Source organism: Fundulus heteroclitus, chromosome 1, assembly GCF_011125445.2.
Source record: "Fundulus heteroclitus isolate FHET01 chromosome 1, MU-UCD_Fhet_4.1, whole genome shotgun sequence".
NCBI lineage: Eukaryota > Metazoa > Chordata > Actinopteri > Cyprinodontiformes > Fundulidae > Fundulus > Fundulus heteroclitus.
This window is the reverse complement of record NC_046361.1, coordinates 13,719,793-13,934,051: the sequence shown is the minus strand read 5'-3', so window position 1 is coordinate 13,934,051 and position 214,259 is coordinate 13,719,793. Positions and strand designations below refer to the sequence as shown.

The window sequence follows — 214,259 nt, the reverse complement described above, 5'->3', positions numbered from 1 at the left end:
AAACAAATTCAGCTCACTTTATTTCATTTACTCCAATACAATCAATAATTCATTTCAATGCAATTAATCTGTGTCACTTCAGTTAAAACATCTTGCATGTCAAATTCAGTTCAATAGATCAAATTAATCTCTTTTCAGTTCAACTGAGTTCCTTTCAACTTAGTTAAGTTCACTTTGATTTGATTCAATCAAATTCAATTACCTCTGATTAGTCAAGCTGAGTTTCGGTTCGCTTAGCTCAATACATTTCGTTCAATACAAACAAAACAATTATTCAAGTCAGTTTTTATTCTTTTTTTTGTTTATTCCTGAAGGGAAATTAGATCTTCTTTCCATCAATTTGTCCTTTTGCTGTGGAGGAGCACAGTGTGGAAAGGTACCTGCAGGTGGGAGGGTCTCCTCCCTCAACCCAGACCACATGAAACCCATGAGAAGAGGAAGAGGAAGGAGTAACCTGAGTCCGTCTGACGAAGATTCCGACATGGACGGCACGTGGGACAGCAGTTCTGTTTCTCTTTAGTCATCTGTTAGTGTTGAGGTTGTGTAATTTGTGTAATTTTTCAACATATTTTCTAGGATGAGAAGATGGATTACTCTAAAGCTGATGGCCGGCACATCAGAGGAGGTTGTTGTTTTTCCTGTATGCCCTTTCCATCACTTTCCCTCCTTTGCTCATCCATTTGCTAAAAAATGTTTAAAATAGCATACCCAGAAACTACAAGATGATGTGATAATAAAATAATGCATTATATTTTCTTAACCCCACTGTTCTGCATGTTTTAGAGCCAACTCCTTTGCATTTTCTGACTTCTGGGCCCTATTTTATTACATCCACCATTTCTCATGCGATCTCTCTGTCTATAGCTCAAAGTTATTCTTCTAATATAAAGCTTCAGGGCTGTATATAGTAATAGCCTGATTTCTGTTGTCATCTTGAGAAGGAGGGGACAGTAAGACTGAGGAATGGACCTGGGCTCAGTATCTGGAGGAAACCAAATCTGTTGCTGCTCCCAACAAACTCTTCCATCAGGTATTTTCCCTTTCTTTTTTTTTTAACGTGCAACATAGACACAGTAAATCCTCAAAGACTGGGGAGGAAGTACCGTGCACTTTCACATTTATGGCCCAAGCCAGTTTGCAATTCTTGTCCCTACTGAGGCTTTTGGCTACTTACGTAAAGAATATTAAGAAAGACTTGAATCTAATAAAACAAGATAAAAAAAACATAAGTAAATTGAATAAATATGGTGTTGATCTTTCATGACTGCATAGCTGGGCTTTGTTGAGAAACCGCTTCTGTTTTAATCTGAAATGAGTTTAGTTTTCGTACAGCAGGATCCTACAAACATATAGAAGGTACAGGTTGTGCCGAAAGCCAACTCACAGTTCCCCCTAAATGTCCCAGGAGTTACTGAACCAACAGCTTCAATAGGAACAATGAATAATAAAATAAAATAAAAATCATTGAACCCTCAAGGAGCCCCATCATAAACAGTTAAGCCCAAAATTATTCATACCCCTGGGACATTAAGGTATAAAGTAAGCAACAAATTTGACCATAATCTTTATTCTGACTGGAAGTAATGTTAACGTTTTAAAGTCAGTGTTCAGACTTCAGTCTGATAGAAAACCTGCAGAGGGAGCTAAAAATGAGAGCGATCACAACGAGGCCTTCCAAAGTCAAAGACTTACATCTCATCACCAAAGATACGTTGAAAAAGTACCAGTGGACGCAAATATGTAAATAAAAACAAGCGAGAAAATGAAAGCAGCACATTTCAATCAGACTATAACATTAAGACAGTGGAGCATTGATCCGGTCAGTTCAGTGGTGGAGGGGGTTGTTAATCACTTTCAAAGCGAGGAGATGGCGTCACACGCAAACTTGGATGACCATTTAGTCTACTAAAATTATCATACAATACACACACCTGTTTTTATGTAGATTTGTAAATTTCTCCATGTTTTATTCATGATTATTTAATATTTTTGTCATTATTTATTTATCCTCAATAAAATGACGTTACTAGAGCCGCACCCTGAACCTGTCGGGCAGCTGAAACTAATTAATTTCCCTCTATGGGGTGATAAACTTTATCTTATCTGCATATTAATAATAGCATGAGTGTTAAAGAAGTTTATGTGCTCATTTCCTCTGCTGTTTAGGAGGTGGATCTACCATTCCACCATTTACCCTGCTTAAGACAGTCTTAGGCTATATATATATATATATATATATATATATATATATATATATATATATATATATATATATATAAATATAATGTAATACCCGTGGTGAAGAACTAAATGTGTCGTTTTAGATGAACTATGGTCAAACTTCACACACCATCTCTGTGTTGTTCTCCAATCTCTTGCTTACATAGCACGTACGGCATGTGCGTACGTACGTGCACGTAAACAGCCGCCCCCTAATTACCCATGAAACGCCACTGCCAGGCACAAAATGGTGGGGAGCACACCCGTCGGATCAAAACGTTCTCTTGCCAACAGCATTATAAAGTTATGAGTTACTTCTTCACTAGACATGTTCCTCTGTAAGGTGATGCTGTTCTGCTGTGAAGAGGCTCATACCAGCCCATGGGGGAGAAGGGGAAATGGGAGAGGCGTGACTTCATACAAGTCTTGATTTGGTCTACAGACAAGCTCCACCTAGTGGTGAAAAATCGCTTATTGATCCTGATTGCTTAGATTATTCCCCCTGATGGAATTAAACATTTTTTAAAAGGGTTCTTCACAAGATTATGCTACTGCAGTATTTGTTTTATTTTATTTTAAGTCTTTTTATACATTTGGTGTTTGGTACACCAGCAAGCTAGTCTGCACCTGTATATCCGTTACCTGTGCTGATGTGAGTAAATAGATTGTTGTCCCCATGTGTTCAGGCACAAAGAGTCCCCACGGTGAAGAACGGCTTCAAGCAGGGGATGAAGCTGGAAGGCATCGACCCGCAGCATCCGTCCATGTACTTCGTCCTCACTGTGGCTGAGGTGAACCAGACAGCCAATTACACAGTCTATGGCTCTCAAAGGCCACTACGGTTACTGTCGATTAAGAGTTAATTCAGAGATTCTTCGGAGTGCATGGTCAGGTCAGGTGGCCTCTTCCAGCTTTCTTTGCTCTAATGAGTGATTTGTGCCGCACCCATGCAGGTGTGCGGTTACCGGCTGCGGCTCCACTTTGACGGCTACTCTGACTGTCACGACTTCTGGGTGAATGCCAACTCTCCCGATATCCACCCCGCAGGCTGGTGTGAGAGCACAGGACACAAGCTGCACACCCCCAAAGGTCAGAGGTCATGCCGTCTGTGAGCCATAGCAATCCACCAAACCAAAGAGCACATTCAGGGAATTTTCATGACCCACAGTTGTCTTTTTTATTTTTTATTTTGTATTTTGACCAAGTAAATCTTTTGTACGACATATTTCCTTACATTGCTTGTTACAAATTTTGCCTAATTTAAAGAAAATATTCGTTTTTTATTTTTAAATGACTATGATTATTTCCTTTGTTTTTATTTTTGTATATAATTTGATGCAGTTCTCAATCAGTGGCCACATTGTGGTTCATTAGGATTTATGTTACAGATTAATATGACCTAGTGCAAAACTGTAAAGTGGAAGGAAAAATAATACATGGTTTTAAAAACCCTTGTATTAAAAAAGAAAAAAACAACAACTGTATTTGTATTTGGTGCCCCTATAATCAACAACTACCTTTTACCGCAGCCACATCTGCAAGTCTTCAGCTACAACAGGTTTGCACATCTACAGGCGGATTCTTTTGCCCAGTTTCTTTGCAACACAGCTGAAGCTCGGTCAAGTTGAACTAAGAACGTCCCCAATTTTACAGTTTTAGTGAAGTCTGGACTTTGACTGGGCCATTCAATTCAATTCAATTCAATTTTATTTATATAGCGCCAAATCATGAAACATGTCATCTCAAGGCACTTTACAAAGTCAAGTTCAATCATATTATACAGATTGGGTCAGATTATACAGATTGGTCAAAAATGTCCTATATAAGGAAACCAGTTGATTGCATCAAAGTCCCGACCATTCTAACACTAGACTATGCTGTGATTCAGCTCTGGTTGTATGTTTGGGGTCGTTGTCCTGCAGGAAGGCCAACTTCTACTCGGTCTCAAATCTTTTGCAGCTTCTAACAGGTTGTCATGGAGGCTTACCCTGTCTTTAGATTCATCTGTCTTCCTATAAACCGTGGCCCCGTGAAAAAAAAAACGTCCCATAGCGTGACGTTGCCACGGCTGTTTTTCACTGTGGAAATGAGGGAGCATTAAGGCGAAGTGCATCATTAGGTTACATTTTATTATCAACAGTGTGTCATGATTTTGCCTTTTCTTGTGTTTTTGGGCTGATTGATCCTTCCCCAGTCCGTGCACCACTCTGCCACCATTATCAGCTTCACCTGCCACTGCCTAATGAACTCCAAGTCGGTCCACCTGTGACTCCACCTACTTATACCTGCCTCACACAGCGACTCCCTGCCAGTACGGCTCTGCTCACCGCCTGCGTCTTGGCTGGATCTAGTGCTCACCCTGCCCTCTCTGGGGGGATTTATCAGCTGTTACTCTGGTCATCCCTCTTCGCCGTCACCTGGTCTACATGTTTCAGTCATCTGCTGCCTTTACCAGCCTGTTCTGCCCGTCATCTCCACCCTCTACAATAAATCTTTCACAACACAACGCCGTGTCCGGTTTGAATATCGGGTTCCGCCATTACACTGTAGCTTTCTTCTTGCCAAACGTCTATGGGGACCATATGTGTGGCGTGCACTGCTAGTAGGAGAACTCTGCAGTGCCCGCAGAGTTACAATGAGCCTCTTGGCTGCTTCTCTGGTCGGCGTTGCCCTCACCCAGCCTTTAACTTTAGGTGGGCATCCATGTCCTGGTGGGTTTGCAGTTTTATTTCCATTTTCAGTTTGAACACTTTGGGATATTAACTGGCCTGTCTGCTGTCTTCCTTGGACGCCGTCTGTTCACTAATGTTTTCTAACAAACCTTAGAAGCTTTCACAGAGCGGCTGGATCTTTGCTCAATATTTGGCTCTTTCCAAAAATATAATTATTCACAATCAGCAAAAATTAAAGCTGGGGAAAAAAAGTTTTGCGGTTTAACTAGAGAAAAACAAAGCCAACAAAACAGTAAACCATCTGTACTGAATACACTGTAAAGTTGCTCAAAAAGAAATAAAATGCTTGTGTGTGAGCAATAGGAAAATACGTAGTTCTTGTCAGTTAAAAAAAAAGAAACTTTTTAAAGTAATTGCTTCAAAGAAACAATATACTATTTATAGAATAAGTGTAAAAAAATATATAAAAAGAAGGTTAATTGTTTGTGAAGGGTTGAAAACTAATGCGTTTGCTGTTTCCCCGAATGATAACTTCATAATGTTTTTTCCTGCAGGCTGTAAGGAGGAGGAGTTCACATGGACCAACTATCTGAGGATGACTAAAGCTCAAGTTGCTCCCAAAGAACTTTTCGCCAGTCCTGGGAGGGTAAGCGCCACTCTATCATATGATTCATGCTGACTGTACCACCGACAAACATGAGGAGCTGAGAGATTTAGTGCTGGAAACTGGCAGCTACACATAAATACTGTTATTATGGAGATTAATGAAGAGAAAATGGTGAAATTTGACATAGTTTTCCACAATCATGACATGTTTTTTTTCTATAACTATAGAAAAACTGATTCCTTTCTGTTCATTTTTACACTTTTGTTTAGATGGATGTGAAGTGTGGCTTCGAGACAGGAATGAAGCTGGAGGCCGTCGACCGGATGAATCCTTCGCTCATCTGCGTCGCAACCGTCACAGACTTGGTGGACGACCGCTTCCTGGTTCATTTCGACAACTGGGATGATACATATGACTACTGGTAGGCTCCTGGAGTTTCCTGGTCATTTTACGCCTTTATCTTTTCAGCTTTCATCATTTTGCAACTTTTTCATTTAAAATGTTTTTTGTGTGCCACTATTGGCCTTTATTTACAAAAACCACAGGTAGTGGGCAAAGAGATGCAGCAGGGGGAAGACATGCAGCAAAAGGTCCAAAGGTCAGGAATCGACCCTGGGCGGCTGTGTCTAGGTCTAATAGTATAATATAACATAGTGTATATATAGTATAACATATAATCTTATGAGTCGTCTGCTCTACCACTACACCACATGCCCGCCTATATATGACATTTATTTCTAATTTTGGTTCTCCGGACACTTCTGGGAAGGTTACCCGCTGTTCCTTATGTTCTCCATGTGTGGTACAGTATAATAGCTTTCACTGGGCTTTGCCAGAATCCCAAAGCCATAGAAATGACATTGTGACCCTTTTCCAGACTGATATATTATGTCAAAAATGCAGTTCTCAATTTTAAAATTGCATTTTCTATTTACTCAGGTTATGTTAGCCTGATATTAAAACCTTTTAATGAGCTGATAGTGTGAGAGTGTGACAAAAAAAGCCCAAAACAGAATTAATCTGTAAAGAGGAAAATACTTTTTCACAGTACTGCACACGACTCCAAAAAATAATCAGCTGGACGTCACTTAGAGTTAATCTGTCATAAGAGTTAACAGAACCCAAACAGGGATTAAAACTAAAATCAATTGAAATAGAAAAGAAAAACTCTCAGATGAGTTCATACTATTAAACTGAGTTTGAGATCTGATCATTTTATCACTTTTATCTCAATTATTCACAGAAATCCAACAAAAGAACAGGCAAATACATAATACTTTAGCTAAACGCGTAAGAAATGCTTTATTTATAGATATTAAATTGAATTCAGAATCAACTTTATTGAGCAAGTTGTTTCAGGCTCGGTGCTCAGTAGCGCCGGCCTAAAGGTAAAAGTCTGAATTAGCTGTGACCAGGGAGAGTTAGAGTGACAGCTGTCTTTTTTTACCGGCCCTGGACCTGTTCAGGTCGGTCCTGAGGATCCTCTCTGCAGCTCTAGTTCATTGAAGTCTGGACCTGTGAAGTTTTGTGGATGAGCCGGACCACACAGAGATGGATGAGCACAAGACAGACCGAATGATGGCATGGTAGAGAATGATCAGTAGCTCCTGGCAAAGGTTGCACGTTTTAAGTTGCCGCTGTCAGAGACGAAGAGGTGAGGGGAGAGGACACATGTCTGGGGGGGCGTCTGTTTTGATTGCTCTAGGGTGAGAGAAGATGCTCCTTAGCCTCATCCGCTGCTGGTGCTCGGTTAGGAAGCTAACTGTCCATTGGCAGGTGAGGTGGGGTTTGGAGGGGGGGCAAACCTGCAATGTATAGGTCTGAATAGGGCTGCATATTGGTGAAGGAGTTGCTCTTTCATCCTATCAGCAATATCTTGATAACCGTGTAGAATGCCAGAATGAATAAATCTTTTGTTTCACATTTCCAGTCCAACCATAAAAAAGTCTTCTCCTACTTTCTTGAACGGCCACTGCAGTTACTGAGTCAGGCTTCACTTCTGTCCAAGCAAATGTTCTTCAATCTAAGCTCCAAGAAGTTTTGTTTCTCCCGCGCCTCAGCTTGTTCTGGTGTTAACCTGTGCAGGTGTGACGCCAGCAGCCCGTATATTCATCCTGTTGGTTGGTGCCAGGAGAGGAACCTTCCGCTAACACCACCCCAAGGTGACCAGCACACCATTACAGATGACATGTGTTGGGATTTGATGCTGTATAGATAAAATGTAATTCAATGATTACCAGTAATTAATAATTAACTGTTCTCATGGTGCAGATAGATCACAGACGCCTAAAGCACCCGCCTTTAGCTATCCGTCATGTCCTTTGCATTTATGCTGATCACGTTTTGCTTTTGTAAATTAGACATTTGGTCTGATTCGTGTACGTGTAAAGGAACATTCTTCCTACATTTAGACAAAAAAAAAGATATTTGCCCTGTATGTTTTAAGAAGCTGTAATTAGAAAAGAAACATCACACATTGCTGATATGATTTTTGGAAATACAGGTGAAAAGTACATATTCATACCTTAAAATGTGTTTTTTTTTATTTATATAATTTTTTTGCTGCACTAGATTATCCTGACCCCGGGCAGTTTTCCTGGTCTCGGTACCTGGAGGAGACCGGTTCTAAGGCTGTGGCGGCGGATGCCTTTAAAGTGGTGAGAATATAAAAAAGCTGTTTTTCTGCACAGCTGACATAGACTGTGCTGGACGTGTTTGCTATAAACGGGTTTTTGTAACATCCTCTGCTCGGTCTGCAGAGGCCTCCTCACAGCTTCCAGCCTCAGATGAAACTGGAGGCCGTGGACAAGAGAAGTCCTGGTCTGATCAGAGTGGCCACAGTGGAAGAAGTAGAGACCAACCGCATTAAGGTATTAATCTTTATTTTAGTAGTGCCCCTATGTGATTTGATATACACTCACGGCTGCCTTTAAATTGGCTCAGTTCTCTGGACTACACTGCTGTTTGTTTTTCCTTTGCCAGGTGCATTATGATGGTTGGAGTCACGTCTACGATGAGTGGATGGACTCCGATCACCCAGACATCCACCCAGCAGGCTGGTGCGAAGCGACAGGTCACCCCCTGAAAGTTCCTCCTCGGGATGCTAAAAGTCACCAACCGCATGGTAACAACAGGAACTTATGACTGCGTCTTGCTTTGAAAGATGCAACTTAGAAAACGAGTTTTTATCATTTGCAGAAACCCTAAGCTTCCATACACAATACCACATCCTTCCAGATTTCTTCTCTTTTCATTTTCTGTAACTCTTAATTGTTTCAGGTCATCAACAAAATAAATAAGAAAATAGGCAAAGATAATCCACAAAAAGGTTTCAAATAATGTCCTTTATATCATTTGTTAAGTAAAAGGGCTATCCAAACAACCCTGGCTCTACCTTCCGTCCTTGTTAAATCATGACATAACTGTGACAAACCACATTTATTTGTTTAGTTTCCCAGGCCAGATTACTGTAAAATAAACATATAATTTAAATATAATCTGTCTGACAAGAGGAATTAGGCTACAACATCTCAAAAGCAACACATAATGCCTCAGTTATACACGAGAAACAAGAGCATTCAGATTTTTCTGTTTGGAAAGAGTTACAAAGCCATTTCTAAGGCTTCCAGGCTCCAGTGAACTACAACAAGAGCCGAAACAGTCAGGAACATTCCCAGGAATGACCGGCTGACTAAAAAATACTCCAAGACCACATCAACGACTCATCCAAGAGGGAAAAGAACCCAGAGAAATGTCTAGAGCTCTCCAGGCCTCAGTTAAGATCCATGATTCAACTATAAGAGGGACTGAGCATCAATGGCGACGGGGAGATTTCCAAGGGGAAAAGCACTGCTGATCAACCAAAAACATAAAAGTCCATCTCCAATTTACCCAAAATAAAACTCTTAATAATTCCCAAAAGTTCGGGGGGTGTTTTGGGCTAATGAGGCAAAAGTGGAACTTTCTGGAAGGTGTGCACCTCGATACCTCCTAGGTTAAACTAACATTTTAGATAAAGAACATTTTAACTTTGCTGTTTAAGGACCTGGACGATTAGCTGCAACTGAATTATGAATTCAGCTCTCCAGCAGAAAATCCTGAAGGAGAATGTCCAGCCATCAGTTGATGGCCTTAAGCTCAGGTGATGTTTAGTTATGCAGCAGAACAGTGATTCAAACAACACGAGCAAGTGCAGCTCTGCAACACAAAAAACAAAAAGTTTTTTAGGTGACCTATTCAAAGCCTGGAGATAAATTCGACTGAGACGCAGTAGTGTGACCTCAAAAAGGCCATTTAATCTCCAGAGTCATCCAATGTTGCTGAATTAAACCAGTTCTCCAAAGCGGAGAGGGCAAAATATTCCTCCACATAGATGTAAAAGACTGATTATTAGTTATCATAAATACTTGATGGCAGCTGTTGCTGCAAAGGGTGCTCCAACCAGTTAGCAGGTTTAGGGAGCAAATTCTTTTCCGAAAAGAGCCAGGTTGGTTTAGATAGCTCTTCTCCTCCTTATAGATGAAACCATCTTCTGTTTTACTCAGGTTATTTTTTTCTGATATCAAAATGATGATCTGAAACATTTTAGTCTAAAAAAAAAAAAAAAAAAAAAAGAAGGGTAAAGACAGAGGAAATCTGTAACAGGGCCAATATTTTTTTTTTTTACAGCACCGTGTTCCATTCAGGATTTAGGGTAACAACCTCTTTTTATTTTTCTCTGGTCATGTCACCATTATTCACCATTTTATTTGGTAAACATTTAGGTGTGAGAGAGCCTCCTGCTCTGGGCCAGAACACCTACCCTGCCACGGTTCCCTGCAAACCCATCAGCCACCCCAGAACCAACAAGTACAGTTTTCACAACAGGTCAGCACTGAGCTAACAAGCTCATTTATCCACAGTAACAAAACCGGATTTAAACGATTTTCTGCTCCGTATGCTCTACGCTGAAACATAGTTTTGTGACACAAAAAACACAAAATGTGGAGCAAAGAGGAATATCTCAAAAATAAAGTTTGAATAAAAAGAAACATTGGAGTCAAAAGTGTGTTTGTAAAATTAAATGTTAAAAAAACGCTTTTAGAGATCTTTGATGTACAGAGGAAATTAATCTTAGAAACAAAACAGTTTATTCCTCTGTAGAAACTAAATGTACAAGAAGCATTTTGAGGCGTAATCAAAGCAAAGTCTGCCGTGAGCTGATGATTTTACTTAATTTCTTAACAATTAAAATTGAAACATAGATATTTTTATGTTACACACTGGAGTCATTTTTTTCTATTCTAAGAACTTGGAGATATATTTGAATAAATGAAGAATGCATTCAACATCTAACATTCAGACTATCTAGATGCTGAAAATTATATTAAAAATATAAAACCTGGTAAAATGTGTACATATCCCTGAACTGCTCTGAATGTGGATTTTCATCTGGCGCTCTGTCTTTGAAAACAGGAAGTGTCCAACTCCAGGTTGTGATGGTTCAGGTCATGTGACCGGTCGCTTCACGGCACATCACTGCATATCTGGCTGTCCGCTGGCGGAGCGCAATCAGGGCCGGCTGAAGGCCGACCTGTCCGACTCCGAGTGCAAGAGAAATCTCTTCTTCGGCCAGAGGACTAAGAAAACCCATTACCGTGGCAGGTAAAAACCAATGGCTGCACATACACGTAGCTCTAATGGCAGCAAGATTCCTTTTGTTTCACATACAAATATTTTCCTGTTTTTTTTTTAAGGATTGGCCGTCCGCCCAAATACAGAAAGAACCAGCAGAGGGACTACCAGAGTAAGGTTTTGTCTGTTTTCATTTTTAAACATAATCTGCATAGCATTTTATCTAATTATTTAAGGTAAGGGGAAACAAAATAAGGCTGTATTGTGGAAGAGGTCTGGGCTATTGGAAAAAAAAAAGAACAAGACCGTTTCTCTGTGGTCCAAAGTTCTCTTTTCGGATGGAAGTAAAGTTTGCATTTTGTTTGGAAATCAAAACTCTGAACTTTTTTCTGTGGAGCCCATTTCCATCCCTGTGCTGTGTTTTAATCCCCAGCCAGTTTAGTGTTTTTTTTTTTATGTGCCCCTTGTCTGCAGACATGTCCTCAGAGGGAGTGTATCCATCCCTGTTCATGTCGGCTCTGAGCGGTCAGTCAGACCGGACTCTGTCTCTCTGCTGGGAGCAGCACTGTAAGCTGCTGCCCGGAGTTCAGGGCATCCACGCCAGCCAGGTGGCAACATGGAGCGTTGATGAGGTCGGCACACGACGCAACGTAATCTTCCTCTTCGTTTGTTCATCATTGTCTTGGTTGTTGATGGTTTCGCGTGTCATTTGTCTGATCCTCAGGTCTTCAGGTTCGTCCAGAATTTGACTGGCTGTGAAGAACAGGCTCGTCTCTTTAAAGAGGAGGTATGACCACCACATGATGATAATGTGCAACAACTGGGCCTTTCCTACAAAGTCAATTTTGCAGCTTTTAGAATATATATATATATATATATATATATATATATATATATATATATATATATAATTTGTCTTTGTAAGTGGACCGGAGTATCTTGGTAATCAAGCGATGACCATAAGTCATAATGCAATGCTTACTACTTGAAACAACAAAATAATCAAACGATTCAAACTGTTTCACTTTCTTGGTTTAGAAAAACTCAGTCGACACGTGTACAACACAGACTCTGACAGCCTCTTGAGTGAAAACAATAACCATCTCTTTCAAATGGGAGCTGCAGATTCTTTATGACCTTGAGGAAAAAATGGTTACAAAATCACATATTTGAGGGTTACTTAGCAGACACCAATCCCTGTTGTTGGCACACAAAAACCCACCAAACCCTGTCCTTGACTCTCGACTTGCTCCCTGTGTTTCTGGCAGATGATTGATGGGGAAGCTTTGCTGCTGCTCACCCAGACCGACATTGTGAAAATCATGAGCATCAAGCTGGGGCCCGCCCTCAAGATCTCAAACGCCATCCTCATGTTCAAAACCACAGACGAGGGACTCAAGTGATATCACCTCCGCTCACTAGAGTGAGGTGTCAGTCATTGTGTGCCAAATCCATTCTGTAGCAGGGTAACGAAGAAACCCTGAAGACGTTTATTTTCCATGTGTTTGGTGTCTTGTGCCCATCAGAGAGAGGGATGGGAAAGGGGAAGGCGGGACTGGATCGGGGGAGAAATAAAGCTGTGGAGAAGAGGACGCTGGGCTAGAAACCGGTGATCGTTTTTACAACTAATCGAGGAATCTTGTTTGAAAATTGGTGAAAGAAAGGTAGTTTTGCTAAATTTCTTTGATTGGCCAAACATTAAGAAATCTGCATCATGTCGGGGTTGCCTGTGGTGTGTTGGACTAAAATTTGAAGTATACATCTTAAGCTAAACGTTGGTTTTAAGCACGAGTTGAAAAAGCTGAAGCGTTATGGTGACAGTATCGTCAAACTAGCTCTATAATAACTTCCTGACAGGAAATTGCTGCTTACAAGCTGAGTGGTCCAATACAATATCCCTGGGTTTAGTAGAAAGTATAGTTGAAAGGTTAAAGTAAATAGTTAGATTATTCATATAAACTGAAAGAAAGAAAACTGAAAAAGATAAGAGATGAGAGGAGTGGACAGTCTAAAACGGGAAGAAGTAAAACGGAAGTGTTGATTGCAGTAAACGAGGCCGGATAGTGAGGCCTCTGTGAGCCTTACATTTTGTGCAATAATAAATTCGAAAGGGTGCTATCTGCTCAGAAACAGCTCCCTAACTGTTGCTCTCCAACTATGAAATTAAAAATAAGCTACTTTCCTCAGTCTGTTGGAGGCTTCACGCACAGTAAAAACAAAGTATCCTTATAATCAAGAGTGTCAGTTGTTTGTACTTCTTGCTGCACAATTTAAATTTAAAATTCAGACTTGTTCCCAGCTCTCCAGTGAGAGTAAAAAAAAAAAAAAAAAAAAAACAGCACACGGGTTGACTTTTATCTCTACTTGAAAAACAAATCAGAACATATTTTTTCCTAATGGAAAAAAGTAGTGTTCTAGCACAATTGTGAAATCTGGTTGTATTTCACAGTATATTAGTACCATAAGACGTCACTAGAGAGTGCAAAAATCCACATTTAGCACTATAAACATATGTTTGGTATCTTAACAAGTTTACTTGTGGTTGGCACTCCATTTAGAGTGTGCATACGTTTACATTTTTGTGTCAGGGGTTGGTTGAAACGCTGTATGAGGTTGAAATTGTGTGAAAAGAGATTTATGTTTAAAGGGCTTTTGGAATAATTGCTCATTGTTTGTCTCTCTGGTGGGGTTTCTTTGTGTATTTCTGTATGAGCGTGCGTGCGAATGCAAAGGAAGATAATTTTGAGTCACAAATGCCATTCAATACATTCAAAAATAATAAACATCCAAACCTAACCTAACTTGTCTGATTATTGCCCCGTTTCCTTATCTTATTTTAGGGTTGAGAAAAAAGCATTTCCTGTCCTCACGCTAGTTTGTGTGCAGAATACTGTTGACTATAAACTGAGTTTGCTTGTATCATATCCCCCTATTGACAATATTGTCGTCAACAGTTGGCTGTGGTCGGTGACAACTCCTTTCACGCCCTTTTGGTCTTCATAGCTTATCATTTTGTTCCACAGCGGCAGCCAGGACATCAGGTGTTGCTGATAAACTGTTGCTGCAGACTGAAAGCTGTCGGGGCGCTGGATGTTTGTGTGGCGAATCTGTAGATTTTAATCTTAAAGGGCCTCAAAGTGTGACCTGGTTATGGCAGGTCTGTTAATTATATATATATATATATATATATATATATATATATATATATATATATATAGCCTTTATTAATAATGTGTTCATATTTACTTGGTTTTTCTGAAGACAGATTCTTCATGGCACTGAGAAAAACGTAATGATTTATTGCTCCCTCCAAGTTATTGCTCACAATCAGCAAATTTCAAAGACTGTATTGTGGTTATGTGCAGCATTAAGACTTAAAGGTTTGTGTCACAGTTAAAAGAAAAAAAAAAAAAACATGCTCAATTGTGATATCCTGATCAACTATGGAAATTCTTCTCTTGCCATATCCAAAGCCAGATGTTAACAAAACATGATGTTGTAGATGTTGCATAGTTACCAGAACACATTATATATTTACTGCTGAGGAGCTCTTATAATTCTAAATCACTAGGTCACGTTCTTCCCAGCTCAAATTTTTTTTCTTCTCTGGATTAAGAGTATTCTGGATATGTCAATTGAAAATAATGTTTAGCTTGACTGTACAATTCTAATGATAATGTAATTATACATACAGTTGAAACTAGATATTTGCATACGCTCATATAACCATTTGTTTTCTCACTGTCTGTCATTAAAAGAAAGCAAAACAATTTCCAGTTTTAGTAAGTTAGTTTAAATTACTGAAACAAACTTAATTTGTTAAATACCAAGAATAAAGATACACTTTTATAAAAGATAATCTATTGCTTTCTTCAGAGTCAGAAGTCTAAATATACTATTAGTATGTCATTTGAAATGTCAGGTGATGATGTATTGGGATTTTGGGCTTCTGATATTATGCCAAGCAGGGCTAACTGTCTCTGAAAGCTAAAACACCATTGCCTATATTCACATTATACATATTTGTTGTCTATGAAAAACAAAACAAAGAAAAAAAAGAATATGATCACCTATTATTTAGAAATACCTTTATTGCCCCACAATGGGGAAATTCTGTGTGAAGTTTAGGCTAAATGTATTAAAAATAGACGACTCTTAAAATAAAAAGCACAGGTGTAGTTTGCTACAATTAATAAACCGTTCATCAAAAGTTGACTCATGTTTTGCACATTTTCTCTAGATTAAATTTTTCCTATCTCAAAACTATAACCTAACGTAAGTATAGTTTGTGGACTAATTTATAAACAGAAATCTAAGATTTTCCTACAGCTTTATATTCTATCTCAGGTACAGTTAGATGTGACTTTCCCTCATTTATTCTGTTGTAAAAAATGAGGGAATTACACTTCTAGCAAAGCTAGGCTAACAAAGCATGGAAACAGTAAATAGATTACCTACTAAATAAGTGTATCTTGAACTGAAGAATCGCACAACATAATTTACCACATAACCACTGAAATTTGACTGTTATCTAAACTAACAACTTATTATTTTTAAGAGCATGGGAAGTTTTATGTGAAGCTAGCATGGGAGGTTTTATGTGAAGCTAGGCTAACTAGCTCTTGCGGCTAATAAATACGTCATAATAGCTATTCTGATAATAGGCTACACAACATTTAGAAAAGTAGTATATATATATATATATATATATATATATATATATATATATATATATATATATATATATATAGTTTTGTTTTTGACAAATAGGCGTCTTGTCAGCTGTCTTATTTTGAAATCCATGCAGTCTCAGGAAGTGTAGATGTGTTTTCGTTGCTGCCTGTGCCCCGCCCCTTTTCTGAACTCTGTAACTTTTCATCAATGATTCACTGCGTCGGAGTCGACCCGCTGACCTTCCCTGTTGTTTTAAAATTAAAAAGACACTCCGAGACGAGCGTCAGCCTGCTGCAGCCCTGGCAAAGCTCTGTTGTCAGTCTACCCAGAGTCCTTGGCTGAGCAGCAAAGGACCATCACACTGATCTGCTCTTCTGCAACACAGGTAGGGAACCTAAAAATTACTATTTCTAATGGATAGAGTCTGTTCTCCTCCTCTATAACATGAGTTTTATGTTTTGGGGGCTACATGATAAACTTTATCGTTTCCTCATATAATTTATATTAGATTATGGTTCTGTACTTTAATTAAAAATAATGTATATATATTTCATGTTACTTGTGCTTATATGTCACATGCCTCTCTTGCAGCTATGCTGTTAAACATTTTTCAGTTTAGTCAACTAAGACATGTTTGTTAAACCTTTCATAAAATATTATTCCAATTCTGACGGATGATGTTGAAGATGCAGTAGCATCAGAATCGCTGGTTCATGTTTTATTTTCATATTTTATGACAAAATGATTATGTCACGTTAATTTTTTTCCAACCAGATTCCCCATTGCATTTTTTTTTCATTTTCTTTTTGTGGAGACAGACGAGTTATTTGTCAAGGTTTAGTTTATTTCTGTAAGATTAAAAGAGTAAAATCACATCTATTGATCAATATTTCAATATCCTAACATAACATTGTTATGGTACGGTGAAGACAATAACAATCCTAATAATATTTGATTGCTAATTTCATCTATGCACAACATATTATCATCTTTAGATCACTTGCAGTAAAAAGCTATAATTTGTACAAGTCTCCGATTGATTTTCCGTGTACATTATAGTTTTTATCCACATCCAAAATCTGCAAGGTTACAAAGGTCCTACCAGAGTTAATTATTAGCTCCCAGAGAATATAATGCTCCTTGACATGGCTGTGACATCTTCAGACGAGTTCCTGATAACACATAAACAAATTGTGTTATTAACAGCAACACCCGTCTCATTGGATCAAGCTCAGCTTTCTTTATTTACATTATCGTCTGGCAAGAACACCATGTGCCGTGTTTCCATGTAGCTGGAGGTATTTGCAGAGCCCCTGTCGAAGGGAATGCTGAACCGGGGCCAAATAGATTTGACTTTGCTTCGCCAGCCTGCCTGTCCCAACTTTATCCTTTCGTTTTGGCAGCGTGCGTGCGAAGGCATAAGTGAACAGATATTGGAAAATGATTTGCCTTCTTACAGATTTCTTCCGTTTTTGCTTTTTTTTTGTCAGACCGAAACATTCAGGGCTATAAAACTAATTTTGATATGAGATAAGCTAGCCTAGGTTAATAGATAAAACAGGGTCCAAATAATTTATCATTTATCAAAGAGAAAATTATCCAAACCTTTTTAAGTTAAGTAATTACCCACTTAATTAGAGTAGCCGGCTTACCAAAATTATTCCGGGAGAGCTTTGTTTAAAAACCCTCTAATGTGGCTGAATTGTAAGAATTCAGCAAAGCAGAGCGGGGCAACATTTTCCACAGTGATATCAAAGACTTATTTCCAGTTGCAACAAATACTTGATGTCCTCCTAAACATAATAACCGACAAAACCAGTTTTTAGTTTTATGGGGGCAATTGCTTTTTTTACAGGAAGGGCATGTTGGTTTAAATAGGTTTAATACTTTAATAAATGAGCTCATAATTTGAAAAGTGGATTTTATATTTACCCTTTTTTGGATATTAAAAAGTCTTTCAAATATTTAAGGGCAACATAGAGAACAAAAATAGAAGACATTAGTTTTTGCCTTATTTTTCACAGCACTGTAGTTTACCATCTACTGTGTATAATATTGTGTATTTACACACGTGTACAATACAAATACAGAAATATAGAATATTGCCTTTAAAGAGAAAAGCAAAATTATTCCTAGGTCTACTAAAAAGGATAGAGCATATTGGTTATTACAGTTACAATAATGTTATCTATAACACCAATACAAAGTGATTCTTTTAGGTCACAATACAAATAAAATACTATTTGTTGCAAACAAATAACGAGTTGTTATAGAACACAATATTCATACAATAAACACCCTAAATATATTAATAATTTACAAGCAAACGTGCATTACACAGAATAGGATGGTAAATGGTAAAATGGTAAATGGCTTGTACTTGTATAGCGCTTTATCAAGTGCAACAACCCCAAAGCGCTTAACACTATAGTTAGTCATTCACACCCTGACGGTGGTGAGCTATGTTAGTAGCCACAGCTGCCCTGGGGCGGACTGACAGAAGCGTGGCTGCTGTACATTGAAACCAGCAACCCACCTGTTACAGGACGAACTCTCTAACTCCTGTGCCACTATCTCCCCTAAAAAAAAAGATAGCCTTTAGCTGTTCTGCTCTTTATAGAGTAAGACAAGAACAGCAAGCTACGGTAGTTAATAAGTCAGGCTGTCTGCTCAGGTAGCCAGCCTGACGTTAGCTGCTTTACAGACATGCCCCTCTCAGCTTCCCATCTGTGGCTTTAAAGCCCTGTTAGCTCAAAACAAGTGATTGGTAGGTTGATGGCCAGCATGAGGACTACGATAATAAGACTTCTTTTTGTTAAATGAATAAATTGTTAAATTGCCAATATGTCTAGTTGTTTTTAACCTTTAAACATCCAATTTCATAAAAATAGCAGGATATTGTGGGATTTGGTACTTTTTTCTTTTTTTATGGGAACAACCCAAATACTCGACTTTGGTGCTCAACCCACTAATGCATTTTGTTCCAAATGTGGCACCATTTAAAGGGGAATAAAAAGGCGTCCCAATTTTACAAGATTTATCACCAAGAAGCACCATAACCACAAACAAGAAAACCGTGTCTCATCACTTAAGGAGGCATTACATAAATTGTTAGTAATTTTCTGGTCACTTAACAGAATCCAAACAAAACCCTCGCCTCATTTTATTATTATTAAAATGTAATCTTCTACATTATGTGCTCATACAGGAAAGTCAATATTAAAAAGAAAACTCTGATGTCCCCACAGCAAAAAGAAAGATTGCACATTCTTATCCCAATATAACCAACAACGTCCCTCGTTGTCTGTCTGCTGTCCCACCATGTCATTCCCTAGAAACAAGAACTTCTAGTTGGTCTGGATCCTTAGGCTGTCACACAGGAGTCAGCAGACGATCATACACACAGAGCACACTCAGACAGCCAGGGAAGAGAGGCCTCCAGGTTCATCTAAGTTAGAGCTGAGGAAGAGGAGATTAATGGAAGGAAAAAAGGTGGAAGGCATGTTTTAATCCTGAACTGTTGACTGAACCCCGTCTGTCATCCAACAGGTTTGGTAAAAACGGCAATTCTCCAGGTCGACCGGGAACAACTAAGCCATGGCCCACTGTAATGTGAGTGTTGTACCGTTAAACAGTGCTTTATTGTCTAATCTTTATTTTAACCAGTGTGCTGTTTGAGCACTTGATATTGGAAAGATGCCTGCTGATTGGTTTAGACGTCACTATAAAGTATAACCGCTTTGTTTAACAGGTGTCTTGAGACCTAACTATAATACTTCTGCTGTATTTTATATCACATTATGATATGTATTTGCTGTTATTATTAGAACCTTTTTAATAAAGAAAAAAAGCTCAGAATTACTAGTTAAAGCAATGATTGAAACATTCTTTTGATAAGGAGGATCATTTGATTAGGAAGTTTAAGCTTATAGCATTTTTATTAACAAGCTGTACGACTCAGATCTTTGTTTTTTTTACCATCGGACTATTTGATTTTTTCCACTTATCCTCATTTAAGATCAATTTGTTGCAATTATTTTGTCTCAAATGAGACAAGATAATTGCCTATTCTTATTATACACGTCTTTCAGATTGAATGGTCTTGTAGGATTGATGGAACAGTTTAGAAGATGCTGTTAGGTTTGTCTAAAGTGCGTAATAAACATCATAAAGCAGAGTGCGGAGAAAAGACCCGAGGCTTTAGTTTTTGAATACCTTCATTTGATGATCTGTTTATGTTTGCTTTGATAATTGTATGCACTTTTGTGTTTATTTTTCTCCAGCTGCGGTCTTCGTCCTCCCCTTCTCATGACGATGTCAATCTGGGGCCTTCAGCAAACCCACAGTCAGTAGTTTTGCTCTTTTTAAACTGTGTGAATCAGTACTTGTATTTTGTGGACAACTTCTGACCCATAGAACAAAAGGAAAAAAGTGTGTGTGTATATAAAACTGCCAAAGCGGATGGGAGACTTGCCTAGGAAATTACCCTGAGTCCTTAGATAGCAATGTCTCTTTCTCAGCCCACGCTCAGTTTCCATGGTAACCAGCTGCTGTAGCCTGCCAGTCAATGGGTGGCATTAGTCTCATCGCCTCTTTTACTGTTCTAGTTTTACCTCAGATATACACACTAGCACCAGGATTTCAAAGCAGACTTGCCACTCTTTGTTTCTTGACATAAGATAGTTGCCAGCGCAGAGTCTATGTTCAGCTGGTTGAAAGTAAAAACAGTCAAACAGAACACAGCAGTCTCTTATTTGCAGGTTTACAGTCTACAAATATCTCCACAATTTATGCAGATCAGCTCAAAGTTCGATTTAGTTATCTGTTGTGCTGTCCAACCTCTTTCTCCAAGCACACCGCATTCTGTGCATCCTCAGTCGGTCACCCTGGTCACTTTGGATGCTTCTTCAGCATCTAGTCTTGCAACCTCTTCTCCTTAACAACCTGTCTGCCGTCCTCTCTAGTTAATTGTTTTTCCTCAATTCAATAAAAAAAAAAAAGTAAAAAATTTAAACTATAGCCAAAAATCAGCTGTATTACTTGAGTTCTGCACAACATTTCACAGGATTCCCTTTTGAAAAATTGTTTTGGTTCTTTAATTTCGATCACTTTGCATACGAAAATCCTGTTCCCATCAGCTTCCTCCACACTTCTGTTTCATTAAAAAGACAAATTTCTCAATGTTAATTGTACTTTTTTCCCCTTTCTTTCAGGGTACGTTCTTGCTGCTTAAACCGCTTTTTGAGACTCACTTTATGAGTCATTCAGTAATTTTCTGTCCATTTTTTTAGAGAAAAATGTAGTAAAACAGGCTCAGATCTGGATGCCCTCTGTTAGTAAGTTCCCAGAGCGGACACAGTTCTTTTATGGTTTAGAGGGATTTTCTGTCACTAAAATAAGTCTGCCTCCACCTCATAAGTCAAGAGGAAATTTTTCTAGCAACCATCTGACTTCTTCATGTAATGTTTAACAAACTGTGGAGGAGAAGCTCCGGGTATTTATTTCTAAAGCTTGACATTTAACAATGTGAGACTGGCCTCTAGTTGGATTCGTGTAACTCTGGGCTTCTCCATGACCTCAGGAATCTTTACCTACCTCACCCTGGGGTTGCATTTCTTCCCTGGCCACTCCTAGGAAGGGTTACTTCAGTCAGACTCACTGTGGAAACTTTACGCAAAACGATTTGGTCCATTTTGGGAGCCGTCTGCTGAACAACTCTTTTTTTTTTATTATCCCATCAGACCTTCTTAACTGTACCATGATGTTTGGAGGAGTAACAAACACTTTTTTACTTTCAAGATCAGACTTTGATTGCTGTTCCTCCGTGGCCTCTCTAAAATGACTCTAATTTGATCTTATTACATGAAAAGAGCTTTTATCTGCAGATTTGCTTCCAGAAGTTCACGCGTCATTTGTTTCTGAGAAGCGCTGTATACTTGATAATTTGCAATAATGGATAAATGCCAGTAATCATGGTTTGAGGATAAAGTCTTTTACTTAAAAAAAATAACAAGTTTTTATTTTGATTTGTACTTCTGTCTTTTCCCCTTTTGTGAAAATAGATCATATTAGGAGCCTCAGAGTTTATTGTATAATCTGGTATGTAAAGCAACACAGATCATTTAATGATTGACTTTTCTGTTGTATTAGCGCCAGACCAACTGACTTTGACTTCCTGGCTGTCATTGGAAAAGGAACCTTTGGAAAGGTAACACTGAATTAATGACTTATTTATACCTTTAATGTTAAATGCATCCGCTATTTTTGTCTTGTTGTTCACCTGCACACATGTTGAGGTATGTTTTCTTGGCTAGATAACAAGCCATGCTGCAGGTTTTATTTATTGTTCTGATAAATGAAGACGTTTTTATAGTTATAAAATCAGATTTTACCCTGACCTGGTGCGATAGAAGCAAGAGAGTAAGAAATATGTTTTTTAAGACAATGATGTCCTACTCATAACTCAATCTACAAGTTAATGACTGTGCTATTTGCTGAAATCCAGGCATTCTTACTGAAATGTATTAAAATTTTTAAATCTTGGAGATTTTTAATGTTAGTGTTTTTTGATTTATCCATAATTTTGCCCTGTTCAGTCACGCAAAACTCTTGCTTCTAAATATGGCCATGGGCTTTTTAGGTATTATTTTTTGCTCATTTAACTGTTTCTCTTTTGCTGTTCATAATGGAAATATTTGGCACACGTCATGCTCTCTAACACCTATTCTATATCTTAAGGCATCTCCTTAGCAGTTACATGGACTGCTAATGGAAAATTTCTTACTGCTGGTAAAAACCACAATCGTTCCCTCTGGTTCATTGTATAAGGCCCATCCCAGATTTTACTATCTTTGTTTGACCAAAGCCCTCAGGAATGTTAAAATGAAGTCATAAATCTTCAAATTTCTCCTTTCAACTTAGGTCTCCATTCTTCCGATCACTGCTTTTGCAAACACTTTGGTGTCTTTCTTTTTGGCTGAAGTGATGAGGCCTTTAAAACTCCCAAAAACCCAACTGGACTTTATTCTCAGCTCTTTATACCAGTAAGGTCTGTCTTACTGGTAGAAACATCTGCTTTCTATAACAACAAAGCTTGACCCATCTGTCTTTCTTCTCCAAACAAAAGCTCTGATGATTGTACAATCACATTTTTCTTGTTGCTTTTTAAATCAAATTGAACATAAAACAAAAGTGTTACATTTGGTAACATTTACTGTTAAGTTTTCTTGGCCAAATGGACTCTTAAAAAAACTCTTTTTACTAAGTCTGCTGTTGTCAAAGCAGGTTTTCCAACCATAGTGGTCCCTTGCTTAGTTTCAGGTAAACATCATAAATGGGTCAGGCCCTTTTTACCACTCAAATCTTTTAGCTTTGCGCACTTTGAGGTCATCGAGGTTAGGTAAGAAGAAGTTCCTATCGATTCCAACGAGGAGGCAAAGAAATAAACAACTCTGTGTAATTTTTTAATTCCCATCCTGAAATTAATTGTTAATGCTTCAACCAACTTGATTTTATTTTTTTCCCAATATTTTTTGTGTTTACATTTTTGCTTTTATTTTTCCTTATGTTCTTTTTGGTTGGATGACATTTCAGCCAGTTCATAGTCAGAAAACAACTAAAGATATGAGATAAACTCTTGATTTCTTGGAGCTCCTTTCTTAAGCCCCACTGAAAAAGACATCGGTACTTTCATGTGACGTGCTTTTATTTCTTTGTGTCAATCCTCCTAACATTTCTGAGCATTACCCATTCCCAGAGATCGCCTGTCAGTGTTGTGTGCACCTATTTGGTGAAATCTCCTGACGGCAGTGTGTTGAGATGCTGGTGCAGAATATTTACTAAACAAGCCACTAATAAGCCTACAATCATGCAGGTCCTGCTTGCAAAGCTGAAAGCCGATAACAAGTTCTACGCGGTCAAAGTGCTGCAGAAGAAGATCATCCTCAAGAAAAAAGAGGTAATTCAATATAGTGTGACTGTTTCTGTTTATATGTTTATAAAATTATGTTTATTCCCAACAGCTCAACTGTTAAATACACCCAGAACAATGGCATCTTTTCATAAATCAAGCATCAAGTAATCAAAACAGTTTGCAAATTCCAGGATAATTCCAGGATAAAGCTCCAAGCTGTCATTAAATCCAATCATTTTTGTTTCTTTTAATTTTACATGCACTATATTTAAATGTGATAGGAAAAGCAAATAAATATGAGAGCAGTTTTCAAGCACACAAAGAGGAAAATCTCTGACTGTGGGTGATATCTGTAAGAGTTATTAGTAAACAGCGTTCTGACCCAGCAAGAGTTGATCCGTATCTTATCTAATCTGCAGCCTGTTCCGTACAAAGGACACATTTTACAGCCCGCAGGAAATAAACGGGGACACTTTTGTGTTTGTCGAACAACAACACAACGAGAATATCCTCCGAAAAAGAACCAGATCCTCCACTCACCTGGAGTGCTCTGTTTTGCTCTAGATAAACTGATACACTGTCTTTGGAAAAAGCAGTGTTTGTTTCCATTCCTCTTCTCGTGGCGAAACACCATTTTCTGAGAATAACGTTCTAACATTTAGCTTCAAAAGGCTACTCATCGCCTCAGTTTTCTGTACCGGAGACTCTTTTTGTGCATCTCTCTCTTCAGTTACTATAACTTTAGTCAAATTCCCCCAAAAAATACAACAAAAAAACACAAAAATTAGAAAAATCAAACAATCCAAGTATAATGTGTTTTATTTAAAAACAGTGGCTTGTCAAAAATAAAAGTTGATAAATCAACTTAAAGATAAGAATTTTTTTAACAGTTCAGTTTATCCACATATATGGAACCAATTCCCACGCAAAATGTCATCTCAAGACAAAACATTTACTTCACATCAAACCGTGTAGAAATATAAGCCCAAGTTAATTCACTTGTTACTAATACAACATTTTAGTCAGATTCAGATACAATTACATGCAGCTCAATTCATAGCAAATTATAATACAGTGCAGTCACATTCAGTTGGTAACTTAATGTCAGAAGTCGTCCCTCTAAGGACGACTTTCCAGTGATTTCTTCTCCTGAGCAAGCATGGGGCAACAGTGGAAAGGAAACACTTCCTTTTAACAGGACGAAAGCTCGTCAGTATGGGCGACCATCTGTCATGAACAAAGTCAAAACCACAAAAGTATTCAAAAAACAAAGAGTACACAAAGTTAATGGCAGTCAACAGTGTCGGTAATCGGTTAAAGACTAACCTGTCCAGGAAAACGACGCAGCTAAACACTACTAAGATGGCCATGTTTGCTGTGTCCCCATAACATGTTAGTTACAGTATACAGCACAGTAAGAGAAACAGGAAAAAGACAGGTGACTTTGCATTTTATAGAACAGCGAGGCCGAGTTGTGAACCGTGTCATAGAACATGAAGCGTCAACAGCTTCACGAGATGCAGGTCACACTTAGAAACATCCGCTCCGTCATCCAGGGCAAACCAGCCACCTGACCTCATCTCTCTTTGTCATCTCATTGTACAGTATTTTGTGAGCATAAAGTCAAACTACTACAGTTATTTCGGTATCATACAAGATGTTCATTTTGTTCTCCTCTTTTAGCAAAAGAACATCATGGCGGAGAGAAATGTGCTCCTGAAGAGCCTGAAACACCCATTTCTGGTTCGGCTCCACTACTCCTTTCAGACCGCAGAGAAACTCTACTTTGTGCTTGATTATGTAAACGGAGGAGAGGTACGTGTTTGACAGTGAAACGCAACGACATGACAGAAAATCTTTTTTTTCCACACTAAACTTAATACAGAACCCGGACAGACACTGGTGTCCTAAACATGAACGTCTAGTTTTTGAATGCTGATTCAATTGTATAGCAGGAAACCCTCAATATTCTGTTTTTAATTCATTGCAAATTTTCATTTAACAGTACCTCAGCTTTTACTTTTATTTTGCTCATTGTTCTTTTTATTTTTTTTATTTTAACCCTTGTATTTAAATAGCATTTTAGACAACATGCTTAAAATGTTACCCTCATATCAGCTGTTCGTCCTCTAAGTGTCGCGTTGCTGTTGTTTTTTTTAGTGTCGCACTATTACTATTTTAAAAGATGAATTTCCCTCTTTTCCTCCTACACCACTCGACCGTCTTTGCTCCCTTTGCGTCACGTAGTTCTGATTTCATTTCCTCCGCAGCTCTTCTTCCACCTCCAGAGGGAGAGATGTTTCTCGGAGCCCAGGGCGAGGTTCTACGCCGCTGAAGTGGCGAGCGCTATCGGCTACCTTCACTCTCTCAATATTGTCTACAGGTCGGATATGTCAGACGTGTTCGCTTCTTAGTCGACTCGAAATGTAAACCGTCGATAACCACGCGTTTTGCTCTTGTTCCTGGCAGAGATTTAAAACCAGAGAATATCCTTTTAGACTCTGAGGTAAGCCACTGAAAAACCCTCCCTCCCTTCCTTTGAATTTCACATTCAGTACGGCGTGGGATTGCATGTGTCCCGTGTCTGCAGGGTCACGTGGTGCTGACAGATTTTGGCCTGTGCAAAGAGGGCGTAGAGCCAGAGGGAACCACCTCCACTTTCTGTGGCACCCCAGAAGTGAGTGGCAAGTACATAAAATGTTATCATTTTATTACGTTGGGGGACAAATGCAGGCGACCTGGCAAGATCCTCCTTTTAAAACATGTCATTTTTATTACTGACAATTGTGTAATAGTGGAAGAAGCCAGCTGTCTTTCTTTCCTTTTATAAATATCTTTACTTGGTGATGGATATATATTCTCTTTGTCTGAAGTACTTGGCACCGGAGATTCTACGTAAGGAACCATACGACAGGACGGTGGACTGGTGGTGTCTGGGAGCAGTTCTTTATGAGATGATCTATAGCCTGGTACGTGTTCCCGTGTGGCCAGTCTGTGATCCAGAACATTTAGAAACTGAAGTTTTTTTGCCAAATCTGTTTGACAATAGCATCCAACTCCTGCTTGCTCGCTCGTACAAAAAATGTATTCCTCTGTTCAGTCCCCCACCTCACAGAATGCAAACTGTTCACTAATTTTACACAAGAAAATAGTTCTTAGTTCTCTTCCATCATTTATCATTCATCTCATTTTATCATTTCACCTTATTTATCTCCTCCCAACTGCATCACCGCTGAACCCCTTTGCTTGCAACATGTATATTATGAACAATTTTTATTTATTTCTGCATCTGAACTGTGATCTGGAGAAAAGATTTCTGTTATTGTGGCTTATCTGCATTTTCTTATATGTTTACATTTTGAGCCGACTTATATATATATATATATATATATATATATATATATATATATATATATATATATATATATATATATATATATATATATATAAATATACATACATATATTCATCGTAGCTCTTCCTCCACCTTAGCCTCCGTTCTACAGCCGGGATGTTGGGGAAATGTACGACGGGATCCTCCACAAGCCGCTGCTGCTCCATCCAGGGAAATCTGAGGTCGTCTGCTCTCTGCTGAACGGTCTTCTACAGAAAGACCCACACAGACGTCTCGGAGCCATTGCTGACTTTGTGAGTGTTAGCTTGACCTAAAAATCGACAGGATTTTGTGAGAAGATTTATGATAAATATTACATTAATTAAGTACCAGCCGTGGCTGATATGGCTGGAGTTATTCCTTTTAGAAGAAAAATGAAAAATAACGTCATGAAGGCTTTTAACGCCTGATACATTTATTCAAGTGAATTGATTCTAATGAAGAAAAATAAATATTCGAAAATAAATGTAAGCTAACAACCTTTTTTTTGCAGTTAGAAATAAAGAACCACCCCTTCTTTGCTCCAATCAACTGGGATGACCTTTATCACAAGAGGATCACTCCTCCTTACAACCCAAATGTGGTAGGTTGTTCAGCTATGTCTTTGTAAGCTGCTTAAATGATTCATAAATGTCTGTTTCCTTCTTCTAGCAAACTCCTAGACCGATAATCAAACATCTTAACATTGCTATCCATTATATTTTAAAGACACAGCAGCCTTCACAGTTATTGGCAGCCATGATAGATTTATCGAAAAGCCTCAAATTATGGGTGTCAAAATTGTGGCCCTTGGTCTGATTTTGTGTGGCCCCAAAACTGCAATTAAAGAATGATTTACCCCACCAGCACAGCTGGTTGCAGACATTTTCTTTTGAATTAGGGCAAAATATTACAGACAAGTTCAAATTCGTTTAGAGTTGTTAGGTGCAGTACAATGTATTTGCCTTTTCTTAACCACACTTTTTACATTCTGTTGAATTTCATAGTAAGTAGGACCATATCTATCCAATGACTTTTACTCAAATGCAGACTTTTGTGCACCAGAATCTGATTTTAATTAATTTATTAAACACACCAAATGTTTTCAAGGAAAGACTGACCCAAATCCGGTTCTAATTGCTGAGAATAGACAATTTTTCCCCCCAATCAAGGCCAAAATAATTTGCAAACTGGATGACCATCTTTTATTCAGGTTAATGTGCAAACCCTTTTTATGTTTGGATCTACGATTACACATCCCTTTCTGACAGAAAATCTTGTTAATTTGTTTAATTAAAAAATGCTCATATTTTGTGGAGCAGGTGAAAAAATTTCACAACATCATTTTTTTGTTAATTTTAATGTTTTATTGAACTATATTTTCTGGCTCTCTAGTACTTTTAACCTGACAATCTTGATGAAATGTTTGTCCCCTGCCTTAAATGTTTTAAAAGCTCTTAAATGGAGTGGTTGTTTTGTTGCCTGTTGACCTCAAGGTGGCACTCTGCCACATCATAAACTTTTGGAGATTTTTTTTTATTTTCATAAATGTTTTAATTCTGTCGAACTGGATAGTTTTAAGCATCAACAACATGTATAAGGTCATGTTACGACATCTCCATTGATTTGAAACTTTGACTAGACCAACCCAAAGACTTCCTTTTGTTATGCTGAGTATTCAGAGGGGACATTCTGATGTGCTTAAAGCAGCCCTAGACCATCAAGCTACCACCTCCATGTTACACTGTTAGTATGACGTTCTTTTATTGAAACTCCAAGAATTTCCACTATTGTCTTCTCAGTCTGCAGAACATTTGACCAAATTTCTTTGGGGTCATCCTGATGTTTTACAGCAAATGTGAAATGGGCCTTTGTGCTCTTTTCGGTCACTGGCGATTCCGATCTTGGAGCTGAACCCTGGGTCTTATATTTGCCCAGTCTTGCTCTTGTTGTTGAATCATCATGATCCTGACAGACGAAACTTAGGCCTGTAGTGCTTTAAATGTTGTCCCAGGTTGTTTTTTGACCTCCTGGATGACTTGTTGGTGTGCTCTCAGAGTATCTTTTGTAGGCTGGCCACTCCTGTGTCACCACTGGTCCGTGTTTCATCCTTTGTTGTCACTGTAACCCTCTCCAGACTGATGGATCTATACTTTGTTCCTCATCTGGTCTTGAATTTCTTTAGATTGAGTTAGGATATGTTGCTTTGTGAGAGGTCTCAGGCAACTTCAAGTTCTCCTAAAATTAAAATTGATTTTACTATTCATTAATTATATCTTTTCAAAAGGCCCGGTTCATTTGGATTCTTTTTTTCTGAAACCACAAACTGTCTTTTCTCAGGTTATTTTTTTCCAATACTAAATTATTGGATCTAAAATATTTTGTGACAAAAAAGACTAAATCTAAAAAATAAATAAATAAATAATTCATAAGTATGTACAAACTTTATTTTTTGAATGTTGTCATGCAAAATACAAAAAACAAAAAAACAAAAACAAAGAACAAAAGCAACTGTTGGCAAGTAAGCAAACAATGGTCAGATAAAATGCAACTGTCTTTCAGAGAGGCCCAGCAGACACTCAACACATCGATCCGGAGTTCACCAGGGAAATGGTTCCCAACTCGGTGAGTCGGACCCCCGATTTTAATGCCAGCACCAGCTCCAACAACGCTTTCAACGGGTTCTCCTTCGTCGGCACAGAGGACAGTTTCTTGTGAGACAAAAAGGTTCAAACTGTCTGAAATAACAATGAAAAATTATAGGTTCTGTCAAAAAATGGGACCATCACTCTTCTGTGTTTAATCTCCCAAATGTAACAGAGTCTCTTCTGGCATAGCTCAGAGGAAATGGAGACGTTCAAAGTGTGTGGATAGCAAATGAGCCTTTGTTCATTTCATTTGAAGAAGCATAAGGAACACCTGAGGAAAAGGTTTAGACCAATGATTTGTTGTTGTTTTTTTTAAGATGTTTTGGTATAAAGTATGTCCTGCACCTCTGAACGGATATAAGGACAAAAGTAAGAATGAATCATGTAAACAAGTAAAATCAGAAGATCAAAAAAGAAGGTAAACTGTTTTTAAGCTTCAACTGCAGTGTCTTAGTTTGTGTCGTACTTGTATATTTTACATCTCATTGCTGCGTAGACTGGCGGGCTGAATTGGTTTGTTAATATGCTTTTATATTTTTGTAAATTGTATGATTTTGTTTTTTAACGGGTAAATGGGCTAATAGCACAGTGGAACAAAGCTAAAAATCCTGCACAGCCGCAGTTTTCTCAAGTCGGTTGCTAGGGTTTGCTCTAGTTACTGTACAAAAACAAAGATTGCGAATGAACAGTGAAAATAAATCAGCTTGGACAGAGTTATTATGTAGCAAGTGTAAGGCTGCTTGTTTTTTTATAATAACTACAAAGACATGTTTGAACAAAAACAAAAGGTTTTCCTTTACACTGTGATTAGTGTAGCTGGTACGAACAACGGGTAACCGTCATGACAGCAGTGACCTTGCATGTGCACAGGCTTGATTGTCTACATTAATTTGCGAACGAGGTACTGCTGTTAAAACCTACTCTATGAAGCAGTCATCTACACCGTAGTATCACCATTAAGGTTGATTGTTATGCAGAATCTATATTTATGCATTGTAACTCCTGAGAAATGTACACATTTTCTATGACATCACTGTATCCAGCTTCTGTAAATGTACGGTAACTGCCTTGCTATATCCTTATGTAAATGTGTTGAAATTACTGTGGCAACGTAAACTGTGAAATGCTTCTGCCATAACTATTTTAGTGATAATTGGTGCTAGGTCTTGGATATAATGTATTGCTCCTGGTCAGATAAAAAAAAAATTCCTGTTTGTAATATAAAACAACTGTATTTAAATTCACATGTGAGGTGTTTTTCTGTGAACCCCTATGTTAGCACAACAAAGTAAACACTCGTTAATTACCTCCTTTAAAGTGTTAAATATTCACATGCATAACTGGTCATGCAAAATCTGCTTTTTTTAGCCCTTAAATATATTTTTGTTGTGTTCTTGGAGACTCTTATTTGTAAAAGACAGTTCAAATCTCATGCATTTAACAACTATTTCACCTACAGAGGTTTCCATTACAATACCTTAGCCTAGCCATGCATTCTGTGATATTGAACGAAGACTGGGTGCCATGCTGTTCATACCCAGAGTGCATTCTTGACACTTATCAGTAGATGTCTTAACAATGGCACAATGTGCGGTTTTTGGTTGCAATTTCAAATCGAAAGGCAACAAAAACAGCAATTTAGGTCTTCTCTGCTTTCGGGGAGGGGGACAAGACAACGAGAGCTGAATGGAAGAAAGCCTGTGTACAAACTCATCTTCTCAAAAAAAAAAAAAAAAAAAAGTGTTCGCAACACTTCTTTCTTGATTTCCTTAAGTTAGTTTCTCGGCCACAACGAATGAAGGAGCTAACAGGGGCTGACAATTAAAGACAAATGCCGTACCGACAGTCCCCTCTCACAAAGTGGAAAACGCTTGGAGCATTAACAGGAGCAGGACTATAAAGGATCAACTCTCTCCATCACGGTGACTGAGTATGAAGCGTAGGACATGGAGGAAGCTGAAAACCCACCGCTTTGTGTTGCCCAACCATCTGGTGGTGTCTAGTTCTCTCTCTACAAAACATCTAGATTAAGGTAAACGCCTTGACGTTTCCATGTGAACTCGTGTGCACTATATCTGTTGACGCAATAAAACCTGTTTGTGTGATATACTCTATTTGTATATAATAAAAATTCAAATAGTGGCCAAAGTAGAACTGACTTGGTTTGGTTTGATTTTTTTTTATTATTATTGTTAGTAAAGAATAAGCTTTTATTTATACTGGATGGATGGATTTTCCAACCATAAAACCATTTGAATGTATCCAGTGTTTTTGTTCAGGAAATCTTAATAGGACTTTAACAAACATTTCAGAATAAAAAAAGTTTAGATCACTTTGGAGTTGTTTTTGTTATTTATACAATCCAGTGTATCTGATGTACTTGAATGCACCATAAAAGCACCCCAACCCTCTGGTCAGAGGGTCTGTTAAGACGTTTTATTTTGGGCCCGGTTGAATTCTTTCATTTTAGTTTGCTTTTACCTGCTTTTGTTTTCTGAGCAGGAGCCCCATACAGACTAATTAGCATGCTTCCTGTAAGGTTAGCTTGTTTCTGCATCTTTTATTTAAGGTCATCATCAGATGCCTGCAGGACTGATCTTCTGCTCGGGGAAATCGCAGTTTTTAATAACATCAATGGTGATGAAAAGCAATCAATATTAAATTATTTTTTAAAAAGTGAGGATTTTGTTTTCACCAAATCACAATATTCAAAGAATACAATTTTGTTTAAATAACCAAGCTGAAGCACAACAGTTTGCCACTTTACCTTGCACACTACAAAGCAAAATGCACGCTGCTGATGCAGGACAGGGGAGCCACGTGTCCACGTCGGTGTTGTGCTGCTAACCTTGAAATCCAAGAACTGGAGAAAAATGCATGGTTGCAGAATTTTTGATTGTGAAAAAGGCTCAATATTATGAGCCAGCAGCAAGATAAATGATCAAGATGTCATGTTAAATTGGACCCTGGCTTTGACTCAACTCACCGATTGCACTTAACTTTAAAAGGGTTTCTAAAAAGTCTTACCCCTTCCTCTAAGTCTAGTCTGAACAGACCATCAGATGAAAGCGTTTTATAGGGTGCTCTTCTTCTGGACCCACCTGGTTCGGTAGAGAATTTAATTATGCCATAAAGCATAAAATCGGTACAGTTTAACCAAAAGTTCAGCTAACATCACCTCTGAAGAGAAGTGGGTGAAATAATTTGAAAAGAAAATAAGAGTGAAATGCTTCTAATGCTGCAGAGCCTTCTGTATTTCCTACAATCATTGCAGAAGTTTCCACATGGTGAAGAAACATTTTGAAATAAGAAGGAAAGAAAATGAAAAAAGCTACACCAGTTTACAAAAATGACCTTTGTGCCAGATTTTCTTTTCTTTTTTACTGTGTTTCACTAAAAAGGGACAATATTTATTTGTGGGCCGCTTAGTATTTGCATGGCAAGCTTGTTACTTAATGACCTAGCAGATGTACTACTACTGCAACTTTTGGGATAAGGTGCCAGGATTACAGTCATAAGTTTGTTTTCACCATTTTGCAACTGTAACATAGCCTAGATTTCATTTTACCATATGTAGGTGAAAGCACTCTGCAGTATGGGACGTGAGGTTTGCTCGCAACGTGAAAAGAATAACCCTGGAGTGGTTTATGGTTTGGTGGTGGTGCGGGCGCCACATGTGTGTCAACTATCTGGTCAGGCGTTCTGTTATCTGAGACATCATCCAGAGAAGACAGATCACCCGCTACTACCATCTAATGTAGAACAGATTCCTGGATCAATGTGTGCTTCTGTGCTTTTTTGTCTGTCTTGTTGTGTCTCTGTTCTGTCTTCTGTAACCACCAGTCGGTCGAGGCAGATGACCGTTCATACTGAGCCTGGTTCTGCTGGAGCTTTTCCTTCCCGTTAATGGGTGTTTTTTCTTTCCACTGTCGCTTCATGCTTGCTCAGTATGAGGGATTGCAGCAAAGCCATGGACAATGCAGACGACTCTCCATGTGGCTCTACGCTTCTCCAGGAGTGAATGCTGCTTGTCTTTGATGCAATCAACTGGTTCCCTTATATAGGAATTTTTGACCAATCTGTATAATATGATTGATTTTGACTTTGTAAAGTGCCTCGAGATGACATGTTTCATGAATTGGCGCTATATAGATAAAATTGAATTGAAAACTATGGTCCTAAATGCAGCAGTCAGGTCAGGGGTTCGATTCCTGAGCTTGGGGCCCTTGCTGCATGTCTTAGGCCCTCCTCTTTGTGGCTATTTCCTGTGTGGCCGCTGTCAACGCCCAGTGTTGTATAGTAACAAAGTAAAAAATACTCACTACTGTACTTAAGTATATTTTGGACTACTTTATACTTTTTTCGAGTATAAATTTTTTTGATAACTTTTACTTTTACTTTACTATATTTCTGAACTTAATTGCATACTTTTACTCCAATACATTTTCAATGTTTGGTTTAGTTACTCGTTACAAAGAGAGAGAGACTCACGCCCACAAGTGTTTTGACCCCACCTACTGATTGACTGCAACAAAGTCGGGACTTGCCTGGGCTTGTTCATCACCACCAACAGGACAAGAAGCTGGTTCAGTAATAAAGCAGGTTAAATTAACCTTGTGGTATAGGTAAAGCATCTAATAGCAGAGAGTCCTAATTTTCTTAACTAAATGATAACCTGCAGGTGTATCTATAAGCAGGTTTACCACATCCTGTAGGTTAACTAAGCCTGGTTTATCACTTAACCATGTTCTTAGTAAACACCTCCTGGTCTAAATTTTGCCTGCACTTGGTTGTGTACAATTTTAAAGTGCATAGCACTGACCTTACTTGAAGAAGGAAAACTGAAAGTTTACAAAAAGGTTGTATTTTCAGTCTAAACTTAGTCTAAATTTCTCCTGCACTTGGCTGTTTATATTATTTCAAGTGAATTTGACTTTCAAAGTTTACCAAAATCTAAAAATGTCATTCAAACTGCATTTGCTTTGTTTTACTTCTTACTTATACTTTTTATTACATTACTTGAGTACATATATTTTACAGTAATTTTCATACTTAAGTACAAGATATTTCAGATACTTTAAGACTTTAAAGACTCAAGTAACATTTCAGTCAGTGACTTGGACTTTTACCAAAGTCATATTTTGGAGAGGTAACTTTAATTTTACTTGATTCCGAGAATTTAGTACTTTATATAACACTGTCAACGCCACTAGCTACCCAAAAGATCCTAAAACTGATCACACCGTGAACTACAACACGTGAAGCGACTGAATGCAGGAGGGGAGAATAGGGGATGAAAAAAGCTACGCATAAACAATTTTACAATCTAAGTAAATGTAATATAAGGCTTTGTATGTTAAAATTGGACGTTTCAAGACTCCTGTATGTGGTTCCAAATTAACTGAAGAATTTTATCTTCATACATGCACTGTGCATGTCCACTTAACAGGATTTATTTGTGTATGTTTATGTTACTAACAGCAGTGCTTCTGCAGTTAGACAACTACATTTGTCTTCATTGCCCATTTAAATGAGCCGAAAAAACACATGATTGTCAGTTAAGTTTTTTTCTTTATTGCTCTGAACTTATGCTGTCCCGATGCGCTGTTCAACCATGTTAAAACTTTTTGAGCTCACCTTGTATTGTGTCACCTCTCTGAGACAATTTGGTGAGCAGTTAGAGAGAAATCTAAAATTTTCCTTAAATATAAAAGAGGAAACTAATAAAAATGGGTGAGCCTTATTTGTCTAGTCATCAGCTATAGTTTAGCTCGTTGGTCACAACCTAAACTATAGCTGAAAACTATAGGGAGAAATTATATGTATAATTTGCCTTAAAATGATACAAAATAAGATAGGGCTTAAAGTCAAATAAAAATGGATGCTGTGTAAACCTTATGACCTTGGTCACAATAATTTAAAAAAATAGTTGGTTTCCAATTTATTGAATCTAGTGACTCTCAGATAATGCTTTATTTATTTACAAGGCTGAGCAAATAAGAAACACTAAACTTTTGTGATTTTAAAGCTTCTAGTTTTTTCGGCAAGTCTTTGCTCATGTTTTTATCTTCAGATGACCTTACCTTGTTACACCAGTAACTATTGTCTTACTAAGCTGGACCAATATTTCAAACCCATCTTTAGTAGATTTCAAACCAGTTTAATATTGCTATTTTTAAGGGAAAATGTGGGCTTATCGTCTAAATTGGCACTGTAACAACAGAACATAACAGTTTAGTACAGCGAAACGACACAGTGTATTGGGAGTGGAAAACAGCACAAATGGGCAATTAGTGAAAAACATTGGTAAACAACAGAGGGGAGGGAGACAACACCAATAGACAACGAGGTCAAACAGTACATCAGATCAACATATCAGGACCATTTGGTCCCCCCATGTGGTCCTGATATGGTGATCTGGTCCAGCAGCCCAAAAGTAAAAACATCACATGACCACAAAAATGGAATCAACATGGTTCAAACGCACGCCAGGATAACGCTACAGCAGTATATGCTGAAAAAGAATTGTCATTGTGAAAGGTGGACAATATAGTTAATAGAATATTTGTTACTGCAGAAGTGCTGCTGTTCAATTAACTAATTAACTAGTAATGCACAAACATTAACTCAGATGTGTGGATATTTACAGTGTATGTGTGAACATAGACAAACATTTGTTTGTACATTTGGATCCCTGTGTTTTGAAGGACTTAGATGATTACATGTAAACCTTTTTTTAATATTTTTTGATATCCTCCAGAAACCCAGAAGGGCTCTGTGAAAAAACAACAACCTACAGATAACCTTTTTGGAACGTTCCTGGTTATCTTCAGGGAATGTTGTGGGAATAATCCCTTAAGGGTTGACAATCTGTAATCTTCCCAAAACGTTCCCTTAATGTTGAAGTTGGGCTATACTGTGCAAGACTTTTATGGGATTTTCCTTGAATGTTTGCTAAATTTAACACTTGAAATGGATGTACCATGCAAATAGCCTGGACTACATTTATACAATGGCATCTTCTTTTACATTATAGCATCTACACTAAGTCATTGCATGATAAGAAACTCCAAATTAGGACATATAAAATGACTATTGGCAACCAGTAAAGAGCTTTTACACTGCTTCACATGCTCTTGTCTAGTTGCACACATTTGAGCTTCTCATGTTCTCATGTGTTTGGACATTCATGCAAATTACACTGTTTTTTCCACATTGTTCTGTAAATTGCTATTTGTCTATTTTGATTTGAACACTTCAGATGCTAAGGACTATTTGCACACTTTTTTAGCTCCTCATGGAGTGTTCACTGGTACGTTTAACTTGAACATTTAATTTTCATCTGAATATGCCTTATCTATTATTAATTGCACTGTATGTTTCCTCTTCTGAAAAGTCTTCGCTTCTGCAATAGAGCTTCTTTAAATATGGTTATTTTTTGTTTTTGCATTTTTAAGGTATTCTCTATTCATGCTTGTTCTATTTTTCCATAGACATTTTGATTTGTATCTGTTATGTGTATTCTTAGCTAGTGTCTCACCAAAATGTTATTATACACGATGACTAAACACTCTTGAAAGTGTTTTTCCTTTTGTTACTGAAAAGCGCTGAAAAGGTATTGGATTCATTAGTAATTATAATGCATTGTATCACATTTTTATTTCTGTGTATTATGTATTTATTAAATTATGCACCAATACTTTTAACTGGAAAAGCTTAGTGCTGAGCTTCTACTGAGCTAGCTTAGCTGCTCAATGTAGCTTGCAAAGAAATTTAACACTGCAGTAATTAAAAAAAACATGTTATTCGATTTAAATGTCATACTAAAATTGCACAAGACTGAATATTGCAACACTTTTAAATGAAATTGTCCATTTTAAAACATTCTTTACATCGTTTAAAAGTGAAATCCCTAACATTCAGAGCACCCCTTCAGCAAACGTTAGCCGCTAGCATGAATGCGGAGCCGTGTGGGTCACGTGGGTTGTTTCCGGACGGTGCCTGTGTTAGCCGTGCAGCAGCAGTGCTCTTGAACAGACCTTTCATTTCCACTCGCGGGTAAATCTTCCTCTCGTTTAAGGCTGCTTCTCACTTCTGTGTTTCAGTTCACTGATACACTTTCCATTTGCCATTCACAGTCGCACTGCTCCTCACTTTCTGTGAGGTTTTGCGGTGCATCTGCGCTCAACTCCTCCAAAGTGCAGCTAAAACAGCAGCAGCAGGGACTACATACAGCACACGGGGGGAAAAAGTCGCGCGGGTAAGTGTGAGGACTCTCATCCGTGTTGATATACACTGTTTTAAAGCTAAATGTGTGGCTGTTAGCGTTTTCCACGCGCATTGTTATGACCCCCTCGTCTGTTCATTGGTAACTGGAGTGACTGCCGCCTCGTTTCGTCCAGGAACGCGAGTGTTTTGTTTTCTCCCACCACGGCACGTCCAGTGAAATCGGCGGTGGCTCTGTTGTGTCATGGTAGAAAGCTGTTTATGTTGAACACGGATGTTTTTCCTGGCAGCTATAATCTTAATACACACAAATAGAACCATGCTCTCCCCCTAAAGTCATGCGCGCACTCTATATTTGAAAGCCGAGACTAAATACCCCTAAACTTTAGGCACATAAAGCGAGTAGCGCGCTGGCTAGTTGCAGTAACGATGGTGTGCCGCTGGGGGCGCTCTACTTTTTCAGCTAACGTCGCTACCGAGTGTCGGTGTGTCGCTCTAGCAACAAAATTACTGCGAAGCTGGAGCGTAAGTTTTCTTCGTTTTGCGATTAATGTTCACCACGCGTTTTGTTATACGAACCACGCAGCGTATTCCTTCGGGGGGTAAGTTAGGTTTTCGTTATCTTATTTTTAATGCGAAGTCGCCGTTTTACCGAATGTATTATTTGCTACTTGGCTAATAGGGCTTGGTCGTCATGACGTATTACTTTGTGTGGCCGCCATATTGAAAGCCTCCGCGGCTCCGCCCCCGCTACTCAGACTACTGCCTATGACTACCGCATACTGTACTCCCTCTCTCAGCCGTGTTTTAATTTGATTAATTTTACCGTAACTTGATTTCAACTATGGTAAACCGTTGCTGTGTTGTGGGCTGTAACAGCGCAACACATGATCGCCATGGGAAAAACATAGAAAATGGGTTAACTTTCCACCGCTTTCCTGCCTGGAGGCGCAACCACGGGAGAGACAGCAAGCGCAATGGAGTTGTCGGCTCGCTTGGATCGCGGCTTTAAGACTACCGATCATAACTTTCCACAGTATCCCGATGTCAATGAGAGTGTGTTCCCTCCATTTTCATTCTGGTAAGTTAAAGATGCACGGTTTTATTTTATAGCCTACATTGTTTCTTTCCTTCAGCCGCACACCACATACATGCACATAAATAATAAAACGGCAGCGGGAAAAGGCTCAAATACGTGAGAAACCCGGAGGGTTTAGGGAGGGCTGGCAGTTAACGTTACTAACTACACCTTTGAAACACATAGCAGCTCGTTAAAAGTACATTACATGCGTGAGTGGTTGTTAGCACTGACGGTTAGCAGGTGCCAGAGCCCGTCTGAGCACAGCTTACCTTTTATACGGATTACTGTGTTCCCACTGTTTGCTGGCTTTATGATCTGCCGCTCCTGAACCCATCCATTCATGAACTGCACATGAGACTCCAAGGACTTGTAGCTTTGGAACTGTTCTGAAGTATAGGCGCTCACACCGCAAACAAAGTAGCCGAAGACGTCTGATATGCAAAACAGTGGCAACAAGTGGTCGTCGGCGCTCCATAATAATGCTGATTTTGTCAACATACTGGTCCCTGATTTCTCTATTTAATGTGTCCCGGTAAATTTCAGATCCTTTTCGGGATTTTAACATATTTTTTATATCTATTCTTTCTCAACTCTACTTCTATGTCTCTTCGTTCAACAACGTTATGTCAGAGGTATTTTAACGTTGCGTTGCTGTCAATATGGCCGCCACGTCCCACAATGCAACGCGGATCCCGAGCCCTATTGCTAGCTGCCCTTACTCGGATACTAGCTAAAATTAGTGACAACATTGATGTAAAGTTACATTCTGCGTGCACGCAGATAGAAGCTGGCATCTGTAAAGTAGATATTATATTTTTTTGCTCAATAAGGTTTTTTAAAAATTTCCGGTTGCCAAAATCAGACAATACAAAAAGCGTATAAAAGCGTTCAGAATGAAGGGGGTGAAACAACAACTCCGGGCCAGCTCCTATTCTTTTGTTTTTTTCCCTTTTTTATTATGTTCCATTTCGTCCATTAATCTGATTACAGTCCTGTGAACAATCGGTTTGTTCTCATGTACCTAACAGTTTATCCGTCTTGGTAGTTTGGTATTTACAAAGAATCATGGTGCTAAATGATAACAATGATGTTTTCTTGCGTATAATCAATTCGATTCAGTTCAGTTTTATTTATATAGCGGCAATTCGTGACACATGTCATCTCAAGGCACTTTCCAAAGTCAAATTCAATCAGATTATACAGATTAGTCAAAAAGTTTCCAATCTAAGGACACCCAGCAGATTGCATCACATCTTGACAAGCACCATTCACTCCTCACGAAAGAGCATAGAGCCACAGGGGACAGCTGCTACTTGTGACTGTGGCTTGATGGGTTGAGAGGTTGCCTGGCAGTTAGAAGGTTGTGGGTTCGATTCCAGCTTCCCATTTGATGCCAATTTTTACCAAAACTTATTAGAAAACAAGAAAGAATGCATGCTCTTTGATCTCTTTGAAAGGGGCGGGGCTTGGTTCCTTGGTCTGCATTTGTGATTGGTTGGGAGGATGTAATGACTGCAATACTAACCTACATAATAAGCTGGAAAGCAAAAGGAAGAACAACTGTTATTCTATTGAACTTTTTATTGACCCTTTTTTTCCTTTTATCAATATACGTCTATCGATCGATATATATTTTAATGAATTGTCGCCCAGCCCTATGCCAGAGACGTTTTTACATCTGTGACAGAGAGGTTGATGCCACCATCAAAGTGGATGGAATGAAATTGTGTGTAGTTAAAGTTTTAAAATAATCAGCTGCATGCCAGTCATAAAATGTGTGCCTTGTTTTGACACATTGCTTCTTATAATTATTTTATTTGTTTTCTGTGTGTTCGCAGAATGGAAGAAGAGGGTGATTGTAAGTCATCTGTTGTGACTAGTTTGGATAGGTTGGAAAAGAAGACAGACGTTGAGTGTAAAATAAAATGGACCCAAGAGGAGGTAAACAGATAGATACATGTTGTTGGTATAAAGATCCGTTTTATTGTCAGTACAATGAGATAACATATTCTCTCTGAAATGGTTTCTCTCTCCTGATATGCAGGATGAAAACCTCAAAATCCTCGTTACTAACTTTGGAAAAAAGGACTGGAAAACCATTGCTAGTTTTTTGCCAGTAAGTGCTTCCAGACACAGAATCAGTAGAAAAGAGATTGCATTTAATTACGTCTTATGTCAGTCGCGTTTTGTAATGTTGCAAATTCCCAAACATTTCCTGTTTTTCCTGACAGGGTCGAACAGAACTGCAGTGTATTCTTCGCTGGAAGAAGCATCTGGATCCCGAATCATTGAAGGAACCGTGGTCCAAAGATGAGGATCAAAAGGTGGGAAAACTGAACTTTGTTGCCAGCTTGACTTGGACATCTGCTCTGTGGAATAACCGCACTGTTAGGGAGGGTGCGCGTGCAAATGCTGAAATGAGGGGCGAATTACATAAATATTGCCCTGAGAGAGAATGCCACTGACAAACGCTTATGCTCGTGTCCTGAGCGGCAGCTGTTCACATACACATACACGTTTAGACACATGGTCCAGCCGGGTATGGAAACAAGAGGAATATTACTGAAATGTTACCTTTAGTTCTTCACGTCACTATTTTTTTAGTTCTTTCTATCCAAATAAGGAAATTTCGCTTATTGTTTCTTTTTAATGATTATCTTAATTTGCTGAAAGATTTCAGATAAGGCCCAAATCAGAAAAGCCTTTTCTCATTTGTGTTCATCTCTTGCAGATAGTAGAGCTGGTTCATAGGTACGGCACTAAAAACTGGGCAGCCGTTGCCAAGCAACTAAACGGCAGGTTGGGGAAACAGTGTCGTGATCGCTGGATCAACCACCTCGACCCGGTAGTTTCCAAGGGTGCCTGGACCGAGGAAGAAGACCTCATCATCTACAAAGCCCACTGTGTTCTGGGTGACCGGTGGGCTGAGATTTCCAAGCTGCTCCCTGGACGGTGAGTCCATGCTGGTAACGGCTTCAGACCTACGTTGTGACTCAGCTGTAAAGTTAGTATAGGGCTAGGCGATAAATCGATTTAATCGATTAATTCAAGTTTACATTTTTTTAAGAATAAATTTTTGGAAAATCTGTTTTTATTTTTCCAAATTAATCATAAGGCTTCCGTGAAAAGATCAGCACGCAATGCTGAATATATGTTTAGGAAAATATATTGTCAAAATAGTGTAAAAGGAAACCTTTTTTTTACCGTAATGCGAGGCATTTTAATTTACTCATTTACTTTTTTTTTTGACCTTAGTTTGAAGTTACACAAGTGATGTGAAGCCTGCTCTTAAAAGCAAGTTTTTAAATTAATTTTTTTCATTTCTTTTTATAAAAAGAAAAGGAGGAAAAAAGAAATCGATTAATCAGATTTGGTAAAGTAAAATCAGAGATTTTATTTTTAAGCCATATCGCCCAGCCCTAAGTTAGTAGTTCTCATTTTTGTTGCTTTTTTTTTTTTTACTAAAGAAGACTCGGAAGCTAATTTATATTATTGAATATTTGGAAATCTCCAACAGATCTGAAAACTCGATCAAGAATCGCTGGAACGCCACCATCAAACGTAAAGTAGAGATGGGCTTTCTCAAAGGAATCGCTGAAACCATTTCCATTGACATTCAGGAGTTTTTGGACGGAGAGGTAAAGCACTTTGGGATTAGCGTTTTGTAAAAGTTATTACGTTTGACAATGAATGTGAAATGTGGGGCTTTTCTAATAGTCCTGTGATCAGTATGACGTTTGTGTCTGACGTCTCCGTTACTGTCGATCTATCGTGGATCATCTAGGTGGACTTCAAATGCGACGTTGTCATAGATGCTGATCCAGTGACGCCTGAACTCGTGGTACGTTTTGGTTCAAACGGGTTTTTTTATATGAAAAAAATTTAAAGTTGTACACGTTCGGTTTGTACCTCCTGTTTAAGTTGTTGCTCGTCTTCAGATCAAAGCGGGGACAGAGAACATAGATGCTCCGAAGCAGCAGAAGGAGCCTGAGAAAGCCAAACCTAAGGCAGCAGCTCAGACTCAACCCACTTCGGCGTCACGACGAGACGTGTCCTCCCCCAGTCCGTCTCTGCCCCGCAGCTCCAGCTCCAGCCCCTGCTCTGTTGTCGCACCCTCAGCCACACACGTGGACCAGAAAAGGTTTGGCGAGGCAGCTCTGAGGATGATCGCTGAGGACATGCTGCCACTCAGGTGACCTGCCCTGCTCATGACCTAACGTTGGATTCAATTCCATTAATATATTCTTTTGTGAAACTTTTTTTCCTGCTTTGTACCCGTAGCTTTGTTGAAGGGGCAGGCTTCAGGTCATTCATGGGTACCGTCTGCCCAGAATACAGCAAGCTGACCCAGCGCATCATCGGCGTTCAGCTCTATGAGGCTGTGGAAAGAACGATCAAGCCTCAGCTCATCCGCGACCTCAAGCTCTCCCTGGCCAAAGCCAAGAATGGTGAAAGCGCCATTCACGTCACCTGTGACCTGTGGGCAGGGGATCAGTCCGGACAAGTGGACGATCCTGTCCTCGTCGTCCAGCTCCACTTTGTCAGCGAGTCCTGGCAGATCCGCCGTCCTGTCGTCGCCTTCCGCCACCTCAACCACAAAAACCTCAGCGCCGCTGTGGCCGGGGAGCTCGAGGGCGTCCTGCTGAGCTACGGCATATTCCCTCGCCACATCGGCTACGTGGTGGCCAACCAGGCCAAAGAAGTCCTAGCCGGGAACAACTTGTTCTGCGACTACAGGATAGTGTGCTCGTCCAACAGGGGAGAGCCAGACGGAGACGACATCCTGGCCTTTCTGTCAGACCAGATGTCGGCGCCGGCGTCGCCGTTTTCAGAGCTGCAGATCGGGACGAGGAGCACGTGTGTCGCCAGGACTTTACAGACTGTGATCAGGGACGCCCTGAAAAACTCCCGGGTGGTGGAGAACCTGCTGTCACAGATCCACAACGTGGTCTCCTTCTTCAGGGGCAGTGCCTACTGGAGCGAGGTAGGAGAAGTTTCATAATGATGGAAAATGTGACTAATGGAGCTTGAATCGTCACTGATAATGGATACAGTTCATAAGTCACACAAACAAACCTTTATTCCAGCTTATCTGCCTCTGCTACACATCAAAACGAAGGGTGGACATTTTTGCTCGTCTGATTATAGGGCGAGTCGTTTTCCTGTAATAAACCGGCTCCTCTGCTTTTCTCCCCAGCTTTTAATGAAGGAGGGCAACGTGTCGCTGTGCCCCTCCTCCACTAACTGTCGCTGGAACTCCATGATGCTGTCCCTACGGCGGATGGTCCATGAGACCACCTGGAGCATCGTCATGACTCTCCTGGCCCAGGCCCGCATAGAGGCCACAGACGCAGCCAGCGCCCCCCCGCTCATCATGGTGAAGAGGGAGCAAGTGGTTGATATTCTGGGTCTCCTTGAGCCCTTTGAGGAAGCTTTGCAGGTGATTATTTGGGTTCCACTTATGATACTTGTGAAGCGGTAACATGATGTCTTTCTTTAAGTCATATTTGGACCCTGGTTGCCCATTCGAAAATGTAAAACAGATTATTTGGTATAATAAACCAGGGTGCTTGCGCAAGTCTTGAAAGTCTTAAGTATGGAATTTTGAAACAATGTTTTCCAGACTTTGAAAAGTCTTGAATTTTGTGTGAAAGTCTTAATAAAGAATGGGAAAAAAATGTGTGGTAGAATTTTACAGTATGCTCAAAGGCATTGTGAAATGAGAAATAGGAAGGTAGGCTATAAAACTATAATTTTACTAACTGGTCACATACTGTATTAGCCTAATGGAATCAAACACTTGTTTGATGTGAAATTCATGTACTTGTGATTTTCATGTTTTGAAACGTTTTCATCAGTAAAAGCATAATCTACTGTGAATAATGCATTTGTTCATTGAATACTAGCCTATAAAAATTAACATTTCTAATAAACAGTTTGTACAATCTCAACCAATGAAGTAGGCAGTAGGCACACAAGTATACAAGTACATAAAGTTAAGGTCTTGGGAAAAAAAAATCAGTTTTAAAAAAGTCTGGAAAAAGTCTGGAATTTTAATTTGGAAAAAGAGCAAGCACCCTGTAAACACACCTCTGTCGTCTCCATCATGTCAAACAGGCGGGTGTCCCAGAGGGACCGTGTTCATTGTTCTTACTGTTGTCATTATGTGACCAACTCTTCAGGAAAAGCTGTAATAACAGTTTTATTACTCTGGTAATGTGCTCTGTATGTTTTGGCGGGTTTATGGTCAGATCATTTAGGTCTCCAGCATTTTTCTCTGGGGGAAGTATGTTTCTGAATAAAAGCATTCAAAATCCCAACGGCCTGTTTAAACGCGTTCATTTTGTGTTCAGAAGCTCCACGGTAGTTTGCTTGTTCATCTTTACGGTTTAGTCCCAGGTTCTCAGTGGTAGGTCTGGACTTTGGCCCATTTTAACACATGAAGTATAACACTAACACAGGCGTTGTTGGGAAATTTTGCGGTGGTCTGTCAGCTGAAGGACGTTGCCGTTTGTGGTCGTAACATCACAGGATGAGAAAACGCTCATCCAGCTTTATCGGGAAACTCTGAGCAGCCTCTCTTCTCCTTTTTTAACTTAGGTGCTGCAAGGAAACGGAGTGACCTTCTCTTTCATCATCCCCTCCCTCATCGGCCTCGATAAGACGTTGGAGAGCCGAGTGACCAACTACACCCACTTCTGCAAGGCCCTGCGGACCGGCCTCTATACGCATTTCCAGTCTCTGATTCACCAGAGGGAGATTATACTTGCCACTGTGCTGGACCCCAGGATGAAACTGCAGGTACTCGTTTTGTTCAGAATACGTAGCAGCAGTGATGTTTACCATTTTAGGACCTGGGATGAGTAAAGTGTGATGAAATTAATGCCTTTAGTGCTGTGAGTATAATAGTGGTTCCTTTAAGCAAATTGATGCTATTCTACATCAAACAGCAAACTCAACCCGGCTTCATCTTTTTGTATCGTTTCAGCCATTTTCTGACGCCTCCCCTTACGGCCAAACAGAGTTCCTAACGCCTCCTTCAAAGTCAGAGGCTCACAGAATCTTAGCATCGTTGTTAGAGAGCAAGAGCCCGTCAGCGGCCGTCTCCGTGAAGGAAACCAAGGAGCAGACAAGCGATCAGCCGACTGAGAAGCAAGGCGGGTCGGAAGAAAGCCGAGCTGACGCTAAAGCTTCAACAAATGGGTCTGGGTGCAGCTCAGATGACAACTGTGATGGAGTCAGCGATAACGACCTCAAGCGCAAGTCCATCTTCAACTACCTGCAGCCTCCCGCTAAGACGATGAGGATTTCGGAGCTGGATTTGTACCTGTCTGAGCCCATGTGCGAAAGCGGCTCCAGCCTCCTGTACTGGAAGTCGGCCTCTCAGTTCCCCCAGCTGCAGGACATCGCCAAGAAGCTGCTGGCGGCCCCCGCCTCCTCCGGGGGCTTCGACAGGCTTTATCCGATGGCCGCTTGCATCGTGAGAGCCAAGAGGAACCGCCTGGCGTCTCACACCACTGAGCGACTGCTGCTGTACAAGAACTCCATCAAGGCCAGGACGGTTAATCGGGTCAGTGGCGTTCCCAGACACTCGAAGGGGAAGTGAGGTTTGGGCGGATTTTTTTGTCCACATAATTTACACTGAAATCCACCAAGTCGCCTCGTCTCAGTAAGCTGCTTTTGTTTAGTTACTGTAAGGTTATTAGTAAAATGCAATAGTTTTTTTTTTTTTTATTGTTAGTTGTCATTGTTGAGGTCTGTATTTTTGATGCACATGGCATACTATTCAGTAGCCCTATTTATATCTTAAATAAAATTGATTTATGTGAACCAGAAACCACTATATGAAGCAGATTTAGTTCAAATAAAACATTTCTCGGGGTTTTATAAAAAAAAAAAACCCTAAATGAAACATGTTAAAGAAAGCAGCATTTTAAGTTTTCTCCTTTGGAACGAGACAAGTAAACAATAGCTGTTCTGCAATATCCAGTCAAAACATAGACTGGTGTAATAAAATAAATGTATTAGACCTAATTTTTCACGTGTCTGAGCAAACATACAGACTCCCTGTGCGATCACTTGACCTCTGTGAGCAACATCACACATGCACACTGAGGCTACATTACACCTGTCCAAAACCTGAGGTTATATCAAGCTACATGGTTAACTAAAAGAAGCAAGTTACAGCATAATTTCTTTTATATTACTTCATTTAAAACTGATTTAGCCCAATTACATGAAAAAGACACAAATCTTGGAGCTGTACAGCATCTTTTTATTTCAGAGTAGGCTTCCTGCTAAGGAAGAACTGAGAGATGTGCACATCGTTCAGTTCCCATTTTATTACCATTAAATTATTTACATTTTCTGCATTAAGACTTAGCACCAACATGTAGTTCTGTGTGCAGCCTCTCTTCTGTCAGTCTGTTCCAGGGCAGCTGTGGCTACAATGTAGCTCACCACCGTCAGGGTGTGAATGTGTGCATGAATGACTGACCAGTATAAAGCGCTTTGGGATCGTCAGATGATTTATTTCAATATTCTGACTCACACATCGCTTTTCTAACACAAAGAGGAAACACTCTCAGTTCTGAACAATTTCTTTGTGCTGCTCTTTGTTTTTATGCAAAAAGCAGCTTTTTAATAACGTAGGAGACGCAGAAAATCTTTCAGAGGCAGCTGTATGTCGTACTGTCAGGAATGTTACTGTTGCACTCAGTTATAGTTTAAAGGTTTTTACAATCAGAGACCCACAAGATTAATAACAGAACTTTACAGAATGAAAGCAATAATTTATTCTGTGTCAAATTTTGGCACTTCCAGCTTTACCTTTCTATTCATATATTTTAGTTTCCATTCACTTATTTTCCCCCCAACGGCACATTTCTTCACTTAAATAACACTACCTTTACTTCAGCTGGAAATATACATATAGCCTGTATGATTAATATAAAGTGAGGTTGGCACAAATTAAACACAAGACAATTAATGTCAACTCATTTTTAGAAGGATGGGTGAACAATGTTTGCCAAAAGATGAATATCTCAGTTATTCAATAACTCACACCGTTCCATCATTGATTGCATATATTGAATATAGACAATTAATGCATTAGTTGAGTACTTTTAAACATAAAAAAACGTATGACTTAACCTTACCTGATTAAACTGTATTTTCATACTTGATCATCATTTGCTGCCCCGTCCTTTCAATGCCTTTCCTAAGAAATGCGCCCCCCCCCCCCCCAACTCCTTTTTGTGTTGAATGAGTTAGATGTAAGAAAATAGCTGTAATTCTCCATCAAATAATTCTCATAATATTCTCTGCTGCCAACTTGCTCTTTCTGCAGCAACAGCATTGTTTCTTATGGTTTAATATTCTCCATATGCCTTCTTTAAAGATTTCTAATTCCACTTGAGGGAAATGCCACTTTGATGCTTCTTATTCCTGCCGTTGCCATGGTGAATCACGTTATCTGCAATCCTTTGATCAGGGCTTTTTTTCTTTAATCGAGTCCAGAACAGAGACGCACATCGCAACCTGCCCAACTATAAAGCATCTGCCCTACCCATCCATCACCGGCGCGCTCAGATCAGCACTGCTGCTCACAGACCGTGGAACACCGTCTCACCAGAGTTGCAAAATGGTATAAAATAACTTGGTTTATTATTATTTTGTTTACAATTCAGCTTGGATTTTATTTTCTGCGCAGCATAAATTTGCTGTGCACGATTACGTGCGCAGCTTAGAGGGAACACTGCCTGTAAGTACTTTGTTATAGTCTTATACTTTATAAATGAGCTATACATCTGTCGTCCCTCAATGAAATTATGATGTAGCGTTGTAATAAATTTATACAAGCATACATGGAGCTGGGCTGGACAATAATTCAATAACAATATAAGTCGATGGGTAGACGTGTGGTGCAATAGTAAAAAAAGGGTAAATAAAAAGTTCAATAGAACAAGTTTTCCTTCCTTTTGCATTCTAGCCTATAATGTAGGTTAATACTACAGTCATTACATCCAACCAATCACAATCACAGACCCTGGAAAGCTCCGCCCCCTTCAAAGAGTTCAGAGAACACCTGTTTTACAGTTTGGTAAAAAGTTGTTTGAATAAAAGGTTGTGTTTAAATTCTGTGTCCTTTATTTAAGAATGGATCACTAATCAACAGCATAAAATGGTCAGGGCTGCACTTAAAGTATGTTTAGAATTTTTTTATTATGGATCAATGTTATTTCTACTTTATGGATAGGCTGTTTTTCTATATAGTCCAGCTCTAACGTAGAGCAGTTTGGGTATTATTTGCATTTTATCGGTTGTATGTAGTCAGATTTGTTCATTTTGAGCAAGCAGAACCTTATCACTACATGGAAGTGTGCAGAAAGTGTTTGTAGAAAATACATTTTCTGTTATTAAAAAGTAGAGGCAGAAACGTCTCTGCTGCCTCTTTCTGGGATTACTGTGCAAAGATATAAACATCGAAGAGTTTTATGCTTTTCCAAGGAGCCAGACTTTCTGGTTACTTTGCATATTTATGAAAAGTTTTTTTGTTTTGTTTTGGGGGGATACCCAGCCAAAAGCTGTTACCCAGCCAATGTCTTGGCTGGGTAACAGGCTAAATCAGAAGAATGTAGGATAGAGAATAAGTGGTTTAACTCCCTTACACCTATTAGCAATATCCATATCTGACTGTTTTCAAAAACAAGAAAAAAAAAGAAAGAGTGGGAGGAACATAGGCAAGTCACTATAAAGGATTTATATATTTCTACAGACTGGTCCAAGGGTGAAGAAGATGAGGTCGAAATAGGAATATGCATACCTACAATGAATACAAGTATTGGGATAAGATCACCTGACCAGGTGTCGGTGTACGCGGCAGAGATGATGGTTATTATTTTAGGATTTCAGTTTATTGAGGTGGTACGATCAGACAGGGCGGTGTGTTGCAGCCTTTTACTGTATTCAAAATACGGAGAGAAGACTTCATTCTAGAAATTCATCAAAGCTTATATAGACTACAGAGGCTTCGCATAAATCAGATTTTGCTGGGTTCCTGCCTATGAGGTTATAAAAGAGAATGAGGGAGCAGACAAAATGGCTTAAAAGATCCACCAGGATGAACAACGTTATAAATATACCTTTTGGAAAAGGAGAAGCTAAGGCAGTAATTTAAAAAAAAGACTTGACAGATGGGACATGGATAATAGTTGAAGTTTATATTATAGTGTACAAAAATCTATTAATTTCAACATGTGACAAGGAAGAACAGAAGAGTGTTTTCTATCCAGATTAAGATTTAATAATACAGGGCTAAATAAAACATAATTTGTATTATGTAAAAGTCTAACAGATAAATGTTTACAATGTGAAGCCACAGAAAGTCTAGCACATTTGATATTACATTGCAGGAACTATAAGGATGAGAGGATTGGGTTAAATCAAAAGCCAGGAAGGAAGGAACTGGAACCTTGAAGGTTTATTAGGAACAACATGAGAGGGGATAAAAGAAAACACAAAAAGCTGTTATATTAAAAAAAAGAAAAGAATACAAGAATATATTATAGGATTTAGCATCTCGTATTTATTATAGGATCTCTTTGTTTGACGCTATATTAAACTAATCTATCAAACAAGGTTCACGCTGCATACTCCGATACAGTAGGTGGCGGTATGCACCTTAAAGTCATGGTTGAAATCTGCCTTAACAAGAAGAAGAAACGGGCAATTTATCAGTTGTCTTCGATTGACTGTTTTTTTAAATTATAAAATTAATAACATAAACTTTTAATTTATTTTGAAAGATAAAAATCACTATCTTACAAAGAATGATATACCCATAAGTTACAAAGAAGGAGGCAACTGATTTTAAAATACTGAAGGAAATATTGAAACTCAAATGGCTTCAATCTTTCTTACGAAATAGAAATGAGATATGGTTTGCACTCCCAGCGCTAGTTTTTCACAAACTGGGTGATATAGAATTCCTAATAAAATGCGATTTTGAATAAAAAAAGCTACCGATTAAAATCTCTGAATTCCATCAACATGTTATTCTGAAAAAAAATATATATATATTTTTAAGCATAACTTCAGCCCACATGATGTTCCTATGTGGAATAACGGAGTTATTTTTACACAAAGGTAAATCCATATTCGTGCAAAAGTGGATGGATAAAGGCACTTGGTCCTCTCTGCATTTAGGTACTAATGGAAAACACTATCTGTTGATGATCTTAACAAGTACAACACCAACTGCTCAGCCCAAGAGTATAGGAAAGTTGTAAATAATATTCCAGGAGGACTATTTCATTTGATTAAAGGCTGTTTTGAGAATACACCAATTCTCAAACTCAAAACGCTTATCATTAATAGAATGAATATACTAAAGGACAAATGCACAAATATCCTTTTGATAAACAACGTATTAATTACATTATAATCTTACTAATCCAATTAAAAGATCACCCCTCTTTAAAAAAATATACAAAAGTGAGATTTGGGTTATAAGAACTAAATATCTCAAACTTCAATTCAATTCAATTCAATTCAATTTTATTTATATAGCGCCAAATCATGAAACATGTCATCTCAAGGCACTTTACAAAGTCAAGTTCAATCATATTATACAGATTGGGTCAGATTATACAGATTGGTCAAAAATGTCCTATATAAGGAAACCAGTTGATTGCATCAAAGTCCCGACAAGCAGCATTCACTCCTGGGGAACCGTAGAGCCACAGGGAGAGTCGTCTGCATTGTCCATGGCTTTGCAGCAATCCCTCATACTGAGCAAGCATGAAGCGACAGTGGGAAGAAAAACCACCCATTAACGGGAAAAAAAACCTCCGGCAGAACCGGGCTCAGTATGAACGGTCATCTGCCTCGACCGACTGGGGTTACAGAAGACAGAACAGAGACACAACAAGAGAAACAAAAAGCACAGAAGCACACATTGATCTAGTAATCTGTTCTACATTAGATGGTAGTAGCGGGTGAGCCGTCTTCTCTGGATGAAGTCACAGTTAACAGAACGCCAGACCAGGTGTACCTACTATGAAGAGAAAAGAGAGAGAACAGAAAGTTAAAGCAGAAATGACAACACATAATGCATAATTGAAGAACAGTAGAACTCAATATAGTGAGAAAATTAGATCCTGATATACTCCAGTAACCTAAGCCTATAGCAGTAAAACTATAAAGGTAGCTGAGAGTAACATGAGTCACTAGTTATAATTTTTGTCAAAAAGGAAAGTTTTAAGCCTAGTCTTAAAAGTAGACAGGGTGTCTGCCTCACGGACCAAAACTGGGAGTTGGTTCCACAGGAGAGGAGCCTGATAGCTAAAGGATCTGCCTCCCATTCTACTTTTAGAGACTCTAGGAACCACCAGCAGACCTGCGGTCTGAGAGCGAAGTGCTCTGTTAGGAACATACGGGGCAATCAGAGCTCTGATATATGATGGAGTTTGATTATGAAGGGCTTTATACGTTAGAAGAAGAATTTTAAATTCTATTCTTGATTTAACAGGAAGCCAATGAAGGGAAGCTAAAATTGGAGAAATATGATCCCTCTTGTTGATTTTCATCAGAACTCTTGCTGCAGCATTTTGGATCAGCTGAATGCTTTGAACTGCATTTTGTGGAATTCCTGATAGTAAAGAATTACAATAGTCCAGCCTTGAAGTAACAAATGCATGGACCAGTTTTTCAGCATCACTCCTGGACAGAATGTTTCTAATTTTGGCGATATTCCGGAGGTGAAAAAAGGAAACTCTGGAAACCTGTTTAATATGGGATTTAAATGACATGTCTTGGTCAAAAATAACACCAAGATTTTTTACTTTATTACCAGAGGCCAGTTTAATGCCACCCAGATTAAGTGATTGGTTAAGAAGTTTATTTTTTGAGGACTCTGGCCCAAAGATTAAAACTTCGGTCTTGTCAGAATTTAGATGCAGGAAATTTAAAGTCATCCAGCTTTTGATGTCATCAAGACATGACTGCAGTCGAAGTAATTGATTGGATTCATCAGGATTTATGGATAAATATAGCTGAGTATCATCAGCATAACAGTGGAAATTAATCCCATGCTGTCTGATAATTTTGCCTATCGGAAGCATATATATAGTAAAGAGAATTGGTCCAAGGACTGAACCCTGTGGTACTCCACAGGTGACCCTAGAGTTTGAGGAAGATTTATTATTAACATGAACAAATTGGAATCTGTCTGACAGATAAGATTTAAACCAGCCTAATGCTTTCCCCTTAATCCCTACAGTATGTTCAAGTCTTTGTAGGAGAATATTGTGATCAACTGTATCAAACGCAGCACTGAGATCTAACAGGACAAGTATAGACACAAGTCCATTATCTGAGGCCATGAGAATATCATTAGTGACCTTCACCAGAGCTGTTTCAGTGCTATGATGAGCTCTGAAGCCTGACTGAAACTCCTCAAGTAGGTCATTACTTTGTAAATGTTCACAAAGTTGATTAGCAACTACTTTCTCAAGAATTTTAGATAAGAAAAGAAGATTAGATATAGGTCTGTAATTTACTAACTCATCTTGATCAAGAGAAGGTTTCTTAAGTAAAGGTTTAATAACAGCTACTTTCAAAACCTGTGGTACATATCCATTTACTAAGGATAGATTAATCATGTCTAAAATAGTGCCACTGATCAAAGGGAATATGTCCTTAAACAACTTGGTTGGGATTGGGTCTAACATACAGGTAGAAGGTTTAGATGAAGCTAAAATTTTAGATAGCTCAGAAAGCTCTACTGCTTCTAAACAGTTCAAACACTGCGCAGATTCTAAAGATTCCTCCAATGCTGCCTCACTTACTGAGGACGAGGTAATCATGTTTGGGAGGATGCCAATTATTTTATTTTTAATGGCATCAATTTTATTTATGAAGAATCCCATAAAATCATTACTACTGAGAGCTAAGGGAATGGATGGATCAACAGAGCTGTGGCTCTGGGTAAGTTTGGCAACTGTACTAAAGAGAAATCTAGGATTATTTTTATTCTCTTCAATTAATGATGAAAAATATGCTGCTCTAACTCTGCGGAGGGTCTTGTTATACAACAATAGTCTGTCCCTCCAGATTAAGTAGGATTCCTCTTGGTGTGTAGAGCGCCATTTTCTCTCCAATTTCCTAACATTGCGCTTCAAGGAACGCAGCTCTGAATTAAACCAAGGAGCCAGCTTCCTGTGAATAATCACCTTCTTTTTCAAGGGAGCTACATTGTCTAATGCAGAACGCAATGAGGAAGTCACATTGTTAGCAAAGGTATCGATTTGTGAATGGGAAGAAACAGCAATGCTGCCATCTACAGGGCATTTCTGCAATACTGAGGATATTAAGAAGGGGACAGACTCTTTAAGTTTTGATACAGCATTATCCGATAAAAATCTACTATAATGGAACCCTCTTTTGGGGGTGGAGAATTCAGTTAGATTAAACTCAAATGTTATTAAAAAATGATCAGACAGGACAGGGTTGTGAGGAAATACTGTTAATTCTTCACAATCAATGCCATATGTCAGAACAAGGTCTAAAGTATGGAGCCGAGAGTGTGTCGGTTCATGCACATTTTGAGCAAAACCAATTGAATCTAGGATAGTTTTAAAGGCTACACTAAGGTTATCACATTCTGTGTCAACATGGATGTTAAAATCACCCACTATAATAGCCTTATCAGTATTTAACACCAAATCAGATAAGAAATCTGACAACTCATCCAAAAACTGAGTGTAAGGGCCTGGTGGACGATACAAAACAACAAACAGAAGAGGTTTTATTGCTTTGCAGTTTGGATGAGGGAAACTGAGGGTTAAATGTTCAAAAGAACTGTAATTATTAGTTGGCCTGGGACTAATTAATAAATCAGACTGAAAGATAGTTGCCACTCCTCCTCCTCTTCCCACAGATCTGGGAATGTGGAAATTTGAATAACTGGAGGGGGTTGACTCATTTATACTAACGTAGTCCTCTTGTAGCCAGGTTTCTGTGAGACAAAACAAATCAATCTGATTATCAGAAATCAATTCATTAACTAACAAAGTCTTTGGAGGGAGAGACCTTATATTTAATAGACCACATTTTATTATTTTATTTTTAGGTTCAAGGTGAACCGTATTGATTTTTATTAGGTTTTTATGATTTGTTCCTTTTAGATAAGTTTTTGATCTGTTAAGTTTTGGCCGTGGGAAAGACACCGTCTCAATAGGATAATGGGTGGGTAACAGTACAGAAGCTGCAGAGAGGTGTGTTAAACTACGGCTCTGCTTCCTATGCACCAAAATATAAAGAGGTCCACTTTAAAACAATCTTTATCTACCCCTCCATTCAATGTTGACAAGTGTTACCTCTATGCGTTAGAAGAAGAATCAGCTGAATACTTATTCTATAATTTTAGCAAAATTCTAAATCTTTGGAAATCAGTCCATGACTGGTTGTGTTCCAGATCCCTAAATATACATGTCTGTTCTCCCTCAAATATAAAATTTGGAATAATAAACCAAGACAAACACACTGAATTTATAATTAACAACATTCATATTTTTGTAAGCTATTTTGGTGCATTTGAAAACAAACTTACACTATCTTTACAAAAAAATATATTTTACTACCAACGCGAGAAATCTAACTTCATTTTGGAGTGGAATTCCTGTTACTGGCAGAATAAATTATTCACATATATGATTTATGTTTCTATGTTTGGTTCCCTGCTTTCCTAGAGATATGTTAAATCTCAATACAGATGTATAATTTTATATAGAATAGGCTCATTTTGCTGCTTTACGCCATTCTATACAATTATCTGCTTCGTTAGAATGCTAAGATCCAAAGTCTCTAATCCTTCATACAGGGACAAATAATATGATTCATTATGGCAGTAAGAGAGTTTTTTGTATGATTTTTGTTTATTTTTTGTAATATTTCTTCTCTCTAATCCCCCCCCCAGTTTTCGGTGGACATGGACACTAATTGTTCACAATGTATAATTCTGTCTTAGTGTAGTCTTTCTTATATTATTTCCAATCATAATAATAAATGTTTTTAAAGAAAATCTGTGATTGGCTGGAGGTGACGGCTACGTCACATAGAACCAACGCGTCACATTTTGCTTCCGGAGTCACGACCCTTCCCCTCACATGGCGCAAACATGGAGGAATCCGCTGTGATCACGCCAGCGAAATAAACCCAACTTTCTCCTGAAGTCATCGGCATCGAGACAACGAGGGAGGGCGGAAAAGGCGGCGGACAGGTTGCTAAAGTAGAACTCAGACAACTCGCTGGCGAGGCGTCGCTGAGGGAGGACCTCCCAGCGCCATGGCTCTGTACATCAAAGCCGCGGAGATCCTGCAGAAAGCCGAGATGAAGCAGGGCGCCCTGAAGACGCTGGTTTACGACAGTAAGTTTCCCAACATCAAGCAGCTCTTCGCTCTGGTTTGCGAGACGCAGAAGTTCTCCTCCGTGCTGCAGGAGATCATCGAGGCCACCAAGCTGCTGAAGCACACCAAGCTGAAGATGCCCCTGGCCAAGGTGCTGGTGTACGACGTGCTGATCGGCCGGGGGCTGAAGTGCGGCGGCGCCTGGAAGGCCAAGCTGATGAAGCAGCGGCCCCGCCTGCAGGCGGAGCTGGCCCGCATGAAGGTGCGGAGGAAAGTCAGCAGGAATGAAGACCTCCTTCCGGCCAGCGTCCTGCGGGCCCCCGGGGACCTGCTGCCCAGGTACGTGCGCGTGAACACGCTGAAGACCACCGTGGGGGACGCTGTGGACTACCTGAAGAGGGATGGCTTCTGCTACCGGGGCCAGGCTCTGAAGCTGGAGAACTTCACCCTGAAGAACAAAGACTTCATGATGGACCAGCACCTGCCTGAGCTCCTGGTGTTTTCCCCTAAAGCAGACTTCCACGATCACTTCCTGTACAAGGCCGGTCACATCATTCTGCAGGACAAAGCCAGCTGCCTCCCTGCGCATCTCCTCGACCCCCCGCCGGGCAGCCACGTCATCGACGCTTGTGCTGCGCCTGGCAACAAGACCAGCCACCTGGCGGCCATCATGGAGAACAGAGGACGGCTGTTTGCGTTTGATCTGGACGGGAAGCGCTTGGCCACCATGTCCACGCTGCTGCTCCGAGCCGGGGTCACCTGCCACCAGCTGGCCAACCAGGATTTCCTAAAGGTGGACCCTGATGGTCCCCAGTATAAAGACGTGGAATATATCCTGCTGGATCCGTCCTGCAGCGGTTCAGGTACCCGGCTCCTGCCGTGTAGAGACGAGCTGTGACAACAGCCTAGCCTGATTGAAGCTAACCAAAACGTTTGTGGTCCAGGTATGGTGTGTCTGCGGGACGACGACGCAGCCGACCAGGAGGAGGAGAAGGCTCGTCTGGCGTCGCTGGCGTCCTTCCAGCTCCGCTGCCTGAACCACGGCCTCAGGTTCCCCCGCCTGAAGCGCCTGGTCTACTCCACCTGCTCCATCCACAGCCAGGAGAACGAGGAAGTCATCACTGCCTGTCTGCAGCAGAACCCCAACGTCAGGTAAGTTAATCTGTGCGTATGTTTCGCCTCTACAACAGGGAACACGTGATGTCTCCATCCCCACTCAGTGATGTCTTTTCTTCCAGCATTTCTTACCTTTTTTTCCTCCAAAAAGGTATTTCAACCTGTTTTAAACCTAATGACTGCAGCTGATGTGACCTGATTATCTATCCATTTGGAACATTAAAGGAAGGAATTGGTCAAATATAAAGTTAAGAAATGCTGGTGAAGATTCTCAGTCATCCAGGTCATGATCATTCCAAAAAAAGTTAAAAAACAAAACAACTGGACTTGTTTCCGAAGTCTGAAGACGTTTCGCTTCCCATCCAAGAAGCTTTCTCAATTCAAAATGTCTGGAGTAGTGTGGAGTTCCAAGCTTTTATACTATTGCCCAAAAAGGGCAATAGTACAAACAATGACCCTAACGACTCCCCATTACAAAGGGTTTTCTGTTGAATTTACCCAACAAAGCCATTACAAGGCCTTTGTTGGGCAGTAGTATAAAGCTTGGAACTCCTGGATGGAAAGCGAAATGTCTTCAAACTTCGGAAAAAGGTCCAGCTGTTTTGTTTTTTAACCTTTTTTGGAATGATTTTGACCTGGATGACTGAGAATCTTCACCAGCATTTCGTAACTTTATATTTACATTTGACCAATTCACTGGTGAAGATTCTCAGTCGTCCAGGTCATGGTTATTCCAAAAAAACAAAGTAAAAAAATAAAGCGACTGGACTTGTTTTCCGTAGTTTGAAGACGTTTCACTTCCTATCCAGGAAGCTTTCTCAATTCAAAAAGTCTGAAGTAATGTGGAGTATCCAATTCCTTTCTTTAAAGTTCCAAATGCTTAGATAATCAGGTCACATCATTAGCTGCAGTCATTAGGTTTAAAACAGGTTGAAATACCTTGTGGAAAAAAGTGAGTCTAAAGCCACCTCTCATCGGCCTCCGTTTATCATCGTTCATCGGGACGAGCAGAGGATACCGTTTAGTCCAAAGCCAGGTCTCATATCATGCCGCCCAGGCAGGTTTCTGTCTATGTGGACTAACCTCGCCCGCAGGATGAATTCCCGCCGTGTCTATGCGTTCACAAACACACGAGAATCCACCTTGAACCGCTCCGGCTTCAACCGTTTGTGACCGAACCAAAAACCGGTTCGGGCCAATCACGTTGCAGTATTATGATTAAGGCGGGACGCACCGGTGAGACGTAAGCGAGAGCCGAACCAGCACAAACATGGCAGCAGGTGTAGCTGCTGCTATCGCTTCTGTTTTGGAAGAATCCACAATTTCTTCTTTGAATGAAGGACACCAAAAGGCGCCTTGACTAGCTTACCTTGTTGTGGTTTCTCATACCAGCTGTTTACGTTTTTAGTTTGATACCATGATTGGCTAAAACCAGCCTTTGGTAGGTGGGCACCAGGTGTCGCTTCGCCCAATCAGCTCAGAGAGTTTTGCTGTATGTCCTTCCTTTCCCTAAACGGATTCAGTGGGAGCAGACCCAGATAAATAATGTGCAGAACGGAGAGTGCTGCACATTATCAATCTGGCTGGCCAGGTTAGGTTTGTCCTGCACCAGAGAAACTCAAGCTATAAATAACAAAGAATACAAAATGATGTTCAGCGTGTTTAGTGTGTGATTTATTTTTCCCAGTGGATTTACTTTGAAGATTTAAAGGTGCTGATCACATCCAGGCTGACTTTGGGAGATAGTAATTCAATAGCATGGTTGGCTGCTTATCTGACACGACTTGGATAAAAAAGAAAAAAAAACGTTCAGCGTCTGAGGACGAAAGCATTTTTAGCCAGCAGTGACTGATTTCAGAGTTTCTCAGTCGGCTGTAGGACCAATTTATGAACCCTGCCTCTGCCTGCACTCAATTGCTGATCGTTTAGAACAGTAAATAGAGCATAATGAGCATGTGTGGAGATTTTGCAGCTCCCCCCGTAGATATGTACGCACTGAAAGTGAAGGTTAACGTGGATCGGATAAATTTTGTCTCCCAAAAAGCCAATTTATTTTACCTGCTTTTGTTCATGTATGTTGCTAATTCTGTGGACCAGAATTTATCGATTGACACTAATAATAAAAAGGCCTCTGGTTTCTAAACGACAGTGGCTGCCAGCTCACTGTTGGTACGCTGGGATTGACCAATTCACAACATGAGGAAAATGCGTCGATGTTAGCAGTTCACTGTATCCATCTGTCAGGGTTGAAATGCAGAGAGGAGCAGCTGCACTCATATTTGCACACGTACCTGAAGTAGAAAATAAATAGATTTATGAAGTGGATTGGCTACACTGATGCTGTCCCATATTTAATCTGCTATTTTTTGTCGTGTCAAACCCAAACCAAAGTAGATTTATGAAGGATTTATGGGTAAACCTTACATGAAAGCTTTTGTGTTTTCTTTTCTAGGTTAGTACCATTGCTGCCTCAGTGGCCCGAACGAGGGCAGGAGCCGCTCTCCCAGTGTTTACGGGCCAGTCCCACCAAGACCCGCACACACGGCTTTTTTGTGGCTCTGCTGGAAAAAGTTAGCGACGCTGGGAGTATGAAGGAGAAACCAGCAGTTCCGATAAGGTGAACATTGGTTCTCATGACAGGTTCTGATTGAGCTTATTTGGAGAAGTCAGTTTTCTTGAACAATTTCCGCTCTCTTTAACCTGCTTAGAAATGGATCCTAACTTCAGGGAAATTATTACAACTCTGTTTCTTTATATATTTATTTGCCCTTCATGAAACAAAATGAGATGAATGTGATCAGTTCTCACATGCTGTATTGATTGTTGTTGTGAAAATGTCTTACAGGTATAGTTATAGGAAATTAAGCTGGCACATTCATTTATTTGTATCTGAGAAAGGGGGGCTGGTATCATTTAAGCTAAATGTTTTTGACCTGTTGTTCACCCCGTCACAGTGAAGCTGACAGGATGCCGCCTGCTCCTTCTGCCGTTGAAATGAAACCCGATGCTGCAGAGGAAAACTCCTCCGATGCAGAGGAGACACTGACGTTTGCAGCGGGAGACGCTGACGGTTCGTCCAGCAAGAAAAAGAGGAGAAAAAGAAAGAAGAAGAAAAAAACAGCCAAAGCAGAATGAAATTTTAAATACGTTTTCTGTAAATGTGAAGTAAAGATACTTTCTTACTGATTTATCTGTCTTTGACTCATTATTTAACGCTTTGAAATGTTTTGGTCTCCTTTTTTGCTTTGGAGGGCTTCATTAGTCATGTTAGACTCTGCCCAGTAGGGGGCAGCAGCGCCACTACCGACGGGATGTTTTATTTTCAATCAAAGGGCGCCATCTAGCGGTCAAAAGAGCCGCATGTTTTGTAACGCGTCCACTGAAGTATTTTGTAACAACATGAGCACAGCTCCTCATTCATGAGCAGTGAGCGGTGGCTTTGGCTGTAGCGAGACTTTAAGACCGCACAATGTAAGTAACATACACTCTAAGTGGAAGCCATTTAATGCTGCTACGATGGGGATTTGGTTGAATTATGCTTTTGTTTTTATTATTCCTACCGCGGCGAGAAGTGAAAAGCTGTCCCGACAACAGCATGTCCTCCTCGGTTCCCAAAGTGAGGCTCGCCGGAGGTCTGGAGATCTGCCGGGTCCTGAACGGGATGTGGCAGGTGTCCGGAGCTCACGGCACCGTGAACAAAACCAAAGCAGGTAAACGCACCATTCAATTTTATACAACATGTTTACGACAGTGGTATAAAAATCTGCTGCGCGCATACGTGAGGTCTTACGGTAAAGGAGTGCACGGGTACCTGAGGGCGATGTTCAGTCCTCAGATATAATGGCAGTAGGTGCTGTATTCACTTCTTTTATCTCTAACAACCTGCATTAAAATAAATATTTACCCTGGATACATTATTCATCTTTTTTATACAGTGTTCTAACATCACAGAGTGTCAGAAAATGTATTTTCTTGGAATATCTGTTTTAAAATTCTACAGAAAAAATAAATACTTGCACTGGATAAAGCAAAGAAAATCCTTTGCAATAATCCAAAGAGAGCTTTGCAGAAGCTTGAAGAAACTGAATAACCCTTGTGAGATGCTTTCAGGCACTACAAGGAGTATTTTTCACAAAGGGTGTATAGGATTTAATTCATCTACACAAATCTAGTCAAAGTCAAACTGACATAGCTAGACAACACATAGAATATGTGAATACATTCTAATAAATTAATCAAATGGATCCCTCTATTTATTTTAATGGTTGATTTGTTACTGTTGTCCTCTATGATGCGAGCTGCTGCCTTCCTTAGCCAGAACACCCTTTTGAACGATGTCTTTTAACTGGTTAAATAAAGTTAACAAAGGTCGGTAAATATGACATTTAACACAAAACAAATGGATTATTGTCTGATCTTTCAGGAACTTGAAGAAACTGAGTTGCTAGTTTTAGAAGCTTAAGTGTTTTCAGATGTCACAATAGAGATTTTTGACTTCTTGTACATTTATTATCATACCAAACCGGTGAGTAAAAAGTACTCGACATGAGGCCTGTCACGATGTACAATAACTCAATTAATTGCATCATAAATTTTAGTCACATGATTAACTTAAATAAGCTCGATAAATTGCGTATGCGTGCTTTTTTGAACTCAAGCCAAATGATGTTGGCCGACCGCTTGATGTATCTTAGCCGGTACGTCCAGAGGATATACTTTAGTTATTTTGCCATTATCATATTTGAAAGAGGTCTCCAAATGACAATGTTCTGATTTATCGCGATAATTAAAAACAAATGAATCGTCCAGCTAAATGTGTTATTGTGACAGGGCTACTAGACATGTTAAACGGGAACCTTGAGACGAATTCAACGGGTCGTCTCTGCCATCTCTCAGGGGCAAGAAACCCGATGTCCAGTTTGTTTTGAATTGCTAGAACAGAATTAGGATCTTAGACTTGCAAGATATCCACAAATCTTCAGCAAAATTGTGAAAAGGGTTGTTTTGAAATCAAATTATAGGAATTACTGTGTCTTTGACCCAGGTGGTCTTTAGCTGCACCCCTCTAGAGCTTGAAGAAAGTACGTAGCCCAAATATGAAGTGAATTGTTTACGGATGGCACAATGGAAGAGCATCTATTTCCTTTGTTTACATATTTTTGACGTGGAGTATCTGAAGAAGCCTGCTGTAATATGATGAGATGATTGTACCGGATAGATTAGGCATCCTTTCTTTATCACTAAAGTGTCCAAAGATACATCTGCATCACCTCCTATCAACTGGAACAAACAGTGTAGCTACTGTGTGTCGGTTTTAATGAACTGGATCACAAGAAGAACATCGTAGATCCTTTCACACATTTTAGCAGCGACGTAGCATCTGTATCCACTGTGCTTATCTCTGAAGGACACATGGCTGTGATATGAACTGCTGTCTGTTTCCCTCCCTCTCCAGTGGAGGCCATGCAGGCCTACGTAGACGCTGGACTCACCACCTTCGACATGGCGGATATTTATGGGCCTGCAGAAGAGATATATGGACTGTTCAATAGCCAGGTGGACACATTTGAAATGATAATTTCATCAGTTTTTTTCACCTCTTTAGTTTTTATATAATTAGCGAGGCAGTTTCCATTTAAGCTATTTAAGCTTCTCTCTTAACACAGGAACCAACCAATAATCCAGGATCCAACTACGTCACGTGTGAAACTTAGAACATTGATTTGCATGTGATGGAGCGAAACATTTATTGGATCCCATAGTGATGCCAGAATTCTGGCTCAGATTGGTTATGTGCCTGTTCCAACCTCTCCATCATTGTGAGTGAGAGCAAAGACGTGTCAGAGGATGTCAGGGACCGTAGATATCGGCTCCTACTTAGACCATCAGCAAAGGCTCTGTGCAAAAGTGACCATTAGTCGCCATTTATCTGGAGCTCCATGCATTATCATACCTCATTGGGAGTGGGATGGATCCGCCTACAGCGACTCAGAGGGAACTTGCTAATGATTGGATGCAGCTCTTGTATCTAACTGCTCTGTAATGGATTAAAAACTTGCCTTTCGGCCACCTCTGCTGTAAAAAGGCACATTTACGGATCCTTTTAGGTTTACCTGTAAAAATGTGCAAGATTCAGAGAAGGAAAATCAAAATCCTTCCTGCTGGAATAAACTGGCGTCACTGTGTTTAAAGGAGGAGAAAGGCTGCATTTTACCTAAAGAACATGATCCTCTGGCACAAAGCACACAGGGGAAACATTGTGGAGTGGGATTTATTTTTTCTGCTATGGATGGCTTTGCACATAGAGACGGGGGATGTGTATAAGCATTAAATCAGATCACCGAAGGTCGGTGAGTGGATCGTGTAGCATGAAAAAGACCCCAAAACATGACGCCAAGACAACAGAGAGAGCTAGGTTAGGGAGTGGCCTACTCAGTCTACAGTCCTATTTTGATTGAGGATCAAATTATTATATCAAATTATTTCACTCAATGCCATGCACATTTTTTAAGGAATCATTTTTTCTATTTATTTATAGAGAGATATTTTGTCTCTTAAATGAAACTATGATGAAAAATTGTCCTTAGTTCAATTTGAGGGATGGATAGAAATTCATCAATCATTTTTAGTACAGCTTTATCCTGTCAGGCTGTTGATTATTTCTGCTGCTTACTCAACAGGACGCAGAGAGACTCTAAGCTCTCTAAATATATTTTCATCCGTCTTCATCATTAAGAAACCTACTTATTGGTTTAGAGGATTTTCTGTGTTGAGTGTTTTTCCAGAGCTGTAAACATGGGATGATGGATTAAAACTGACTGAAGCACAACATCGATTGTAATTTAAAGTTTCCTCGTCTGATCCCCAGCTGAAATCCTCCGGAAGAGCCTCCCCGGCTCTGCAGGGTCTAACTAAATTTGTGCCGCGACCAGGACCGATGGAGCGCAAGGTGAGCCCCCCCCGTCTCTGTTGGCTTTTTGGCTGTGATGCAGGATTTATCCACAAGGGAGCAGTCTGCGTCTTTAGATAATCTCCCCTGTAATCCGCCCTGTTTTACACTGAAGGTGCTGCAGTCTGTGCACCACAGGGATGGTGGCGTGCCATTTGAATGATTTCATGTTGCAATCCCATTCTGTATTTTATTTAGTTGGGACCAGAACATTGTTGATGGTATTTAAATTTCTTAAATACACATTTAAAAAGTGTGGAGTCCGTATGAATTCCACCTCATAATCATGCTGTTACACCTGCGAGTCTTTTATGATCCGCGCTTAAAATGTTTCCCTATTCTTTGCAAAATGGCCCCAGCTTCTTAAAATCGAGTGTTTTTGTGAACTTAAACGTTTAAGTCTTGCCACAGATTCCTGATTGGATCCCCAGGAGATCCAGGCATTGATTGAGTCATTGTTAATCATAAATATTCTCTGATCGCAGTTATTTGCAGTCTCTAACAAGCTGCTCAGTCATTTCCCCACGTTTAGCTCAGACTAGTTTCTCTGTCCCTGCTGGACAAAGGTATCCCCTCATCAACATGCTGCCACCACCGTGTTTCACTGTGTGCTGGGTTCTACTTTCCCCCTCACACACGTTGCAGTTTTGTTTCAAAAGATTTTCACCACAAAAAAACAACGATACTTTACAGATGTTGGTTTTGTCTGTTTGCAGGAGGTGGAGAAGGCCCTGCAGCGCTCCATGAGCCGAATGAAGGTGGACAGCCTGGACTGTGTCCAGTTTCACTGGTGGGACTACAAAGACAAGCGATACCTGGACGCACTGGGACACCTGTCTGACCTGCAGCAGGAGGGAGTCATACGTAAGAGCGCAAAGTAAAAAACAACGACGCGCCGGGCTGATTGCACTAAATAGCTCAACACACCTTAGAACCAATTTTAATCTTAATTTTTCCAGCATAAAAAACAAGTTTGATGTCAAACGTTAGAATCCCGTTTCCTTCTACCTGCCCAGGGGAGCTTGCCCTCACCAACTTTGACACCCAGCGACTGGAGGAGATCACTAAGAAAGGCATCCGCATCTCCAGCAACCAGGTACCAGGCGTTCCTGCCCTTCGCCCTCGTCTTCATCACAGCCCTCCTGCCGCCCGTTCATGCCTCTGTTACTGTTGCCGGGCAGGTTCAGTACTCTCTGATAGACCAGCGACCCGCAGCGAGGATGGAGCGGTTCTGCGTGGCCAACAACATAAAGCTCCTCACCTATGGGACGCTGGGTGAGCTGCGCCTTATATATTGTGAATTATTGAAGTACCAAAAGGAGTCAGTCAACATGACCTCCTTTGCAGTTTGATCCCTCCTCTTTATCCGCTACATGCTCAGTTCTCTCCATCGCCTCCTCCTCCCTCCCTCCCTTCCTTCCTTCCTTCCTTTCCTCACCCCGTCTCCTCCCTCTGCAGCTGGCGGCCTGCTCTCTGAGCGCTATCTGGGCAAGGCGGAGCCCAGCTCCCGTGCGGAGCTCGACACCGCCTCCCTCTCCAAGTACAAGAACATGATCGACGCATGGGGCGGATGGGCCCTCTTCCAGGACCTCCTCGTCGCCTTGGAGACCGTCGCCAAGAGACGGGACTGCTCGGTGGCCAGCGTGGCCACACGTTACGTGCTGGACCGCCCGGCCGTGAGCGGGGTCATCATCGGATGCAGATTGGGCGTCGCAGGGGCGGGGCAGCACATCAGCGACAGCCTGCGCAGCTGCAGCGCCGACCTGGAGCTGGCAGCGGAGGATCACGCTGCCATCGAAGCCGTCACACGGCGCTCCAGGGACCTGATGGCGCTCATCGGAGACTGTGGCGATGAGTACAGGAGGTGAGGGGGGGAGGGCCGGGCTGACAGACCAGATCTGACAGGTCAGTGAGGAAGAGGGAGGGAGGAGGGGGAAAAAATAACTTCTCAGGGAATAAATTCAATCACGTGTTTGTGTTGTTTAAAGTAGAAAGATTTACTTGTTTCACAATATTAGAATTTTCTCACAAATGTTTGGTTCCGCTTTAAAACCTATTTGGAATAATAATAACTCAAAGCTGAAGTTTCCTTGTTTCAAAGTGGAGCATTTTCACCTTTTCATTCTTTTCTTAATCTCTAATGTATTTTTTTTTAACCAGTTTCTTTACCGACGTTATGGAAAGCACCGCAAAAGCTTCCAGTCACGCTAAATAATTGAAAGATTTTATTTTGGTGTCTGCATAAAACTACTGGTTTGGAAAACCTCTCATTTAGTCTTGAACATGAACGGAATAATCAAGGATTAAATTGAAATGTTCATGTTATGTGAAAAGCAGAATGTTCATTTATTACTTTTAATTAGCAGTTTAATGACTTTAAGTTGAATCACTTTATGTTGCATTGATCATGACAAAAAAAAAAAAACGCTCAAATGGGGAATATCCAAATGTAAATGTTGGCTGTTGTTGACGTGTAATAAAGGAATATTGTATCCAAAGCATAAAATGTTGTATTTTCTGAGTTTCTGTAGAGTCATGCGGCTGCTGCTGAAAAGCACCTCATTAATTATCTTGAAGATGCTTTTAAAAACTCACTTTAACTCAGTGGCCTGACATCATTGTTTACATTTTCTGTGTATATGTATTACATCATTTTATTTTTTCTTCATAAAATGATTGTACCAGGTTATTAGTTTTATTTAACCCTGTCTTCTCACTTTGCAACAGTTTGTTTCAGATACCAGATAAATCAAGCTGATGCTTCTCTATAGACTCTGCCTTTCCCGTCTGTGACGAGCTGGATTTAAAATATCATAAAGCTCATAATTAACGTATTCGGGTAAAGCGGCATGTTTTAATGCGATCATATTCACATGCTTGGTGCGCGCGTTACAGGTCCAGTAATTTGACAGCAGGGTCAGCCTGTGTCTGTGTTGGTTCTGCATCAACGGAGAGGATTTAGACGGACCGACAGACACCTGGATGGGAGTCTGAGAGGAAGCAGGCGCACGTTACAACAGCAGTCTGCGTGCGCGCCGACCCTAACATCCCTGCACACGATCTGTCAGTCCATTTTATTTCTGTCGCTCCAACAGCTGACACACTGTATCCACATCAATGCAGACAGGCCCCCCCGCTGAGCTATAGGAGCTGTAGGTCTTCTTGGACTTCCCCTCATCAGCTGGAGTTCAAGGCACAGGGATGCAACCCGCAGGTTGTGTAAAACAGGCATATTTCAGCGGCTCTTTTAGGATTTCCAAAGTAAAAGATGACTTTTTTTTTCTGCAAATTTAGATTATTTTTTGCGTTGAACTTTTATTTTTATTTGTACGAGCTTCTAAGCAATCACAAGTCGACGAGGACGCTACGATCAACCGTCTAGTTTCTTTTCGCTCTCTTATGATCCAGATTGGAGCATATCGGTGATTAGGTGTTAGCAGTAGGTCTACCTAAAATCTGAGAAGCACGCTACCAGTCAAAAGTTTGAACTCATCTTTGTCATTCAATGCCTTCTCCTTATTTTTGTGGCTTTCTAAATTGCAGCTACATAGTGAAGATGTCAAAAGTATGAGTCAAACGTAAACAGAATCAAATGTATCAAAAACAAAATTGTGAAATAACTCAAAGAATCTTGTATGTTTTATCTTTTTCTGAATACCCGCCCATTGTTTTGATCACTGCTCTGGGCTTTCTCTCGATGAACTTCATGAGGATAGTCACCTGAAAAGGTTTCCCGACTGTCTTGAAGGAGTTCCCAGAGGTAGTGATGAAAATAGAGATAAACTATTCAATGTGAAGGGGAGTCCAAGCCTTTGACTGGTATTGTATTTTCTATTCTATACACACTCAAGGCTGTGGAGATTTTCCCAAACTTCTGATTTTATTTTGTATATTTCATTATCGCCATCGTAATATTTTGCTGTCTGTATAAACTGAAAAGCACTTTGGTCAATTTTGCCTGGTCAATATTCTCCATGCCTGAACTTGAATGGTCAGTGAGCGTGCATCAAACTGCAAATATTACCCCAAATAAATTAAATTCAACATAAAACCATACAGTTTGTTTAAAATGAACCAACAACTCATGAGGCACACATATTTTTGAATGCATGGGTCCCAACTGCAGCCTGCGTAAATCTTTCAGCGCGCTTTTCAATTATTAACTTGCATTAATTATAGAGGAGGTAAAGCGGCTTTGAGCTTTTATGCTCAGGCAGACCTCAGCCAGTCAGCGGGGCTCTTAACAGACCGCCTAAAGTGTGGCGCACACTAAAATGCTTTTATTAGTACAGATTTTTTAAAAGGCCATTTTAGGTATCAGTTCTAAAGCCAAAAATCATAATAATCAGATTTTCACTATCAATATACAGTAGACTATATTGCCAAAGCTCTGACACACATGAACTCGAGTGGCATCCTGTTCTTAATGGTCTGTAGTGTTTATTATGATGTTGGCCCCCACTCCGCTGCTGTTAGAGCCTCAGTTCCTCTGGGAAGGCATTCCTCAAGGTTTGGAAATGTGTTTATGGGAATTTATCCCCGAATTTCCAGAAGCATCTTTATTAAACCAGTTATGAAATGAAGTGTTAACTTGTCACAGTATTACCACTTCAGATGGTTTTAGTAGTAACACTAACAGCGGACGTGGCAGCGTGGAGGTTGAATCCGGTCCCGCGCAGCATGGCCTCAGTTGTTGTTTGGTCAGCATACTTCTGCATCTTTGCATCTTCTTCTCGTTTTATTTCCAGCTTCGTCTTTTAGACCTTTTAAGCTTATCTGCTGAATAACAGCCGAAGGTGTGAGAACGCATGGCCAAGTCTCAGTTTGGGAAGGAAAAGAAAGCAGGGTGTTCAAAGGATTTGACAAGACGTTTGTATTCAGTTGTTTTTCCTTAAATACCTCTAAATAAAATCAAGTGCAAGTAAAAATTCTGCTGTTCTGTGAAAACCTCAGTGATTTATTAGAGGTTATTAGAGGAAAACAACTACAGTAACACCAAGGAACACAGCCGAGAAGTCAAGGAGAAGTTTGGTTACAGAAAAATATTTCAGCACGTTTCGAACATCCCGCAGATCTCTGTGCAGTCCATCACTCCAATCTGCTGACGAGAAGGTTATTAGTTGTGCGCTGAACAAATCCGGCCCTGCGGAGGGAGCTCTTGTTGAACCTTAAGAACTCCTGCAGTTTCCCCAAGAGCCACGCAGGAGAAACAGTAAACATGCAGGAAAAAAGGTGCTATGGTTAGATGAGAAAGAAACATATTTGGCCTACAGGCAGATGCTTTGTGTGGAGGAAAACTGAAACTGAGCATCAGCCTGAGCGCTCCTCAACAGGAACACAGGGAAGCTGGTCAGAGCTGATGGGAAGATGGATGGAGCTGAACACAGAGCAATCATGAAAGGAAACCTGTGGAGCAGAGGCTGCTCCTCAGACAGGACAGCAACCCTAAATTACAATGGTAATGGTTAAGATAAAATAATATTCACATGTTAGAGCGGCCCAGTCAGTATCAGCTCTAAATCCATCTGTAGGAAACCCTGAACTCCTTTCCATTCATCCTGACTAGGTTTGAACTGCTTTGCGAAGAAGAATGACACAAATTTCAGGCTCTAGATGTGTGACGCAGGAAGAGACATAAGACAAGTGGCTATGGCCAAGTCTTGACTGAGAGGAACTGGTTATACGTACATGCTCTGCATTTTTAGATTTTGTGTAAAAAAAAACAAAACAACCAAAACACAACTGTGACTGGATTTTATTTTGGGGGCATCATAGTAACGGGGGCTTTTGCATACTTCTATCCGTAAAAACAGTGTAGACCGTCTATCATGATGACGCATGTAATCGTGCACCGTTTAGTGTCAGTCTATCAATTAGGCCTACCCTTGCCAACTCGTTCTCTCTTTCTTCTAAAGAAAATATGAAATAAAAAAAGCTTTATTAAACTTTCCTCTGCTGCCGCTTTCTCCCCCTGCTTCAACAAGAACAACACCAGACAGCAGGAGTGTGAAGAAGCCATCCCTTTATTTGTGTGAAGCAGATCCAACCAGCGTCAGATTTAAAACTTTGAAACGGTCAGGGGAAAACACGCTGAGCCCGTGGAGTGGGGGGGGGGGGGGGGGGGGAGCGGCTCCACAGACACAATGTACAGTATAAAAACACAGGACCGCTTGTTACCGAAACACTGCAGCAGCACCAGCACTTCCATTGTAGAGGTAGAAGGGAGCTACGGGGTGAAGGAGTGAATATCTGTGAGTGAAGAGGAGGGGGGGACGTTTGCCGGACTCCCACCGATGGGTCAAAGGTCTGCAGCGGACCTGATTGCTGACAGAACCTTATGTTTGCTCTCAGGTGAGACCCCGAGGGCCCCACCCCGTCCTCCGGTGTGGGTTTGTTTGTTGTTTCCATGGTGATCGCAGGTTCACAGGAGCGCCGGTTGCCACGTCGCTCCAGCCGCCCCGCCTCTCCTCGGCCCCCGGTCCTTACTTGGCGTTGGCAGAGCTGCTGAGCATCTTGCGCACCGCCTGGACGACGGCGTCGCGGTCGATGCCAAAGACCCGCAGCAGCTCGTGGGGTTTGCCGCTGCGGGGCACCTGGGAAACCGCCAGGCGGTGTACGGTGAAGCCGGCCTCGTTCACCACCGCCGAGCACACGGCCTCCCCGAGCCCACCTGTGGAGAGCAGAGCAGAGGTTTAAAGTGAATCGCCTGAATCGCTTCCTGTTGGATCTGATGTGGAGTGACAGGGGTGGCACCTCCCCTTCCTGTGACTTTCTCACAGTCAGCCACTTTTAAGGTTAATAAAGGCTCTGTGCTCGTAGTAAAAAAATTAATAAAACTGGTTTGGCTCCTTGCGTGTATTGTTCCTGTTCAGAGATGTTATTAATACTTGAGCAAACCCTGTGAATGACTTTAAAAAGAGGCAGAAGCTTCAGTCTGCCAGGCATCATCGTTTCCAGTAACACCCACGTAAACCAGCAAAGAGCACCTCGCATAAGTATTCACACCCCTCAAACTGCTGCTCGCTTTGTGATGACAACCCCACAAACATCAGTTTTATGTGATCGAGCAGCACAACGCGGTTTGCCTTTTAGAAATAAAAATTAGGGCTGAACAATTAATCGCATTTTCAATATAATCGTGATTTAAAAAAACGCAATTTCCAAATCGCAGAGGTCTGCAGTTATTGGCTATGTAACAATTAGGGAATTAGACACGTCCATTAGGTGTTGGTAAAATGTTTGAAGTGGGTTTGGCTCCACATGGAAGGGAAGAGGGTTGCAGCAGTGAGATAATCTAATTTTTTTACTTGTTTTAGAGTTTATATAATCATACAAAGCATTAAGTACAGGTCAATCAGTTTAATACATAGACTTGCTTGTGTTATGTTCAACAAGGATTGATGTTCAATTAAATTCAAAGCTGTTCTCTTGAGTAATATTCTGATCAATAGAAACATTAAAAGTTCATATTTAAAATAGTCCTTGTTTACAAACATCTTTATTTAGAGGCCATTTTTGTTGCTTGTGGTTAATGCGGAGAAAAGTCAAAATTACAATTTTGATTTAAATATATTGTAGGCAGAACACAATCATTTCTGCTCCGAGTTTAGATGGTTTGGGTCTTTTAGCAACTAATCTGCACATGGCGAGGAAACAAATTGATTTGTTGTTTGTATATATTTCAAAACACATGATGTATTAAACTGGAAAAAAAATCATATTAAATCACAATATTAAGAAAAAAAAATCGCAATTAGATTATTTTACAAAATCGTTCAGCCCTAATAAAAATCTGAAGAGTTGCTGTGGCAGCTCCAGAAACATCAGTCAGGCCACATCACTCTGTTTTTAAAACTCGCCTCTTTGCTTTGGCTTTTGACACCAGTTGTCCGTTTTATGTATTCTGTACAGCACACTGGTCCTTTTGGCAATATGAAGAGCTTTATATATAAATAAAGCTGGATGTAATGGAAGCGTGGAGCGCATGTGTATTCACCTCACCCTTTCCATTCTGATACCCTGAAATAAAAGCCAGTTCATTATTGATGAGTAAATAGTCCATCGTGGGTAATTTTAGCTAACTATGAGTCAGGCTCCACTTAACGGTTATGTGGTATATTGTGTTGGTCTGTCACATAAAATCCAAATGAAACACATCAACAGGAACAGCAGCTTAGTCTAAGAAGACAAAATGAGATCGAAAGCAGTTTTTAGAAGCTTGCCTCTGTCAGACCGCAGCTGTATGTAGGCCAGCGAGAGCCCAAAGGCCAGAGTTGAAACTAAGAGACTCTGACAGCCCTGTTTCTTCCCCTCATCCTGACGATCCTCAAGAATTTAGTCACGTACACCAACTATCTCCTTCCTACGCTTTGTTCTCTGCAAAAACACCAAGACTAATTAACAAATACCACAAAGATCCAAAAAAATTACTCTTTGATTTGAACTGAACATGGCGGCCATGAAAAACCACCATGAGTGAGTTTTTTTGACATAACTTAAATGTGCAATAAAACAAACAACTAAACAGTAAACCTTGCTTAATTGGGCTATTTTCAGCGCACAAATGTAAGAGATTGACCAGATATTGAACTAAATGAATCAGATTAGATCATTTGCAGCTCTAAGATGAGGGTATTTTATCTTATTATGACAGCAGTCAATCAAGGCAAGTTAAAACCTTAATATTATACAGATTTTTTTTTAAATAGAATTCCAGGTTTGGAAGTTGCAAGGCAAATTTTTATGATAATAATAATAATAATAATAATAATAATAATAATAATAATAATAATAATAATCATAATAATCATAATAATCATAATAATCATAATAATTTTGCCTATTATTTATTCAGGAAGTTGTATTTAGGCACGTGTCTCGTGTTTCACCTTCATAGTAGTGGTCTTCCACTGTGACGATGCGTCCTTTGGTGGCCCTGCCGCTGTCGATGATAGTCTTGGAGTCCAGTGGTTTGATGGTGAACGGGTCAATCACACGAATGTTGATTCTTTCTGATGAAGAGTAAAAATAAAAGATCATTCATCACACCATGTGTGTTGTATTTATTCCTCCTCCTTTGGCAGGTTTCTGCCCATGTTTATCGCCCTGTGGCTTCTTACCTTTTTTCAGCATTTCCGCTGCAGCCAGAGCCTCGTGGAGGGTCACTCCTGCTCCAACCACCGTTACATGATCATCATTGGTTTTATACACAACCTGAGTGAGAGCATATAACATAAAGATGATCCCACCAATCAAAAAGTGCTTAGGACTGATTTTATTTTCATCACGCAGTGAATAAATATGAAACAAATTGTATCAAATTGGATCAAATGTAATCCGTTCGTTTCATGCCGAGAGCCCTTAAATAACATTTTGTCGTGATTTGTTCAGCAGAAACGTGATATTTACAAACATTAAATTAGACTAAATGTTTCCTGTTTTTAGTTCAGATTACCAAGATATTTCTCTTAGCCAAATGCCAGAATATTGAGATTTATTTTTTTTAAAACCTCCTTTATTCATAATCAAGAGTTTAGATGCATTTAACCTTCCAAGCCAAGTATCTCATCTCTTCCTCGGCCGATGAGGTCAGCGCTGAATGTCAGCAGAGACGGAGGGCATGTGGTCCTGACTGGTGGAACAATGCACCAGCAGAACGTTCAGGTATTTGCAGCACTGATGGTTCATGGACCGTCTGCAGGTGGGCCAGCTCCTTCAGACATTTGGAGCGGCCTTTCTGACGGTATGACCTGGCTTAAATGTTAGTGGTCTGAGGCAGCTTTGTGGGCCATTTTTTCAGTTCTGTCCACACATTCTCTACAGGACTGAGATCAGGGCTTTCTGCGGCCGCTCCAAAGCACTTTGTTGACTTTGTTGTCCTTAGGCCACGTTGCATTAACTAATTTAGCAGTAGGATTAGCATCATAGTTCACTTGGAAAACCCATTTTTGCCCAAGCTGTAGCTTCCTGCCTGAACTCATCACTGACTTCTCATCATCTCTTCCTCCCCTCATTGACAGGACAACTTTGCAGAGATTAGTGAAAATTGGGCAGGAGAGGGTGTGTGTGTGTGTGTGTGTGTGTGTGTGTGTGTAGGGGGGGGGGGGGTCATTATATGAAGGACTTTCATTTTAGTTTCATTCAGAACAAAGACATGTCTCCAGAAATGAACGTCTTTGTCCCTGGGCACATTTGCAAACTGTAATCTGGCTTTTTAAAGTTACTTTGAAGCTGTGGATTCTTCCTCTCTGAGGGGCTTTTTGGCGGCCCTCGGTATAAATCAGTTTTCATTGTGGATGATCTCTAACCAGCTTCATCCAGCATCTTCACAAGGTCTTTAGCTTTTGTTCTGGGGTTGATGCACACAGTTCACACCAAAAAATGTGGACACAGAGCTTGTCTTCTTCCTGAATGGTATACAGGCTGGACATTCAGTGCCGTTTATCCATGGGCGTATTATTTAAAGCTTCAGACACCTGGAAAGTTTACCGAAGGTAAATCAGACCTGTGAAAGTCCACAACTCTCTTTCTGACACCTTGCTTTAAAAATACATCCTCAGGTATCTGCGTTTACCTCAAACATTGTGAATTAAGGAGCTTACTAAGGTAATACATCATCAGGTGGCTTTTCACAGATTGTAAATGTACACAAACCTCTGAAATTAAAGAAAGAGATACAAATAGTTCCTGTCTAATTATTCTGTCATTAAGCAAATACAAATAATTTTGGTATTCCTAACTGACCTAAACGAGGACACATTTAGTCACATTCAGTGCTAGATCATGTGAAACTAATGGCTGGTTCTGTGTTTTACACAGTGTGTATGTAAACCGAATGGAAAACAGGATTAGGAAGGAAGGGAGTTCTGTTACGGACCTTAGCCTGACCAACATGGAAGTCTTCATTGCAGTTGTAAATAATGTTGTTTTCTGGGCGACTTGTTCGGATGAAGCACAAACCCTGGAAAAAAAAAACAAACAGAAGTCGCCTTTACATGCAACGCTACATTTAAAAAAGATACACATTGCTACTCATTAAAAGTCAGATCTGGGTACCTTAGTGACGGCAGCAAGCTCCACAGCCTTCTCCGTGGAGACCCCGTCGCTTGGGTAGAAGATGGTCGAATTGGGAATGGCTCTAAACATGGCCAGGTCCTCCAGGCCCATCTGAGAGGGACCGTCTTCACCTAACCATACATTCAACAAGAAGTAAAAATAAATAAAAAGAGTCAGGTAAACTTTCACTGCAGCTGGAGAAGAAGAAATCATCACAGGGCGTGACTGATGGGGTGAAGAAGAAGACGGCCGGATGGAGGAAGAGGATGTTGAAAACCAGGTGTCATATTTCTTTCCACTTTATAATTAAGCAACCCAAAAAAAAGCCATTGAGGCTTGGTGGTTGTAGTGTAATGAAATGAAAAGGTTCACAGGGTGTGAATACTTTTGAAAAGCCCTGTCTGTATATCAGTCTGAACAGCTCCACCTGGTGAACAAATCTGCGAACAGGATTGTAAACCTGCCGTTATTCCCATTATATAACAGCCGGTGAGCCAGTTTTGTTAGACAAGACATAGAAGCCAGAAGAATGGTTGGAATGTTATAAAGTGCAAGAAAAGCCGACAGCAGGGGAGCGACTGACCGATGGAAACGCCACAGTGGGAGCCACAGAGGTTGATGTTGCTCTCGGAGATGGCGGCCATGCGGAGCTGGTCGTAGGCTCGGGTGAAGAATGTGGCGAAGGTGCTGGCGAACGCCACGTTGCGGTCCCGGACAGCACAGCCGACCGCCACGCTCACCTGGATGAGAGGTGGGGGGGGGGGGGGGGGGGGGGGGGGGGGAGAGACAGCAGCAGTGGGCATGAGGTGTCACGTCCAGACGGTTTTATTGGGATGTTGTGTGATCGAGCAGCACAAAGAACTGCATGAGAGCAAAGTGGAGGTGAAGTTCGTGGCGTGTAATAAACGGTTTACTGAACCATGCAAAAGTCTTAAAGCACGTCACAATTCTTTATAAATAACTTTTCTAAATTACAGGAATAGTTAGGGTTGGTCTTCTGGAAAATAATCGTCCAAATTCTAACCACATGTCACTCTTTTATTACAGTTACCTATAGTTATGACAACTATGTTTTGGACTTTTTGTCCTGACAAAAACAAATTGCTGCGTCCTTTCTCTTCATTTCTTTAAATTTTAACCGATTAAGATGCATGAGTGCATCAGCCTGAGCCCCAATGATGTACCGACCAAATTCACTGAGAACAATGGTTCACGGTGGGGATGTTTCCTAATGTACTATTGATGTAAAATTTCTACCACCACCACAATGTTTTGGCTTGGTTCTCCAAAAGTGCTCAGCATTTCTTACCATGTTCTGCTCTGCAATGTAGCACTCCACGTAGCGGTTGGGGTGCTCATTTCTGAAGAGCTCGGAGAAGGTGGAGTTCTTAGTGTCTCCATCGAGGACGACCACCCGTTCGTTGTAGCGGCCCAGTTTGGCCAGGGCCACGCCGTAAGCCTTTCTTGTCGCAATCTGGAGAAACACGCGTGGACCGGTTGGTGATGCCTCAGCCGCACGGAAAAAAGCTCAGAAACGGATCCGGTCATTGTATTCGACGAGGAAAATGTGACACGGTTATCTTCGCCGATCTCACCTTGTCTCCGGGTTTGTAGTTGGGCGCGCTGGGCATGCGGATGTTGCGGAGGCTGACGGACGATGCGTCCTCGTTGGGCGGAGCGGGGTAGAGGCGCTTGTTGCAGCTGGTGATGCGGCTCTGAAGCTCCCTGATCACGCTCTCCGACATGTCTTTGGGCAGAGGCTTTCCGTGCCAGCCCATCTTGTCCTCAGCCGCTGACAGACACAAAAACACGGTGATTTTTTTTTTCTATAAATGGACTGTCCTGGAGTGTTTAGCCTCCAGGGATCAGATGTGTACGTAGGCTGATTCTAAGGATGCCTTCATGCAGACGCTGAAACCAAAACCCCGTCTAATCTTTGGCATAAACTTATCATCTTTACATTTATCCACGGGGAGACCGGAATAAGCCTGCCCAGATGTCAGAATGATAACAAATTTCCGCTTCACAAAGCCCCAACAAGTGAGTCAAAATGTTCGGGGTTAAAATAAGGGGTCAGAAGGCTTTCGGCTTTCTTAGGCATAAACAAAGCTCCTAAAAGCTCACCACGCTGTTAAAACAAGTGTCTCTGTGCCGCTTTCGCTCTGACGACATAAGCACAATGGGCGGCTGCTGGGAGTGTATCTTCCACATTCTGAAGGATTATTGAGCTGCTGCAGCTAAAGCAGCACACGGCGGTCTGGATTAAGGCCATTTGGAGCCTCGGTCCACTGATGGCAGGTCCAACCACATTGGAGCTAGCTTGCACCTTTTTAGCCAGGTCATTTTTTGTCCCTCATCATTTCACTTATTCAGTGTTCAGATTGTAATCGTCCTCTTCACTGCTGTTTAACCTCGGCTGGTCGTTGTACCTGGGATGCCCTTGCCCTTGATGGTCTTGGCTATGATGGCGAAAGGCTGATGGCGGGGTTGACTCAGCACCTTACACAGCTCCTCCACGCTGTGACCGTCCACGATGATGGAATGCCAGCTGGACAAACGGAGAAGATAAACTTACTCATTATGTTGGGGAAAATAAGTGAACATTTTCATATATGCGTTTCTGACGGGGCTGTTGAGATGTTCCAGTTCTGGTCTGCTTCTCTTACTGGCTTCCATGTTTGCAGGCTGCTGCTCTTTTAGCCAAGATAAAATACCAAATGCTGTGTTCTATTTTGAGAACCCTGGGAACTCACTTATGATTGGCTCAGGAACCAGGAAGTAAAGACAGGCTACACTCTGAACCAAAGTAGTTCCAGATCGGTCCTCTAGGTTTGAAAGGAGAAAACGAGACTAAGACATTGTTGATGGAGAGGACTGATTGTTTATAGGGAATGTTACTTCCATCCCAGGTGAGAAATGAGAATGATTTAGGTTGATTTTACAGTAAATATCTTACTTATAGTAAATATATTACTTATACTTATATTTACTGTCAAGTCAAGACTTCATATTTATTGCTAAATGTTAAGTGATAAGTTTGTGATGGAACATTTCGTTGTATAATAAAATACTGATACTGTAACATTTCTATGTTTTAAGAGATGACAGGTTTAGGTCCAGACTGTTTTCCTGAAGCCTCTGCTATGCTTTCTACATGGGGGGTTTGTGTTGTTATCTTTTGTTGTACTATAAACTCGATAACGGTGGGAAAGGTTGTTTCTCATGGGTTATTTTTCCACACAGCAGAAAAATGTTTTGACATGTGGAAGTCAGCCCCGGTCACATTATAGTTCGGCTGTGTTTTTGACCCAGTCTTCAACAAGAACTGTCTCTAAACCTTGAAAGCCTCCTCTATCCTCTCTGATCTTTGGTCCGTTTCAGGCTGGACTGACTGGGCCATCAAACAAGACTTATTTCTCTCTCTGAAACCCCCTGAGAGTTTCCTGGGCTGTCTCCATTTATGCCAACGTTTGGGATGATGCGCCGTGCCACTAGCCTCGTGAGACCATCCTGATCTCGCGAGGTTTCAAGGTTTCACTCGCAGATCAGTCTGGCTACCCTCCGTTAAAGAAAATTTGGAGCCGTTCACGAAACGAACGTCCAATCAGCGTTGGCTTTGAGGCGCGTTGAGGTGTGACGCAACGAGAAGCACGACAGTTCAGTCTAAAGAACATGGCGGCTTCAGCCGATGAAACTAGCGTTAGCGCGGCTATCGAGCAAATTTTATCAGAATTACAGAGTATTTCTCTGCTGAGCTAACGAGCCTTTACCTGCAGCAGCAAGAGTAGCTTGGCTTGTGGTTGTGTTTTCGTCGTCGCTCGTAACAGAGCGACGACGAATCTGATTGGTTTATTTGGCCCGTCTATCACCAACATAGGCCAATCAGCTAACCAGTATTTTCGCCCCTTCCCAAAATTACTTCAACGGAAGGTTTCCAGATGGATATGCGGAGCAAATCTATCTGGCGGAGTCAGGTAAGGTTTCCAGATGGATATGCGGAGCAAATCTATCTGGCGGAGTCAGGTAACCGTGCCACTCCTCCTCCTAACATTGTGTTTGCCATGGTCTCATCTGAATGTATTCTCCCAGTTTTTCAGTGGCCAGGTCTAATCCTTATTAAGGCCTTCACCAATATTACCGCATATTTTCCTGATATTCTGCTCCTCCTGGTTGCTTTGCACTACAAATAGATGAGACTTCACCCTCTGCTCACCCAAAGGCCTCACAGCGTCGCTGATACTTCTCCACATGGTGCTGCAGCGGGGTCGGGTCGCTCTGGCCCAGCCGGTTAATGTCCAATATGGCCACCAGGTTGTCCAGCTGATAGTAGGAGGCGAAGGCCATGGCTTCCCACACCGCACCCTCTGACAGCTCTCCATCGCCCAGCAGGCAGAACACCCGATAGCTACGTACAGGGAGAGATGGTTTGTAAATAGACAGAAACATTGTCACCACTTTCGCTTCTGTAATCCTCCTCCCCCCCATCATTCCCCTCTCAGTGGCTGTTTCTGTGCCGTAATGTCTTCTGACAGATCTCCTGTCTGAACGTCGTCGTTTGAAAACTAGCTGAGACATGCAGCATAAACGCATTCCAGCAATGAGCTCCGAGAAGAATAGCATGCGGCACCGGTGGGCTGAAATATGGAGGACGAGTGAAAAGAGGGGAGAGGACTGCCAGAGAGAAACTGAAGGAAGAATGAGAGAGCTGGCAGAAAATAGAGAACGGCAGAAATCACCTCTCTAACTCAAAGCTCAGCTGCAGAAACCACTAAAATAAATACCGGTTTTGGTGCTTCAGGCTTTAAAAGCACATTTCTTTCAGTCCATTGCCTATTCAAATGCGCAGGTTCCAAACAAGCTTAATGATTTAAGGATGCACTCTGCACGCCTCCAACCTACGCCTGGGAAAGAAAACAAATTGCTCGTAGGGTCTGGGATCAGGAATAACAGAGTAAGACAAGGGGAAAACTCTTCTTGCAAAATAACCCAACCTCAGCCTGTGGGGATGTTTCCGAGTTGAGTTCCCCACATAATCGCACTCAAAACAGATAAGGCGATGAAGAATGACGCTTTTGTCCAACCCTTCAGTGAGCCAGTACCTTGCAAACATATTCATCTCTTGATCTGTTTCACCTTCAGTCATATATAAACACAAGAACACGCTCGCAATAAAATACAAACATGTATCTCTGCGTATAGCTGAAAAACAGTGTGGGGACTTTCCTGTTTGTTTTTTTTTTGTTTTTTTTTTGGAGAGGACACGCGGCACATGGGTGAGGCAGAGCGATGATGGTGGAGCTACTGTGTTTTCGCGTGAGAGCTTATTAGAGCAGAAACAATCGAGTGCACACAGAAGGCAGAGCGCGACACGAAGGGCCATCAGGCTCTGCCAGCATTCCTGTAACGCCCGCTTCATCTGCCGCTGCGTACAGGAGGCCGACCTCCTTCAGTTCTGCTCCAAGTGAAATTATTCAGCCTGTTCCTACAGCTGAGACTTCAGCATGTGTGCGTGAACGGCATGCGTTTTGTCCCTGTTGATCTCATAAAGCGATGGCTGCCTATTGTCGATGTCAAACCGGACGTTGGATAGAAATCCACGCGGTTCTTTCTAGATGGCAGCAGAACAAAGGAGAGACACGTGGGTCCACAGCAGTTACCAACCAGCTGAGTAAGTGTTTGAATAAACTGCACTGTGGGCTTGTTACACGCAATAGAGAATGATCCACATTCAAACGGTAGCAAATCCATTAAAGTAAATTAGAACTTCAGCTTTCAAGATCAACAGTTTAATGACGAGTACTACATTTTACCACTTGAACCTCTCCGGTTTAGCATCTAAAGGTGGACCAGATGAACGTTCTGCTCTGGCGGGTCTGACCCACCACACTCAGGCCTGTCAGGGCACCTTTGATGCAAATCTACCAGGTCGGAATACCCCATCTGCAGTAGGACTGGTCGACATGGACCAAAACTGAAATATTGGTATTATTAGGCTGCATGTCGACATACGATATTAATCTAGATGTGCTTTGTTTTCCATAAAGTAATTATAAAAAGGCATCTCTGAATCAAAGCGTTATCCCAAATGTCTTACAGACACATAACCCAACAATAACCCTCTGAAATACATAAATGTTTGATTATAACACAACACTCCCTTTCAAGATCTTTAGGAGCAGCCTTGAAAGCATTGAGCGACAGCAGCGCTTTTAAGTCCGAGTTTTTCTGTAACCGGTTCAGTGAAGATGGAGCCGGAAACTGAAAAGATTTCTTTCCAAGTTCAGTCTGGAGCCTCGGCACAGAAGGTAAAACTAAGCTCTCAAAGACAGTAACCTCCACTGACTTTTCCATTCATGTAGGTGAACAAATTGGAAGGGAGTCGCACAAATATGGCCTTATGAATTAAAGTATGCCAATAATGGCGTCAAGGCATGACCAAGGCTGTTCCACCAACCCGTGAGTACAACACACAGTGGTGTGTAAAACCTTTTAAACCTGTTATGAATCTTTAAGCTCCAAGATATCCAGTGAATGAAAACATTTAAGAGAACCATGCGTGTATAAGATGTCACCATAATCCAGCATAGAGATGAGAGAAGCATCAACCGGTCGCTATTTAGCCTCAGAGGGGAGTTTAAATGTTAATAATCTGAGGATGACCTTGTTCTGTGCATGTGTTTCTGTGGATGTTACCTGGCCTTGTCAAAGTATTTTCCGGTGTAGGCCATTCCACAGGCGGCTCCCAGACCCTGACCCAGAGACCCAGTGGCCACATCCACAAACTGCTGCTTCTGTTGGCGAGAGCGAAGACAAACACAACGATTATTTACACCTTGGAGGGTACCAGAGTCTGAGCTCAGTGTGACAGTCACAGGATGGACTCTTTTGTCCTTTCCAAGTGGACAAGAACATGAAACAGAGGTCCAGTCTATGCTGTGGATGGGTTTTAGTGCCGTGGTGTCTGGGCTTGATGTAAACAGCGCTGACAATGACTGCAGCGGAGCAAAAACGTTGCTTCCCACACAGAAAGAGCTTTGTTGCTGTGTTTCTGTCTGCAGCAGGTTACCAGAGGAAATACAGTACTGCGAAAAACAAGCTGGAACCAAACAAATTTCTTCTGTTTTTCTCTTTTCTTGTCACAACTAAATATTTCAGATCATCAAACAAATATTAACACCAGACAAATATGATTGGAGTAAATGTTAAAAAGCAGTTTTCAAATAATGATTAGAAGCTATTCAAACCATTTCTGAAAAACAGCTTAATGGGTCCCAAGAGTTCATGGAAAATATTCAGGGAACTGACGAAATACAACTTCTGCTGAGCTTTTTCCTTCCTGATAAAGGGGAGTTTTCTTTCCACTGTTGCTTCATGCATGCTCAGTATGAGGGATTGCTGCAAAGCCATGGACAATGCAGACGACTCTCCCTGTGGCTCTACGCACTTTAAAGACATGATGCAATCTGCTGGGTTTCCTTAGAGAGGAAATTTTTTGACTAATCTGTATAATCTGATTGAATTTGACTTTAGAAAGTGCCTTGAGAGGACATGCATCATGAATTGGCGCCATATAAATTGAATTGAACTGGAAGGTGTAGCACCCGTTACATCTGGGGTAAAAACAACAGCATTTCAGAAAAAAAAGAACCAGAGTCCAACATGATACAGGTAAGGATCTGCGGCTGCTTTGCTGCTTCAAGACCTGGGCGGCTCGCCACAATTGATGGAATCATAAGTTTTGCTCTCTATCAGTAAATCCAGACTCTCACGTCATGATCTTGAGCTCGAGCTTACTCAGGTTATTCAACAAGAAAAGCCTTGGAGTGAACAAATCAATGTCTGCATTTAGATCTTATCGTGATGCTGTGGTGTGAAATTCAACATATAGTCCTTTGTTTAAAAAAGTTCTCCACGGTGAATAAAATAAATAAATAAAAAGGCTCATTGCCTGACATAAAAAATGCTTGTTTTCCATCATTGGCAGCAAGGATTTAACACAACTACTCATTATGTTTAAGCGCCAAATACTATTCACCCAGAGCCAAGCTGGTGTGGATATTTGTTCCCCTTCATAAATTAAATTACCATTTGAAAACTGCATTTTGTATTCCAAAACTTTTTTTTCATATAATTTAAAAACATTTAGGTCTGTAAAACAAATAAAAACTAATGAAACAAAACTGCAGGAGGGCGCTGTATGTTCATTTCTATGCAAGAATTTTTAAACAACATACAACAACATACAAAAATCACAGTTAATTGCTGCAATTAACTGTGATTTTTTTTCAAGCTGTATGCCAACGAAATTTTGTTCTGTACGCACTTTGTGCATGCAAAATGACAATAAAGTTATCTAAGTCCCTAAGTCTAAGTCTAAGTCTAACAGATGATTGCAAGGAGATGTCAAACTTATCAGCATCTTGACGGAAAAAAAATCAAGAGGAGAATGGATTTTATTTTTTTACTTTCTTTAACCTTTGTTGGGATTGCTTTGTGCCAAAGAACATTCACTTTTTTGAAAGGATTTCTCCCAAAAGGCTGTCACAAGCATTGCTGCTAGTTGAATGAGAAAAACCGAGCTGCACAGCTTCACAGAGGCAAAAAAAAAAACATGTTGTGTTTTTGGTTTTTTTTACTAAATGAGGTAGCAAAACTAAAACCTGTTTTGCTTTTATAGGTGATTAGTAGAACAGTTTGATTTCCTGCATCAGAGTTAACTAAATATGTTGGTTTATTTGGATGGGTTCTTCCTTCCTGCAGGACTCTGTGTCACCTCACCGGCACGGGGTGTCCTTCCAGGATGGAGTCGACTTTACGGAGATTAAGAAGCTCATTCTCCTTCAGGTAGCCGACCTCTGCCCAGACGGCATACAGCACAGGAGCTGCATGGCCCTGGTGGAGAGACAAAGGTCAGATGTCGAAATACTCTGGCCAAACTAGATATAAAACAAAGCAATATATAGATATAAAACAAAGCAATATATATATATATATATATATATATATATATATATATATATATATATATATATATATATATATATATATATATATGATAAGCCAGCACCCAGATGGGTGTGCTGGTTTCACCTTGGAGAGGATGAACCGATCATTGTTGGGGTTACGGGGGTCTTCGGGTCGATATTTCATGGAGTGAAAGAAGAGCACGGACATGATCTCTGCCACGCTGCAGCATGACGTGGGATGGCTGCAAAGACAGTTAGAGAAATCAGACATTTGGCTCTACCAGGGAGATAACTGTATTTCAATTTAAACTTGCAAACATGTTCCGTAGAGATGCAGACATGGAGATTAAAATGATTTGCAATGAAGCAAGAAGAAGCTTTAGTCAAGATTGTTTCTTTCTAGAGAACCTGTTGTCAGAACGTGCAGCAACAACACACGACTGACATTTTTGGACAAATACGGCAGCCGAGTCCAAAAGTCACACCCGCAAATGAAAATGCACGGAGAGACGTCAGTTTCTTTTAGTTACTCGTGCGTGCACACATGGCAGGACATGTTAAAACTATGATAATTCAGCAAAAAGTGTAGGGTACTTTTTATTTGTTTGCAAAACATCCCAGTAACCTTACTTAGAACTCAGAGCAGGCATTTTCCACCTTACTGTCCTGAAACAAAAATTATCTTTAAAAAGTAAAAATTAAAACAAGAAAAACAAAAAACAAACAGATGATGAAACATCAGGTGCAATACTGGCTTTAATTCTGCAAGCTGAAATTGGAATTGAAATTTTGTGCTATCAACCTTAAAGCAGCTACTTGAAAGGACCAAGTTATTTATTTTTCTTCCGTGTAGCATCCCGACCCCTATACCTCCCGCCAATACTCCTCCAGTAAAGCACTTAAAGGACATTTTAAAAATACCATGTTATCAGAAATTCGAGGAAGGAAAGAAGCAGTCAGTTCGGGTTTTAGTTTGAAATCTCAAACCGGACGTGCTCTTGGTGTTCATTTCCAGACTCCAGTCCGCATCTTGCCCCGGGACGCGCAGGCGCGGCTGCAGAGCGCGTTCACCACAGGCCTTTGGCTGCAGCTTCAGCGCAGCAGATAAATATGTGCATACATGCTCTGTTCTGCACGACCTCTTCCACTGATCAATCAAGTATGTGCGGATGTTAAGAGACACACACACGGATGTTGCACCTGCAGCGGGTGGCCAATCCTCCAAGTCCATCCCGTATGGTAAATCACCTGGAGCTTGCTCGAAGAGCTCTTCAAATACGACGAGGAACTTAGTTGAATAAATAATTTATCTCACTAAAGAAGCATTTTCTGATATCATCCAAAACCCAAAGGAAATCATTTCTGTTTCATTGCATCTTCTGTTTTTGTTTGCCAAATTGCGCACAACTGCTGACAGCCACTTTTACGCAAGGATGAAAGAGACTCGCACTAAGTTTTTATGCACAAAATACCCTTACAACATTTAAAAACCAACACCAGCTGCATGAATTTTGAACATGAAACTGCATGAAACCACTAGATGTACGCTACAGTGCGATTTCTTTACGCCCTTCACCTCATTTCGTTTGGAAATAACATTTCCGACATTAAACGCGATGCCTTTGGCAGCAAGTCCCCCCATAAAGTGATATCAATTCAATGCACAGCTCGTATCAGCGGTCTCCGTGTAACCTCCCCGCCTTCTTATCTCACCCGCTGCCTGCTGCGGTCGTCGCCTTGATGGAGTTGATCCGGAGCCGGGCGGCGATGTTCCGGAGCGCCTGCAGCGTCTGCTGGTCCGGTTTGTGGTAGTCCTCCATCTGTCCGACGCGGTAAAGAAGAAAACCAACACAAAAAAAGCAGAGGAAGAGCTGCAACACACAAGCGGGGATGAAAGTCTGGAAAGAGTTAAAAGCTGCCGGTCCGATGTTCAGGAGAATAAAAAATAGAAGATGTGTGCGCAGAGGACGATGGCAGGGGTTAAAGGGAGGCAGCGCTGTGCAGCGTGAGGGAGTCAGGGAGAAGGTGTGAGGGAGGGAGGGAGTGAGGGAGGGGTGTGTTTGTGAGCAAAGCCAATGAATATGGCTCATCTGGGTCTGTAGCTTGTCCAAACTCTGAAAATGGGTGCTGGCTGAAATCGCACCCAGACAGTCAAGCTCTTGTCAGAAGGTAAAGAAGTAAACTTCTAGATCAGGGGTCACCAACATGGGGCCCGCGGGCACCAGGTAGCCCCCAAGGACCATATGTGGTGCCCTAAAACCTGCTCTAAAACTAGCACAACCCTCAAGTGAGCTGCATTTAAAATGTCTTTATATTTTGATGAAAAAAAAATACAAAAACAAAACAAAAGCAGCATTGCAAATTGGTTTATTGGTGAGTCCTGCCTCTTCTAGTGCAACGGTCAGTGTCGGTAGCCCTTCGTGTGACCCAAGGGCTCTCAGTTTGAAAAAGGTGGGTGACCCCTGCTCTAGATTAAGGTTTCACGCAGAATAAACAAATGTAAACATATGGTTGTCTATTCATAAATTGATTCAAAAATAAAATATATATAAGAAAGAGAATAGATGGTCAAACTTGATGTGGACTGAAAAGGAGACGTATCAGTTTTAAGTTGTATTTCCTTCCATCTTAATCTTTGAACACCCTATCGATGGGATATTACAGGTGTAGAAGCGTGGATATATCCTCTCATTTAACCAATATTTGCAGGGAAGCTGGTCCTTATCTCCAGTGATCAATGGCCAAAAGACAGGATACACCGTGGACAGGTCACCAGTCCATCACGGAGTCACACAACAATGCATGCTCCCCACCCAATGAACACCGAAACACATTAGGGCAATAACCTAAATTTGAGTTATTTGGCATACTAGAAAACTCTTACATGATGTTTAACCATATTTATAAACCATGTAAGGTTCTTCCAAAGAGGGTAAATCTTACAGCTTTCTATTATCCACATGTTGAGAAGGTCATTTAGACACATGTTTAGAATAAAAAATATTCTCTGTTGTCCTTCAGTGGGGAAATTCAGGCATACCAGCAGCGAAGTGAAAGGCAAATGGAGGCATGCAGATTCTTAGAGGTAAAAAGAAAAAAAAAAATCAAAACAGAAAGTGAGATAAAGAAACTATAAACAAAGAGCAAATTTATACCATACTGGTATACTGTAGTTATTAAAAATAGCGTACTCAGATTAAAACAAATGTTTAACTGTGTAGGGTGAGTAAAAAAAAAAAAAAAAGAGTCTAAAACACATGCATGTATATTTGTGCATAAAAACAAGAATATTTACAACAAATGAAAAAGAAAAAAACAGAAGGGATGTAAACACAAGTTTGTTGAGAGCAGAGATGTTTATAAAGTCTTGGAGGAAGGATCTGCGATGATGCTCACTTGTGCACCAAGGATGCAGCTGTTTGTCAACGAAGGACACACTAATCTTTCTTATAGCTTATTCTGTGAAGGCGTTTAGCAGACACCTTTAACACCCATTTTGCAAAATTCTGCATTTTGAGGCAAAGACATCTTCTGCAGCAATCGTCTTAAACATAAGCTTCAACTATAAAGTGCACTTAAATGGTCTTCATTTGACAGCTGAAAAAGGCAAACGTAAATAAAAGGGCATTTTAGTTATAAGATTGTCATAGTTAAAGGATCTACCGCTGTGCAAAAGTAATTTTCCCTCCCAGCTGTCACGGTTTAGCCTTTAACTAATTAGAGACTTTCATCCATTTTGCCAGTTAAAAAAAATAAATAAAAAAAATAAATGACCTCCATAATCTGTGTAATGAGCATCTAGTCAATCGTGACTAGGTTGGCTCCTCTTTACAGTTTCATGGCAGGTATATTGGCAGCAGCCCCCCCCATGTGCTCCATGGCTGATTGCTGGTGTCCTTTTACATTTCAACATGCATGCATGATACGATACACAGCGACTGTAATTACTACTGTGCAACTAATCAGTTTTAGCACAGACCGGTAACACAGCTGGCCTCCAAATATCCACATTAGGTGAAGAAAGACATCCAACCAAGTGATCTTACAAGCATCCCAGCAAAGCGTGAACTTTACAAATAAATTATATCCTGAACAGGCTGTTAAACCTGCATGTTTTTAAAGATGTAAAATCATCTCCTGCTATGACTGACATCTACTCAAACCCAACAATGAAGAGCAAGGGGACAAGTCAATTGGCAACTTACTGAACCATGACAGCAATCAATACCCAGCGGTTAATCATTTGGCTGCAATGAAATTTATTAGCTTCCAAATACAAGGTGTTTAACCTTCATCCTCATTAGGTCTCGGCCTAGAGAGGGTGCTGCTTCTGCTTTACCTTTAGGAAGATCTTGAAGTATTATTCCTAATAAATCATTTTTCCAACATTTCTAACTCATCAAGCCCCCCATTTTCATTCTTCACCTTTCTCTGCTGTTTATGTATAGATTTGGTGTTTAATACTTATACTAGAGGTTCAAACTACACTAGTCTATTTAGTCAGTGTTTTAACTAAAAATGACAAAAGGTAGAAACTAAGGAATCCCAATCAGACATCCAGTTTTCTGAAAGTTAGATGGGGACCTCTAGTGGCCAATACTGAGAATTGCGCCTTTTTAAGTAAAAAACAAAAAACTAAAAAAGTGAAGTCTGCATCATGTTTCAATAGAAACAGATAAAATCATGTCAAACCACAAGGATACTCACAATATGGTTTTAGATTTGTAATTCTTAAAAGCTGACAAAATAAAACAGCATATAGACATCTTTGGGTTCAAATCTTTATTATCACAAAATATGTATACAGTGACAAACTAAAAAAGAAAAAAAATTGCAATGACATACCAAAAGAAAAAAAATCATAACTCTGGCCAGTATGATAAATAATCATCTTAAAATCTCCAGTATGACACGGTTTAATTTACTATGTTTTAATTGTTCCTTCATTAGCGATAATAATTGGTTGTAACAAGATCTCACAATATCAACGGAAACACACTGACATCTGATTTGTTACGGGCTGCTCATATCCAACCGTGTCGTTTTGAATTGGATCAAAATAAAAGCGTAAGGGACCACACCGACGTGTGCAGAGCTCATGTTGCTGAATGCAGGACTTTGACAGTAAATACATTCGTCATGATGTCAGTCACGGCGAGGATTTACAGCACCCTCCACGTTTAACGGCAAAGACGAGTAAAAAAAGCCTATTAAAAAATTAGTTGCTTTAGCAATAATTAGTACTGGGAATTAATTGCTCTCTTTCCTTTTTAAATCAGGAATTCCTCACAACAAATTATTTACTGCGGTTCTTCAACATTGAGCTTTAGACCTCTTCACTGTGTGTGCGCGGCACCAAGAAGAACTCGAGTCCTCATCCAGCCTCATTTATCATAAACCCTGTTGTTTTAAGCTCTGGTAGGTTTAGAACAGCTCATTTCTGACTGATCAATACATCTTCCTGCTTTGAAAGGCATTTTCTCTTGTATTTCCCATTTTGAGGAGTGGCTAAGAAAATCTGAGTCTTTGTGTGGCGTCATTTTTATACCACGCTGACCCATGAAGGCAATTCTTAATAATGAAAAATACCCATGTGCTCTGATATGTTTAAAAAAGTAAAAGTATAAATAAAAGAAACATGTTTTACAGCAATTGTTAAGGGTGCCAATAACTGTGCCACTTGGGATTTTAATTATATATATATAAAAAAAAAATGTATGGGAATTTTTCCATCTCTGAAAAAAAAAATATTCTACATGAAGCTACAGCAGTAAAAGATGCATTTTTAATCTAATTTCCATTCATTCAGAGATACTTCTGATATTCTTTAAAAGAACAAAAGAAAACAAAAATCTGCCTTTAACATTGCTTACACAAGACACTGTTTCACTGTGTTTCGGTAACTAAAATGCTGATCCAACAAATTAACTTGTGTAGTTTGAGGTGTAAGAATCCTGTTTATGTCCGACATGCGACTGCAGATGTAGGAAAAGCCTCTGTAGATAAATCGATATGCAAAATAAATCTTTTTTTTTTTTGTGCCGTAGACACCGGATGAATTATTTCCTGCCTTTAAATTACTCTGCAGGATTCCCCTGTAGATATTCTGCAGTAGTCTCTTACTGCAAAGAAAAGAAGCCAAATCAAGTTTGACTCCTTTCTACTCAAAACCGAACTGTAAACAAGAAACGAAGGTAGTTTACATTCTCTAATCCAAACTTTAAACGGCTAGCTTACCAAGAAAAACGAGTTACAAAAGAACTTCAGCGCCAACCTTTCATAAATAGATGGTTGTAAACAGGAATCCAAACATTTTACCAACCTGATCTTCTGATATTTTTTTTTTTTGCACAGGATATTTATATTCATAAAAATCTATTTCTGTAGTACCGTCTCAAAGGATCCCACAGTGCTGGTCTGAAGTGGTTGTGTATTGCACAAAGATGTGAGCTCAGCTGGTGAAGGAGGCGCAGCGGATAACCAGAATGAAAACAAAGGGATGCAGGATCCTTTGGAGGAGAGAAAGGAAGCAAAGATGGGTTTTTTTTGTGTGCCTTTAGGAGTTATAAATATATTCCACCTGTAACAATAATAATTAAAAAAAAGATGCTCAGAGACTGATTTGTATTTTAGCTTTTGAGCTCTAAGTGCCTCTTGATAAGTTTTTAATCTGAGAAAATGGTTGCAAAAAAATAATAATTAAAAAATAAAAATAAAAAAAATCTTCCAAGAACTAAAACGCCACAAATAAACTGAAACTGTTTTGCTAAAAATACACAAGCTGTCTGCACCACCTTCTGGTTCACTGAGTGGAAACACATGTAGTTCTTTTTAAAGGCGTGTGTCCTGTTTGTGTTGCCGCGCTCTCACTGTGAGAACCCCACAAGGATGACGGTTACATTAATAAGAGGAGAAGTGTCTGTGATACACATAATGTTCCTCCATCGGTCATAAAAGACTTCCACCAGACGTCCGCCGTGTTCCTTCCTGTCCTCCAAGTGATCGGCTTTCTTCACTAGGCGGCCATTAGATTAGCCAGAGTCACCGTATTTGGGGAAGTTAGCTGAAGGTACGCAGAAATGTTCTCCTGCCGTGTTCTCCGCCGACAGATCCAGGGTAACGGCAGTGACTCCGGGGTTGGCTCTGCGGCCTTTCCCGTAACAATCCTTGGCACCAGTGCTGGAGAAGAGAAGGTGGTGTGCAGTGCGTCACAAACCTGTGTCTTCCTTGGCTTTTCTCCCACAATCATTTGCCCTCGTCTGTGGCCATAAAGAAGTTCTAGCACTGAAATCACGTCCGCTCGAAGCGGGACTACAGCTTCATGTTTCTGAAGTCCTTGGATACGCTCTGCAGGTAAGCCACATGAATGGCACTGAGGAAGTCCGAGTCATTCTGGGGGAGGAAGCAAGAGAGCAGATTGAATAAAATGTGTCAAAAGTGAAAATTATTTAAACGGGCACATTCATTGGCACCCGTTTTAAAAGGGGAGGAAAAAGCTTTATAATAACGTTTATGCACTGGTATAATGTCACATAGGAAAATGTTGAAAGGTCCTACCTGAAATTTAAACACATTTTTTTGCAAAAACAAAACTCTACGATTCTATTGATACCCGCTTTGGCCAATAACAAGCGCTCAGCATTCGCTCTAGTGTCCTCTAGTGTGGAAGAAGTGTGTGGACCTGGCCACGTGTTTTAGATCATTATCCACAGAACCAATAACCAGCCATTTTCAGCTTTCTGACTGTTTCCACCAGATTTAAATACAAAACGTCATAATACTTCAGAGACCTTCTGAGAAGGTTCCCAGAGAACTGAGAACTAGAAAAGTCAGCTGCCAAACAGCTGGGATTTAGTCTCGTCGGACCGGTTCTACTTATAGTCCCGGTACAGTTTATCAAACTCCAGATCTTTATGTTTGTGATGGTAGGACCCCAAGTCACAGCTCTTCGCTGCGGGTCTCCAACAAAATACGGTTCTTCTTCCAGCCAAGAGCCCAGTGGCTAAAATAAAAAGTGTGTCGGGTCAAAATTATACCTCAGAGGAACAGAAAGGGATTAAAATTGCTTGGAGACTCTGATCAGTTTTAGTGTAAACAACAAGTCCCATTTATTTTAAAGAACTTTTAAGAAAACCAGTAATTAAAAACTAAGTAAAAACATGTTTAACATATTTCTTCCCAGCAGAATAAAGAGAATAAAATTAAATAGCTGTTTTTTTTTTAAATCCACAGCAATAAAAAACATTTATTTTAAGGTTTTTACACACCACCAATAAAAAGGTGACAGTAAACGTGTGCAGCGCTGTCACATTTACTATAGGCGTGTCTGGAAACATGCGTGTTGTGATCATCAGAGCCGCGGACGGCGGTACCTTGATGAGGTGTATCAAGGTCTCCTGCAGCTGCGTTTTACTGCAGTGGGCCTGAAGAGGCTCCGCAGGTCTTCCAGACGCAGACGGTGGATCCGGAGGAGCAGACGGGACCGCGGGTATCGTTGTGGTTTTATTCATGCTCTGTTGGAAGGCGCTGGGAGACAGCAGCACTGAGGCGTCGGAGCCTGGGACAGCGAGTCCAGGGCTCATGGGAATAGCCTGAGAAAAAAAAAAAAAAGGGTTGAAAGAAATGTGGTGGTTTACAAACCAATGGCAACGGAGCATCAGAACCTGGAGTCAAAGTCCGGAGCAAACAAAGCTGAACTCACAGACATGGGCGCGATCAGGTTGGGAGGCTGAGAGAAAACGTCCTTCTTGGGCTCTTGGAAGCTGCGAGGTGGAACCAGCGTGCTTGGAAGGAAGCTGGGTGCCAGGATGGGTTTGTGGATGCCAGAGTTCACAGATGAAGCTGCTGGTTTGAGAGAGCCGACCATGTCCTGTCCCAGAAAGGCAGCTGGAGGAGCGGCGGGCGCAGTGAGGGCGTTGTGTTGCTCCGAGCCTCCAGGAGCCATCACCAGAGGGGAGGCCGGGCAGTGAGGCTGGGGCTCTGGCATGGGAACCATGGACTTGAAGACAGGACTGGGATTGAGCGCGTAAGGAGCGGGTCCGTGTGGCTGCTGGCCAGCGCCGGGGTCGTGGCTCGAGAACTGCTGCGCGAGGAGCGGGCTTTGGTGAGCTGCAGCGGGATAGGGCTGCTTCTGTACGTAGGCGTGTGGGACGTCCCTGGAGGAGGCGGCGTTCTGTGCAGCAGGTTCTTTGGGGAGCGGAGAACCAAAGAGCTCCTCAACAGTGATCTGCTTCACCATCGTATGGGAGCTCTGGGCGGTGAGAAGTGAAACATGATTAGCTCAAGTAAATGACCGGCACAAAGCTAACTGAGCTCACATTTCAATTAAATGTTATTTATATAGCACCAATTCATGATACATGTCATCTCAAGGCACTTTACAAAGTCAAATTCAACCAGATTATACAGATTGATGAAAAAGTTTCCTATCTAAAGAAACATAGCAGTCTTGACAAGCAGCATTCATTCCTCTGAAAGAGCGTAGAGCCACAGGGAGAGTCGTCTGCATTGTTGATGGCTTTGCAGCAATCCCTCATACTGAGAAAGCATGAAGCGACAGTGGAAAGAAAAAACTCTCCTTTAACAGGAAAGATGTTGTCTCGTTACAGCCACAAACAACAAGGTATGTCGATGAGCTTCTATCTGACAGAGCAGCACAAAGTTCGGCCCAATTGTGAAAATTTAAAATTCAAAGTCTTTTTACAAATACAATTCTGGCGTGTATTTGTATTCAATGGCCTTTACAAAAATCCCTCCTTCAGAAGTCACCCAATTAGTGAGCTCACCTTCAGCAGGGACAGAGCAGCTGCTCAGAGTTTACTGGAAGGTGGATGATGTTTAATATACAGGGTAATCCTACAAGACAAGGGCTCAGGATCACCTTCCAGCAGGGGAACCACCTCACAGCCAGAACGACCAGGAAGTGATTTATATCACATGGTTCTTCTCAGGTGTTAAAACGGCCCATTCAACATCCTGCTGAAAATCTTTGGCTAGACTTGAAAACTGGGGTTCACGGACGCTGACCATCCGAACCGACTACACTTGAGACATTTTTGCAAAGACGAGTGGAGAAAACGTCAGTGTCCAGATGTGCAACGTTGTTGGAAACAAAGCCTGACGGACTTGCAGCTGTAATCATCCTAAAACGGTGGTTCTGCTAAATATTGACTCGGTGAGCACGAATAGATGCGTTTGCCACACTTTTCAGATTTTCACCCATACACAAAATTGAAAGAACACGTACGTTGGTATACCTTCACTCAGAAACCATTGTTTGTTGGTCTTGTACATAAAATCCAAATAAAATAACTTGAAGTTTGTGGTTGTAACCTGACAAGACGTGGCAAAGTTGACTGGTCATATAGAATGCAAAGCATCTGCGAGTCGTCTCTACATCCCTGTTAATAAAAAGCCAAGCTGGACTGTGGGAGGATCGGGATTCATGTTAAATTATTCATGAAAACCTTTTCCGCTTGTGTTTCAAAGTTTCTCGTAGAAATCTTCTGCAGCCTAAAAAAATCTGGGTCAAACCAGAAGGCTTTGAAATCTGCCGTTTTATTCAACCGGGATAGTCCCATTGAGATAAAAATCTCTCTTTTACTAGAGAGACCTGGCCAAGAAGGCAGCAGCACAGTTACTGAAAATAAAGAAATACAACAAATCAGGTGAAATTCTCTCGCTTCTAATTTGCTTTTACTTTAAATTACATTAGCACAAGATTAAAAACTCAAACCGACCACAAAAACATGTAATCTTTATGCGTCATTAGGATAAGGTTTTTTTGTCTTATGCCACCTCTTCTGTTGTAATTAAATTCAAGTATTCAGAAGTTGTTTGTCTTGCCTTAAATTTATCAATTAAATAACTTCCCAAGAAATGAGCTTTAGTCTGCAACTTAACCAACACTGGCAGGTAACATGGGGGCTGCCAAATGCAGGTAAATAAACTACCTTTTCAGCAGGGTGTGTTCTGTGCGGTTCTGGAGCCTTCCTGATGCACGTTGACTCTGCAGACTCTTCTGTTTCTCCACTCTGCGCCTGGAAAACACACAGTCATGTTTAGGTTTCACTACAAGTCTGTAAAGAACAACCAAGGATAGAAGCACAAAATAAAGAAGAGTTGAAGGAGCCACAGGACCTGAAAACTCAAACTTTTGCTGTGCTTGCATCTCCAGCTCACATGCAAACAATTTATGGTGTGAAGAGAGTTGTTTTATACAAGGACTGGATATACAAAAATTATTAAGAATTATAATGCAGAGGGTGGCTTTGCACATAGTCATGTTGCTCTCTGTGCTAAAATCCAAAAAACAATTTATTCTTTTTCAATAAAGTTCAAATGATAATGATTGACAAAACAGGGCAAAACCCTTCAAAGAATGCAGGAGCTAAGACTGTTCTCAAAAACATCTTTTGAAAATTTAGTCTAGAACTATGGGGCTCAAACACCTTTTCAAAACGTTACACTTTCCAGACTCAAATTTCTTGAGCATTTGCTGAGATATTGAGTCGGTATTTGAGCACAACTAAAAAAGTTGCAGTGGATTTTTGAATATTTCCACAGAGTCTGCAAATCAACACGAGGAACGAGGGATGGACAGGAAGGAAAGTGCATGAATGGTGGGACAGATGGATGCGTGGAGGCTAGACTGATAGATTAATGGAGAGCAGGACCGATGGGGAGATGGAGGGATTGACGTAATATGGACAGCCGGACGGATTCAGCTGATCACATCAGATTTCAAATTTATAATGATGGAAGTAAAACAGAATAAAGCCAGAAAATAAACCATATATATTTTTCTACATACCTTATTTTACTTCTCTATACTTATCCAGACAGGAAACATAATTTCCCCAACTTATCAAAACCGTTTAGACTGATTTTTAACGTCATTTATGTCGATGCCGTCGCCACCTACTGGTAGCTATGATACATTACATCCATTTTGACCATAGAGGAGGAACAGTATCCGGGGGCCAACATGCATTAAATAATCCCAGACTTTACATCACAGGCTACGTCTAGTAACGTATTTCAATCCTATGAATAGTAACACCTTTTTGAAAATTCTGTGTTAATGTTTGAGTGGGAAGGAGTGACAAATTTAACATTTACTTGGATAAAAAGATACGTTTCTCTAAGTTATTGAATGAAATTGTGACACGGTGCTTCCTCACCCTCTGGTATTCCTCCTTGGCTTTGCTGAGCAGCTCCAGGATGTCGATCGGCCGGGGTTCTGCAATTCCATTGGTTCTGCCTGGATCTACCCTCTCTGGGGTCTTTCTCAGGGCGTGGTCCGCTTCTTGTTTCACAATCCTGGAGGATAAATAGAGGCAGCACATGTACAGGTGCATTTCAGGTCCAAATGACATTAAAAATGTACCATTATTACCGAACGGCCACTTTACTGCTGATAAAAGGTATATTTAGGACCAACAAAGGATGATTTTATTCTATTCTAACCGTGACTTGATCAAAAAGGTAGAACATAAACAGTTTTATGACACAAAGTGTAATTTAATGAAAGAACATTTCTTTTGTAGTCATTTGCAGCAAGTGATTAGGACCCCAAATTCTGTTTCTCTGCACATCAGACCAATAAAAGGATTTCTAATAAAGAAATGCCCAGTTATGGCAGAGTTTATAGTTGATAAGGGCTTCCATGAGTTACTGCCCTTGGCTCTGCTGAGGATACCCAGATGGCTTTAATAATGACACACAACTTATCTACATTGCTGGCTCTGCCCAAACTTCCTCTTGACAATACCTCGTTGTTTCGCTCTGAGGGTCAGGTCAGGTGAGTTTTCTGGCGGGTAAAGCAGTGACGCTATGGCCATTAAAGAAGGTGCTGGTACTTTAGGCAGTGTGGGCGAGTGCCACGAGCTCCAGGAGAATAAGACCAACAGCTCCATAAGGCTCGACAGCAGAGGGAAGCATCAGGTCAGGTTCTCCAAACTGTCGTCTGTGCCGACGTTGGACTTGATTAAACACAACAGACCAACGTCAGCAGACGACAAGTCTCACCAAAATTTCAGTGGAGGCTCCACACTGTGGTCCAAGCAACTCAGCGGGTCTGTTCCTCTCCGCTCTGAACTCTGGGACTTCCATTTCCAAATTAAATCCTAAATTTACTTTTACTTTACAAAAAAAAAGGGACAGAGGACACGTGAAGAAGAGTCCAGCTGCTTCATCCTTAGCTTCTGACAGCATCTCTGATTCAGGGGTGACAGCTGTAGCACCTTTTTCTGACACCTGTTCCTTCTCAGCTTCTCATTCATGTGCGTCTGCTCAGCACTCTCTACATGACCGGCCACTTTAACAAAGACTTTATGCCGCTTCTTTTTCTCATGTAGTGTGTCTTTAGGACATCAGTCAACCCAGGCCATGAAGGAACATTTATGTATTAAATATCTTTTATTGTGTAACATCCTAATATTCTGAAAACTGAATTTGGGCTTTTCGTCAGCTGCCAGCCACAATCAGCAGGAATAAATGCTTGAAACCAGTGACGTGCAGTCAGGGGAGGCAAGTGAGGTATATAATAATGATAACATAATATAAATTGTGATTCACTCAGTCATTTGTAATAAAAGTAATTTTTTTTTTTTATCTAATTTCCCCATTTTTATCATATTCTCTTTATAAAGAGAACTTTTACCGGAAAGTGACCGATATTTCAGTGCAGAAAGAGCGCCGCATGGACTTAATTTATAAGTAGAGGTAAGACAGCGATAATTATTCATGTTTTGTTTTTGTAATGAAATGTGCGTAATGTGTGTTATAGTTTTAGAATGTGTTACAAATGCAGAAATCCATCATAACTCGTAAACTGTTACCAATCAAATGACAAATAATTTAGTAGGGTTTTTTTTCATCAAAGAATCAATATTTTTTCCATGTCTCTTACTGAATTTATTTGGCTCAATCGGTCTCCTGCAGCACTTTGCAATGAGTCTACTCTGTAGAGAGTATATATTTGTAAATCTGCTCCGCTCTGATGACGTCAGTGCCTCACCAGCTATGAACCCTACCGCACGTCACTGCTTGAAACGTATCACTCTGTTTAATAATTAAATGCAATATGACTTTCTTTTTTTAAAGATGCTTTTCTGAAATATTTTAACAGTTGAACGATATTCTTACTTAATGAAAACTGTAAGTTTGAAACCTGTTTCTTGCTTTTAAGAGTTCATACTGATAAATTCCTACTGAAGAACAGACAGAGGCAAATGTCTTATCTGATTTATACAGAGATGAATGTTCTTACTTGACCATCAGCTGGGCGATGCGTTGACAGTCCCGCTTGTCGTAGAACCAAATACTATAGATACCCACTGTGAGAAAAACACAAACAGTTGCTTTTAGGGAGAGCCGACTATCAGGAGCAGCACGGCTAAAAACCACAGCCGGCCACAGAGGGGCTGGATCTTTAGATGATCTACGGAACCATTAATCGAAACAGGTTTATATTGTTTACAGGTTAGGTAAAGAACATTTCAGATTTTTTGGTAGAATATTACAAACCTTATATTTGGATCAAGCTAAGGCATAAGTTCTCTGAAGCAAATCATGTTATTCATTGTTAAAAAAAAAAAAAAAAAAAAAAAAAAAAAAAAAATCAAAACATGGGAAAAACTTTACCTGCAGATTAATAAAACTAACAGCAGTCCTGCTTTCATCAAACCAATAACTAGCTAATAGAGCAATGCAATTGTGTTATTTGTGTAATAAAATGCTGCCGCACTCAGGGGTATTAGCCTAGCAACCCAGGCGTTTTGCCTCCCTGCAGCCCCTCCTGTGACCAGAGGGAATAAGAAGAGATGTAAACAAGTGTGCAGATAACGTAGATGTTTCTCCCCAGCAGCAAACTTCAACTCTGAACGTAACCTACAGCCTCGGGCGGTTCGCTCAACGGCACTCAAAGGGGACAGCGTTTAGACGCCGACGATCGGCAACTGCCAACATCTCTGAGGAATCTACCTTCTGTTCGCCTGACTTTCTGCTCTTTAATCGCACTTCTTCTGCAGGAAACTGTCTCTGAGGGGGAGGAGCCTCCTCGTAGCGTTTCTCTCCAGAGCATGAACCAGGTGTCTGACATAGGAGCTACGCCTTCACAGCAGCAGCTGCACTGCAGACAAGAGGCCTTACACGCCGACAGAAGCGACTAAACCAGAGACCTACGACCAGAGCCGAGACGAACCGATGGAAGAGAAGCGAGGAGAAATTAGACAAGCAAGCCTCGCTCTCCTGTGAAGCCACCAGAGACGCGCCTCCTCCTGGAGCGGCGGCGAGTCGCGGCGTCATGTCGTCGATTCCAGCCCGGCTGATGGGAAAGCCGAGTCCGAAGGGGGAGCAGTCCACTTTGACCCTGACCCTGGCCATGCTGTTTTTCCTCATAAGCAAACAGATGGGAAAGCAATCCAACTCTTTGTTTGTCGCCTTGATGAAACTTCTGTTCAGACTTCTAATAGATTACCTGGGCGGCAGCGCCGTCAGCTACTTTCTGAAGATCTGACAGCCGTCGGGACGTCCCGTTTCGCTGCTCCGACTAACTTCCAGTGAGATTAATATCAAGTAGCAGCCCGACGCGCCAATCACAGCCCAGAGGGTTTGGTCCTTTCCCAAATGCAGGAAGATGTCCGTAGCCGAGCTAAGCTGAAGTTGCTGCGCGGTCGGCCAAGGCCATGAGTGACCAGGTTTTCCTGCTTAACGCTCCAAGAGGACTCAAAAATGCCTTCAAGCAGAACGGACGACAGATGCTCCACCAGACGTTGGGAAGATGCTTGTCGAGCATTTTCGGAGGTACGAGTTCTATAATGTACAAACTCCCTCTGCCAGATGCAAACAGATGTGTAGGTTTTAAGCATAAGACCCCCGATGTCTGATAACGAGGAGGGAAAAGGTCTGTTTCATGGAACTACTACACAAACTGAAACATGTACAACATGATCTAATAGCTTATATTTACAACAGATGAGCAACAAACATTCCTCCTGATACTGACATTATTATGGTTATAATTACAACAAGTATTGTTAGTTTTTATCATCACACTGACTTAAGTAAAACCATTTAAAAAAAATCCTACATTTACTTGTAATTTAAGTGCTCAGTTTAGTAGCCTTTAATTCAGCAAGCTGACCAGCAGTGCACAACAACAGGTGGGGGAGGTACAGATTCCGGTCAAAACTCCGGTCTCCACCAGGACCTTTTCCTATTATAGCGTTAAAGGAGCTTTAAACCAATAGGTATGACATGAGCACAAACTAAAGTGCTTTTGAAACTTTGTACACCCTTGATAAGCCTGCATACCGGCATCTGGCACATGCCCACTAGGAGCTTGTCGTGTTGTGCTTATTTTTAGATGTTTTAAAAATTGGATTTTGCAAAAACCAATTAATATATGTGCTTTGACATTTGATACATTATACAGGAAAGAAAAATTCACATTATTCTCACCGAGCTTAGAGGAGTTTTTATCAGGAATGATTAAATAATGATTTTATCTTTTTGTAAATTTTCTTAAGCAGCAACAACAAATGTTGATTCTGCCAAACATTTGATTTCTGTGCAACTTTTTTCCAAGACCACAAAGGCCTGGGTGTGACAGGCAAACCATCTCAAATGGCAGCCAGAGCCCTTGGAGAAACAAGGAGCACATCTGCTGAAATGCAAATAAAAATAAAACCAACAAGCACCTCTGAGGTACGGTCGAGTTCACAAGGTAGCAGAAACCTTTCTCCGCATATCCCTTCATCTTTTTTACGCTATTCCTCAAAACACTCACAGTTGCCGTTCCTGTAGAGCAGGAAGGGATCCTGCAGCTGGAACTCCAGATCTTTGTTTATCGGCTCCACGAGGTTTTCTGTACTCAGCCGATTCATGATGGTGAAGCCATGGTGAGGGGAGGCAGACCTTCGACACCACAGAGCAGATAAAGATCAACATGACAAAGTTTGGCTTCAGAAAACCTATTAAGTCCAAAAGCAATTAAGTATAACCTACTTGACAATAAAATTAAAATTAAATAATAAAATAAATAAATCACAGACATGCACACATTAGCTTAATACTATAACATTCTTTAGTAGGATCTTATGAGAGCAGAGCAGTAACAGATCCAAAACTGTGGACTGAAGAAAAGCTATAAAGAGTGGAGAAAGCATCCCCCATGTAATGTGATTAAAAAACAAAAAAACACAAATACTATGAGTGACTACTGTTAAAAAGTGTTTCTACAAGCTATTTTAATAAAGGATGTCTGAGTTTTTTGTCTTTGGGCTCATCTCTGTTGAACAATACCACTGTGGATTATGTTATGCGCCTTTGTACACCTTAAGGCTAGATTTAAAAAATAAAAAAATAGTCCTTGGATGTAAACCCTGAGATTTAATACAGGGTCTATTTTTCATATTGTGCATATGGTGAAGCTGTGGACGACGGCAGCACGTGTCTCTGTTGTTTACAAGGACCGCGGCCTCGACACGTGCGCTGAATACGTCCAATGACAGCAGGCGACGCAGCAATCAGTAAACAACCTCCATGAGTCTGCAATTAAACACACTTTGGAAACCTTGTGTACTCACCTTGAGTAAACGAACAGAGTTCCCTCTATTTCTGTCTTCTCCTAAGACATAAAACATACATTCTCAGTGAGGAACAGGAACCGCTAACCCTAAGCAGCTGAATTAAAAAAATAAAAAAACACAGCTAACTAGAGTTAGCCAAGTTAGCTAGCGATGCTAGGTTAGCTCAGCGACAACAACACAGATCATTTGTTTATTTCACCTAAAGTACGAGAATAAAAACGGAGATAAAGACACAAAGCCAACCAGCACAGCCTGGATGAACTTTACCAATACTAACATTTATTACAGCTTCTTCGTATTTTTCCTTCCTTTTTTAGAGAGATTAGCTCAGATGCTACATAAACATGTACGTAGCGTGTCGACTTTCTCTCAAACTTACCCACTCGTTCACCTTGGAGTTGAAGGTGTAGAGAGCTACCTGGCCGGTAACATCCAGCAGCTTGTTAATGTACGGGTCTTGTCTCTGCAGAGCGGCTAAGCTCATCATGTGCCCCGCAGTTAAAGTCTCCATCTTCGGAGGGATTTTCTGCAAACACTTGTAGCTTCCGCCGAAGCCCGGAAACAGTGACGTTCAAAAACATCTCCCGGAGAAACCTTCAGCCGGGATCGATTCAAAACGCAGAAATTGTTGCGAAGCCTCGCGTCTTTCCATTTGGGTTTAACAGTTCCTAAATAAGACACGTGAAAAGTAATTCAAATTAATTACTAAATAAATCGACGAATTATTTACTCCCACAACCTTTGAGTTCGTCTTTACTCAGCATGATTATTCATCAGGGTGATGATGATGATGGAGCCACGTTGACCCACTTTAGAGCACACACGACTTAAAAGGTGAAATTATTTATGTAAACAAGACATTTTATCCCTTCAGAATAACACAATTTAACAGTTTACAAAATATAACATACATTTTGGAACATCAAAGAAAAAAAAGTTGAGTTATGTTCCCTTGACGGGTTCTCTTCTCCAAGAGACTTCCTCAGTCTAAGGAGTTGGACCTACTTAACTTTTTTATTATTATTATTTCTATGTCAGGATTATTGAGATGCATCAGGATTAATTGGGAATGTTGAAAAGTTTTCCATGTGCACCGGTTAATATAAAAGTGAATTAAATTTTTAAACTGACAAGTCAAATTTTAGCAGTAACATAATGCCCCCTCCAAAAAAGGAAAGAATAAAGAAAGTAAGAATTTGTAAAATAAGGGAAATGAGGATGATTAAACAAACAAACAAGCTTTGTTGGCCATTTTACAGGTGTAAAAATCTTCAGCACTGCTGTGTTTAAATGAAAACAGGAAAACAAGAAAGGACTCATATCTTTACGCCAAATTCCCCAGGGCACACTGTTGCTGATTATCCTGAACCTTGCGCTGGAGTTTGCTTCCTGTTAAAAGGGAGTCGTTCTTTTCCACTGTGGCCTAATGCTAGCTCAGGATGAATGATTGAAATGACGACTGAGGGGAGTCTCCTGGTTTTCTAAGATAACCTGTCCAGACACTGACCTTGGGGGTGTTTCTCAAAAAGGCTTTCAGCAACGTTGAACATAGGACTTTTAGAAAATCCCAGAAGAAATTCCTCTAGAAATATTCAGTGTGCTTCTTTTTTATTGATTGGAATTGCAGGATGTTCCAAATATAGCTATAATGCACCAGAATGGGATTAAACTACCTGTTTTTGGATTTGATAATCCAAATATGTATTGAATAGGACAGGAATGGACGTAATTTATATGAATTTGGTACCTTTGCTGTTAAATGGTGACTTATTCCACATTAAACCGCTTTGTTTACAATTAATGTCATTTATCAATAAAATATGAATGGAAATGTTCAACCTCCACTCAAAGCTCTGATTTGGAAATGTTGGGTTTGCAGTAAAAAAAAATAAAAAAAATAAAAAAATCACCACAACGCCATAAGAAGCTAAAACAAAACTGACACTGTGCTACATCTTGTTCAACACTAAAACGCTGCATTAAAAACCTGCAAACCAAAGGGTTTCAGTTTAAGTAATAAATCGTCTGCCTCTTCAGTTAATAGTACTAAAATCAATCACCAGAAGCAGGACTTTGATAAATAAAACAAATGTACAGCGTCAGGCGCATGTTAAACGGAGACTGTGAGGCCCCTGCGCTTGTGGCCCTGCTGAATGGCAGGTCCCTTGCCTCACCTGCCTCTCTGCTCGGGGGAACATTGGGAGCGGGGGATTATAATCGCAGGATTACGCCTCTGCAGTGAAACCGTTTTATCCTCGACGCAGCCACAGGTAATCCAATCACTGCTAACCTTCCACCAGAGCCTCTCTCAGCAATTCACTTCCTTCTGCGTCGCCGTCGAGTGAGGCCAGAAACCGGCGCAGAATATGAGGCCCGGGAGAAGAGCGAGGTGACAGAATGCCGTTCATTATAAGGGGGAGACCCCTGCGTGGTGAGTCTACTATTTACAAATGAATGGAAAATATACCATTGATTACGCAATTCAGCAATGACCACCAGTTAAAGTTTACCAGTGTTACTCTTTTTTTCTAACGGGGACGCATATGTTTTATTTTTTATTTTTACCAAAGCTCTAGGATTAAACACTGTTTTACACTTTATTCCTGCAGCATGGCATTGTAAGCTCAATACTATAACCACATGTGTCTGACCGGGAATAAACAAATACTATTATTAAGAAGACGCGTCTCTCAGGTTTGCGCCCTTGTGTGTGCGGTTTTTTTTTTTTTTGCGCACAACTTCGCTCCAACTAGGGCCCCGTTTGCCCAGCCTTCCAGTGAGAATAATTGACAGGAGCGGATTGACTGGCCGCCGCCGCCACCGCCGCCGGTGCCAGCCAGTCCTCTCGGATGCGCCGTGCAGCCAGGCAGGCACCCGGATGTGTGGCGAAAATGTTCGGCGCTCCTCTCAGAGAGTCTGCGCTCGGAGAATCTTCTTTCGTAGTTCGGGTTAGCGCCTCGCTTCGTCGTCTTCAGGGGGGTTTCCTCTTCCAACGATGAGTTGGATTTGACGCGGATCTTTTCGATGTGGATTCGAGGATGCAAGAGGCGGATGAACAGTCTGAAGGTAAAAAAAAAAAAAAGGAGAGGAGAGGAGAGAGCTGCTGCGCGCTGAGAGCAGGAGGAGAGTTGGAGCGCTGAGGGGGCGAGAGCGCTCGTTTGATTTTTATTCCCCGACTGTCCCCCCCAGTTATCTGCCAGTTTTTTGTTGTTATCGGAGTCGTGCTTCCTGGAGAGAGGATGCTGATAGATTCTTAAGTGTGAATTCTTCAGAATATGCATTGACATTAAGGCGTATTTTCTTCACTGTTGCTTTGTGATCACACTTCAGCTCCATTGGGAAGTGAGTTAAGGATGTGGCGCTCAGAAGAAAAGAAAAATGGTTGACTATATTAGTTGTAATGCCATGATCAAATGCTAGCGAAGGGACTTGCATGCAATGTAGAATAAACGCAGACATGCCAAATCAATCTTAAGTGGGTTCAGATTTTTTTAAAATAAACTTTGCAAGTGGTGCAAACCAGAGATCATAGATGTCTTTATCGGATCCAACATGATAAAGTCGTGTTAAAGTCACTCATTGTATGATTTAATATGATTTAAAAAACAACAACATAGTTTCCCCACTACAATGATGACAACAAAACCAGATCTAAGAGAATGACACTCTTAGTTTCATTCTGTTGTGGAAATTCGATGCAATTACTTCAAGAAATAATTAAAAAATATATTTAAAGCCTGCTTTTGTTGTTATATCTATATTTAAAAATCTTATCTTTATAATTTTATTGTGGAGAGTTCAGGAGCCACTTGCGGCTCCAGAGCTGCAGGTTGTAGACAACTTGCTTAGGCATGAAAAATGTCAATGACCTCCTAAAATTGGTAGTGTTTTTGTTAAACAAACATGCAGGAACCTATTCCTTTCTACCACTCTGTTCTTTAATAGCACAATTATATCAAGCTGATTTTTAGCATAATGCAAAATGTTCTAGTCCTGTATACCTGATTATTCATAAGGGGAAACCCCAGGGATTATTATTGGGTCCCATTATATTTGCAGTTTAATAACTTGTGCAACTGCAATCACCGTTTGATGTTGTTCAGAAGAATCTCTATGAGTTGAAATTCAATCACACTCTGATCCAACTAATATAAGGTGCTTTTCAAAATAAAAGAATAGGAACATAATGCTTGTCATACAAATTGTTACACTACATGGTCAAGTGACTGAATGGGTATCACATTGCTAATAACTTGGATTTGATTTTTGAAACATTAAATCCAAGTTTTTATAATTTCAGTGCAAGAAAAATACTCATGAAGCCATTATTATCAATGCTTGACTCTGGGGATATTTTATACATGCAAGAAAATGTTTATATCTCAAACAAACTGTTTTTGGTGCAAGTGCCTTTGACTCCATTATCTGGGTGTGAGTTACAGAAATATTTTATGATTCATACCTGCCACATATGGATCATTTTAAAAGGCACTCCACCCATTTCTTTGGCATCTCATTCAAAGAAATTGAAACTGTAGAAAGAGACTGAAAGTGTTTGTGTCTTTGGAACCAAAATGTAAAATTTTTACAAAAGAAAAAAAATCCCTCCTCTTGGCCATCTTTATCTTTAACTTTCTGCATGGTTCAGGCTAGCAGATCGAATTATAAATTTTATTCAGTAAGATTTTCTTTTTTGTGACATGTTGTACAGTTGGCCCGGCTGGGTGTGATCCTTAGCTGGAGTGTACCAAACTGTCAGGACATTGTCTTTTTCACTCGTGGTCTGCATTGATTTTAACGACTGTCTCCCTCGGTCATGCAGGCTGTCCCTCTCTCTTACTATTCTGTAATCCTTTTGAACCATTTCTCCTGTTTTCCATTTTCTGCTGACTTATTTCTTGATTGTTCCCTGTTAGATGCTTGGATACAATTTCTGTCAACAGTAGTACAAGACAGAATTGCTCCAAAATATAAGTCAAATTGTGTTGTTGATGTGATAATGATGTTTTCCCCCCTTCAAACTGAATTCTGACACTTCTCTTTATGCAGGAACTGAAATACAGATAATCCCTTAAGCTGCACAAAATCAGTGCTCCGCATCAAGAACGTCAAAGCGCTAACATTTATTCTGCTCTTGTTTTTGTTGTACAAAAAAAAAATCTCAGTTGAATGATTTCTGCTTGTTTAATTTTGACAGTTTTTTTCTTCCAAAGGCAGTATGGTGAGATGTTCGAAGTTCAAATACTCGATTGTCATTAATTTGGGAGCTTTCAATGATGTTCTTCAACCAGAAAAACCTCCTTTAATTAATTTAAATATAAGAAATTGCTTTACTTTATCATAATTATTTTCTTATCCATACAATTATACAATATAGATTTACCCAAACTAATATTTGGTTAAGTGTACCCTAGCAAGTTACATCCTGACTACAAGCCTTTTGAAACCACTCAACAATCTTTTAGGATATCTGAATATTCTTTTTGACTGATCTGGCAAAGCTAATTTAGATTGTTAATACGGTGGAGGAAGGGCTTTCCATGATCTTAGGACATTTGTCATATTAAAACAGCCAACTGTCCACATGGTAAATGCTCAGCAGTTAATATGAAATATAACAAAAGTATCTGGAGGCAGTCTTCTGTCCTCTTTTTCCATCCACTCTGAGCAGTGCACCAGAACCACTGGGAAACAGACCCACAGCATTATGCTACCACCACCATGCTTAACAGTTGGTGCATTGTTCTGAATTTCAAAAGGGTCACTTGACTCCTCCCAACATACTTCTGTTCTTAGTGGCCAATCAGCTTTGTCTCTGTAACAGGGTTAGTTTCTTACAGCATCTGAGTGCTCTAAAAAGTTAAGTAGCCTTCATTTCCCTCATAGGTTCGTTTTCTTTCACTTCAGGTTGCTTTGGACAAACACCAGCCCACGTGTTTAAAGGAAAAACATACAGTTTTTTTCATGCAGCAAAAATTTTTACTTTAAGGAAATGCATTAATAAAATGTGCCGTCTTCTCCTGCAAGTCCTCTCAAAACGCTCTTGTCTGTTTGTCACCTCGTCTCCCCAGGGGCACAATATGCCGGCAACAGAAAGACCACTCCCTCCAGTGACACCCCTGCACTCTGGTCTGAAAGCCGTACCAGCCTCCATCAGCTCCCTTCACCAGAGCCCGTTCAGGCCCCCGCCAGTACTGGCAAGCCTGTTGGCTCCTCTTGCGGGCTCCTTGGGGCCAGCAGTACTATTCAGGGCTCAGATGGCTCTGGTTCTGGTGTCAGCCCAGTCCTTGCGTGGCATGCCGCCATTAATGCTGCGCGACAAGCACAAGATGATGTTGAAATTCCCGAGAAGGACTCAGGTCCCGCAGTTTGCACTTCTGGACCAGCTCCTGTTGGCTCGCTTGCACAGAGGAAGCGGCAGCAGTATGCCAAAAGCAAAAAGCAAGGAGGATCCACCAACAGTCGGCCACCCAGAGCCCTGTTCTGCCTCACCCTCAACAACCCGATCCGCAGGGCCTGCATCAGCCTGGTGGAATGGAAGTATCTTTTTGTTAGTGGTCAGTGACAATCATTTAAAGACTGGCTTTTAGAAATGTAGAATTTGATTGAGATTCAATTGTAAAATACATGTAGACTGTGAGTGCTTGACTTTGAACAGTGTAACGTCTCAGGATAAAATACTGAAGTGAAGACTTAAGGAACCAGACTGACAATAACATTTCTGTTTTAATGCAACTAAACCTTTAAAAGGGGCCACATCATGTTCTCCCTTATCATATTGAAATAATTCAGTTGTTGTCTCTATAAAGTTGAACTGCAATGCTTTGGTCTAAATTTGCTGAAATCTAATGGCTAGTCTAAGGCAAGAGTTGAAAATTGATGTTCATAGACTCTTTCAATACAATAAGACTTAAGCTTGAGCTATTTTGTGAACAAGAGGAAAATATTTAGTATCTTAATGTACAAATGTTATAGAGACGTATGGCAAAAGACTTGGAGTTGTAACAGCAGTCCAAACTGGTTCTACAAAGTATTGTCTCAAGTGGGCTGAATACAAACACACACAAAACCTTTGTATTTGTAAAACCAGTTTAAAATGATGTATCATTTTCCTTCCACTTCTCAACTATGAAGTTTTTTATTTTAGTCTATTACACAAAACAAAATACGCTGAGGAATAAAAAGGGATACATTGGCTTTAGGTTCTAATGATTCTAAGGTTCTAATGATTTTAAGGATTCATAGGATGTCATAGTAAATTTCCAATGTCTTCAGATAAACTAATGCAACACTGTGTGAGTACTGCGTTCCTTAACAATTTATTTTGAGACCATTTGATGTCTTTATACTCCTGTCTATTTTTGCCAACTGTGTGGCCTTAGCCATCTACATCCCCTTTCCTGGAGATGACTCCAATTCTACTAACCAAGAACTGGTGAGTAGAAGTCTAGATGTTCATTAAATCACAAAGCTAATTTCATTTGTGCATTGAACCCAGTTACTACCGAAAACTGGTCCACATAATCACATTTCTGTGAATTACTCAGAAGTTACATTGTAGATTAAAAAATACATATCTTCGTTGCCTGGAATATCGTATACGATTTCAGACAATAGATTGATTTCCACTGAGCATGCTTTTTAATGAACCTATACCATGAGACTATAGTAGCAAGTCTGAGCTTGCAGATTTTCAGGGTGTTAGTTGTTAGGTCTTATTGTAATAAAGGACATAGCCTACACTGAAGTAAAGCTTAAATGTTATCTCTGTATTTACAAAGAATTGTTTAAATGGAGGCTGCCATAGCAATGAAAGAACAGTTTCATTCATTGCTTTGTACAGTGTTAGCATCATCATGTTAGTGTTAGCTATGATGTTAATGTTAGCGGATTAGGCATAATAGCATATATGCTGCTGTTAGCAAAGAAGTTATTCAATGTTAGCTTAAATACTAATGTTGACTTGTGGCCTAATGCAAAGAAATTAGTCAATAATACAATATTATTAGTGTCAGTAATGTTTGGTATTTATTGCAGTTATGCTTATGTTAGCGATTTAATTAATGTTGGTGTTTTAACTAATGATTGCATCGGTACTGTTAGCATAATAGATAGGCCTACTGTCATTTACTATTATATAACAGTCAAGGTTGGTAGCTTCTTCGGTAGCTTTTACTAAACAATGCAAACATATCCAGCTGCAGCCGCGGACACTGCCAAACACCCCCTGTCCTAAGCCCTCCTGTCCTACAACGTGTACCCAATGACTTTAGGATTAGGGGTAGGGAACAGGAAAAGGCACATTTACTGGGGGGCGTGATTTGTAGAGGCTGCGGTTGCAGCTAGACCCTTCTCAAATAATGCGCAGTGAGTAGCTTGTTAGAAAATGCTAGCATATTAGCTAATATGTGTATAATACCTGACAATAGTTTAATATATAATGTTTGAAGTCGATAGCAATGTGCATAGTATCTTTGTTTATTTTATAAGCAATTTTCCAGTTAAAAAGTCATACTTTTTTATGATTTAATTATCATAGAAGAATGTCTAAGTTTTGAAATTGGGTGTAAAGGTCACAGATAATGTATTTTGTGCGTATCCTAGGAATAATCTCTGCATTTATGCTGGCTGGTACCCATCAAAAAGCAGACAATATCAAATTCACTTCAGGAAGGTTTCTTGTTAAGAAGCAAAACTATCTAAATATATATGTGAACTCCGTTAATTCTTCTGTAACTTCAAGCTAAAATATTTTTGGTATTAACTATTATAGATGTTTAGATGTTTTGTCTAAAAAAAAAAAAAAAAAAAAAAATAATAATATTTTTTTTTTTACACATTTTACACATTAGGCTGCTTGTTGTTTTTGCCACCTTGTTTCATCTGCTGGATTCCAAACACTGGTTGTTGGCTTTTTTATTGAAAGCAATTGAATGGATACTCAAACTTCATCAGAGAGTTTCCTGGAAATATTTATATAAATGTGTGGGGTTTCATCATTCAACTGACACACACTTACTGGTGTCAGACTGCATGCATGTACATGCACACAAATACTAAGTGGATTATGAATCATGTGCCATGATAGAGAGAAAGTTAGAGATGGAAAAAAGTGCTTATTTCTATGTTATATATGTATATATACATACATATATATATGTATGTATATATATGTATGTATATATATATATATATATATATATATATATATATATATATATATATATATATATATATATATATATATATATATATATATATATATATATATATATATATATGTGTTATTTTGTAATAGTAGCAAAAAGCACCGGTGGTACTAATAACATTATCAGGCTCTGTTGGATTAGTGTCTCTGTAATACTGTCACTGACACGGGTGTCTGACCCAGGTCCTTGAAACTGGGTCATTAAAATTGGATCAAGCCCTGTTATTGTTTACCCATGTGCTCTTTTGGCTTTGACTTTCAAAGTCTATTGAGGCTGTTTGGACAAACTTCACATCTTAAACATGATTAGATGTAGTGTAACTTAGTGGGATAACCTTTCCTTGTTCTTAAAAAAAACACGTTTATCTCAGCAAGCCTCAGGGAAGAACTACATTAGCGTCTGCTTTGATGGAGGTAAATGACAGTTGTTGACAGCTAGTGATTATCACAGTTGATTGAAGTGAGCAGAATATTCTGGTTAGACTGATGCTGCAACTTCCTTTTGATTTCTGAGAGCCCGTGAATAGAGCTGGGGTGTATCACATCCTCACAGTTTATGTAATGCCTGTGAATATCTTCTTAGGATTGTGTGGAAGTAAACAGATTGTGCTTTATTTAAATACCACCATGGAAATCTCTTGCATCTGTTAGTTTACTAATATGTCCTCATCGTCTATAACCATTTACAGGAAATGGTGTCAAACAGCCAAAAATGCCTTTTATTTAGGCAAGGGAAAAGTGTAGAACATTAGTTTTATGTCAGTGAGTGGCAGTGCACAGCAACAGCTGGGGGAGGGGCATTGCTGCATTAATCAGTGTCCCAAAAAACCAGATGAATCTTTGCTCAGTCTGACACTTTCCCCAGTGCTTCAATAAAAAGACTTGAAAACATAAAAACAGCACGATGGAAAGTTTCTTTTGCAGTTTTCATATATCTTAATACCAGTATTTGATCAATGCGTTGGATTCAAAATATCCTTTCACAGTGAAAAACAAAGCAAATAATTTGTTTTCTGCTTCCAATAAGTATGAATGAACCAGAGCATCCTAAATAACTGATTCAAAACTTTGGTCTCAGGTAACTTTAATAGCCATTTTTTTTTTACATTGAACTTGGTTGTACAGTATGTTGTCAGTCTGGCCAGACTTAGACTCTCCGGTCTAAAACTTACAAAACCAATCACAGCACTGGAGGTGGGAGTTTACGATGCATCACTCTTTACCTGAAATGCAGCAGTGCTTTTCTGTAACCATAACAGTCAAGATGGTAGCCGCAATAGAGTAATGTTTTAAGGATGCCCTTCATTATATCCAGAATGAGCTGGATATATCTTTAAAAAATCAACAACTGGCTGTTCTAAGAGATAAAACAGAGCGTGTCGCTTGGAGTTTGCGTCACATCTGCTGATCTCTGATTGGTTCTAACTTGTTTCCGCTGACCCTTTTAGTCCCGCCTTTGAAATCAGGCTCTACTGCCGGTGTAGGTACCAGATTGACTCGGGTCCTGCGTCTTCTGATGACGTCACTATACATTGTTGGTTTAACGTTTGCTCAATTGCGCAAAATATTGTAATTGGTCTGGACAACTTACTAAAGTAATTATAGCGGGGTGTAGGTTTTATTCGAGAGCGGGATTGCGGCTTGTAAACGGACAATTTTACGAAGAAAATCGCCATGGTCCCTGCGCCTCCCGATGACGTCACCAGATTCTCCGTGGGCCCTGCGCCTCCCGATGACGTCACCTTATGGCAACACCACTCAAACAAACTACATTGAGCCCGCGGTCTGCATTTGTAACGAATAAATTTTATTAAGTTAATTTAGCGGTTTCTTTTTTCTCAAAAGCTTGAACAAATATTCAAGCCATTTTACAAATAAAAAAAAAAAAAAAAATTGACAATTGGCTCTATGTTTGGAAGAATATTGTTAACAAAAATGGAAGGGCTAGCCAGACTAATTTATCCAGCATATATCTTAAATGTACCAAATACCACAATAAAAAAATAATTAAATTCATCACAATTTTATCTGGAATAATAAAATAACATGTGATCAGAAAGAACAACATCAGTACAAAAAGGAGGAATGAACGTTATTGATTTTACAGTGATGAATGCCGTGATAAAATTAAATGTGGCTGCTGACTTTTATTAAAAATGAAATGAGTTTATGGTTTAGTTTCCCTTCACAACTTAAAAAAAAAATTGGAGGAATTAAATTTCTCTAAGGTTGTAACTTCTTTGATCCTGCAAAATTACTGATTAAATTGTCAGACTACCACACAAGTATTCCAAAATGATGTTAAAAGTTTTCATGGCTCGACTAATTTACAGGAAAATAACCGTAAATTAACAAAATAAAATTGATTTGTAACAAATGGAGACCGCGGGCATATTGTAGTTTGTTTGAGATGAGTTGCCATATATAGACGTCATCGGGTAGCACCCGAGCCAACCTGGCAGCCCGAGTCAATCTGGTACCTACACCGGCTTTCCAGACTGATACGCCGTGTTTATGGCTTAGGTCTGCCTGGCTGGCCAGGCTACTCTATTAGCCCCTTAGCTTCGTTAGCACAAAGGTGTGACTAGCATGAGGCTAACAGAGAAGCATGAGGGTTCTGTCCTGATTATCTGCTACTGAAACACCTGATGTTTTTTCACGAGTCTGTTAGCTTGTAAGCTGTAGCCGTAAAAAAGTTAATGAAGCATTGCATTCAATCTTGTTGTGAGAACCAAGATCATTCGGTTTCAACCATAGTCTTTTTTTCTTTTTTTTTGTCAGAAACAGCATCAGTTATCAATTACAAACGTGTTCTGGGATGTAGTCATTTTAGTAGAATTTAGTGAACTTGAATATCTTTGACATACTTACCACCAATGAGATTTCCATGTGCTCAAACCAAGATATAGAACTACTTTGGTTGTAAAAACAGGACAAAGTAATCTGTAACAGTAGACTACTCTACTTACCAAGTCAGATTTATTGTGATATGATTGATCTCAGCCTTTTACTTCTCCACCTCCCTTGAAGATTATTTGCAACATTTGTGGATGACTGATCATTTAGAACGTTTAGGCAGCAACTGCTCAAAAGGTAACGGACTAAAATGGACATCTTATATTTTAGTTAATCAACAAACAGAAAAATTGTTATGGTGACAATAAAACAACAACCACATCTAACCTAATTTACAGTATGCTTCAATATGGATAATTTTAGTCATGTGACATAACCGTAATATATGAAAAGCCTCAGGTTTGGAAAAAAATTGGTTAGCAATTTACCTAACAGAACAATACTTCACCGCAGTGTTAAAAATCAATATGAATATTCTATATTTGCTTAATTATACAAACATTCATATTAGCCTCAAATGGCTTTTTTATACAGAGTGAACATTTGCTATTTTTTCACACTGCGTCTGGCAAGCAACCTTCTTAGGCTCACAGGGAATTGTGTGTGTGTAAACCAGTGAGACGGACACAGTTTCATGGTCTGTCAACAGATGGGGATTATTTACGCTGTCCAAGTCTGCACTCATCACTCACTGCAAAATGTACAGTATGTGTGACTGAGGAAAAAATAATAATCTTTTAAAAATATGTGCTTTGTCTAATGAAACAGAGGCACATGCTACATGGATTTATTCAGCTTGAAGGTCAAAACTTGACTTAGTTTCTGCTCATCAAAGCATACAGTATTAATTAATATATAATATTACCAATGACATGAGACTGCACACTCTGGCAAGATGACTTTAGTTTTGCTGTTTTTTTTTATTCTGTTAATAAGATATTGTGGCCTAACAGTTTTTGGTTCTGATTTAATTTCACATCCCTTTTTGAATCCACTAATTGTTTTCCAAACGGGAATTTTTTTTTAAACCCAGGAGTCCAATCTGTTAGATATTGGATCTCTACTCTCCAAATGTAACACTTTTGAAACCAGATGCTTCAGGATGTAATTTAAACTAACTCAACACCAAAAGATTGGTTTATTAGTTTTATACCAATTTATTTTACTCACTCTCTGAACTCTCGCTCACACTAAGCTATTCCTGTCTTAGGTCACTTGGGATTACATAATTTTTTTTTTTTATTTGCCAATTCCCGTAAAAACCCGGGAACCCGAGAGAGATAATTTTTTTTTTATTGTTGGAAGTTTACATACACATACACTACATTTATATTTCCATACGCTGAGATTGCAGTTTGGTAAAGCTTAAATGAGGATTCAGCTTCTCAGGTTAATTCACCACATTCGAGTTGAATGGAAGCACACATTTGAATGTATTTTAAGGCAAGGCCTCAAACATGCTGCTTCCTTGTGTGACATTATGGAAAAATCTGTGGTCTTTTTTCACAACTGTGCTGGTTAGATGTTTATTTTTTAGTGGTTAGTAACCTGTACGGTCTTGATGGAAACACCAGTGAAAGAGCTGTAATAGGCCTAGAATTATTTACTCCATTCAGGTTTTAGAAAACATGGGTTTCCTCCTTCATCGCTGCATAGTATTTCCAAAAGAGGTGCTTCATCTCCTTTAGAGAGGATGTAGGTGTGATTTCATCTGCTCATCCTTTGTGGAGAGAGACTTAGTGTACATCAGAGAGGCACGGCTGCTGCAGCTAAAATAAGACATCATGGGATTTTGACTTGGCTTCTGAAATTGCTCACAGTATTTCTGCATATTACCTGTAGTCTATTCTTCCAAATCACTGCACTACCAAGGTGGCACGTGTCTTCCACTGTTAGCTGATCCATGTTCCAGACATGCAAAAGATAATATTGGAAGCACATTGATACCTTCTAGTGATTGGAGTTACGTCCAATTATGCCTGATTTTGCAGGCACAATTGGTATAGGTAGGATAGGTATTCATTTCTATGAATACCTATCCTTATAATTAGATGTGCTATATTCAAATTACCAATATCTACCTGATTTAGACTTTTCATGATAGAGAAAATACATGTTTTTTTTGCATATAAATGTAAATTAATCAAAGTTGTAAAGGGTTAAAGCTACGTGTTTAGTGATTCGTTGTTCGATCATTATGCTGCCATGTGATTTATCTCCAAACATGGAAGTTATGTGTGGGAATGATGTGTCAGATGAATTTAGCACACTCTAGTTTCAAGTTGGTAAAAATGAGTGGGATTTGCTAAATGTTATGGTTGGAGACCAAATTAACTATTACTGGTTTTCAAAAACCTATTTCTTTCCATCTTATGCATTTAAACAAGAACAAACATAAGCACAAATAGAGACTGTACAATACTGGGTAATTTTTTAATGGGATAAAAATAAAAATACATAGTGCAATTTAACGACTTCTCACAAGTTTCACTATGTTTAATACATGCAAATAAATGCACCATCAGAGTCCTCCAATTAGTTCCCCACCCTTAAAGGTGCTATAACATTGTTGTATAAACTATTTCATGTAGTTGATATTGCTGCATATGTAAATTCTCCAAAGAGTTTCATTAAAAAATTACGTCAGCTTCTTGTTTTGTCAAGCCAAATGTCCCCCCTCAGTAAAAGGGTTGGGTACATTAATGATATGCAGCTCTAGCTAGTTGACTTTACTCTGATTGGTTAGAACCATATTTGGAAAAACAGTCAAATGCTCCGCGGTGACTACGGCGTAGAGCCAGCTCCCCCACAGCGACAGGAAAATCATGCAGCTGGCAGCGGCTTGGCTTGTCAGTTGGTCACAAAGATTTAGGCTGTTTGCTTGATGGTGTGCTCTGATTGGAGAATATGAATTACGTAGAAAGACAACCCGTTTTCTGATCTGACCATTTTTGAGCAAAGCAATAAAGCTGACCGCCCCTGAGCGCGTCCTTTGGTATTCACTTTTGACATTCACACGGCCTCATTAGTGCACAACTGGTCATGTTATACCCCCAAAACATCAGAAAAATTAAATTTGTTGTCATGGCCCCTTGAAGTTACTGTAGTGTGTTATCTGCTCATTTTTTACTTATTGCTCATGCAACCCAGATCCTAAGTAACGTTCAAGATAATTAAAATGTAGAGTTGTGCCAGAGCATTGTTCGTCTGGTAATCTGTTAAAATGTTGAAGGCTGTTCAGTGAAATTATTTAGCGTTTGTGCGCAGGAAAAAAAAAGCCCACACAAAGAGAATATATAGCAATTTACAGTGAATATCTGTGATATTGTACTTGGAGTGTGTCTATATTTGATGTAAGCGATCAGGTTTGAGTGGTAGGGAGGGAGAGAGTGTGCAGGAGGGCAGAGGAACTGTGCGTGTGTGAGCAGTTTGATGGATTAAGATGGGCCGTGGATTAGTAGTCCCTAAATGAGTGGAGGTTGCTGAGGCAGAGAGGAAGAGAGGGATAGAAGGAAGGACGGATGGATGTGAAAATAGATGGTCTCACATATGTTATTTTTTTACCCACTGTTTCATGTGTTTGACTTGATTTCTTTCTCCATAACACTAAAAGGGTGACATTTTTGTATTTACTTTTGTTAATAAAAGATAAAAAGTGTCAGGAAATGTTGTGATGAACCCAGACACAGCCACACACTTGGATACGTTTTAAGAGTTTTATTTAAGCAAGGATGAGTTGTGGATAGAGAGAGAACCAGAGTCTTGACTGAGCAGGAGCAGAAGGATGTAGATGGCAGGAGTTGGAGGACTGGAGAGAGGGAGCCGGAGGGCTGCAGGTGCTGAGCTGTAAGTCCAGGGAGATGCTGAGAGCCAAGGAGCATACAGGGCAGGCGTAAGAGCGCTGAGGTCCAGGAGGAGCCGGAAGCTTGGCAGAAGAGCGGGTTCTTAGAACGCCGGGGTATGAGGTTAGCTGGCAGCACAGTAGAGAGAGTTGTTGGAGCGCTGGAGTAGCAGCAGAACCAGCAGCACAGCAGAAAGATTACTTGGAGCGTTGGGGTAGCAGGCAGGCGTCGACGAAGGGAACTCTGGCAGGTAGACGTATGAAGCTCTGGCTAGCAGGCATGGGAGCTCTGACTGGCAGACGTAGGAAGCATGAGGCAGGACGAAGTTTGGATGAAGACAATCCGGCAGGGGAGAGCAGACTAAAGGGAGCTTAAGTAGGGAGGATGGCAGGTGAACTGAGTCTGGGATAATTAGGAACGGCAGGTGGAACTAATGAGGAGGTGGAGTGAGAACTGAGCTGCATGAGAGGTGGAAAGTGCTGAAAAGTTCATGGGGAGACAGGCAGGCCAAAACAGCACCATGACAAAAAGAAAGCAAAATGTTTACTTGCAGCATAGCTGTCAGTAAACATAATGTAATTGTGGCTTATTGGGACAGAGGTTGTTTGGTTTGATTGTAAAGCGGCTGCTGACTGATTTTCAAGAATTTATTTCACTGAAAGCTTAAAAGAAAAGGAACAAAAACAACTTGTCTGAAACAAAAAAAGATTATTAAAACTAATATACCAATTTTTGGTCCATAGTTGATTTATAGCACATCCAGAAGCTAATGCATAACAACTGATTGACAATCTGTTCAAATAAATTAAAGAAATCAAAAACTTTTTATTTCACTTATTAAGTCTTCTACTGTTGATTACATGAAGATATTTTATGTAAATATAATTACTTGCCAAAAATGCAACAGTATGAAAGCATCTCTGCTTTATAACAAAGAAAAGTATTAAAATCCTTAGTCTTGTATAGTTTTTACCTGTTTATAGAGGTTTTGTGACTCTAGTTGCTATTTTTTTTGGGCTTTTCGCGGCTCTAGTGGCTCGCTTTTTATGAATGTAGGCTGACAGGAAGGGGGGTGGAAGACGGGGAGAGACATGCGGCAAAGGACCGCGGGTCGGAGTCGAACCCGGGTCGAGCGCGTTCGAGGACTAAGGCCTCCGTATATGGGCCGCGCTACCCGCTGTGCCACGAGCGCGCCCCACTAGTTGCATTTATTGATGAGTAGCTTAACACGAAAAGGGCAAGGAGAAAAGGGTAAATCATGCAGTACAAGGTAAGGGAATCAAACTCAGTCAAGAACCACGGCCCTTATACAAGGTGCCCATCTCTATTACAGAGTCATGCAGTTCCCACTTTTTTGGAGACTTTTGTCCAAAAGTATATTAAACATAAATTCTTTAAAAAATGTTAAGGTCAAACATTTTTGGTTGCGGTTGCGGTAGGCATACAAGTCGGGAGTGTCCCAGGCACAACGGCTTGATGATAATTAGGCAGGTGAAGCTGATTATGGTGACTGACCCCCCTCATTCACGCATCCGTGCTTTCTCCGTTCAGAAATAAAAGCCATTTTAGTCAACGGGGCATTTCCCACCAGCTCTGTGGCGCTACGGCATGACAGAGAACCCTCCTCCGTTGTCCGCCAAAAATACAGATCGAGTTTATTTGTGATGGATGACGGAGCAAAATGTGTCAATTTCCAAAAACCAGAAGAGCCAGACAGGAAGTCAGGCGTGGCTGTCTGAATGCATGAACCGATCCGGGGTTTGGATTGCTGCACGGCACGTTTTGCAATGGACGGATGGAGCGCACAAGAAATGTCAGTGTGAAGTTGGCTTCAGTGATGGCTGAGAGGAGCGTGGATTGAGGAAGGAACAATCGGCTTCAAAAACATCAACAAAAGCCCAAATCAGCACAATCGGTGGAGGTGCTGCTCTTTTTTTCCTTTGTCATTTTAAACTTTTGGTACCCACCACATTCAGGTACATAAATCAGAGAGTTGCCGCAGGAGCTTGTCTACTGAACAAGTGTCAATGCCACCTTCCTCCCCCACACTTTGGTTTATTATAAACCTGCTTTGGAAAGCGATGTTTAACGGCGTTTTGTATTGTTTAGGTTACAGAAATCTGGTCATGAAACTTTCTTTCATATTTGACCAGAATCAGGTGGTCCAAACAGATTTGTGTTGTGGCTTTTGCGGTTGTCCTGAATATAAAATGTGCCACTGTAAAACAGGCATCAGGACCACAATCAGTGAGAATAGAATGTGATATAAAACGTCCAAGACGATAATACAGAATCAAATTTAACCAAATGTCATTTTTTTGACAAGATTTTTCTTTACAGTTCAATAAAAAATATATTATTGCTCAACTCGGAAGAAATGCGTTTTAGTCATGTGATCTTTATACATTATTTTAGTTTCTGACCATTGTCTTAAAGCGCCAGAGACTAAATAAAAGGTTAATCTTACTCTGACTATGGACTTTAACTGTTGTTACCACCACTATGGATTGTGTTTAAGTATATGAACAGAGCATATGCTGGATTTAACCAGCTGAAAGACTTGTTGACTCTGAGCTTTATCAGGATGTGTGTAAATCATACAGCGATTTATCCAAGTGTGCCATCCGTGTGTGGAGTCTGTGCTCATTGTTAGAGTTCATCTAAACTGCATGTGGGTGAGCCTTTCTGCGAACAGCATGAGTCATGGTTCAAAGCGTAAATAACGTTTTGGGTAATGTAAGGCAGGATAATAAAGTTAAAACCATGGTAACAAGCATCCTTTAAAACAAAACAAAAAAATCATTCCCACAGGGCAGGAGGATTGTTAAGCGAAATGTTGAAATCATCTTAACTGGATTTACTTCAAGTGTATTTAATATGTAAATAGTCCTTAAAAATTAGACATCCATTATCATCTTTCATGTGATGAAAGATGCAGATGTGCCATTGGTTTCTCTGATCAAGAACAGGATCTTTTTCAGAAAGAAAGGACGGAAATCTTCTCCTGTATTTATCATATTTTATAATATAAACAGAAGCCAGATGAGATTCAAACGGACACATAACTGATTCATACAGCGTCTTGCAAAAGGATTCCTCCCCCCCTCCCTTGAATTGTTTTCACATCGTCTCACGTTGCAACAACAAACTCCAGTCTATTTTATTGGGATTTTATGTGGCAGACCAACACAATGTATTGCATATAATTTTGTGTAAGGAGGATACATGGTGTAAACATGTGATGTGCTTGCAAAACAACCCAACCCCTGTCAGAGAGGGTTTGTTAGCGGCTGTGTTCTGCTCTGAAAAAGATGATCAGTTTGATTTATGTCAGGACTTTGACCGAGTCATTCCAACACATTAATAGGCTTTGGTTTAAACCCTTACATGGTAGCTCTGGCTGTAGAAAAGCATCTCCACGGTATGATGCTGCCACCACCATGTTTCCCTGTGGGGTTGTTCAGGATGGTTTGCAGGTTTGCAGTTTATGCGTATAGGTCAAAACGTGTACTTCTGATCTCCTCTGACCAAAACCTATTTTTCCACACGTTTGCTGTATCGCCTACAGGGCTTGTGACAAACTTTCAATGGGAATTATTCTGGCTTTCTTTCAACAACAGCTTTCTTCCTTATAAATGCCAGACTTTTAGAGCACATAACTCATAGTTGTCATGTCACCTGAGCTGTGGATGTTTGCAGCTCCCCCAGAGTTACCATGGGTTTCTTTGCTGCTTCTGTAATAGTTGCTCTCCTTGCTCATGATCTCAGAGTAGTTAGGCAGACATGTCCTAGTTGGGTTTTGCGGCTGTGCCACGCTCTTTATATTTGGAGGATGGATTGAATAGTAATCTGAAAATGTTCAAAGTTTGACTTATTGTTTCGTAACCTAACTATGCTTTAAAGGTTCATATCTTCATCACTGACCTGACTTCTGTGTTCTCAGTCTTTGTTATTCTGTTTGTTTTCTAATGTTCTCAGACAAACCACTGGTACCTCCATAGAACCGCTCTGTTTATTCTAAGATTGAATTGTAAAACGCTGGACTGCTTTTACTCACTAGGGGATTTCTGAACTGTACCAATTGATTTCACTGGATTTTATTTAGGGTCATCACACTACATGAGACTGAATACAAATTCTCACCACATTTTTTTGATTGTTTTATAAAACAGGGCCAGTGGCTCATTTCTTCCTCTTCACAAATATGCTTTATATTGTGTTAGTTTATCATGTAAAATCCTAATAAAATTCTTACAAAAATTGTGGCTCTAAGAAAATGTAAAGAGAGTTCAGGGGGTATGAATCACCTCTGTCATAGCTGTTAATTAATATCATATCTATCGTATCACTCATATCGTTTTTAGATGTGGATCTAAAATTGCATTTAAAATTTGTTTTATTTTATTCTCATTGATATGTTTCCTTTATTTACTTTAGTGATTCACTAATATGAAATACTTATCCCATTATGTGGGATAGGGTAGTTATCATAAAATAGCAATTCCCACACCGGTGTATATATGTGTATACAATATGTGAGTGCTCCATTTAGACAAAGTACTGTATGTTCTTGATGTTTATTCTTAAAAAAGAAACCCAGAGGCTAAAAAAAAACATCTGCTCCTACACATTTGGATCATGTGTAGGGTTAATGTCTTTTACAGCTTTTTGTGTCTTCAGTTCACCTGTTTTAATTGACTAGGAACATAAAGTTTACAGGCACTGATGTACATTTGTCCAAAATTCAGATATTGGACGTTTTATTGTAAATCTAAGAGCAGAAAGTCAGGGTGCGTCATTCTTTTTTTTTCCCCATGAGGGATTAAAGGTTTAGAGAGGAGGGGAAATGAGAGTAACATAAAGCTGCACAGTTCTTTGATCATGTGGTGTGTGTGTGTGTGTGTGTGAGTGTGAGTGTGAGAGAGAGAGAGAGAGAGAGAGAGAGCGCGAGAGAGAGAGAGAGAGAGAGAGAGAGAGAGAGAGAGAAATATATTGACAGAGGCTGGATGTGTTGTGAAGAACGATGGAGAGGTTTTGCTGTGAGGAGTAATTATGGATCATCACAGGCTGCATACTGACTTCAAATTGTGGCATTAATTTCTATCTTACCCAAAATTCGAGACTGTATAAAACTTCACTCCACTCTGAACCCCATGCTTAAAAATCCCAGCAAAGCTTAGTTCAGCTGACTAGCTTATGGACATTTTCTTTCTGCTATGTTTTTATGACAGTAGAATACAGTTTTAGCATGATTTAATGCCCAATGTTGATGAATTCAGAGAAAAAAAATAAACGTTTTTTGTTTTCAAATTAGTGCCAAAAACAATACAGAGGATATGATGCTAAATTAAATTATTTAAAAAGTGTTATAAACTTGTGAATAAATAAGAGAACAAGGGGTGGGCGTTAGCAGTTTGTGCTCAAATAAAATTATTCTTTCTATCTTGCTTTTGAATAACCAGCATTAGTGACAAAAACAGCTTTTTGTCAAATAAAATCTTGTTATAAAAAATACAAATAATGAATAAATAAGAATCCATTCAGTAAGACACCTGGCATATTTGTAGCATCTATTTTTTTTATTTTTTTTTTTACAGCAAACAGTATGTTTCCTATATATCCCTTCGACTTTCTTTTTGAGGTCCTTGAAATCTTCTCTTGTGTCTAAGGAAAGACCTTTGAGCAAGATTCTGGTGTAAATCTTTCACTATCCAAAAATAAGTTTGTGTATTTAAATTGCCTGTGGATCTGTTCTGCCTCTCTCCGTGCTGTTGTCACTAAAACACATAGTTTACACAGTGAAGCTAAGACAGTGTATTAGTTTAAACTTTAAATTCCTTGGAACACAATCAAAAATTCTTGATGCTGTATTTTTACTGAGGTCTGCTGTACTGAGATGTTGACTACATTAGAATCAGACGACTTCATTGTCATGGCAAATGAAAAGGTATGCAACGAGATTTGTGCAGCCAATAAAAACGCAAGCCAAATAGTAAACACAACCACCCGAAAACTATAAATAATAAACAATCAAGGTTTGTAAAGCAAATAAAGATACATCAATTAGGTATTTATCTTAATATTTAGGGTGCAAAGTAGAGGTGGGCGATACCGGGAATTTTTAATCGATCCGATACCAAGTAAATACAAGGGGCAGTATCGCCGATATCGATCCGATACCGATACTTTTAACATTTGATTTTTATTTTTCTATTACAATTAAATAATAATAATAATGTTATGTTCAGTGTTTTTTTTCCTAATCCACCTCTTATATCTTTCAATCCTCATGTAATTTTGTCTGTATTGTGTGCACCTGCTTGTTGCTTTAATCCTATAATTTTCCCCGTCGTGGGATAAATAAAGGATTAGCTAATGTTATCTTGTCTTAAATAACACTTTTTAATAGGATATATGTACTGGGTTCTTTCAAGGTCTTAATTACATTTTCTGTGTGGGCTCCAGTAACATATGATAGATAATATCTACTTTGAAAATTAACATGAACTGCTGCTCTGATCTACCTGGATGTCCTCCGGAGGACTGAAACGCCTCAGTTAGTGACGTCAGTCTGTGGGTCTGGTCTGTCGGGGCAATCAAAGAAGTTTCCTCTGTCGCTCACGTTTTCTTCCACATGGTTTTTCATGTGCTTAGATACATTTGTTGCGTTTCCACTGAATTTAACCGGCTTTTTACAAAACATATTTCTCTTATGTTTTTCCGCTCTGGCGGTCTCTCTCTCTCTCTCCGTGTCTGAACAGGAGCCGCGCGCGGCGGTTGTTTGTGTATGTTGAGTTGAGAGAGCACAGTGGGCGGGACAGGCTGAGCCTGCGTGCTGATTGGCTGGCGCCGCTGAGCCATGTACGAGAGGGGAGGGGGAGCGGGAGAGTGCCGGTGTTGGCACAGAAGGGGAGACTGGTCTGGTGAATCTGCTGCAGTCAGCGCGCGCGGTAGAGAATAAAAAGGATCGATCCTGTTAAAAGAATATTGTTCAATATCAATACCCGCGTTGGTATCGATAGTATCGATCCTAGGATCGATCCGCCCACCTCTAGTGCAAAGGTGAAAGATATGGAATTAGTAATAATATGGATATTGAACATGTTATCGTTTACAGAGTTGGTGACCTCAGTGCATAATGCACCTCAGCAGCTGCTCTAAACCACTCTCTGGTTTCCACTGTGTTACAATACAAATAGCAGTTGACCGCAATATTTATTAGCAAGTCACAGCTTCCCTTATTGCACAGGATGCATCCTATCATGTTACCATACTGGACTTCACAGAGAACCTGAGAATATCCCATCAGACCCAGATGCTGAATTTTATACACCTGTGCCCATGGAAGCATTTGAAACACCCGAATTCAATCATTTGAATGGGTACCTTTAGCAATATACCTTTGGCAATATAATGTATCATGATTATGTGCTTGTGTCTAAATGAAGCGTCTGTGTAGGCGGATGTAATAAAGGATGTGTTTATGTAGATGTGAGAGTGTGAACATTTTTCATATTTAGGCCAAATCTTTCCTAAGGTGCAAGGTATAAAATACAATAAAATGGTTATTTTCTTTAAAAAGAGAACCTCCTTTAAGGAAGAAGAGAATTGTTTTTTTTCATATATAATAGTATTTGTAATAAGTTTAGTAAGATTTCTTTCCACCATTGTGGGCCTAGAAACCAATGCTTGTATGTTGGGTTCATTAAATCTGAAAACTCCTCATGGTTAGATTTAGGTATATTGGTGGATGTCTATAAGCAGTGCCATGCTATATAGACGTGCTGACTTCTCACTCTTTTTGCAGCTCTCTAAAAGTAAACTTTGAAGATCCCTTATCCCGAGGATCCATCCTGGGTCCCCTCCTATTCAAAATCTGCATGTTCCCTCTAGCTCAGATAAAAACACAAACAGTATAAGTTACCCAGGGTTTCTGCCACCGTATTATAAGCCTGAGGGGCCGCCATGCTTTGGTTTTAATATCAATAACTTTGTTGATATTTTCCACCCGAACAAAAGTTGCTGTGTCCAAAATGTCCTGGTCAGTGTGTCAAACATTGTTCACCTGAGCCTTCTTGTTTCAGTTAAGGGTTTTTGGTCCATTTGTTTCTCTGTCTGGGATCGTTCCTCCTCTTTTCTCGGTGCATTAATAGATCTTATGAGCTCTACAGCACACTGAACTTAGACAGAAGACAGTTTATGTTCTGTAATTTGAATTTTCTATACTTTAAAGACGGTGAGTTTAAAAGTGGATGAATCCAACATGTGCCAAAGGGTATTGAATTATAACGTAAACATTTTTCTCACTGGTTTCAATATTTTTCCGTAAATATCAAGCTAAATGAATACATTTGTGGTTTAATTTTATTGGTTAAGGGCATTGTACATCAATGAATACCCAATGTTAGGACACAAGGAGATCATCTGGTTTCTTAAGGCTTCATTTAACCTGATGGTTTACTCTGGTAAAGATCACTCACCGTCCATGTGTCGCGTCTATGACCGTATGTTATGTTTGTGGGGGAAAGAGTGTGTGAGAGTGTGTGTGTGTTTGGATTGTCAGGCTGAAAGAAAGAGTTGTTTACTGAGCTACCACACCGCAGGTAGGAAAAAAAAAGGTTCATGCATGAATCCTGTGTAAATATATTAGGTAGTCTCTGTGAAGCTGCTGCGTCCTGTCCAGGTTTGGAACACCTCTGTCTTTGAGAGCATTAGTGCTGAACAACAAATTCACTTTGTAAACACAAGTCAGACTGATACATTATGCTAAAAATAGAGTGTTTATGCCACCCCTTAAGTAACTGTAGTAAGCCCTGACTGCATCAGGGCTCATTTGTTAAAACTGGAAAATAACAATGAGTTTGCAGTCTGGACAACGTCGCAGTGCAAGCGATCACTCTCAGGTTTAGTCCCATGATCTGTTAAATGTAGCTGAAGCATTTGTTTTTGCTTCAGCTACATTGTTGCAATGTTTTAGGAACTTTTAATAGGTAATCAGTGACTTTCTGTTCCCATGGGCTACACATACAATGCGCTGCTGCTCAAAATGGGAAAGGTAAGAGTTCATGCCATTTATGTAAGACAGATGAATATTGATCTTTGTTGGGTGAATGACAAACAAGTTCATGCACAGTGACGAGGGAGTTAAGGGAAATAAGATATTTGCCCCCCTCCACCCCTGCAAAAAAACAGAAACAAAAAACTTTGTCACAGAGCTGCAGCAATTTGTAGGACATTTTTCGCTGCAATAACAGATGAATTTATCTGAAGTTTTTTGACACATATTTTACCTCAAATTTTCCGTACAATTGGAGGCGAGCAGCTTGTATTGCTCTAAAATTCTGGACAACAACATTAAACGTAAAACACTTCAGTAGAAGGTTCCTTCTCAGCTCTCATGCATCAACGTCTGGTTATCCAGGAAGGTTGTATTTTAATGTTTTTGTCTAAGGAATATAATGTTGCAAACCATAATGTTTTCCTGATAGTATTGAAACACTATTGATTGCCTAACCTTAACCAATATTTTTGTTCCAATATTTAACCCCTAATCTAGTAATTTTTAAGGTATAACATAAAGCACTCATATTTTATTAGCTTTCAGGTGGGTGTGAACATATTGCTATGAGATTGAGTTGATGTTTGCTTACTGCTCTGATACAACCCCACTACAAACATTTTCCTAATTATAGTCTGGATTGCACTGGTCAAGGCTTGTAAAAAGCTTGTGATCATGACTGGCCCAGAAGTAACAAGAATCCAGAGAAGAACAATATAAACTGTTGAAGTCAAGCCATCCAATCTGATGTGGAGTTTTCTGAATGTAATGCTACATTGCTCCTTCACATCTAAATATGTCAGATGTAGATTATTGACTGTTGATCAACTGACTTCTGCAGATATGATGATGCTAGGCTTTGTTGGCCCATTTTCTTGCGGTCCAATCATTTTAATCCCATGAAAACATTCACCACACATCCAAATGGGTCGATCTACTGCAATGTTAATTTTAGGCATTGATTTGAATGGCTCCATTCTCTTCTTGGGTAATTGTCTGCAAACTGGAAATCCTTTGCCCAGCATTGATTTTCTTCTTTAATGGGTAGTTTAAGGTTCTGTGAAGGAGGTATTATCAACAATAGCTCCTTTAACTGTTGAAGAAATATATTTTATTGCAGTAGTTTGTAGGAAGTTGAAGAAGGCTAATAGCTAACAGCTACTTTTGCTTTTGCTGACACCAAATTCTGTGTGGAACCCAACACACAGGACGCCACAGCGACTGCAGCGTTGCAAATCACACTCGTGGGTCGCTTTGTCTCCAAGAAACTTGATTGGTTATGAAATTGGAGAGATTTTGACAGTTTCAAATCATTCGTCACAAGCCAGGCATCAAGGATGAAGAGTCTGAAGATTTTGCTGGAATTAAATAAAATATAAGTAAATCTGCTTTACGGAAGCAGAAATAAACTTCTCTTTGGCTGCAACAAGTTTCCATACAGCTGCCTTTTATGTGCATCTTGATAATGTGAAGTGTCATAATTTAGGAAAGTTGGACACAGCTAAAATGATGTTTTCCTCCATGTTGAAAGTGGCTGCAAACTGCAGTGTGTAGCATACTCTCCTCTCATTGGTCAGTCAGTGAAACCCTTGCTAATTGGTTGTTGTGCCATGCGACAGCGACAAAAGTTTAACATTTTCCAACTTTCTTGTGTTGTATCAAAATTACACATGCACGAATGCTCTGCCCCTTAGTACCGGTGAAAGGAGATAATGCATCAAGATTACAAGACATTTTGAACAATTTTATTCTCCCCAACTTTATGAGAACAGTTTGAGGGTATCATCTCCCTGTTCCAACATAGCTTTGCACCTGTGGACAAACCAAGATCCATAAAGATATGAATGAGCGAGTTTGATGAGAACTTTTGGATGTAATGACTGTGCCAGGCCAGGCCCTCTTGTCCAACATTAGCATCTGTCTCACAGATCTGCTTCTGAAGGGATGACCACAATTCTTAGAAACAGTCTCATAACCCTTGTTGAAAGCTTTCAACAGAGGAGTTGAACCTGTTAAAGCTGCAAAGGGCAGACCGACATCATATTAAATCCTATGGATTAAGAATGGGATGCCTCTCAAGAGCATATTTGTATGAAGGCCTGCGACCTATTGCTTTTGGCAATATAATGACAGTTTTTCTTTTTGAGAGGACAGAGCTCTGTGTTTTATACTTAATGTAAAGACAGTAAACTAGAGGGAACACATTTGTAATTAATGTCTTTAGAGAGGTAGGTTTACAACCATGTGTGTGAGTGTATGTGAATTTCTCTGTGCGTGAGATGGTGTCTAGCGACTGTAAAGCAGCCACTGGACATTTATGAGAATACAGCTTCTGCATCCTCTCTGTGACTCATCTTCTTCTTTCTCTGAGCTGTCACTCCTCTTCATCATTATTGCGTATTAAATATAGGCTCTGTGCAAAAACCAAAACAGTTCCTTTTGACCTAAGAGAATAGGAAATAACGCAAAGGTTAGTGAGTAGGATAGTTATGCAATCTGCAACTGCAGCCTGAGGAGCAAAAAGGCCGTATTTTGAATCGATTAATGAAATTGCAACACTAAACGTGTTTGCGTTTCCCTGGAGAGCCTTTTTAACAAATAGCATGGAGGAACGACTCTGAAACGCACAGAACTTCGGAGTGCCTGTTTTAACGTTACACAAGTGTTTGTGTTTTCCAAATGGAGCCCAGGGGCTTTGCAGGTTTTAAGGCCACGGGGTGACAGATGCCCAGATGTCAGGAGGCCTGTAGGACTTACTGCTTAGCACCCAACTGCCAAGAGACTGCAGCCTCTGGAGGAAATATGGGACACAAACATAAACACGCAGTCTCTCTGGCGCTCTCTGTGCCACACAAACACATGGCCTTACAAGCGCATACTGTAGTTTGAACACCTAATATTTCAAAGCTTAATTTTCTTTTCTCAAAATCAGCCACCAAGCGGAGCGTGCTTTGCAAACGCAGTTTCGGGCCTTGCGCAGCAGACAAAGTGACCGAAACACAGCGTTCCGTTGGAATTGACCCAAATTGCTTCGTGCAGACTACAAGCTCTTGATATTGAATTTCAGTGAAAGATTAGAGGCAAAATAAAACAAGCGGTAGTAAAAAATATAATTTGGGACTGAATAAAAAAACGATTACAATCCCAACCTGCCTGGCATTTCAGATCTACCTTTTATTAAACACACATTTTCATTGATTCTGCCTTCATGGTCATGGTATATCAGAAATTCTCTTGTGTTGTTTAAGGATTACTGACATTTATTAAATTTATCACAATGGGTTCAGCGACTACATCATTGCTGACATGTATTTGTTTTTTTCAGTCTTTTTTGTCTTTTTGGAAGAACTCTTTTCATGTCGCTTCTCTAACAAAAACAGGGCATTATGCAAACAAAGCTGTCAAAAATGAAAAATAAAAGTAGCCCGTAGATTGGAGGGCCAGGAAATGTGATGAGGAGATTATCTGTTACAGCTAAGCAGGTTTATGGCCCGTGGGATAAATGAGAAGTTAAATCTCTGGCGTAAACCAGCTTCCTTCTTTATATCAGGATGCTGTACAAGCAAAGAACTAAAATCTGTTGTTTCACTCTTGTAACTCTGTGACAGTTTCTGTTGTCTGTGGCGGCAGCTGTAAACGATATTTCACTCCAAGTTCTTTTTTTTTTATTTTTTTTTTACTCTCACAATCAAATTTAGCAAATTACTTTTTTCCTCCTTTGTGCCAAAGCAGTTGGTTTAAAAGCTGGGTTTCATTTTACGAGACACATCTGTAGGTCATGTATAATCTTTACTTGCACGTGTTGGATTAAAAAAAAAAAGCTGCATCTTTATATTCAATAAGTTGCTCCTTCACCTAGTTTTACATACAGCACGGCCGGCTGCTGTGACAACTGTGGCCATGGAGACCAGTTGAGTGTCTAGGGAGCAGGCGCTCATCAGGGGAGATAAAGGTGCGGAGAGGCTTACTGACAGCAACAGGGTATTAAGAAATGAACATAACGGACTGGAAGGTGGTCAAACCGGGCCAGAGAGCAGGTCGAGGAGGGTAGATGAGTGCAAAGAGGGCATGAACTGATCCGGGTGGTTGTAAAAGGGAGTTAAAAAAATTGCGTAGGCAAGTTTGAGGATGAAGTTAGGGCTGTAGGTATCAGGCTGCAGACGTAAAAAACAGAAATAGGGAATTACAACAGGAGGATATAAAATTATGTTTACCTGTTTTTCTGCTGTTACTGAGGCTTTATCCTTTTTTTATTGTTACCTTTATGCACATCTGTTAATTCAAATCAAAGTTAGAAAAAGTAGCATTTAAAATGTACTACAATAAAACAAAGTCATTTGTTGTGTGGGTTTCTTTGTTCATAAAAAGTTGAAGCATTATTATGCCTTCAGTATACATTGCCTTATAAAAGTATCCACAGCCCTATTTACTGGTTTTACTTTCTGACACTTAATCGCAACAAACCTCAACTTCATAAAAAAAGATTTTTATGAAGTCTTATGCTTTGACTGTCTTTGACTGCTGCTGTGCACCAAATTTCCTTTTGTTGGAAAATAAATAACTAAACTGGAAGAATATGTATATGTCATAGTTTGAGTTCCTGCCTTAGTTTTAATTTCTGTTTTTAGGTTATTGTTTTCTATTTTAGCTTGTGTCCTGTTTCAGTCTTGGTTTGAGTTCCATCTTAGGTTGGGTCTTGTAATTTATTTTGTGTTTCAGATTGGTTCTTGAACTGTTTTAGTTTAACCTGTTTTCACATGGTAGTTATTCAGTCAGTTCAGTTCCACCTCCAGCCACTTCCCTATTCAGCTCCACTTAGTCTGGTAATTAGTTTGATTCCTTTCACCTGCTCACTCCCCTACTTATGCCTGCCTCTGTTCCTTGCACTCTGCCCGATCATTGTGTGTGTTTTTCCCTGCCTGGGGTAAGTCAGATCCTGCCAGTTTTTATGTTTTGCCTGTCTGCCTGTACCCAACCTGATTCTGTTAGTTTTTACCTGGATTATTTGACCTGTTCTGCTCTTTTTGTTATTAGACCAGCCTGACTTCTGTCCAGTTTGTTTTAGGTTGTTGGCTGTGGACTGTTTTAGTTTTTTGGACACTGCCTCTTTGCTTTTTGGCTTAGTGCCCTCTTTTGGTTTTTTTGCTTTGTTAATAAATCACCTTTTAATTACAACCTTTTGCTTGTCTGGCTGAATTCAGGGTCCTCTGTTTCTGATTCATGACAGTATAAGGATAAAATACTTACATTTTGACTGTATTTTCAATTTGTACCGGGTCTGGACTATACTGATGTTAGTCAAATTGTTAATTGTGTGATTCTGCCTCAACACATGGCCTGGTAAAAATCTCTGTCAAACATCTGAGACTGTTTATTTGTGAAGTCTAATGCAAATTCTGCTGCACTCATCCTAATTCCAACTCCGGATTAGGCTTTGGTGGTCAATCTTGTTGTTGGCTGTTTATGTAGCTATGCTCACTCTTTAAACATCTGGATTATGAACATCCACAACGAAAAATAGATCCTACCTGTAACTGCATAAGGCTTAAAGGAAAAGAAAAACACAGGATATAGGTTGAGTTCCAATAAGCTCCAATCACCAATCTGCCCAAACTTAAACGTCTTAAAACAATAAAATAAAGATGTGGACAAAGTTTGATTCTAAAAAAACAACAATGTGTAGCTCTTAAGGTAAAGAAGTGACTCAACAAATGTTTGTTTGTGTGAGATATTACATGAAGCTACAGGTTGCTGGTTGTTGAAAGCAGTTATTGACAAAATAACAGATGATTTATAGACACGTGTACATCACAGATGTGACATACATACATACATACATACATACATAAGGACAAAAGGACGGGTCAGTTATTTCAGGGCAGCATATACACTTGAACAGGCTTGGACTCCATGCTATTGCACAGTAGCATTTGTACTATTCATTTACACGATAAATGTTTTTTCTTACAGCGGCACAGTCTGAAAACGGGTTCTACAGGGTTATGGTTCAAAAACATCCCGGTGTCTCTTGTCGTGTAAATAGGAAAAGACTTTTATTCCAGGGAATATGTCCTGCACAGTACACTGCAAAAAGAGAACTAAAAATAAGTAAAATTTTCTTGAAATTAATGTATTTGCCCTTGATTTGAGCAGGTAAATAAGATGATTTGCCAATGGAATTAGTATTTTTACCCCTAAAATAAGATAATTAGATATACTGCACTTGAAATAAGATGATGGAGATGAATTATTCCATTGGCAACTAGTCCTATTTACCTGGTCAAATCAAGGAAAAATACTTTCATTTCAAGAAAAAATTTCTTATTTTTAGGTCTATTTTCGCAGTGTATGACAGAGGTCGCCAAAAATTAATACACCGGCACAGCTGCCTTCAATAAAAAAAAACAACATAAAAGAAAGGAAAAATGATGGATTGCAGAGTACTGTTTTGGCTGCTGACTCTTCTGAATATCACCATGACTGGACATGGATATAGTAATTCAAAGTTACCCTAAGCTGTTAACGTCAGCAGACTAGTCTAAGGTCGTTTTCGCACCCAATAGTCAGGTAGACTCGCTCCGATTGGGGACCAATTGCAGATTTTCAGCTGGTGAGGTTTGCTGCAGTTTGCCAAATGAACCAAACCTTTTGACCAGCCTGTTCAGCCCGCAGCCTGTGGTCAAGCTGCACCAAGAAACACTCAAGAAAAGAGGTTGGTCAACAAAACAGCACAACTTCCTTTTCTGTGAAAACATAAACAAAATGGATAGGCAACAGAGTTTAGCCGTGTTATTGCCATGTTGTCTTAGGCAAGTGTGCCAGACAAGGACAGTGGGCTCAGCATGGGCGGAGGATGAGGCACAGGACCAAGGAGATTGTTATTTTTCACACAAGGCGGATGAGACGGCTCCATATGAGGCGTCAGCATGTTAGCAGGGGAACATACAGGTTTATTAAACGGATGTCACGCTAACTCAGATGTCGAGCAAGGTATTAACAACATATGAGTTACTTCATTAGTATTATTACTCAATTACTGTTGTATTTATCGAGATTGCCCTGCGCTGTAGTCCACTTCCTGCCCTCACCTGCCGTCACCATTATATCCTCCACGGGAACCTTAACCAGCTCACTCTTCTGAATTTATCCTAAATTGAGAGCTCTGTGCATGCTGAGTTTCAAAGAACAAAGCACCACTAGTGGGCCAGTGTGGGAATTACACCATTTTCAAGTTTCCACTGCTGCCATGTAAATGGAGATTGTAATAAGAACGTTGTCATGTAAACATGTCAACAGGAATGTAACAAAAGTCTCGTTTTTAGGGCCTAAATAAACAAATATACAAGAATAAGATCTGTATGTTTTCTAACACTCACAACTTTAAGATCGTTTCAATTGTTTTTACAGATATTGCTAGCTTCTTTAATGAACTTATGCTATTTTAAGTTCAGAGCAAACTATAAATGTGTAAGGGTCTTATTGTGAAAGTCTGCAGGAAGTTGTTTCTGAACTACAACACCCTTTGTCCACCTTTTTAGTATGTTAAGGATCAAATTCTTACTTATCACACTGCCTGCTGTGAACACAAACATTATGTGCACAAATGAACTTTTGGATCTGTTGATAGAGAGCAGTCTGCATTATATCAAAAAAGGACATATTGTAATTCTTTTGGGTGCTTTTACTCATTTTGGCCAAAGGTAGCTTACCTTTTTCACTGTGCTTTATTTTTATTTATTTATTTATTTATTTTTTTACAAATTTCCAGTTATGTGATTTGATCAGAAATAGACTTGACAGTTATGCTGTATAGCCTAATATTAAAGATATTATACTAATGGCACTCATTTTGATATTGAAGGTAAAAACACTTTGGATAACAGACAGTATTAAAATACCAGTGCATGGATTTTATGTCGATGTTTTAGGTAAACTGGAGTGTTGCTTTAAACATTTTGCTTTGCAACGCATACATGCATTTAATCACTACTACCGAGAGCGGTACAGAGCTTCGGCTGATCCTGACCTTATGTGACAAATGCATGGCCAGTGTCAGAGTTAATCTTTGCACTGATGGCCCATGCTTGGTATGTTCGAGGCCCCTTCCCTCTATCCATACAAACCTGTTTGATTTTTGTTGTGGTTATCTTTTAGGGATCTTTTAGGGATGTTATCTTTACAACCACAGAGTAAAAAATATATATTAATGGGATTATATGTGATTGTAAAGTATTAGAGGAATAATCGATAATTTTTTTTCAATTATATTATGTTCTAAATTTGTTAATAAATACTCTGTGAATTTGCATTCAGCTTTGACTTTTGCTGCAGTTACAGCTGCAAGCCTTTTGGGTATCTATCTGTAATCTGTATGCATCTGGACACAATCATTTTTCTTCGGTCTAGCTCAGACTCGGTCGAATTGGATGGAGAGCATCCAACAGATCTCCAACATTCAAGTCTTACTCCTGATTTTTTCTGTTGGATTTCGGTCTGGACTGACTGGGCCTAACACGTGAACAGACTTGAGCTAAACATATCAATGTAGTTCTGGTTATTTGTTTAGGATAACTGTTTTGCTGGAAAGTAAATGCCTGCCCTAGATCCAAGTCTTCTACAGGGGCAGGTTTTTTTTATCCAGTGTTGCCCTGTGTTTAGCTCCAGCCTTCTTTTAATCAACTCTGACCAGTTTTCCTGCCCCTCCTGAAAAAAATGTCCCCACAGTATGTTGCTCCCTCTAACATTTTCCACCTTAAGGATTTTATTTTATTTTATTGAGAGCCCCATTAGCTCCTGACTTGATACAGGAGCTACTCTGCCTGGGGTCTCTCTCTTTTTCATTACAAATATGCTTTTATGAAATTACATACACAGTCACACACACACACACAGACATACATACACAGCAAACCGTGAAAGCACAGTATGAAACAAAATAAAATGAATAATAATATATAATATATCTAAAATTAAATACAAAATAACAACTATCGTTATCGATGCGTTATTGATACTGTGCGAACAGCCAGTGATTTGTCAGACAAGTGACAGCGAGCAAAAGTGGTGACGTTGCGGCGCAATTCGTGTTCAATGTGAAATCACCTTTACGCAGCGTTCTGCACTCAGGTTCCAGCGTTGTGATCTCATCGTTCAGTCTGAAAGACTGTGAGTCCACAGTCTTTCATCCACTTCCCCAAACCTCCATGTGCAAGCAGAAAAATCATCCATGATGGTATTAAGTTTTGTAACCACCACTCTGATTTCCTCTCTTATGATAGAGCGTATCAAATCTGACCGCTCCTTTGTGCTGGCATGCACACCTGGCATGTCGCTCTGTTCCAACTGTTGAGGCACATCCACTTCTTCGTTTTCGTCTCGTTTAGAATGTGATTTTGACCTTTTTGGGGGGCATGATACGGCTGACAGCTTCTTGTAATAGGTCCACCACCTCTTAAAGCAACTTGAAATAATTAAGCAGAGCTTGGAGTCCTCATTGCCCTCTCAGCCGCTGCGTATGCTCAGTTATTGCATCCTCAGTTAGGGATGGTGTGTTCAGCCTGTTTTGCAGTGTTATTGTTCTTCCTTAGAAATACGTGGTATACTGTATTCCATGTATTTGTTGCTTGGCTACATGGCCAAACTGTAAATGGGAGTTTTTTTTCTTCCAAAATGGCTTTTTCGTTGTGAGTCTTGCATAAAAGTCCGATTTGTGGAGTGCATAGCTGTCTTATATCACAGCTGAGCTGTTAATCTCTTCTGATCCTCCAGTTGTTACTATGTTACACTTGTCCGATTATGGTAAAATGGTAAATGGCTTGTACTTGTATAGCGCTTTATCGAGTCTGACGACCCCAAAGTGCCTTACACTAGTCAGTCATTCCCACATGTCCTATTAAATGATCTAAAAGTTTCTCCTATTCTAAAGGGCTGTACATATTCCACAGGAACAGAGAAAATTTGGTCTTTTACTAGTGGTGGAAAATAAAAAAGTACAGACATTTCACAATTCACAAGAACCTCTGGGAAGTCCTCATCGGTTTCCTCTACTGCAGCACTTGTGAGTGTAGTAAGCCCAGCTCACATTAAATTTCTGACCAATCACACAGTAGCTGTCAGACACCACACAAAGGAGAGTTCTGCCAGACAATGTGTCAAGAACCAGCCGTACAAACTCCCAGACCAGGGCTTCAAAAACAGGATGATGTGATTTTGCTCTGGCGGTCCTTCAAGAGAACACGTATCTCTGTTCTCTGTCAAGCTTTTATTAGCCTTAGGACACGTTAACCTTAACCTACTACTGTTTTCTCATAAAGGCCTTCATGATAATTATTGTTCTAAGGTGTGTTGTGTCACTTTAGGGTGTGATGGTGGCGAGGTTTTTTAAATCCTCTCTAAAAACACATTTCTTTTCCCTGGCTTTTAATCAAGTCTAGGTGGACATTTGGCAAAATTATATTTTATTTTAACATTTATTTTTTTTTAATTGAAACATTTATCCTATTATATTTTATCTGCATTCAATTTTTCTTTTTGTATTGTGTATTATGTATTTTAGCATTCAGTTTTCATCTTATACTCTGCAACTGTGATTTCTCTACAGCACTTGGGTCAACCCCGGTTGTTTTAAATGTGCTTTATAAATAAAGTTTGAGTTGAGTTGAGTTGAAAGTAATGTAGCAGCTCTTGTGACTTAAATGGCTTCATGTTGCCACATAGACAACAGGTTTTATGCGGATCCCTGCATTTGGCATGTTTTGGCAAAATGGAGCACTTCTGCTGTTATTATTATAAATTTATTTTTTTTTGGTGGTAAATGAAAAAAAAATGCTTTTCAGAGTCCATCATGTCTGAAAAGTTGACTGAACGATCATATCCACTGAATTTCCTAAGACTTACGTATTCCTATGTAACAAGTCCATCCCAGTCCAGAGTATCTACCATTAGGCAATGCTGAGCACAGCTTTACTATAATGTTCCTTATATATTTATTTAATTACCAAACTGGGACAATAAAGGTTTTCTTAGATTTGTCAGGTAACACATTATAAAACCAGCTCAAAAGAAGGACCTTTTTTTTTCTGATACCAAACCTGGGATTTTGTAAAGGGGTTTATTGGATTTATCATAATTTGTTGCTACAATAATTAGAAAAAAAGTAACAATAAACGGGAAAAGGAGATTCACTAGTCGGAAAGTTCAACCACATGAAGCTTTTGATTTGAGTTTAGTTAAAAGATTCAGTCTGACTCAAAGAGACGTGCTAATGAGATGGACTTGACAATGTATTCTCCCCATTACACAGCATGTACTGTACTGCACGATACGCAACCCTTTTTAGTGATGCACATTAAAGGATTCTCAGGCACGGTTTGCTAATTATCAAGGAGGGACGAGGCCCTGTCTGCTCAAATTATATCATCCAACCTGGCATCTGAGGACAGACCTCTTTTTGCAGATGAGATGTCTGCGGGAGCTAAAATGGAGAAAAAGGAACATTAAGAGGAGCGGAAGGAGACATGAGGGATAGGAAATTTAGAAGAGAGGCGGGAGATTGATACTGTTGAGCTCCTCTTTGTATTCTTCTTAATTCCTGAACTGCACAAAATGCTTCATTAAAGATGACGGAGAATTCACTGTTCTTATTCTTAACGTACCAGTTAAGGTGTTGCGAGATCAACTGTGAAAACTCATCATCCGACAGAAACCCACACACTAAAATGTTTTTTTTGTAAGATGTATTTGAACCTCACTTGTCAGGTATGAAGTTATGAAGCTGAATCCTGTTGAAGAGGCAAAACATTCATTTGTTGTGGCGAAGTGATACATCCAGCTCATGAGATGGTTCATGACACTGGGTTAACAAAAATGAGAAAAAGAGGAGATTTTTTGAATGAATTTGTGAGGCAGGTTTTGAATATCCTAAACTGTGTTTGTTTATGTTTCATTAATTAGAGTAGATGAATACGGTGAAGGCTTGAATAGTCCATACTATACTGCTGTTTTCTTGCATATCTCAATGTAAGGTGGTTAATGTAATGTCCGGAAATCCAATACAGAACGTCTTTTTTGTCTTTTCCCCGACAGAATAAATGTTTCATCATCGTCGAAAGGTGTTTTAACAAATTTCATTTTTCCGTTAAAGGAACTGTACCTGATTCTGCACAGAGTCGCACCGTGAGGGCAAAAAAACAGTTTTGTTTGAACTGTAAGCCCCTCCCCCAACTGTTTGTTCCCCATGAGAAACCCTCGACATGCACAAGACTAAACTAAAAAAACATAAATGATGTCACATGTATTTAAGAGACGCACAGGACATGGAACCATACTTTCAGAGCCACAGCTAAAAGCAGTTTAGAGGGGCCAATTAAAGAAGCTATGCCTGTGTTTTTAAAACCTCAACATGCACGAGACTTAAGACACCTGAAGCTCGTGCACAATCCTCCGGAAGAAACAAGGCTTCATCCAGGGACTTTTCTTCATTTTCTATGACAAAAATGATTACATCTCAGGTAAATTATATTTTCTTATGTGAATGGCCAACACTTACACGCACGCCATGCTGTTCTGTTTACATACCCTGCTGTGCACCCGCTGGAGGAGCTGCTGCTAAGCAACGGCGCCGCACCTTCGCTGTGCCATTGGCAGAGAGAGTCGTCCCGGGTTGTCCCCAGTTTGCTGCTAATTCCTACTAAAAAGAATCCTGGACTTGCTTGACCGTGCAGTCAACTAGTCAACTGTTATTATTAAATCACATATTTTAACTTATAATACATTGCGTAAAAATCTATTTTCTTAACCAGACGAAAATATACTAAAGTATAGTTCCTTTAAGGCTTGATCAGTCTAATAACACTGTACTTCAACCGTTATAAAATAATGAATATTAATAAAACAAAGGCTGGCTGTCTGGGATCTTCCCGCAGTTTATTTGGAAATCACTACTTTAACTCACAGAGTTAAAGTAGGTCAATGCCTCACTTACCGCTGCGCTCACAGCTGATTATATGTCACTGAATCCATAAACGTTATTTCCGACTCAGTTCTTTATCTCTGTTGGTCTTTTAATAAATCTTGCTCTAAAAGCTACGCTTGGTTGCTGTTTTCCTGGTGCTGTCAGGATTGTGAAGCATTGACAATCACCTCTGCCTGTTTAAGACAACATCAATAAATAAACGTGATGCGATAATATGGAATCTGTTTGCAGGGATACTGGGATAACTAATATTATTCATGTGGTTAAATGGTCTCAAAGCAATACAACCATTTACAAAAAAACACAGAATAAAACATGTGAAGGATCAAACAATAAATAAATGAGAAATTTATAGTGGTGTAATAGTATGGCTCTTATTTGGCTCCTGGGTAGTGGTCCCAGAAACCAATCCTTTTAAGGACAGAACAGGTTAAGAACAGCAACCAGGTGTAAAAGCCCCATTTGTGTATCTTGTTCTAACCTTTAAATTTAATTTATTTTTGTAAAACATTTTAATACGAAGTTTATCAATAGGGATAACATGGAAGAAATCACAATATTAAAATTATACTTTTCTGTGCTGGGAACCTCCCAAAAACCCATAAAGAGTACATTTGTTTTGAGCCTTTAGCTTTGAAAACATTCATGGAGGTATTTCTTGTTTGGAAGAAGAAAATATTAAGCTCCCAGTTTAGAGAAATCTTCTCATCTCATCTTTACCTTCAACAATCTTCGGTAATAACTATTGCTTCGCACGAGCTGCAGCATCTAATTTGTCACATATTTATTTCATTTATGTCCTTGAATCCTTTTTGATCCCAAATAAAAATTAAACAACTGCTACCACAGAATAAATATAAATATTATAATAAGGAATTTTTATGTTAGCCAGTGAAACAGTTAAACGTTTCTGAATTTCTGAATCGGGTAACTACTTGTTACAGAGAAATATAACACAGGTCTGATGAGTGTATTAACTGGCTGACGAGGCCATATTAAGGGGGGCTTAGATAACGTAATCCTGTCACATTTTGACCATGTCACTGAGATTACATTACGACCTCAGGAAATGGTGTCATCTTGTGAAATAGGGACATAATACGTCTTCCATAATGGTGATATCAGTGAATCATTTGCTGGGAGCGTTATGAAGCCTCAAGCAGTCCATCTTGAGCCTTTTTTTGCCCCCATTAATCTCATTAAAACCAAAGGCAACACAGGCTGATTAGCCTGCTTCTGGCTGCCTGGCTGATTCACCTTCATGGCTCACACACACGCACACGCACACACACACAGACACACACACACACACACACACACACACTGACCAACTTTATCTGAAAATCCTTATGAAATTGTTCAGCAGAGGAGATGCGGTTTTTGCTTGATGTTTTTTTTTTTTAAAGGAAATTGTGAAGAATGTGTTTCTATGGAGTAGGATGCAAATGCAGACAGGCAGAGGCAGCACGGTGAGGAGAAAAGGTTTAATTAAATGAAAGAGAAAGTTACAAGTCAGGGCATGAAGGCAGGCATAGAAGTGTGATGGCAAAAAAAGAAGAAAGAAATAGAAAACACAGTCAAGGATGAGGCAGACTTGGCAAGAAAGCAGCATTCACCTGTGAAGGGTGGATGCAAACCGATGGGTATGTAATTTGCTTGTCCCAGTTGAAAACAAAGAAGCTGATTAGCAGGATGCAGGTGGAAAAGATCGGACTGATTGCAAACTGAGAGGAAAAGAAAAACATGAAAACAAGACTGAGCTGCAGCACAATTACCAGAACGACGACATGACACAGATGACTAGACAACAAAGACCTAAGTAAAAAACTAGAAGGCATTAAAAACGAACAAACATTGAGACAGATAATGAGCAATTACGCCAAAACCCAATTGGTAAAACTAATAACAGAATATGGCAAGACGCGAGAAAACATAATTATTGCAAACCCTGAACTAAAACCAGCACCTATAAATGATGACAGGAGACTTTGTGCTTCTCAGAACCGGAGCATCGAAGTTTTCTCAGCAAAGTATTTGAACTACTGTTAGCGATTCCCAGTTGTCGTTTTGCCACTTGCCAAAGCTCATTCAGGCACAGTCTGGCACGACCATTATGAATTAATTCTTGACATTTTATTCTGTATGTTTGTGATCAATGATAAAATTCTGAATGCCCTTTTAAACTGTATTTATTTCTAACAACGTCCTGCTTCTGTAATGTATCGTCCCTGCATGATGGGACGATACATTACCTGCTGGTTGGGGTGAGAATAATGAAGCTTAGACTAAGCCCACACACAAGCCAGACACACCGAATGACTGGAGCCACGCTGCATCGAGTGTTATGTCAGCTCATGTTACCATCAGCGAGTGAGGTGACATCGACTGAGCTTGTGACTGCTCTGTGTGTGTGTGTGTGTGTGTGTGTGTGTGTGTGTGTGTGATGCTCCCAGCTGATTTGTTAGGTAGGTCAGTCATGATCACGGGGCTGCAGCAGCTTTTATTTTGGATCGATTGTACATAAACGCAGAGTCACTCTCAAACAATTTTAGGCTAAAGCAGACATTTTTTCAGATTTTAGCCTTAAAGGTAAAATGAGAATGGCCACAGCTGCGTTTGCATGGCATGTTTGTAAGGTGAACTATATATTGCATCTGAAGTGTGCATTTTTTTGTCTGTTTTCTTTTTTATTCTCAAGCGCACAGGCGAGACTGTCCGATTTGATTTATGTTTTCTGCTTTTTGAAATATGAAAGGGGGTAGGCGTTAATAAGAATTGTTCTTCTTCCAACTCGTATTCTTTTTTGCATGGTATGTGTTGTTGTCTTTGAAGTTATTGTATTTATGGATTGTGACAGGCATTCTTACTATGATTACATTACTATGGCAAAAAAACCCCAATGAAAATAAAACATGAAACTCCATTTACTAGTTAGGTGACTTCTGAAGGCAATGGACTGCACTTATTTATTGCATGATTAAGCGAGTCCGGGCTTTTTTTTTAGTAGGAATAAACAGCAAACTGGGACCATCCGGGATGACTTTCTCTGCCAAGGGCACAATAAGGTCAGAGCTTTACTAAGCAACAGCTCTTCCAGCATGTGCATGACAGGTAATGTAAACAGAACTGCATGCCATGCATGTAAGAGTTGACCATTCACAAAAGAAAATATAATTTATCTGAGACAGCCATTTATGTCAAAGAAAATGAATAAAATTCCCTGGATGAAGCCTGGTTTCCTACGAGTTTGAGGCATGTGTTAAGTCTCGTGCATGTTGAGGGTTTCTCAGAGGAAAAAAAAAGTTAGGAGTGGATCGAATTTGTGCAGAATCAGGTATAGTAGTTCCTTTTACCAAATCAGCAACTAGGCCTTCAGGAGGAAACAGGTGTAGCTAGAGAGAATGTGCAAACTAGCGGGAAACTATTTTACTGTTATGTTTTTAAAGAAACCATAAATTTGCCTTTTTTTAATTTCTTTTTGGTCATTATAAAGGTGACGTTTTGCTCATGTGACCTAATACCCAGTAACCTGGAACATGAGAACCTCTCAGTCTGTAATAATAATTAGTCTGTTTTCCGCAGGACCAACTCTGATTGGTTTTGAACACACCATGTACAGATGCTAACAGGTTGCACTGACGACAACTTCCTTTGGTATGGAGGTCGTGACTGAGTGTAGAGAACTATTACATTTAGAATCAGTGAGGTGTCCAAAAATGAACTCAGAGGAAAACGTAGAGATGTAAGAAGCTATTTAAATTAAAAACTGCATTTTCTGTCAAGTGTTGTTGGCTCTTCTTACAGGTTGCTGCTTAATAAGAACAAATACTTGAGTCTTGAACAGATTACTGTAAAGTTGGTCTGTTTTTTCCTGTTGACAAATAATGGCAGTTTTTGGGGAAACCTCTCCGTTTAAGACTAGATGGCCAGCCGCAGAATGACATTGTAACCAACCAGGCAGCAGCTCATTGTGCCTAATTTCCAACTACAATCTAAACATTCAAAGAACCACTATCTTTTTGGCTGCAGAACTAGAGAGGACAACAATATGAAGGAATAAACTCCTCCAGACCAGCAGCTGCACAGTTAACACCTCTACCCCTGTCTCCTCTAATCACTCTTTTTCACATTTCTTGCTGCTGAAAGTGTAGCGCTGTCAGATTATATGTTGCCTTATGTAACTGGGGGTCTGGATTTGTGTCGCTTACTATTTGATATAATGAAATGTGATCATTAATTTGCAAAGCGAAGACATTAATTACTGCTGCTTATTCTCAGAGGAAGCTTGGTGTATTGTACTAAGTCTTTTTAAATGCCTCTAAATCTTCTAATCCACATATATCTTCTTCTCCCATGGATTTGTCTTGCTGTTTTTTTTTCACTTGTTACTTTTTTTGTATGACTCCTCATAGATTTTACATTAGTCACTAGTCTCCGAATGAGGCGTAATGCTGAGGCATTATTCTTCATTCAAACACAAATCCAAATTTTGCTGGTTTATCATACATCTTGGGTCAGATCCTCTACATAAACTAAAACTGGAAAAACTGAAGATGACAAAGAGCTTCTGTTCCTCTTCAGTCTGATTCTTTTTAAAGGAACTATATCTGATCCTGCACACATTCAAACCTCAAGTGAGGAGAACAGTTTAGTTTGAACTGTAAACCCCTCCCACAAATGTTTTTTTTCCAATGAAAAACCCTCGACATGCACCATCGCACAATTGGTTAGTCAATTGGTATTATCGAATTATGCCTTTTAACTCATAATACATTGTATAAAAAGATTTTTTCTTAACCTGGCAAAAACAGAGAAAAACACGAAAAAAAAATCAGGTATAGTTCCTTTAAAGCAAGACGTTTTTCTGTCTTGTTCATCTCAGCTTTATGCTTCCTTTTAGTCTTTTAGGATAGGTCTATGGGGTATACAAAACATGTTCATTAAATTATTTTTGCATAACATTTTACTCAGATAATTATATTTATCTCAGAAAAAAAGAAGACGCCATTAGTGCTAATATCCCTATGGGATTTTTGATGCAAATTAGCATCATGTTAACCATTAATTGTGTCTTTTCAGCTGTAGTTAAGTGCAAGCCAATGTTGTGTATGGGATTTATTCCAATAATAATTATAACTTCAATGTAAGATATGACATAAAAGTAATATGTAACATTTGTGTGTGCTACAGTTTTACTTTGCTTGGGGTGCCAGGGGAGGGGCTGAGCAAGCCGACTGTGACGTAATAATCTTTTTTTTTAAATGGCTTGTTTTCCAGACACTAAAAAAAATGAACTTATCTGCAAAAAAACAGGAGCCTGTTTTTTTTTTGGAGCATGTTTTTTTTTTACAAAATGGAAGTACAAAACGTGTAAATGTGACTTTTTCACAATAGGTCACCTTTAAGATACATTTGAGCACACATAAAGTTAACTGATAACCTTAAGGATTATTTGAACCAAATGGAAAAACTCACATTCCACTGCTGTTGTTGCGTTGTCTTGTAACATGCAGGTTTCTAATTGTTCAAGCTCTACATGAGCACAGCTTTACTGCAGCCTGTGTAACTTTAGATAATTGAAGGAAAAATGTCAAATACAACCTTCCTTTGAATAATTAGTTAGTCATAAGTCCCTGGAGAGTGCAAAAAGATTGACTTGTTTGTATAACTGCAAAGATTCACACAACATAATGTGACACTTGGAGAGTACAAGCAACTCACTACTGCTGCTATCATCATGTCTTTATTGGAGATGACAGTGATAGAGCTTAATTACCATTTTGCAGCTTAATGACCAGGATTACATACAGCGTTCTGGCTGAGCGGACAGATGCAGTGTTCTGTGTGACAGAAATCAGATAACTCTGTCTTAAGACCTAAAGTTAAAGCATAACCGATGGTTGCAGTTTATCCTGGTGTTTAGGCACAATGAGGAGTGAAGCTCATGTTAATGGTATTTGGCTGTCGTCTGTTACTTGGTCTATAATGAACTAACTAGTAATCCTCTTCCTAATTATCTCTAAGAGATATTTCAGAAATTCTATGCTGATTTTATGTGAAGTGATTACTAGTAGGTGGTTCACTAATGAGTTGAAATGATCCCCCAATGAACTCTTCCCTAAAAACCCTTGAGGCAAAAATCTTTGACTCTGTTTAGTTTCTTTCATGAAACTTTATACTGTTCAGCTTTCCTGGGGGCAATTATTGTGATCGCACGACATGCTTCTGTTTATATTATGTGGGAAGGAGATTTTTTTCCCATCCCCCAGTGTTCGTTTACGGGGTCCGTACAAAGCACAATTATGTTGTATTAAATCAGATTTTTTTTAATTCTCAGCTAGTAGCACATTGAGATGCATAAAATATGCTGTAAATAATATTCATCATTGTTATCAAATGCTATCATTTTCTGAATAATTATCATTATGACTTCCAACTCCATTGCTTAGAACTTCACCTTTCTTCTATGGCAAATTGACAGTAGCGCATGCAATTTCCTGATTTAAATGGAGCGGAACAAATTGTTTTACACGTCTCATCCATTGTGGATACAATCTTTGTTGATCACCTCCAACACGGCAACTTATTGCTCACGTATTTAAAAAAAAAACATTTGCCAACACAATTTAGCGCTCCTTATTTGGAATCTTTGAAGATCAGGCGCAGAGAGTTTATTATCCCCTAAAGTAGGATTATGTTACAGTGATACAAAATGTTAAAGCGTGACTGGTTTTAAACCACGTTTTTGGTAACCTAGATCTGGCACCATTATTCATATTCTTTTTGCAAAATAATTTCTCTTTCTCTCTTCAATAAAATGTACGTCTACGACAGGAATTTTACAGACTATAGATCAATACCTCACAGCCTTTTTTCTTTGTCTTTCTCTACTTTATCCGCGTAATTTTTTAATTTTCTCTTAAGAAATAATCAGGGTATTGGCCTTTTCTCTAGACTTAATAGTCCTTTGCTCTGTTGACATATTGTCATTTGTCAACAATAAATGACAAATGACAATATGTCAGTATAAGAAGCTATAGATTTTATTATAACGGAACACAATAATAAAACATTGTGTCAACAGGATTTCAGGATGTTTTTTTTTTGTGTGCCCAAGCATTAGATATAAACTGACAAATGTAATAGCAGGCCTAAAACCAGTTCTACTGTGTGTTTGGGATTTCTTAACAGGGTTTGTTCAGGTTTTGTTGAAAAAGATTATAGTTTAAGATTCTTTATCCAATCTAAAACCAGCTGTACTGTGTGTTTGGAATCATAGTCCATTTTGAAACCCCACGTGTGTCCAAGTTTCAGTCACCTAGCGGCTGATTTGAGGCGAAGTTGAAGAATATGGAGGTAGTTGTTCATTTTTCTTTACACTTTGGGCATCACACCTGTGCTAATGGTAAAAAAGATCCTCACTCTGATGCTGCCACCACCATGCCTGACAGATGGTACTTCTCCAAATACGTGCCCAAACAGCTCAGTCTTTGTTATCCATGTGTAAAGCTGTAAATCCCACAGTTTTACCACTTGTTGGTGGGAAAACCGGAGCAAGTCTTTCTTCACTGCAGACTTTGACGCAGGTGTTTCAGCATCTTCCAGGTTATGAAAGAGTTGGGCCTGGGTCATTCCTGAACATCCCAACTGATTTCCATTCATCAGAGGTTTACGACCTGTGTCACATGAATACATCTGGGACTTAATTGGATTTTCCAACAGAACAATAATCCTCTTCACACACATTAAATTGGCTAACCTTCTGGAATATCAATGCCCTGACCTTAACCCTATTGAAAATGTACAGACTATTCTTTAACAGCCAGGTCTGATTTAAGTGAAACCTTTCACCTAAATCTACCATTTCTACCAAAGAAGAGTTATTAAAATTGCTGTTGTGATTAAATCTGAAGCCTGATTATGGCCACAAAGGACTGATAAAGGCCTGAGTTGAAGGGACATTCATGGAAGAGCTAGACTAAAATTCTTGCTTTTAACTGAAGCGGTGTGCTGCGTTAAGGCCAGTTTTCTTGAGTTTTCTTATTTCCAGTCTCTTTCTCTGCCCACACACACAAGACAAGCCTGATTTCCATGGCAACGTTATTTTTACTACAACCTCCGAGAGAGTAATCGTCACTGATCCAGGAGACAGGAAACAAAAACAGTGGGCATCGTTCATGTTTCAGTGCATAGTTCGCATGAAGCAGAGACATACAGAAACCAGGAGCTGTGTTTTTTTTCTGGCTGCGGGTTCCTCCGCACGCCACATCAATTTAAACTGAACACACAGTCAAAGAGCTTCAGGCTTGTGCCTCTCTAACGCTGCCATCCAGATTTCCCCGTGGGGCTGTGAAGAATAAAGGATTTAATAATATTATATAATATCACGTCATGCATGTTAATCCCATCAGGATGTTTGTAACACATGCAGAGGCATAAAAAAAACCTCAACCCTTTTATTATCTGCCTACACCTATTAAATCTTCTCTGATACCCGACAAGGAGAAATGATTAAGCACGCCGTGCTCCCACAGTGCTGAATGTTGTATTCTGAGCTGAGAGGTTAAACATTAAAAGACTTCCTTTCTTCAGTTTCTGAAGAGACAAGACACAGAATTAAAAGCCTAAAGTTCAAAAGTGAAAAGTTTGACATATACTTTATTTCTTGGATTTTATCTATCTGCATATAAAGCTAAATAAAGTTTGCAACAAAAGGTGAAAAAACATCAACCAGATTCTGTTTTAGTCCAATTGCCGCTTTATAGTTCAGGGCTTTTTTATTTGCTCACACTACCAAGTCATTAAGAAGCAACAACTCCTTTATCTTTTTTATTTATTTAGTATTTTAGAGATTTTCCTATAGATTAGGGTGAGGAGCCGAAAGCACGAGAGAGGACTCAGGACTCTGGACGATCTAAAAAGAGAAATGGTCAAAGATCGATCTCGCTGAGGGCTCCAACCATGCGAAATGTTGCAGAAGAAGATTATGTATTGTCCCATTGGTGAAAGGGGGTTCCACAAAATCTGACCAGCAAGGGTTTCAATAATAGCGGTGCTCATAATCCCGTGAAAAATGTATGCAATCTTGCAGCATTACCACGTTTGTCCCCACAGCTTCAAATCACAGACGCTCACACAGACACAAGGGCTGACCTTCAGCTGTTCATGAGGCAGAAGAACGGACATCTCAGTCTTCTGTAAACAACAGGAGGACGAAGCAAGAATGTGAAGCTGAATTGTGGCGGGCAATGAAAGCTCTTATCTGTGTGAAACGGCGATAGATGATGTTGTTCTTCACAGGTCAGTGGCGCTACGCTCAGTTTAGTTAACCTTTAGGAGTCAAATATATACGGCCGCCCTGGAGAAATCAATTATTAAACAGTCTCCGAGTTGTTGCTGTTGTTGCATGTTTTTGACTGTTACTTTTAAATAACAAGATGTTGCACAGTACTGGTGATTATTTCTTTGATATACTTTTATTTCTTTACAAAACAAAGCAGGGTGCAGTCTGGATATGGTACCACTTCATCGCATGACACCTGTAGCAGAAAACAGAAATTTCGGGGCGTTCAATTTCGGAACAATTTTTTTTCCCTCAGATTGTTTTTAGTGTTGAAAGCATTGCTATCGTACTTAACTTAATTATATTTAATGACAAACTATATTTAGCTATTAAAGTGGATGTGGAGGTACTGCTGGGGGGTGGAGGTCAAAAACACATTGTCTTTTTTTTTTAAATAAAAAAATACTATCAATAATACACTTCTAAAAGAAGTGCAAAACTTAATGTAACTGAAGTTTATCTTTAATATCAATTATATTATTTTTTGCCATGGTTAAAAGTTGACTGCTGGTACGAGTCGGGCTAAAAGCCATTTATTTTGTTGTTAATATCATATAGTTAAAGAAGTGTGGCAATGCTTAAACATAGTTATATGTTATTAATGAACCCATATATATGTTATGAATTTTAAAAGGGATTCTGGGTAATCTTCAGAACTACGCTTTAATGCACTAAGATGGAAAACTGATAAAAGTACATTTTTTGACCCATGTTGTTGGGATGGGGGGGGGGGGGGCTGAAAATGTATTCTTTTTCGGGGGGGGGGGGGGGTGGTCAACAGAAAGTATTTGAGAACCACTGCCCTAGTAAAATGATAAATATGCATTTATGTTTAAGCGTTAGCACGGTTGCCTTTTAGCAAGCAGGTGCCAGTTTCAAACCCCATCCAGGGTCTTTCTGCATGGAGTTTGCATGTTGTCCCTGTGCATGCGTAGGTTATCTCTGGGTCCTGTGACTTACTACCACAAAATATGCATGTTTTTTTTTTCTTTAAACAACCAAAGGTCTTTTAATGGATGGTTCCGTTTGAGATACATCGACGTTATCGTTGTTATTACGCTATCACAAACATAAACAGCATGTTATGAGCAATAAATCAACCATGGTCTGCAGATGTCCCTGGTTAATTAATCAAACACACCCAAGAGAAAAATCTATGTCAGAGCTTCGGTCAGACAACGTTGAAAGCTGCTGTTAACTCCTTTTACTACTCAGAGGAGACAACATTTCTCATTTACTCAGTTATACCCTCGCTTATTTTCACCCCTGATTACATAAGGTACAGATTGTTAAGAGGACTAGAGTCTAAAGTCTTTGTGTTTCCTACCAAACCACAACTTTTGCCCTTTTCCCTAATTAATCTGTGCTACATTTGCTCTTTCACTGCTGCTCGTTTTCCATTTTGAATTATTAAATACAGATCACAGAAAAATTGACTACATTTGGTAATTCTTAGATGTGCTTGAGAGCACTAAACTCTTTCGTTAGTTTATAGCAGAGTGCTGGGCTCAACATTTTTTCACTGGCTTAGCTGAAACTTTGGCTTTCACTCACAAACTGCTGAATTTTGCCTCTGAAAAATATCCTCTCTATACGACAAATATGTCTGTAATGTTCCACTGGTTAGTTTCAGTGTCATTTATGAAGATAACATTTTCAGAAAATAGTTTATCTCCTACATTAATTTAAGGAACAACCATGGCTTTTTGATACATTTTGATGCTTAGTATTATTGTCTGTCATTGTTAAACTAAGCAATAAATAGCTGTTTACCTAAAGATACCCAGTTATAATCTATGAGCATACTAATGTTTCCATCAAACAGACTTGGCATCAACTGAAGACTTACCATCTCCTTATAGATGCTCTATGTTTTGCATTTAAATGCAAAACATAGGTTTCTAAATCAAATTTGGTCACGACGTGTTTTTAGTTTGAGAGAGTATTGTTTTTAAATCCTGACAGGTATGTTTGACGGTGGTGGTGATACAGCTAAATATTGAACACATTTAATAGGAAGCGACAAAAGGCAAAATGGAAGACGAAGGGGCGCTGAAAAGAAGAACTTAGACCAATGGCATTCGGGTAAAATACAATAATTGATGGCCAAGCATCTGAAACATGAGAAACACTTTCTGTGCTGCGGCTCCAGTCCTTCTGTGAATGTGTTTGTGCTGTTGGCTCACTGCCTTTCTGATGGGAGCTTTGCGTTTCCAAACCATTGCAAGACTCCCAGCCTGCGAGAGTGGGTGTGAAGTTAGTGTGCGTGTCACTGAAGTCATCAGTGTCTTTCTGGAACTGTGATTCTTTGTGCCCGCTTTGTGTCCTTCAGATCAACAATACATAAGTTCATCTTTTTGAGCCTTTTACCTGCCAGCCCACCAACTTTCTGATTGTTGAATTGGAACAGACAGTGGGTGGGAGACGGAGAAAAACACAGAAGAGACATAAGAACGAGAGAGTAGAGCACAAGGTGAAGCTGAGATGGGCAAACCGGGTTCCTACACAGTCCAGGAACATATGAAAGGGTCTGGAATTGATTTAAATATTTAGGTTTGAATAAGTAAGGACAGATATTTGTCTTTCTTCTCTTTATTCTCTATGACATTGTCTGAATCATGTATAATTTCTTTGTTTAGTTTATTCCTTCATTCTGTGCTTTCTTTCTTGCTTCTTCCCTCCTAAGTTCTTTTTTCCCACCTTTCCTCCTTGTGCCCTTAGTTTGCCTTCCTTCGTTCCTTCCTTCCTTCCTCCCTTCCTTCCTTCCTTCCTTCCTTCCTTCCTTCCTTCCTTCCTTCCTTCCTTCCTTCCTTCCTTCCTTCCTTCCTTCCTTCCTTCCTTCCTTCCTTCCTTCCTTCCTTCCTTCCTTCCTTCCTTCCTGTTTTTTTTTGTTTTTTTTCCCCCAGATGATATAAGTGAATGCAAATAAAGTTTGTTTCTGTTTCTGCACAGCCATCTTAAGCTCACCCAACAACATTGCCACCAGCTCGAGGTTTAGGCTTTGTCTGGGCAGATGGGAAACTGTTATTTTTTGGTTTGTGGCAATTTTATTGTAGATATGCTGCAGTGTCTGGAATCATTTTCCTGTTGATGACCCAACTTGGCCCAAGCTTCAGTTGTTGGCCTCATATGTGACTCTAGGATCCACTGCTATGTAGTTCATGGTGGACTTGAAGCCTATGGCAAACCTCCCTCTCCCCCTGCTGGTTGTTATTTTCAAACATGATGCTGTACCTTGCCATGCCCAAATATCTCTATTTTAGCCTCATGTGTTCGAAGGACATTATTCCAGACGTTCTGTGGTCGATTCAGATGCAACTTTGTGGATCTAAGTTGCAGCCATTTCTTCTTTAGAGAAAAAAACTTCTTCCTGAAACTTCTTCCAAACAATCTATACTTGCCATGCCGTACTGTCCTGTCACAGATGTCAGGATTAAACACGCTGAGGCCTGTAGAGTCTGAGATAGAGCTCTTGCTGTTTTTTACCTCAAATTGACGTTTTTTTTTCTTTTAGCATCAGTGAGGAAAAGAATTAGAGATTCAGGGTGTATTTACGTTATCTGAGATGTCAGTTATTTTGTACCATATCGGTATTGGCTGATATTAATAACCAATGTTTTTTTTCCATAATTTTGCCATTTTTGTATATGTTTTGAGAGGGGTGGAGGTGGGGGATTGCCATGCGGTGTATTTGTTTGGATATTTGACAGTGACAGCGATGCAGCACAGGATTGTGGGATGTTAAACTGAAGCAGAGAAGCGGTGTGGTCATTTTGTCACAGTGTCAAAATGGTAGGGAAATATTTGTAGTGTATAAAATTTCAGTTATCGGCCATAACAGCAATATTAACATTGAATTTTCCCATCTTTACATTCCTAAAAAACATACATACACTGCGGGACAAGTCACTAAATTAGAAGACCAGTTTTTTTATCCTGTTTATTTAATTTATTATGCACATACACAATTTCAGACAAACATTCCATAAAGCTATTATGGAAATAAATATAATTTTTAGGATACTGACCTACTTTGTGTTATTCTTCCATCTCTGATACATTTTACCTGGACTAAGTTTTAATTGAACTTTGCTATTTTCTCTTTTAGGCAACATGTCACCTTTCTATGGGTGTATTTTATTTATTTTTGGGGGTGGGGTATATGGGTCAGAATTCAAATTATATTTTTTTATGTTATGATGTGGTTTATCACAGTGTTAATTCTTAGAAGGGCCTTTTTTATCATAGCATTAATCACATCAGTGATATAGTTCTGCTTGATAAAAAGAGACAACTGATAAAGCTTTTACCACCTTTGGAAAATATTATTTACTTTTAGAAATTGTTGTCCTAATGGTTATTTATGATTTAATATTATTTATTGTGCTTCTTTAGTAAAATGTTTGTACAGTTCCCTCATCACTGATGTTTCTTCTGTTTTTGTTCTTTTTCTGTGCAGGAAACAGTAGAATATGCCTTCCTGATCATTTTTACTATAGAGACATTTCTGAAGATTATTGCCTATGGCTTGGTCATGCACCAAAACTCCTATGTCCGAAATGGATGGAACATGTTGGACTTTGTCATCGTCATAGTAGGGTAAGACCACAGACATTTATACATTGCCACAGAGCTGTAATGTATCCACTCATTAATTATAACACAGACAAATATAAACCTTAACATACAGCCAAAGCTATAATGGCATTGTTTATATCAAAGGATATTCATGTGGTTAAATGGTCCAGTAAAGGTCCAGATTTTCTGTAAAATAAACTGAGAATATGTGGCAAGACCTAAAATTTGACGTTTATACCCAGATGCTTCACACTGAATCTGATTTTAAGCTTTCAGCCTCTGGGTTTGCAAAGCTGGAGCCAAAAGACCTGGAGCTGCTGCAGTTTTTTTTATAGTACTTCTTAGATTTCTATATTAAAAAAAAGATCTAAACCATGTTTTCATTTTGTTTGTTCTTCAATACTATGCACCACTTTGTGTTGGTCTTTGACACAAAACTGCATCTAACGTACTTGAAAGTTAGTGGCTGTAAAAAGAAAAAGTTTAGTTTTATGAAAACCTTTGCAAGGAGCTGCTTGAATGCATTGCAGAAGCATCCAGACTAATTGATCCTCAGTAATTTTGCTGCTAAGCTACCGTTTATGAGTGAGTCTCACTTTAAAATCACACCAACACATCAAAACTGAATGGTCATTCTTAAAAGTCTTAACAAAGTCCCGTCCAGGTGGTATCAATTGCTGGGCATGTATACAGTTACGTAAATGTGCACAGATTTCAAATGCACAGAGTTACGGGTTGTGGGTAAACCAGCTGTTCCATATAGGACTCAAGTGTATAAACTGACGAGTTGTGAATCAAAAAAGGTAAGCAGTGAAATAGCAGATTAACAAAAATATTAATACCCCTGGTAGGTTAAGATGTAATCATTTTTTTTTCTCGTTTAACCTAAACATTTTTATTTCTGACAGGACAAATCAGACAGGCATCCCTCAAACAACAATAAAACAATGCAAAAGGAGTTTTACTTTGGAAAGATAGTATCTCTTTTTATTTATATATCATAAATAAATATGGCATATTGAACATTTTGTGTACCTTTCTTATTCAATCAATGGGGGTCTAGCAGTAATCAAACCCATGATATGATTGCTGAACAGCTTTTTGCATGTTTACAATGACATTTTGATGATTTATCTTTAGCGATAAGCTCCAACTCTTTTACCTTGGAAGATCTCCTTGCATCACCCTAATCTTTAGCTCTGTCCAAAAGAAATGTGTTGATAAAACTAAAAGATTACATACCTTAATCTGCCAGGGGTATGACTAACTTAACTGTATACAGTGTGCCTGAAAGCATACGGATTTGATCCCACGGGTGGATGCTCACTGAGTGAGTACAAAAGGACCCACAGCTTTGTTCTTCGTTTTATGACATGCTTGCTTTCATCATTTAGCTTGAGGTCTTTTGTTTGACGTCACTTTCCCCTTATTTTTCTTCCTCATAGCCTTTTTTTTTTCTTCTTTTACCTTAGTCACGGCTCCATTTGTCATTTTATTTTCTCCTGTCTAATACCCAGATTGTTCAGTGTTGTCCTGGAAATGATAACCAAAGACGCTGACTCCGGAGGGCAGACTGGAGGCAAACCAGGGGGGTTTGACGTGAAGGCCCTCAGAGCCTTTCGCGTGCTACGACCTCTTCGCCTTGTTTCTGGAGTTCCCAGTGAGTCAATGCAGAAATTGCTGAACATTTGTTACTGTTGATGAGCCCAAGTCAAAGTGTATTTACCATATTTACAATAATGTTTCAATTTACACAGTAACTGAGAGCCATCCATTAATAAATCATGTTCAGTCACCCCTCGATGTCCTTAACTCTGTAAATATAAACACAAGCCTTTTTCATAAGCTGGGTCTCAGACGTCTTCTATCCATCTTAGTGTGATTCATACACAGACTAATGTAACATCTGAGGCTTAGACTGACCTGTTATACATTGTTAAGGGACGTAACTTAAGTAGCTGGTTTGTAAAGAGCAAGGCAACGTAAGGGGTAACGTGGCTGTGCAGGCAAAGAAAGCATTTTTTAGAACATATATATATATATATATATATATATATATATATATATATATATATATATATATATATATATACTGTATGTCTGTATATATAGATATATAGGTGTATATATGTAGATAGATAGATAGATAGATAGATAGATAGATAGATAGATAGATAGATAGATAGATAGATAGATAGATAGATAGATAGATAGATAGATAGATAGATAGATAGATAGATATCTCAACAAACAATATATGGTTATATTTCCTCCACCATGTAATTGCTTTCGATGCCTTTTGTATGAATAACCGTAACTGCTTTTTTCAAAAAGGCTCTTTTGCACAGATAGCATCGCCACAGTTGTTATTGTGAACCCGAGAAGACGACACTTTCCCCCCTGCTTCTGTTTCCCAAACATAGGACCTTACATCTATACGTGTGCCGATCTGTTTGCATTATTTAAGTTTGTTGCTGGTGAAGATTCTCAGTCATCCAGGTCATGGTCATTCCAAAAAAAGTAAAAAACAGAGCAACTGGACTTGTTTTCCGTGGAAAACAAGTCCAGTTGCTTTGTTTTTTACTTTTTTTGGAATTATTTGAGCTTCCATGGTAGTAGATCATTTGGCTGTTTGAGGCAGGAAAGGACTGCTGGGAAGCATGAAGTTTGACTTAAATGGTCTCTTTAGCCCTGCTCTGGTGTGACATTTGTCTTTGAGCAGTTTAATTAGGCTGCAGCGTAGACAGCAAGGTTCAGGCTTTTTTGTACATTATGTCATTATGAGCGCTAGTGGTAGGGTTAAACGGGCTGTTTGTTTTCATGTGTACAGCTGCTTTACATACTTGTTTTCTACATACTTGTACATGTTTTCTGTATACTAACTAGGATTTGGATAATCATGAGTTTGCCTTACATCTTACATTTTACTCAAACAATTATTGCATTGCTTTACTTACATGAAAATTTGTATTTGAATCCAACACTTTTTTTGTCATATTTTGTTATTTTATTGTAGGTTTTGTGAAATTGCCTTGGACATTAGATATGTATTTACTGGACAGTTTTAAACATATTTTATCTTTGTTTTCTTTGACATGAAACTTAGAAAAATGCTGATTCACTGAAGCCTAAGCTATAAAAGTAATAATGTCCAGCTGTCAAAAATTTAAAGAAGAAGATCATTTTATGACAATAAAGTAAATAAAAAAATATAAACAAAGTTCAATTAAATTTTATTTATATAGCGCTAATTCATGAAACATGTCATCTCAAGGCACTTTCCAAAGTCAAATTCAATCAGGTTATACAGATTGGCTCAGATTATACAGATTGGTCAAAAAATGTCCTAAGGGAACCAGTTGATTGCATCAAAGTCCAGACAAGCAGCATTCACTCCTGAGGAAGCGTAGAGCCACGGGGAGAGTCGTCTGCATTGTCCATGGCTTTGCAGCAATCCCTCATACTGAGCAAGCATAAAGCGACAGTGGAAAGAAAAAATCCCCATTAACGGGAAGGAAAAACCTCCAGCAGAACCAGGATCAGCATGAACGGTCATCTGCCAACAAGAGAGACAAAAAGCACAGAAGCACACATTGATCCAGTAATCTGTTCTACATTAGATGCTAATAGCGGGTGATCTGTCTTCTCTGGATGATGTCACAGCTAACAGAACGTCAGACCAGGTGTGCCTACTATTAAGAAAAAAAAGAGAGAGAACAAAAGTTTAAAGCTGAAATAACAACAGACAATGCAAACTGGAGAACAGTAGAACTCAGTAGAGTGAGAAAATAGACCCTGATGTCCTCCAGTAGCCTAAGCCTATAGCAGCATAACTATAGAGTTCTGCTGAAGTTCTGTAGTTATCCAGTGTAGTCTTCAGTTCTTTGGATGTTATGGTTTGACTTCTGTGTATGTTTACAGGTTTACAGGTGGTTTTAAATTCCATAATTAAAGCCATGGTCCCCCTCCTTCACATTGCTCTGCTGGTCCTCTTTGTAATCATCATCTACGCCATCATCGGCCTGGAGCTCTTCATTGGGAAGATGCACGCTGCATGCTATGTGATAAAAACAGGTAATGTTCTTAAACTGGTCTGTATTCTAGTATTTAGTTAGTTTCTATCTTTCTTTCACACTAAACGGACATGTTGTAGATGTGAGATTACGGTAGATACAGGGTTTAATCCCTGGGAGTGAATGGAATAATGCACCTTGTATGTGAATGGCGACAAGCAACTGAAACAGGACAGAAACAGCAGATGGTGGATTAAATCCGGTGATTAAATGACTGATATGTAGCTGTTATGTAAACACACACGCCCTTTACCCTAGCATTGCATACAAAATAGCACAATTATTCAAGAATCGAGGACATGTTTATGGAGAAGAACACATCCATGTATATATAAAGAAAATACAGAGCAAGATATATTCTTCTTTCAGTTGTTGTTTATTGGCTAAGAGAAGGACATTTAGTTGGAATAAATAGGTCAAGACAGCACGTGGATTTTGTGTCCTCTTTAGATGTGGGGGTCAAACCAATAAACTTTTTTTTTTTTTTTTTTTTTTACCAAAATATGACATAACTTTTATGTATTCACTTTAAAAAGGGAGGTGGGAATTGTGTTAAATTGTGTCTCTTATTTACAGAGGGCATTGAACTTACCACACTCTTTTTTTGTTTCAGTCTGTCAGTATTTATATTTTCAAAAGTCCATTTCAGGTTGATATCTAAGTTAGATAGTTCAAAGCTGCTGGGACATTGTTTCTTAAATTACTATGTGAATAAAATTAGTTTACCTGGGCTTACAGGTGAAGAAATGAAAAGAAAGAAGTCCAGTCAAGTTGCAACAAGTTCATAAATATGACAATGTATACACTTTGTTTGTACTGGGATGATGGGTTTAAATTTTTATTTTTATTATGCTACTTCATAAGAACAGAGTTACAAGAGTAAGTTTATCTCTGAGTAAGTTACTTTTTTAAACCTTTTCTTTCATAGTTAGTCTTTGCCTTACTGCCTTGGTGTTAAAGTTTAATGCCATAAACACCGACCATGAGTTTGGCAAATTATTCAAATAGTTATTAGCTGAATTAATCAAAACCTTGGTCAGTCTACCACCAGTTGGAGCTACTCAAAGCATTTGTCATGCTGAGGTGAGTGAATCTTCTTTAGTGCATACAAAGTGTCTGCGTAAAGCAGTGTTGTAGTCAAGTCACTATGCCTCGAGTCCGAGTCCAGGTTCGAGTCACCAGTGTTCAAGTCCGAGTCAAGTCCAAGTCATTAAAAAAAAAATCCGAGTCGAGTCCACTACTCATCCGAGTAAAGTCCGAGTCGAGTCACTATTGACGTGTGATGTATGACATGAAGCAGTAACATTCCATTGCACTAATAACTCTTTCGCTGTAGTTACCCTTGGTTTTACTCAGTAAAACTACCGCTTTTTCCAAGTCTAAGACGTCTCCTAACCATGGTTTTTAAACATTGTTGTTATGGAACGCGCAACAGCGACTCGAGGTACGCTGATAGGCCGCATATGAAGGATGTTAAAGCCGCAAGCGGCGTCGATCGGCGGGGTTCGCGCACCGCCGCGGTGTCGGCCGGCGGGCGGGGTTCGCGCACCGCCGGCCGCCCGCCACCGCAGATGCTGTTACGCATTTTCCTCGCCCGTCCACCGGGCGATTCCCACAAAAGCGTTCGGCAGCGTTCCCCCGTGACTCACAACAAATCTGGAGCAGATCGGTCGATGCAGCGAGGAGATACAGCCGTTGGATAATGATAATGCATTTGGCCACCGGACCGGACTAAATCGTTCGGCGGGCCGGAAAATTTATACCGATTCCTGGACGGTGATTACAAACAGAAAAAAAAAAAACGGCCAATGACACCATGAACGCCGAGCAGGAGAAAAACAACGACTTACTTTCCTATCAACTCGGCCAGTTTTCCAGTCTTTCCGAGCCCTCGACACTCAATCCATCGTTTGAGCTGAATGTTGGTATGTTGTTCCACAGTTCTACCAGTAAAATGGGCGCCTGGACATCCTCTTGTGAAAGTTTAACAGCTGAAAAGTCTGTCATATCGTTGTATATGTTGCATGTGTAACGGCTGGTTGCTACGTGCGCTCTCACACTGTTTGCCCTTCCTTAGCGGCAAGGGGCGTTGCTCATGAGATGGTGACGTCACGTGCGCGGTACGACATTTAGATATTAAAATCATACACCAAATAATATTCTAATGACATATTAAAATTATAGCCTAATGATATAAAAAAAAGTCTAGTCTTTTTCTCAATTTCCGAGTCAGAATGATCTGAATATAGGAGTCCGAGTCCAAGTTCGAGTCATCAGTGCTCAAGTCCAAGTCAAGTCACGAGTCTCTAAATTTAGCTAATGACTCGGACTCGAGTTCGAGTCTCGGACTCGAGTACTACAACACTGGCGTAAAGTATCACAAGGTCTTGGTTAGGTTCCGGTATGACTTTGGCATTCAGTGTGCCGTGGAGTTTTAATATTGAAAATGACTGCTCTCAACCTCTTTGTGTTTACAACGCCAGGAGCCCTCGCAGAAGAGGAGCCTGTTCCATGCGCCGTCTCAGGGCACGGTCGCCGTTGCCTGGTCAATGGCACCATTTGCAGGGAGGGCTGGCAGGGCCCCAACAATGGCATCACCAACTTCGACAACTTTCTGTTCGCCATGCTAACCGTTTTCCAATGTATCACCATGGAAGGCTGGACCGAAGTTCTCTATTGGGTAATCTAATATTAAAAATACACAAAACTTGAGTGAGAAAAAAATTAAAATGCTTCTTGATAAAATTGGAAACTGGAATAATATCAATTGGAAATGAATAAAAACGATGTTACAAATCTGACAAGGCTTATTTTAAAGTAAATAAAGAAAGTAAATAATCTTTTTTTTAATTTAAGATTACATAACAGGCTACTTTATTTATTTATTTTACAAAGAAGCATTTCCTTTACAATTTCCTTTACAAAACATGTTTCTGCTTGAGGGTCCCAATAGACTGAAATTATAAAAATGATAATAGAAAAGTAAACTGTGCTAAGTGCATCATCCTTTAACACAAAGCAGCAGCAAACAATTTGAGAAAACATGCATTATTATAGTTTGCAGAAATATATTTAAAGCTTTTACGGTAATAAATCACATTAGACACACTAACATGGGTCACACTCACATGACATGAGTTCTTTCAGACCTACCGCCTGAACAATCACTTCTCTTTGAATAAACAAGTGTCATAAATCTAAAAAGCTAGTTTCCCTCGAAATCTCTCAGCTGCTCATTAGCAAAAAAACAGCGATGGCTTTTAATTAGCAAAAATTATCTTGGTCCGCCCACTCCCAATTATTGATGGTAACCCTCATCTATGAAATAATGAACCTCTCTCACCCATCCTCCTCTGTCCTCCCATAAACCTGCTTTTCATCCTTTGTACATATTTTACTGCTCTTTTCATGTATGTGTTGCCATGGCAATTCCATGCTAATGTTGGTGTTCTATTGTTGGAAAGAAGACAAACCTAAAACAATAAGAAGCAGTTTATGGACGGATGGCTCTTTACATTAGCTGTGTGCTGTAACATTTTCTACTTAAATTGGGTAACTAACAGTTTATGCAGAAGTTTATGCAGGTGGCTGAGTGACGTGGTAGCTTAAATTCATGAACAGAGCTGTGTAGAAACTCTGTTGGGTGATTGTGGATTCAAAAACAAAAGCCAAACTTAAGTTTCTTGAGGGGCAAGGATGCTAACCTGGCCAGCCAGATTGATAGTGTCAATTAATCTAGGATTAATCTGGGACTGCTCCTATCGAATCCCTTTCAGCAGGACAAAGCGACACCTAGAGCCCGCTACCAAAGTTTGGTTTTAGCCAATCACTGTATCAAATCACAAGAAAGTAAGCTAGCAAAGGCACTTCTTGCTGTTCTTTCAAAGATTAAATTGTGGATTCTTACAAAACAGATGGGATAGTAGTAGCTAGCAGTGTCCCCCTGCACTGCCATGTTAATTTTAACTTGTCGGTGGTCTCGGCAGCTATTGCTTTCGTCACAGGGGTTTGTCTTTCCTTAAACCATAATACTGATTAGCCCGAACCTTTTTTTGGTTCAGTCACAAATGGCTGAAGCAGGAGGGATACAAGATGGATTCTCGTGTGTTTGTGAACGCACAGATACCGTGAGAACTCAGCTTGCAGGCAAGGTTACAAGGATGCACCGATGAGAGATTTTTAGGCTAGTTTCTGACCTCAAACGTTGTAAAGCTCTGACTTGTTTATTCCAACTCTAGCCAGATTTTTGTAGTACGTTAAATGTGATATCTCTAAATGACTGCCAACATTTCTGAAGCCATGATACACAGACACTCATTTGTCAGGTGCTACATTTAGATTCATGTTGTTTGTGGAATATTAACTTTCTGTTTAAAGTATCCTGAAGGAAAAGCTGACATTTTTGACTATTTGAAGAAATTACAGATTACTTTCTGGCAACTTCTTCCAGCTGCCTCTAGTGGCACGTTTAAACATCTGTGATGCTTAAAATTAGTCCTTTTCCTTTAGTAACAACTTAATCAGACCAGAGACTGCTCCTAGCCAACATTTTAGTGGCTATGCATGGTGCATTCACTGAGTGTGAAAAAGGATTTGGTTTTGTTTCCCACCGACCAATTTCTTTAGCACCTTTTATAGATAAAAACCTTCACTATAACATAGAAAAACAATCAATAAAAGACAATGAGAAAAGCATCACAACAAATAGGAAAAGGCACGTTGCCTGTTTGCTTCAATTTAAGAGTATTCAGTAACTTCTCAAAGGAATCACAGCTGCCAGTAAAAGCTAAAAATAACAGAATTTATTTCCAGTCTTTATGAGGCACTGGTAAATAATAATAATATTATCTCTTATCCCAAACAAAACAAAAGAGCTGCCAGTAAATTGTTTCAGCCACAGTGTCTGTCGCCATTCGTTCTGTAAACATCATTAACGGCCTACATGCTAAAGACTCTTGATGGGGATTGAATGAAGTTCAATTTTTAGCAGCATTATTTCACAAAAAAGATTATATTATTATTTTACAAATAAAACTGTTTTAAAACACAGAGAAACCAGCAAATGGAAATGGTGAAAATCACCAGTAACTATGATTTCTCCAGGTGGTAGAAAGTACTGAGTGGATTTAATCAGCTTAGTTTTTGCTGAGTGTGGAATATTCTAAGCACTAAAAGATTTGACACCCATCGTTAAAATGTGAAGAAACAGTTTTGATGGCAGTAGCATAATGGCAACACTGACCAAATTTCAGTTCTCTAAAAATATGCTTCCCTTTGCTGCTACACTGTGTGTAGCTGAGGGTTACCCCTGGGTCATCATCCAGCCTAGTTTGTCATAGTTACAGTTGTTTAAATTTTTATAATTATCAATCTGAACATAGATGTGCTCATGTTTAGGCAAGGAGCTGGTTTCTTGACGTCTTTATGTGATTTAAAAAGATCAAAGCACATCTTCCTTAACAGAATGGCATGTTCTCTTTTCTAATGCAGATTGGCCTCTATAATTAAGAACAACAATAATGACATTTATTTTCTAGAAATTATTATGGGTCTAATAGTGATTTTATTAGAAAATCACAAATATTATTTCTAACATTTGGAGCCCTTTCAATAGTCTACAACAGAAGTTAAAAACATACGAAGGCTTTTCGCACATTTTTATCAGGGTTGCCATTACATGTGTATTCATTAGTTCATTTTGGTATTTATTAAAGGAACATTTCTGTTCCTCTGTAAGTAATTGACAGATTTACACGAATGATGAATATTGCACACTGAATGTTATTTCAAGCCATTAAAAAAGCTCAAATTATTATTTATAGCCATGTATTTCTTTTCAGATGAATGATGCAATGGGCTTTGAGCTGCCGTGGATCTACTTTGTCAGTCTGGTCATCTTTGGATCCTTCTTTGTTCTGAACCTGGTCTTGGGAGTGTTGAGTGGGTATGTTTACATTTTTACTTTTTCTCTTGTCAGAAAAAGCCGTTTTTTGTCGGTCTTCAAATATAAGAGGGATGTCCCTGTAAATCATGTGATTATTATTGACTGCCGGCATCATGTTAAATTCATGGTGTAATTTATTGGTGATTGTCATGCCGGCTAATGATCTGAAGGAATAAAAGCAAACCAAGGCTCCTGCCTCTTTTCTCCTTGCAGAGAGTTTTCCAAAGAGCGTGAAAAGGCCAAAGCTCGAGGTGACTTCCAGAAGCTGCGCGAGAAGCAGCAGCTGGAGGAGGACCTGAAGGGCTACCTGGACTGGATCACGCAAGCCGAGGACATCGACCCTGAGAACGAGGAGGAGGGGGACGAGGAGGGCAAGCGCAATCGTGAGTTACTTTCTTTTTATTCTTGTTTTACAGCCGAAAGAATTAAATCATAACTGAGAGCTGCTGTTCTTCTTCAGTCCTTTAAAGTCACTACATTAGCTTGAGCCTTAACATCAATTCAACGCTCAACCAATTTCTGTTACGTTTAAGATGGAGGATTCAGAATTACAGCTAAAACCTTAATTTCAGATAATTTTATACTTGCAATGCATACATGACTTTTTAACTATACCTGAAAGAGGGATCAAGAGCCAGTTTATATAATTAGTAATCATGTAGTTACATAATAAATCTGTGATTGGCAAGAAGCATCCATTATGGTAAAGTCATACAAGTCTCATCTTCTTTGTACTGATACTCCTTCGGTGCCTTGCAGTCAGTCCATGCGCCCCTGTCAGTGTTCATGTTCTCCTGTATCTGCACTGCTTTTACCTCTGCTGCTGTTGTTGCTGTTTACGGTGATAATAACCCACTAACGTTCTCTCCTCGATTCCTGCAGTGTTGACATGTCGCCTTGTAAAAACTGTCCGTAGAACGCCGCTAACATCAGATCTTCCCTCTTTCTCCCATATGTTGCCACATATCTTCTTGGTTTTTAACAGCTGTTTACTTTTCTAGCTCCTATATCTCATGTTCTCTCTGAAGTCTTGTAGATAGCTAATAATTTCCAATTGTAGAATGTACCATGTGGTTATTGTGTCCAGAAATCATGAGTGATAAGACTGGCCAGGTTTATTGGCTTTCATTACTATTAATACTGCTTAGTCAGTATCAATCTCAATAATAACAACATGTGGATCTGAGTAACTAGTGAAGGATTTTTTTTTTTATTATCATATTCCACAGTATGGACAGATTTATTCCATAAATTTTTTTTTTCATGCTGTTCATCACTCTTTTTTCTGGATACCGTAGCTGCGTCAGTAGTTTGTTTTGGAGCTGCCTGTAGCTGTTCATTCCTCTCTCTTGTTCTGCTTTGTGTTGACTCACTGCTTCCTCTGCTGTCTGGCTGTGTGAACTGCATGTTGATAACACCAAGGGGTCACACTGGCTGACCTCACTGAGAAGAAGAAAGGGAAGTTTGGCTGGTTCTCTCAGTCCACAGAGACACAGGGTAAATGTATTTGTGTGCACCTGAGCGCAGGAGTGTCAGGAAGAGTTCATTCATCCCCTGTGCTTTTTCTCCATGAGGACATTTCATCCTGAAAAGCATCTGTGCATTAATGGCCTTGGCTCCCTGTATGCTTTTTGAACTTCTTTCTTTATGCTGTTTTACTGTGCATGATCCCTATCATCATCATCACCATCATTATGTCTAAAATATTTTCATTTAATACTTCTTATTCTAAATGTTATTCTAGTATAAGAATGATATAGTTCAGCAAAAAGCTAATTGAAGTGCTTAAATGCAAGTACTTACGAACCACCAAATCTATGTAGATCCTCCAGAATCCTTCAAAGACAAATAAAAAATCCAGTTCTTCTGTAAACATTGTACATACAGTACTGTATATGAACAATTAAAATATAAGCAGCAATATTAGTTCTAAGTGCGCATTCAGCTGTGTAAAAAGTCTTAATGGGTTCACCAGGGATTGTAGTAGCATCTCTTGAAACCGCGATCTTTTCCCCTGTTAAAGCTGGAGCTATGTTGTTTCCTGACTAATGAGGTGGAACACATCTTTCCTATTTGAACCGCGTGTTGTATCGATTTCCCCATTTTGAAGAGCGTCTCAGAAAATGTTTTTGTCAAATTGAAATAAGAAAAGATAAGAAGATAAGAAATTCCTATGTTGTTCCACAATTGGGCAAAAATACAGCAGCTGATTTGCACAGCAAAGGGAGAAAAATATGGAATATGCCTGATTGGCGATTTTGCAAAAAAACCCGACTATTTTCTTTTACATGGGATTTTTATACAGAGGTATAAATGTGAAGGGTTCTATAGTCATACAGACTATACGTTGCTGTTTCAACAAAGTGGCTGAACTATATAAGCAAATTCTAATTTGCTTTTGTTGAATCAGAAGTATTTGTGTAAAGATTAAGCGTCATTTCATCATCCTCATAATGTTCTTGTTCTCCATTCCTTGTCTGTAAACACACCTTTTCCTGCCTGTGAATCATCCAGTTTTCACTATTTTATGACTGTTTTAACAATTTGCCTATTAAAACCAACATCACTGCAATGTACAGACATGGATACATACTGCACATTTCCCATAAAACGCATCACATTTCATCAGCACACTCCACTTATGACTACTTGGCTTCAGCAACTGGTATTTTACTTTTACTATTTTACTGAGTAACGATGCTTAAATTCTGAGTTTACAGCTAACATGTGTGATATTAAAAATGTACCAAACAATGTTTAACCTCATGAATTTGTTAGGACTTGCTCAGTGCAGACCCCTCAAAAGCATTCTTTGCAATACCGACCTCATAATCTAAAGCAATTCCTGGGAATTGCTTTTCCTGGGAATTAGAGATCAATCCGAACAGTAAAAAACTGACATATAGCAGCTTATCTTCAGAAATACCATATTCTATGCATCCTAAGTTAAATACAGTTTTCTCAGTTAATGTCAAACTTTGTGAAGAGGCCACCCAGTCAGTTCAGTTAAGGTTTTTTCAGGTAATTTACAACCATCAGACCAAAATAATGGCTCTTCATACCACACACCATCCTGTAATTTTGTTAAATTTCCTCAATGTCTTGGATCCTTATTGGTCTTTCGGCATTGTAAGGTAAAAACAAAGAAAAAAATTCATGCAGCCAAGAAAAAAATGTTTTATATTTTCTCCCTTTTTACTTCTAACGTTTCATTTTATGTTGGTTTCTGGAGAGGTCAAAGTCTCTAAAAGAAATGCACATTTTTAATGAGCATATTGTAAAGCAAGACTCTCAGAAAGAAATATATTTTTTCAAACTGTGCTGAAACACAATTTTAAGACTTGTAAAATTTTAATGTCTTTATTCACTTATTTTTTTAAATGTTTACATGTCTGTGTGTGATTCTGCAGCGAGCATGCCCACGAGTGAGACAGAGTCAGTGAACACAGATAATCATAATGGAGAAGAGGGCAAATCTCCGTGCTGTGGGCCGCTGTGGTGAGTTTGACACATCATACCAAAAATCAGTTATGCAAGAGGTTTTTCATCTAGTAATTCACAGCTGTCAGACACAGTCGCTGCTCTGTAGTGGTTGAAGTAATTGCGATAGAAAATGGGTCACCGAGGTTCTTAAACGCAGCGCTAGCATTAGTCTGTCGGAAATGAAGTCCCTCTGACACGAGCAAGAAGAGTCCGCTACCAAATTCAGCCTTTAGAGTCCGCCATTGTTTCCCAGTTTTATTCAAAACAAAATGTCTTGTCTTTTATTTCCACCAGTCAGAAAATAACTAAATCAAAGTGCAGGTTAGTACTGTTCTGTGATGCTGCATGGTAGATATGCTCCTCCTGATGCGATCCAGTTCATCGTGCATGATTGATTCTGGTCACGTATTTCAGTCATTCTGACCCCTGCTGTTTTCATCCGTATGTTTCTTCCCCTGATGGCATCAGCGATTCAATGTTGTTTCCCGTTGACCTCAAATCCAGCCTTCTTGCTCCTGATCAGTTTTGATCCACTTGTATTTGATGTGACAATATTTCTTTATTTCAATAAATGATTCATTGCATGTGGGGGACATCAAAAAATCCCCCCCCCCTCAAGATTTGCATAAAGGTCTAAACATGAGTTTTATTCAAAATATTTTGAAATTGACTCCCCTGTCAGTCGTCAGTGGCGACGGTGGAACCGCTTCTGCCGCAGGAAGTGCCGGGCGGCCGTGAAATCTGTGACGTTTTATTGGCTGGTCATCATCCTGGTGTTCCTCAACACCCTCACCATCGCATCCGAGCACTACAACCAGCCGGAGTGGCTAACTGAAGTACAGGGTATGCGTTTGACTTTCTACGTTCTGTTTGCTTTTATGTTCAGCGCGTTGAAACGGAATGTGTTAGAGCCGTTTCATTTCTACAGAAAGTGTCGCCGTCTTCTCTCTTCTCCAGATGTAGCTAACAAGGTTCTTTTGGCCTTGTTCACTCTGGAGATGCTTGTGAAGATGTACAGTTTGGGGCTACAGGCCTACTTCGTGTCGCTGTTCAACCGCTTTGACTGTTTTGTGGTGTGCGGCGGCATCGTGGAGACCATCCTGGTGGAGCTGGCGATCATGTCCCCCCTGGGGATCTCAGTTTTACGCTGCGTACGCCTCCTCAGGATCTTTAAAGTCACACGGTAAGTGCATTTCACACTGATTATTTATTTATGCCCTGAAGGCAACAGTCAGCATCACAAATAAAAGCGAAAAGTTGAAATGGGATACGGGACTTTTAAAAGAGAATCAAATAGTGTTTCTCTGAATAAAAAAAAAAGAATCACATCTTATAGGGATGGTGCATTTTGAATTGGTCCGGATTCATGCTGTCAGCTGCTTAAGTTTAAAGACACAGTACCAAAGCTGGTATTTTTCCCCCATCTTCTAAAACATTCACTGTAATTAAGAGCAAATGTTTACTGGTTTTGGACTTTTGCAGTCGATTAAAGTTACCTTCTTATGTCTTTGCTGTGTCTAAATCTTAAGCTGGTACTTGTTTTCATCAACATTCCTGTGAGATGTGGTAAATGTCCAAAACCATTTGTTTTTCTGACTTTCTGTTGCCCCGTTGCATTCTGTTACTTACGCTGATGTTAGAGGGAAAGAAAAAATTTCATCCCACCAGATGAAAATATTTTAAATGAAGTTTTATGCATTCTCTGCACTGTTCTTACACAAGTCACCATCACTTCCCTGGGATTCCCAAGGGAAGTGATGGCGACTATTGTGATATGGTAATACCTTGTATGGAATGTTGTAAATATATATATATAAAACAATGTGTGTATTCTGGAGCATGTAACAAAATTAATTTCCCCCTGGGATCATTAAAGTATGGCTGAGTCTGAGTCCGATACACAACTCTTATATTCAAGGGAATGTATTAGTTGTACAAATGCTAAACATTTTCTTCTGTCTGAACTAGGAAGAGTTGGAAAGAGAAATCATTTTCTAAAATGATTACTCAGTCCAATTTTTTGTCTATCTGATTACAAAATCCAAAAGCAGAAGTCTTCTTCTTTGTCCATACACAATTTCACAAAGGCCTGCCTGCCTTTTGCCTTTATCGGGGATGTGGCCTCCAGCAGCATGCGGTATAAGTCGGACTGTTCGGCTTTAAGTTGCATTGCTCGTAATTTGTCATGATGGCCTCGGTGTTCATCCTATGAGTCTTTTTTGCTTCTTCAACGATCAGCTTTGCCAGTGCAGGTGTCACTTATGACTCATCCAGAGATTTTTAAAAGTGTGGAACGTCTCATATTTTTTATTGATATACTTTGTACTTGGGCCACTGAAACGTAAAAACTAATAAAAATGAGTTTGCACCACTTGAACAAAACAGCTGCAGAAAGCTAAGGTTTTTCACCGGCTGATGGGTAACAGTCATTTCAGGAAGGCTCTTTTACATAACATTAAGGTAATACATCAAAAATGTTTGCTTTTTACAGAAACCTGTATTGCATTATAATATATGTGGACACACATTTATATGCTTTGCAGTCAGAAGAAATATGTGGGTCAAGTTGAAGGATTACTTTAAATCCAAATTTTATTTGCCCACGAAAGAAGGAAATAAATAAATAAGGAAAGAAAGAAAGAAAGAAAGAAAGAAAGAAAGAAAGAAAGAAAGAAAAAGAAAATTTTAACTAACAGAGGGATCCAGCAGCACCTCATGCTAAGATGAGAGTGAAATTACCAAATTTATATTTTTACAAAAGTTAAAATACTGTTGCAATGTACTCATTTTGTTTCTCTGTTAAAGCCCCTGATTTCTTTCTCCTTCAGTCACTGGGCATCTCTCAGCAACCTGGTGGCCTCCCTGCTCAACTCCATGAAGTCCATCGCCTCCCTGCTGCTGCTGCTCTTCCTCTTCATCATTATTTTCTCGCTGCTTGGCATGCAACTGTTTGGGGGAAAATTCAACTTTGATGAGACGGTGACCAAAAGAAGCACGTTTGATAACTTCCCGCAGGCCCTGCTCACTGTGTTTCAGGTGTGAGCCGAACTGCGAGTTTTGTCACTTGTGTTATGATTCAGTCTGTTTAAGGTGTTGCAGTTGGTGGCAAAATTAAGCATTCAATTTCAGTTTCTGGGAATAAGTACGGTGATTAATACAGCGCAAACGTAATGAAACGTTTCAGTGTTATCCTCTTTTAAATTTTCATGTTGTCCTGCAGATCTTAACGGGTGAAGACTGGAACACGGTTATGTATGACGGCATCATGGCCTACGGTGGTCCGGCCTCCTCTGGAATGGTGGTCTGCATTTACTTCATCATCCTGTTCATCTGTGGAAACTGTATCCTTCTCATGGCAATCAAGAGCATTGCAAAAACTATTTATATCCACTGAACCTTTTCAAATTCATCATAAAAACAAACTTTGTGTGGCATGCATCTGTATTCTGCCTCTTTGCACCCATACTTTGTAGAAACAACTTTTGCCGAAATAGCAGCTCTACCAAGTTGATCGGTTAGATACATTTCTGTGACCAACAGATTTTGGGACTCCAGAGGGCGCTGAAACACATATTTTGATTCTGGATCTTAAGGGATAGTGTTAAGCAAAACTCACTGCATCTTGTTTTCACCATCAGTGGTGAAAGTAGTTTTACAAATAGTGCAAAGAGTATTTTGGTTTGAACAACTCCAAGAATCTGTGACTGACAGAATACAATTATGTGATAATTTGCCTTGGTTTGTCACATTAAATGCTGATAAAATACATGGAGGTTTGTGGTCGGAATGCACCAAGATGCAAAATAGTATGAATACTTTTGCAAGGCACAATCCAACAGAGGAAGAAAATAAATGTTTGCACCTAAGAAAAACAAATTGTGTTAAACTGATCCATTTTCACAAAGCCAAAGTTTTTATTTTATTTTATAACGTTGGTAAATGTTTGTTTTCTTTAACTCACCTGATCAGACATTCTACTGAACGTGTTCTTGGCCATTGCTGTGGATAATCTGGCTGACGCAGAGAGCCTAAACACGGCACAGAGAGAGGAAGAGGAGGCCAAAAAGAGAAAGAACAGCATAAAGTACGGCTCACAACGCTTTGATTTGACCTATTTACTTTATCAAGTTTTTATTTAGCTAAACTCCTGCTGAAAAAAAACACTGGCCGTTTTCTGTCTTGTTAATTACTTTGAGTTTTTTTTACTGCCTATAGGGAAACAAATACAGAGAAGAAAAGAGTTGAAATAACAGAGGACGGTGAAACAAAGGTAAAACACAAAGTAGCTTAAGCCCTCATAAACCATTTAAATGACTAAACCACCACGTTTAGATTTTTCTTTTCATTTTTTGTGTCAAAAATGTTTTGTTTTTTTTCCTTTTCACTTTATTTAGATGCCGACAGAGGCCTTGCTAGAGGGTGACAAAGAGTCGTATCCTCCCATCGACTCACCAGGTAAATGAGCTTGTTTAACAGATGGGCCTTAAATGGGCTGAGTTTAAAAATAAAAGTGCATAAAAGCAGGTATGTTTAAACTAAAAATGTCGGAACTTTAATGAAGAAAGAAATTTGAAATTAGGATACAGCTTTTAATGACCAACTTCCACAGATACATGATGAATTGTTTATTTTTGTCTTCATATGGCTGAGCAATATGAAATGTTACAAGGAACCAGTTTTTGAAATGTTAACCTAATCAAGTTAGACAGAAAAGCCATTCACAGCTTTTATATGCCTTTAAACAGTTATCCACCCATATAGCTTGAACAAGAAATGTATAATTTACCCCTTTAACATCATGCATCAGGCATGCGCGTGATGAAAAAATATTTTAACACAATACATCCTTGTGAGGAAAACAAAGAAAGAGACAAATAAATACTTGTGATCAAATGATGTACAGTATTTTTTTTTTCAAAGGCAAAAAAAAAAAAAAAATACATAAAGATTTTTTCCTTGTTACAGAATCTAAGATACAATCAGTGTAGTGAATACATAATCTAAATATTGATTTATTTAGATAAAAATGTGTTCATTTATTCTTTTGATCTGGGAAGTTATAATATGCTGCAGACAACAGGTCCTGTTACAAGATTGAACAACTGTGTTACAGGTGGTGATGAAGATGATGATGATGATGATAATGAGAACCTCCCTGAAGCCCCCCCAGGACCCCGGCCCCAGCGGCTCTCTGAACTCACCATGAAAGAGAAGATCCCACCTATCCCAGAGGGCAGCGCGTTTTTCATCTTCAGCAGCACCAACCCGTGAGTCTGGTGTCGTCTTCACGACACGTCGGAGCCAGTTTTTCTGTTTAGAGGGACAGAAGTCATAAGATTACAGAAAAAAAGAAAACCTGAAATGTAACCTGTCACAACAGATTTATGTTCTGCTCTCTGCCTCGGTTTCCAAAGGTTTCGCGTGCTCTGCCATAAGCTCATCAACCATCAGATCTTCACCAACCTGATCCTTGTCTTCATCATGCTCAGCTCTGTTTCCCTAGCTGCCGAGGACCCCATCCGCAACTTCTCTGCTCGCAACATTGTACGTAAAACGACAGGAGTCTGTGTGACGCTGCTTCACACTTGTGCACATTATAGGGAAGCTCAATCTACCAACGGCAGCTAATCACCAGTCTTTCTCACAGAGGGCCTTTCCACACATCACAGTAGGAGAAGCACAGCTGGGATGAAGCCTATTCTCAGGGTCTCATTCATAGCTGTTGTTTATTACACTGACATAAATGCTTTGGTAGAGAAGAGCTGTTAGATTTCTACTTTGACAGGCCTATAGCAAATATTAGCCATACATCCTCAACTTACATGTGTAAGTAAACCAATCTACATGGAGAGATTTCTCATCATTTCTATATCTAAATAACAGAAGTTCCCAAATAATACATTGGAAATGTGTGTTTACTGAATGAGCTCACGTCTGTATTTCAAACAGTGCTATGATGATGGCTACTTGCATTTCTATGAACCACAGTAAGCTGCACTTGGTATTCCTGAATGTGGGAAGTCCCCAATTGTAATTTGAATCTTTAGGAAAACATTAGCAAAAAAAAAAAAAATGTTGAAGTGGTGACATTAAAATGTTAAGAATTGGAGGTGCTCAATATATAAACCTGCAATTTTGTACAATACTAAAGTTTCAAAGGATTCGATTAATTGTCTGGCTCTTACATATTCATTGTCAGGCATTCACACTTTGCAGGTCAGAGTTGCTCATTGAATGGACCTTTTCCTTCCCTTGATGCCCACATCTGAAAAAATATCAACACCAAAAAAGTGGTTCAGGATGTGGAAACTCTGACATGATAAAAAAAGAGAGAAGAACATTAAATGTGGCTTAAGTGCAACAAAAAAAACGAATCACCATTACAATGATAAAAAGTCAATATCATCTCCACCTGCTTTTGCAACATAAGTATTGCAGAGTTTCTGATTGGAAGCCCACAGACCCTGTAGATGCAGATATTTTAGAAAAAAAAGAGTGAAAAATATCAAAAATATAGATTTATAAAAATCAGGATAATGTAGCTGGGGCATCAAATCTCTACTTGGAGTGTGGTAGTCTTAAAGCTCTGACAGATATAGTGGTTCTATGCCATTTAAACATTTAAAAACAAGTATTTTAAATAGGATCCTAAAATAAACAGGAAACCAGTGTAAGGAAGCCAGCAAGACTGCATAGGACCTTGCAGGTATTATTAGCTGCTCCAACCGTAATTAGCTGGGGAGCTACATGGCTGTCATGGGTGACAAGCACATATCCTAAAGATTGTTTTTTTACACTGCATTGAAAAAAAAGAAAATATGCAGTCTCAGTAAATCATTACATAGATTTATCCTCCCTACAGTAGCTCCAGACGGGGACTAAAATAAAAAAATCAAATGCTAAATCCAAAGTTTATCCTTAAAACCCTGATTAAAGAGAGTGAGAATAAAACAGCTTTTATGTTCAGGTGTTACCAAGTGCAGCTTCCCTCTGTAGAGATTTGTTTCTGTTTTATGTGTTTTTAAACGACACTTTCTTACCGGTAGACGTATTTAAAAGACCACTTTGTGTGTTGACCTGCAATGACTTGAACCTGTGCATTGCTTTTTGCAGATACTTGGTTATTTTGACTATGCTTTCACCGCAATCTTTACTGTTGAGATCCTGTTGAAGGTAAATGTCCTGTGTGTGCCGTGCTGTTCTGTGTTGGGTAGAGCTTCAGTAACCCTGTGTGCTTATGTCACTCTGATTGCCTTCTCAGATCCTAGGCTATGCAGACTATGTCTTCACTAGTATGTTTACATTTGAGATCCTTGTTAAGGTAAACAACAGCGACTGTCGTGCTGCCCCGACAGCACTTCCGAGCTTGCCGCAAATGTCCTTCCTCCCGTCGTTTTTTAATGTTAAGAAAGAATGGCTGCCTGCTCGTTTTGTCGTCACAACACTACGCCACGCAAATTATGTCAATTTTTTCCCCCCTTGTCTGTCAAAAACACGTTTTGCGTCAAGGCCCGCTTTTCCTAATCATCTCCAGCCGCAGCGCAGACCACGCTCACTGGCACTCCGAATAAAGATGTGCACAAAAGCTTCAAACGGAGCTGGTGTGATAGAGACTTGGTGACCCCAAGATGCAGATCTTTGCTCTGGTCCTAGAGGTTCTTTTACCGCCCTTACATTGCTCTCTTTGTAATAAGCAAGGCAAGTTTACTTGTACAGCACATTTTAGTAACAAGACAATTCAAAGTGCTGCATATAACAGAATATAAGAAAATAAAACATTACAGAGGAAAGTACATCACAGTAAAATAGTACCAACAGGTCAACATATGTTGGACTAATCTAATGAAGTTTCAGTGAAATACAACAGTTTGAAATGAACATTAACATTTAAAGACAACTCTAAATAGGGTTTTAATCTTGATTTAAAATCAGGGTTTCTGCACTTTTACAGTCTTCTGGGAGTTTGTTCCAGATAAGTGAAAAGTGGATAAGAACCAAATGCTGCTTCTCCGTGTTTGGTTCTGGTTCTGGGTATGCAGAGTAGACCAGAACCAGACGATCTGAGTGGTCTGGAGGGTTGATACACTGACAACTGTATTTGTAATATATTTTGACATTGATGTATTTTGATATCACAGAGTGAAGTCTGTGATGTATTTTGATGCTAAGTTTGTCATTCCTTTGCAGAGTAGCTAAGAAAATATTATATTTTCTTCTTATATTTATATTTCAGGGAATCAGAGCGTTTATTACAAGTTACTAGACTCTTTTGTTTAACTTAATTGCCCCACTATAGATTTCATTTAATAAAGAGGAATTATTTCTTAATATGGGATTTTTCCCAAATGAAGTATTGCACCCAAATTAAAGATTGGATTAAAATTTGTAAAAAAAAAAAAAAAAAAAAAAAAAAAAAATACATTTAACAGAAAAATAATTTTTCTTGAGTGTTTCCACATTTTAAAAAGGGTTGACAATAAATGTGAAGGTTAGTAAATGTCACTAAGAGCTCTAGAGTGTAATTATTTATTTTAGTTTCTGAAAGTGCACAATGTATTTTGAAAATTTTCAGAAAATGTTCATGTTAGGATTTCATGTAACATAAAACAATTAGAAACTGTTGTTATATTAAAAAAAAAGGTTTTAATTTCATAGAAATTTCAAAGTTTCTTCATAGATTTCATCGTTTTTGGACTTTTTTTGTGAAAATGAATTTGCCCTTATTGTCTGACTAAATATTGCATTCACAATTACAATGTTTTACTTGGCTGATAGTCCTCCACCTCCAAAATATAAACTTATATATAAGCAAATATAAGCAACATGTATATGATTCAAAATTTTGAAATTATTTTACGGTGAGCACAGTTCCTGTTCAGTCTTTTCCTCCATCCCGTTGCTCGCTGCATGTCTGCACCAGGTAACTCTCCTGTGTAAAAGCTTTAGAATAAAAGTCTGTTTGTGCTACAGGCCTAACCTGTGAAGTGAATGAGTGTTTCTGCTCTCCCTGTCATGTGTCAGTATTTTGCATTGTTTATAGTGCACATGTGTCTGTCAGCGTGTTTGTGCAGAGCTGCACATGCATGCCAATCTGTACATACTCATTTTATAGCCATTTATTTAGGAATGAGGAGGGGGGGGGGCAGTATCAGATTGTCGCTGTATGATAACCTTTGATAAAAAATCCCAAGGGTTCACAGTATTTACACAAAACTTGATCTAATTGCTTCTAAAAAGAGAAAAGAGCAATGCTGCTGCAAACACTGTATATTGCATATTACAGCTGTAATGTCATTATCTCTGAGATTATTTTCTGTTAGTTAGATTTTATACACAGGTTTAAGAAACAGATCTAGAATAAGCAAAGTTTATTCTAGATTTTATTTGATGGGGTCATATTAACGGTTTTCTTGAAGATGAACTAAAATCCATATAGAATAGGGTACAATACATAAGCAAGAAGCGAAACTTACAAGAACAGTTTAGCAACACCTTTCTAATAATAATTGACACAGATAAGTGAAGTGAATATGGCAAGACCTTTTGAAACGTTGATAATGAACTGACAAGTGTTTAAAACACAAAAGAAAACCGAAACACCCAAGGATCATAACGCTGTGACTCGTCTGTTCTGTAATTTATTTTTTATTGGGGTTATGGTGTGTTGCTTTTATCTTTAAGCCTATGTGATAAAATCTGTTTGAGAACAAAAAATTACAAAAAACGAAGAACTCTTAGAGATGGGAAATACTTATTCACAGAACTGTAGTTTCCCCATCCTCTTATCACAACTTGTCTTTATCACAAGCAGAAGCAACATTTCACAACAGCCAAAACTTGCGATCTTAAGGGAGAGAAAAGAGTGGTATCCTTCCTTCAGCCAGCTGACCAGCAGTGTGCGGCAACAGCGGGAGAGGGGCAGCTCTGTCTTCGCTCTATGCTTCAAACGGCTGGACTATAGCTCTTAAGAACCTCACGTGGCCCCTCATTAAAAAAAAAGCTAAACTTAAACATTATAGTAGAACATTTTAGCAGTTTCAAAACAGTAATTTTTAAAACCTTGGTACACTTTGATTGTTTAGGAAAAAAACATGGCTTGTCAGTTTATTATAAATGCTCACAGCTCAACGATTCTGATTTTGCCAAACATGACTCATTGGGGAAAAAAAATTCAAAGCATCCAGTTTCAAGCAGCTAACAAAATGATTGCGAATTATGTTCTCAAAACCCAAAAATCAAGATTTAACAAACCTCTTCTAGTAGACAACATGTCAGGAAAATACATCTTTTAAAATTAGACTCCATTGTGTCTGACCAGACTGCTGTTGTCTCTGCTCTGTGTTTGTGTCTGAGAGTTGTAGTTTTCTGTGTAACATTTTCATCTTCTTTGTTTAGATGACGGCGTTCGGCGCGTTCCTTCATAAAGGGGCGTTCTGCAGGAACTATTTCAACCTATTAGACCTGCTGGTTGTCGGCGTGTCTCTCGTGTCCTTTGGTATTCAGTACGTATCTTTCCACCTCTCCTCGCTAATACTGATGTTTTTCTCCCTGGCTGAAATTAATGTTTGCAGTAGAGAAAGTTTTACATGAATAGTACACTTTGAGTTCTAACTAATGATATTTCTTCATTGTTATTACAAAAGTTGGATGGGACTGTACTTCTCTCTTGTTGGACCTGGATACAAGGATAAATTATTAAAAGATTACCATATAGACCAAACAGTATTTAAGATAATCTCGATTTGTTACATTTCAGTGTAAAAACGAGAAAGAAAAAACATGATTTTTAGTTAAACGTATATTTTTAGAGTACAGTTAGAAAAATGTTGAACAACCCCCACTGTTATTTTGTTGCCCAAAAACAGTGATGTCCAAATAGTTTGCCATGGGGGTCTTAAAAGTTGAGTTAAAAGTACTTGGAGGGCCACGATATTTTGATTTTGATTTATCAAAGCTGCAAAAACAACTACTATTATAATTTTCATTTTACCTGCTCAACAAAAAACTAATCATACAGTACTGTAATGAAAGTAGCAGAATAGTCTGTAGAAAAGGGATCTGTAAATCATTTTAGACAAAAAAAAAAACAAACAACAACAACAACATACAAGGGCCTATCATTTTAATCTGTCTACATTTTTTGTGTCTTTTCAGCAACAGGAATCAGCTTTGGCCCAGTCTTTGTTTTAAACATTTTCCATTTTAAGAAACCTTTTATTTGTTTGTAATTTATTTGAAAGGCCTTGCATTAATAAAGTTTGCACTCTAGCATTTTTTCACGTGTCTCTGCATCAACCGCATAAGCTGGCAAACCAAATTTATGGCACTCTATAAATGTGGTTGAGGGAGCACAAAATCCTTCTGAAGGCCACAAAGGGGCCTCAGGCCACACTTTGGATACCCCTGACCCAAAACAACTCAAGCTGATCGGCTGGTGTGTTTTAATCGCCCTCCGCAGGTCCTCTGCTATCTCAGTGGTGAAGATCCTCCGTGTTTTGCGAGTCCTCCGTCCGCTGAGGGCCATAAACAGGGCCAAGGGACTCAAGGTAACACTCAGTCTCGCCCGTTGTCTGTGTGTTTCTCTCCTTGAATGTGTCTGTTTCTCTCCCTGTGAATTTAGCGTCTCTGTGAAGGCCTGTGGCCTTCTTTCTGATGCAGCTCTGTAAATCTGAACTGACAGTGTGTAACTACATCCCTCTGCAGCACGTGGTGCAGTGCGTATTTGTGGCCATCAGGACCATCGGCAACATCATGATTGTCACCACACTCCTGCAGTTCATGTTCGCTTGTATCGGCGTGCAGCTCTTCAAGGTAAAAGAGCACAAAAACCTTACAAGGGCAGGAGATTTGTGTCTTTACATTTTTTTTTTTATTACATTATTTTGAATAAAACCCCATTGTTGTACCTTCTCTTTTCAGGGTAAATTCTACCGATGCACAGATGACGCAAAGTCCAGCCCGGATGAGTGCAAGTTAGTTCTTCTCATTTCTGTCTGATTTTCAAATTTTTGCGCACGCATAGCTGCAGGACTGTGCACCTGTCTTGTGTAATGCTAATGTTACTATATTTTGCTTCTGGGGAGCCAGGCATCATCCATAGGTCTCCTAAAGAAAAACAGCCACAAGTCTGAGGTTTTATTTGTATGTTTTCTTGAAAACATTACTGTTCATCTGTAGATTGTTTCTAATGCTTGAACTCTCCTGATTTGTCTTCTGCTTGTCTACTTTCCATTCAATGCATACCTTGCACACGCTGTGGCATTTAGATAAACGGATTGGACAGGAAAAGCAGCAAAAGTTCAAAACAAGTACTTTGAAAGACTTTCAGAAAGCCTAAAGGCTATTTTTCAGACTGTTGTTAAATATTTCAAGAAAGAACGTCTTGCTGCCTGTATGCAAAATATAGAGAAACAAGAGGGGGTTGAAAACATTTGCACAGTGTTTACATTGTGTGCCTAAAGATAATTTTTTAATCCAGGGGAACATACATTCTTTACAACAACGGGGACACGGCACTGCCCATGGTGAAGGAGAGGATCTGGTACAACAGCGACTTCAACTTTGACAACGTCCTCATGGCCATGATGGCCTTGTTCACCGTCTCCACCTTTGAGGGATGGCCCACGTGAGTGTTGTTCGGCTTCAATTAAGGACTCTCGTTTTAAAAACCCAATTAAAGTGACATTAACAGCTTCATCAAAGCCCATTGTCCTTGTTAATAAATATCTACCTAGTCATTGTTATGACGCATGGGGTATTATGTGAAAAAGAGACAACTTATTCTTAGTGTTTTAACCGGGTCCTGTTTGTCCTCACAGTCTGCTGTACAAGGCCATCGATTCTAACAGGGAGAACATGGGCCCCATCTACAACTACCGCATTGAGATCTCCATCTTCTTCATCATCTACATCATCATCATCGCCTTCTTCATGATGAACATCTTTGTTGGTTTCGTCATTGTTACCTTTCAGGAGCAGGGTGAGAAGGAGTACAAGAACTGCGAGCTGGACAAGAACCAGGTGGGTGGCTGTTGAGGAAGCTTGGCTTCAGACGCATCTGATTCCTTCAGAGTTTTGTTTTATGAGTCTGTTTGTCTCTTTGTTTCTTTGCTTCGCGCACAACACCACCACAGCGTCAGTGTGTGGAGTATGCACTAAAAGCTCGCCCTCTACGCCGCTACATTCCCAAAAATCCCTACCAGTACAAGTTCTGGTATGTGGTCAACTCCACCGGCTTTGAGTACGTCATGTTTGTCCTGATCATCCTCAACACGCTGTGTCTGGCTATTCAAGTAAGTTCTCCTGTCAGGGGATACAGAGTCCAAGCACTTCACATTTTGTCACATTGCAACCACCAACATTAGTTTTGTCTTTTATTGGGATTTTATTGTGATAGAGCACCACAAAGTTACAGAAGTAAGTAAAAGTAAGTAAAAAGGGAAAACTTTTTACAAATAAACGCCTGAAAAAAGGGCCTGCTTGTGTAACTAGCTCTAGTTATTGTGATACCTCTAGGTCAAATCCACCCAGTTACCTTTAGTCATAATCAGATAGGTTCTAACTAACCCTGCCTACTTCTAAACAGCTTTCTTACTGACCTGTCTGGTGTCTTTTTGGTCTTTGCCATGCATTTTGTTCACAAATGTTCTTTAACAAACCTCTGAGGCCTTTACAGAGCACTGGTATTTATACTCAGATTACTAACACAGATCTGGACTCTTATGTACCAACTAGTTAACTTCTGAGGTAATTTACATTTGATTGTCACCGTCAAACTTATTGATCCACTTGGTACCACTTATAAGGCTCAGTTTACCTGTAACTCTTCAGACTGAAGACGTCTCTTGGAGAAGAAAGGAAACATTTCAACAAAGAAGAACCTGTCCGGAGGACCTTCTCAGCTTTTTTTCTTTCTACCCGGATTATTGAGATACATCAGGATAATTTATACTGGGTTTTAGTCAGGTGGATTGGAGTAAAGAGGGTTAAATAAAAAACAACAACAAAAAAAAAAAACATGCGGCATTTTGTGGAGTTTTGTAAAAACTTAAAAATCATCCGTCCATTTCCTTTGAAATATTGTGCTAATTTGTGTTCATCTGTTACATAAAATCCCTGTAAAAGACATTGAGGTTTGTGGTTGTAACAATAACAGAGGGAATCCTTTTAATGATCTGCTTCTCTCTCTGCAGCACCATGGCCAGTCCCATCTGTTTAACTATGCCATGGACATCCTCAACATGGTCTTCACAGGAGTTTTCACTGTGGAGATGATCCTAAAGCTCATTGCCTTCAAACCCAGAGTAAGTGTCTCATCTTGTCCCTTCTGCTTCTTCCTTTAAGATCCCTTCTTATTTGTATGCCCCTACAGTCTGATATTTAGCCCTCACTTTGCCTATTCCTCGTACCTCTTGCTTCCTCCCCTTGTGCCCTGCCCTCTCCCCCTGCTGGCTGTGTATGTTACCATATTCAGGGCTATGTTGGGGACGCCTGGAACGTCTTCGATGCTCTAGTGGTGATCGGCAGTGTAGTCGACATCATACTCAGCCAGGTAGAAAGACGCCAGAATGCACAGCTCTGTCCGTCCCTCTTCCTGCTCCCCCAGATGTTACTGCTTTTCTCCTTTTAATCGTTCCTCAGCGTCTTTCCTTATTCCTGTCCTTTCCTTCCTGTTCTGTCTTTGTATGGGCCAGTCTATAAACAACAAGGCTTTCTGATTAATCAGATACCTGCAGGCAATTTAAAAGACTGATTTGGACCATTGTAAAATGCAACAGTTTTAACGACTGAAATAATAACTATGAAACCAAAGCTGTTTTTGATTTATTGTCTGTTCTTTTTTGATTTTCTTTGTTTCAGCATACATAGATACATTTTTGTTTTTACTTTATATATACATATATATATATATATATATATATATATATATATATATATATATATATATATATATATATATATATATATATATATATATAAAAGGTTGTTCTTACCACAAGAAACACAAACTTAACTCTGTAAATTGTTCGAACCTTGTTCGAATATTCAATTCAATTTCAATTAAATTTTATTTATATAGCACCAATTCATGAAGCGTGTCATCTTAAGGCACTTTACAAAGTCAAATTCAATCAGATTATACAGATTGGTCAAAAAATTCCTATAACAAAAGGAACCCAGTTGATTGCTTCAAAGTCCCGACAAGCAGCATTCACTCCTGGAGAAGCGTAGAGCCACAGGGAGAATCGTCTGCGTTGTCAATGGCTTTGCAGCAATCCCTCATGCTGAGCAAGCATGAAGCGACAGTTGAAAGAAAAACTCCCCTTTAACGGGAAGGAAAACCTCCAGCAGAATCAGGCTCAGTATGAACGGTCATCTCCCTCGACCGACTGGGGGTCAGAGAAGACATGGCAGAGACACAATAAGAAAGACAAAAAGCACAGAAGCACGCATTGATCCAGTGATCTGTTCTACATTAGATGGTAATAGCGAGTGATCTGTCTTCCCTGGATGATGTCACAGCTAACAGAACGCCAGACCAGGTGTACCTACTATGAAGAAAAAAGAGAGAGAACAAAAGTTAAAAGCTGAAATGACGACAAGCAATGCAAAACTTGAGAACAGTAGAACTCAGTAGAGTGAGAAAAATCTACCTAGTCATCCAGTCCTGATATCCTCCAGTAGCCTAAGCCTATAGCAGCATAACTATAGAGGTAGCTCAGGGTAACATGAGCCGCTCTAACTATAAGCTTTGTCAAAAAGGAAAGTTTTAAGATTAGTCTTAAAAGTAGACAGGGTGTCTGCCTCACGGACCAAAACTGGGAGTTGGTTCCACAGGAGAGGAGCCTGATAGCTAAAGGATCTGCCTCCCATTCTACTTTTAGAGACTCTAGGAACCACCAGCAGACCTGCAGTCTGAGAGCGAAGTGCTCTGTTAGGAACATACGGGGTAATCAGAGCTCTGATATATGATGGAGTTTGATTATTAAGGGCTTTATACGTTAGAAGAAGAATTTTAAATTATATTCTTGATTTAACAGGAAGCCAATGAAGGGAAGCTAAAATTGGATAAATATGATCCCTCCTGTTGATTTTCATCAGAACTCTTGCTGCAGCATTTTGGATCAGCTGAAGACTTTGAACTGCATTTTGTGGACTTCCTGATAGTAAAGAATTACAATAGTCCAGCCTTGAAGTAACAAATGCATGGACTAGTTTTTCAGCATCGCTCCTGCACAGAATATTTCTAATTTTGGCGATATTCCGGAGGTGAAAAAAGGAAACTCTGGAAACCTGTTTAATATGGGATTTAAATGACATGTCTTGTTCAAAAATAACACCAAGATTTTTTACTTTATTACCAGAGGCCAATTTAAAGGCATCCAGATTAAGTGATTGATTAAGAAGTTTATTTTTTGAGGACTCTGGTCCAAAGATTACAACTTCTGTCTTGTCAGAATTTAAATGGAGGAAATTTAAAGTCATCCAGCTTTTGATGTCATCAAGACATGACTGCCTTCGAAGTAATTGATTGGATTTATTAATAAATATAGAGTGTCATCAGCATAACAGTGGAAATTAATCCCATGCTGTCTGATAATTTTGCCAATCGGAAGCATATATATATATATATATATATATATATATATATATATATATATATATATAGTAAAGAGAATTGGTCTAAGGACTGAACCCTGTGGTACTCCACAAGTGACCCTAGAGTTTGAAGAAGATTTATTATTAACATAAACAAACTGGAATGTGTCAGATAGACAAGATTTAAACCAGCCTAATGCTTTCCCCTTAATCCCTACAGTATGCTCAAGTCTTTGTAGGAGAATATTGTGATCAACGGTATCAAATGCAGCACTGAGATCAAACAGGACAAGTACAAACACGAGTCCATTATCTGAGGCCATGAAAATATCATTAGTGATCTTCACCAGAGCTGTTTCAGTGCTATGATGAGCTCTGAAGCCTGACTGAAACTCCTCAAGTAGGTCATTACTTTGTAAATGTGCACAAAGTTGATTAGCAACTACTTTCTCAAGAACTTTGGATAACAAAAGAAGATTAGATTTAGGTCTGTAATTTACTAACTCATCTTGATCAAGAGATGGTTTCTTAAGTTAAGGTTTAATAGCAGCTACGTTAAAAGCCTGTGGTACATATCCATTTACTAAGGACAGATACATCATGTCTAAAATAGTGTCACTGATCAAAGGGAATACCTCTTTAAACAATTTGGTTGGGATTGGGTCTAACATATAGGTAGAAGGTTTAGATGAAGCTAGAATTTTAGATAGCTCAAAAATCTCTACTGCTTCTAAACAGTTTAAACACTGCGCATGTTCTAAAGATTCCTCCAATGCTGCCTCACTTACTGAGGACGAGGTAATCATGTTTGGGAGGATGCCAATTATTTTATTTTTATTGGAATCAATTTTATTTATGAAGAATCCCATAAAGTCATTACTGTTAAGAGCTAAGGGGATGGGTGAATAAATGGAGCTGTGACTCTGAGTAAGTTTGGCAACTGCACTGCAGAGAAATCTAGGATTATTTCAATCTGAAAAACTCACAGACAAAGAAATGGCAATTAGAAGGATTTTATTGATACAATATTTTAAGTCTTTGGCGCTCAGACCTCGGCAGGAACATTAATGCTGAATTATACTTTAATATGCATAAGTAGATGTATGAGAACAGGGATGTTCCCCCCAGGTCTGAAACTGGTGGTGGAGTGGAGATAGAAGAAGTTTGTTCAGTCCATATGATGATCCGTTTAAGATAGATGTCCAACTTGATAAACACAGGTTTGCATGAACTGTCCATGATGAGCAAGCTTGAAGCGACTGTGGAGAGGAAAAACTCCCCTTTGGGAAGAAACCTCTGGCAGAACCGGGCCCAACATGGTGGTCTTCTGCCGGACCAATAACAGGCGATAGGGAGTGATGAAGACTGAAGGGAGAAAACACTCTGATGGGTTGAGGATGGAGGAACGTCATGGAAGCTAGATGAACTCAGCTACGATGGTGGAGAAGGGGTTGGGGGTGGGTTGAATCGGACATCTGATTCGAAATCCAACATGCAATCCGTTTGCGCTTGCTGGTTAGCAGGCTGAGACGTGGATTTGAAGTTGCTTTTAAGATGAGCGCGGGATGCTGATTGGCTTCATGGAGGTGCGGTTCGTAGCTGATTGGCTCACATCAGAGGCGTATCGGACTCTGATTGAATGGAGGCAGGCGATGAGTTTCTTCGATTGAACTTGCGCCTCAGCTTCATTTTTATTCTCCTCAATTAATGATGAAAGATATGCTTCTTATACAACAATAGCATGTCTTTCCAGATTAGGTAGGATTCCTCTTGCTGTGTAGAGCGCCATTTTCTCTCCAATTTCCTAACATTGTGCTTCAAGGAACGCAGCTCTGAATTAAACCAGGAAGCCAGCTTCCTGTGAATAATCACCTTCTTTTTCAAGGGAGCTACATTGTCTAATGCAGAACGCTATGAGGAAGTCACACCGTTAACAAATACATCTGTTTGTGAATGGGAAGAAACAACATTGCTGCTATCTGCAGGGCATTTCTGCAATACTGATAATATTAAAAGGAGGACAGACTCTTTAAAGTTTGATACAGTATTATCAAATAAAGATCTACTATAACTGAACCCTCTTTTGGGGGTGGAGAACTCAGTTAGATTAAACTCAAATGTTATTAAAAATTATCAGATAGGACAGGGTTGTGAGGAAATATTGTTAATTCTTCACAATCAATGTCATATGTCAGCACAAGGTCTAAAGTATGGAGCCAAGAGTGCATTGGTTTATGGACATTTTGAGCAAAACCAATTGGATCTAGGACAGTTTTAAAGGCTACGCTAAGGTTAGCACTGCCTTGGATATTGTTGGACTTGCCCTGAGAGTCGGCTTGGTGACTCCAAATATATCCCATATATATGCATTTGCTATGGGGTTTATGCAAGTGCTACTCACATCAATGCACTGATGAAGATTAAATCACCTCTGCAAGCTGAATGCCTGGAGAACCTGAGGTGGCGGTGGACATGTCCTTATTATCGGAGACTTCCAGCTAATAACTATTTAAGCACTAAGGGTAACTCGTGGACTGTGCTTAAAGCATTGGACTTTCAGCCTGTCGATGCTGTATCAGTTTGTGCAACACAGCATTCGTAAAGGAATGCTTGCGCGCAATTCTTGGTACAATATTAAGTTTTAAGTGTCAGCCGTAATGACTCTGAATGTCTATCGTATATTTAGCCAGTTAGATGGGCTCTAAGTCTCCTTGATTGTTGTAAAGCTCACAGAGAGAGGTAAGCACCGTTGTGTAATGGTAAAGACAAAAAGTGTCTGAAAAATATGGGTTATTTAATAATTTTCAGCAATAGATATTTTCCTGATATTGTGCACCGGCTAAGGATGACAACCTAGCAAGAATCGACAGTGAGCCATTCAGCAGCTTAAATAACCTATTTAACAAAAATGGAAACAGATGCTTTTGCAAAAGATTTGCATTGGTGCATCATTCCTGAACAGATGACATGCATCTAGTTACTAATTAACTTTTTTGTAAAACAGCAGAAGTGAAAGACAATTTTTTTCCATCCGTCTGCAGACTAAAGGTTCAAATGAATCAACAGTTTACAGATTTGAGTTTGTTGTCTTTTTTATTCCTTTTTTGTTTTGTGTTATTTTGTTTGGAAAACCCATTTTATCAAAGCAAATATTGTGCTATTTAAGGTACATTAATTACCATCTTTCTGCTGGCTAATTTTGATTTTGTTATAGGGTCGATAAGCTAAATTACGACACGTGCCTACTGTCTTTCATTTCTTAACAGAATATGAACAAATGTTCAAAACAATTAAGACCACTGCTAAATTGTAAAGGCCCGTAGTCCCATCAACTCTGGCAGGAGGACTTTCATCCTCCTCCTGTTTTATCACGGCTCAACTTTTTGATGTACTTTCTAGCTGTCAAACTTCTTTTCTTTCTTACATTTTCTTCCCACTTGCTTTTTTGTCCCTCTCTATCCTCTTCTCTGTGTGTCTCTGTCGCTTGTGCTTGCAGAACTATTTTGCTGATGCATGGAACACGTTTGACGCCTTAATTGTTGTGGGTAGCGTGGTTGACATTGCCATCACTGAGATCAATGTAAGTAATCATTTCTCACACATCTTCTCTGTGTCGTTCCCTGCAAGAGCGCCTTGCTTTATAGCGGCTGAGTTGCATTCAAGAACATAACTTTCTCTTTTTTTTCACTGGGTTTTTCCAAAAGTAGCAACAGATCTTATACACATTGATGTTCACTTCAAATCATTTTAACAACAGATATGAAGGTGCTAGCAGATCTGTTCAGGTCCATATTATTTGATGCCCAAGTCTTATAAACAATTGTCTTTGAATGCAGCTGAGCTCATCTGTCTTGTATGTGATCAGGGTTCCTGTTTGCGTTTTCCTCGATAAAACTCTAACCTTCAGCTCTGCTCCTGCAAGGTTGCTCCGTGTCTTGGTTTGTGACTCACGCCAACACTAGTTTCATGCTTTCTGCCAGCTTGTCCATGACTAAATGTTGGTTTGTCCTGAGGGAATGTTTGAAGTAACGCACACACTGCAAACCTTCAGCAGCCAATCTTTAGTATATAGAAAGCCACACAGGCTCAGGTCACAGAGCGATTGTTTCATGAGAGCATGCCTGCATTTCAGGAACGATACAACGTGGTCGGTTAATTCTCAAAAGTCAGGACGTGGTTTGGGTCTTGGTAAAGACTCTGTGAGGGTTTTACTCTACCAGTTGTATTTACCCATAAGTTTTGATATGCATGTGTGTTATCCACTGCCTTACACAAGTATCTACCCCCCATGAATTTTTCACCTTTTGTCCCATTACCACCTCTAACTTCAGATTATTTTAATTGGATTTTACATAATGAAGCAACAGGAGGTATGGTATAAATGGGAATTAGAATGAAAAAAGTTACGCAGTTTTTAACTTGGACTAATAATAAAAAAAATGTAAAAGTATTGTGTGAACATGTGATCAGCCTACTGAGTCAGTACTTTGAAGAACATTTCCCTTTTTTACTGCATTTGTCCTTCCATTGCAGCTTTAGTCATATATTTAGTGTTGTCCCGCTGGAAAGCAAGCCCAGTCTCGAGTGCTCTGCAGCTCCTAACATGTCCTTTTGCCGAGGTTGGTCGCCTTGTATTTAGCTCCATCCATGATTTTGTTGAAGAAAAATGTCCCAAAATAATGATGCTACCACCACGCTTCACCATGGGAATAATCCTGAGTTCCAGGTGCAGTTTTAGTTTTCTGACACACAGTGACAAAACAATAAAATTTTAATCTGACCAGAGCAACTTCTTCCACACACTGTGTTCCCCACATCGACTCTCAGAAACTGCAGATGGGAGTTGTTATTGCTGTCTTTTAGTAACTGCTTTATCAGGCCTAAACTAATTTATAAAAAAACAACTACAGTGTGTGCAGTTTCTTCCACCTCACTATACTATACTATACTATACTATACTATACTATACTATACTATACTATACTATGTGTTGGGCTTAAATTCCAATAAAATATACTGAAGTGTAGAATAACAATATGTGAAAAGTTCAAGGGGCAATAATTATTTTTCAAAGCACTGTTATGTATCTGGTGTTACTCCCAAACTGGTAAAGCTTTTACATGAGAATCCTTACATTGCTGAAGATGTTCTTTCAGGTAAATCATAAAAGTGTTTCTGCCTTTAATGTATGTGAAACGATGTTGTGGAAAACGAAGTTAGCGAGAAAATGTGAAGAATGGTTTGAAGCTGTGCAGCTGTTACTCGGATTAACTTTAGGCTTTTGGTTTCAAGTCGGCAGCCATCCCTGTTGTCAAGGTGATAGAGGATCCAGGGGTAAGAATAAGCCCCACCTCTTTTATTCAAGAACCTCATCCCTCTGTTATCATCTGAAAGCAAAAGCATCTGCATCGTTCTGTCGTAAAATTTTTGTTGAGAGATTGCTTAAATCAATAAGATGCTTTTTTTGAACCAGAATTAGTTGTCAATATTGACCAAAGTATAATGGTTTGTGTTTGGAATGTCGGTATTTGTCACAGTCGTGTTTTGGGTCTTTCTGGTTTGTTGTATTTTGGTATAAGTTTCAGTTTGACCCTGTTCCTCATCTTGTCTGGGTGCATGGCATGGCACATCGAATAACACTGAGATGGTTTTTGTTGTGCATTTAAAATGTTTGATTGAAGTCTAACGTTCGATTGCCTGTTTAAGACACTGACATGGTTGTCTAGTTCAAAGCCAAGCTAAGCTCTATATTTGTGTTTTTATCTAATCCTAAAACAAGACATCTTTATCTTTAGTCAGGGTATACTTAGCCAGTCTTTTGGAGCACTCTATCAGTTTTAGATTCAGAGGTTAAATATATCATTTCTGTAAATGTCATCCAGGCCCATTAATGTCCCGGGGTGTAATTTTTAGTATGGCTGCATGCAGGTTGGTTGTTCCAGTAAAGCAGGACTGTATTTTGTTTAGTAGATTATGTGATTTTTTTTTTTTTAGCTAATTGAATTAATTCATGGCTATTGGGTGAATGCATGCATCACGGATTGCATGAATGACTGATACAAAGGCCTAAATGCTGTGCTAGACGGTTGTACATTTTGTTTCCTTGTGTCTTGGTTGTTCTTCACATGCAGAATACAGAGGACAGTGCTCGCATCTCCATCACCTTCTTCCGCCTGTTCAGGGTGATGCGGCTGGTCAAACTCCTGAGCAGAGGGGAGGGAATCAGGACTCTGCTGTGGACCTTCATCAAGTCTTTCCAGGTGAAGCTTTAGAACACACAGTGTTTTGAAAAGGCGTTTGCAATCTTTCTTATGTTAGGGCTAAGTTGTCATCCTTTAAGTGTTTCACATCATTAAATAAATTTGACATCCAAGATAATCTAAATACCAAATGCAGTTCTCAAATGATGAATTCATTTATATATAAACAGCAGTCTTTGTGTAGGGAGCGAATGCAGACCCTTACATTTACTCTGAGATTTACAAAAGGTTTCCAGTATTTTGAAATTTGGTAAGTTCCATGACAGACAGAAGTTAAGGGCTCAATTTGCTTAATTTGTGTATACAAACAAATCAAGGAATGGACCTTCAACATGTCACCTTCCTTAAAGTGGCCTCTAACAGCTCTGTACTTCTGATTTATTTTTCATAATAGCTACAGCATCCACACGGGAGTGTTGTAGTGACTGCAGGGACCGTTTAGTATGTTGTTGAGGTGTGGGAAAAAGATTGCGTTTTTGAGTTGCCAAACCTCTGTGTTTTTTTTACGATGATTTCACCAAAGTCCTTGAGACTGGATTCAAGATAGCAGTTATTTTTGCGTTTAGCCACAAGAAATACATCAGCAATTTGTGTCTCTGAACTCACATCACTAGATTACTATGGTGTCTGCTTAAAAATTTCACAACTGTATTAACTTTGCGTTATGTAATTTGTACAAAATATACCCAGGAGAAAAGAAATTCAGAAATACTTTTGATTCCCTTTTAGGCTCTTCCCTATGTTGCCCTCTTGATAGCTATGCTGTTCTTCATCTATGCTGTAATCGGGATGCAGGTAATAATGTCTGACATATGGATCGATGTTTTGCAAATGTTTTTTATACTCTGCATGAGTTTCAGAGTTTCTTTTTCTGGAGCTTTGAAATCTTACTTGCAGATTCTGCTTTTAGGTGTTTGGAAAAATAGCAATGGTGGACGGAACCCATATCAACCGCAACAACAATTTCCAAACCTTTCCTCAAGCGGTTCTGATGCTGTTCAGGTTTCTACATTTATTAACTTTGGTTGGCACAATTATTATGAATGCTACATAAAACGGTTTAGCATCAGTGAAATGAATGTTTCTTATTTGATGTCAGGTGTGCCACGGGGGAGGCGTGGCAGGAGATCATGCTGGCCTGTTTGCCAGGGAAGCTGTGCGACTCAGAGTCAGACTACAACCCGGGAGAGGAGAAAACCTGCGGCAGCAACTTTGCTATAATTTACTTTATCAGCTTTTATATGCTCTGCGCTTTCCTGGTACTCTTCCAGATAGCTCAATGTTTTTTCAGCGCCAGTCATGTTTTTACCACAGACTTAATTTCATGGTAAAGCTATTAATAAATTATGCCAACATGTTGCATGTTTTTTTTTTGTTTCAGATCATCAACCTGTTTGTTGCTGTCATTATGGATAACTTTGATTACCTGACTCGTGATTGGTCCATTCTTGGCCCTCACCACCTGGATGAGTTTAAAAGGATATGGTCTGAATATGATCCTGAAGCCAAGTAAGGGCAAATGATCCATTTTTGATTCATACCTCTGACTGTTTTTCAGAACACAAAACAGATTTTGTTGATCACTTTTAGAACCATGGCCTCTGGGTGTAGTGGCTTTCATTTTAACATACTGTGTTGTCAGGGGCAGGATAAAACATCTGGATGTGGTCACACTGTTGAGGAGGATCCAGCCTCCGTTGGGCTTTGGCAAGCTCTGCCCTCACAGAGTCGCCTGTAAGGTGGGTTTTTACAACTCACAATCTCATTTTTTGCAGAAAAAACAGCTCCTATACTTTCACATGCTTGCCTCCATATTAATCTGAAGTTTTTATTCTATTGCAGCGACTAGTGGCAATGAACATGCCCCTCAACAGTGATGGGACCGTAATGTTTAATGCCACCTTGTTTGCTTTAGTCCGCACCGCTCTTAAGATCAAGACTGATGGTGAGTCTGCAGCTCAAGTTTATGGGCATCTACAAAATTTGCATTTATTATGAAGACGAAGCAGAAAAATAGAGGGTACATGTAGTACCGATGCTTGCAGACATACACAATTTTGAGGGAATAAAATTTCAATATCTATCTTATCCTAAAAGAGCAAAAAGAGTAAAAACATCTTGAATCTGTGGTGTTCTACAAGGTATGATACTTGGTCAATTATTATTTTATATATTCATATATCTTCATATATTTTCTATAGTCGTTTAATGATGATTTTTATGCTGACGATAAACAGTTCTGTGCATGCTTTGAAACGTGACAGTTTGATAAGATAGAAACTGGTGGCTTTGAAATCCAGTAAAACACAAACAACAATTATACAGTGGCTTGCAAAAGTAATCATACCCTTTGTATGAATTTCTACATATTGTCACATTACAACCATAAGCATGAAAATATTTTATTTGAATCTTATGTGAAAGACTAACACAAAGTGGTATACAATTGTGAAGTAAAAGAAAATTATTCATGATTACAATTTCTTTTTTACAAATAAAAAAAACTGAAGAGTATGATATGCAAAAGTATTCAGCCCCCATTTCTCTGAGTGCAACCAATTACCTTCAGAAGTTGCCTGATGATTGCCAATGACTGAATAGAGGCCACTTGTGTGTAGTCTAATCTCAGTACAAATACAGCTGCTCTATAACGGCCTCAGAGGTTGTTTAAGAGATTATTGGGGAGCAAACAGCATCATGAAGTCAAGGAAAACACCAGACAGGTCAGGGATAAAGTTGTGGAGAATTTTAAAGCAGGCTGAACAAGGAGAGCACTGTTCAGAGATACAGCCAAGAGGCCCAAGGTGACTCTGGAGGAACTGCAGAGATCCACAGCTCAGGTGGGAAAATCTGTCCACAGGACAACTATTAGGCATGCAAAAATGTGTTTTTTATGGAAGAGTGGCAAGAAGAAAACCACTGCTAAAAGACAACCATAAGAAGTCACATTTGCAGTTTGCCAGAAGCCATGTTGGGGACACAGCAAACATGAAGAAGAAGGTGCTTTGGTCAGATGAGACCAAAATTGAAATTGCCAAATTAGTGCGGAGAACTAACACTGCACCTCACTCTGAACACACCATCCCCACTGTCAGATATGGTGGTGGCAGCACCATTATCTGGGGTGCTTCTCTTCAGCAGGAACAGTGAAGATGGTCAGAGTTGATGGGAAAATAGATGGAGCCAAATACAGGGCAAACTTATAAGAAAACTGTGAAAGACTTGAGACTGGGGCAGAGGTTTACCTTCTTGCGGGACAACAACACTAAACATGAAGCCAGGAAATGGTTTAAAACAAAACATATTCATGTGTTAGAATGGCCCAGTCAAAGTCCAGACCTAAACCCAATCGAGAATCTGTGGCAAAATCTAAAAACTGCTGTTAACAAATGCTCTCCGTCTAATCTCACTGAGCTTGAGTTTATTTGTAAAAAAAAAAAAAAAAGAAAAGAAAAAAAAAGGAAGATAGCATGTATCATTTATTTCTACTTCAAAATTGTATACCACTTTTTGCTGGTCTTTCACATACGATTCCAATAAAATATATGCATGTGTTTGGTTGTAAGTATGTGGAAAAGTTCAATGGGTATGAATACTTTTGCAAGCCACTGTACCTCAACCTGAAAAAATGTCTACATTAGCCAAAGAAACACCTCCTTTTGTGTGTTGACCAGGTCCAGTGGTTATTTCTTGGGTGTAGATTTTGATTTAATCTTATCTCTGGTTTCAAATGTAAAATTAGTTTTACAGTCTGGCTTCTTTCAGTTAAGGAACAATGCTACACTGTACTGTAATGCCTTATTTACTGGACTAGATGCAAGTGAGCTCATAAAATCCCTGTTTTAAATATATTAAACTATAAATTAGAATTCATTTGATACATTGCTGCTCACATAGAAAGCCGTGGATGATAAAGCATAATATTTTTCTAATAATTTAAGTTTCTACTTCTTTGTTCACCGAATAGACTTTTGTTAGTTACTGTATTGCCAGCACAAAGTAAATTAAAGTAGATTAAGCTTCCATGGTTGTTCCACCAAGGATGGGTTATTTGTGTTTGTTTGATTCACTTAAAAAATAATTCTTTCAAAATATGAAAAAAACCTAAAATTTAAAAAAACATTTAAACCATGTAATATTTTTGTATTCTGGGATTGCAGTTTATCCTTCAAAGCAATTTGTGCCTTTCAAAATAGCTTTTTAAATAAACAATTCATTCCGAACAGCGGGATTTTAATAGATATGGCTTAACTAAATAAAACCTAATCAAAGTCTACTTACAGCTGAAGTACAGGACCTTCTGAAGAACATCAACAAATCTCAAAACTATTCAGGGTCTCGAGTGCATTACAAAGATACATGTTAAAAGTTTTAGTCAGCCAATGACAGAATGATAGTTTAAGCGACACACTTGCATATACACATAGTGTACAGATAGTGTTTTTAACTAAATGTCACTCTTTTATTACAACAATAACATTGTTACTGTTTTTGAAGGTAACTTGGAGCAAGCCAATGAGGAGCTGAGAGCTGTAATCAAGAAAATCTGGAAGAGGACCAGCATGAAGCTGTTGGATCAAGTAGTGCCTCCTGCAGGCGGTCAGTGGTCATTACACTCAGAAAAAACATTTGCTGAGCCTCAGTCACATTAAGTGGGTGAAATGTGGGCTGAAAGGGAATTGTGTCAGAAATAAAAATGAGTCTTATTGAAAGCAGGGCCACAATTATTTCACAATTTTATGAAGGGAATAAATGCTTGGATCAGGTTTGTGGAACAGGCAGCTAAGTATCTGTTAAAAGAAAATATTGTAGCTCTTACAGTAACTAAAATCCTTTATTCATGTTCCAAATATGATAAGGTCCTGGGGCTTTTCTTGAGTGCTGACACTGAAAGACCCTCTTTTCATCTTACTCGATCTTTAGTGCTGGTCAGAGGGGAGTTTGTGGAAGTGGTGGGGGTCCCCATTGCTTTATGCCTCTTCTTTGGTCCAACGTATTTTCCTCAGATACGGAGAAAACCATGGTCTATTGTTGTTATGTGTGCAAAAGCTCTTGGTCTGCACACACACACATATGTCCTCACAATAACTGATGTTTGTTGTCTTAGTGTGAGTTAATGTATTTGCTTTACTGGATGAAGCGTCAAACACACAGATGTGTGCAGTCAAAGCATGCCTGTAACATCTGCTTTGACTCATCTGTCAACTCCCTGTCAGCTCCCTAATAGTTCAAACCACAGTATGCAGTATATATATACTGCAGTATTCTGAAAGTTTGTCGGAGAGGTTTGCAATGTTAACCCCCCCCCCCCCCCCCCCCTCCCCCCCCACCCAAAAAAAAAATGGCAAGATAGTCTGGGGGTTTTGTTCCATTATCAGGAGTACAGTTTTGTGGTGGGATGTGATCACTGGGCAGAATAACAACTAGCCTTTTGTTCACCCTCGGTGAATAAAAGGGTTTGCAGTTTATAAAAAATGATCCCAGGTGGTGACTACGTCTTCTGCAACACGTTGACGTCAGTACACCAACTTTCCTTCATGTAAAAGCAGACTCCTGGCCTGGCATCTGAAGTGCACAGTTCTGGATGTGTTCCCCAAGCCACGAGTCAGCAGATCCACAGAAGTCTGAGTTTCTTGAGCTAAGATGGAGCAGTTTATCCTTTTTGTTCACTAGGGAGTGGACATTTGGAAAGTGGAGAGACAGGAGTGGAGTGCGCACCCCCGGCTGTAAGAGTGTGACTAGCACGCCGGCTCATTTTCTAATTTTGCATCCCCAACAAAAACCACAGACAGCTGCTGCAACTCTCTGGATCGATGAAAACCATATAGAAACTACCTAGAGTAGATTTTTTGATGCTAGGGAGTTGCTCTCTGATTAAAATGACTGTTAAAAATACAAAACAAAGCACGAGCAAACTGCTGAGATGCTCTGTCTTGTTGATGACTACAAACAGCATAGGTTTCTCTGCAATTCTCTACAGGCTGTGTATCCAAATATCAGCAGAGATCTATATGCAGTGCATATTTGAGGCTGTATGTGAAGTTGTTTGTTGTATGATCATTCTACCCTCAAAAAAGAACTGTTTATTTGATCTATTAAGCAGCCTAAAATAATATTATATATTTATTGTGGAAGGGCAGTGTAAGTAAACTTCAGAACCTTGGATTGTTTCTTAAATTGGTAGTTTTAGATAAAGTTTGGCACTTTCCATGTTTCTGAGTCGACGCAAATGTGACTTCCTCTAGTTGTGTCTATGTAGTTTTTGCAGCATCCATGCTTTCTTTGCTTCAGTTTGTCAAAATCAGTCATACTGCATGTTTTTTTTGTGGTTTAATATGTCAACCCACCTTTCTCTCTCTCTTTCTCACTCTCGCTCTCCCTCCTTTTTTTTTTTTTTTTTTTTTTTTTTTCTTTTTTTTGCCAAGCTTCTCTCATCCACAGCTTCCTCTGCTTTCAGTGGCTGGCATTGTTTTTCTTCTCTTTCTGCTACCCTGAGCTCTCTGGAGTAGTTCTGCTTTAGCTGGTGGCATGAAACTCTTGATACCTCTTTTTAAGAACTTCAATAGACTCTGTTAAGAAAGAGAATCTGTGATCACATACATCATTGTGCATTAATAAAGCGTTAGGACAAATCTAGGTTTCCTTTCAATTAAATATCAGTCTATTAGCTGACTTTAAAGCATACATTACACAAAAACATGTCACAGGAATACTAACGATGTATTTTCTTTGAAATGTACACATCCAGCACATGCTTTTGTGGTTTAATTGAGGTAAGATGCTAAACTTTTAACTGTAAATTAAATATACAGGACTCATACTAATTTCTGCCTTAGTTATCGATTCTCTTTCTGACCAGTCTCTTGAAGTGTCTCTCTGGCTGTTTCAGGTGGTGTAGAGACACTTTCTTCCTAAAACTATCCCAGTAACCAACACTTTCAATTGGCTTCTGTCCCCTTTACTTGACCCCATACTTGAAATAAAGAGGGGGTCAAAGAAAGATGGTAGCAACATTGAAAAGGAAATCCGCTACACACCGCGATACAGCTGCTTTTTGTCCTTCGCTTTGCTCCCCAGGCTGCTTAAACAACAGCTTATCTGAGAAAATCAGACCTAAACCTGATGAGCCTTCCTGCATGGCAGATAGGGCGAATTATCATGGGAAACATCCTGTGTTCATGCTGTAAACCCTTGTTATAGAAAGTGAAGATCTGATTAAGTTCCCTGTGCTCTTCTGTTGGGTTGCATGCACTTGCTGCTACAGATCGTTTTGCTGCAAGATATGTAGAAAACATCTGCTTGACTGTCTCAGATGGAGAAATTATATATATTTTTATGACATGAAGCAAGAAGACAGTTTTAAAATGCCGTCAGTCACTTGTCAGTGGACAGTGCAAAGACTAACGTTCCACTTGGTCTATCTTGGTTTGCAGGTGAAACTGGCCATTTAAATTTGTCTTATTCCCCTCTTTTAGAGTTTTGCATACCAAAAAGAAAGCGTATAGCGCTTTGCAAATAGATTGCAACATTTTGACACAACCCCAAATTGTCTTATGTCCTAAAAAATTGGAGGTGTATGAACAATACTGTCAAAATATGAAACTACTAAAATAGACAGAAAACAACTTTCATTGTAGGCACATTAAGTGAAAGACATTCCAAGTTCGTACATATTAAGAAAGGTTTGGATTACAAAATTTTACGGTTCAATACTCTGGGGTGCAAATTTAGTGCACTAGTAACGTACAGAATAAATATTGGAATGGAGTTGAAACTTATTAGTAAAATAATTTCTTGTAACGCTCTGGCATACCCAAATAGAATGTAGTTAATTCATATTTTATTTGCATCAATGCTTTTCTTCTAGCCTTGCAGCCGGGAACAGTCATTGTTTGTTTTTATACTGCCACCAAACTACAGTATGTGTGCAGGAGCACTCACTGTACCAACTTTTACTGATATTTTTAAACAAACACAGAGTTATTCGTTGATATTAGCTGATTTCTTTAGGAATTTAAATAAGCGCTTAGCAGGGTTAGCATTTGTAATTGTAAACGTCATTCTCCATGTGTATTTTTCTGGTGTATTTCAACCCTCACCTTAACTCTTAGATTGCCTAAAGGCTGCTAACATTTCTAAACACATCATCCTCTATGGCAGGCAAAGATTGTAAGCTCAAAAGGAAAAATAACAGTCCAACTTTGCTTTAACACATTAAGCCTTTTTTGTATTTGCAGAAGTCTAGCTCTCTCTTTTATTATGCGTCACTGAAAGGAGAAGATTCAACACTAGTGATTTCTAGTTTTATCAGGCTGAGACTGTTGTTTATAGCGTCACATTTTATGACTCAATTACAGTGGTTTTAGAATAAGATCAAAGTTTGACGTTTCCAGTAGGCTAGTTACTGATCAGGCTGATAAAGTTGAAAAGAAGTCTATTTTGCATCTCCCATACTAATGGGATGTTCACTAATCCCACTTAAAGGTTTATTGTGTTGCTGCAAAGCTGCAAAAGAAAAGAAAAAGGGTAGAGCTAGTGTAAAAGTGACCTACAAAATCTAGCTTATAAGTTAAATTGTACGCTAAGAATTTCATTTTATCTGACATTTTTCATGCTATTCCAAATGTTGTTTTTTATAGATTTGGGGTTGTATTTGTAATAAAACTCTTGCTTGCATTGTTAAGCAGATGTCTCTTTGGTCAAGCATCAATAAAACAATATATGCAAAGTGTTCATCCTGATAGTCCTTTGAACCTTAAAATTATTTGCACCGAGTGCGATCACTACACATAAAAATAAATATTGTTGTGCCATCTGCCAGCAGAACTGTGAAACTATCAGAAAGCAAAATGGCGACAACTGATGCAGCTGCTGTAAGAGCCAGTAGGCCGTCCTGCAATGCCTTGCAGTAAAATGTCAGATCGGCATGGTCGACGACTAACCCGATCTACAGGGTTAGGGTTACTTAACCTCTTTGTAGTCGCACCTCCGCTGGACGTTGCTGACTCGCCCAGCTCCACTGCTTCTTATTGTGCAAAATATCGTAGTTCCAGTCATGTGGTCTTGTTATGGTAAATATACACTGATGTGCTTTGTTTACTAACAAATACAGCTAAAACAAACAAACTATCATTCCAATAAGTCACAATAATTGGAAAAACTTTGAATGCAACCAGAGTTATGTACTGGTGTAGAAATTCTTAAAGTCATAGTCATTTTAGTGACTTTTTGATTGGCGTGTGTTTGGTGTCAACTCAGTTTACTGCAGAATATCTGTACAGCTGAGGTGTTTGGGTCCTGATGTGGGAGGCTTTTGGTGTGTTTGGTCTGTTCACTTAGATGACGAGGTAACAGTGGGGAAGTTCTATGCCACCTTCCTGATACAGGACTACTTCAGAAAGTTCAAGAGGCGCAAAGAGCAAGGTCTGGTGGGAAGGAGGTCTTGGGAGAACACCACCTTGGCTTTACAGGCGAGTAAAGACACTGTTTCTCTCATTTTCTGCCCATGGTGACTGAATAAATCAATACATTAAAAAAAAAAAAAATACATTCATAACTTGCATTGGCAAGTTATGAATGGAGCAGCCAAAAAGATTCAGCCATTTTTTATATGAATTAACATTCCTAAATATTATGGATTTTTAATTTTTCCCTTCAAGAACAATTTAACATCAAATTAGTAGGACTTACAAGTGTAGCAAAGATGTCATAATAGACCTAACACTGAACAAATCAGGTGTTTCAAAACGTTTTTTTTTTATTTTTTGTTTTAGTCACTTTTTGTTTTAATCATTCATGTGGAACAGTTTTAGAGCACATTAGACAGTATACACAGCTTAGAGTAATTTCTCTAATGTATTTTTTTTCAAGTAAAATACAAAACTCCACACTTACGTTCATCCTGTGGCAAGTGGAGTATTATTAACTCAGTATTTGTCTTTGCCTGCCGGTCTCTGCAACATGACGCTTGTTTTGTTGAAGACACATTGGCTTTGTATCAGACACTGACAGCTCAGGTGCAGTTCACAGGAACTGCTGAATTTAGCGTGACAATGAGAAAAGGATCAGACAGGTTCTGAGTAATCCCTTTCTCCATCTTTTTACTGTGAAGGAGCTCTTTCAAAACCGATTGCACTCAATGATCTGTACTATGGACAAAGGGATTCCTTTGAACCATGGGCCACAAGGCTGTACAATGTCGCTGCCAGGAACAGGGGTGACTCGCACCTATTTGCACTATTTGTGGTTTTGTTGTGTTTAGTGCAGAGGTGTGTAACCGCTTCTGTTCAAAGTATTTATTGGCCAAATAAAACATTAACTTTTTTAATTAGAAAAAAGAAAAAAAAATCACAAAAATAATGTGATTTAACATGAATGTGGTGACACTGGCACGGAAAGTCCCCTGCAACAGGAAGAAACCTCCAGTCGACTCTGTCTCAGTGTGAACAGCCATCTGTTGCAGCCAACTGGGGGTTACCACGGTAATGAAATGATAAAGAGTTGACGTAAGCAGTTGCTCCTATGGTGGCTTCGTCTAGGAGAGAAACACAGCTAAACAGAAAAGCTCTGAGCCAGTATGAAGTATTGTGATGGGAAAACAGAGTACCTATATATTGACTTCAACCACTTTGTTTTGGAGTGAGAAACGCTGAAGCACAGCCAGTCAGGCTCAAGTGTACCATCTATAGAAAGACAACATGAAGTTTTTGGGGCAATAAGTCAACTGATCCCCCCTCCAGGAAGGTGTTACAATTTTTTGCTGATTGCGGCAAAAAGTGTTGGTCATGAACCATGGACTGGGCTCTGGGACCGTGATTTCTATATACCATCCGCAGTCGCTTGATGTCTCAGCTGCAGGGCTATGGGCTGCACTGGGGGACTGCTACGGGGAGCTACCCTCCATGGTATCCGTCTATGCTAGCTAAGGGGCCTCGGCTGACTGCTAGTTTTCCCACGTTGCGGAGCCCAACTTGCAGTTCCATCAGCTTTTCCTCCAAAACTAAATCTATATGTACCATTATCGATAATGGAGGCAGAGGAGTAGGTAAACATCTGACATACTAAGCAGGAGAAGGGGAAACTGAGCCACACCTGGAGAAGAAGCCAAAGTTGCCATGCTTGAGCTAATGCTAAGCTAGCAACTTTTAAAACACACAGAGAAAACACACGCTCAGAGAAAATGTGAAACAGGATGGGATCAAGAGTAGAAAACCAGTGTTTTTGCATGCTTATATAATTACAGTAATTAGAAATTAGATTAAATTGAGAAATAAAAATCAGCAAGAGCAAATAATTTCTCTGTAGCAAACAGGGAGCAAAGCGACATGCTTTAACCACAGCTAGCACCATCCAAAAACACCAGAAATTACTCTTGTTTTACACACTATAGATGATCATTTGAATCGACACCTAATGTCCATGTGGATACATTTTTCAGTGATTCACCCTTGTTAAACAAATCTGGTAAACCCAGGTTTAGGGAACACTGTCCTGCATGTTTCTAGGGTGTTTCCCTGCAGCCACACAGCCGACTGTGAAAGAGTGTGGGCCCTGAAGATCAGATTTGAGAAACACAGCCCTAAATGGTCCTAAAAACAACTTCCTGTGTGGTGTTTTTGCAGCTCTAATAACAAATCTCAAAGCACCTACACTTCAGTCTTCCTTTAGTCAAATCATTTTACATATTTTTGCTATGGAAAAGCATCCCTTTGATTACTTTATTTACAAAAAATTGCAACAAAATATAGAGTCCACTTTAATGTCTGGGTCAAATGGGCCCCTGAATACCTTGAAGGCTCTGATTGTTCACCACTGATGACAGACTTTGCTCAGACACAAATACATCCTGAATAGGTACAACTTTGTGGTTAGGTATTGCATCTACCCATTACAGCCAGATGTATGACTATAATATGGCTTGGGAAACGAACAAAGAATGTAAAGGAGAAAATCATGTAGTCTGTAATTGGAAAGGATGACAGTTTTTTTGTTTACCTTTTATGAAACCATTGGAAGTGGCTGAATAAATAAGACAGCAACAACAAAAACCTTGTCAGGCATGTTTGCAAGTATCAACACTGTATTTTCCAGGATTTACAAATGCACCCACGCAAAAAAAATTTTTTTTTGCTATTGTTTATGTTTGTGTTTCTGGCATTGTCAAAGTATTTCTTTCGCACGCTACCCTAATCCTAATCATCTAAACTTATTTCTTAAAGTCCTAAAGGTTTAACTCAGACTCTAACCTTATTCTCAACCCAGCTATAAAACTATTGCGTAAACCTTATGCAAACTCACAACGTATTTTAGTCCCCACATGCATAATATTCATCGATGAGATTTGTTCTCAATTTTCAGGCTGGCCTGCGGACGCTGCATGACATTGGACCAGAAATTTGCAGAGCCATATCATGTGATCTACAGGAGGAGGGGCTTGTAGATGGAACTGGAGAGGAAGAAGAGGAAATATTTCGGGTAAAAGTCTGAAAATATCTAATGTGTTTTAATGTTTGACACACTCTGCTCTATCTCATTGTAACGTTTGAGATGGCTGGTTAAACAGAAATCCGAATTGAAAAGGCACATTAATCAATTTCCGTTCAAGGAATTTGTTTTTAAACTTTCTTCTATGTCTGCTATTCTCTCAAAGCGCAACGGTGGCCTTTTTGGGAATCACGTTAACCACGTTGGTATGGATTACGGCCAACCCACTACTGTCACGCAGCGCCCCCTACAGATCCTACCCGTCTACTGCACTCCTTCCATCGCGCCCACTCAGATATGCAGGAGGGCCAGCAGCAGCGACAAGGAAGGAGAGATGGAGACGAACTCCTCCCCCATCCACTGTAATCATCATCATCATCATTCCCCTCATCTGTATGATTACTGTAACTCAACCTATCCTCAGTCTCCAATACCCTCCAATGCCAACCTCAACAATGCCAATGTGCCCTCGCTTCTCTCAATGACCTCTGGGAGACAGCAGAAGAGTTTATTACAGAGATGTCGTCCGTCTTCAGCAAGAAATAAATCATCAACGACTTACAGCAGGGGATTGCACAATAAGCCATGGAAGTCACACTCCACAAGGTTAGTTATCTGTTAAAAGTAACAAATTAAAAACAGGAACAGCTACCTGTTTGTAGTTGATCTCTATGTACGGTTTTGTTAAAGAAAAAACATGTAACATCACACACCATATCAATCACTATTTTTTCAGCAGAAATCAATTAGGCAAGCAGTTTACTTGTAGATTAATTTTTAGCCGAAAGATGTGTTCTAAATAATAAATTCACTAATTCTATGAAAAACAGTATTTTAAACAGGACCTTATTTAAGGAAAAGCGCAGCAAATTATGTTTATAGTGAGTTATTGTAGTCAAGACCACCTCGCCTGAGACTGAGTCAAGACCAAAACCACAGCAGGGCAAGACCAATACTTTGAGGGACTTTGCAGTGGCCATGCTAATGTTGTTGTTCCTCCTAATGGTTAAAGATAATCTGATGGCAGCTGACCAAAACAATAAAAAAAGGTCTCAATGTCATCTGGCTTCACTGGTGCACAAAGCTTTTTTTCACTTTGGCACAGTGCCACATTTAGGTCAACCTAAACATCATTTAAGCTGACCCTCAGCTACATGCTACGTGCCCATTAAAGTTGACAACTCTGCAACAAGTTGAACAGAAAAAAACGACAACCCTGCAGAAAGGGCTTATCCAGCTAAATATTAACTGACTTCGGCAGCCAGAGGGAGTGGAGGCCACAGGTGCAGATGGAGCACTTACCTCACTTAACAGCACAAATATCCAGATATTTACAATGGGAAATCTTTCTCCATCTTGTTTTCCTTTAATATTCTCTTCCTTGGCACATAGGGCCACAGGTGGCAGAACACAAATGCTCTGAGTAAAAAACTTTATTGGTTGCATTTGAATAATAGCAGGGGTTTCGCACGACGTTGCAGTAAAAAATAAGAATGTTCTAGCTGCGGTCTTAAATCCAGAGGTTATCATGTCCCAGAGAAGACCAGGACGCCGAAGATGAGGTCTCAAGACTGGTCTTAAGACCAGAACTTGTATTGAGAACAACAACACTAGTGATGGTGCATTCTTCTCTGATGGGAGGATGTCTCTCATTCTATGATGTCAGGCCTGTTTATCTCCCACCATAGATCAGTTTTAATACATCAAAATATATAAATGAGTGTTTCAATAACAAAATAACTTCAAACACATCCAAAAGTGAGCGGCATCTGGGCCCCAGACCATTAACATTGAGTAATGACCAGATTAGTTCCTGGGCCATGATCCAACAGAAGACTTGTGGAACCACATAAAACACACGGTTTCTGAGGCCAAGCCAAGAAATTTAGAGGGAATCTGGAATTCAGTCTGATCGGCTTGGGCTGGAGGATATGCTGTCAGGTGCCATAAATTGGGAGATTCAACACTACACAGATGTGAGGCTTTTCCCAGAAACGTGGGTCATTCAATTAAAATGTCTGAATCTTTAAGCCATTTTTCAGTTTGCAAGAGTGGTGGTTTGAGCTTGTAAGGGAAAGTCAAGACCCTCCTAATATTCCTTTACCTCAATTTCTATAGATTGAAATAAAATTCAATCGAAATTTTCTTCATGAATAGATTGTGCAGTGTGCCCAGGGCATTTACAAAGCAATAAAAGCTATTAGACTTTTGAGCTTTAATCACTTTTTTATGAAGCATTTCTGTTATATCTAATCCCACTGTATACATGCCAAATAGGCATAACATTATGACCGATTTATTATATAAAGTGAAACCAATAGTTAATCTCGTCATCGGGGCACCTCTTTGTGGGTGGGACATACTAGGCAGTAAGTGGACACGTTGTCCACTGGGTTGATGTGTTATAAGCAAGCAAAAGGATTTGAGGGTGTTTGACTAAAGGTAAACCGAGGGAGCTAGACGACGGTCATGTACAGAGCCGCACCTCTTGTTAGACGTTCTCCATCTGCAGTGGTCGGTTAATCTGTCTGATTGGCCCGAGGAAGGAACATGGGTTACCCAAGAACATGGTCATTGATGAAGATGAGGCGTGATGGGTAGTCCACGTCGTCTGATTCAACAGACGAGCTATTACTAAATTACTAAAGAAATGAATGCTGGTTCTAAAAGGGCTTCAGAATGTTTTTGGATGTGTTTTAAGTCTGGATTACCTCATTGTTTTTGTTTTTGACAATTACTGCAATTCATTTTGATTAATGTTTTGTAATTATGTGTAGCATCCATCCATTTTCTAACATGTTTATCACTTGTGGGGTCGCGAGGGGTGCTGGTGTCTATCCCCAGCTGTCAAATAGGCGAGAGGCGGGGTACACCCTGGACAGGTCGCCAGTCTATCGTAGTCATGTGTAACATTTGATCAATATTTAACGTTTTCATTTCATTGCTTAAAATTTTTAGGAATATGAACTTTGATCCCTGTTGTGTTAATGATGTAATAATTAAAAACCACATTAAATAAAGACAAGCGATGTTCAGTAACACAAGCAACGATTCAAACGCGTAGGTTTGGTCCTGTTGGGATCAGTTCATCGGTTGTCAGAAATTAATCACGGAACATCTTTTTCCTATCATTTTTCAACCAATCTGACTTCAGAGTTTCTGAATCAACCTAAAGAGACCTCCCAGTTAAATGGATTTTTTTTTGAGATCTCAGTTATTTTATGAAGTATTTTTATCCTACAGGAAACAGACGTTCTGCGTTGAATAAAGTGAAAGTCTCTTTTTTCCATTAGTTTTTTTGGCCACATACCAACGTCTATTTTGTTTATACAATCGATACCAAGTGTACTGCTAAATTGTTATAGCTGCATCTTGAAAACATCACATAATCATTAGCGGTCTCCTTCAGATTTTATGACACTGTTTAACGACGAAATACCTTCAACATCTCTCTACTTATATGTTTGTTACAAAACTAAAACAAATTGCAGGTGGGCAGGATTTACTACACAGCATTATGAAAAACATTTAAGAATTTTAAACCAAAGATTCAGTAAAAATGTCTGTTGTAAAAAAATAAATTCAGATTGAAATTATTTTTAATCTGTGAAAAAAATGCTGAAAACCTTCCATTTGTCTCTCGTGTCCATTTTCTGTCCTTCTCTGATGAAATTCCTCTCTGACTGAATCTCCTCCTCCTTCTCTCCGTGGATCAGAACACGCTACTACGAGACCTATATTAGGTATGTAACCCATGCAGCCACTGAAATAAAATACATTTTATGATACAGTTTCACAGTATGTGGGTCCTGATGGGCCTACTTGGGTTTATGGGGATAAAGTTTGACATTATTACTCATTAATTAATTAGGTAAAGGATTCAAGGAATATGAATAAAACCACATAAAAGGTCCATAATGTACAATGAATGGAATTTATAATTACTAAAATGATAAAAAGGTATGTGTATCTTTGTGACATCGTTAACAGGTCAAAAAATGGTGGAGTACTTCACCCAACCGTTCGACAAGAGGAGCCAGGGGGCAGGGACAGCGATGAAGAGCGGGCCTCCGGGGAATACTTCAGTGGGGAGGAGTTTCATGAAGATGACATCATGCTCACCAAGGAGAGGTACCAAGGAAATGTTTTTAGATTAGGACATGCGGGACTTCCTGAGACTTTTAGCCTTGCTCATGCTGTCAGACATGTTTCTACAAAAGTGGTTTCCCGGTTGTACAAGTCAGGCAGTGATCAGCCTTTGGTGTGGCAGGTGTAATTTAATCAAGTTATGAGGTTAATTCCCAGGTTTTTGTATTCAAACAGATTACCTTTGTCTGATATTGAAACATTTCACGGTGAAAAAAAGCAACATAAAACCCAGATGAAACCTATAAAGGGGAAAGTATTTTTCACACGTCTGTACTGTAATGCAAACAGAGGCAACCAAGATACGTCTATATATGGGCTCAGTCTTGCACCAGAAGGCATAGCACATTTTATATATGTATAATGATGATACTAAATAGTGTGAATCTGCATTAAACTAGAATCCCAGGGTTTTGTGATTTTACTGTTGCAACTTTCAGAATAAATTCAGTATTTCCTTTGTTTTTCATATTTCCTTCCATTTCTTCATATTACATCAACCTAAGCAGCATCATTGCTGTGACAGTAAAGGTTTTAAATGGTCAAACACATATATTCCCTGTTTATTTATGTCTTTATGTCAACAATTGTACTCAACAAAATATGTTGGAAGACAGAAAAGTGTTTTGTGCGGAGAAAGTACCTTAAATTGAGAGATTATTTGTAACCATACGATATAGCTATTTGTTTTCTTCTAAAATATCTGCGTTTGAAAATAGAGCAACAACGTTTCATCCTCCCTGAGCTTTCCAACACAAATTGGGAAACCAATCCTCTGTGGTGTAAACATGTGAAATCTACTGGAAGGACTACAGAGTCGGACAAAAGGGCGAAACAAGATCCAGCCAAAGAGTTAATAACGTTAAACAAAACTTTAAACAGAAACCTGATGTTTTTCTCCTAAGGTTGTCCAAGACAGACCTCCGTGGCGCTGCAGAGGGAGATTTTGACCCTTTCAGCGATGACTGTCAGTCTGAAGGTTACTGTGACGATGACAAACAGCCTATATGCCAAGATGACCGGCGGTCGCCCAGGAGATGGTTTTTACCCTCCCCTCAAGGTTCAGCTGCTTTTTGGTTTCATTTTGCCTTTATAATTAAATTACCTGAGCATTATAGCTTTTAGTTAGATAAACATTTTACTCAACATATTTTTGAATTCACAGCTTTTTTGTGAAATCATCATAAATTAACAGTAAAATGCAGCAAACGTTTTCTCTTTCAGTAAGCCTCTTATATAAGTGCTGTAACTGTGCATAAAACTGAGCGTGTGTTCCCTCGTTGCATCTGACTTTATGATGTAAAAATATAATTTGTTTTGTATTTACATGAGTTTTACTTGTCATTTCCTCTCAGCCTGCAACACACCAACGTTCAGCTTTGAGTGTCTTCGCAGAAGAACTAGTGTAGATGAAGCTCCTCCACCATCTCCATCATGCACGGCTCTTCCACTGCACCTGATGCAGCAACAGGTACACACACGCTGATGGTGGGAGGGGTTTGGAAAGGAGTGAACCGTGGATTGGCGCACTGATAGAAACCTGGTCCGTTTCCCGTCTCTCGTTCAGGTGATGGCTGTAGCCGGCCTGGATTCCTCCAGGATTGCCCGTCTGTCTCCTACGAGGTCACTACGCTCGTGGGCCACACCTCCCGCGTCCCCCATCAGCCGTGACTGCTCGCCCTGCTACACCCCACTCATACAGGTCTCGTCTATGTTGATCGGCAGGCGGCAATGCCTCAGAAGGGAAATGTTACAATTATCTGAACAATTTTATCAAAAAATAGCAGGGTAACGCATGAGTTTCAGAACTTTTAAACATCAGTGTCCGACTGTGGGTTTAGAAATTCAACTTTGATAAAAGAAATTAACCAGATCTTTATTTAGACATTGAGGCTTTCCAAAATAATGTAATTAAGGAATGTTTTTGGCAATGCATGTGTTAAAAGAATGCAGTTTTCATAAAAGGTAAAGCGTGTACGTGATGTGCATCTTCAGGTGGACTGGCGGAGTACTGGCAGCGTGGGCAGCCTTCCCGGGGCCATGAAGAGGAGTTCTTGGTACACCGACGGCCAGGATGGCCTGCCCAGCCGCAGCCACTCACCGTCACGGCTGCAGCTACCTGCAGAGAACCGCTCACACTTCCTGCAAAAGAGAGGCAGCGCCAACAGTTTGGTGGAAGCTGTAAGTAAAACACTATCTTAATACCTTGGATTTCAGCTTCAGGGTAGGTCAGTGGATGACTTGAAACACACCATCCCCCATAGAGGACCATTGTAGCGGCATGTTGTCAGGATGTGTATCTTTGGCAGGAGCAGAAAAGCTGCTCTGAGTTGATTAAAAGATGGCTGGACCTAAATACTGGACAATCCTAGAAAAAAATCTATCAGAGACTTAAGTCTGGTATGTCTTCCAGGATAAGAAGCCCAAACATATAGCTGGAGCAACAAATAAATAATTTACACCACAGACATTCATGTGTTCTAATGGCCCAGTCTAATCCCAAACCTAAATCCAATAGACAATTGTGACAAAACATGATGAGTCAATGTCAATGTCATCCATGTACAGGAGGTGGCTGATAGTGGCCCCATTTCTGAGTCAGTATCCATAGCCAGACTTGTTAATTATTTGGCTCAGGGGGTTCAGGCCTAAATGTTCTTCAATTCAATTCAATTTTTATTTATATAGCGCCAATTCATGAAACATGTCATCTCAAGGCACTTTACAAAGTCAAGTTCAATCATATTATACAGATTGGCTCAGATTATACAGATTGGTCAAAAAATTTCCTATATAAGGGAACCAGTTGATTGCTTCAAAGTCCCGACAAGCAGCATTCACTCCTGGGGAAGCGTAGAGCCACAGGGAGAGTCGTCTGCATTGTCCATGGCTTTGCTGCAATCCCTCACTGAGCAAGCATGAAGCGACAGTGGGAAGAAAAACTCCCCATTAACGGGAAGGAAAACCTCCAGCAGAACCAGACTCAGTATGAACGGTCATCTGCCTCGACCGACTGGGGTTACAGAAGACAGAGCAGAGACACAACAAGAGAGACAAAAAGCACAGAAGCACACATTGATCCAGTAATCTGTTCTACATTAGATGGTAGTAGCGGGTGAGCCGTCTTCTCTGGATGATGTCACAGTTAACAGAACGCCAGACCAGGTGTACCTACTATGAAGAAAAAAGAGAGAGAACAGAAAGTTAAAGCAGAAATGACAACACATAATGCATAATTGAAGAACAGTAGAACTCTATTGAGTGAGAAAATTAGACCCTGATGTCCTCCAGTAGCCTAAGCCTATAGCAGTAAAACTATAGAGGTAGCTCAGAGTAACATGAGCCACTCTAGTTATAAGCTTTGTCAAAAAGGAAAGTTTTAAGATTAGTCTTAAAAGTAGACAGGGTGTCTGCCTCACGGACCAAAACTGGGAGTTGGTTCCACAGGAGAGGAGCCTGATAGCTAAAGGATCTGCCTCCCATTCTACTTTTAGAGACTCTAGGAACCACCAGCAGACCTGCAGTCTGAGAGCAAAGTGCTCTGTTAGGAACATACGGGGTAATCAGAGCTCTGATATATGATGGAGCTTGATTATTAAGGACTTTATACGTTAGAAGAAGAATTTTAAATTCTATTCTTTTTAACAATATTCTAATTTTTAGAATACGACTCTGTCTATATATATATATTCAAATTTGTCTCTCAGGTGCTGATCTCTGAAGGTCTGGGGAAATACGCCAGGGATCCCAAGTTTGTGACAGCAGCCACACATGAGATCGCGGACGCCTGCGAGATGACCATCGACGAGATGGAGAGCGCCGCCAGCAATCTGCTGAATGGGAGCATGGGTAACGGCAACGCGGCTGGGACAGGCGACGCCGGCTCAGAGTCACAGGCCGACACGCACACAAGGGACTACAGCGACGAAGAGCCATACGTGGTGGTGAAGTGCGAGGAGGACCTAGCGGATGAGATGATATGCATCACTTCTCTATAGCAGCGGTTCACTGCAGATTAAATATAGTCTGATTAATGTACAGGACTCTCTCAACATGCCCTGCAGAAGACAGACAATTACAAACAGGGGTAAATGGGAGAGCAAAGTGCCTTGTTTCTTTTCTGCTTAGTAGATGAATGCTAAGAAGAACACATGGTTCGTTTATAGAAAAAAACTGTGCTATAGTTGAAACCAGGAGACATGAGTCTACATGCCCACTACTTTGAAGGCAGGCCAGTCATTAATGTTCATTTTCTATTTTTCCTAACTATTAACGTCAGCTTGATAAAGCTCGTAAGATGTTGGGTTGGGGGTGGGGGGGACGTAAGGCTTTAAACAAACAAGGCCATAAATACTACGCTGTTTACTCCACACGAAGAGCCAATAAAACAATAAATGTGCCACCATTAACCACCTGCAGACTCCAGCATAAACAGCGACAGGCTTCTCAGAAACTATTCTTGTGTAAATAATTTCAGAAGATTAAACATTTTCAATCCTTTCTGCCTGGTTTCCCTAATTGGGCCTTTGGTTTTCCAAAGATTCCAAAACTTCCTGAAATTAGGTGCGTTTATGTGTACATAACGTGTGATTTTACCCTTTATTGGTCAAACTTGATGGAAACATATGATATTGTTAGTTTATTTCAGCTTCTCTGTATTAGGCTGATCCAAAGCCAGGGCAGGTGGTACTGTGCCTTGTAAAAGTATTCATGCCCCTTTAACTTTTCCACATGTTGTCACATTAGAACCACAGACTTCAGTGTACTTTATCTGGATTTTATGTGATAGACTAACAAAGTAGTGCATATCTAGAAAGTGGAAGGAGCAGGACAGATATATTTCAACATTTCTTCTAAATAAAAATCAGAAAAGTCAGCCGTGCGTCTGAACTCACCCTGTTTTACTTTGACACCCTAAATGAAAACCAGTAAATCAGGTTGCCTCCAGAAGTCACCAAACGAGTTAACGTTTAAACCATTAAATTTAACTATTAACTAGTAATGATATATATCAAAGCACGTTGATCGGTTAGCATGACCTAAACATTCCTGGTTGCAGACGCTCTACATCCAATTTGAAAGAGCCAGAGCTCTTTTGCAAAGACAAAAGAGCAACAACGTCAGCTCCTAGATGTGCCTAGCTGATAAAGACGTACGACAAAACAATTGCAGCTTTGACTGCAGCAGAAACATCCATCCAGCCACCGTCTGTAGCCCCTTATCAACGCAGGATGGCGGAGCGGCTGGTGCCTATCTCCAGCAGTTAATTGGGTCATTGGGCATTATGCATCACTTTACATAAAATCCCTACAAAGCCCATTAAAGGTTGTGGTTGTAATGTGAAAAGGTTCAAGGGGCTGGGTATACTTTTGCAAAGGACTATATTTGAATCAAGCTGCTGTGGGACAACAGTTCACGACTTCAGGGTTAAACAACAGGGTTTTCTTTTTCTTTTTTTTTTTTAACTTGAAGAGGAAATTACATATCAGTGAATTAAGACTATGTCCTCAGGCATATCCTTTTACTTTATTAGCTCTCTGGACCCTGCCCCACCTTCATACCGATTTTTATATTGTGCTCAAAAAAAAAAAGAAAAACAACCTGAAAGCGAAACAACTTATGAAATTGTGTCAGTGTAAGGAAACTGATTTCATTGTCACCTGCATCCTAAAATATGCAATTTGTCACCTTGCCGAATATCCTACTAAAAAGCCGGGGAGAAGTTTATGCTGAGAAAGGAATGAAAGAAAGGTGGATTGTTTTGCCATTTTTGAATGGCTGGCTGTGGCTCTTTACTCTCCCTGCTGCATGGCACCTTATTTGTAAAAGGGAAACGATTCAGGATCGCCTCAGCTGCTGCAAAGTTTTGCTTCAACGCGGCTCAACATCCCAGAACCATTTTAATAGCAGTCGATCTGCCGACCAGCTGTGAGCATACGATGGAGCGCAAGTGGAACAAAAGCCTCTGTTGTCTCCATATTTCACATGTAAAGCACCATACAGTGGAAAGCAAGACTATTTATGGGTTCTGGGAATGAGCTCATCCATTTCAATCCAAGCCTGTCATTTGAGAGGCTTTTTGTCCATCAGCGGTTTCGCAACACAAAGAGATCTGTGTAGAGAAAGCAACACAGCTGCGGGATGAGGAGAGCCAACGCTTTCTCAGGATTTGCTGCAGCGCCAGCCAGCGTGTTTTGCTATCACTGCCAACTCTAACGACTTCAGGTTAACTTGTAAAAATTGGTTCTGGGCTGTGGCGGGGCGACGTGTGCAATCAAAGGGCTTCATTACAGATAAGACCAAAACAAAGGGATTGTTGTGCGCAGTCACACACACACACACACACACACACACACACACACACAACCTTACCTTATTCCAAATGCGTATGAAATTGTGGTCGATAATTTTTTTTGTAAAATAAGTCCTGAATTAATTTTTAACCCAGCTGGATGTAAGCTGTCTGCAACACTGTTGACATTCACTCCAGTTGACTCACACATAAACAATAGTTATTTATGCATTTGTTTTTAACCACGTAACATTTTTAACTAATTAACTACATTTATTCAGATGCGTTAGGAACGTTACTTTAAAAAAAAAAAAAACATTGTCCCCCCCCCCATAGCAGTAATGGAAAAAACACAAAGTTATGGTTACAATTTTGTAATTTAATCCTAATATTACACAAACTTGAGCCTGAGAGGCCTAACCTGGTCCGAATGTTTCAGATAAAACCTCAGATGAGCGCAACAAATGCCACCATTCAATTTTTTCTATTAATTTTTATTTATATAGCGCCAATTCATGATATATGTCATCTCAAGGCACTTTCCAGAATCAAACTCAATCAGATTATACAGATTGGATCAGATTATAAAACTTGTTCCATGTTGCAAAAGGTCAGTGTAAAAAACTTTCAGACTTGCATGTAGCAGTGATAATGTTTTGTGTCTCCATTTTCAGCTGTCTTGTATTTTCATAGAACTTAAGACTACTCTCCATTGCATGAATGATTGAGTTCATCAATATTTTCAGCAATCCAATAATGGAACAGCCTTTTTTTTTTTTTAAAGGTCCTGAAAACACTTCAATGTGAGTCCAGGACTTTGACTGGTCCAGTGAAACTCACTGATTTATATTTTGGTTCTTACCTGTTCTGTTTCAGATTTAGACTGATCTCCCTTGAATTCAACTGTAGATCAGATGGCCTCACAAGTTTTTCCCTGCTAGAATATTCAAACCTATTCAATGCAACGCAGAACGATTCAAGATCATCAGTGACACCTAAAAATCCAG

At 39.6% G+C, this 214,259-nt stretch overlaps 8 protein-coding genes across 32 annotated transcripts in view; 6 read left to right on the top strand and 2 right to left on the bottom strand.

The window, feature by feature from the left end:
• sgk2a (serum/glucocorticoid regulated kinase 2a) overlaps positions 1-31,113 on the top strand; it is a 35,896-nt gene extending 4,783 nt beyond the window's left edge. Inside the window, exons 1-13 of one of the 2 annotated variants that reach the window (XM_012877253.3) lie at positions 15,994-16,171; positions 19,336-19,398; positions 20,070-20,131; positions 21,937-21,994; positions 23,660-23,743; positions 25,382-25,513; positions 25,969-26,081; positions 26,168-26,204; positions 26,289-26,375; positions 26,572-26,667; positions 27,191-27,346; positions 27,586-27,675; positions 29,634-31,113. In XM_012877253.3, the coding sequence (XP_012732707.1) occupies positions 19,384-19,398; positions 20,070-20,131; positions 21,937-21,994; positions 23,660-23,743; positions 25,382-25,513; positions 25,969-26,081; positions 26,168-26,204; positions 26,289-26,375; positions 26,572-26,667; positions 27,191-27,346; positions 27,586-27,675; positions 29,634-29,789 (1,086 nt within the window). In that variant the 5' untranslated portion in view covers positions 15,994-16,171; positions 19,336-19,383 and the 3' untranslated portion in view covers positions 29,790-31,113. Of the gene's footprint in view, positions 1-15,993; positions 16,172-19,335; positions 19,399-20,069; positions 20,132-21,936; positions 21,995-23,659; positions 23,744-25,381; positions 25,514-25,968; positions 26,082-26,167; positions 26,205-26,288; positions 26,376-26,571; positions 26,668-27,190; positions 27,347-27,585; positions 27,676-29,633 lie in introns of those variants that run through there. The other variant, XM_036135692.1, reaches the window with a different exon arrangement.
• On the top strand, positions 560-13,364 carry l3mbtl1 (L3MBTL histone methyl-lysine binding protein 1). Its single transcript, XM_036135681.1, has 16 exons — positions 560-625; positions 942-1,030; positions 2,907-3,011; positions 3,174-3,309; positions 5,447-5,538; positions 5,769-5,920; positions 7,585-7,661; positions 8,071-8,156; positions 8,259-8,369; positions 8,482-8,623; positions 10,263-10,365; positions 10,954-11,142; positions 11,235-11,284; positions 11,587-11,744; positions 11,837-11,899; positions 12,381-13,364. Exons 1-16 carry the CDS (start codon positions 586-588, stop codon positions 12,513-12,515), a joined length of 1,728 nt encoding a protein of 575 aa, XP_035991574.1. The 5' UTR covers positions 560-585; the 3' UTR covers positions 12,516-13,364.
• Positions 31,114-37,653: 6,540 nt separating the features above from the next.
• Positions 37,654-46,914, top strand: mybl2a (v-myb avian myeloblastosis viral oncogene homolog-like 2a). 4 transcript variants are annotated; one of them, XM_012877286.3, is made up of 13 exons: positions 37,654-37,777; positions 37,858-37,979; positions 40,865-40,967; positions 41,071-41,142; positions 41,258-41,350; positions 41,758-41,978; positions 42,544-42,664; positions 42,811-42,867; positions 42,965-43,218; positions 43,308-44,010; positions 44,224-44,466; positions 45,627-45,827; positions 46,015-46,914. In XM_012877286.3, the coding sequence occupies exons 3-13, from the start codon at positions 40,866-40,868 to the stop codon at positions 46,630-46,632; spliced, it is 2,685 nt and encodes an 894-aa protein (XP_012732740.2). In that variant the 5' UTR covers positions 37,654-37,777; positions 37,858-37,979; position 40,865; the 3' UTR covers positions 46,633-46,914. The 4 variants fall into 4 exon arrangements, with proteins under 4 accessions (XP_012732740.2, XP_012732739.2, XP_021179571.2 ...); XM_012877285.3 differs by having other exon boundaries at positions 37,709-37,979; XM_021323896.2 differs by lacking the exons at positions 37,654-37,777; positions 37,858-37,979 and adding an exon at positions 38,432-38,547.
• A 9,261-nt stretch (positions 46,915-56,175) lies between these two features.
• Positions 56,176-60,736, top strand: nsun5 (NOP2/Sun RNA methyltransferase 5). Its single transcript, XM_012877292.3, has 4 exons — positions 56,176-57,297; positions 57,379-57,586; positions 60,003-60,167; positions 60,505-60,736. The coding sequence occupies exons 1-4, from the start codon at positions 56,373-56,375 to the stop codon at positions 60,683-60,685; spliced, it is 1,479 nt and encodes a 492-aa protein (XP_012732746.2). The 5' UTR covers positions 56,176-56,372; the 3' UTR covers positions 60,686-60,736.
• A 259-nt stretch (positions 60,737-60,995) lies between these two features.
• On the top strand, positions 60,996-67,005 carry LOC105936371 (uncharacterized oxidoreductase YccK). The gene is made up of 7 exons (XM_036135666.1): positions 60,996-61,260; positions 63,006-63,106; positions 64,419-64,499; positions 65,216-65,363; positions 65,516-65,595; positions 65,681-65,774; positions 65,958-67,005. The coding sequence occupies exons 1-7, from the start codon at positions 61,086-61,088 to the stop codon at positions 66,365-66,367; spliced, it is 1,089 nt and encodes a 362-aa protein (XP_035991559.1). The 5' UTR covers positions 60,996-61,085; the 3' UTR covers positions 66,368-67,005.
• Positions 67,006-70,610: 3,605 nt separating this feature from the next.
• On the bottom strand, positions 70,611-86,537 carry LOC105936432 (transketolase). The gene is made up of 14 exons (XM_012877294.3): positions 86,234-86,537; positions 84,645-84,762; positions 84,333-84,446; positions 82,248-82,345; positions 79,768-79,959; positions 77,984-78,102; positions 77,150-77,346; positions 76,864-77,028; positions 76,138-76,294; positions 75,555-75,685; positions 75,376-75,459; positions 73,619-73,712; positions 73,388-73,510; positions 70,611-71,169 (listed from the first exon to the last, which is right to left on the bottom strand). The coding sequence occupies exons 1-14, from the start codon at positions 86,338-86,340 to the stop codon at positions 70,982-70,984; spliced, it is 1,887 nt and encodes a 628-aa protein (XP_012732748.2). The 5' UTR covers positions 86,341-86,537; the 3' UTR covers positions 70,611-70,981.
• A 2,750-nt stretch (positions 86,538-89,287) lies between these two features.
• On the bottom strand, positions 89,288-102,687 carry dcp1a (decapping mRNA 1A). Its single transcript, XM_012877216.3, has 9 exons — positions 102,494-102,687; positions 102,112-102,152; positions 101,313-101,440; positions 98,793-98,859; positions 96,703-96,841; positions 95,473-95,559; positions 93,222-93,770; positions 92,893-93,111; positions 89,288-91,912 (listed from the first exon to the last, which is right to left on the bottom strand). The coding sequence occupies exons 1-9, from the start codon at positions 102,623-102,625 to the stop codon at positions 91,832-91,834; spliced, it is 1,443 nt and encodes a 480-aa protein (XP_012732670.2). The 5' UTR covers positions 102,626-102,687; the 3' UTR covers positions 89,288-91,831.
• Positions 99,137-211,057, top strand: cacna1db (calcium channel, voltage-dependent, L type, alpha 1D subunit, b). Of its 21 annotated transcripts, none has more exons than XM_036135503.1 (52): positions 99,137-100,327; positions 108,186-108,654; positions 109,444-109,549; positions 153,854-153,993; positions 155,490-155,632; positions 157,894-158,046; positions 160,529-160,725; positions 163,886-163,989; positions 164,203-164,372; positions 165,412-165,486; positions 167,400-167,487; positions 167,767-167,793; positions 168,155-168,315; positions 168,430-168,655; positions 170,301-170,508; positions 170,693-170,813; positions 171,442-171,556; positions 171,688-171,742; positions 171,867-171,927; positions 172,586-172,739; positions 172,887-173,016; positions 174,586-174,645; positions 174,734-174,793; positions 177,868-177,974; positions 178,931-179,018; positions 179,176-179,283; positions 179,392-179,444; positions 179,951-180,097; positions 180,291-180,492; positions 180,606-180,764; positions 181,665-181,775; positions 181,946-182,023; positions 187,568-187,651; positions 189,364-189,405; positions 190,203-190,331; positions 191,061-191,126; positions 191,242-191,333; positions 191,431-191,590; positions 191,713-191,840; positions 191,974-192,070; positions 192,174-192,276; positions 194,829-194,930; positions 199,671-199,801; positions 202,689-202,805; positions 202,981-203,420; positions 206,531-206,557; positions 206,805-206,945; positions 207,866-208,020; positions 208,316-208,431; positions 208,528-208,662; positions 208,956-209,141; positions 210,668-211,057. In XM_036135503.1, exons 1-52 carry the CDS (start codon positions 100,210-100,212, stop codon positions 210,956-210,958), a joined length of 6,936 nt encoding a protein of 2,311 aa, XP_035991396.1. In that variant the 5' UTR covers positions 99,137-100,209; the 3' UTR covers positions 210,959-211,057. The 21 variants fall into 21 exon arrangements, with proteins under 21 accessions (XP_035991396.1, XP_035991426.1, XP_035991402.1 ...); XM_012877188.3 differs by lacking the exon at positions 99,137-100,327 and adding an exon at positions 104,387-104,545; XM_012877189.3 differs by lacking the exon at positions 99,137-100,327 and adding an exon at positions 104,861-105,180.
• The last annotated feature ends 3,202 nt before the right edge of the window (positions 211,058-214,259 follow it).

Coding starts and splice junctions, on each gene's coding strand:
- l3mbtl1 (XM_036135681.1), top strand. CDS start 586: ATGGATTACTCTAAAGCTGATGGCCGGCACATCAGAGGAG. Junction 3,012..3,173: donor TCGTCCTCACTGTGGCTGAG/GTGAACCAGACA, acceptor GCACCCATGCAG/GTGTGCGGTTACCGGCTGCG. Junction 5,921..7,584: donor GATGATACATATGACTACTG/GTAGGCTCCTGG, acceptor TAACCTGTGCAG/GTGTGACGCCAGCAGCCCGT.
- dcp1a (XM_012877216.3), bottom strand. CDS start 102,625: ATGGAGACTTTAACTGCGGGGCACATGATGAGCTTAGCCGCTCTGCAG. Junction 98,860..101,312: donor GCTCTACAGGAACGGCAACT/GTGAGTGTTTTG, acceptor TTTTTCTCACAG/TGGGTATCTATAGTATTTGG. Junction 96,842..98,792: donor ATCGCCCAGCTGATGGTCAA/GTAAGAACATTC, acceptor TTTATCCTCCAG/GATTGTGAAACAAGAAGCGG.
- LOC105936371 (XM_036135666.1), top strand. CDS start 61,086: ATGCTTTTGTTTTTATTATTCCTACCGCGGCGAGAAGTGAAAAGCTGT. Junction 64,500..65,215: donor CAGGACCGATGGAGCGCAAG/GTGAGCCCCCCC, acceptor GTCTGTTTGCAG/GAGGTGGAGAAGGCCCTGCA. Junction 65,775..65,957: donor CCTCACCTATGGGACGCTGG/GTGAGCTGCGCC, acceptor CTCCCTCTGCAG/CTGGCGGCCTGCTCTCTGAG.
- nsun5 (XM_012877292.3), top strand. CDS start 56,373: ATGGCTCTGTACATCAAAGCCGCGGAGATCCTGCAGAAAGCCGAGATG. Junction 57,298..57,378: donor TCCGTCCTGCAGCGGTTCAG/GTACCCGGCTCC, acceptor TTTGTGGTCCAG/GTATGGTGTGTCTGCGGGAC. Junction 60,168..60,504: donor AAACCAGCAGTTCCGATAAG/GTGAACATTGGT, acceptor ACCCCGTCACAG/TGAAGCTGACAGGATGCCGC.
- cacna1db (XM_036135503.1), top strand. CDS start 100,210: ATGAGTGACCAGGTTTTCCTGCTTAACGCTCCAAGAGGACTCAAAAAT. Junction 100,328..108,185: donor CTTGTCGAGCATTTTCGGAG/GTACGAGTTCTA, acceptor TCGTCTCCCCAG/GGGCACAATATGCCGGCAAC. Junction 158,047..160,528: donor ATGCTATGTGATAAAAACAG/GTAATGTTCTTA, acceptor TTACAACGCCAG/GAGCCCTCGCAGAAGAGGAG.
- LOC105936432 (XM_012877294.3), bottom strand. CDS start 86,340: ATGGAGGACTACCACAAACCGGACCAGCAGACGCTGCAGGCGCTCCGG. Junction 77,347..77,983: donor CAAGGGCAAGGGCATCCCAG/GTACAACGACCA, acceptor TGTGTCTGTCAG/CGGCTGAGGACAAGATGGGC. Junction 75,686..76,137: donor CCACTGTGGCGTTTCCATCG/GTCAGTCGCTCC, acceptor ATGTATGGTTAG/GTGAAGACGGTCCCTCTCAG.
- mybl2a (XM_012877286.3), top strand. CDS start 40,866: ATGGAAGAAGAGGGTGATTGTAAGTCATCTGTTGTGACTAGTTTGGAT. Junction 42,868..42,964: donor CAGTGACGCCTGAACTCGTG/GTACGTTTTGGT, acceptor GCTCGTCTTCAG/ATCAAAGCGGGGACAGAGAA. Junction 44,011..44,223: donor GCAGTGCCTACTGGAGCGAG/GTAGGAGAAGTT, acceptor TTTTCTCCCCAG/CTTTTAATGAAGGAGGGCAA.